This window comes from Larimichthys crocea, unplaced genomic scaffold, assembly GCF_000972845.2.
Source record: "Larimichthys crocea isolate SSNF unplaced genomic scaffold, L_crocea_2.0 scaffold234, whole genome shotgun sequence".
NCBI lineage: Eukaryota > Metazoa > Chordata > Actinopteri > Sciaenidae > Larimichthys > Larimichthys crocea.
Genome location: NW_020853101.1, coordinates 86,928 through 341,299, shown reverse-complemented (window position 1 = coordinate 341,299; position 254,372 = coordinate 86,928). Strand labels below are relative to the sequence as shown.

General features: G+C 41.5%; 3 protein-coding genes and 2 long non-coding RNA genes across 6 annotated transcripts; 3 read left to right on the top strand and 2 right to left on the bottom strand.

The window, feature by feature from the left end:
- Positions 1-490: 490 nt before the first annotated feature.
- LOC113744830 (uncharacterized) lies at positions 491-1,616 on the bottom strand. The gene is made up of 4 exons (XR_003461861.1): positions 1,511-1,616; positions 1,350-1,425; positions 955-1,214; positions 491-599 (listed from the first exon to the last, which is right to left on the bottom strand). It is a non-coding gene; the product is annotated as an uncharacterized LOC113744830 (long non-coding RNA).
- Positions 1,617-22,020: 20,404 nt separating this feature from the next.
- Positions 22,021-25,663, top strand: LOC104926822 (kelch-like protein 10). Its single transcript, XM_019258420.2, has 5 exons — positions 22,021-22,141; positions 22,703-23,186; positions 23,921-24,541; positions 24,911-25,060; positions 25,238-25,663. The coding sequence occupies exons 2-5, from the start codon at positions 22,770-22,772 to the stop codon at positions 25,592-25,594; spliced, it is 1,545 nt and encodes a 514-aa protein (XP_019113965.1). The 5' UTR covers positions 22,021-22,141; positions 22,703-22,769; the 3' UTR covers positions 25,595-25,663.
- A 16,833-nt stretch (positions 25,664-42,496) lies between these two features.
- On the top strand, positions 42,497-43,810 carry LOC113744828 (uncharacterized). Its single transcript, XR_003461859.1, has 2 exons — positions 42,497-42,706; positions 42,779-43,810. It is a non-coding gene; the product is annotated as an uncharacterized LOC113744828 (long non-coding RNA).
- An 8,800-nt stretch (positions 43,811-52,610) lies between these two features.
- plppr4b (phospholipid phosphatase related 4b) lies at positions 52,611-89,834 on the bottom strand. The gene is made up of 7 exons (XM_019258419.2): positions 89,264-89,834; positions 76,404-76,589; positions 70,814-70,943; positions 69,923-70,118; positions 59,825-59,882; positions 59,326-59,499; positions 52,611-58,309 (listed from the first exon to the last, which is right to left on the bottom strand). The coding sequence occupies exons 1-7, from the start codon at positions 89,333-89,335 to the stop codon at positions 56,606-56,608; spliced, it is 2,520 nt and encodes an 839-aa protein (XP_019113964.1). The 5' UTR covers positions 89,336-89,834; the 3' UTR covers positions 52,611-56,605.
- A 3,385-nt stretch (positions 89,835-93,219) lies between these two features.
- plppr5b (phospholipid phosphatase related 5b) lies at positions 93,220-225,527 on the top strand. 2 transcript variants are annotated; one of them, XM_019258425.2, is made up of 9 exons: positions 93,220-93,695; positions 96,645-96,937; positions 102,885-102,972; positions 123,208-123,396; positions 170,901-171,033; positions 189,217-189,467; positions 208,678-208,854; positions 213,045-213,179; positions 222,369-225,527. In XM_019258425.2, the coding sequence occupies exons 3-9, from the start codon at positions 102,913-102,915 to the stop codon at positions 222,396-222,398; spliced, it is 975 nt and encodes a 324-aa protein (XP_019113970.1). In that variant the 5' UTR covers positions 93,220-93,695; positions 96,645-96,937; positions 102,885-102,912; the 3' UTR covers positions 222,399-225,527. The 2 variants fall into 2 exon arrangements, with proteins under 2 accessions (XP_019113970.1, XP_019113971.2); XM_019258426.2 differs by lacking the exons at positions 93,220-93,695; positions 96,645-96,937 and having other exon boundaries at positions 102,906-102,972; positions 122,840-123,396.
- The last annotated feature ends 28,845 nt before the right edge of the window (positions 225,528-254,372 follow it).

Sequence of the window (254,372 nt, the reverse complement as noted above, 5' to 3'; positions counted from 1 at the left end):
CGATGAGTGTGACATATCAGTTTGCAACTAGGGTGGCACCTTCTATCGTCCCTGTGTTGTGGGGGTTAGACTTAGTTAAATAAATAAATGTGATGCTGTCAACTGCCATTTGTAGTGTGGTTTTTTACCAAAATTGAGAAGTTAAACAGATGAATTGTGAAGTGTAATTGGACTGTAGAAGTGCGGTGGAACAAACTATGCTACCTAATGCTGGTAGGCCCTCCCTCACCTGGTAACAAATGTAAAACTTGGAAAACGGGTGAAGTGTGAAATGCATAAAACCAATTGAACCAAAACAAAAACGGTGGAATTGGAAAAGCTACTCACTAACACAGGTCCTACAGGTGTTAGAAAGCCGGCAGGTAGCTGCCTCTGCGCTTGTGAGTAACTGTATGTGCATGGCGTAAGCGTCACGGCTCACTCCGTGACCCTGACATTCACAAACCTGTTTCTTTTTCCTAAACTGACTGAATAAAGCAAAGTACTTACCTCTCACCACACATGCTGGCATGCATTTCAATTGTGGCAGAGGAGAATACGCATGAACACACTGGACATGTTGCATTTTCCTCTGGGATCCCATCACATGCTTCAGAGACCTGGATTTTGAAGGAAACTGTGCGTTACTACATTCCAGAAATACAATCAAAGAAAGAATTTTCACTTTAAAAAGGGACACTTTATTGAAAGACAACCCTACGGGAAAATACTTTATGTACTTGATAAGTGAAGTGATGACCTAAGCAGTACAGTTATATTAATATATTTGTTAGTATTTAACAGATTCATAACGTTAAAAAGCACACCAGAAAAAATCAAGAAGTAATTTACACCTCATTATGAAGCTTGTCAACAACTGTATAGGGTACTGTGTTGTAAATGGCATGCCTATTAATGTGCTGAACAAAAAAGTACAGATATTTATCATTGTAGGTTTGTTGTAAAATAGTGAACCTGTAGTGTCCCTTCACATTTCTCCAGGTGGACGAGCAGAACATGCACCGGCATTCTTGACCCACATTTTTTACAGCTACTTTTTGGCATTTTTGAAAAGAAACTGTCATCTAGTGGGAGGGGAGTTGTATCAAGTTCTTCTTGCAGAGGCATAATGAATACTGTATTTTTGCCATTGTTAGAAGCAATTTTTAACTGTCTGGCAGAGTACTCCTCTGCTTCGGGTGGAAGCAAGCTTAGCTTGCGCTGTCCAGTGCCTCCTATACAAAAACACACACACACACACACACACACACACACACACACACACACACACACACACACACAGATATTACTCTTTCATAATAATTTTAATCTTATTTGAATAACGTGAGGTCTAGTTCAATAAAAGCTACCTGAGGCTTTGTAGAGGAGCCATCCCCCAGTTAAATTCCCCATTTTGGGGAACTCTTGGGTTAGAAGTGATGTGATCTAAGAGAAGATAAAACATCAGCTCAAGACAGATCTAATACAGGCCGAAATGCTAATATAGGATCAGCTGTTTATTAGTTTGTACCTGGGTATGGCCACTGTCCTCTGACATAGAAACATTCCTCCGGCCAAGCCCTGACATCAAATAGGATACTTCATCCAACGGCTGTGGTGTGCGGCTCATGGTCTTTGGAAGGAGGTAAAAAAATAAAAGAGCAGTCTTGGAGACCGAGACATTTGGCCTTACTCCAACAATGGCCTCTTCTACCCTCTTGACCTCTCTGGAACAATCCAGGAAATGACCTGAAAAAAAGACAGTCATTTTGTTAACCCTTTTTTTTGCAGCTGTAGTAAAGTCATTGATATTTCTATTCAATTCATGTGTTGAAGCACTGCAGCTCCCATTTAACTGACTGTGACAACTTTCACGAAAATATCAAGGGTGTAAATTTGAGTTTTCAAAGTTCAGCTGAGTTACTATCAGAAAAGCACAAGTCAAAAACACAAGGTCAGCAATCACCAATGCCACAAATATTTCCAATGAGTATTACAAGATAGGGACAGGTGCATGTGCACAAAGTGGATGGTGTTTATTTCCTCATTTGTTGAACAGTTTATTTTGGTTAATGTGATTTTCAAAGGTCAAACCTGGTCATTTCCTGATTAACTGTAGGCTGTTGCCCTACAGTTAAGTTACTTTGGGGTTGAGATGTTCCCACAGGTTCATCTGGCAATTGCTGGACAATAGGTTGCAAGACAGAGAGGAGGTTTTGTGCTGCATCCCGTATGCTGACCTGTTTGGAAAAGAAACGTGAAAAACGTAATGACTGACGAAATTTAAATGTTCCACATACGTAAACTTTCACTTCTTTCCCGTATGCCTTTACACCATTACAACATCACAGATTTTAAAAAGGTGGCCGCGATGCTCCTGATGGCCAGACCGCCACTGATGTGAAACGTTATCCTACTATATATGTATGGTAGGCCTACAAGCAGATACAGTTAGCTAACGTAGCTCCTCAGGATTAACTACCTATACTCTCCAAGCTGTATCGCTCGCACATTTGCTCTATTAGGATAATTTCGCTAACTGTAAATGTTACTAGACGTGTATTACAATATAGTTAACCAACTTAGCCTGTCAAGATAGCCTAACTACCTACCTCATTCTTCAAGGCTGCTTTTACGTGCACATTACCTCACTAACCGTGTACATTACAGAGTTAGTTAACTATAAGACATTTAAACCATAATGTTACTTACACGTTGTTGAACACTTTTTCCTTTCTCATGTTTCTAGCGCCGTGTCGTAGACCAAGATCTGGCCAGCCACCCCCACCACCACTGAGCCGTTTATTGATATATTATCCAATAACCACACTGCCACCTCTTGGACAAGAGTGGTAGAACAGGCATTCCTGGTCTCTGCGCGCAAATCGTTTCCTTCAAATCCATCCGAGTGAATCGTGCCAAAAATCACGTGAGAAGGATGACGCAACTGAGCGAGCAAATAGGAACCTGCGCATGCAAATCATGTTGTGCAGCTTTGCAGATCTGAAGTTACAAGTGCAAATTCGAAGATGCGCTTTCACAAGTTGTGAAATATGCTTGCAGTTTGCTTTTTGCAGATGTGTGGATCTGAAGTTACACTTACAAACTCTGAGATGCGCGTTCACAAGTTGCGAGATGCGCATTCACAAGTTGCGAATTACGGGTTTTACAAGTGCAAATCATAGTCTGCTCTTCTTCAGATATATGGCACTAATCTACTTTCATAGAGGCCACACAAGGTGCCGTCTGCTCATCAGGAGTGACACAATGCTTCCTGTCCAAAGTCACACTGATACTTCACCCACACCCACACACATTCACACACCACGTCACAGCCATCAGGAGTTTAGTATCTTGCTCACGGACACTTTGACTGGACTACAGGAGAATCGAACCTGCTCTACCTCCTGAGCCACAGCTAACCCAGATCAGTGCTGATTAAGGTTCATTTATTTTACAACAATTAAATTAAATTTGATAATTGCACAAAATCTATAATTTCAAGAACTGTAATGACACATATTTTTAAAAACTTTTCAGGCCTTGACCTTTTTCCCCCTCAAATACACAAACTTTCAAGGTTTATAAGCACTCCTGGAAACCCTGGTAATCATTGTGGTATAAGCTATCTGCAGCCTTTCCTACTTTGTACTGCAGCACAGTAATTTCTCTATAAAATGAACACTGTTGTATCTTTGCCTGACAAGGTGTGTCAAGGCTCCACCATAAACAAGCCCATCCAAGCACCACTGATCGAGTGTCTGCATGTATTAAATAACCTCACACCTCAGTCAGAGACCTGTGAAGGATCGGGCAGAATTAGAGTTGTCACGATACTAAAATGAGTAACCACGATACTATACCAGACAAAATATCGTGGTTCCGGGTATTATCGCGATACTGCGGCCTTTTTTTATTATTATTATTTTTATAAACTGCAATGTATTTGTACAAGTTAGTTTGAAACAACGACGTTTGTTTTTTAAGCAAAATTAGTGTTGCCACTGACGAAGACGCCACGGCAGACTCACTGCTCGGCCCGGTGCTTCTGCCACGGTGAGTGTGTTGTCTCGTGTCTGGGCGAGACAGAACTTTAGCTTGTTGTTTGTTTTGAAGCGAGTTTCTATCGAAGCGGAGCTGTCTTCGCGGAGTTCTTGCCGGCAGAAACACACGAACAGCCAATCAGCTAACAGACGGGCGGACCCAGCGTGCGGAAACAGCCTATCATATCCCTTGACGTCACCAGTAACAGGCAAACAGCCAATCATTCAGCAGCTGTGTCGTTCGGTTGCGGTTCCATGTTGGTTTGTTTACAAAGGAGTAGCGTGCAGTGAGAAGCCGGGAGGAGAGCAGAGGCGGCCGCTATGTAGCGGAGACTGGCACCGGTAGTATAGTAATCCACGGTAGTACCGTCGTGTAAAATTTCTAGTATAGTAGCGACGGTTATGATTTGGCACCGCGGGGTACCATGTATACCGTGGGTATCGTGCAACTCTAGGCAGAATACGTTGAACATTTTGCCTCATTTTGATTCAATAGCATATTTAAAGGAAACACAGATGGACAGGTGGGTGGAGGGACGGACACAGAAGGAGGATAGAATGAATGTATGAATGGAGGAGCAGCAGATGGGTGATCTGTTCTCCAGCAGCACAAAGCAACAGGACAGCTGAACACACAGCTGAGCAACAAGCTGCTGCCACACTAACTGCAGTTGCAGTGATAAGAACAATTAATTAACAATTAATATTCATTTAATATTCACGTGCCTTTGGTGCATGTCTGTAAGAAGAAGAATAAAGAGAAAACATTAGTACAGAAAGAAAGATGTCACCCAGTGCAGCAGTGTGGCTAATAAACGTGTTTTTAATAGTTTCTGGTCAACAGTGGAGCTCTGTGACACAGAAGAGGGAGATTTATCAGGCTTTGATACACACCATACGCAGTGCTCACTAGTACATGTATTCACAGTTGGTTATATTGTCATTAACTAACTTCTCGGCACAAGACACATAATCACTGAGGCCTGTCCTGTCCTATCCTTCAATAAAACTAAAGTTAAGGTATCTCTCCAGATATAGCCATGGTTTATTTTTTGGTACTGCTGAGTCATCAGCACTTTCACATTTCTCTGACAATTTTATTCATAAAATAGTGACACAAAGAGGAGGATGAGCTAGCCGCATCTGATGACTAAGACTGAAAAGTCACAGAGGAAGCCTACTTTAAATGATCCAGTAAGTGTTATTATCATTTTAGTTAACTTGATTTGAAAAGCATCACACAACCCTGTAATCTCAATCGCTCTCATGATGTGGCCCCTGGTTGGTAACTGACTTGGTGACAGACTTTATTTGTGAATACATCAACAGCACTGGTATCTTAAAACACCCACACACAAATACAGTGAAGTTCACACTTGACGAGCAGTTTCTTAATGCAGGCTCAGCAGTTTGTAAATGTCCATATTGTTTTGGCTGATTTATGGATTTCTATTGCATTTAATTGTGTCTGCATCAGAAATATATTCGGGAACCTTCTTTTTATACAACAGAGTTATGTAAAGGAAAAATAAAAATGTTATATATGGAAAAATAAAATATGTTATATGTTATATATATATATATATGTGTGTGTGTGTGTGTGTTTGATTGAGACAGATATGTAGGGAATTATATATGACATGCATAATGTATATACATTCCCTACATATCTTTCTCAATCAAAAACACATGTTCTGTGTTGCAGTCTTACTTTATTAATTTATTTAAACATGTAATATGTGTGAGGACACACAGACATGGAGAACACACTCAAAGATAGACAGTGCCCTCTACTGGTCTTGTCGGCCTGAGACATGTTTCTAACCTCCACTAAAGCCCTGACACACACACAGGGTCAGTGTATGGAGACACAAAGTGTACAGCAGGGATGCCCAAACTTCTTACAAAGAGGGCCAGATTTGACAATGTGAAGATGCATGAGAACCAATACTAACATTTTAAAAATTCAAAAAATTTTAAATTACCAATAAAAGTTACATAGAAATGTTCTGTAACAATTTAGTTTTCATTGTCACAATTATCTTTATTTTTTTAATAATTACATTACAATTACAATACAACCAAATCGAAACCAGTCAGGCGTGAGCAAAGAATATGTTAAACTTCTATGAGGTTGATACAAATCTTAAGATCATGTTCATTCTAAACATGACTTATTATAAGTAATGCAAAGTCTGTTAACATTTAAGTTTACAATGTATCACTGTTCTCTTTAACAAAATCATTCAGAGAATAATATTTTGTGTCACATCTACAGATATATAACACCAGCTCGCTGTCTGTAAACTTTCCAATTTCATTGGATTTCAGCAACAATAAGGTCATGTCTGATGTCACACAGAAGTCATCAGTCAACGTGCTATTGACAAACGTCATCATCTCATCTAGATAACTTCCAGACCAGGGGCCCTTTGCACAACACTAGGATAAGGAATTAAGCTGGGATATCTTGGCTATATCAACTTATCTGGGATCCGGTTGTACAAAAGCAGGATAAGAACGGTAGAATATGTTATGGTATAAGTTACCATGGAGATTTATTCTGTGGAGCTAGCTTGCTCCAGACCAGGCTGAGTTCCAGGATCAGGATCAGCAGTCACCACAAATGGAAACCAATAGTTATTCCACTGCCCACTACACATTGTTATCACATAACTAGATCCACTGTCATTATTATTATCATTCATTTCAATCATTTTGGATAAATGATGATTTTAGATGATGTTGCAATCATTAGATCATTTATAGTTTCCCATAGATTATAGGGGTATATATAAAAATTGAATATTAGGGCCACAGAGAAAAAAAGAAAGACTGAGTCATAAATTTACAAGAATAAAGTCATAATATTGTAAGCTGTAGTTTTAGAGGAGGACAGTTGTTCAAACGAGGCTGTGGAGCATTTTTACATGCTCCACGTGGAGCAGGTTTCACAAACAAGGAGATACTTCATCATTTGGCACATCAGCATCACATTGTCAGAAGTATCAGGACTTTAAAAATAATGTTTTTTTCCTTCCTCAGTGTGACCCTAATACTCTGTCGTATAAAATACACATCCCATATCAATAGAAATACATATCAAAGTGTAACATTCTGTTTATTGAATAAGGATCAATCAAAACAGGTGAACCATCAGCCCCTTTCAAAACTGAAGTCACAGTGACTCTACAAGATAGAAAGCACAGAATCAAAGCATATTATACAACACAAGAAGAAATACACATTCAAAGGTCTGTATATAATACACCCCACATGTCTGCACACGGAAATAAATGCAGGACAAATCACATCAAATGAATGGATGCAGTAGCCTCCCTGCAAGTTTGTATACACACAGTATACAGCACAATCATCATAAGGAAAAAAAAACACACAAATTCCTTTGCCACTGCAGGACATATTTAACTGAAATTCACAGCATGTGTTTGCCATGGCAGGACATATTTAACTGAAATTTAAAGCATGCATATTAACAAAAATAATTTAACTTAACTAACATCTTGGTCCCTCACTAGCCAACCACTGTCGTCATCAAGGAAGACTGCAGGATGGCTGGTGGCACTCTGAGGGCCCTGTCTATCCTCAGGCAGGCCACATTGTGGAGGACAGCACAAGCCACAGTAATGTCACATGCCCTCACAGGGCTGACCCTTCATTTGTGAAGACACTGAAAGCGTGCCATCAGGAGGCCAAAGATCATTTCAAGTCTGGCCCTGGTCCTGGCATGGGCATGGTTGTAGGCCTGCTGTCTGTGAATGGTGTCAGGAGAAAAAGCTGGCAGGCATACCCCCTGTCTCCCAGCAACACACCAGAGAATTCACCTGTCAACACAAAAGGTCATTATTACAATCTCATAAACAGAGTCACATTCTTGACACAGCCATGATGTAAAGTGGTTATTAACAGAGGTTGTGTGGCTCACCATGTCCAAATTACCTCTAGGTTTGGTGATGGTAACAGTTTATTGCCTTTTACAGGATCTGGTTCTTGTTTATGTTTATGTAAATTGTACGATATTTATTTCAATTAGATTCTTCTAGGGAATTTGGTCCTAAACATTCAAGTTTGACACCCACTTGACTGTGTTGAAAGAGAGCACTTCACACTCAGTATGGGCTGTAGGAATGATGACTGTCACCAATAACTCTTTCAATGTACATGTTGCTGCTATTTGAAGACAGATTTGAACAAATGTGGACCTGTCATATTAATGACAAATACCTACTAAGACACCAAATACAGCAAGAAGGTCATGGAATAAATAAACAATTTTTACACCCAGCACTTTTACAGAAGAACATGGCTGTCAGATAGTCATGGGAAGAAATGATAATACTTAGAAATATAAAAAACATGACGTATATGTATACAATGCCATAAGTATTGAGATGAATATATAGTTTGCACACTGCAGAGCTCCAATGTTCACAAATGAATGACAAGTTGACTTGGACTTTGAGGAGAAAATTAAGAAGCAATAACAATTTCTAAAAACTACAGAAACTAGAAATCATATCACACAAACTAAGTGTTGGTAAACAGACCTGTATCAGTTTGCCAGGTCATGTGATGCACAACAGCCAACTGTCCAGATGTTTGCCTAAACACCCAAAGCAGATTCAATGTCTGCTTTTTTTAATGTCACAAAAAACAGTGCATACTGTGGTGTTCTGCGTGACGCATATGGACTTTTGAATAGAACATGATAAAGGCACACACATACACACCTATAATGCACAAACACATAGACACATAAAGGCGCACACATAGACATACAAAATGCACAAACACAGATTACACAGCTAGGACAGTATTGAATGTTTCTCTGCCACCAGATAACATTCAGCCAGTCTGTTTTCAGATTGGCCTTGACCAAGATTAAGGAGTCGAGCACACACACACACACACACACACACACACACACACACACCATGCAGGCTCATGGAGAACACATAGACAATATTACGTTCATGTGACGCTCAGAACACAGACATATGATTATAAGAAAGTACAGGACATTTGGGTCCAGATCTGGTGATTTTACTATGTAACAGTGATGTAAGAATGACGTAAAAATGGGTATAAAAGGTTGTGAAAAGTAAAAGTAAAGGTTCGTTCGGATTCGCAAGCAGCTGTCTCCGTGTTGTTATTTCATTGCGTTCTGGAAGGTTTTCTCCACAACAATACCTAAATACAGCTGTAAGTCTAACTGATGGGGAATTCATTTGACATGTCGTGATCATTCCAAACCTAACTCTACAACATGGAGTCAAAGTAAATATGTTTTCAAGGTGTTTGTATTCAAGCTGAACAATCAGTTTGTTGTGAAAACTTTTGAGGAGAGAAATAATCAGTTCAGTAACAGAATGTGGATTCATATCTGATCAGCACTGCCTACTTTGATAGTTTGATCTGAGTTTCGAGTCCAGTGTGTTGTATTCCATCACATCTGTGCTACCTCTGTTCTTCTCTCTCCCTCCTAGGGCCGGGTCCCAGACACAGGCAGCTGCTGCAGGGTACACCTGAGGCTCATCCACTAATCACCCTCCTTTTGAAATACTCTGGCTCTCCACTCACTCGTTGCCAGATCTTTGCAGTTCTCCACGTGGTAACTTCTCAGGCTCCTTGTTCCTTACGACTACAATCTTAGTGTTTTTTGAACTCTTTGTGTTTTTTGAAGACTCTCAGTTCTTTGGTTTTCCGGTGGATCTCAAAATTGTAAACATTTTGCAGATTAAATCTTGCTATCCCACAGTGAATGAATGGGATAAGCAACAACGGCATCAAGCCATGGAGATTTTTGAAGCTGACACAGATGATGAGGATTTTCTGGGCTTTCTGGGCTAATTTACTGTGAATTTATATCACATGGGCGAACCTGTGCGGGAGGGGGTATACCGACCTAGTAACGCCTCCCCCATCTGATGTGACCAGTTGCCTTGCAACAGGGGTGCGACTGTCTTTTAAAAGTGATGTACAAAACTAACATGGTGGCGTGCTACCAGCATTCTCAAACCGGCACCGGACAGGCGCACAGTTCGGCATTGAGTCCGCACACTACGGAGAATAGGACAGGAAAAAGTACCGAGGCAGTTTTGTCCCTCATTCCCCTTCCACGTTCGTTCCCTCCACTGACCCAAGACATCCCCAGTGGAGGTCAGCAGCACCCCGTCCCCACTGAACACAGTGTTGACAGTGCACTGCTTCCCCCGCCTGAGCCGCCGGATGGTGGTCCAGAACCTCCTTGAAGCCGTTCGAAAGTCGCTCTCCATGGCCTCACAGAACTCCTCCCACGCCCAAGTTTTTGCCTCCACAACCACCGAGGCCGCACTCCGCTTGGCACGTCGATACCCATCAGCTGCTTCGGGAGTCCCACAGGCCAAAAAGGTTCTGTAGGACTCCTTCTTCAGCTTGACGGCATCCCTCACCGTCGGTGTCCACCAGCGGGTTCGGGGGCTGTCAGGCACCGACCACCTTACGGCCACAGCTCTGGTCAGCTGCCTCGACAATGGAGGAACGGAACAAGGTCCACTCGGACTCAATGACCCCCGCCTCCCCCGTGAGTGAAGCTCTCCCAGAGGTGGGAGTTGAAACTCTGTCTGACAGGAGATTCAGCCAGACGTTCCCAGCAAACCCGCACAGAATGTTTGGGCCTGCCAGGTCTGACCGCCATCCTCCCCCACCATCGGAGCCAACTCACCACCAGGTGGTGATCAGTTGACAGCTCCGCCCCTCTCTTCACCCGAGTGTCCAAAACATGTGGCCGCAAGTCCGACGATACGATACCACAAAGTCGATCATTGAACTGCGACCGAGGGCGTCCTGGTGCCAAGTGCACATATGGACACCCCTATGCTTGAACATGGTGTTTGTTATGGACAGTCCATGACGAACAAAGAAGTCCAATAACAGAACACCACTCGGGTTCAGATCAGGGGGGCCGTTCCTCCCAATCACGCCCCTCCAGGTCTCACTGTCGCTGCCCACGTGAGCATTGAAGTCCCCTGGGAGGACGAGGGAGTCCCCAGAGGGGGCGCTCTCCAGCACTCCCTCCAAAGACTCCCGAAAGGGTGGGTACTCTGAACTGCCATTCGGTGCATAGGCACAGACGACAGTCAGGACCCGTCCCCCCACCCGAAGGTGAAGGGAGGCTACCCTCTCGTCCACCGAGGGGAACCCTAACGTACAGGCGCCGAGCCGGGGGGAAACAAGCATTCCCACCCCCGCTCTGCGCCTCTCGCCGGGGGCAACTCCAGAGTGGTAGAGCGTCCAGCCCCTCTCAAGGAAACTGGTTCTGGAACCCACGCTGTGCGTCGAGGCGAGCCCGACTATATCTAGCCGGTACCTCGTGCACCAGCTCAGGCTCCTTCCCCGCCAGAGAGGTGACATTCCACGTCCCTAGAGCCAGCTTCTGCAACCGGGGGTCGGACCGCCAGGGTCCCCACCTCCAACTGCCGCCCATCTCTCTTTGCACCTGCCCCCTGAGACCCCTCCCATGGGTGGTGGGTCCCGGCCACCAGGCACTCGCCAGCTAGCCCCACCCCCAGGCCTGGCTCCAGGGGGGGGCTAACCCGCGTCCGGGCAAGGAAGACCGGACTCCATAGGTATCTATATTCATCAGGGGTGATTGAGCTGCGCTTTGTCTGGTCCCTCACCTAGGACCTGATTGCCTTGGGTGACCCTACCAGGGGCATGAAGCCCCCGACAACATAGCTCCTGGGATCATTGGAACACGCAAACCCCTCCACCGCGATAAGGTGGCAGCTCCAGGAGGGGAAAGCCAGTTGTGTGTTTTGTTTTTTTTGTACTGAACTGACTGATTTGAACTAAAGAAGTGCACATTGTTTGTTCTTCTGTTGTGCAAATATATTTTTGGAAACAAAAAGAAGTGGTATTTTGGTTTGTTCACCTTTTGTTTAAGGTTGTATGAATTTTGATTTGAATTCATTCACCTTTGTGTTTTTCTTGCAAGGTAGCTAGTTAAATTGTCAGGCTGAGCCCTGGCTGGCACCACCGAAACTAACTACGCACGAAAAAGTGGCGTACGTCCTTTTCCACGCTCATGTTCAAATGTATCAAACGTGAAATGATCATAGAAATGTGCGTTCCCCACGCCAATTTCATAGCTGTCGTACGCACTTTCTACAGCTATTGTTCCTTTGGTACACTTAGAGGTGACGCTGGGAAACTGTTAATAATGTGAAAACAAGTAGTCATCAGAGTGATGTGCACATCAGAGACACACTTATGAACAATTAACACACCCACGTGTTTGCAATTATACAGGTGGATATAAAAGCATGTGCAATGTGATGAAGGAAATGATATTAACAATGGCAGCGTTAGGGTTGTGAGAGGACCTTGCAAACGTGAGCGATTTAAGGAACGCAAGGATTTACTTGCAAACCATGATAATTGGCTCATAAGCCGATTTCAGTTACCAGGTTAAGGCCACTGTTAATGGAGTTGTGCGCAGAGTGCAACACGGCGGGGAGCCAGGGGTCTGTGTCTACACAGATGCTGAGGGTTTACCGGCAACAGGGGCATTCCAGCGGGAGCTGGCTAGGATGAATTTGTTTATGTTAGTAGGAAACATTTTCATTCCATCAATGTTCAAATCATATGTGATGCGCAAATGTAGCTAACTAACATCGTGGCAAGGTGGCCTGGTTCAACGCACGACTCATTTAATTATGACTAATAGCATGGTTGGGAACAGGCTGGAGGCTGGCACGGTGCGCAAGTAATTAAATAGTTTATTTGTTTAATTGTCCCATATGTAAACCAGCGCAATGCACATTTGGGCATGTGTACATTCAAATACCATGCGTTTGATTCTCATTATTTTCTGTTGGTGAAATTAGAGCTACAGAGCTTTCTAACAAGCCCCCGATTGTCTCCCTGTGTTCAGTAATTGTCAGTAAAAGCGGGCGTAAAGTTGGAAATGTCAATTGTGGCAAACTACTGCATTCATTAATTGTGTGGTTCATTTAAGTGGTTCATTGTATTCTATCTTCATCTGACCCCAGGGGACTATGGCTACCACCTAAGAATGTGGCTGATGACCCCTCTTACAGAGCCCAACACCGATCAAGAGAGGAGGTATAATGACCTCCATTCTCGCACTCGAGAGTCGTGGAGAGGGCAATTGGCTTGCTGAAGGGACGGTGGCACTGCCTGGACAGGTCGTGGGGGGTTCTGCTGTACCAACCTGAGAAGGTGTGCCGTATTGTGATGGCCTGTGGCTGAGCCGATGGCTCTCACTATTGCCTCCTGTGACAGGAGCAGCCAGCTGTATGACCAGTATAATTACAACATTTATGAGTTTAGCATATTTACCTTGGGGATGATCAGTGTCACCTTCATGGGCTCCACTCCAGTGAGAGCTGTGTCACCAACCAAGAGGCCACTCTCCTGTCGAAGGGGGAGAGTTCCTCCACTCAGAAACCCTCCGCTTCACCTCCACCTTCAGATCTGACCACTTATTTTCGATCTCTGTGTGTGCGCTGCTCCGACCCGACGGCATTTACAGCCTCACACACACGCTCACACTCATGTCTCTTTTTTTTCATATTTATTCCTGTTGACAGGGCTCCAAAGAGAATCTCCCTGGCGGTCTCCACTTCATTTACAAGAATCTCTAGCTCAGACTCTGTAAAATTACTCTTCTTACCTTTATTCATCGTGTTATTTGATTGGACAGAGAGGTGAATCTCAGGTCCAGGGCCTATTTAAATAGATTTGCATATTTAAATTTTCGTGGACAGGGAGGAGTTTGGTACATCTGCATGTGCCTTAAATTCCATGTTTATTGGGATGTATAAAAGAAACGTGCTTGGATCCATGCATATGCACACTTTGATACATCTGAATTTTGTGGTGCATACGACAGTTTCTGGGTTTTGGCGTGCGCCAAGTTTCAGTATGAAATCCACGCAAGTCATCACTGATGCTGGCAGTGATGAGTCAAAGTAAGAGAGAGAGCAAAGCCGGGCTCAGGGTTTTATCCTTTTTTCTGTTTAGGTGTTATTGATGGCTTTCATTTAGCCTTTCTGTATGTAAACCCCATTTCCTTTAGGCGATTTCTTACAGTTCGGTCACAGACGTTGACTCCAGTTTCCTCCCATTTGTTCCTCATTTGTTCTGCTGTACATTTTTAATTTTTTAAGACATATTGCTTTAAGTTTTCTGTCTTGACGCTTTGATGTCTTCCTTGGTCTACCAGTATGCTTGCCTTTAGCAATCTTCCCATGTTGTTTGTCCAGATTTTAGACACAGCTGACTGTGAACAACCAACATCTTTTGCAACATTGCATGATGACTTAAACTCTTTAAGGAGTTTGATAATCCTCTCCTTTGTTTCAATTGACATCTCTCGTGTTGGAGCTATGATTCATGTCGATCCACTTGATGCAACAACTCTCCAATGTGTGATCGCTCCTTTTTAACTGCAGACTAACGAGCAGATCTAATCTGATGCAGTTAGTTTTGGGAAAGAAAATTTACAGGGTGATTCCATAATTTTTTTCCCTCAGCTTGGTCTAAAAAAGTAACTGTTAGTGACTACCACAATTTCTTTTCTTGATTTCTTTTAGTGTTTCTTAAAGCCAGAAAGTTGCCATTTGAAGTAACTTCAGTTTTGTGTCATGTCTGTGATCTGCTTTTTTCCCCTACAAAATTAAATAACTGAATGAACATCCTCCAAGACTGGTGATTCCATCGATTTTCTGATAGCAGAGATGTGATGTGATTTTAACATCAGAATTTGATTTCCCCTCTTTGTTCCTGATGATGCACCTCACGTTTACTCCTGTTTGTAAAGTCAGTGTGAACAGGCACTGCCTATAATATAATAATTTTTTTTCAAATTAACCAAGCTAAGGTGTGAAAGCGTGGACACCTTCAATTAAAAATGTTGTCAATTCAATCAAACTGAACAGTGGAGTATTGAAAATATAATCAGATCAGACTGCCTTCATGTCTTTCCTGACAGACTATCTCTGTATCCACACAAAGTCTAAGTGATGACTTTCCTGATCAATGTACAGTACACACTTACTGCACACAGCTGTAAACTAAGACATCATTTACCAAACAGTCTGTTGAGCTTGCAGCTTTTACTCGCGCTCAACTCAAAGAATAAGCCGACGGAGGCAGAGATATTCTTTAGCTTTTTTTAAGCATATTTATTGGGGACTAGCGCACACTCACTTCTTGAGTTTATGGCGGGGTGAACTTCCCAGTACAGTAAAACAAACACTGGGCGTAGCTTAAACAAAACGTGCTGACACAGCATGAGCTTCTGGCCTACACACTTACGACTCCCTGTAGTAAAAAACAGGATACTGCATATATACACATAAACAGCAGTACAATCACATCTCACACTATTACCACTAAGTACACCAAATAAAAGAATGTCTCTTAACACAGTCACACCACTTTCTTTACTGTGCTTCAGTTAATAGACCTCATGAGCGCCAACAGGACCTTTGTGATTTGACCAACCTCTACTGTAACATCACATCTACAATTTCCAGACTTAGAAATGTTGTAGGCAATGTGTTTTGTTTAGGTGCAACGTTATTAAACCACATGTGGCATATGCAAACACACACATCACAGCAACAACACCACACCTGACAACACTACTAAAATGAGTTTAGTCACAGATCAGATCAGATGTTACCACGTTTGGGTTAGAGTAATCACTGCACTATCAAATGTGTAAGACTACAAAAGGTCTTTTGTGTAAGCCTGTTTTGATTGTATAATAGAGAAGCTAATAAATCTCCATTAAGTCAGTGATGACCACATTTCATTTCCTCTCTTCCTGACAATAAAAGCCTTTTTTTTCTCTCTCTCTCTTTTTTTAAAGTTTCATCAGGAACAACTTAACACATCTATAGACATTATTATAACCACACCTCACATTTGGTATACTTTGTTGTGTAGCATTGTCTCACATGAGTAGTTTTCCTGTTTTTATAACTTATAACTTGCTGCAGAAGAAATAGACAACTCTCTTTAATCATGTTTGCAACATCAGCAAAGATTTCATATGGTTTCTTACAACGTATAGGGGCGTCTTCAGGTTGGAGTGTGGAGCAAAGAAATCTGAGTATGTTATTTTATTCCAACGTTATGGGCAACAGTGTATAATTAGAGTAGCCTAATATAATTGTTGTTTTGGGTTTATAATAAAAATGTTCCTTTGCTAACAACGTTTGAGAACCATCCCACAACTAGACCAACAAATCTGTGACTGAAACTAAAATACTGTACTCATCCTTTGATAAACATCTTACTCACAAAGATCTCTATCTTCATTAGAAAACACAGCTTCAGAAATATTAAGTGCCAAAAACAGAGAAAATATTAAGAGACTGTCAAGTTTTGGGCTTTTCATGAGGTTTGTTAATAAGAAAACTGTTGAATATTGCTGGCCTCATATGTTGGAACCTATTCACAGTTCAAATTTCCCAGATTGGAAGAACATTTTTCCAGTAGTAAAAGAAGAGCTAATGACCAAATGTAAGATGCAGGAGTAAATGTTCTCCAGAAATCAGGTCATCAAATTAATGTTAAACTTTCAAAACATTCTTTTGATCTATAGTATTATTGTTTATTCAACTTTTTTACGGGAAAGTTAAAAAGACATTCAGTAATTTTCAGAACTGGTTTGGTCTCAGGTATTTTTCTAGCTCTTGCAACCAAGTTTGACCAGAGAGAACCGATAAACACTTATTTCACAATTTCTTTATCAATTTTATGAAGGGAGAAAGTATTACATTTAAATGAAATAGTTAATTATTTAATAATAGATTTGGACAGGCTTCAGTGCAATGACTGATCAGGAGAGATACAGAGCATTCTAGCCAATTCTCACACTGATGCAGACACACACACATATTCACACACCAACATCACATCCATCTGGACGACTGGGGGAGCCTGGACTCAAGCAATACTAACTGTGTTGTGGCATACTAAGTATTCAGCCAAGCCATAGTATGAATAGTAAAGAAAATATAGAAATGGAAAATGTATCATGAGGACTGGATTAATCATTAGTCAGCACATCTAAAGATATGCTTCACGCTCTGTGTCACCATGTCAATTCCATTTAGATGCAATATCAAGTGTTATCCACTAGATGTCACCATTTGTCTGTGTCACCATTGTGAGTGTTTCTGTGCTTTGGGAATCTTTTCTTCCTTAATCAGTAAAGACAGCAGGATTACTACTAAGAAACACAGCAGGAAGGAAACTTGACATTCAAGCCTAAACACACAACCATCCACCATCTAATATAAGATTGATGGCAGTACCACATGGGTACAAATGTGAGCTGCATTTCTTTTGTTAAACGGTCGACGCTCTGCAAAGGAGCAGCAGTGATCGAGGGAGCTAGAAAGTGAATGAAGAGAATGAGTGCTGTTAGTAAGAACAAAGCATGAAGCAGATAAATAAAACAATGTTTTCTGTTTTTTTTTTGTTCATGTGCTGAAGCACAAACAAATATAAACACAACTCTGCAAACCCTGTGTAAATGCAGCTGAAGTGCACATTTGTAACTTTGGGTCATCCGACAATGCACTTACTAAATGTATTAGTGTTGACACTCATGCACACAATACATATTCAGTACATTCACTAACATAGCGGCAATTGAAGGATGAATGTGCTGTGTGAGCCAGGAGGTTGTGACCGTGGAGTTCCAGTATCTTTACAGTGTGTGGTCCATCAGATCACATGTGTCTCCTGTTCAGGCTGAGAGCTGCACACAGAGCAGCCAGGCGTAAAAGGCCACATCACCACAGACCATTAATACTGTCATTTATGGTAGCACACATTTGTAATGACAGAGAAGTGTGTGTGGATACCCATTCTGCTATGGGGGAGAGTGGAGCCAGGTCCATCAGAGGTCAAAGGCAGCCTGCTCACAGCTCATTCAGACATATGGTGATTTAGTCTTTGCTTGTATATCTTTGGACTGTGACAGGAAACTGGAGGTGCAAGTAAAAGCACATTAAAGAACCATGCAGAGTGACTGTCCTCCACAGTATCTCATTTCAAACCACTCCACTGATATTGACAGCCTGACAGTTCCACTCAATTTTACAAATATGTTTAGCCTCTTTTATGCTATTTGTTTTGGTTCTCCATGATTGTTTCCAGTACCAGCACAGTGAAAATAGGCAACGTTTTAAATTGATACTATAGTGCTATTTTGAAGCAGCTACATGATATGCATTCTTCTGCATGACGTACAGAATTAGGCATCATTAATGACATTTCAGCCACACATGCAGCAGAATATTATGACCTGGACAGTATTCTGACCGCGATGAGGCGAACGCGCCGTTGCCTGCAGGTGGTGCTGTGCGTGACATATAATAATGTCCATCTTACAGTAAAATATAGCTTATCCTAAATATAAAAGCTAATATTTCTAACTGTGCTGGCTTTAAAAGGTACAAATGAAAAGTATACGGTGGCCCTGAAGTGCAAAACACAACAGCAAATTCAAAAACACAATAGCAAATCAAATAACACAACAGCAAATCGAATAACACAACAGCAAATTCAAAAACACAATAGCAAATCAAATAACACAGCAGCAAATTCAAAAACACAATAGCAAATCAAATAACACAACAGCAAATCAAATAACACAACAGCAAATTCAAAAACACAATAGCAAATCAAATAACACAGCAGCAAATTCAAAAACACAATAGCAAATCAAATAACACATTAAGCAAATTCAAAACGGAAAGGGTAGGTACCCACGGGCGACATGAATCGTCGCTGATTGGACTGGTGGTCCTCTGAACCGGAAAGACATGGCTTACATGTTTTCAAAATATGAGCGCTGTTAATGACAACGTACGTGCTGCTATTAAAGAATATTTTGATGCACGACATGGATACGTGTTACTACGGAAACGCATGATATTCACGGGATTAATTTTTTTTGTTTTTGACACTTATACTCGTAATTACGAGAAAAGATCTTGTAATTACGAGATAAGGAAAGGTGCCTCAGTGCCACTGCACTTCGGTAAAGTCAGAAAGATATTGGCACTTCGGGATCAATAACTCTTAAGCGAAACGTTGTTAAAACACAAAACACGCAATTTTTCAACTGTAGTAAGACAGACAACGAGCTGCAACCTAACGTTCACACAACAAGCCATCCTCGGAGCCACACCAACAACATTATGGTTTACTAGGACTATCATATTTTCTGGGAATTTTTTTAGGAATATTATCAATAACTCAATATGATACAGTACTGCAGTAACGCTATCTACATTCAAAATCTAGTGCCCGACTACATCAGTTTGTACGGTAAGCGTGTGGAGTGCTTCAGGATGCCCTAAAGTGCACCTCGGAAACTCAGAAATCAAATAATAATCTCTTTTATAAGATATGCAGATTTAGAGGTCATTAAATAAGAACAAAGTGTTTTTCTGACATTCTTGTTCTACATGTTCCCAGCTACGTACTTCTAGTGCCCGACTACATCAGTTTGTACGGTGCGTCTTCGTGACGCTTTACCGTACAAGGTGCAGGTCGGTGAAAGAACTTGAAATCACCCACCCCAGAGTAGCTGGGAACCTGTAGAACAAGAATCAGGTGGAGTTGTCAGAAAACATTTGATTTGTTTTTTAATGACTTTTCTAAATCTGCATATCTTAGAAAAGAGATTATTATTTGATTTCTGAGTTTCCGAGGTGCACTTTAAGGCATCATGAAGCAACACGCTTTACCGTACAAACCGATGTAGTCGGGCACTAGATTTTGAAGTGTAGATAGCGTTACTGCAGTACTGTATCATATTGAAGTTAATGATAAATTCCTAATAAAAATTCCCAGAAATTATGAATAGTCTAGTAAACACAATGTTGTTGTGTGGCTCCGAGGATGGCTTGTTGTGATGAACGTTAGGTTGTAGCTCGTTGTCTGTCTTACTACAGTTGAAAATATGCGTGTTTTGTGTTTTAACAACGTTTCGCTTAAGAGTTATGATCCCGGAAGTGCCAATATCTTTCTGACTTTACCGAAGTGCAGTGGCCAATGAGGCACCTTTCCTTATCTCGTAATTACAAGATCTTTTCTCGTAATTACGAGATAAAGTGTCAAAAACAAAAAAAATTAATCCAGTGAATATCATGCGTTTCCGTAGTAACACGTATCCATGTCGTGCATCAAAATATTCTTTAATAGCAGCACGTACGTTGTCACTAACAGCGCTATATTTTGAAAACATGTAAGCCATGTCTTTCGGTTCAGAGGACCACCAGTCCAATCAGCGACGATTCATGCGCCCGTGGGTACCTACCCTTTCCGTTTTGAATTTGCTAATGTGTTATTTGATTTGCTATTGTGTTTTTGAATTTGCTGTTGTGTTATTTGATTTGCTATTGTGTTTTTGAATTTGCGTTGTGTTATTTGATTTGCATTGTGTTTTTGAATTTGCGTTGTGTTATTGTTCGTGCTGTTGTGTTTTTTTTGTTTGCTATTGTGTTTTTGAATTTGCTGTTGTGTTATTCGATTTGCTGTTGGTTCTTTGATTTGCTATTGTGTTTTTGAATTTGTTGTTGTGTTATTCAATTTGCTGTTGTGTTATTTGATTTGCTATTGTGTTATTTGATTTGCTATTGTGTTTTTGAATTTGCTGTTGTGTTTTGCACTTCAGGGCCACCGTAAAAGTACAAATTATGTTCACAGTGTGTTGGTTTACATAGCTGGGCCAGTTCAGCAAATCAAAAAAGCTTTCAATTCTGTTTTCATTATACACGCATTATTTTCTTTACATTTCAATATAACTGCAACAGTGCAGTATTTCACTACTGACGATAACCACCAATCTGCAATATAAAACGTTCTGCTAAAAGCTGGCATTATCACTATAGCAACGGTTGATGAAGCTCATGGAAACTGTAGTGAAACAACAAACCAATGAAATTACGAAGTTCCTTGAAAAAGAAGCAGAAATATTTCTTAGCGATGGCCACAACACAACTCTACAGTCTCGTTAATGATCAGGAGGATGCATTTATTTTATTTTGACCCAAGAACCACGAAAACTCCTTATTTTCTGTCATATGTGCCAAGATTATTCTTTTGCCTTTTCAAGCTTTATTTTTGACAGAGACAGCTGAAGAGTGACAGGAATGTGGAGAGAGAGAGAGAGATGGGGAATGACATGCGGGAAAGAGCCACAGGTCAGATTGGAACCCTGGGCTTCTGCAGCAAGGACTACCCTTCACACATGGGGCGGCTGCTCTACTAAATGAGCTAAATGCCAACCCAAAATACATTAATTTTAATGTCGTCCTGGAATTTAAATTTAATGACAGTTTCACAAACTGCCACCAGACTGGGTTGCACACACAGGGAGAACATGCAAACTCCACACAGAAAGGCCCCAGCTGAGGTTCAAAGGTGCTAACCACTGCACCACCGTACCGCCCCCTGTAACATCTGATGCTATACAACAGCATATTCTACTTTGATAAAGACAATAATGTTCAGAGAGGTAACATTAGCATTATATTTATTATTGGTGATTTGCTGTGGTGGTTTTCCATGTATAAACATTTTATATACTACAAACTCACTAATAAACACTAATTAACACCTCTATGACATTTTTTTTTATTATCATCATCTTCATGAATTTATTGTATTTGACTATATCATATTGCATGGGCATACCTATTAAAGAGAAATAAATAAAAAGTAAAATGACTGAGTCACTTATTTTACTGAGTTAGAGTATAGAGGAGTGCAGCAGAGGAAACGTGCACAGTTGTCAGTTTACTTGTTGTAATGTATGATGTAGTAAGATTCCACTGTAGAAGATTCCATCGTTTTATCCATGCATTCACATTCTCTCTCACATTCTCAATTTGAGAAAATCTTCAGATTGAAAGATCAAAAATGGATGACCAACCTTCGCACGAGTTAAGGTCAGTGTATAAGGACCTTTGTCTGGAATTTTGTGATGCTGTCATCAAAGTTGAAGATGCCGAATTTCAAGTCCACAAAGTCATCCTGTGTAAATGCAGTCCATACTTCGGGTGAGTTGTTTATCTGATAAGCTGAGCTAAGCTTGATATTCTTCAAATGAGCAGAAAAACAAAATAATATCCAATAAATGATCTATATCTGAGAAACACAGCCATATCAATATGTAATGACTTCATGGATCATGTGATGGAAGATATTAAAGACCAGATGGAGAGTATATTTTAGAGGAAAATTCAAAATTCATAAGTTTACCAGCTGCAGGTCTCCTGTCTGCTTCCACACGGTCAGTATAGTTTCAGATCAGTTCAGATGGACATTTTTGGTGCCATTGAGATGTGTACAACTAAAAAAAACAACTCTCATGATATGAGACTTGGTGGTGTTTGAACTGAAAATATTATTCATGAAGAAAAACAGTGTACTATAAAGTTTAGTGTACTGTATAGTTTTTATTGTATAGGATGGATTACTGTTATAATCAGTGTGGACTGCAATAGTTATTATAATACATTTATAAAAAGAAAAAAATCAATCCTATAATTTGTCTAAAAAACAAAGGGTGTCATATATTCAACTGCTGTGCTATGCTGTGTCTCCACGCCGACCCACAGCGCTCTCTTCAGACGCTGGTCATCTCCAGACAAAAAGATCTTTGAAATACCGGGCCTGTCTCCTGACATGATGCAGCTCATCATTGAGTTTGCATACACTGGTTATATTTCTGTGACAGAGGACAACGTACAAGAGCTGCTGCTAGCAGCAGATCAGCTTAATGTGATGGACATTGTACAAATCTGCTGCGACTTCCTGGGAGAGGAGCTCTGCCCGGAGAACTGCATTGGAATCTGGCAGTTCACCAACATCTGCTACTGCTTCAAACTGCGGCGCAAGGCCTACCACTACATCCTTGATCACTTTGAGGAGGTTGTTTCCTGTGAAGAGTTCCAGCAGCTCACTGCGGATGAACTCACTGACATCCTTTGTAGAGATGACCTCAATGTGAGAAAGGAGAGTACTGTGTATGAGGCCATCCTTTACTGGGTCGGATACCAACCCGATCAACGGAAAGCTAATATTGCTCGGCCCTTCTCCAAGGTATGTTAACATTCTGTTACTACATATGATTTAGATTTACACCTTAAACATTAAGTTGAAGTCACTTTTCTATCTGTAACTTCATGAATTTGATCTGGACCAAGAAAAATAATCATTTTTGCCTTTTAGGTCTAGTCCAGTTCTTGTTCAGACTGACTTACTCCGAACAGACTAAGAGCTGTAACCTTGAGTCAGTTGACTCATTCATTCTAACAGTTTTGGTAACATTGTGCATCATCACTGTTACATGGACCTGTGTGGGGAAATCAGATTGTTGAGACTGACAGCAACTCATGCTGCACTCTTTGCACCTTATAGGTTTATCTATGGCCTCTGGTGTCACAAAGAGCTTGTGAGGGAACCAACTGAGACTGCTACTGGGCTTAATATAGCATATAGTCTCAAACATATGCTTTAGAAAGAGCGGAAAAGTGAGACTTTTTTACAGTGTGGTCACAGTTTGACTAGCAGTTTGCTTTTTGAATTTATGCTAAAAACACCTATCTGCTATCACCACAAATGGACTTGGTGCTGCACTCAGTCTGAAAATATAGATGTCGGTTTGAACAGTTTTAAGGAATCTGTTGAAGAGGAACATGAAATTTAAGTTGACAAGATAAATAGGTGAAACCAACATCCTTCACAGTTAGAATCTCTGAGGTCTAGACACTGGACTCAAGTGCTACAGTCCATTATGTTCAATTTAAAGATTCTGTCCTGTGTTCTCTGTGTAGCTCCGGCTGGCCTTGACAAGTGACGACTATATCAACAAGATTGTGATGTCCAGTGAGCTGGTGAACAGCAATGCTGATTGCATGCACATGGCTATAGAAGCCTTACATATCATCCGTCATACCAACACAAACAGGTCCTCCATGTCTGAGGACCATTATGCTGTTGCATGTCCTCGCCTGCCTAATGCAGTCCTGTTGGCTATTGGAGGCTGGAGTGGCGAACATCCAACTAACCTCATTGAGGCATACGATTTCTGTGCTGACCGCTGGATCAATGTGACAGACAGTCTTGAGCGTCCTCGTGCCCATCATGGTGCTGCCTTCCTCAATGGGTTTGTCTACTGCGTTGGTGGCTTTGCCATGGTGGAGCTTTTTAGTAACAGTATGTGCAAGTTTGACCTGAACACACACACCTGGCATGAGGCTGCGCCCATGTACTACTGCCGCTGCTATGTGAGTATTACTGTGCTGAACGGCTGCATCTATGCAATGGGAGGTCATGATGGGTATACAGAACTCAGCACTGCAGAGCGCTACAGGCCCGAGACCAACCAGTGGAGTCTCATTGCACCCATGCATGAGCAGAGGAGCGATGCCAGCTGCACAACCCTCAACAGCAAGGTGGGTGAAGCGAAAGAGCAGCTAAGAATAACTCTCAGTAGCAGAGAGTGGTTTGATTGTGACTGGAACTTTTACTTTTTGAACGAATAAGGACAGTGACCAGACTTCTTGGTTTGTCCTAGTTTGAAGCTGGGTGTTTGGGTTTGGGTTAACCACGATGAAATTTACAATTATATTATTTGACTTATTTTTAGCACTTACCATGTTCTGTCCCACTTATTATTACCTAACCCAGTATAACAACATAAACAATGTGTCTTGTCCATTACGTTTCTAACCTATGAATCTGTGACTCTGACAGACACCTAAGAAAAGCCAAGAAGCCCAGAAAAGTGCTAAATTACCTAATTGTGTTCCTGTTTTCCCCAGATTTACATTTGTGGTGGTTTCAATGGCAATGAGTGCCTGCAAACGTGTGAATATTACACCCCAGAGACCAACCAGTGGACAATGATCACCCCCATGAGCAACCGGCGCGCTAGAATTGGCGTCATTGCATATGCAGACCATGTCTTTGCTGTATGTTCATGAAACTCTGCTAACATTCAGCACACAAAGTCTATGATGTGTTAAATATCTCTGGTCATCAGTTGTTGAGCTAAATGCTAACATCAGCATGCTAACATGCTCATAATGGTAATACTAACATGGTAATGCTAATATTGTTGGCGCTTTATTTTACTTTGCCTTTCATAGGTTGGTGGTTTTGATGGTAACGCCTTTCTGAGTAGCGTTGAGGCCTACAACCCTGGGACTAACACTTGGCATGCAGTGCCCTCCATGATGACCACCCGTAGCAACTTTGGCATTGAAGTGATCAATGATCAGCTCTTTGTTGTTGGGGGCAACAATGGCTTCGGCACCCCCTGTAAGGTTGAGTGCTACGACGTAATAACTGGCATGTGGTCTGGGGCCCGTGACATGGGTATCTTTCGTGGTGGCCTGAGCTGCTGTGTGGTGTCTGGACTCCCCAACATGGATGAGTACACTTTTCCCCGTCATGCACTGCCACTTTTACATTTACTGGAAGATGAGTCGGTGGAGTCCAACTAAAACTCCTGAACAGTTTTCTGCCTTGAACTACAATCCAACCTTGCAAGATGTTCGCATAATAAAATAAACTTCTTTGAGCATTAAACTGCTGTAACTTTAAGGATTTCTATATTCAGTTTTTGTAAGAATGTGTTCTGCTTCAGGAGAAGGGTGCTGTGTTCAACCTGCAGACACAAAGTTTGTTTCAAAGTACACCATTGCAACAATGCCCCTGGAAAAAATATAATGCTCTGCACCCTCCATGCACGCAGGGCAGGATCAAAGTTTTTAGGAGGCTTCTAATTTTTTACATTTTTAATCTGCAACACTTTATTTTGTGAAATAACCACAAATGAAAGTGTTGCTGTTATCTGGGGAATATGTATGCAATTCTATCTGTCGATCTGTACTCTTGACTGATGGATGACACAACAGCTCCCAGTGCCAAAGATAGTTTCCATCATTTTAGGCAGTCCTAACCACACTGATGTAAGTTGAAGTGAAGTGTTAGTTTTTCTGCTAATATTGGTCTTAATTTATTGCTATTATTTAATGCTATAAAAATGTGTTTTCATGTAATGATTGACAGCTGAGTCCTGCTCGCGTTTAAGTCGTCTGGGTGTATGGGCAGGACCTTGATATCATGGCTCCAGGCTCAATCGCACTGCACAGACAGACAGAGATGATTCTGACAGCTATGAGCAGAATAAACTTAGATGATATTTTCAGCTTTAATTGTCATATGTGACTCACCAGCAGTTTGTTATTTACTTTACTACAACATGGCTCAGGAGGTAGAGCGGGTCGTCCACTAATCAGATGATTGGTGGTTTAATCCCCGGCTCCACCAGTCTGCATGTCAAAGTGTCCTTGAGCAAGATACGGAACCCCAAATTGCTCCTGAAGTTGTTAATACAGATGTGTGCCTTGTTAATACAGGTGTGTACCTCGTTAACGCAGGTGTGGACGTTGTTAATACAGGTGTGTGCCTTGTTAATACAGGTGTGTACCTCGCTAATGCAGGTGTGGACGTTGTTAATACAGGTGTGTGCCTTGTTAATACAGGTGTATACCTCATTAATACAGGTGTGTACCTCATCAATACAGGTGTGGATGTTGTTAATACAGGTGTGTACCTCATCAATACAGGTGTGGAGGTTGTTAATACAGGTGTGTACCTTGTTAATTCAGGTGTGTGCCTCGTTAATACAGGTGTTGATGTTGTTAATACAGGCGTGTACCTTGTTAATACAGGTGTGTGCCTTGTAAATACGGGTGTGTACCTTGTTAATACAGGTGTGTCCCTGGTAAATACAGGTGTGTGCCTTGTAAATACAGGTGTGTACCTTGTTAATACAGGTGTGTGCCTTGTAAATACAGGTGTGTCCCTTGTAAATACAGGTGTGTGCCTTGTAAATACAGGTGTGTGCCTTGTAAATACAGGTGTGTACCTTGTTAATACAGGTGTGTGCCTTGTAAATACAGGTGTGTACCTTGTTAATACAGGTGTGTGCTTTGTAAATACAGGTGTGTGCCTTGTAAATACAGGTGTGTGCCTTGTAAATACAGGTGTGTGCCTTGTAAATACAAGGTTTAGTTTGTTTAGTGAGTGCAGAGAAAATGTTGTTTTCAAAGACTAAAGATCGACTAATAGACTGTTCATGAAATAAAAACTTCCAAAACTTAATTTACAAAATTTTTGTTTTACATCGATCTTTTTTCAACACTTTGACTTTTGGACTTTACAATGCTGTGGATTTTTTGGAAAAGTTTTAATCACATCCTCCATCAAGTGTGTTGCTGACATCGTGCCATTTTTTAAAATGTCCTTTGGACTGGAGGGCAAACCAGAGCACCTGGAGAAAATCCCTGTGGGATCAGAGTCCCAAAAATTCACACCATAAGCAAACACTGAAAATGCTGAAAGATGGATGTTAAGTTGGTCTTATTGCTATTAGTCTAGAAAGTAGGATTGTAATATTTGGTGGTTGGTTGGACTTAGAGAGGCATGGGATATTGATGTGGATGGTCAAGGCAAAAGGGTGTGAATGGGTGCTCCTTCCTCTTTGTGCCTCTTGATGTTCTGTCTCTGTTGATTTGATTTCTCAGTATTACACTCATCTGATGTAACCTTGCGTTTTGTTGTCTTTGGTGTGTTCGGTCGTTTCACATTTTCAACTCGTGCTTGGAGTTGCTTGATCAGTGAATGATATCCAGGTCAAATTACATCACCCTCTATGACATCTTGGAGGGCTTCTGGATACTTTGCCACTATTCTTTTGCCTATCTCTGTAGTGTTGTGTTTGGTTGGATTATTACACACATTCACCATTTCAAAAAAACACAATTCTTACAATCTCCCGTCGCGGACTAAGCCTCGCCTTCCTTTTGAAACTCTGCAGTAACTCTTCAGGGAGCTTCTGCCATGGTATCTGGAAATTCTCTACCCAGTTTGGCACAAAAGTGGAACAGCTACTTGAGGGTAATGAGGTGGTTGAGGAAGATGCTGGTGAGGGAGAGAGGATGCCAGCTGCACAACAGAGGTTTGGTCCATAAAATTTTAGAAATGGTGAAAAATGTTGATCACTGTTTTTCTAAAGCCCAAGGTGACCTTCTCAAATGTCTTTATTTGTCCAGAGGACTAAAGAAACCAGAAAATATTCACATTTGAGAAGTTGAAATCAGAGAATTATCAGATATTTTATTATATTTATTATTATTATATGAAATTTACAGACTGTCCTCCTCCACCAAACGACCACAGTTGTCGTTATGCATGCACCCGAATTACGACTCAGTGTTACGTTTAGCCACCGCAGCAGCCTCTAGCGGCAACTGCAGCCCCCGCAATCGACGCCTCCAGTCTTAGCTTCCTAAAAGGCTGACTTCACTTTTTGTTTTATGACTGTTAATATGTCACTTTATTAAGTTTTAAAAACATTTCAGGTGAGAAAGTAACAATGTAGATCCCAAATATGTGATCAATTTGTCCAAATATAGCCTATTTCAAAATTTGCTTCCGACGTTGCTATACAACTCTCAAGCTAGCAACAGTACGAAGTGAACTCATTTCGGCTGTTTACAAAATAAAAGCTTATTATTAATTAATTAATTAATCCCACCCGTGCCCACAATGAGCTTTCAAAATTTGTCCCGCGCCGCACTGCTTTGCGTCGGGTCCCACGGGAATGCAGGGCTCTACATGGCATTTCTGGCATGTGTAGCATTTCTAGGGTAAGTTAAGTTTAATTAGTGTATTGTCAGAGATGTGATGGTGAAGAAGACACAGCTAATTCCTTTTGAACTTTGTCATAACTTACTCGTTATGTAACTAAATATTTATTTCAGTGGTAACAAGTCAAAGATTTAATCCTAGGTCCTTATGGTCTGTTTGTTTGCTTGCAGGTTGAACATCATTCCACATTTCATTATCTATTATTGCAACAATTTAAAACCAACAGTTCATTTAAGAACTAATATCTTGTTTGTGGATGTGTGATTATGTTGTCAAATCCTTTTTTTCTAATGTATCAGGACAGATGTACCATCTCTCTTTGATGGACTCTTCATTGCACAGGATGGCAAAGTTTCAGCCTTCGTTGACCAAACCCGAAGCCAGATGACAGTTCTAAGGATGTTTTTAACCATCTAATTCTTCTTTAGTTTTTGTCCCAGTTTTACTTTTAACACACTGTATCTACTTTCAGAGAACTGGCCATGATGTTTGTGGACTGGCAACATTTACGGCAGCCCGAGAAACATCCCAGAAATCCAGAGCAAAGGTGGATGAGGAGGGGCTGGAAATAGCTGTGTGAGCCAGCTAACTGATTAACTAACCAGTTAACAGTGAGTCATTACGTTTGCTTTTGTGAACTGACATGCTGAGAGAAGGACAAACAAAAGTTGTTTGTAGAAGGATGTTATTGTTGCTGCTGCGGCGGCAATATAGAGATCAGAGGATACGAGCAGGTTGTTTTTTTCCGACTTGAGCAAGTGTTATAAATTTGGGGGGGACCCTGTCTTCACATCCCATATCTGGGAGTTGCAGTTTGGCAACGTATGTATCTTATTTCATGAGATGACCTAAGTCTTCCTGGATTGATAGATGGGGAAATGAACAGTCCTTATTGCTGCTCTGTACAGAGTCCAGTCGTGTCGTTGAACAGATGTTTTACCATCCAGCTTTGTGGTTCACGTCACCAAAAACTAAGAATGATCTTTGTGACTGCTTCTCTCTGATATCTCTGAACAGTTTATTCAGAAATCTGCTGATACTTCCTGTGAAACAGATGTCAATATTGCTGAAAACTCCACATTTCTAATGCCAGGAGCATGGCTGGGAGTGAAAGCTTGTCAGGCATAACAACAGTAACTAAGGGGGCCAGGGCTTAGCGAAGGGTCAATTGTAACATCAAACTAATCATTTAAAAGAACACAAAAAACAATGGATGGGGTAGTGGTCAAGTAATGTGATCAGTGTCTTCCTGAACACATTCATGTGTTAGGGTTTATGCACGTTTATATACATTACCATTAAGAATACATACATCCGTTGCATTGTCGCAAGGGAATCCTCTACCTCCTCCTCCTCTGCCTCGATGTCCCATGGACAGAGGAACTCTGCCACAATACCATTTTTTTTTTTTTTGGCGAGGAACAGGACAGGGTGCCTCTCTAAAAGGTTCCACTTGTGGAGCTGGAACAAAGTAGACAAAATTATACGATACATTGGATTACATAAATATAGAGTACAGAAAAGTTGACGTTTATGCTTTGGTATCTAGACAGATCAGCAACTCATTAAAGGTTAGCGTGAAGTAGCTACTGCAGCAAATAAAATGTTTCTGAATTTTATCATTGGCAAAATGGAGTACACATTTGAAATACATTAAAATTTGTTGAAAGACAAGTCAAAAATAATAACAGGCTTCTATGTATCTGTACTGAAAGTGCTGCTCCTGCTCCAAAAAACAAGATGCTTGGCATGAAATGTGGACCTCAAAATTCCACTTTTAAAATAACTTTTTTAAAAAAGTTTTTGTCTCTAAACTGCCAAGTTGATTGAATTAATCTTGCATACAGTTACATACTTTCTGTGACTAAGACCTTAAGTAGTTAAGAACTTTGAATATGAATTGATGAAAAGCAATAATATAGTAACCGTGTTTATGGGCAATTAAATTTGATTCAAGTTAATGCAGATAATACTGTACTGTCTGTTCAAAGTCTTTACTATTACTAATGTTTTGTTGTGATTACATAGTTACAATTTCATTATACATTACACTGTACTAACTGTGTTACTTTGCACACAGACAATTACTACACTTTCTTGTCTAAAAGTGATCTTAAAATGATATATAAATTTTCAGTGGTTATTTTTTTAATAAGCCACTGGTTTGCTCTGTATCCTCCCAGCTCTCTCTGTGTTAAAAATGCCTTTTGCAATTCATTATTGGGATAGCTACAATCTTTTTACATTTCATTCCACTGTTACAACAGCCAATCCAGCTCCCTTGCTCTGTTTGAACTGCATGCAGACATAACAATGCAAAGATTTGTATGTGTCCCTAGATGGTAGCAGTCTTAAGTATAAAGGTCTCAAACTTTGTAACCAGTCTGCACACCAATGCATGTTTGGGACACCATGTGGGGACAGTGTGTACTGGTCAATCAGGAACAGTTGGGCTAGCCTACACAACTACGTAATAACACAAATCAGCGGCACACAGTGGTTGTTGTGCTCTTCCACACAGAGGTGTTTCCTTATAACGCAACTGTTGGTATGGAAAAGATACACTTTGTGACATCACACAAACTAGTCTCAACTCTGTGCCATGGTGTGCTATGGTGTAGTATTAGATGAAACTGACATGGAATAACAAACATTTGAAAGACAAAAAAAAAACTTACCAGCAAGTTTGTGGCATCATAGATTTTGTTGATGCTGCAATTCTTCTTTTGACGCTCCTTCCACTCCTCTGTGATTTTTTTCCTTGCACAAGGAACAAGCTTTTTGAGTTGGCATCTGGAGAGAGAAACATATATGATTGGAACACTGCAGTGTGTCATTAGTGGATAATAAATTAATTTTCTCACGTATATTTCATTGACAGGGATAATGGTTCTTTACAGTACCTTTATAAAACCAGTAAACACAGTAACCCAATGTGCTGGTTTTCAATGAGTATAGTACTACTAAGGGCCTGGTCCTCCCTATTCATTTTAGGAACTCAAGAAATTAAAACTTGTAGTAGCACTCTAGAGAAACTCAGCTCTAGTGGACATATAAAATCAAATGTAACAATTGTCATATAATCAACCAATACACGACATACATTAAGCTACCTTTACCATAAAAGGTTGCATACAGTCACAAGAAGCTGAATGGTGTCAGATGTTGCACAAACTTCTGTCAATCAAAATTAAGCTATTATGATTATGGAAAAGCGTTACTGTTGTTGTTTTGTTTTTAACATCTGTGACTAAAAGTGATGCAGAGGTTCTGGACAGCATGACAGACGATTGATATCATGCAGCGGCAGTCACATCTGTTTACTGTAATTACCGTCCTCACCAGTCATCAAGTTTCCATTATTTTTTACAGGCATGGTGCCGTTTTAAATTCATAAAAATTAGACAGATTTTATACAGTTCACTTTGTCAGTATTTATCGATAAAGTAGACCTTTCAGTTGTTGCTCCAGCTTCACAGCATCATCACCAAAATAAATAAAAATAATAAAAAGGTGTACATTTAAACATAACTACATGATACCAATATTTGTGGTGTCAGAAGAATCGACATTTTATTTACTCCTCGTCTCTTGCCACACGTAGCCTACCGTCATTTAATAAACATTCTTTGTAGAAAACTATTTTGGCTATTCCAGGGATTAACGCACACATTTATAGTTTTGTGTAGTTTCATAACGGTTACGTCCGTACTCACATTGGCCAACCTTTCCAAAGAATAACATTTAGCTAGCTAAACAAGTTAACATTAGCTCTGCGATAAAACACATTAATAAATTACGTACGACTAGTCGCACTGACAACAATTCTACAATGAATTAGCCTAATTAATATTTTTGACTACTTACCTTGGTTAGCTGAGCTCATCAAGTTTTACAATCTGTACAGGGAGTGACACCCTCTGTCCTTAGACCCTCGGTTCAAGTGAGGAAAAACTTGCCCACAAAAAACCTTTAACAGGGAAAAAAGGTGGAAGAAACCTCAGGAAGAGCCACAGAGGAGGGATCCCTCTCCCAGGACTGCATCTTCAACCAATACCGTGCCTGGCTAGGCATAACCCTGGGTGGGGGGTGGAGTCCCCCGGCAGTCTAATCCTATGGCAGCTAACTAAGGGATGACCTGAGCCAGCCCTAACTATAAGCTTTATCAAAAAGGAAAGTCTTAAGTCTATTCTTAAAGGTGTTGACCGTGTCTGCCTCCCGAACCCAGAAAGGTAGTTTGTTTCACAGAAGAGGAGCCTGATAGCTGAAAGCTCTGGCTCCCAATCTACTTTTGGAAACTATAGGAACCACAAGGAACCCAGCGTCCTGAGAGCGCAGTGTTCTAGAGGGGTAGTCAGTTATTAGAGTTATGATTTAATAGGTAGCCAATGCAAGGAAGCCAAATGGGAGAGATGTGTGTCTTGATCTTGGTTCCTGTCAGAACACGTGCACAGCATTCTGATTAACTGCAAAGTCCTAGACTCTATTGGAGCCGCCTGATAACAAGATTACAATAGTCCAGCCTTGAAGTAACAAATGCGTGGACTAGTTTTTCTGCATCCGCCTGGGAGACAATGCGTCTGATTTTAGCGATGTTACGTAAGTGGAGAATGCAGTCCTCGAAATTTGTTTATGGGACGTTAAAGGACAAATCCTGATCAAAAAAACTCCAAGATTCTTTATAGTGGAGCTGGAGGCCGGGTGATCCATCTAAAGAACTAAGTCTCTAGAAGAGAGTTTCTGAGGTGTTGGGTCCAATTACAGAACTTCAGTTTTGTCTGAATTTAACATAAAAAATTGTAGGTCATCCAACTTTTATATCCTTAGGCATGCTTGGAGTTTAGTTAACTGATGGTTGCCATCAGGCTTGATCGATAATATAATTGGGTGTCGTCAGCATAACAATGAAAATTGTAGAGTGATTCCTAATAATGTTCCCTAAAGGAAGCAATAATAAACTGATAGAAGTGGTCCAAGTACAGAAATTGTGGGACTCCATGACAAACTTTGGTATGCATGGAGGTTTCTCATTGACGTGAACAAACTGAGATCGATCTAAAAAATGACTTAAACCAGCTTAGGGCGGTTCCTTTGATGCCAATTTGATGTTCCAGTCTCTGTAAGAATTTGATGGTCAATGGTGGCAAATGCAGCACTAAGATCTAACAGGACAAGTACAGAGATGAGTCCTTTGTCTGATGCCATTAGGAGGTCTTTGTAACTTTGACTAATGCAGTCTCTGTGCTATGATGCACTCTAAATCCTGACTGAAATCCTCAAATAGACTATTGTTATGGAGAAAGTCACACAGCTGGTTAGCTACAGTTTCTCAAGTATCTTAGACAGAAGGGAAGGTTTGATATCGGTCTGTAGTTGGCTAAGGCCTCTGGGTCTAGAGTGGGCTTTTTAAGAAGAGGTTTATTACAGCTACCTTAAAGGACTGTGGTACATATCCTGATAATAAAGACAGATTAATCATATCCAATAACGAATTACTAACTACAGGTAAAACATCCTTGAGCAGCCTGTTGGGATGGAGTCTAAGAGACAGTTGACGGCTTAGCTGCAGAAAGATTAAGTATTTGATGAAGGTCGATGGAGGAAAACAGTCTAAATACATAACAGGTTTACAGCTGTTTCAAAACTTGCTGTATCAAGAATGCAGATCAATGCCTGTTGAGGGCAAGAGGTGATGGATTTTGTCTCTAATAGTTATAATCTTATCATTAAAGAAGCTCATGAAGTCATTGCTACTTAGACCTAAAGGAATAGATGGTTCTGTAGAGCTGTGATTCTGTTAGCCTGGCTACAGTGCTGAAGAGAAACCTGGGGTTGTTCTTATTCTCCTCAATTAAAGAAGAGTAATAGGCTGCTCTGGCATTACGGAGAGCCTTCCTGTATGTTTTGAGATTATCTTGCCAGACTAGATGAGATTCTTCCAGTTTAGTGGCACGCCATTTGCGTTCAGATTTACGTGCCTCTTGCTTTAATTTACGAGTCTGCTGGCTATACCATGGTGCTAGCCTTCTTTGTTTAATTATCTTCTTTTTCAGAGGTGCAATAGAGTCTAGAGTTGTCCGTAATGAGCCTGTAATACTATCAACAAGATGGTCTATTTGTGAGTGGCTAAAGGAAGTAGACAAGTCCTATAAATAATGAAGGGGGGCATAGTGGAAAATAAACAGTGGTGTCCATGTAGAATAAAAACATAACATATATACTGCAAACTTTATTAAAACCAAAGATACTTGACTTATTTCATACATATTCTTTCCATTTAGCCTATGGAATGGACGAAAATAAAAAGGAGTCATTCATGTTCATGAGCACACTCAAATCACAAGTATAGCATACAGTAGTCAAACCAGCTGCATTTTTCTGCTCTGTGGTTTGTGTGACACTGGGAGACCAAAAAGCCATTAAGTGCAAACAAAAGGTTGACCAATGAGAATGCTAATGAGGCGTTTGTATGGTTTACCTGGCCTAAAGCGTGCACTACAGTAAATACCTGCATAACAAAGGGCTTCCAAAACGCTCGTCTCTGCAGCTCTATGTCGTGCACAACAACACCAACACCAAGCCCTCTCCTCCAAATAAACTGTTAATTAAAAAAAACAAACTCTTGCTTGTATCGGCAGGTCTGACACACAGGCCTGGCAGCCCCGTGACATCTGATGGACCGTTTTTTTGTAACTTTTTTAAGGGTTAGTTTGTTGTTTACATGCAGATGAGCAAGAGAGTGCACGAGCACAATAGAGTCACAGTAATTATGTAAAGACTAGTGGTGGGCATAGATTAATTGTGCCAATGCCGGCCGATAAAGCGACGCTTGAGGGTCTGGAAGGCTGTCTCGGCCTCTGGAGTCCAGTGGAAACGTACCTGAGAGGAGGTAAGAGCACGGAGAGGGGCAGCTATTGCGCTAAAACCTTTGATGAACCGCCTGTAAAAGTTAGCAAAACCGAGGAACTGCTGAACCTTTTTGCGGCTATCAGGTGTGGGCCACTCGGTGACAGCGCTAATTTTAGCCGGGTCCATTTGCACTCTTCCAGGAGCTACAATGAAGCCCAGGAGACGGTGTCGGCGTGGAATTCACTCCTTTCTGCTTTGACGTAGAGATTGTTTTCCAACAGTCTTTTTAGTACTCTGGTTACACACGGAAGACATGAGGAAGTGGGTACCAATTCTTTATAGTACTGTCATTGAGAGGACTGTAGTCTATGCAAGGTCTTAGGGACCCATCCTTTTTGCCCACAAAGAAGAAGCCAGCACCTGCTGGTGATGAAGGACGGATCAACCCCGCCCTCAGTGAGGTCGAGATGTACTCCCGCATGGCCTCCCTCTCAGGCCCAGAAACGGAATACAGGCGGCCTTTAGGAATGGTGGAACCTGGAATCAGTTCAATAGCACAGTTATAGGGCCGATGTGGGGGGACAGCCATGGCTTTTGTCTTACTAACTACCTCTCGAAGGCTGTGGTAGCAGGAAGGCACGGAGCTCAGATCCAGGTACTCGAAGTCTGGGGCAGAATTAGCAGAGGCAAGGTTAGCCACAGTTACTTCCCTCCCCTGAATAGGGATGTCGAGGCAGTCATTAACACAGTCCTCCCCCCACCCCATAATTTCTCCCGTTCTCCAGTTTACATGGGGGTTGTGGCGATACAGCCATGGCTGTCCCAAAATCAGTGTATGGGAGGGTGACTTGAATAAATAAAAGCGTATGTGTTCTCTATGCTTCTTTATGTGCAATTTGAGGGGTTCAGAGATGTGAGTGATGGTGAACAGTTCTTTTCCGTTGAGAGCTTTGGTGTTGATTGGCTTCACTAAGAGTTCGGATTTGAGGCCCAGCTCCTCTGCTAAACCCCAGTCCATCAAACTCTCATCAGCCCGAGTCTATAAGTGCATCAAGATATGTGGCGGTGTGGTGCATTACCTTGACTGTGGTGAGGGTACGTGGAACGGAACTTGAAGTCGTGAATTGACTCACCACTGCGGACCTCTTGGCTGAGCAAGCGGCGACGAGATGACCTAACTCCCAGCAAAAAAAAAGCATCGACCCTCCTGCTGTCGTCTCCGTCACTCTTCATGCGTCAGCCGAGCCCTTCCCAGCTGCATGGGCTCCTCCTCACCATCCGTGGGGGAGTGACAACCCTGCTCTAGCGGTGAACGGCGGGGAACCGGCCAGCCTGGTGCTTGTGTGCACGTGGGTCTCTCTGTAGATAGAACGGCGCGTTGCTGTCTGAGTTGGCACCGTCGGGGCAGGAGCAGCAGCCGCAGCCGGGGATTCAGGAGCTGAGGTCATCTGGGAGAACTGGTCTCGCAGACCCTGAAGTTAAGCCGAGACCTGACTTAATTGACAGGCCATAGTCGACTGAAAGTCCTCCTGACAGGAGAGACAAGCCTCTTGGGCACTCAGATCACAGTCAGCTGATTAATCTCTGCTGAGTCCATACTGGCCAGAGTGTCCTGTCAGATCTGGACTAAAGGAGGACTCAGATGCAGATACTTTACCAACTGGGTGGAAATGTATTTGGATAACTCCAACACTGAGTGACACAAAGTACAGACTATGAAAATTATCCTAGAAAACAAAACCAAAAGCAAAGAGGAAAAGGTCAACAGAAAATCACTCCGCAAAGGGAGGAGAAAAGCTAAGACTGCTATACAACTGAACAACAACCATAAACTACAGAATTTACAAAAAAAAAAAAAAAAAAAAAAAAATCACTCACATGGACTAAAGGCACACATAATGTGGGGAAGCAAGGTAGAACAAGAACTGTGGAAAACACTGGCGCAGAGACGCAGACAATATATACACAGGGTAATGGGGAACAGGTGGAAACAATCAGGGCGGGGAAGACAATCAGGGCGGGGAAGACAATCAGACCGGTGACACATGAGGAAGGGCAAGTGACCTGAAACGAGAGGAGAGTTATCTTTTAAAATAAAACAGGAAATGATGAGACATAACAAAAACCCAGCTTGATCTCACCGCATGACAATAATCAACTATACCAATGTGAATACTGAGAGGACTGGTACATAGAGCAAAAAAGTGCACTGTTGAGAGACCATGCAGAGATGGGTCACCACCACTTCTTAAACCTGATGGAGATATGATATATTGAAACATGCTGGTCGTGAAGGTTAGGTTTAGAACCTTAATTAGTATTACTGGTAACACCTGTGTTTTCACAATGGCTGCTGTAAAAAGCAGCTCTGGTCATGTGACAATTTACAGTTAACAGATTAATTTACCTCTTATGAACTGGTTACCCTTTTTTCTTTCCATATTTGCTGGAAATACAATGATACACCATTCAGTAGAATTTTTAGAGCCTTACACTGGGTTAAAATTGAAAAGACTCATAAATGTAGACATGCAAAAGTAAAACATAACAATTACATTATTTGCCTTTTTGGTTTAATTGGAGAATCCTCCCAATCTGTCCCAAGGTCAGTGTGTTCAACAGCTTCTGGAGGCTTTAGCCCTGCCTCATTGTAAGTACTTACAATAGTTTGTTTCTCAAAATTAACTGCTGTGTTGGTTAAAAATTCTGTATTTGTTTGTGATAACTTGTGCTTATTTACACATTCACCAAATATATTAGTCAAATCAAAATCAAATCAAACTAGATCAATAGTGGTGTGGATGTCAGGGGGCAGTTTGTTCCATAGTCTGGGAGCAGCAACGGCAAAGGAACGATCGCCCCACTGTTTAAGCCTCGACCTTGGGGCCTCCAGCAGAAGCTGACCCGAAAAGCGCAGGGCTCTGCCACAATTGCAAAAAGTTAAAATCTCTGTCAGGTAAACAATAGAAGTTTAAAATCAATTCTAAAACGGACTGGGAGCCAGTGGAGTGACGACAGTACAAGGGTAACTAAAAAGCAGCGCTCTGCACAAGTTGGAGACGAGCAATAGAGGGCTGAGAGAGTCCAATGTAAAGGGCGTTGCAGTAATCAAGTCTGGAGCTAATAAAAGCATGGATTGCCCTCTAGTCTCAACATGTACCAGAATCCACACAATTGCCTTGACCTGCTCCAGGTTGTTCTTGACTGTGTGTGGTGTTAACATCCACTTTATGGCCCGTTTCGGGGCCACATACATTCTTCTCCGTTGACCCACTTTGATGGTACAACTTCCACTGCATTAGTTTTGTCAAAAATAACAATGTGATACATTGTCTATATACTTTTAGTCATTTTCACATTACTGTAATTAGTAGTAGTAATCTAAAGAACTCACAACTTGAGAGAAATATGAGAAGAGACTAAAACACTACATTTCATGACAAAGCATACTTCAACAATCTCAACATGAGCAAGAGTTTATATACACACACAACACAATGCAAAGAATGTGCACTCAATCCTGCCATTCAAATGGGTCCTACCACTTCTTCTAAGAGTTCAAAGGACTAACAAAAAAACCACCATTCTGACTCCTGTGGAATTGTTATTTTTCTGTCATGTTTATGTTTCTATGGTGATACCTGGTGCTAGAATTTGTTACTACATCTACATGTATTCCTTTGTAAGTCCTTGGAGTAAATACATCCGGAAGTGTTCAATGAATGAGATACTTATAGTTATGAAACAGCGGAACATTTCTAAAGATAATGAGTAAATAAAATGTTCGTTTTAATGTACAAATACTTGTGTGTTAGCATGACATGTCTAGCCACCCCACTGAGCATTAGACGTCTAGTCTAAGTTTAGACTGAAATTTGCCCATCTATAATCAGTCTATTTTTAGCCCAAACCTAGACGATAGAATTGAATCCATTATTATATAATTAAATATTAAGAAGTAAGGACAAAGGAAAGGAAGGAAAGAAGCAGGGATGGAGGAAGTGAACAGATTGGGTCAATTTGAACCAGAAGAATGTAGAAAACAAATAGCAAAAATAAAATACAATTATTGTTTTTTAGAATACAAACAAACATTAGAAATTTTAAAAGAACACCCTATAACTCTGAGGCAAAAGAGAAATTACACCAATGGTGTCCTGGGCCTCTTGTAGCCCTCTCCACCGCTTCGAGCTGGGGCCTGTTTGAAATGGGTGCCCATTGCAGAGCTGATCAGGTCATCTGTGGCCTCCTTAAATGATTTCCGAACTGCTTCTGCAAACAAAGCAATAAAACAAATGAAGAAAAATTGCAAGTGTGGTTGCCTATTGTTTTACAGGATGTCACAGAGATACTATAAAGGTACATGGTTTTAAAGGACTTGACTCAATGGGCATTGGGCAGCGCCAGAAGTAAAAAGCTCCTGTAAGGCTTCAACAGACTACTAACGGTCGCATGACTGACGTCACCGCCACTAATCTTTCCACTGATTTTGACCGTTTTTCGGCTCTAGCGAGCGCGTGCAAATGGATGATGACAAATAAATTAAGAAACATTGCAGGACAAAACAACATTTCAATACATACCCTTGACCACTCACCTGTAATAAGCCCTTCGTTTCTCTCACACTCTCTTCTCGCCAATGCCATCGACCGGTGTTGTGCCAAAATTTGTTTTGTTTTTTCCAGAAACTGATTTCCAGTCCTGTTGCTGCTTCCTGGTGGGGAGGGGTCATAGAGCTGACAGTATATCTGCATATCATGTTGGCTACTGTCCCCGATCGCCTTTAGTGCAGACTGCCATTTTATTTTACTCTTCATCAATAATTATTTAGGAATTATTTGCATTACTGTTCAATAAACTTTATTCTTATAATGTCATTAGGATGATTACCAAGTGGAGCTGAGTGTTTGATGTTCATTTACCACTCTATCAATCATTAAAGGAGTGGTGTGTTTTAAGCCTAAGATTGAGTTACATAGAACTGAAATGTGTGAACCCTTCATGCTATTTGAAAGGCAAGGATTGTATATTTTCTGCAACAATTATTTGTTTGGTCGGTGAAAGTGAGAATCATCATATGTGTGCTTCCAGCTAAAGGCACAGAGCTTTTGGTTTTTCATTTCAGAGACAATATACACTGAGATAGACACTGTGTTGCTATGGTAACCTAGTGGAAGAAAGATGGAAATGGTTATATAGAAGGAGAAGTATGGCTAATTAAAATACAGATGAAAAGGGAATAAAGGAAAGAGATTGTGTGTTACTAGGCTTTCGACTTACACTTCTGTCTGATTCTATGATGCTTTTTAAATAGTTTCAATATCTGTAGCTGCTCTGCTCTCAAAAGGCTATTTTATAAGAGCCATTGCATGCTATTTATATAGCTGTTTCTGCAGACTACCTGCCCCACAAACGAACATGCACATTTAGACTGCTGCCTTCCATCTCATCACCTAAAAAATGAAAACTACAGAGAAACAGATGAATAGTTCAGGAACAAAATTATCACAAAAGCACAGGGGTCACATGGTCATGTGACACTATCCATAATAGAAAACTGAAAGGAACAGGTGGAGTCAAGTCAAGTCAAGCTGTACCATGCAGTGGAAAAGTAAGGTGTAAGTGTAAGAGGAAGGATCAACCTTGCCAGGGACGATTCAGGTATCTGGGCAGGGAGAGAAGCTTAGTCCATCAATAAGTCATGAGGCATAAGGAGATACAGTGGAGTTCCTTGGTATGGTGGGAAACCTGAAAGATGAGTGAATCCAGGAAGTGCCAAAGAATTCAAGAATTAAAAGTTCTCTCTGGGGAAAGGGGAACACCAAGCTGAAAGAAGGTGGGCTTAGAAGTATAGAGTGACTGTAAAATGGGAGTAAGGAGAGAAAGTCATCCAGAAAGTGAATGATGTATGCTTGTGGTTGTTGAGAATGATCCAGCAGACACATTCTTGCACCTGAAAATGAAACAGGTGCCAAAGTAATGAGACCAGATAGTCCAGATAGAAAGGTGCTAGTAATGTCAGCAGATGTCCAGATAACAGACTTCCTCTACAGTCTGAATAGCAACTTCCTCCTCAGATGATAACCCATGAGTTCCAAAATTGCGTTTTCAGCCAACAGTCCTACCTCTACATTTCATCTCTGCGACATCACTAACTGGTTGTGTTCTAGACAAAGCTTGTGTTTCTAACAGAGGTACATGCTTCAGAAGTGTCCTAAAAGCAGCTCTCCACTCTGAAATTGTAGAGAATACGTGCTGAGTCAAGCAGCACAGAGTACTTCCATTTCCAGATTGACCCTTCCATTGATTCAAATGTTTCATATCATGATGTTGTTTCTGTTTCATAAGAATAGTCAACATGAAGCTGCAGCTGTTTGTAAGGCTGATTTAAATGTCTGCCTGAGGCAGATTTACTTCATATAGCAATCAATGTAGGAGGATACAATCAGGATTAGCACAAGGACCATATGAAGTTGGCTAAATACACATAAAGCTGATCTGAGTCCTGTTTTGTCAGTGTGAAATAAATGCAAGATATTTGTAATAACTAGAAAATTCCCGCAGAAATTTTGAGTGTGACGAGTGGGCTGTTGCTGGGGGTCTGTATTCAAAAAGCACACCTCAAAAAGTCATTTTTAACATGTTTAACATGAGCAGCTAGCGCTAACGCGCTAAGCACTAATTCTAGCATTAGTCGCAAATGTTAGCAATTAGCATGTCTTTACTTCTTTACTTAATGTGTGTGTCTGTGCGTGCTTGTGTCTTGTTGTGGTATGCTAACCACCCCGAGTTCTGCTGACCTAGTGGACTACAGAGAGATATTCAGTTTAAAGAAGACACAATTCAGTTTCACCTTTGTGTGGCAGGTCGGGTGTTGCTCTGCTCCACCCCCTCCCACTTAATCAGTATCACCGGTGCTTGATTGCGCATTGGCAGCACCTGGTTAACTACTGCGCTCCTCCGGGGCGCATTCTCTCCCTGGCATTCACCTGGAAAGGCTCTGGGTCGGCGTGCTCCAGTTTGGTTGGTGTTCGGTGTGATTTCGCCAGGTAAGCGTGTGTGCTTTAACTGCATCTTTATTGCACAGTATGGTGCGACAACCGCCGTGATTTTGTTTTCAGTTTTGGCCGTACTGGTTGGGTTGCAGCTGGAGGAAGTGGTGTCCGCGTTCTGCTGTTGTTGAGGACTGGTTTTTTTAGTGCGTAAAGCTCTCTCTATCGGTAAGCATGCTCGTTGTTAATCATGGTTAACTATAGTAGCCCTTTGCTAACAGCTGTTGCCCTCTGCTCTGTCCTGCTGTAGCTGCTGAATTTGCAGCGGTTCTGTCTCTCCTCCTGCGCTCTGTGGATCCACTGCACAGCCTATTGATGACCACCGCAGCCACCTACGCATAACATCCGCTGCCTCCAGCCTTGGTGCAGCCGCTCCGTTTTCACGCTGTCTTCCACACCGTAGTTTCTTTTTCTTAATGTCCTGAGTTTCTGTTGTGGCTCTCACGCAGCACCAGACTCAAGCCCCACTGCAACTGACTTATTAGTGTTTCTTTGTTTGTTTGGTTTATTTATTTCTTGTTTATGTAGTTGTTTTGGGTAATCAGTTAATTTGCAAGCTCTTTGGTTTCTTTATTTTGAATTACAGATGGTTATTTTGTTTAGTTCTAATTTAGTTACATTTCTGATTTTGTTTATTCTTATATAAGTAAATTTTCTTTAAGTATTTCTATATAGGTTAAAACAATTAATGTGTATTCTTTCTGTTGGTGTGCATGTGGGTGTGAATGTTGTGTGTGAGTGTTTTTAGAATAGGACATTTTAATAATTCGTATAGTTCAACCTTTGAGTGTCGCTCCACCTAATTTTGTGTGTTTTCTTCCTGGACAGGAGCTGGTGTAGTGCGTGGCAGACTCCCTGGTGGTGGTCCCATCTCACCTCCCTTAAGTTTGCTGTGGCACGTGGTGGTTTGGTTTGTAATATTGTTTTTGTGTGTTTTTAAGTTTCTTTAGTCTGTCCGCCTCACTGAGCTGTCCCTGCTCCTATTTTTGTTTATTTTCCCCCCTAACGAATGGTGGTATAGCAGACACGCAGGTTGTGAAGAATATGTTCATTTTACCTCTAGTAAACCATTGTTAAATAAAATAATTTATATTTTTGGAAGTCCGTCTCTTGTCCTCTCTATATAGGTGTAACGAGTCTGTGTGACCTCATAGTATTCCCCTTACAGGGTTGAGTGAATTTCCTGGGGTGCAATTCCCCAGGTGGCGTTGTTGGACAAATCCCCCCCCTCTTTTACCACGTCGCGCCACATTTGCAAAGGGAGAACCCAGCATATACAGACTCCACAGTCTGCCTCTACTCCGGTCTGCTGAATTCTGCCCCCCACAGCTCTTAGGCTGTTTTTATTAACACACACAAATGGGCAGTCTTACATGTAAGCATCACACAACCCCGTTCTTTACCCAGTGGTTACATAGCACATAATTACTTTGTCGTTAAGACCAAGTCACACCTAGGACGTGCCTCAGCACTTTTATACTTTGTTGTTCTCAGAAAACAGGCTAGCAGACCCACCTATTTCCTGTGACCTCCTGTTTGCTTCACACCGTGGTGCAATAACTGCTATTCTGCACAGAGCTTATCTAACACCAGGCAGCTGTTGCCGCCTCCTGTTATCGTTACAAAGCACAGTTCAAAATAACACCTTTTGTTTCAACAGTATTCTAAGCAAGCTTGAAGCATCAGTAGTCAAACTGCACATACTTTAAGATTCATATAAGCAATGAATGTATATTTCCAGTCTGTTAAGGAGAGAGTTATACAAAGTATTTTATTTTGAAGGAACTCTTGTTTTGAAAGCCTTTTGTCTTGTCTGTGTGTGTGTGTGTCTGCGAGAGAGAAGGATAAAATGGCCGACATTAAAAATGTAGCCTTGATAGTCATTGATTATATAAAAGACACTGAAAATAGCCCCTCCCTCCTCTGCCCCCTTAGGCAGGCTTGAGGGAGCAGAGTGGGGAGGGGCTATCTGTGTGTCAGTGTGTGTGTGTGAGTGTCTGATTAATTAGGCACAGGTGTGCAAATGCCTGATCTCTCATATCAATTTCAAATTAATTTTATTTGTATAGCCCAAAGTCACAAAGTACATTTGCCTCAGAGGGCTTTACAATCTGTACAGGCAGTGACACCCTCTGTCCTTAGACCCTCGGTTCGAGTGAGGAAAAACTTGCCCACAAAAACCCTTTTAACAGGGAAAAAAGGTGGAAGAAACCTCAGGAAGAGCCACAGAGGAGGGATCCCTCTCCCAGGACGGACAGACGTACAATAGATGTCACGTGTACAGGACAAATCAACACAAACATATTGTACAATGACTGATAAAATGACAATGAATTACAATGAATGATAAAAATGATTACAGTAGCAGATATGGTAGTAATAATGACAGTAATAATATATGTAGTGGGCGTCGTGCAGGATCACAGCAGCAGCCACGATCCACGAGAACCTGCTGGACGACAGAGCACAGAAACTCCGGGGAAGTTTGGTTAGTAACATGCATTAATGAGACATGTCCACAGATGGAGAGATATGGAGAGATATGGAGAGATATAGAGATATAGATATATATATATAGAGAGAGTGAGATATAGAGAAATATAGAGAGATATATATAGAGAGAGATGGATATATATATATATATAGAGAGAGAGAGAGAGAGAGAGAGAGAGAGAGAGAGAGAGAGAGAGAGAGAGAGAGAGTTTTCGGTAAGGGAGATGTGTGCATCTTCAACCAATACCGTGCCTGGCTAGGCATAACCCTCGGTGGGGTCCCCCGGCAGTGTAATCCTATGGCAGCATAACTAAGGGATGACCTGAGCCAGCCCTAACTATAGGCTTTATCAAAAAGGAAAGTCTTAAGTCTATTCTTAAAGGTGTTGACCGTGTCTGCCTCCCGAACCCAGAAAGGTAGTTTGTTCCACAGAAGAGGAGCCTGATAGCTGAAAGCTCTGGCTCCCAATCTACTTTTGGAAACTATAGGAACCACAAGGAACCCAGCGTCCTGAGAGCGCAGTGTTCTAGAGGGGTAATAAGGTATTATGAGCTCTTTTAGATAAGATGGTGCCTGACCATGAAGAGCTTTGTAAGTAAGGAGAAGAATTTTAAATTCTATTCTAGATTTAATAGGTAGCCAATGCAAGGAAGCCAAAATGGGAGAGATGTGATCTCTGATCTTGGTTCCTGTCAGAACACGTGCAGCAGCATTCTGAATTAACTGCAAAGTCCTAAGAGACTTATTAGAGCAGCCTGATAACAAAGAGTTACAATAGTCCAGCCTTGAAGTAACAAATGCGTGGACTAGTTTTTCTGCATCCGCCTGAGAGACAATGCGTCTGATTTTAGCGATGTTACGTAAGTGGAAGAATGCAGTCCTCGAAATTTGTTTTATGTGGACGTTAAAGGACAAATCCTGATCAAAAACAACTCCAAGATTCTTTACAGTGGAGCTGGAGGCCAGGGTGATCCCATCTAAAGTAACTAAGTCTCTAGAAAGAGAGTTTCTGAGGTGTTTGGGTCCAATTACAAGAACTTCAGTTTTGTCTGAATTTAACATCAAAAAATTGTAGGTCATCCAACTTTTTATATCCTTAAGGCATGCTTGGAGTTTAGTTAACTGATTGGTTGCATCAGGCTTGATCGATAAATATAATTGGGTGTCGTCAGCATAACAATGAAAATTGATAGAGTGATTCCTAATAATGTTCCCTAAAGGAAGCATATATAAACTGAATAGAAGTGGTCCAAGTACAGAACCTTGTGGGACTCCATGACAAACTTTGGTCTGCATGGAGGATTCATCATTGACGTGAACAAACTGAGATCGATCTAAAAAGTACGATTTAAACCAGCTTAGGGCGGTTCCTTTGATGCCAATTCGATGTTCCAGTCTCTGTAAAAGAATTTGATGGTCAATGGTGTCAAATGCAGCACTAAGATCTAACAGGACAAGTACAGAGATGAGTCCTTTGTCTGATGCCATTAGGAGGTCATTTGTAACTTTGACTAATGCGGTCTCTGTGCTATGATGCACTCTAAATCCTGACTGAAAATCCTCAAATAGACTATTGTTATGGAGAAAGTCACACAGCTGATTAGCTACAGCTTTCTCAAGTATCTTAGACAGAAAGGGAAGGTTTGATATCGGTCTGTAGTTGGCTAAGACCTCTGGGTCTAGAGTGGGCTTTTTAAGAAGAGGTTTAATTACAGCTACCTTAAAGGACTGTGGTACATATCCTGATAATAAAGACAGATTAATCATATCCAATAACGAATTACTAACTACAGGTAAAACATCCTTGAGCAACCTGGTTGGGATGGAGTCTAAGAGACAGGATGACGGCTTAGCTGCAGAAATGATTAAAGTTATTTGATGAAGGTCGATGGGGGAAAAACAGTCTAAATACATATCAGGTTTTACAGCTGTTTCAAAACTTGCTGTATCAGAATGCAGATCAATGCCTGTTGAGGGCAAGAGGTGATGAATTTTGTCTCTAATAGTTATAATCTTATCATTAAAGAAGCTCATGAAGTCATTGCTACTTAGACCTAAAGGAATAGATGGTTCAGTAGAGCTGTGATTCTCTGTTAGCCTGGCTACAGTGCTGAAGAGAAACCTGGGGTTGTTCTTATTCTCCTCAATTAGAGAAGAGTAATAGGCTGCTCTGGCATTACGGAGAGCCTTCCTGTATGTTTTGAGATTATCTTGCCAGACTAGATGAGATTCTTCCAGTTTAGTGGCACGCCATTTGCATTCAGATTTACATGCCTCTTGCTTTAATTTACGAGTCTGCTGGCTATACCATGGTGCTAGCCTTCTTTGTTTAATTATCTTCTTTTTCAGAGGTGCAATAGAGTCTATGTATAAATTATGTCTATGTGAAATTTGAGGCCTGTGCGTAGCTTGCTAACTATGGGGAGTAGTTGCCTCGTGTCGTAGGCACCCTGCACTAATAATAAAACTGCCAAGAAACATGCAGAAGAACAATAGTTGCCCCGCGTCGTAGGCACTCAGCACTAAATATAGTTACCTATGGTGGCATGATGGTACAGTGGTTAGCACTGTTGCCTCACAGCAAGAAGGTTCCTGGTTTGAACCTTGACTGGGGCTTTTCTGCATACAATTTGCACGATTTCCTTTGGCTTCCTCACACAGTCCAAAGACACTTAACAGGTTAAATCGTGACTCTACATTGTAAGGGATAGGATAGGCTCCAACATAAATCAACATAAATGATGCCAACATTTGTTACACGGACAGACCTAAGTACAGTGATCTTCTGTTGCATCCTTGTAATTCACCACCTTTGACTGGGTCCATTGAGCACAGACACTTTGAATATGTTGGAGAACAAATTGAGGCGTAACCTTTGGCTGCTGACAGCTGGGCTTGGGCTGTTTTGAAAAATGTTGCCTATTATCACTTGTATCCTATTACAGCAGGTCATCCTGAGTCAGTGGCTATGTGACTCATCACTGAGATGAGTCATTGCGTCTGGTCCGGCCATTTACTATGACTAGAAGGCCACTGAACAAACCACTGTAGCAAATGGCATAAATAATACACTTTGTTCTGATACCTTGCCGTGTTAGCAAAAAAGCACATGAGAGAACAGCCACTGTAAGTTTTACATTGTGTTCCACAAAGATGATCTGGACATTTGAATATGCTAGATTTGAATGAAAATGACACAGTATCACATCTGATTGGACATTTTCAGGAGCTTTCAGCTCCATTATAGCTTACTCAGTCTTCATTGAAATGGTTGAAATGGTTCTGTTCAGTGAGCAAGCTTCATATGCTAGAAATTGGTCTTGGCACATACGTTTATACAGTATATATCAGTTATGTATTTCCCCTGCACAACATTTATACACTGAGGCCTTTCACTAATACTTATCTGCTATCTCATGGATGTGTTGTGATCAGCAGCTCTCTGGTTAATGCTGCCATGTTTCTGCAGTAGCCCAGAACAGACAAAAAAATTCAATATAAAATTGTGACCAATGAAAGCTGAAATGGCCCCACACCATAATACTACCCCTTCTGTGTTTAACTGTTGGCAAGAGACACTCATTTTTATAAATGAAATTTGATTTGATTTGATTTGAAAACAAAGTCACTGTAACTTTTATTCAGAAGTCATTTAAGAAAAATATTTTCCTATTTCATTAATATTTTTGTAACTTTGGTGACTCATTAGCTAATATTAAAAAACAAACCTTTTACACAGTGTCCCACTTCAGAAAATATTAGGCTCTCCAAGAACAACCATTAAGACAGACCATCAAATACAGACACATAGGCCAACCCTTTTCAGCTACAGACAGTTTACACAACAGCAATGTATTCTTAATAAAAAAGATTATATATTGTTGAATCTTGAGTGGAAGAATTACAAGAACCAGAACTAATTTGGTGGGAAAAATAGGAATTTATGATCCCACCTTTGGTCTTACAAATAGAAAATTATTGTTTGATCTCAAGGATATGTAATGTTTAAACAGCGTTCATTAGACATGGGTTAGGAATATATCCTGTTAAAAAGAAAATTTTATCTGGTTATGTGGGTACGTGTTGTGTATGGAGTGTGATATTTTTTTAACTTTATACTTTGTTATGCTCTGTTGGACAAATATGTCTTCATGGTGTAACCTTATCTTCTCTCTGCTCTCCCTCTTCCATACAGGTGAGCTCCAGCTTGTACCCTAGTGTGATTTTTAGAGTATATTTGAATGTTTTGTATCAAACTATGCCACCTGTTGATAGTGTATATACTGTACACAGGAAGTGTATATATGCAGGTTGTTCTGTGCTGGTAGTAAGCCCAGTGAATAAACCAAGTTTCTGTTCAACATGTTGTTGTTCTCCTGGTGCATAACTACACAACTGGCAACATGGATTATGACATGCATGCCAGCAGCTGACCATGTACTGGATCATGGATTAGGCATTGGCTACTATTCTGATAAACCTCTGTAGGTGCTACGGCACCTTGTCTTTCACTACAACATCACAAGTTCCTCTGCACACTACTCTATTAGTACAATGGACAATAAACCAGAAGTACCTAAAGACAGACAGCAGCTTTCCTGTCTTCAGGCAACAGGATCAAAAATCCTCCATCTGACTCCAGTTGACCTGGACTTTGAAAGGTTCAGCCTGACAGAGACTGCTGGGTGTAGAGATTGTTCAGCAGGGTGGAGAACAGCATCCAGAGGAGCAACGATCGACATCCCCACTCTCCCTCCATAACCCCCCCTCTCTCTCTATCAGTGGTGGCAGAAGACTGTCCACCATGAGCCGGGTTCTGCTTGAGGTTTTTCCTTGCCAATATCACCAAGTGCATGCTCATGGTGAGATCTGCTCCTTGTATTGCCCTGAAGTTATGACTCTATTATGATTTGGCACTATATAAAAAAATAGTTTTTTTCTGGGTGCCACAGTTTGCACACTATCTTGATAAATCCTGTTTAAAATAAAATATACTGTTTACAGTTTTTCTCACAGTTTGAGCTGTGACACTGCAGTCAATGTTCATACCTGTATGGCAGAAAATAATGTCTCACAGTGCTTATTCAAAACCTCCCATATGGGATCAAACATCTATTTATTTAGTGTGTCTTTGTTTTTTTAACAATATAAATCATCTTTGACATTCTGATGATTGGCTAAAGTTCATTTAAACCCTTCACACTTTTTTCCCTACTAACATTTGAAGCTGATGTTTATATTTGCTTTGTCATGTCCACATGACCTTTCAGCTGAGAGAGTGAAAAATGTCAATACAATGTCATTATGGTCAATGTTTCTTTTAATTATGTACACATATGAAGTGACACTAGTCACATTTGTGACATCTGTAGCTGAAATGCATGCAGGAAGTTCTAAAGCTGTAGTAAACTATTTTTGAACATTACAGAATGGTGCTAAAAGAAATTCATGCATTGTATACCATCACCTTAGTTATTATAGTCCAACCATTAGCAAAGTAACTCCCTAATTACAACCACCAGACATGATGGTTGAATTGAATTTAAGTCCTGAAAATGAAAATGCAAGTCCAAAATTCTCTTTGCACTCTGGTTAGTGCTTTACTTACATCTAAAAATATATCAGCTTCCTCAGCCGATCATTTATTTTCACATTTTGCATGACAGTGACAGCAACAAAGACACCGGCAGGAAAGAAGCTTATTCCCTTGAAAGCGGACTGCCTATGAATTGAATGTGCTATGACTGAGGCTTACTGTCAAAAATATTGTGCATTACAGATTTAACAGTTGTGATGAGTGACCTCAAGACAGAACAAATCTGACACTGAGTAGAAAATCTAGATTTTCATAAAAAAGTCTGTCATCTACTGATAAAGCTGAACAGCGTGCTCTTTCTTTCAGCTGCTGCAGAAACAAATCTCTACAGACTTAATGTAGCTCACAGTGCAAGGCACCTTTAAATAATTTGTCAGGCTCTTCATCCTCTTCAATGAGACAACTTTAGAATTTCCAGTGTGTATTTTTGAATTATTAATTACAGTTTGAATTATTCACTGTTAACTTGACATGGCTGTATAGTTTGAGAGCAGGATGTTAATGCTTCAGTTTCATCTTTTAAATGTATCAAAACTCCTTGTGTTTCACTTGAGACACTTCATCTATTCCCTCAACAAGTAAAGAGAGTTAAAACTGTAATACAGAAACAACTGAACATTCCAAACTGGGAGTAAGAAAGCAGGAAAACACACATTTCACTTCATTCATAATAAATGTTCTCTTGAAATAGTCTCAGTCAATATTTATGAAGAGCCCCAAATGTCCCAAGTCCCTGTGCAGCAGGGAGCTGATCCCTGGTGACTTTTCTATAAATGGAAGCACACAGTTCACTGGACTCATCGCAGGGTGGAAACAGGACCGTGGGGGTTTCAGGTTGTAATGAAACATAAGCTGTGAAAGGCAGCCCAGTGACCCACATGGCACACACACACACACACACTTGCTCAGCCTGCTATAAAAGTAAATTCTAGTGTCATCATGACTTATAAAGTGAGTGTGTCTGTGTGTATTTGTTTCCACAGATGGCCTAAGCTCTGCTATTGTAGCTCTGCCTTGCCAATGACCTACTTCAAACCAAATGATGATAATTACACATGGCAATGCTAACAAGTTTTGTTACACTTCTACAGAGACAATGGAACAGAGCGCTCAGTGGGAGCCGAGGGGAACAGATTTTCTGGAAGGAGAAAAAAAAGGTGACTAAATATGTGCGAAACAAATACTGAATATTTCAGCTTTCATGAGTTCAAGAGTTCAGCCTGTAATGAAAAAAACTTCAATAATCTGTCTTTCATTGGACAGCTGAGTGTCTCAGCACGCAGAAAAATAATAAAATATTCTAAGATAACATAATCTATGATCTTGTCATTTCTAACACAAGCAGATTCTGTGTCCTTCTGCATGTATCATTTATTTATTTCATAAAAAAAATATTCAGCTGAGGCCCTGCTGGACCTGCTCACCTCCTCCATCACTCTTTTGCCAGTCCTGAAGTCGTACACGCAGGAGGCTCTCCACCCTCTGACTGTCACCATGGACAGGACGAGGGTCGCCATCTCTCACTTACAGTTACACTACAATCTGTGAGATCAGATGATGGTGAACAGCAGCAGCCTGCTGGTTGGATCAGAGCAGCAGCAGTTCTCAGTGCAATACACTTTCAATACATGTTCATTCACTTATTGTTAACCTTTTATGTTGACGTCTTCAGTGGAGAACTGAAAGTTTAGCTTTTCTTTCTTTCTGTGGTGTAATCATGAGCAATGTTACTTCAGTAAAAAGCTCCAGAGTAAAACAAAGTGTGAATATGAACGTGAATATCACAACAGCCACATTGAGGAGAGGACATGATTCAATAGCAAACATTTATTCCAATCATTTAGACAATGCACAATTTGTCATCTACCCTGATCAACGTGCTCTGAATACTCAGTGTGATTGCTATATCCAACCGTCTTCAACAATCCACACCACGCTATTTTACTGTTACACAAGAACGTAACTATTGAGCCTTTTTTTCTTTTTGAACTGAAATGATGGAAAGTTCATTTACAGTTTCTTTTTTTTCTTGCTGTATAGAATTTACACAGCTGATCACAGTATCAGAAGACATTAATAATTAATCCAGAGACAACACAAGAGGCTACACATGCAGCGAGAGCATCCATTCACAGTTCTATCCATTGGATCTACATTTCTACTCATGTGTCATATTACACTCTTTGATTTCATAGGCCTTCATCAGGACAGACTAAATCAGACAAATCATTTCAAACATTAGAAGTATGCACGTCACATCTTTTCTCTTTTTACCCAATTGATATGTTAAATATGTTAGTCTGGGAGGGTTTTGTTACCGTGTGACATCCTAAAGGGAGCATGGACAATGTTAAGGCTTCGATCTAAAGAATGTTACTTGCTTTTTTTTTGCACCCTCACGTCATGCAAGTTCAACTTTGATGATCACGTGATGTCACACAGGATGGTTTCATATATATCATGTACTGTGTAAAGAGAGCAAAAAGGCAGTTTTCTTTGTTATGTCCACTGTGAAGAGGAGGATATGAAATATTATTCTTGAATGAATGAATACTGTTTGTATCATCTTGAAGGTCTCAGAAGGTATGTTGGGTTGTAGGTTTTCTTAACACTAGCCAAAAAGCATCAGTATAGTGTCACTGATTTGCATCAATCTGCAGGTTTGATCTGCTGATATTTCTCTTAATGTCATCAAATCTCACAAAGAACCAAACCAACAATGAATGTATCCTACTAACAAGTGCACTGTGTGAATCTGGTCTTCACATCAATGAGCTTCGCTGGCTGAATTGTTCCTTCATTAACACACATTACACACACACACCATCTTTCTGCCCAAAATATTTCTCTGCTAGAAAATAGTCCCCAAATTCTTTTCAAGATGTTTGTCTTCAGTAGAAGAGGATTGTTGGTTTTGGTCTTTTCACAGGAGATGTTAAGATAGTACCACTGAATTGTTTTCACGGCCATCGCCACAGCACGGCGCTCATTTGGTTGTTCCTCCTCAAGAAACACTAATTCTTACTCAGCTTTGTTGTACTTTAACATTTATGACTGTGGTCATATCATGCTGTGCAAATATAAATTCAACAGAAAACATTTGAATGAAATATGTCACTCTTGAGGACGAGCCACTGAAACACATTATCTTTCTAAGGTTTGCATCAAACATTATACAGGACAGTGAAGAACATAACTATTGGCTAATCTAGCAAGCATGTCTGAAGTCAAAGGAATAACAAATGAAACATTCCTGTAATGAAATCACAACGTTTCTCTCATGTTTCACATTTTGACACTTTGAGAGCCGACTGAACCATAACTCAATTATTGTACAAAAAACAAATCAGTGATTTTAGTGCTGGGAGCACCGATACACTCAACACTTTTAACAGTTTAAATAAACTAAAAAAAAGAGACTGTATTTAAAATATTCAATCCATTTGGATTACTTTAAAAATAAATATGTTCTTTTTAAGAGTTTGATTCACCGGAATCAAAAGCTCAGCCATCTTCTTTACATGTTTGTTAAATTATGTACACAGTTCAGATGAACATGATGCTGCAGACTGTAGTGATGACATGAACAGTACAGATTCAAAAGATTGTCATATAACTTTCACTATGAAACACTGAATAAAACAACATACTGGTCAAATAAAAGTATATTTATGATCAAATATTTTGTGATATGCACTATATAAAAGTGACCATGCAAATGTTACTGGGCTATAGAATTACTCATGTACAATATAATGCAGGCTTGCTATACAAATACAAAAAATTACATCAGATGATTCCTGTTCTTTTCCAATGAAAAATGCGAGCTTTGGCAAATTTTCTCACAGTCACCTTGGCAAAATATAGTCATGGGACAATTAATGCCAATTCTGAAGTGCTTGTATCAAACTGAATTTATATACAGTGGGTGCTTATATAACCACTGAGATACTAATTAATGATATGCATCATCATGGAAATACTGTAAACAACGTTTTTTTAAATTCCTCAACCGACAAACAGTCACGATCCTCTATGGATTAATGCAAAAAACAAACACAATTATGATCAGCATAAACAAACCAGATTTTCTTTTAGAGATCTGGCAGCCTCTACTGGCCTCACACTCACATTTTACACACTGGGTTGGTTTTGGTAGAAAATCTGCTGGTTGCTTTATGGCACAAATGGAAATTACAGCACAAAGCTGGAAGAAGGTGCTGTTCTTCCAGTGCATACAGCAGATGATGAAGGAGGAGTGCTAAAACCAAAATCATCTGTTACATGCTTTCTCTGTTCAGCAAAGCCAAAGATGTCAAAGTTTTCATCTTATGATGATAATTATACTGAGGTATTAATGCTACAAGTACCACCTTTAAATGTGTGCTACGACAAATCAAGTTTAATTTTTGCTACGATGGTGAGCACAGTGCTTCACACAGCGTCTAAAGGAATGAGCTAAGTCTTACCTTAAGAAAAGATGATTAAAGAAACATTGCAATGTTTTGGGGAATGTTTGTTTGTTACCTGAACCAGAAACAGTCTCATCTCTCTCTCGATATACCAGAGGAAAGGGGAAACTGGAAGCCAATCCTGAAGTGAAAAAGCTTCCAGCAACTTGTGAATCATGACGATGCAACTTTTGGAACTTATGCTAAGCTAGGCTAAACACATCCCCAACCAGCTGTGGTTGCAAAGAGTAGTAGTGTTTTATTCCCACTGTAAACTGCAGCAACGCCAGCATCCTGCCACAATGTGACAAGTGCATGTTTTGGTGAACAATTTTAATTTTGTTTCTGAGAAGTAATTTTTCTTATGGTTTGTTGTGGCACCTTTAGTGATATAAGTGGGATTGTTTAATGCCCATCCAAGCTTTGGAAGTGCTGCAACTGCCAGTCACTTAACCATGTCAAAGAAAGCTACAAAGATGAAACCTGGCAAATTGCAGCGAGTTTGGGAAATGTACTATTTCTCCTATGATATAAAGAAGCATAATATTACAGTTTGTTTTACTGCTCTTTGTGCTGTAGATATGGAACTGACATGGACATCAAAATGTAAGTACAGGATATAAAGATAAGGTCAGGGTTTACAGTATGCAAGGTACAGTAAACTCATATTTCAGTGCAAGTAACAGCATATTTGACTTCATAGCTACAGAAGGAATGCTAAGCACACTTATGGTAAAAACAGTATTCTGTTGAGTATGTGGTATCTGTACAGTAAGAGACAAAATACAAAACATATCTCTGTCACATATTAATGTTGTTCACTCTTTGTAAAATAATTCATTCTTTATCTATTCAAATTGTACAGTATGTTGTATAGTAAATAGTATTTTCTGGCGTAGCACCCTTTTCAAACATACACAGCATTTACAGTGCAGGGAAGTAAACACTGGTTTCACAGCTACAGTATGATACAACTATTTTTGCTGTATTTGATGCTTTTGCTACAGTTTGAATGTTACTGTGCAAGTGGCTTTTTTCTAATGATTTATATCCAAAACAAACTGTTTAAAAAAGGTTCTCCTATTCCCAAAGCACTGGCACAGCATCAGTAGGTTACAATAGGTGTTGTTAGGAGTGACCACAAAAGTACACAGTGATTATTTCTACAACACTTAAAAGGTTGTGATTTAGTGTAAACACGTACAAAAATCTCATGCTGAATAAAACTGTTTCTTTTCAAGTTATTATGATATATACAATGGCAGGTAATACTGACCGTCGTCACAGATATGGGGTTCTCTGAAAGTCTTATGTTATTAGCTACATCTTCTCAGAAGTTTCCGTTCATTTCCAGAGTTAGTCCTTGAAAACAGGAGTGATCGACGTTCCCTTGTAGAAAATGTTCCGGGCGTTATCAGGACTGTTGGCTCTCTCCGGAATCAGGATGATATTATTGCCTTTTCTACGTAGCGTAGACTCGCGACTGGAAGCAACCGAGGGGGTTTCTGAGGTGGTGTCTCCTCCCCCCCCTCCACCACCACCTCCAGAACCACTACCATCCCCTGGAGTGACCCTTATAGTAGAGAGGCCCTGCGGGTGGAGCCGTTGCTCTGACTGACTGGTGTTCTGGGTATGAACAGTAACTATGGGTGGGGTGCTAACAGTGGTAGTGGTGGTGGTGACGATGTGATTGGCGTGCTTCCTGTCAATAGACCCTTCACGTAAAGAGTCTGAGCTTTCTGAGTCTCTGTTTAGATCATTAAGCTCAAAAGACTGCTTCAAACTCACACCTCCTCCTCCTGATCCTCCTCCTCCTGCTCCATTAGTCACTGTACCTCCCCCAACTCCAGTGCCATGATCCAGAGACCGCCATCTCCATGATCCACTTCCATCTGTGGACGGAGCTTGAATCACCGGCCTGTTGTGTTCAGGGTGGGCTTCAACTCTGACAATTGCACCAGTACTCCCTGAAATACTGCCTGTGGTACTACCAAGTGAACTTGGCCCGGTGGTGCTAGTGGGGTCTTGATCGGTTAGCCCTCTGTAGCGAGCAGAGCCCTGGCAACTCCCAGTGGTGCTGCAGCCAATGCTGCTCTCATCTAAGCTCTTGGAATGTGTCTGTAGTAGGCCCTGCTGCTTGGACATAGCAATCACTTGCATGATTCTTGGCTGGGTGTTCTGCCCGTTATCATTAGTCCTGCAGGCTGTTGTCTTCTCTGCTGCCCTTTGCCAGTTAGCCTGAGATGTGCTATTTAATGTTGACATCCCCTCAATTCCTCCTCCCACCCCCATCCTTGGGGAGGCGGTGTTGTAATTTTCATGAGCTTCCTCTGGTATGTGGACAAGCTGTGAGGACCCAGGCCTGGATTGCATGGATATTCTGGTTCCTCCAGTGATGCCACTACAGTTACTGGGCAGGGTGGTACTAGTACCTGTAGCCAATTTGGACATGTATGCATGACTGTCAAAGCCTCCATTCAGGCCCATAGCTGATGGCTCAGAGCTGGATCGTAGCTCCATGCTGCCATGGTGGTGTGGATGCTGGGAGGACTGGCCAGATGACGAGTCTACAGAGGAGGAGAAGGAGTCTGGGACCTGCAGGGAGCATTTATGGTTATTGTTCTTACTTTTCCATTGAGACAGAAGCTGCTTTGAGCGGCTGGAGTCCATAGAGGCGTGGTGCATAGTGGCAGCATGACGTCTGGCTGCTTCCTCATACGCTGCCATGGCTTGGGGGGTGTGGACCCTAGGAAGGGTGTAGCTAAAGGTCACCATGGCATCTTTGTTGTGAGGGCTGCGGGGAGAGATCACTTCCACATCTGCACTGGAGCGCTTGAGACTGTCATCAGGCCTCTGCTGTTGAAGGCCTCGGTGGAGAAGGCCCTCAGAGTGAGAGGTGGGCATACCGGGCTCCCCAGCCATGCTGGCTTTCATTTGCAGGTGGTGGAGTACAGCCTCCTGGCTTATGTGGGGTAATGAGCAAGGGGGGCGATGGAGCAGTGGAGGAGGGCTGGCACTGGCCTCCTCGCTGGGTTGAAAATTTCCGACTGCATACAACCCCTGATGAGAAGAAACAGAGAACGATTATGGAGAGTATATTTCACTTGATGCTGATTTTACTTCACATCTCCATGTGTTCTTTGTGGAACTCTTTTAATCAGACTTACAAAAAGCAGAGCATAATCATTTGTAGTGTTGGGATTCATTTTGATTCAATTTGAAGATTGATTTAATAACACATACTTGACAATTAAACCTGACTTGAACTTGTGATCTTGGTGATCCCCTCACTTTTACTATAGCAGGCTGGTATTCTTGGTTCACAGTAAAATGTCTGGACATTCTTGGGTGGATCACCATGACATTTGGTGCCTAGTAATCAGTTCATCAATCGTGTTTAGCAACCATAAGCCAATGTAGGTATGCTAACGTGCTAAGCTGCTATGTCAACCACTACTTAACCAAACATTGCAATAGTGAACATTTCAGCAATCAACATTTAACTGAAAGCACTGCCACATGCATAGCTGTGGACTTGTTTCTTCCATGCACACAGGTTTGAAGGACATGTTCCACATAACTTTAAAAGAATTCCTAGTGCTTCCTGCAGGGACACAACTGTGTTCTGTATCTTGTTAAATGACGCCAAATGTGCCCAATTCTTCATCATCTGCACTGAGCACTTCTCTAAGATTTCAGTCATTTTCTAAATCCAAGTTAGCCTAGACACTACTGGGTTAGTCCATTGAACTTTCAGGTGGACAACTCAGCTGTTTTGTTATGAATGAACCCCACACACCGACTGTCAGTGAGTTGCTGTGGGTTAGGTTTGATTAAATGTTGTAAGGGGAGGCGACAGCCTGTCTCATTTATCAAACAAAACACTGTAACCTAAGTTAGGATAGTTTTGATAAACCTTTGTTTAATTTCTTTTCTACTTGAATGAAAGTGTAAAACTATGTGTAAAGCGATGTAAAACTGCAACAGAGTTCAGCTTTGTTTATAAAGAACTGCTGCTCCACTCTCTGGACAGGGAAACCATTGGAAAGGAGGCTGTTGATCGGACTTGCCCCTACCAGGTAGACAGCGATAGCACCTCCAAGCAAGAAGCCCAGGTAGACGTCGATGGCGTGATTCTTATACTGAATGATCCGGGTCAGACCACAAATGATGGCACAAATAATGAAGGAGAAGACCAGCAGGGGCTTGAGCAGCTTGGATGAGTCTGTCAGAGTGCTGTTGAAGTACATCTGTGGACACATTACACATTTATTTTCCATTATCCTTGTTTTATTGCAGTATTTAGGTCTAGTTGAATTTGTCTTTGGTTTCTATGTGCTGCTTCTTTTTGCGTTTTTTATCCCCTATTGCAAGTTGATATTTTAGAGAAGCGTGAATTCTACATGCTGAAGCAGAAACAGCGTAGAGGAAAGAGCCGTGCAGAAAAATTCATCTTGGCTAATTCCATCATCCACCGCCCAACATGTCACTTTGTTAACTTCTACTACATAATTAGGCTCTTCATGGGAGGGTGAACAGGGTTAAGTGTTGGCGTGGGCTCTGAGAATTACTCACCGAAACATAGACAGCGGCGAAGGATGCGAGGGTAGCGTGCTGCGACGGGAAGGATTTTCTGCAAGAGATGAAAGAAGAGAAATAGACTGAGCCAGCGTTCACACATCTGTATGTGTGAGTCAACAGAGAGTGGAGAGAGGGTTTAAGAACACCCAACAAAACACAAGCATAATGAGATTCCTTAAACACAAGCCTGCACACACACTCGGTTATTAGCCCAGTTTCTCACCAAGCTCCAACCCAATGACCTACTTCTGACAACTCCTGGTACTCACTCCTCCAACCAGCCCTCATCTCTAGTCCTCACTCTGCACGTGTAAACGTGTGTGTGTGTGTGTTACAGTTTTGTGTTCTATTCCTTAAACTAGCATTTACAACATCTGTGCAGTCATAACATTTCATATGTAAACTAAAATCACTGCTTCTAAATGAACTGACCAACTTTTAGCACTGAAATAGCCAATACAAATAGAGCTGTACATTATTATGCATCTCTGAATGTATATTGTTACGAAGCTAAAAATTAAGAAATATCAGATTATGACATTTTTGAGTAAATGTCTGAACTTATATATCTCCTTTCTAGTGTTTCAACCACTCAAAGCTCTTTTACACTACGTATCTCATTCACCCATATTCATACACTGATGGCATTGGCTGCCATCTGTTCAAAGAACTAACCATTCACACACCAATTTGGGGTTCAAAGACACTTTGACATGCAGACTGGAGGGGATTGAACCACTGATCATCTGATTAGTAGATTACCCGCTCTACCTCCGAGCCACAGCCGCCCAAGACTATTTTAAAACAATTTTCAGATACCTGTGTGGACACTGAAACAGATTTTTCTAACTGTAATCGTTCCTCCTATTAGCTCCTATTAGCTCACAGTCATTCAGACCTGAATATAGTGTGTTTGACAAATGAAGTGTATATCTACCAAAGTAACAGTCAATTTAGTACAAAGATCTCTACTGACACAGCATGAAAACACACAGGAGGCATTTTGTTCAAAAACGTTTGAAGATATCTACTTGATTTGATTTGAAGTCAAACTGGTGAAGTGTCATATTTACTTCAGATGAACTTTGTAACATTTTTCTTTTGGCATTTTCAGACTGGAAATGGACTGTGGAAGCATGTCAGGGAGGGACGAGAAAAACTGTGACTTGGCAGGTAACATGTGAGTCGACACAGCGCAGCACAGACAGGGGCACCTGACGTTTCACTTAACATCTCCTCAAATGCAGCCCACGCTCTGCGTGATGCAGCAAGAACACAAACCAGCTCCGGTTCTCAGGTCTTGGTGCAAAACACGGTAGACGAGGTGACAGAACACAAAAGCTATAAACACAATGTTTTAAACAAGACTTCAAAAAAGGTGAAGGTTTGTCCTTTATGCATGATATAATATAATCTACACAATCTAGTCATTATGACCCATATTGTAAATCCGACTGTACAGCCAACAACCCAGCTCAGTATATATACACAGCAGCCTGGTCAGTCCACTTGGATTTAATGAACAAGTCAGTGTCCAAGTAACTAAAGAGACCAGCATTATACTGACTGAACTCACTTAACACATGTAACAGTGGTACCTCTAACTGTATTTAGTAAAACCAGTTTAAGACCAGTGTTGATATTATTTAGCCCAATTTGACAAACTAGTTCCAGGATTTCCATTTCTTAATACCAGTGGTGCACAACTGCTGCAGCAAAACAGCTTTCCATGCTGCCTTGGAAACAAGACTGAAGCTAAAGCTGCCACAGAGAGTGGAAGGCAGTGTTTATGCCAGGAGCAGAAGGTTATATTTAGACCCCTATAGTCTGCACTTAAATCTACATGCACTGGTCAAATCTGGCACACACGTTCATAAATTCAGATGGATAAACTAATCTCCATTAAAGTACCTGGTTTAATAAGACATTCAGGTTTAGGATGGAGTGTGGTGTAAACAGACACAACCAGTGTTGATGACTTAAGCTTGTATCAATCCAGAAATGTCAGAGACAACCCAGACTTATGCTGGGCATTGAATGTTGCATCTGTCTGTACTGCTCTGGCTTCTCAGTTGGGTTTTCTGGTGAATTCATGTGATGTAGAAACATGGGGGTATTTAAAAGGCTACATTTATATAATGCTTTTAAACAAAGAGCTTTTCATTTAGTCTTTCATTGACACACAGCCATTAGGAGCAGACTGGGGTTCAGCATCTTGCTCAAGGACACTTTGACACGTGGACAAGTTGAGCAACAAAACACAGCAACCTGATATTGTATAGCATGAGGGCTATTCTCTATGCTGACAACTGACAACATTCAGCACATTTCTCTCACTGGCTCAGCCTTGTGAACTATTCCAGTTTGGCGCTAATAACATACATTCAGAGGCTATATTTTATACTACAGTGGTCCCTCGTTTATCGAGGGGAATACGTTCTAAAAATAACCCGCAATAAACGAAATCCGCGAAGTAAGTTTTACAATTATTATACATGTTTTAAGGCCGTAAAACCCCTAACCACACACTTTTATACACCTTTTTACACGCATTTTGTACAGTACTCCCTTAATTAATCAGGACGCAGAACACATGCGGTTTTCACTTAGCCAATCAGGACGCAGAACACAATGCGCGTTCATACAGTACAGTACGCTGTAAAAAAAAAAGCATGCAAAATTACACAAAAAAAAATCCGCGAAACAGCGAGTCCACGAAATGTGAACCGCGATATAGCGAGGGACGACTGTATTTAGGACAAAAAAGTAAGATATCAGTAAATGTAAACAGTGATTGATTTGTTAGCCATAAGTGGCTGGGGTTGAACATTCCATGTTTGTAGGATGACATGGGGGGACAAGCTTCTCAGTCTCCCATTGTAACCCTGAATTATACATCCTGTGAGCTTTTATTCATATCCTTTCAGGATGCTCAAATGATTTATTTCTACCTGTGACAGAATCTCCCTGAAACGGGCTTGTGTAGGACCCAAATGCAGCACAACAGCAAGGGATACTTAGTAATGTTCCTTATTGAGAAACTCACAGCAGGCGATATGGCAGGTGAGAGAGAGGGAATAAGTCCTGAGTTCAATCGGAGAGTCTGTGGCAACGAACTGGAGCAGGGGGACAGACTGCCCGGGGAAACCTCCAAACAGCCAGGGAAACAGGCAGACAGACACCAGAAACACTGAGGCAAAACTCGTGGTCGGGGACGAAAAGCTGAGGTGATTACCGGGGCTGAGACAGACGAGCAGGTCAAAGGCAGGCAGGGTCGGCAACGGGAGATCAGTCCAGACAAAAGTGCTGGAAAGACTTGCATGACGCGAAGAACAATCTGGCAAAGAGTGTCTGGAGGTTGGTGCTTAAATACAGGGTTGATTACTGATGAGGAGCAGGTGTGGGAGGCGGGAGAAACCATGGTGACTGATGAGGAGGCGGGGCTGACAGGTGAGTGGAAAGTTACTGGGTGCAGGTAAGAGGGAAAAGCAAGCAGGGGACCGGAGTGGATTGTGACACTCCCACAGCCTCTGCAGATAGAAAAGACTCATTCTAAGGTAACAAAAACATAATGATTCTTATTTTCTGGTGGTTATACACTAATAAAGATATGAATAATATATTTCTGCCATATTCTGTAAATAGAGCCCACAAATATGACACAATGTGATTTTTTTTATAACTTTATTTTTTATTGGTATTTCACAACAAATACATGCAGATCTTTATACAAATATATTCTCTCATACTGTATATCTTCAGTATGCATGTAAAAATCTTAATGAAAAACAAACAAACAAAAAAAGAACAATAAAGGTGGGCCTATTGAGAGGGACGACTAAAATCACATATCTTAGTATTTGCAAAACTAAATGTTTACATCTTGTATCCATTTCACCCATTTTTTTTTCATATAACTCTTCTTTCAGTTTCAATTTATATGTCAACATTTCCATCCCTTGTATTTCTTTAACAATAGACAACCATTGCTCATTATTTGGTGTATCTGGTTTCATCCAGTTCTTTGGGATGGTCTTTTTACTTGCAATAAGAAGTATTTTAGCCAGATATTGGTCTTCTCTAGACACATTTCCTTCCAGGTGCCCCAAGTATAGTACCACACATGTAAATGGAACACTGTAACCCAGAGTCTCACACAGAACTAAATGCACCTGTCTCCAGAATGGTTCTATCTTCTTGCAGCTCCAAAAAATATGTGTATGATGCGGTGCCATTTCTCCACATTTTCTCCAGCATTGCTGTGAAGTTTGTTTACTCGTGATTTGAGGAGTAATGTAAAAGCGAATCTGGTTTTTCCACGTAAATTCTCTCCATTTATATGACTGTGTTGTGGTCTGATGGCATTTCCACATTCCAAGCCAAATCTCATCTGGAATCTCCTCTTACAGTTCTTTTTCCCATTTAGCTTTAACATATTCTGTAGAGTGATGTCTACTTTCCAATAAACATGAATATAGGATGGAGATTGCTTTGAGAATATGTCTATTATAAGATGTTGCAAGAACTTTAATTAGGGGATGTACCTCATCTTTTTTAATCTTCTTTACATAGTAATCTCTCATTTGCAGATACCTAAATAGGTCTGCATTTCCTAGACTAAACATATCTTTCATTTCCTGGAAACTTCTCATACTCCCTTCCTTAATAATAGTGCATATTGCAGTTATGCCCATATCTACCCATTGTCTATAGGTCATATCCATGGTTCCTGGAATAAATTCCTCATCAAAGGCAATCCATTTTAGAAGACAACCCCTCATCAAACTTCAGTTGTTTTGCAACCGAATGCCATATATCTAGGAAAAAAGATGTTATTGGGTGAATCTCTTCCCTGACTTGGGGGGGAATCTCCCTTTCACCAATGTACGATTGGACCAGGAAACTACAATCATTAATTTCTATATCCTTCCAGCGGGCCACAAAGTTGGTACTACACCAATTCAGTAGTGGACGTATTTGGGCTGCATAAAAGTAGTCCCTCAGATTTGAAAGTGCCAGTCCTCCCATGTGCTTGGGTAACTGGAGGGTGGAAAAGCGCACTCTAGGTCTCTTTCCCTCCCAGATGAATCTTGATATTAACTTATCCCATTTTATAAACTGAGTATGGGGAATTTGTAATGGGAGTGACTGGTATAAATACAATAATCTGGGTTGGATGTTCATCTTAACTGCATTTATCCTGTCAGTTGAATCCATGAATTTCTTATACCACTCCGCTGGAAAACCATCACTACCTGGTGTCTTAGATGTCTTTAGATTTCCTATAGCTTTTTTAATTTCTTCTGCAGTTATCTCTGCTGCTATTTTTTCATTTTGACTATTGCCTATAGTCAGTAGGTCCAATTTGTCCAAAAAGGATTTAATCTCTCTTTTATTAATAACCGTTTTCTGTGAATAGAGATCCACATAGTAATCTCTAAAAATATTTTCAATTTCTTTTGGGTCATATTTAAGTTGATTAGACTTCAGATCTTTTATTTTATGAACCACTCTGTCTGCTTGTTGCTTACGTAATTTTCTCGCTAACAATTTGGCTGCTTTGGGGCCTATTTCGTAGTATGATTGTTTCAGACATCGTGCTTTTAATTCCACTTCTTGCTGAAAGATTTCATTTATTTTCTGTCTAATCTCTTTCAATTTTTGTTGCGTTTCATCATCTGGATTTTGCTTATGCCTAAGTTCTGTTGTCTTCAGTTCTGTTAGTAGAGATTGGTAGTATGTCATTCTTGCTTTCTTAAGGCTACTTGAAATTGCTATTAACTTTCCTCGTATGACTGCCTTTAGGGCGTCCCAAAGTATGATTGGATCTGTTTCACCATTGTCATTGTCTTTTAAGTAATTCTGTATTTCTGTTTGGATCTGTATAGTTATAGACTCATTGTTTAATATTCCTACATTGAGTCTCCACAAAGTGTCTCTTTTTCTGCCTTGTAGGTAGACTGTTAAGTATAAGGCACTATGGTCAGATACATCTGTCACACCTATTCGACAATTCCTAATTCTATGTCGGTCTTCTCTTTGCATGAAAAAATAGTCTATTCTTGAGTAAACAGAGTGTGTTGCTGAGTAGTGGCTATATAACAGTTGAACAAACATGAACAATACAAAAACAACTGTGAAACAAACAAAAAAGTGAAATTATTAATGACGACTTCCATAAAAAGATGCCAACATCCCTTATTATACGCTGACATTTCTTTTGTTTTGGGGGAAAAAACCTTTCACTAGGAAAGGGCCCCCACCCAGCAATGAGAGTCCATCCACAGGGGAACGACGTACTCATACTAGTTGAGTTTGTTGAATACCACCTCCAAGCCAACAAAATAAAAAAGCTTAACCCTTTATCTCTACATTGTCTTTGTAGCCTAACCCAAGAAGTAGACTTATGAATAACAACCTTTGAAATGTATGTCTAATTGCCAACCAAATATCCTTACTCAGTCCTTCTCCATATGACCTCTCTCACTGGAGTTGTGTTGAAATTCCTGCAGCTTTTGCCTGGCCCGTCTGCTTGCCACCGCCGTGACCCTGCCTCCTTCAACGCGGTGCCAAGATGAGACCTCAGTAGACTGTAGCCGCTCCAGTAGGGAGACACCTGTTGATTCCCTCGTTGAGTTGTCGACTTCTATTCCTCTCCTGCGTAGCTCCGCCACCGCCTCCTGTGCATTTTCGTAGGTTTTCTTCCCACTGGACCAGTGTATATGCATTTTTGTAAACGGTGTCTGGAAGCGTATGCCTTGTTTTTTGAGAACTGCTTTCACGTTTGCATAATCCTTGCGTCGTTGCAATACCCCAGCACTGTAGTCATGGTCGAAGTATATCCGACTGTTCCCGATTTTAATAATTTTCTTCTCCCATGCTTTGGTCAAAACCAGCTCCTTCACATTGTATTGAAAAAAATTGACGATCACTGACCGTGGAGGTTTATCCGCTTTCGGTTTCGCAGCCAGAGCTCTATGGGCTTGTTGTATTTGGAGATTTGTATCAATTGACAGTTCAGTGCTAAGCCAATCTTTCACAAACGCAAGAGTCTGTCCTTTCTCTGTGTCTTCTGGAATTCCGTATATCCTCAAATTATTTCTAGGTTAATCGCGATTAATCTATCAATAAATGTATCAATAAATTAAATGCATTTTTCTGAGACTGAAGCTTATAATGAATATTTATTTATGTAAAATGATCAAATTAATGTAGAATAAACACAGAGAAAGTATATTTAAATTCATTCATTTTATTGGCTTAAGGTGCACATATGCACAGTGCAAATAGAAAAAAGCCAGAATGAGGAAATGTACTTATGAGTGCCACACTCCTGTAGTGTTCGACTGGCGAGGTCCCGTGGAGGTAATTTCAGCAGGGTGTTTTGCTTTTGAGGTGATATGTAAAGTCGTGTTACTTCTGTGGAATTAAATTCGGTTTTGCAAACTGTGCAAATTACCTTGTTTTTGTCCAACGAGCCGTCGGGCAACTTTTTAAAATGAAATGTTCCCCCTAAAAGTCTGTCCTTATCCCTCTTCCGCCATAGACTCTCCTTTAGTTAGGATAGATCATAGACATATATAACATAGACTCTCCTTTAGTTAGGATAGATCATAGACATATATACATAGACTCTCCTTTTTTAGGATAGAATCATAGACACTTACATAGACTCTCCTTTAGTTAGGATATGACTCATAGACATATATACATAGACCCTCATTGAGCAGGTTGGTCCGTTGTTGCGATACGTTAACGTGTCCGCCATATTGGATGTGGCAGATCTGCCCGTAAACTAATACAAGCAGGGCCGGTTTTAGCTGTGGGAAATGTGGGCGACCGCCCAGGGCGCAGTCTCCGTGAGGGCTTTAAGTTAATGCCTCTTATACACCCATTCACACACACACTAATATATCTGGGAAACAAAGCTCTACTTTGCCACATCCAAAATGGCGGCTACCACCGGAAGTAAACAAAACCGTGTTAATTGCGTACATTTTTTTAACGCATTAATTCTTTAAAATTAATCGACAAAATTAACGCGTTAATTTTGACAGCACTAATTATTTCGCCTAGACCTTGACTCCAAGTCCTCTAATTTGTCTCTGATTTTACTCTGTTCTCGCAATACTTCTAGGAGTACTGTATTAGCCTCCGAGCTCCAGGCTTCAACCTCCCTGGTTCGAGTCAGGGTAGCATCGATTTTCTCGTTTTGTTCTTGTATGTCGTTAGAGACGGTCGCGAATTTCTGGTCTATATCTGCTTTCAGATCCGTTGTTATTTCTTCTTTAAACGATTTAAGATCAGCTTTCAGTTCGTTCTGTAAGGCCTGGATCTGTTTGCTGATACCTTCCATACCGGTCCGAAGTGAAGCGATTGAGTCTGGGTTGCTGTCAGCTAGCATGCTAGAATTTGGCTTCTGAGTTCGACTAGAATTTCGTTTGGGTTTATCAGAATTCTTGTTGGGTTTGGCTCTTCCGCCCATTTTCCGCGTTTACATAAACTACTGCATTACTTTCAATGCCCTTTCTATCGAGTTTAAGCGGAATTTAAACCGTTAGCCTGAGGGAGCTCACTTACTACACAGCCATGCTCATCGCAGCCATTACCGGAAGTCAGATTGACCGTGTTTTTACGCTGAGGATCTAATACATAAACTCTCTAACTTGGACTGGCCCACAATGTGATATTTAAATTTTCGCATCTCTCAATTTGGGGTAATTATTTTCATAACTAAAGAAGCATCAACATATAGAAGAAAGCACCATAATGATGACTTGATCAACAGGAGGATGATTTGAACAGCTCTTCTATTACACCTTTACCTTTTGTAATGTATTTCAAACTGATACCTTTTTTCGTGACAAGCTTGTCTCAAGTTTTACTCTTTCAAACACTCGACCATCTACAGAACCTTTCACTTCGTTATTTTTCTACTTTTTCTTCTTACTATTATACAACAAACAGTAGCAGGATTAAATAACAACCAGAGCAACTTTTGCAGCCTTGTGACAGTTTCAGTGTGATGGTGAGCTCTCAGTTTTCTGTCATCACTCATACTGTTGATAAGAAAGAAGAGAATGAAGCTCTGAGGCTTTACATTTGTTATGTATGTTAGAACACAAGATTTCAGCATTGAGGCTACATTCATGATTTATACAGTCATACTAACCAAAAAACTTCTTATTGATTATCATTAGAAAGTTTCTGGGCGTTCCCGTAACCATAGTAACTCATGGTGCCAGAGGGTAGGGAGAGAGCCGTATACAGAGATACACTCCAGAGATGGCTCTCTGTCAGACGAGTTCTCACATGTTGACTAAACTTTACTAACCGAGTCTAAAAAAATGACGTCACAGCTCTGACAATCTGCCAAAAAAATAAACCCACACTTTTTTTTTCTCCTCATTGATCTCATAATGGCTTCTGTGAACTCTGAATGACGGAAATCTGTCGTTGCTTCGGAGACCTTTAATCCATGTAGTATGCTATAAAATTTTATAACCTTCAACCTAGCTGGACAAAACCATAAAAGTAGATAAAGAAAAAGACTGCAGCTGCAGTGTTGTTATTTTGTTGTCACCAGCATGACATAGAGTTCATCATCATCATCACTTTGATTCTTTCTTTTAATTCTGTTCTGTGTAGATGAAGTTTGACTGTCTGTATGTCTCATGTCTGACTCATTCATGTGCCTTCATAGAATATGAATGTTACATGTGTATGAATGGGGCTAGCTCAGCTGTGGTTGACCTGTGTCACTGAAGTAAGAACTGATGTATTTAAAGGACTCAGTTATTAGTAGGTGTGTTAAATGTAGGTGGCGAATCATGGTAGGACAGGATAATTAATAATTGTAATTGTTTTTTCATTGAAATCGTAGTTTGAATGGGCAACAGTTTTCGGACTGATCCGCTCTCTGTGTACTGATGAATGAGTGCTATGACAAAGTAAGTCAGGTCACTAGCATTAATTTATCAACATTAATTTACATGTATTTATTCAACACATTTTGATTCTCTCAAGTTAAACCAATGTGGCTCCTATCAGTGGAAGTCGTTCTCCGTACATAAACCTCAAAAACCTCCTCACCTGCCCTGGTTGATGGCTGTGGGGTCGGCCCCTGAGCAGATGTCCTCCATGACGTAGGGGTTCTGCTCACAGCTGACATTAAGTGTCGTATAGTTGGGTTTACACACGGTGAGGAAGTAGGGTGCTGGGTAGCCTGTCATTAGCTGGAGGATGTCGGTGATGAGGGCCGTGGCACAAAGACCGAATGCATGAACACCTGAGGACAGAGCAGGATGTGAGTAAACAGCATTAATATGTAAATGAGCTGATTGTACAGACAGAGGCATAAACTCTACTGGCTGTACAGGGCTCGTCTATGCAGGTAATGTAATTACTGACAAATTCGGAAGTTTAGAACAAATGCCCCTAAATTCCACTGGGCACGGCTCTGTGATGTCGCAGCCACAGGACTGTTTTGCCTGCAGACTTTGTTAACTTGGTCAGATTTGGTCATTTTTCTCTTGGTTTTACGTGCTTCTGCCACGAGTGTGTGGGTTATGTCATTAGATTGTTCCCCTTTTGTCTGTTCTTAGTCTGCACAGGGTGTTTTATTTTGAAACTTGACCGGATATTCTCCACAGAGCAGAGCGAAGACCAACTTTTAGGATGTGTCTGAAACATGCAGTGCTTCCAGTGGAATCACAAACATTGTCTAGAACCAGTGCGATCTGCCCTGCCAGCCGCAGTGCAGCTGGAATGTGTCACAGACATGCCTGGCGGAATTTAGCCTTTTGGAACAATTCGGCAACAAACGGTCTGTTTGGGTTGAGAAATCTCAGCATAACATTACTTAAGTAAAAGTTGGTTCTTGCTCACTGGAGAAGATGTTGCTAACTGAGTCATGAGAAAAAACAGGAATCAGTCAGTTACCATAATCTAAGGCCAGTAAGAAAGAAAGAAAAATCAGTGTACCAATGAAGCGGACAGCTCTGCGTATGAAGGAGTTGAAGTTGCAGCCAGCGGCGTTGATGTTAGCCTCAGCACCGACACCACTCTTCTTCCGAGACAGACAGCAGAACAGGATGGCCTCTCCGATCATTATCTGTTAACACGACACAACGACACAGCTGTCATATGGAGAAGATTGTGAAATGTTGAGATATTGTGTCCCATCAGGAAATCTTATTTTTACATTTTTAGTTTCAAGATTCAAGATCTCTTTATTGTCATTTCACAGCACTGTAAAACGAAATTTTGTAAAACAAAAACTCACAGATTAAAAACACCACAGAATAAATTAAATAAGAAGATACATAAATAAATAAATCTGATAAATCTAATTTGAGTGGTGGGGTAGAAGCTATTTTGAAACCTCACAGTCTTGGTCTGCAGACTGCAGTACCTCCTGCCAGAGGGGAGAAGGGAGAACAGACTGTGGCCGTGGTGGGAGGGGTCTTTGATGATGTCTTTAGCTTTTGACAAGCATCTTCTGTGGGCCAGCTCCTGAATGGTAGGAAGAGTTGTACCAATAGTCCATCCAGCTAACCTCACCACTCTCCTCAGAGTGTTTCTCTTTGCAGTGCTGCAGTTCTCAAACCAGAGAGAGATGTTGCTGGTCAGAACACTCTCTGTGGTGCCCCTGTAGAAAGTGGTGAGGATGGATCGACCAAGGTGGGCCACCACAGGAAGTGCAGACGCTGGTGTGCCTTTTTGACAAGGGAGGAGGTGTGCCGGTCCCCTGACAGGTTGTCAGCCACACGAACCCCCAGGAACTTTCTGTGATGAATAATCTCCACAGCAGTCCCATTGATGTGGATCGGGGCGTGCACGGGCTGATTTCTCCTGTAGTCGTTCAGACTAGTAATGGTGGGTTTTTCTGGAACTGGGATGATGGCTGAGGTTTTGTAGCATGAAGGCACAGCGGCTTGTCCCAGGGAGATGTTAAATATGTCAGTGAGGACATGTGACGGTTGGTCTGCACACTCCTTAAGCAAGCAGCCCGGTATCCTGTCTGGGCCGCTGCAGCTGTCTGTGGGTTGATTTTCCTCAGCACCCGGTAGACATCTGCTGGGTCCAGACTCACCTGATCGCTCTGCGGTGGAGTGGCTTTCCTTACTGGTGTGGTGTTTAGTGCCTTAAACCTTACAGAGTAGTTGTTGAGGTTGTTAAGGAAATCCATGCTGTCTTCACAGGACTGAGGAACAGTCTTGTAGTCTGTGACAGCCTGGATTCCCTGCCACAGCCTCCTGGTGTCTGTGGTCGTGAAAGCGTCCCTGGATTTTTGTCCATGGGCTCTCTTTGCCGATCTGTTTGCTTTGTTTAGGTCGGCTCTTGCAGACCTGATTTGAAGGCGGAGTTCCGGGCTTTAGGCAGGGCCCTGACCTCTGTCGTCATCCATGGCTTCTGGTCTGCACAGACCGTGATGTTTTTTGTGACACAGACATCATCCATACACTTGTGAATGTGTGCTGAAACAACATCAGCATACTCCTCGATGTCTGTGGTATTGTCTCTGGTGGCAGCATCTCTGAACACAGACTAGTCCGTGCATTCAAAACAGTCCTGCAGAGCTGACATGGCTCCCTCCGGCCACACTGTCACCTGTTTAGAGGAGGGCTTTGTCCTGATGAGCAGAGGTCTGTATGCTGAAATAAGCATGACAGAGACATGGTCTGATGAGCCAATCATCAGCTTTAAATGGTGTGTTGGTTCCCCTTGTAGCAAAGTCCACATGTTGGTAAAAGTGAGGCAGGACTTTCTTCATGTTTGCCTGGTTGAAGTCCCCAGCAACAATGAATACCTCATGTTTGCCTGGTTGAAGTCCCCAGCAACAATGAATACCCCTCAGGATGGGTGGTGTGCACTTAATTTATGGAGTGAGAGAGATCTTTTAAGGCTGCTTTTGTGTCTGCATCGGGAGGTATGAAGACAGCAGTGATGATTATGACAGAGAGCTCCCTTGGAAGATAGAAGGGCCGACATTTAACTGTTAGAAGCTCAATGTCCGGGGAGCAAAGAGGGCGGATTCTATTTGTGTTCATGCACCATTTGTTGCTGATATAGATGCACACTGAGAGCTTCACTTCTATCTGCTCGGAAAGTAGCTAGCCCCTCAATACTAATTGCGTTCTCTGTGACCATCATTTAGCCAGGTCTCAGTGAAAATCAGTACACCTCCCGTTTTGTTGTTAAGTCCAGCCTGATATAGTCCAGTTTATTTTCAAATGAGCTGACGTTAGCCAACAGGATTGACGGTAATGTGTCCTGCATATGTTAGCTCTTAGCTTGGCACTGGTCCCTCCTCGTTTGCCCCTCTTCTGCCTCCGCGTACACCACCTCCATTTCCTCCGCATCCTCTGATGTTGGATATTGCTGTAGTGAAGAGCCGGTGTGGTGCAGGTCTCTCCCAGGGGACGTAGCAGTCCGAGGGTCTGTAGTAAGTCTGCGGTGTTTGGATTGATAGTTCTCGTTTTACCGACTGTGTGCAGGGACAGTAGGTTTTGTCGATCATAAGACAGTCTCTCCTCTCTTCGCCGTTGAAAAATCGGATGTTGGTCATCACTTTTCTATGGAAAAATTATCCTATCTTTATTCAAGACATAAACATTTTGCTCACACTCAAATAAGTCCTCTTTTGGACATATTTGAATGCGAGCACATTAGATTTGAGAGCGCAGACTTTAGATCTGAACGCGTAGACTTATATTTGACATATTTGAGTGTGAGTGAAATGTTTGTGTCCAAGAAGAAAGAGAATGTGAAAGCATGTGATTTTTGAGTCCAAGCACACATTTTAAAAGAAAGCAGCAGAAATCTGAGTGTGAGCACAAAATGTGAGCACGAGAAGGAGAAATCATGCTCTCAAACTGAAGATCTACGCTCTTAAATAAAGATAGGATACTTCTTCCATACTTTTCCCGGTGTTTCTGCCGTGAGCTATTGCAGTTGCTGCCTTCATGGTGCCGCTGTTTCCATACTTTATCTCAAGGGGCAGCTCATCCCAGCATGCACTAGGTAACGACCAGTCTCTTGTTTATTTCTGATTATTTGTTATTGTTGTTATTGTTACTTTCATATTCATATTTATACAATTTTATATCTTGACATCGTGCCTGGACACAGATGTAAACAGTCTTATCTCGGTCTCAGAACCTGCTGGGATTGGCCGTTTGATGCGGGCGGTGTCCCACAGCTCAATCTATCTATGGCCCTCTAAACTCAATTTTAAGCCAAGAGTGCAAGCCAAGAGTTCTCCTTCCTGTGTGATACTCTCATACACACAAATACACACTCCATATGTGACACGTGGTGTCGCACTGGGATACCTGGCTGTCTGCAGAGCAACTGTCTGAGATCAGGGCAGGTGGAGGAGGCAGAGGAGAAGAAAAGGAAGCCATGTCAGTGATGGATAGAGAGAGGGATTACAAATACTTATGCCTAATATACAGTGTTGGGCACATTACTTTGAAAAAGTAATTAGTTACAGTTACTAGTTACTTACCCAAAAAAGTAACTGAGTTAGTAACTGAGTTACTACACTATAAAAGTAACTAGTTACCCAGGAAAGTAACTAATGCGTTACTTTTTTAAGTCAAAAAATGCCAAATAATTTGAGGTGAGGTGTTATCTACTAATCTCTGAAACCGTCTGCTATTGTCTGATGGCGATTTAGCCTCTGGGGACAATGGCCAATGTTTCTGGGTTCCCAGTGTGGCTAGCATAAAAAAGCAGTCTGCAGTCCAATTCACAACTTGATAATCACATCTCTATAAACAGACATTTCCATATGAATTCAATTAATATAAAAGACAAGCTAATAAAAAGCTAAATTGTAATCAGGCGATGTCCTGACTGTTGCAATGAAAAACCTGACTGATCAGTTCTACTCTGACCACAAATGGAAACTCTTCTGGTGTCCCCACACATTCTGAACTCATATATAGATATCTGTTTGCAGAGATGAATGCCATACATACTGTATATAGTAGTGCTGTCAAAATTAACGCGTTAATTTTGTCGATTAATTTTAAAGAATTAACGCGTTAAAAAAAATTAACGCAATTAACGCGGTTTTGTTTACTTCCGGTGGCGGCCGCCATTTTGGATGTGGCAAAGTAGAGCTTTGTTTCCCAGATATATTAGTGTGTGTGTGAATGGGTGTATAAGAGGCATTAACTTAAAGCCCTCACGGAGACTGCGCCCTGGGCGGTCGCCCACATTGCCCACAGCTAAAACCGGCCCTGCTTGTATTAGTTTACGGGCAGATCTGCCACATCCAATATGGCGGACACGTTAACGTATCGCAACAACGGACCAACCTGCTCAATGAGGCGTCTATGTATATGTCTATGATCTATCCTAACTAAAGGAGAGTCTATGGTGTAAAGATGGATAAGGACAGACTTTTAAGGGGAACATTTCATTTTAAAAAGTTGCCCGACGGCTCGTTGGACAAAAACAAGGTAATTTGCACAGTTTGCAAAACTGAATTTAAATTCCACAGAAGTAACACGACTTTAACATATCACCTCAAAAGCAAAACACCCTGCTGAAATTACCTCCACGGGACCTCGCCAGTGTGGCAGAGTGTGGCACTCGTCAGTATATTTCCTCATTCTGGCTTTTTTCTATTTGCACTGTGCATATGTGCACCTTAAGCCAATAAAATGAATTAATTTAAATATACTTTCTCTGTGTTTATTCTACATTAATTTGATCATTTTACATAAATAAATATTTATTATAAGCTTCAGTCTCAGAAAAATGCATTTATTGATACATTTATTGATAGATTAATCGCAAGATTTTTGCGATTAATTAGTTAATTTTTTTAAAATCGATTGACAGCCCTAGTATATACATATTATATATACTATATGCTCATTATATCCATAATTGTATGAGACAGTGTCAGACATGTCACTGATGACTCAGTCATCTTGTCACACTGAAGGCTGTTAAACCAGGATGGGGAAACAATGCAGCAAGGCACTGTGGTCTTTTTTGCTTCAACAGCTTTAACAAATTCACAGCAGACGCTCTCCCAAACACAGCCTCCATCTTTGTATTCATCACAAGTTCACCAGATATCTTCCCCAGCACCAGCCAGATAGGCACGATCTTATAATTTCACCAGAGGAACACAAACTGAATTAGAATAACTTAATATAATTAATTGAAGCCACTAATTTTCACTCAAAAAGTCACTCGAACACAGAGTGATTGTTGGGTAGCCCAATAGAGGAAAGCCTCAGGTCTTCTTCTGCTCAAGTTGCAGGGAGATGGATGCGCTCTGGGGAGTAACGTGTAATCAGCTGATATAAGCAGTATACACACAAACTAAGTTTTGGAATTCAGGAGCACTATCTGACATTATAACACACATAAGTGTGGCCATCCCACTGACTTCACCATGTAACACTAATGTCCCATGTTTGATTCCTGTTCAGGACTTTCAGTATGCTTCAGTATGACAGGACACTGTCAGGTAAACAAATGTCACAGGATGTATTTCACTGTTTTAAATCCTCTTAAAATATGGTTAGTGTCAGAGTTTTCTTACCGTTATGGCAGGTCCGGCGAAGGCTAGGCTGAGAAGCATCAGCAGGGGGATGACTTCATGGTTGGGGTCGATGTAGGGCAGGCTCAGGCTGCGGTCATGGCAGGTGAAGCCGGACTTCACTGGCTTGAACACATCTGTCCACTCCAGGAAGTAGAGACTGACCACAGAGGATACCAGGATTGGCAGCTATTGATGGCAGAAAGAAAAAAATATGAAGGAGTTCAAAGTCATAAAGCTAAGGCAGGAGGCAGTGAATACTGCAAATGTCTCCATAACTCTATGGTTCAATGACCATGCTAATTTGATCTGATAATGAGAACGAAGGCATGGAAAACAGTTTTCATGACCTGAGGGGGGTGAGGGTGGTGCTGAGGGTGATGGAAGATGGCATGTGGAATGAATTGCTTTTATGAACATGAAGTGCTCCAACTGGGCTCAGCATTAACTACTGCATGAGTACTTCTGACAAACCAAATGAGTAACAGCTAGTCGTGTTTATTACAGCCAGAACAAGGTTTTAAAATCAGAGTGACCAATCTGAATGTACTTTAATCCCAACCATGAAAAGTGAAAGTAATAAAGCTGCTATTGATCTCTCAGCTGTAATCACAGTGCTTCAGTGGTCTGTGGCAGATCCACAGATCAACTCTTGGCTAGTTAGACAAATTTCTGCTTTAGACATGCTGAATGGCTGACCTCAGCAGTTTCACCACTGACCTGTCAGTGTTACCGTACTGAGCACTATGAGTTGGTGGTTATCCAGTCCTGTCAAGAGCAGAACTGACTAGAGCCGAGAAGACAGAGTTCAGATAAACTGAGACACCCAGTGTCCTATCCTGACTATCAGTGTTATAAAAATTAGGATTATACTGGGCTGCAGATGTTTTAACTCTTAGAGGGAGTGTGTGTGTTTTGTCTTTTGCATATCTCGTGTACTTCCCTTATCTAGCATGTGTTTGCTGAAGCTGGCAGGGAAAGGTAATTAAAAAATGGACAAGAGAGACAGATTAAGGGAAGTGTCATTTTGGACAAGAAACATAATGTTCATTACTAAGGGGAAAACCAAAAAAGGAAATTGTTAGTGGGAAGATGTCCGAGACAGCCCATTTTGAGAAAGAATTGTATAAGAACCACCTGACAGAGCTCCTCGGAGAGCCTTTTCTCTGTAACCCTCTTGTGTGTTGCACTGTTAAATGCTCCTTCTTGTACAAGAATATTAAATTCAACTTAAACTTTGATACTCTGAATCCAGTCCTCCTTATTCAAAGGTTCTCCTTAAAAAATCTTAAAAAGTCTTTTCCTCAGAGTTTCCATTAGGCCATAAAAAATAACATGTCACATAGAAGGAAAACTAGAGACAAGATCCATGTGAAAGCTGTTTACTTATATGCAAGTTAGTTATAGAATATAGTTTTGTTACCTTATAGGAATTTTATATGGATCTTTATTGAGCCACCATGTTTCTACAGTAGCCCAGAATAGACAAACTGAACAGTGGCTATGAATAGGACCTTTCTTATTTTTTGTAAATTTCACAGCCACTGTAGTTTCTCTTACATACTTAAAAGGTGGGGATGAGGTTTGCTTATTATTCAGTCTGAATACTCACTAATAGATGGCACTATCCTCACACTGGACCTTCTATCTTCTCTTACAATTAATCATTGCTGCTTTTAGATTGTATATTACAACTTTGTTGTGTTTCCTTTTCTGATGATGCACAAATATCTTAAAATCACTGGCCTTAATTCCTAGACTTTATATTAGAATGTCAAGCACATAAAGGATCTAAAAAGATACAAAACTTTCATCCATCCATCCATTTTCTACTGCTCATCTGGGGTCGGGTCGTGGTGGCAGCAGGTTTAGCAGGGCACTCCAGATGTCCTTCTCCTCAGCAACCCATTCCAGCTCCGCCTGGTGGGTGCCGAGGTGTTCCCACACTAGATGGGCTATGCAGTCCCTCCAGTGGGTTCTGGGTCTGTCCTGTGAGGCCCTCCCAGTTGGATGTGCCTCCTAATGAAGGTGCCCATGGGCCAAAGAAGCAGTGACTCTACTCCAAGCTCCTTCTGGATGTCCAAACTCTAAGGCTGAGCCCGGCCACTAGACGAAGTAAGGTCATTTTCGTCCGCTAGTTTCCACGATCTTATTCTTTCAGTGACTAGCCAAAGCACATGACCCTAGGTGAGGGTTAGAATGTAGATGTAATGAAAAAATCAAGAGCTTAGCCTTCTGTACTGCACAAACCCACCCCTAAGTACAAAACTGCCTGCATCAAAACTTTATATTGGTGGTCTATATCGAATCTAATGTAATCTAATCAATATTTAGTGAGCAGCAGTGTATGTTTGGCTTTTTGAATGGTCACTGGGATGAACTGGCAGCATGGCTCATGTTTCTATACTGCAGAAACAAGACTGAAGTTTTAACCGTTCATGAAAAACCATCATCATATAATGAGCAGAGAGATGGACTGAAATGATACAACTGAGCCAAATAAACAAGACCTACGACTCAATAAAAGTCTGGTAATAACCCTGCAGATCTCTTGGGGGTAACGTGAGCAGGTGAAATCGCTCTGAGAGAGAGACTTAACAAGAAAGAAATGAAAACTCAAGTATGCACATCCTGCTGTGTCTGAAATTCCTTCCCAAATCTTTTCTAACCACCCCCCTGACTCTGTGCAGCACAGAGAAGAGATGTGCATGTGTGTGCTGATGTGTAATTGAAGGCAGTAAAGTGTCCACAAAGGCCTGCAGTGAGACGCGTCACTGGGAGCTGCTCTGTGGCCCACAGCATCATGGGTTTTATCATGCAGTTTAATACCCTGATCAGTGGTACATGGCGGCAGGCATGCTGCTCACTTGGCTCATGTTAAGTAGAACACCGTGATGGAGGAAGGTCCCACAAGGAGCCCAACACAGGGGCATCTCTTCAAGTCACTTATACACACACACACACACACCACCACCACACAGGGGGCCTCTGTTTGCATACTTCCTTCCTTCCTTTTTTCTGTTCTGTTCTATCATTCCCTTCTTAGTTTCCTCCCATCCTCTTTGACAAATAGAGAGGTTTTATCAATCAGTTGATTCAACACTAGTAGCAACCTCAGGGCACTCTGAGATGGAGATAAAAGACAAGTCAACAGTACATCCTCCATGAGCTTTTGAGAGTTCAGAATCAAAAAGGGTGTGTCTGGTTCCATCGACATGAAACATCTCAACATGAATCAGCTCAGCATGTCTCTTGTGTGCAGTTCTAGTTCAAGTTTATACACAGTACTCGAGTTGAGGGGGGGGGGGCATCTCCCCTGGGGGAAAAATGGTCTTTTCCATCATCCCTCTTCTAAAATGGTCATCCCTTCTTCCATCCCTTATGGCATTTTATCAATGCATGTGAAAATTACTTATATTTAACACTGGAAATAGAATTACCATTCAACATTTACGGGGGGCTTTATGATAATCAGTCTATTACCTATGTCAGTGGTTTTCAAAGTGTGAGGCGCGCCTCCCTTGGGGGCGCCAGAGGACTTCAGGGGAGGCGCGGCGGGGAAAAAAAATCCACAAAACGACACAGTATGTCTTATCTTTGCTGTTTCGTGTCAAAACTTCTATTTCAGCGCGAAGAAACGCTGCTAATGTCTCTGCTAATGTCTCCTGCTAATGTCTCCTGCTAATGTCTCCTGCTAATGTCTCTGCTTTAGTTTGAATCAGTCATGAAGCTCCTGGTTGTTACATAAAGACAAAGAGGCTTTGACAGTGAAGTGAGACCTCTTGCTGCGATATACTACCTTTGGGTTTACTTCATTCTGGATCGTCATTGGTGGGTCAAAGGTGAATGTGGGCGGTACTAATAGATTCTCCTGACTCTGATTGGTCGACAGGTGACAGGTGTCAATCATCCACACTCTGTGTTGTTTTAGCCTTAGCAGCACCGCTAGCTGCTACCTGCTGCTTCATATTCTTTAATACCGCTTGTTTCAAACATCGCGTCGTCTTAAAACTCGAAGTCTTCTTTCCTCCTCCTTAAATTGTGTTTTTTTAAGTGAAGATGTTTTTTAACAAAAATGTGTTTAAATGTATTTAAATATGTTTAAAAACACACAAAGATGTTAAAAACATACACAAAGTTGTGTTTAAAAAATATTTGAGCACATTCACAAATAAAGATATTTAAAATGTTTTTACAAATATGTTTAAAAAAGATGTGAATGACATGATGTCCATAGTTAAGTGGTTATTGTTTCTTTCCGATAAATAGTATTGTCTTGTGCAGGCCATGCAACTGAGAATGCAAGCTATGAATCAGATGGGATTTAGGATTTGCCATGTCTAGCAAGTCACCCTAAAATTGACTATAATGCAAGAAATTGCATCTAAGAAATACAAAATTTTCTGGGGCAGGACCCCTAGACCCCCCTGCTGGAAAATATGTCACATAAATGAAAAATTTCACCATCCCCCCTGGTTTCATTTTACAACTCGACTACTGTTTATACATTGAAGACTGTTTGAATCAACTAAAAAAATCCTTCTGCATTAATATTAGTCCTCTGGATAATTAGAATGCCACATGGTCACCAATCCTAACATCTGTGTCCTAAAGACTAAGCACTGAGCAACATCTGATCCATTTAAACTCTGTTTAACTCTGTTCTGTTTTTTTTTGTTGTTGTTGTTGTTTGTCAGTTGATTTGGAATATGGTTTATTTTCATTACAGTTTGTGTATAGTGATTTTCACTTTTAACTTTATTATTAATATCAACTATTAACTTTCACTCTGAATAATCTGCTAATTGTTTCCTTAATTTAACCTAGAGACCTACAATAATATAAATTGAATAATAATTGCTGTTTATATTTTTATCTGGTATGAACAATCCATTTATTGTTTAATGGTCTCAGCTCTATTTGTGTATGCTATAAATTAAAAATGCTACAAAGAAACAAAAATGTTGACAATAGACTCAAAAAATTGGGTGTGAAATAATGCAAGTTGTAAGAATTATAACTTTGGCACACAAACCACAAATCTCACTGATTACGATGGATTAAAGAGCATCATTTGAAGACCTGAAGACTGAATACTGAGAATAGACGAGGGACTTCTCAGCACACTAATCCTTTCCACAGAAAACAATGTACGAACACTAACAAAGGACAGGAGAGTAAAGAGAGATCTAACAAACCGCTTTAAGATTAAATGACTTTTATTGTTACATTCATAAATTCTAGTGAGTTATGTGTTGGATCTTGAGTGGATGAATAAATGCATGCTTGAAGCAATGTGCAGGCAAGAAACATCCTGCTTGCATTCCTTATTGAAACCAGCTCATGCGGCCCCCCACTGAGTTCCCATCATCCCCCTCTCAGGTCTGTTTTCTTGGCTCACTGTCAGCCTTCCTCACCTCGTCCAGCTTTAAGCTTGTGGAAAACGATAAATGTAGGTCAGTGACGTCGACACTCGCACTGCTCATGCTCTGCAGAGGAAGCTGCTCAAGGAGGAATACTGTATTCTGCGGACATCAAAGTAGATTTTTTATGTCACATCCTGTTACTTTGAAAGTGCAGCGTGATTTGCTCAGGCCAACAGCAGCTAATCATATTTGATACGCTTTAGTGTCTCCACACATTCCTTTCACAACCTTTTCATCTCATCATTTTTGCTTGTGCTGTTCAGATCAATGTAAACACAATTACCTAGCTATCTTACTTAAATATGTCTTACAGAACTTATGACACTTATTTCAAAATATCACACATGATACAGTGCAAAGAATGTTAGGGTTAGGGTTAGAGTGGGATCCAGGCCATAGCAAGGCTACCTGTGAAGTAGACATTCACTGATTGGCTGGAGAAAGTCACATGATTCTGCTCTTTCATTAAGAGACGTGGGCACCATTTTAAAAGCCCATGGAAGTGACCATATATGGTGCCTCCCCTGATAAAGGGTTATGGTTGTGATGTCACAACTTACCACTCCCCTCCCTCGTCATCATCATACTCATAAAACAGCAATCAGCCAATCAGAAGAGAGTGAAAGAGTAGATTAAATTTATTTTAAAAATGGATTTCATAACTTAATAACTGTAAAAGTGTAGAATAAGTACTGCTCGCATAGAATCAAGTGACAATTTTTGAGTGGGATATATTTAGTTTGTCCAGTTGTTGGTAGTGTTAGAGAGGATGCACTCTCTGAAGAGCTGGGTCTTTTTCGGGTTCTGCCATATGTCACTCCTCTCAAAGTTTTCCTGACAACAGTCCCTGTGCTGGCTCCCATGTGCTCCTGGCTGGGCCTCAGTGATTACAGAGATGAGAGAACAGGAAGGAGACAGTGCAGTCTGAATAATAGATGTGTAAAAATGGAAAACAGCCTCCAGTGGGTTTTGGCTTGCAGTTATGTTTGGTGGGTGCTGGGCCAACAGAACCAACAGTCATTGAACGTTCTCGGTGAAGTGATTCAAGTCTCTTCACTACGTGTTCATAGTGACCCACAGAGCTGAGGATAACAATATGATGATGAAAATGCTGTAAAAAAATATACTTAGCTTTTATTGTGCGTTTTGTCTGATGTTTGGCAAAAGGATTACTGCGGGCATGTCTCTGCCATGTTGTGGCCGCAAAGCTGATTTTGTCTGTCCTCCATGAGACTTGGCCTGCTCAGATTTTCTCATTTTCCTTGGCATGTATGCAAATATCATAAGTAATGAAATTGTTTTCCTTTTGGCTGTTTTTATAATGAAAGTTTGCACAAGGTGTTTTATTTTGAAAAAATCGACAGAGTTCTCAATGTTGTTGTGTCTGACGTCCATCCAGCTCAAGCTGTTCTGTGTAGACCGATGCTAGCTGCTCACAGCGACCATCTAAAACAGAACAGCCCAGTATTCTCGTCAGAGCAGAACAGAGAGCTGCATCTGGGATGCTTCTGAACTGAACAGCAGTGCTTGTGGTGGGGTTTGAAACGCATTGCATCCATGTCTGCTGGAATTTAGCCTTTAAACTCAAAATGAGTGGAGATAGGTGGAGAGAGAGTATGTAATTTTAAATGTACAAATGTTCTACTGAGTGTGAACCACAAGAAGCAAATGATTCATGAGGCACTGGATCATTTCTTATTTTTAAAAGTATGTGTTCAGCAGTTCAGTGTTATACTATGACATAACTGGACCATTATTATTGGTGCATCAACATGTAAACAGCACTGGTGGAACCGACTGAGGTAGAACAATTTTAACTGCTTAGTCCTGTGTTGAATTAGTCCTCGTCCTGTGTTCTGACTGTCTGTCACTGTTGAACATATGCTCTGCCTTGTGCTGCATACTGTATCTTTCTGTGTAACTAATGTTACTATTAGTATTAGTTAGTGACTGGCTTCACTAACTGAATGGCTGTTGAGCAGGCTGCCTTATAAACTAACTGGCTGACTGTATTGACAGTGATGAGTGAATCTGCTGCAGGCTCAAAGAGCAAACAGTACGAACAGCAGAGATAAAGCTCCGAGCAGAGCATCCCAGTATCCCTTACGCTCTCTCTGAAAAGCCTCGGCTCCTCTGGGAGGGTTCAGCTCAGCAGAGATGCTCCATTGCCCTACATCTGCTAACACGCACTGCCAGCCAACTCTCTGTGTCTCCATTCTCTTTGTCTCCCTCAGATTCTTTCATACACAAAGACTATCTTTCTCTCTTCCCCCCTGTTTGTCTGCCAGCCCTGGTGTAGCTTTTCCAAGTCTGATAAGATGCTAAAGGTTCTGGATCCAAGCTCAAAATAAAAAGCATTACAAAAGCAGATTTCAAGCAGGTCAGACATGTACATGACCAATCACACTATGAAGACAGTTAATATGATGACAACACTTGATGTGTTCAGTGTGTTTAGTCTAAAATCAAAAGTTTTTCACATTTTTTCTCTTTGCAAAGAAGTTACAAGTTATTGAAAATACACAAACATTGATTTAATCTTTAGATTCCCCTTGAACACTCCAAATGCACAATGTACTTTAACTAATCAGTATATACTGTATGACAACAGCAAGGTCACTGTGTAACCATCTCCAACATGTTTTCACTCTCAGCTCATCAGATACAGCAGCTTTGGTAGAGTCCCTACGCTTCAGAGTAGAATGCTGTACGTAGCATCAGTTCTGCATGTGAAAGGCTCTGCAGTCAAGCTATAAACATCAATGTGCAACATCTAGTTAGACTTTCAAAATAAAACCTGCTTAGAAATATTTCATATTTTATGAGTTTAAACTGTTGAGCAAACTACCTGGTTTGTGTTCAAATAAGTGACATAATTAGTGTGAGCTTGAAGTTGAGTTAAATAAAAAGAAGTCATGGTTGACATTTGGTTTTACATAGGACTCCTGTGTGAATGTGTTTGTTTGACCAAACTGGTTATTCTTTATATGTCTATGTACCTGTACACCTCTAGCAATACTCAATACTTTGGGTGTCAATTGTCTATAGAAACGTCATAACCAATAAATAACTCAAACAAATTATTAAAACTGTCAGTATGATGTGTTTCACTTCAGCAACATGTGATACAACCAAACCTAAGGCACACATGTTGCATTAGTTTGACAGTCATCAGTGAGTTTACAGATAATACTTAAGCCATCAATCAGATTACCACTACTGCGCATGTGCGTAGGGGTGTGTGTGTGTGTATGTGACAGAAAGGCAGACGCGGCAGTGGAAGCTGCAGCCGCAGTTTCGAGAGAAAAGCAAAGTAAAAAAAAAAAAAAAAACGATGCGTCGACTGCTAAATTAGTTGTCAACGATTTTGTTCGTCAACATAATCGTGACTAATCATGGCAGCCCTGGTCTGAAGTCTGTCTCTGGTCCATTCTGCGCCAATCACCTTCATACACCAACATGTAGTGTGACACATGTTCCTGTATCTGACAGACAGACCATGTTGTGTATGAGAAAGTAAGTTAACACACGCGTTTAGTGAGGAAGGGGTCTTGACTCTTTGTCCTTTATCTAGGCTAATGGCCACGTCCCTCCCTACAATTATACATGTGATTTAATCTTTTGTTTCTGCTCTGTTTTAGATAACAGTTGTTCAGCCTCCTCATGTTTCCATTTGTTCCACTTTGGAGGAGAAGCAGCCTGAGGCTTCACAGTGGAGCCCCACTGCACTTTGCTCAGTCCAAACTAAAGCAGAGCAGCCAGCCGGGTACAGAGACACACAGATCATATCTGCAGCTGCTACTCAACGCCGCATATGGAATTTCAATCTAACAAAACCAGTTCATAATTGATCACCAGTAATGGGATTATAGTAATTATATTACAGTGTCTTATATTAGTTCACTTTGTTCTTACGTGTTGATTCTAGCGGGCATGGGTATATGACGTGGTTTTGTTCTATCCTCTGCACAAACTTATACCTACCAATTGGGACTTTTTATAATCATATGACTTCAGTGAGAGGGTGTTTAGACCAAACCTTTAACTTATTTCTGACTAGGTAGAGGTTGAAGAGGAGGGACTGGAGAAAAGCTCATCCTTCAGTTGGAATGTGATTTCTGGCTGCTCAACAGCCGCACAAAGCTGGAAAACAAAGAGAACGTTCAAACTCAATGCAGCAAAGACCAACATATCCTCCCTGCCTGGTAATGTTGTGGAGAAAACTTCCAAAACGTAATGAAATAACAACACAGAGACAGCTGCTTGCGAATCCGAACGAACCTTTACTTTTCTTTTTCACAGCCTTTTATACCAATTTTTACGTCACTCTCGCATCACTGTTACATAGTAAAATCACCGTCCTGTACTTTCTCATAATCATATGTCCGTGTTCTGAGCGTCACGTGAACGTAATATTGTTTATGTGTTTCCCATGAGCCTGCATGGTGTGTGTGTGTGTGTGTGTGCTCGACTCCTTAATCTTGGTCAAGGCCGACCTGAAAACAGACTGGCTGAATGTTATCTGGTGGCAGAGAAACATTCAATACTGTCCTAGCTGTGTAATCTGTGTGTTTGTGTGTTTTGTATGTCTATGTGTGCGCCTTTATCATGTTCTATTTAAAAGTCCATATGTGTCACACAGAACACCACCGTAACAAAGGAGTTCTGTAAAGAATCCGTCATCTCCAAGCTATCAGCTGAGTCAACCCTGATGACATCACTATAACATCAACTGCTCGGTTCTGTTTACACAGTAAAACTCCTTGTTCCAGTAAACTTCACTCTTTTGCAGTCACACTTTGTAGTTTACATGTTTGACTTGCTTCAGTGATTCTGCAGCTACAGGTACTCATATCTATGTTCCAGAAGGAAACTGTTACTTTTCTAAAAACTCTGATGTCTCAATTTTGGCGTGTCAAAGTACAGGTGACAACCAAACATAAATGTCAGTCAAAGTTAGCTAAAGATTTCACTTTGATGGACAATATTTTAAACCTCACATGACCAAATCTGCACCATTCAACCTTCTTGGGTGTCTGGTGATGTACATGGGAATCTTTCCTGTCTCTTTCATCCATTACACATGAAGTGAGTGCAGCACTGACACAACAAGAGACCTATTTTCATCTTTGAACAAAATATCAGATGCAAACTGTCATCCAGGTCTTCTTTCTCAAACACAATGAAAGAAGGTGAACTACTTGACTTAAGAAATCACATCGGGTGTGCAACTGGCAATGGATGTGGAATGTGAATGGAGAAAAGAGAGCTAACTTATTTTGGAATAGTCATTTTTAAATCAAGGTCTGGTGTGAGATAAATGGAAATGGTAAATGGACTGTACTTATATATCTCCTTTCTAGTGCTCCGACCACTCAAAGCTCTTTACAGTACATATCTCATATCTCTCATCACCCATTCACACACATTCACACACTGATGGCAGTGAGGAGCTAACTAACGAGCTTCGGGAGCAATTTGGGGTTCAGTATCTTGCCCAAGCACACATCGACATCCACATCGAACTGCCAATCATCTGATTGGTGGACGACCCGCTCTACTCCGAGCCACAGCAGCCCCTGTTGCAGATGTTTACAGTAGCCAATAGCACTGTTAGTGTGTTTCCCTGTTGGTCTCAGAGGCTGTGCTCGAACCCAGTCTGGTCCAGCTGCTGAGCCTGGTTCTGTCACCTAACGGCAGATCCAGTTAACAGCAGTTAAATAACAGTTAGCTACTTTCGGAAAAGTTAGGCTAAATCTAACGTAAATGGACTGTAGTTATATAGCACCTTTCTAGTCTTCTGACCACTGACCACAAGCTCTTTTACACTACATATCTCATTCACCCATTCACACACATTCATACACTGATGGCATTAGCTGCCATGCTGATTAGCCGCCCTTGTCTATGTCAGACGCTGTCTGGATGGAGGACAGATGGCAAAAAAACACTTAAAGATCTATTTTGACTTGATGGGGACTTTAAGAATTCATGAGGCTGTGAATGAGTTCTGATTGCAGAGGTAAATCTCTTCGGGGAAGAGGGACACATCTTGACTGGCATGCTCTGATCTCCTCTGCACATCTACTGTGGGACATAGCAGTCACGGCTGACAGGAGATCAGGATGGGATTGAGCTTAACGGACCACCACCTCAGCTCTCTGCAAACCAGCCCCTGACACACACACTCAGGGAATGAGCTTGAGTGAAGCGCTAAATTAACTTTCAGCATTGACCTACTTAAAATGCTTCCTGTGGTTTGTAAAAATAGACAGCAGGTGATCCTTCAGTGAACTGCACTTTTATTTGATTTGATTTGAAAAGCTCCAGGCAAACATTTCTTGTTCATTATAATTTTGGGTGAGAGTGAATGAAAGATTCCAAAGAACTAAATCAAGGGAAGGGAATCCCCTGTCCGAGTCACCACTGTGAAAGAAATCCATGGGAACGATGTCGTCATCCCAAGAGCATCCATCACACAGTGTTAACTCTACAACACGATGCCAGTCTGATAGGAGAACCACAGGCCAGTGGTGAAGTAGAGCATGCATAAAGTGCACAGCAGTGGTGGGGGGTTGGGGTCAGCTGCACGACCCGTCACCACACACACAGAGGCCACATTTAAAACGACTTGACGCTGTAATGCTGCCATTCTGATTGTCTTGTTTGTTTGCATTATGCCTTACACTGCACATACTGTCTGCTAATGTGTAAATTCATCTGTCGACGCTGCAGCCATTTTCAGAGTGTAGAGTGCTGTGCTGTAAATATGATGTAATACATGTGTTTGATTGGAAAGTGAATTAAGAGAAGACAATAAGGCACAGAGTGTGTGTGTCCATGTGCACTTCATTCATTGTGTTCAGAGTCTGAGTACATGTCACATGTTGGTCCATGCACACAGTATTTTACTGCAGGACAGGTCATCTCAGGTGTTCTGGGACACAAATCAAATCAAATCAAATCAAATCAGATTTTATTTGTATAGCCCAAAGTCACAAAGTACATTTGCCTCTCCCTGTACAATCTGTACAGGGAGTGACACCCTCTGTCCTTAGTGAGGAAAACCCCTTTTAACGGGTAAAAATAAAGATGGCAATAAAAGCAGCATAATGCAAACCAGCTATGGATTTTTATAATATTTTAAATCCATAAATTTCTTCACATTGTGAATATGACTGAACATGTAACAGAGGGATGATGTGATCTATAACACAGGCTCCTATTGGACGAATATCAAGACGCTCTTATGCTCATTTCATGTGCTGAGTAGAGTGTTGCGTTTGAATCTTTCTGACCTACATATTAAAAATGATCAGTCTTATGAAGCTGATCGTCATGAGAACATGATCTTCAGTATACTGGACCACATCAGACCACATCCTCACTGTGAGGTGTAGTGATACACAGCGGCTCTGAATGAGAAGCATCACCCACCTCTACAAAATAGAAACAGGGCAGCAGGCTGACACTGTCTTTGGTCAGGGTCCCCTTCTCTCTCGCAGACATAGTCAGGCCTCCAGATATCCAAACAGATCCGAGATGTGACGACAGAAGAATGGCTGTGCTCTCCGGGCGTCCTGTCGGGATCAGGAGCGCTCCATGCCGCGGTGTGCAGCGGGATGCTCAGGACAACACAGCCGGTCTGTATCCAGCCCAGACCCCCCGATCCTCAGACCTGCACAGCCCCGGCCCCTTTATGTCTGCTCGTGAGAAGCCCCGGGCTTGGTTCCGTGCATGTCTTGCGATGAGCTGTCAGGTAGAGAACGGAGCAACACCGACGGAGGGAGGGAGGGAGTGGAGAGCGATCGGCGCGCAGGCGCACTGAGGAGGAGGGGAGTTAACAGCATATGGTTTGACTGCTGGATCTGAAAATGGATGGATCAGACTGACTCTGCAAGCCCAAGTGTCTGTTTCACACCTTTAAAAAAGAAGTTCTGCAGGTCACAGTGACCATCAGATCATCTGATTGTGGCAGTGTGGCAGAGATTCATGCAGGATCATCTGACATCAAGGTTTCCCTCCTGCATCCTCCTGGTACAAACACTAACACTCCCCCAGTCCTCTGAGTTCACGTTCCCTGCAGCCCGGCTAACAAACTGAGCTAACAGCAGCTAACAAACTGAGCTAACATGAGCTAACAGCAGCTACAGTTAACAGCAGTTTTAACAGAGAGTTGAGGCAGAGAGGCCGGAGGACATCAGAGGGAAAACCAGAAAACATCCACAAATATGATCCAGTTTCACCAAAATCAGTCAAATAGTTGGTGGTGTGTGACTTAGTGCCGTAAAGCCTTACGTACTTCTCCCAAAGTTACATAGTGTGAGAACAGACGTACGAATGACAGAGACACTGTTTACCTAATCATAGGTCAGTGTGGATCAACAGGATTTAAAAGATTTTAAATCACTTTTTGAAACGTTTTGCTGATATTTCAAACAGGATTTTTACTTGTAATAGAGTATATTTGTATTACTTTAATAAAGGATCTGAATACTTCATCCATAAGTGACCAGTTATTATAAGATGAAATTATATTAAATGACCATAGCCCAGTGGACTTGAGTGAGTGAGACATGAGTTTCAGCAGGTCAGCTGTCAACTAACTTTAATCTGGGCAAATACATTTGAAACGTCTGTAACTTTTTTTGTTGTGAGACATCCTGTTCTTTACAGCTTCCATAAATCCAACAAATTCCTCTCAGCTCATTCTTGGTCTGAAACTTTCAAACTTCAATTATGAGCTGAGGACCTGTGACGATTTGTGATGCCATTTATCTGTTTATCTTTCAATGAGCACATAACATGATTACATGTTCATGTCACACCGCGGTGAGGTCAAGCTGGGTTTTTGTTATGTCTTGTCATTTCCTTTTTTATTTTGAAAGGTTATTCTCCTCTCGTTTCAGGTCACTTGCCCTTCCTCATGTGTCACCAGTCTGATTGTCTTCCCTGCCCTGATTGTTTCCACCTGTTCCCCATTTCCCTCATGTGTGTATATATAGTCTGTGTTTCCCCTTGTCCCGTGTCTTCGTTCTTTTGTCGTTGCACCCAAGCCTTTCCATTGCCTCCAAGCCTGTTCCATGTGTCCTTGATTTATAAGTTTCTTAGCCCTAAGTTTAAGAGTAGAAAGAGTTTTTTGTAGCCTGTTTTCGTCCTACGGGATCGTTTTCTGTTTGATTGTTTCTTTCCTTTTGATAAAGTTTTTCATCCTCCGGGATTGCTTTTTGTTTCCAGCCAGTTTAGGAGATTAGGCCATAAGATATAGATAGTTCTGTTTCCTCCTCATTTTTGAGAGAGTGTTTTTGTTTGATAAACTTTATTAGATCGTTCCTTCCCTTTTTGGTGAAGCGTTTTTCTTTCTAGTTCAGTGTTTTCGATTTTCAGAGAGAGTGTAGCTGAGGATTTAGTTATAGTTACAGTGCTGGTTAGAGTAGCCATTTTTGTTGTAAATTTTGTAGACTGTGTACAGCAGCTCGGGAACTAATAAAGCTTCTTCCAAACCTGCCAATTCTGCGACTGAGTCTGCCGCTTTGTTCTGGGCCTGACAGTTCATAGTAGCAGTTAGATGCTGAAAGATGCTCACCAATAATACAGGCAATGTCAGAACTCTAATTAGCTAATTTTTTCTTCTTTTCATTATTGTAATTATTTTTTATAATTACTGTAGTACAGTTCATACTAAGTCCCAGTCCCAATGCTACATGTTGCTGTAGTAGAAGCAGTAAGAATTATGTCGTGACAAGGTAGACTGAAGATAGAAGTTGTGTGTATGTTATATGCATGTAAAGCCCTCCGAGGCAAATGTACTTTATGACTTTTATATACATTTAATAAAAAAATAAGTTAAAAAATGTACCTTATTCAGATTAGAGGACTTGTCATGATTATACAGTAATGACTCGGTTAGTGTTATGGTTTCTTGCAAGGTAAGTCCACAGTGGTCTTTTGCCCAGAAAAGAAAAGCGTGATTTGTATTGGTAGCAAAACCCTATTTTATCAGGACTGCACTTCCTTCCATCCACAACACTGCTCACAGATGCTGGCTACCAGGGCTCAGACAATCACCAAAGACCCCTCCCACCCCTACCATGAACTGTTTGCCCTCTGGTAAGAGGCTCTGCAGCATCAAAAGCAGAACAGCCAGATTCTACAACAGCTTCATCCCCCACACCATAAGACTGCTAAACTTCCAATAACCCCCTCCCACACACACAACAGTAGTCACTTTGCATTGATACTGGAAACTCTATTACACTGATAACTCTTACTCTATGCTGCTACATTGCTGTGGAAAAAGTCACTATTTTGTTCTGTTTCTTTTTTCTTTTATTCTATTTTCTATTTGATATACTTTATATCTATACTGTTATTACCTTGTCTTCTGCTTTTATGCTGAGCCTATGCAATGTAATTTCGCTCAAATGTACATTGTAAATGTACAGTTGAATGACAATAAAGTCTGTCTAAGTCTCAGTTTTTGTAAGTTAAGCAGTAAAAATTAAAATGAATACATTTAGTGAATAAATTTCTGACATTAACAATTTAACACTTTTGTGCAGTCTCCTGTACATGTGATATCTATTGCACGTCTGTCCGTCCTGGGAGAGGGATCCCTCCTCTGTGAATCTTCCTGAGGTTTCTTCCACCTTTTTTCCCTGTTAAAGGTTTTTTGTGGGCAAGTTTTTCCTCACTCGGAGGGTCTAAGGACAGAGGGTGTCACTCCCTGTACAGATTGTAAAGCCCTCAGAGGCAAATGTACTTTGTGACTTTGGGCTATACAAATAAAATTGAATTGAATTGAATTATTGCTGTATTGATTTGATGAGTCACATTGATTTGTAGTGAAGTGTTCAACATACCCTTAAACCAAATCATGACAATTTACTATTACAAATGGTCATTGATTTGGTATTGCTGTACAACCATTATGCACTGTATACATCCATGTTGTAAACACACAGCAGGTCAGTGTTTGATTCAGCAAGTGATCATTATTGTTATAATTGTTATTCAACATTGTTTGGTGTTCTGCTGTTCTTGCCATTGCTGCCATGTGTGATCATAACTTGATTATTCTCATGTTTTGATGCCTGTGTACCTCTATTTTATTTATTTTCCATATCTTCATTTAACATTTGAGAAGGTGCACTTTATGATTCCTCAACTAATCATCAATAAAGACACTCCTCCTGGGAAGCCATTGTGTTAACATTATAATCATAGATTGTGACTTTGAACATAACATGCAGAACAAGGTAAAATGGAACTTCTACTTCAAAACAAACAAAAAGTTCCACTCCGTGTGGAATGTTCTGCCAGCTCTGTATAAGTCAGACACAAATCAGACAGTCAGATCATTTCAACCTTTCAACAGGTGACACCACGGTAAAGAACTAACGAAAAGAAAATCTACAAAAGGCAGACCACTGATACATACTACATCTGTGCATCAGAGCCAAATTGCAACTGCATTTCTTTGATAAAGCGAGGAACTCAAGCTGTTACCAGAGGACCTCTGAGCCTTTACAGGTCAGCTCTTCCCAGAACAGCAGGGTAAAATGGACTTGACCAAGGCTGAGGTGAGATGATGACAGGGTTGCAAAAAATATCCAGCAATAGAGGCAAGGAAACAAAGCAAAGGCCAAAGAGGTGGAAGAAGGACAAGAAGCCTTTCTACAAAGCAGTTTCCCTCTCGTGTAAGAATTAACACCAGATGGGAGAAGAAAAAACACCCACAAGTGACTTATGTGCCTGATGTGGCACAGAATAAAGACACCACTGAGCTCCAGCGGGAGAAGGACAAGAACCAGCTTCTCCAAAAGGAACTGGAGAGGGTCACCAGGGTACACAAGGAGCTCAGCAAAAGGTATCAGACTGATGTCGTCAACATCAGACAGCAAACAGCTTACAGTGTGACCTTGAAAACGAGATCCAGCAGAAGAAACTCCTGCAGACTGATTACACCAAACAGGACATGGCATACACTCTCAGTCAGCAGAAGTTCTCAGCTGAGCTGCAGACAGAGAAGGACAAATGCAAAAAAAAAAAAAAAATCTTCACATAGTTTATTTTGTTTATTCTGGTTAAAAAACATTAAGATAGGAATCCTGTTTGTGCTTTGTCTGTCAAAGAACTTTCTAAACATTGTGTGCACTTTGCTCTATGTATCAGTCCTCTCAGTATTTGCATTGGTATAGTTGATTATTATTTTTGATAATGTAGGCCAAAGTCACACTAGAATGTCATAGAGCATTCTAGTGACAATATTGGAGACTACCAGTGACAGAATTGTACATTTGTTAATAACTGGAATGGAATATTTTTATGACTTCATAGAAGTAATATATGTATGTGTGTATATATATATATATTATATAATATATATATATATATATATATATATATAATTATCATCTATATATATATATATATATAGTGAGATTAGACAGCAAATAACATAAAACAAACAAAAAGAACCATAAAAGTATATCAAATTACAAGAATACAACATAAAAACAGGTTAAAATAGCACTATTGGGGAGAGTGGGAAGAGGTCCAGAGCTGGTTAGTCTATAAATGGTAGATACAACACCTTATCACATATTTTTCCATAAAAATCTTTAAAAGTAATGGTTGATAATTTCAAAGTGGTACTAATGACACATGATTTGGATATTTTCATGTCTAGGAAAAAGAAAACTTGTGATTAAACTGAACATGCTGATTTATAAGAAGAGCAATCACAGGGTCTGGCAGTGATGGCTGATTTTCAACTGTTGTCCATCTGATGGTCATATGTTCTAAAGCCAATGAAGATAGATCTATAGAAACACTGGTAACATTGTAAGAAAACAGACAAAACTCATGAACAGTGCAGTAAAATATAAACACCACTTTGTTACCCCTGATCCTAACAACATATTTAGCATAAAATGACTGACAGAGTGCCCTTACACCCCCCAGCTTCCTCTATTAAATCTGCACAGACAGAATTGGTGGCTTTTGACTGGAAACAGAAAACAATATATGATGTCGAACACATCGATCGACAAGTCATGGACATTTGGAATGCTAAAATACAAAAAGTATATCTGGGATCTGTGGGTACCCGAGTTGGTGGGATGCAAGCTTACTGTATAAAGTACCAGAAAATAAGTTCATACTACACCACACAAAGCAGATTTAACAACGTAAATACTCAAATTCACACCCATATCATATGCCAGATGACGTCTGAGTGATGCAATGGGGTTTCATCAGTCTACTGAGAAGAATAGAAACAATTGATACATAGTCTTAATCGGAATTCATCAGATAATCAGATTACATACAATATTCATGAATATTTCACATCAGTATAGAACTAGCAGTAGTTATCATGTTATCATGATGAGAGAAACTGTCATCAGAGAGCCTGCAGTGGATCCACTGTGAGCTTAACATCTCAGCTTTGACACACTAGCTGCTTGCCAAGGTTTTTTTCACTGCTGCTGGTAAATGGACACCACACACACAGTAAGTCAGTGCATGTGTGTGTGTGTGTGTGTGTGTGTGTGTGTGTGTGTGTGTGAATAAGACTCTGGTTACTGCTGCTGGAGTCACAGATACAGGTAATGCTACAGCCTGTTGCATATAAAATTCAGGTGTTTTGAAGTTAGATGTACGTTCTGAACACATGTTGCCAAATGTAAGTTACACTAAGATGAAGGAGTTAAAGATGAAGGATTTCTTTCCACTTTAACAGACTGTGTGTCAGTTATGAATACACAGCCAAATGTACCAAACATTGGATGGACATACTAATACAGTCTACTGGGTCATCTGACAGGTGACACCATTCTCTCATGACTTCATGTATCTTTAAATTGCCTTTAAATCAACTCTCACCCAAGAAAGAAGATTTACTTCTTTGAGGTGCTCTGCCTTGAAAACAGACCTGGAACAATGCTGTGTCTGCTTCAAGACACCTTCACCATCCTCCAAAATCAACCCCATCCCTGCAAAAAAAAAGCAAGTTGATAGAGCCTCAGCCTGACCTCTGTGATGATGAAGTCTTTGTGTACCTTGTGCTGTCCCACCTCAAAGTCATCACAGACACGAGGCCTGTGGATCCCTGGTCTCTGGTCTGTTTGCCTACAGAGCCAACAGGTCTCAAAATCACCCCAAGACAGAAAGTTATTTGCCATCCAGACATGCCACATGTGGCTTCTAATTATTTTGCCAAGTGGTAGCATGTAAATGTTAAACAGAAGTGTCACAGTGAAGTCCCACCCTGTCAGATATGACCTGAACCAATTCAAGGCCACCCCCGAGAGGCCAACCCAGTTTTCGAGCCTATTTAATAAAATATTATGATCAACTTTCGAAGGCAGCAATAAGATCAAGTAGAACCAAAACAGAGAATTTGTTGGAGTTGTTATTAATCCTAATATCATTCAGTGCTTCGACCAGTGCTGTCTCTGTGCTGTGGTGTTCTCTAAAACTCTTTAATAATAATATTTAATAAAAATGATTGATCTGATCTGAAAATATTACCTAAAAAGGTTTGTCTGTAATGACTAAAATCTGAGGAATATAAGTGAAATTTGAAAGTTTTGCTGTCTTTAAGAGCTGTGAATCATGAGTGGTTAACAATATTTCAAACTTCCTCTAAAACAGTTGTAAAAGTTTATATGAGGCAGTTATATAGTTTGTTTGTTTTCTGTTCAAACTCCATCTTCATTTGTAAGACAGTAACACTGATGCAGTTGTCTGACCTCTCTGACCGGCTGATCTCACTGTTTTTGCTCTGCCTTATTTCCGACATGACCTGAAGGCAGCATTCGCTTCAGCCCACCACAAGACAGACCTGAGCCGCGCATGCGCCTTAACAGCGGAACCCCGTGCATGCACCAGCACTCAGGATCCGGTAATTAAAATAAGGAAGATGCGGAAAAGTGTGAGGAGATAAGCTGGAAGCTACCGGACCCGGTGCTTCCCGGAGCATGTGACAGCTGCAGGCGGCGGACCTTGTTCTCGTCAGGACCGTGAAACTGGCGCGTTTTGTCGCTGTTTGTTGAACCGGCTGAGACTCCGGAGAGGCTGCACAAACTCTTGGAACTGTCCAAGGTAGGTGCCTCTCCCCCCGGTGTCCTTCAGCGGCGTAGCCGCTTGTCTCCGCCGCGGAGCAGCTCACAGAGCAGGAAGTGCAGCGGTGTGACCGTGACCGTGGAACAGGTCAGAGAGCTGTGATGAGGCAGTCTGCGTCAGAACACGAACACAGTGACTGAACACAGAGAGCATGCACATGTGTGTCTGACACAGTGATGGAGTGCAGCAGCAGGAAGCTCAGCTCTCTGCTCCTCCAGCAGCCTTCACTTCAGGAAGATGGTTTGTCCTCTGGGTCACTGTGAGGAGAGAAAGTCCACATGCTGCGCCAGAGCTGGAAGAGGACACACAGATCACCATGAACCTACCCCAGCTCACACTGTTATTATACATTCTTTAGTAATCATTTCAAGGTGCAGTGTATCTGTGTGATTGGCAGAATATGGCAGAAATCTGATATTCATAACTCTGTTTAGGACTGCTCTTATGATGTTGAGTTAGAAGTCATGCAGGCAGACCTGAGAGTGAGAGAACATAAGCGTCTTCGTTTGGTCAAGTTCATAGAATAAAGTTGCTACAAGTAGAGTCCACCATGTTGAACTGCAATGTTTCTACTGTAGTGTAATCTTCTACTGTTCTTATTGGAGCAGGATGAACAGTACAGGAGAATGTACTTTTGTACAGCAGTAACAGAAGGTGGGGGACAACAGAAAGTGCATTGAGTTTGCAGATGGCAGAGAGTTTTTGTAAGCAGTGTTTGTGGATGTCAGTGGTGTGTTGATTATTGTCCAGGGTAAGTCCGAGGTATTTGATACATTCCACCATCTCAATGGTTCATTATTGATGCATGTGGGGCTGTGAGCTGAGCTGTGAGTGCTGAAAGTATTGATGATCAGTTTCTCAACATTCAGTTTCAGATGATTGTTTTGATAACCTAGAGCAGAGTTACTGTCATTGAGTGTCAGCAGAGTATTTGATGTATGTAGTGACAGGTGAGGGGCTGGTACAGGCATTGGTGTAAAGGGTAAACAGGAAAGGGCTCAGGACACAACCTTGTGGGGCTCCCGTGTGGAGGATGTCACAGTGTCTGTCACTGAGGAAGCTGTGTACTGAGGCTGAGCAATTTTATCGATCCTGCGATATGTATGTGTGTCAGATATATATATAGATATATATATAGTGCTGTCAAAATTAACGCGTTAATTTTGTCGATTAATTTTAAAGAATTAACGCGTTAAAAAAAATTAACGCAATTAACGCGGTTTTGTTTACTTCCGGTGGCGGCCGCCATTTTGGATGTGGCAAAGTAGAGCTTTGTTTCCCAGATATATTAGTGTGTGTGTGTGAATGGGTGTATAAGAGGCATTAACTTAAAGCCCTCACGGAGACTGCGCCCTGGGCGGTCGCCCACATTGCCCATAGCTAAAACCGGCCCTGCTTGTTTTAGTTTACGGGCAGATCTGCCACATCCAATATGGCGGACACGTTAACGTATCGCAGCAACGGACCAACCTGCTCAGTGAGGCGTCTGTGTATATATGTCTATGATCTATCCTAACTAAAGGAGAGTCTATGTATATGTGTCTATGACCTATCCTAACTAAAGGAGAGTCTGTGCATATATGTCTATGATCTATCCTAACTAAAGGAGAGTCTGTGCATATATGTCTATGATCTATCCTAACTAAAGGAGAGTCTATGTATATATGTCTATGATCTATCCTAACTAAAGGAGAGTCTGTGTATATATGTCTTGATCTATCCTACTAACTAAAGGAGAGTCTGTGGTGTAAAGATGGAAGGAAGGACTTTTAGGGGGAACATTTCATTTTAAAAAGTTGCCCGACGGCTCGTTGGACAAAAACAAGGCAATTTGCACAGTTTGCAAAGCCGAATTTAAATTCCACAGAAGTAACACGACTTTAACATATCACCTCAAAGCAAACACCCAGTTCCACTACAGGGTGTGGCACTCCTCAGTATATTTCCTCATTCTGGGTTTTTTCTGTTTGCACTGTGCATATGTGCACCTTAAGCCAATAACATGAATGAATTTCATATACTTTATCTGAGTTTATTCTACATTAATTTGATCATTTTACAATAATAAATATTCATTATAAGCTTCAGTCTCAGAAAAATGCATTTAATATTGATACATTATTGATAGATTAATCGCGCATAATCGCGATTAATTACAGAAATTTTTTGCGATTAATTAGTTATTTTTTTTCATCGATTGACAGCCTAATATTATAATATTTATATATATATATATAATTATATATATATAATATATATATCTATATTATATTTATATATTATATATATCATTTTATATATATATTATATATATATATTATCCTTATATATATGTAAGGAGAAGAATTTTAAATTCTATTCTAGATTTAATAGGTAGCCAATGCAAGGAAGCCAAAATGGGAGGGATGTGATCTCTGATCCTGGTTCCTGTCAGAACACGTGCAGCAGCGTTCTGAATTAACTGCAAAGTCCTAACCTGATACAGAGAACGGAGCATCTTAGGACCTTGATGCATAAGAGAACAGTACTCCCTGGCTCTTGACAAAAATGCTTTCCTTTCCATCCAATTCAAAGCACCCAAGGGAGCTTTGAATCTTTTGGCACGAGGATTGCGTCCATTCATGGTATCAAACAGTCTGTCAGTCATCTATAAAGAAATATCTGCAACTAAATCACTGTCATTACAGGGTTTCATTAGGTATCAGATAGTTGAAATCAATACTCATCTATTCAAAATATAAAGAAAACAAAGTACTTATTTCGAGCTGTATGTTCAATGTGTAAACATGCAAGTATTTGACTTCCTTTTCTCCATAAGCCTGCTTTCTACTAAGATACACAGCAATGATCAACATTTTGCTGTTTGTACTTGTTTGAGCAGTGACTGATTCTTACTAAACATGTACTTGGTTCTATAATCACTAATCATATTACCTCAATAAATCCAGTCATTGCCTCAGTTTTTAAACTGAGAGTACTCAAGATCCCTCCTTGTACTGACATGGAGCGACTCAGTGTTTGCACAGCCATGGACACCCTCATCTTGTGGTTCTCAAAGTAGACATGTATGTCTGTAATTTTATTGGCAGCATGCAGTCCATCTTTTTTGGCACATCATTGAGATGATTGATGTACCTCCAATTTATCACAACGATCATCATTTACCTGCAACATATTACGTGCCAGCTTCAGCATGTGGCATGCGTCCATCATTACAAATACTTTCTTACAGGTCACTGGATGCGGGAAACTGAATCCTACATCCAGTGTGTTTAATATAAGTTTCAGCAAATAAGTGAGATTTGAATATGTCCAGGACCATTATGGTATGATGTTTAAAATAGAAATACTCACATCATTAGGCTGAGGTTGTGGGTGTGAGGTTGCGGTTTTTGGGGCCTTCTAAGAGGCCACAGAAGGGCTCTCTTCAGCTCTTCTGGAGCCGTAGTAGTCCTGCCCTTTTCCGGCTAATATGAAAAAGCGTAATACTTGAAAGAAATATAGTATACAGGGATAAGTATCCAAACATGTCCTGTGATTGATAATTGAATATTTACATTTATGAATGTTAATAGCCTTTTGAAACACCTACTCTTTGGAAGCTGAATGGAATAACACCATCTCTGAGTCGAACAATCTGACCTGTACTATCAAAACCGTCCTGCTTGAAATGCTCATTGCAAAGCACGGATGAATCACTTGCAGTGAATCCTTCCCTCCTCAAAGCCACTTCCCACTTCTTCTACCACACTGTTTAAATACACTGATGTTTTAATATCTGGTTGTGAATGACCGAACAGTGTGTTGTTTTTTTTTTTTTTTTTTTGTTTTGTCGCTGCCGCAAGGAATTGTGGGATGGCATTTCCTCCTTTTGGTTTCGTAAAGGATGGTCCGGTGTATCCTATGCTAAAGGAGATAAGAAAGGAAGCATTGAAGCTTCTTTCCTTAGCAGTTACCCCTAAATTCCACTGGGCACGCAGCGTTGTGTCTGCGTCGTGGTTGCCGCAGTGATACATGGCATAACATACATTTTAGTCAATGTTTTAAACCCCACCGGCTCCGCCGTGGTCCGGTTCAGAAGCGTCCCAGAAGCGGGCCTCTGCTCGCTCCGTGTTGAATACATAGTTTTATTATTTTGATTTACAATACAAATAAAAACAACTTCCAAGCATAAAACAAATTAGAGAGGCTGTGGGCCAGATTACCAGACAGTAACAACAACAAAACAAAATAAGGGGCCCAAAGCAGCATTGGTGTATATGAAGTAAAACTTCAGCATAGAAGTTTGTCCAGTGTCCACTGTACACTGTACTGTATTGTCCATTGTCACATGAGGAATCACCATCCTTAAATAATAGAATACTCTCCATAATATAATGTCTGTGTGATTACTTCTTCATCCTACCTTTTATGTCACAAAAATGTGACAGGTTTAAAAGAAAAATAGATTAAAAAAATTATAAAAATAAATAAATAATACATACACACACACACACACACACACACACACACACACACACACACACACACACCTGTGTGTGCAATCACATATACCACACATGTAGAAGCATATTTCCACACGTAGAAGCATGTTTAGAAGCACATAAAAAATGACCAAATCTGAGCAAGTGAACAAAGTCTGGAGGGATAAACGCTTCTGAAACGCTCCCTGTGGGGTATGACCAAAACAGGGTCACAGCTGCGACATGGCAGGCACGCGTCTAGTGTGGTTTGGGGGTAAGAGAACTCAAACAGCTCTTATCATGGCGGCTAAGCCTGCTGCCACCTCCACCCGGCCACGATAAGTGAAAGAACATGGATGGATGGATTACTTTAGTTTCTTTGACTTTTTCCAAACTTCTCACACTTTAAAAGTGCAGTGTGTCAGATGTAGTGGGATTTATTTACTGAATATGTCAGAAATAGAATATAATATTCATAACTATATTTCCATCAGTGTATAATCTTTCTGTCAATCATGCCAAGGGTTCTCTTCTACGGAGTCTGCCATGTTTGTACAGTAGTCCAGACCTAAACATTGGAATTTCATATTTTCCATGCATTTTGTGGCCACCATAATACATACCACTAAATCCTACCTGCTTGCCCATATGGGGTAAGAATGAGATGGGTGTTAACAATGCGTCAGTGTTGGACCAGAATAACATACATTCTCCTGAAAGAGGCTGGCTCTCCGTGATCTGCTGTGGTGCTGTGCTGGCAGACTGCTGCTCAGCTTGATAAAGGTCACAAGAGTTCAAGCTGGATGCACATGCTGGGCTGTAAATACACTGTGTGTGTGTGTGTGTGTGTGTGTGTGTGTGTGTGTGTGTCCACTCAGGGTAGATTGCAGGACTGAATTCTCCTTGATAACGACAGTTCTTTGTGATGTGTGAAATCATCTCAGATTACTTGCAGACCTAGGAAGCCTTCACAGACATCATAAATACAGTCAGTACACTGACGACTGACTAAAACAATAAATAGGAGAGAAGTTGTGAATCTTGAATTCTTAGTCAGCTCCTGTGACATTCTGTCTGTCTCATGTCTGATTACCACATTTTTATATCTACAATTCAAATTGTTCTTGTTCTCAACTGACAAAGAAAAAAAAGTCCTTCTGTGACACTGTGACATCATCGCCACACTTTGTAATGATTGATTGACTAGCGGCACCCAGTGGAAAGCAGGGATACTGCAGGTTGTAGTTCTTTTAGAGACAGGGTCACTTTAAGACATTCTGACATGTTCTGGCTTGTACACAATATAAAATATGCACAGATATATTGATATTTATAGAATGCGAGACACATTGTGATGTCATGTTGTGGATTTGAATTCAGCACTGAATCTTGTTACATGCTCCTTCTTTTCTTTCCATCCGTCTTTCTGAACTCTATTTGAACCTTTCTTTTTCCCTCTGCAGTTGATGCTGATGAGCAGAGCGGGTCAAGATGCCTTTAAAACCACTCAGTAAAACAGAGAAGAAGCTCTTCAAATCACTGGCAGGAGAGGTAAGAGATGTTTCATGCAGACAGTATGCTCTTGGTTCTCTGCTCTGCCTAACCTACTTATCTAACAGTCTAAGTACTCTTTATTCAGTACACTAGACGTTTAATGTTTTATGCATTTAGTACAATACCACTGAGCTCACATCAAAATACTCATTCTTTTACGTGAAGCCCTGACAAATGACCTTCTGTTCAGGTTGGAGGAGGAGGAGGACCATGCTAACTTGTGGCTTGTTGGAAGGTGTACCATATAGTAACTGCTTCAGTGCAATGGAGTCTTGAGTGGGTGGCCCAATACAAACACCTCTCTGCTGTGCAGATTTAGGAAATGTCATTCCATTCCGTAAATCCTTTGAGAAGTACGCTGACATTGAGAAAATGAAGCAGAAACTGGTGGATTGAGGACAGCAAACATTGAAGGTGAACTGAAAAGTTACTGTGACTCATCCTTTGTGATATTTCTTCAGAGAAGTTACCAGGCTCTCTTTTAGCACAAGTCTTCATGAAAATGGAAAAAAAGATGACTTCTTTGTCACTTTATACCTTTTGAATAAAACTCATTATTAATGCATGACACATAAGAGGTGAACTGCACAGTGTGTGAGGAGAGACAGCTGTGAAGAAGAACAGTTCGATAACAGACAAACCACATCAGATAAAGTACAGAACCAGTAAGTAAGAGCGGCGCCTGTTTCATCGGCTTCCAGGCCGAACCGGTCAGGCTGCATTATCTCCATAAAGGACATCATTGCTCTAATCTTAATTATCCACAATTGTCCATATAAGTGTGAAAATCGAAATGTCAGTGACGTGGCTGCTCACTCTGAACCAAGTGTATTTACAGCACTTAGCTCTTTTACTTCACACTTAGTGTAATGACGGAACACAGAGGAATCTTAGAACACGGTGAAAGGTTTACAAGCAGGTGGTGTTCTTTTCATCTGCTTCCGTCAATACATTCAATATTTTTTCAGTTCAGTTTTATTTCTATAGCGTTAAACCATAACAGAAGTTATCTGATGATGCTTTTTATATAGAGCAGGTCTAGACTCCAACAATTCCCACCATGAGCAAGCACTTAGCAACAGTGGCAAGGAAAGACTTCCTTTAAAAGGCAGAACTAGTGACTTTAGTGAAGAATAACACATGATGAGGCTAATGACAGACAATAATGATCAGGGAGTGACTTTTTGTTTTCCGCAATCTTTATTGATTTTATATTGATTGGTCATTATTTCATTCAATTTGAAAGCAAAGCTTTCAGATTTATCTTTGCTTCTAAATTTGATTACCAAATTGAATTAATGATCAAAAAAAAGATCAATCAAAATCAATACAAGATTGAAATTACACAGCTATGAATTTTATAGTTTCATTAGATATTGGACCTCAACCAGAACTAAGTTTTCACCAACCACTTTTAAAAGTAATCCACAGATTCAGCAAATGCAAACACTGGCCAGAGTCCACAATGACTTTAGACACTTTATTGGAAGCAGAGGTGACGTTGCAGTGCTCAGGAGCAGATTGACTGGGTGAGATCTTGAAGGGAATCCAGAATTGACTTCTGGAGCAGGAGGCAGGAAAAACAAGGCTAGACATTTAAGAAGCCGGCTGTTCTTTTACATTCTGGAGGAGTGTGGGAGGTTGAACTGGTCTTTCAAAGGAAACACAAGAAGATAGAAGGCAAGAAAAACCTTCAGAACATCTCAACATAAATACTTTCAAAAGAAGTATCAGACTCAGGACAGCAGAACCAGACATATTTCTGTATATATGTATTTAATTTTGTTTGTGACTGCATGACTCACAATACTACTTGATTCAACAAGTCACAAAGATGAGTGACAAGCTAAGCTCTAGCAACTGTTAGCCACTGTTAGCAACAGCAGGTGATAAATACATGCAGTATGTTGCTGTAGCAGCATGTGCACACATGAAAGCTGGACAGTACGACAAGATTTAAAAACAGACGTGCTAATAAACACTATATATTAATACACTTTTCACTATTGTTGATGCACAGAGCAGACAGCCTGAATTCTAATGTCATTGGTGAGGACTGTCAGGGTTGGAAATCTAGTTTAAGGATGCATTCCAGCTGGAATCTCAGAGTAAATTATGCTAGTGATCCTTGCATGAATTATTATGTTTTTACCACGTTTTTTCTTTATATATTTAGGTAAATAAATTGATTTATGTTGTGATTAAAAAGTATTGAGTGAATTAATATCTGTACGCTGATTCAGCCTGTTAATGCAGTAAACATACAGCAGCAGCTTTAATCCTTCAGTGAACATGATCATGTCTGTTCAGATGATGTAGGAAACTCTGAAGACACTTAGTGCTCCTTAAAAGGTAAAAATCTACTCCTGGGTCATAAAGGGTGATAACAGGTGTGATGTGATTTTTCTTCTGTGTTTAGACTGGACCGGTGTAGATACACACCACGTTGAATAGAGGGTGTTTATCTTTTAGGTTCTGAGTGTTTATTATATTGTGCAGTTAGTTGCTGATAGTTGCATCACATATGATGTCATCCCTGAGTAGATGGTTGGCTCGAGGTCATCCCAACATAAAAAGAAGAGTTTGCATGTTCTCCCTGTGTGTGTGTGGGCTCTCTCTGTTCTCCGGCTTCCCCCCACATGCAGGTTTACAGGTGGCTTTAGGGAAGGGAGGTCTGGACCCTTTTGGTGATAACTCAATAATGTCACTGAAAAATTCTAATGGCATAATTGATTCACCTGGTCAGTGTGTGTAGTTGTATGTTTGCTGTGGGTAACTGCAGCCTAATATAGACCCAGAGTGTGATTAAACTTAAACTTGTGTTTCAGGTGTGCTCTCTAGTATCTTCAAGTGGTAGCAGCAGTATGATCTCTCTTTGGTTATTCATATCAGATATGTGAAATGATTGATGGTGATCTCCCGCTAATTAAAAAAAGGATTTCATTTAAAGAATAATGCTGACCTCAGAGCTCTGAAGCAGAGATATGTTTGGGGAGACAGTGAGCTCAAATAGTCGTTTTCTGTCGACGAGTTAGGCCTACTTTGGTTACTTCTCCTCAGCCTGTGAAGTAGCCACATGTCAAGTCTGACAAAATAACACTGATGATGTCTTAAGGGTCTTCAAAAACAGATCGTCTCCTCCCTAAATTGTGTGGATCCACATGTGGAGCTTCATATGTTCCATTCTGTGAGTCTCCTGTGACATTCTGCTCATCATATCTACTGTCAGTATCCCAAAATCACATCAAAGAAGTAGAACCTGCAAAAGGACATAGCCAGACATCATAATATGCTACAGTACAGTTAGTGTGCTACAGTACAGTTAGTGGTCATCATCACGCAGCCCCTGTCATTTGAGTCTGGATTGTATATGAGCAGCAGTGAGGATGAGGATGAGGGGGATAACTGTGTTGTCTGTCATATATTATCACAGACAGTTCTGTCCTTCTTAAATCTCTAACAAAAGTTTATTTAGCATACAGGTATTGATGTGTCCTTCATATTTTACAGAAACCTGCACGAACAATAGGGCTGAGTCTCTTGTTGTTTAGTGTTTCACCACTGGAGGGCAGGGTTAATCTGTACTCAGTAGAAGGTACACGTTCAATGAAGGTTGCACACATACTGATATACTAATACTAAATACTACTACTAAAAACTACACTATAGGTCCATAGACTGTCTAAAACCTGGATGTAGTCTCTGTGACGTCACTCTCAGGTTTCTGAAGAGCCGTCATGAAGCTCAGTGTGGTAGTCCAGCCTCCGCCGGCTCCTGGCTAATCCAAAAACGGGCAGAGACGTGGAGCGTGGGTAGAGCTGAGGTGGGCTGAATGGAGGCTGGTGGAGAGCTGGTTTGTAATTAATGGCAACAAAAGTGTAGAAATTGTACATTTTATTTTGTGGGGTAAAAATGTTAGGGTTCTTTCTTTCTTTCTTTCTTTCTTTCTTTCTTTCTTTCTTTCTTTCTTTCTTTCTTTCTTTCTGTTTGGCATTCTGTTTATAAGTGAGACTGTACGTGCATGAGCAGATGGATGTAGGTGAGATCATTATTTTTTCATTTAGTTTATTTATGAGGACAGCACACATTAATCGGCATTTCTGTAAATGTGCCAGTTGTAGCCAGCTGGCAAATTTTTAAGTGCAGACGTTTTGAAGCCTGTACTGATGGAATTTACAGATGACGACGACAAGATGCTGCAGAGACAGAAACTGAAGTTCTTCAAAACAGAACTTATGTCACGCAGAGCAACAAACTTCAAATGATATGTCTCATATATATCCATGCAGCAACATGAAGCAACAAGACAACAAACAGCCGAGCAGAGCAGCTATAAACAGCGCTAATGAATAAAAAAATACAATAGTAATATTGATCTTAATAAATTGTTGGGAGTTTGTAAAACAGTAACGTGCTTGAGTTATAAGACACAACTATAGAAGAAAATTCCAGATTGTTCAATGGAACAAGTAGATAAGAAGTGTTTCAAAGAGCAGGCATTGTGAAGGTGGTGAGCGGCACAGTCAGTTGGTATAAAAAGCATGACTGGCTGAAGCAGCTGGACCTGAACAGAGCCAGTCGGTAGTCCTTCCTCTTCCACCTCCCGGCTAAGACGTGAACCATGGAGCTGAGGCAGGCTGAATAAAGCCTGGGTGCTCAAACAAGCCACCTGAAATGACACCCACCTGTCAATCAAAGCAGCCATGCTCTTATGCATAACTTTAATCCTTAATATAAATAAAATAATATAAAGCTATAGAGATCAAAACTGTTTTTTGTACCAGGCTGTAAACATGTTTATTTCTGCTGTGAAGTTGGACATTTGAACATGGGGACTTATGGAGACTGACTCACTTCTGGAGCCAGCCTCAAGTGGACGACAAGAGGAACCGCAGCTCTTGGCACTTCCTGTGCCTTCACTTCACTGGCTTCACTTCACAGCCACAGAGGCTGGCGCTTGGTTATCTCTGGATTCATTAGATCAGCCGCAGTGCACTCAAGCTGCTAGCCCTTGGGAGCTAATCAAAGTCATACAACGTTGCTGTATCATTGTATCATATATGTATATGAAGTAAATTTACATACAGTAGCAACACACACACACACACACACACACACACACACACACATACATACACATTGGTGAGGATTGCAGAGCACAACAGCTTAATTACAACAACAAAGCTGATGCAGTATAAAGCACTGCAGCTCCAGAAAAAGCAACATGAAAAAAAAACAAGCCAGCACACCAGCCTACTACACGTTCTGTCAGAGGCTTGACTTTAATCCTCTTTCTCTTAATGGTCCTTTATTATTACAACATTAATCCAATATTGCCCAAAACCTGGAATAGTAACAACATAGTCAACATGCTGAAGCCAAAAAAAAGAAGTTTAAAATAAAATAAAACGGAACAAAACTTTCAAGTTCAAAGTCTGAAGTCGGCTCATGGACAGTCTGTAAAGTTATCATCCTTTATTAAGTTTGAAAAGGTAACATTCGTTCATAGAGCAGCTTGTGGGTTTTTTGTTTTTCCTCACTGGAACCGAGGGTCTAAGGACAGAGGGTGTCACTCCCTGTACAGATTGTAAAGCCCTTCGAGGCAGAGGTATTGTGTCCCGACATTAATGAATGAATGAATTAATTAATTAATTAATTCATTCATTCATTCATTTATTCATTGTCATGCTGTTTTGCATTTTATTTAGAAGGATCACAGTTTTGTATGGGAGGATTAAACTTGGTTATAGTACAATGTACAGCAAAGACTGCAGGAAGTTTGTTGACTTTCTAAATCTCTGCTGCTGTGATATTTCAGCACAAATTCATCATCCGTCTGTCTGTTTATGTCTTTATGTGTTTGTCTCTTCCCATACTACACTTTAAAGAGATCCATCATTAGAGGAGAGATACAGAGTGACAGAGCATTTATCTCAATGCTTTTTCAAGTTCACGGAGTATAAATGACAAAATCATTTCTCTTTATTTCTTTACAAATCATGTATGCATCACCTGTTCTTCCCAGTACTGCCTCAGGATGTGTTAGTATTTTCTCTGTCATACCCTGAGCAGCTCCAATTTAAAATTATAAATAAAAGTAAAATAAAAGTAAAATATGTATATAACCTGGACCTGGGTGAATGGACAGTGGAACCGAGCTAACTAACCAAACTAGCTAATGGCTACAGTTACCACAGACAGACTGTTTGTGTTGTCAAAATGCAAATAAATGAATTTGATTTCTGCAAGATTTCTACACTTGTACCTTTAACCAGCACTGTGGTCATACACATAATGTAGTCGTCACATATTTATAATACCCAGTCATATTTCTCCTCACCTAAAGTAAGGTCAGGTGTGTGTCAGATGGTTTCATGGCAATTTTGACCACTGTTACTCTTTAACTTGAAGCTGTAGTAGTTTGTGTTTTGATTGGAGTTTACTGGAAATTATGAAACATTTGAAACATGAAACATTTTTCTTGAAAATGAAATATTCAGAGTTCAACAAGTTGGAGTGCATTTTTTTTTACCTGTTCAAGGCTTGCAGATGCTGTGACAGTAGTGGAATGAAACAGACCTCATGACAAATTTTACTGCAGTCCACAGCGACAATGCTCATTATCCCTTAGTGCAACAAAGGGAGACAGTATGATTACTTAAAAATATGATAATTAATAAAACACAAATGTGCAGGGCTGGGATGTCTCCAGTCACTCTGCAAGTAGAAACAGCTCTTTCTATTTGTGCAGGTACACAAGGACAGATCGGTGGGAGCAAGACAGTAACAGGTGACATATACAACATATAGTAAATACTCCACCTCCATCCTCGTGTCTCTTCCTCACATCTCTGTCCTGCATTTCTTCTGGGAGGAGACTCGAGACTCAAAGAGTTTAGACTCCCAGAACAGGTAGAGACACTTTTGCATGTACAGCGTGGTGTATTTGCAAAAAAAAAAAAAAACAGGGCCTTAAAAGGCTGGTTGTCTCTCGGATTGTTAGCAATGCGTGTGAAAATGTGTGCTAGATAATCCAGCATACATTCTATTAATTTCAGTTTGATTTATATAGCACCAAATCATAAAAACCATAGAGCAGGTCTAAACCGTACCCTTTATATTATTCCCCAAAAGTTTCCAAAAGTTGCAAGAAAAACCTTTCATGCAAAAAACCAAAACAAAAAATGTACTTTCTTGAACTTGTTCCAGTGTTTGCAGAAATAGACTTCAGCCCTCCACATTCATGTACTGGACTAAATGAAATACATTTCATTGTTTCCCAACTGATTCTGCAACATCAAGCATGGCTGTTTATGTTGTATCCTTCTCTTGCTTCAAAGGTTTCTTTGAGATCAAAGCATATCTCTCATTCTCTTTGCAACCAAGGACAGAAATCAATCTGTAGGTATCATGAAATTTCCAGAGGCACCCAGCCTGTGTTGAAGGTCCTGTCTGAGCAGATCAGCTGTCAGTTTGGATATTGATATTGATTGGCTAATCTGACAGACTTCCATGAAGCTCTGATCCCTATCATCAATCAAAGCAGTCTGAGCTGCAGCCACGATCAAAACATGGAGCTGAGCCTGGGCAGTGTGTGGTGGGAGAAGCCATTTTCAATCCTGTGTGTTCTTTCATAAGTTATTTCTATGACCCTTTATACAGAATTCACATTTAGTCACAGAGACTAGGACAGACCACAGTCATGTACATGTGAGAGGCCAGTGAGGATGGGATGGCAGGGTCAGCCAATCTGAAATGCCCTTTGGAAACAGGAATCTTGCATGTCTGTTTTCAGTGTCAACATCAAATACTCAGCATTCATTAAAACACTAACTCCTGGCCTAGGTACAGCAGCCATTACAGGCTGAGCAACAATCATGAGCATGTCTGACAAACAGACGGCAGACAGACTGACTGACTTCTCAGCCCAGGTGCAGCAAAACGTCCAAAACAAACCACTAGAACTGACTGTTCCTTGTATTCAGTGCAGAAGGCAGAGCATCTGAGATAGTGTGATGAGGTAAACAGCTTAGCAAGCCCAGGAAACATGAAGGCTTTATTGGGATGTATCATTAATTGAAACACTAACAACCCTAGAGAGAGTCCTGATCCCCTTTGTAATTATCTGCCCACCAGTCTCCAGGAAAGAGGCTCCTCCAGAGAAAGACACTTCAGTTCAGAGTACTGTGCACTGTGTATGTGTATTCATACTTACAGAATCAATATTGCACTGTATACTGAAGCTTTAAAGCTTGATGATAAAGCAGTACTTTCATCCTCTAAATATGCAGACTTGGTGTTGTGCAGCGTTAACAGTGCATCTCCACTGTAGTCCTCTTTTACTAATATAGGCAAGGCAAGGCAAGTTTATTTGTATAGCACAATTCGTACACAAGGCAATTCATAGTGCTTTACAGAGGCAAGGAAAAACATTTGACATTAAGACAAGCAATAGCAATAGAAATAAAAACTTAAAAAGAGAAGTAAATTTAATTAAAAACATCAGAATGTCATTTAAAATCATTAAAACAGTAAATTTGAAAACAATTTAAAACATTAAACGAATCACTGGATTATGATTAAAAATTCTTTAAAAGTTCTTTAAAAGAGCTCAGCCATGAGCACGTGAAAAGAGAAAAGTTTTTAACCTGGATTTAAAAGTGCTAAGAGTTGGGGCTGATTTCAGTCCTGCTGGTAGTTTGTTCCAGTTGTGAGCAGCATAACTGCTAAATGCTGCTTCACCGTGTCTGGTTTGAACTCTGTGTTCCACTATCTGACCCGAGTCAGTAGATCTCAGAGCCCTACTGGGTCTATATTCTGCTAACATTTCGTTTATGTATTGTGGGCCTAAACCATTTAGTGATTTGTAAACTAGTAGCAGAATTTTAAAATCTATTCTGTGGCTAACTGGGAGCCAGTGTAAAGACTTAAGAACTGGGGTGATGTGTTCTGATCTCTTTGTTCTGGTCAAAACTCGCGTTCTGAATGAGCTGCAGCTGTTTGATACTTTTTTGGGGGAGTCCAGTCAAAAGACCATTACAGTAGTGAAGTCTACTGGAGATGAAAGCATGGATCAGCTTCTCCTGATCTGTTTGGGACATAAAGCCCTTAACTCTGGCATCAAATAGTGTCTGGAGAAAAAAGTTTCTGATAAATTTCTGGAAACTTTCCATGTGACGTTAACCTTGGGAATTTTGGAAATATTCCAAATGGGAAACTCCATGGGAGATTTATGGGAATTAATTTGGGGTAATTTAAACAAGCTCAGATGTGTGTCTTCAACAGTCTCTGTGTGCTCTGGGCTCTGAAGTGTGGTCCAGGTAGAGAAATCACCTGTGCAGGTAGGGGGCGTGGCCTCAGTAGGCCTGCAGTAAGCAGTGTGCTATGTGCATGTGATGGAGGAATAGCAGATATTCAAGTGGACCTGCACGAAATCTGGTTGTTTTAGTCAACAGCATGCTAAAATATATTTTCACCAACTATATTTAAGTTCACTGTTAATGGAAAACTTTCAACTTTTCAATTTAAATTCCTAGTTTATTCCAGTTTATTCCCATACATTCCTGTTAATTCCCATGGAAAGTTTTCAACTTTGAAAATGTATGGAATTTTGCAACCCTAAACTGGAGTTAGAGCAGGTAAACGGTGACCATGATCCCCCAAAAGCATAAAATAAATGGACATAAAAGCAGATCTGACCTCCACCACAGGACAAAGAGCTGACACACCTTTGTATCAGTGGATGCAGTGATGTTACAGTCTTGTAACTGTAAAAGCTCAGCTGCACAGAGTGTTTCTGTCACTTGCAATCAATAAAGTAGTGATGAGTTATGAGTTCATCTTTCATTGTAGCGTAAACCAATGGCAACAAAGTTCACCTGCAGAACAGATGCTTTCATTTTTACTGAAACTTCAAAACAAAAAAAACCTAAATGTCAGTGTGATGTTTTTCTGTAGTAAATGAATGCACTACAATTGTGAAACCTGGATTAACTGTACTTTGCAGAGGATACATCAGAGCTACTGTTGTGGCATTAGTTTGTACAGGTACATCTCTGCAGGATTCTGTGGTTTCTGGTGTTGTGTACAGAACTACTGTTGCACTCTTGACTCTCTGCTGACGATCAGGAATGAACCCTCAAAGGCAGTTTCACATGAGTGTGGTCAAATGTGAGATGAATCCAGTTTAGTGGAGCATGTCATAAGCTCATTAGTCCATCTCTCACTGCTTCCCGGCTTCTCTTCATTGTCTGTTGCTCTCAGGCTCAGAGCTCATTGGGTCCTTCTGAAGTCACAAATAAATCGTTTTGTTCAGTAGGTAAGTCATTGCCCAAAACAGCTGGTCAGTGTAGTTTTGACTCTGCATTTGTTGGGGATTATTTTCACTGGTGGAATAATACTCATCTGTGGCCTTTTAATCAGGCTCAAATGCCAGACCTAACACACTTAATGCTCTGTTGAGTCTCTGTTGTGTCATGGTGAACATCAGTTAGCACTGGCATTGTGAGCATGTTAACATGATGATGTTAGCATTTAGTTCAAAGAAACACAGGCTAATTATTTTTTCTTTAATTAAGTTCATGTTGGTTTCCTGATGGTTAGGGTATTTGAATGTATTTTTTATTTTTGTAAGAGATGGGGAGAGAGTGATAGAAACACAACACAGCAGTCATGTAGACATCCCAGTCTCAATAAACTAACGACACTGACAGAGATTTAGCTCTTTGTGGCCCACATTGTGAATTCTGAATTGTCTTTGTCATGAGAAATGTACTACCATTTAAAATGCTGATGCTCTTACAATCAGCCCCTGTAGCCTCGACACAGTCCAGGGTGTGTGCTCTGCTCCTTGGTGTGACCTTGTGAATCACAGAGCTGAGATCACAGAGGCTGCCCAGCCTTCCAGTCTCCACTTCCTCTCATGCCTGCCACAATTATTTTCATTCAAGAACACGGGCCTGCAGATACTTCCCTAACATCAGCGGGTCGCGAGAAAGACACTGCATGAATTTCTTATGAAGTATGACATGCCTGATAAGCCTGGGCCGCTTGAAGCATGTTACTTTGAAGTTTTCTTCACTCTGCCTTTTAAATAAGAGCTGTTTATTCACACGTGATGATGAAATCATATCTCATGTGCTGCACTCGACTGGCCTGCAGAAATCAGAAAGCCATCTATTTTGACCAATGTTAGTGATAATCAACTCTAATTAAGCACATCACACTACTCTCCTAACTGTTGCTCAATTCTGTGTCAAAAATATTGGACTGATTCTGAGATTGATATGCATTTCTAAGTGATGTGTGCGCTTGTTAGCTAAGGTATTTTTGCATGGCTCGTTCTGTGATGTATTGACTGTATCTGGGTCGCACTGCTGCCTTTGGCATAATGGTGTAATAAAACACAAAGTAAGCATTACTCATATCTCGAGCACAACACGCCTATTTATAGATTCTCAGTCAGTCAGAGTGATGTTGTCTTGGCAGCATACCACTTCATTTTGAATGCTTTCGTGTCTTTTGAACATTTCACATATTGGCAAGGCAGATTTCAACAGTTCAAATTTGTCTCTTCTGTACGTTAGAGTTTCGTGACCAAGTGAAGGAGCCAATTAACATGTATGTACAGAGTTCTGACGCCATATTCAAATAGGCTACTATATCTGAATGGACAGAGGAGAGCAACATTGTATAGACTGTGTAATACCACTGTGGTAGATATGGTATATGAATAAAATATTATTATTACATTACTGATGAAAAACTAGTGAGTCAACAACTTTGCTAACAGACAAACATCAACAGGTCAACAACACGAGACATAGCAGCAGCTAATATTGTAAACATGTTTACAGCCTGGTACAAAAACAGTTTTGGTCTCTGTAGCTAATTTCCCCGTTTATGACAACTGTACTGAGGGTGAATTTATATACAACTCACCTGTCCACTGATGATCCACGTCTTTGATGATTTTTAGATTAGCAGGAGGAGGAAGAAGCAATACAGATGACATGACGCCAGCCAGCGATGAATATTTTCAGCATTAAAACATCACTCATGCTCTGTCCATACTTTATACGGTCATTATTGCCCAGCTCCAGTTCTTGCATGACACTGGCTCAGCCCCCTTTCAGCATTCCCCAGCCTGTAAACCTCCTCTTCTTCTCTGTGGTCCAAAATAGGTAGAGAGACAGATAGATGACTTTATTTACGCTTACTTTTACCGGGATGTCTCCGGAGACGTCCCCACACTGTCAATGAGACCTGAACGTGTGAGTGTGCGACGGTTGTGTGCTACACGGACAAACACAACAAACACAGAACAACACAGGACGGCAAGGAGACCTCACACCAGAGATGATTAATACCAACTCCAGATGATGGAAATGTAAGTGTGCTTTGTGTTTCTTTTGTCCCATTACCACGAGCTAACGCTAACAGCTAGCTAGCATTATGTTCAGCACACACAGCTGCAGAGAGGCCTCAAAGATTCACAGCAAGTTATACAAGTCTGGTCAAGGTTTGGTCCCACATGCAGCTGTGTGTTGAACGTAGCCTCATTAGCAATAAGAAAATAACTTTTCTCTCATTTACTTTTCTGTAACGGCACCCCCTCACTTTTATTGTCTGTGTCCCCCTTGGTTTGAGAGAAAGAGAGACCCCTCACTATTTTACAGCACAGTCCGAAGCTAGATCTGGTCTTAGGGGGCTGGGTCCATAAAGTAAACAAAGCTACAATACAATAAGGACAGTATCAGTTCAGCCCATGAGCTCCACCTGGATATTGTCCGGTTTTAGTGACATGTCAGGCTGCCTGTTCATGCAGGCTTCTGGACTGAAAGAATTAACAAGTAGTAACTTTCAGAATCACTTTATTGGCCAGGTGTGTGTACACACAAGGAACTTGACTCTGTATATGTTGCTCTCAATGTATGTATATGTATGGACAGTTTGTGTACACACACCTGGCAAATAAAGGTGATTCTGATACTTAGTGAATGCGTACAATGTATATTTATATTTGTGCTCTCAATCATATTTCTCATATTTCTGTTTTTTTTTTCTTCCCTAGACTCCACCTGGCACCTCCACTTCAATGAAAGCAAGCAACAGCTAAGACAGTGAAAGACAGTGACAGTGAAAGTAGAACCAACCATCAGTAAGTTTTACAACCTTTTATTAAAAATGGCAATAAGTCAAAGAATGTGCAAAGATCTATTATATAAGTGAAAATAAAGAACATAAAACAGGGCTCTTAACTTATGTAAGTGGGATAATTAATAAGTATATTAATTTTCTCCCTCCTCTATTGTTATAGGTTATGTTGGACCTCATATTGGAGAAGGTTTTTCTAGACTCTGGCCCATACGTGGATGAGGGATGGATGATCCTCCAGGATGAGGATCTTCAGCCCAGTTTGCAAGACCAGGGAAGCAAGAGGTTGTAGCTGGCTACATGTTGAAGTTCAATCAAGAGAAATCTCCAACACCAGCTTACAGAGCTCCCGTAGGCCTAGTATCTGTAGCAGCTGAAACAAAGGGTACATAATTGTTAGTCTAAACTACACAGTGACATGCTTTTATAACACAAGTACATCTTTTCTTCTAAAATTCGGTTAAAACCTGAATGCTGACCAAAACTCCTTCAGACTGCTGTTCTAGGTAGTATATTAAATAACTTTGTGTTCAAAAGTTGTGATGTTTGAAGGAATCATGACAATAAAGGCAAACTCTGTATGAACTGTTTTGTGTACTTTGTGATTGATATGTAACATGATAATAAGTAACAAACATGACAGACTAAAGCAATGTAAGATAGAAGGGACATTATTTTATTGTACTTTAATCCATACTCATTTATTTTACAATAGTAACAGACTACGTCTATGCATAAAAGAAGAAGAAAAGAATTTCCCACCTGTACGGTTGTGGAGCAAACACGCTGGCTGAGCTTGTATGTTACTGGTGTAAGGGGAACAGCTGAGTAATGTTACGTACCTTACTTGTAATTAGTTACATTTATATTTGTAGCTTTCCAATAGTCTGTACATAAACACACTACAGGGTAGTACCATTAGTCTTGCGCTAGCCAGTTAGCTAGAGTTCAAACATATAAAAAGATATAAAAACACATTACATACAGTAAACTTACCATTCAGAAATGTTCCTGTTGTCTCCTTGGTTCTCTAACACATTATGTATTGGGAAGAATCACATATGCAAATTAGATCATAAATTTGAACTCAGGAAAAGATTCATGTTATCATGTTTGTCATAGGTACAAATGGTACAAAATCAAAGCAGTATGAAGAAATAACAAGCCTTCTCTGTGATCACTCAGCATCATGTTTTTTTGGACTTGTTAAAGTCTCATTTGCATGGAGGGAAATATGGCAAGATGTTAACACTCTGACAGACACACTGATATCAACACTTGCTCCGCTGTTACTGTGAGATGACACCATTGTCACACTTTACCTGGGTACTGTGGTAATATTTCCTTGGGCTGATGTTTGAAAATGGCACATTTATTACACCCTGTGACGCAGTAATAATGAAGTTGTATTTATTCACGCCGGAGGAGACACTTTAGTGAAAAAAACGAACATCTCTTTGTCATTTAGCTTAAAACAAATCCTCCACTTTCATTTTGTTGCATTGGAGATCAAAATGTTACTTGCTTTTGTCTCACTTGAACTATACTTGTTGCCTAAGTCTAAACGCTTGTTGATTGTGCTTTCATGTTTCTTATGTGTTTTCATGCTTTATTGCTGCTGCTGAGACACCTCAATGCACCAGACAACATGGCTCATTAGTCACTCCTCAGGGAGAAGAGTAAACACTCTTCGGCTCCCTACGAGAGGAAGAAGAAAAACGACAATGTGCCTGTCACACTGCTCATATACTGTATGTACAGTATGTACATGTATATGATGCTGTTGCTGCAGTACTGTTAATTGATCTGTCTGCTGATGAAGAGTTGTGAACCTGAACTTAGCTCCCGTACTGTTTCCTTCGCTGCAGTTTCTACAGTTGCCATGGTCACTTGGCAAAGCACAGCAGCAAGTTGACAAAGTTGAACCATCATAAATTCAGACAGCAACGAATTTATGGTCGACCTCCCTCTCCTCACCGGCACGTCTGCTGCTGTTCACATTAAAAGTTTTTATGTTCTGAGATATCAGCCTCTGAGATTGAGGTCTCTAACACAACACAATGGAGGCAATAAGGGAACATTATAGGACCTCCAGAGTTGCAAAGTGTTGTCTCTGCTGCTCATATAATTCATATGATCTGGATTAGATAAGTAAAACTGGATAAACCAATTCATGAAATTGACAAAAGGTTATGGACTGATTGTTTTATCATGCAAGAATAGCTATACTAAATACATAGAGGGTGGCTGTGGCTCAGGAGGTAGAGCCATCCACTAATCGAATGATCGGTGGCTCGATCCCCGGCTCCTCCAGTCTGCATGTCGAAGTGTCCTTGGACAAGACACTGAACCTCAAGTTGCTCCTGAAGGCTGTGCCATCAGTGTGTGAATGTGTATGAATGGTTAGCTCCTCAGACTGATGAGCAGTTGGCACCTTGCATGGCAGCCAATGCCATCAGTGTGTGTGTGTGTGTGTGTGTGTGTGTGTGTGTGTAGCCTAATCAGTGGCTCAGCAGTAGAGCAGTGACAGATGGACATGTAGGTCTATAGAGGACTTAAATGTGTTCACACACTTACCACTGCTTTCATGAACTGCTCTCTGATTGGCTGGATTTGGTGCCTCCTTTCTGCATGATTGATCCTATGTGTGCATGTATATGTGTGTAACAAATAGCACATGCTGCATATGTGTAAAATGAGTGTGTCTGTGTGCAGTGTGTGGGGTTTCTGCTGTTCACCTTGTCAGTAAATTCCAAATATCAACATTCAAATCAGGACATGCTAATAATTACCATATTTATCATCTCATTTTCATTTTCATGTTTAATACGTGGCATGTGAAAACATGAATGTCACATGTTGTCAGTGTTACCACATGTCCACAGTGAGCCGTCCTGGAAGCTCTTGTGTTAAATGTGCACCAGGCTGATGTATGAAGTGTCAAAGGTGTCACAGGTTGCAAATGTCTTTCTGGCCGACGTCCCTGAAACAAGCAGCCGGATTTAAAGCTCTGCAGCGACACTGACATTGGAATTCATTTGATTATGCCCAATTTTCACACATGTGACAAGATTCTCCTCTCCCTGAAAAGTAGAAATCTTCACACTATCATATTGTAATTACTAAAAATCTATTTTTTCCCGGCTCTGTGTGTCAGACATGTCATCGTTCACATATCTTCTCGTGATAAATGTTTCCAGGCATGCTGCTTTATTGACTCTAATGACAGGGTGACACATTCATGGATTTATTACTCATGTGTGTTTACATAGTTGTCGTGAGCTTGTTTGCAAGATGACGGTGGCATTTAGCTCAGTGCAGCCTCACAGAGCTGCTAATGATGATCCCAGTAGAAACTGTTCAGTGATGCATGGAGAAATGTGCAGGTGTTTATTGTTTCATTTCTGGGTTCTTTACATTGATTAGCTTTTGCTGGATAAATGGAGGAAGCGCTCAACCACTTTTTCTTTTCACATTTAGACCCTGGCATCACTGGGTTAGTCCCAAGCAGCAAACTCCATGGCTCTAAAGTGAAGCCTATACAGAAGTTCCAAGAGCTGCAGTTCCTCTTGTCGTCCACTTGAGGCTGGCTCCAGAAGTGAGTCAGTCTCCATTGCACAAAAAACAGTTTTGGTCTCTAGCTAATTTCCCCGTTCATGACAACTGTACTCAGGATGAATTTATATACAACTCACCTGTTCACATTATATTAAGGCTTAAAGTTATGCAGGATTAACAGTGTGGACACTTTGATTGACAGGTGGGTGCTGTTAAAGATGCTTGTTTGAGCAACCAGGCGTTGTTCGACCCGCCTCAGGTTTGCTCTGCAATGATGATATCATGACATCATTGCAGATTTTGAGATTAGCCAGGAAGCGGAAGAACCAGGACTTCTAACATGGCTGTGGCCCGTATCACCACACTGAGCTGTGGGTGACATCATAGATACACTGTCTATTCTTCACTGTCATTGGTTACCAAAGTATGTTGGTTCATTTGCGATCTTTTTGTGTCACTGTCAATGTACGTTATAAACAATGTAGTTTCAATGTTTATATTGGCAAGTTTTTCCTCACTCAAACCCAGGGTCTAAGAACAGAGGGTGTCACTCCCTGTACAGATGTAAAGCCCTCTGAGGCAGATGTACTTTGTGACTTTGGGCTATACAAATTTGATTTGATTTGATTTGATTTAATTTGATTGTAAGTTTGAGAAGAAGCAGTGGAGTTACCTGTATGAGTGGTACCGTGGAGATTAAGGCCTGCTGACCACAATCTATCAGAACAGTTGCTCTTTGGCTGTTGAGGACATCATGTGTAGCTATGGACATGGTGATGTTTAATGAATATAAATTTGTACATTATTCTGGTTCCACGTGTAGGACATTGTCACTTCTTTGAAAGTAGCTTTATCTGTTTCTTTACACACATGAGGAAACATATCATGGAATCCTGGAAATATTTCATCATGAGGTATTCCAGCTTCTCCTACTCATGTCTTGGACTCAGAGGTTTCTAGATAATTACACAACACTGGACTCGTAATGTATGCATACTAATTAAGCACTTTTTGATGATCTTAGTATAAACACATTATAATGACGTCTCTGCAGCGTGAAGCCAGCAGCACGTGCTGTACGTTTGGCCTAGTTAGTATTAAAATGGGGAGTGATGACAGAGTGACACAGTAATAGCAGCCATTACTCAGAGCTGTCAGCGTGTACCCACCTGACTCCACAAACCCTCTGCATCTCCACCCCTGTCTGCTCTCTGTCTCCACCCGTCTCCTGTCTCCTCTGACAGGCCTCACTTATGGATTTCAGCGTGTCAGTGCACCAGATAAATGTGTTTCCGGTGTTGGAGAAAGAGATGGAGTGTGGAGTGTGAAATAAGATGAGGCTTCAATGATCCATGTGGGGAAATGGGGTCGCTGCAGCAATGGAAAGAAAAGAAATAAAGAGAAGAAAAATATAAATAAGTACAGAGCCAGCCATCCCACCATGTCAGGAAGTGGAAATGTATAAAGAGGTATGACAGAATTATGAAAAGGGGCAAACACCAGGAGAACACAGAGAGACAAAAGCACCTTTTGAAAGTATGGCAAGGAAGTATCATAGAAACGAGTGTATGTGACTCTGAATGAGAGAACTGTGAATACGAAGGTTTCAGTTGAAATTCTTGAGGCGTGCGGTGTGAAGATAACGTCTGTCTGCTTCAGTGACACAGCACTGTGAATCAGCAGAAGACATGAGGAAATGGTTCTTTTTTAGTATTCACACATGTAGTTTACATGTTTGTGTTTGATGTGACTTTACACAGACATAAGCCTCATCTCCATCAATGTACTTTAATGCGTTTTAAAGTATCACAGTAGAAAAGTGACTGGACATTCAATGAGTCTGTGATGCCAGGTCCCTTTGCCAAAGCACCCAACCACCAGCTGTGCCTGTTCACCGGTTGAAGCTCTTTTGATTGTGCTGTCTTCTAGGTCGTGTCTAGATGGTAACTCTAGATTTGCTTTGTACATCTGCAGTCTACGAAGAGAAACCAAGACTAAACCTGTTATAACAACGGTTGTGTGGAATACTGACAGTTAAGTGGGTTAAGCAGCTGACCTGGTGAGGTTTAAGAAGCGATCATGACTTTGGTCAAGTTAATAGGTCATTGTTAAGTTTTAGAGTTTCATCACTTAAATTGTGGGCATACGTCATACATTAATGTCCTGACTTGGTGCTGATCCTCAGTAGCAGTGGCTGCCAGACTTGAGTCTCCCTGTCTAAGCCGGCTATGAATTCCAAATCCCAAAAAAGAAAAGTCTCAGAGTAAAACAGAATCTAATGAAGCAGAACAATCATGCAGCAAGAAATTAGCATCATGACACTTGAATATTTTGCCGTGCCAGACAGATTCTTTGTCTTTTGACCATAAATGTCTCTTTTGATAGTAAAGGTTTCTGACTTTCTGTTTTTTCTTTCTCCTGTTCTCTCTCTCTTTTCAAGCCATGCAGCGGTTACAATGGTTAGAGCCCTTCCTAATGTTCCTTTACAGCTCTTGCTTCATAATAGTGTTGGAGCCTTCAGTGGTATGTGTTAATCATACCTGGTGGCTATCAGATAAAAACTCTTTAGTCCAGAATTCCCTGTGTGTTTTCCTGGACAGCAGCCTCTTGGAGCTCCGGTGACTCACAGAGGTTACACTTTGGAAGGTTCCCAGTAGATTTGGTGAAGTCACAGTGATGAAAGTCAGATAAATGTCGTCATTCAGGATTCCACCAATGGAAATGAAAGAACAAACAGCGTTGCATGCAGCTCATCTCTCTCTGATGAAATATGGGCTGAATGAAGAGCGCGAGCTTCAGCCTCTGCCAGTGGTCCAGACACATGACGTGTACATCTCTCTCCCTCCAACTCTCCTCCTCTCTTTCCATTCTTTCTCTTTCTTCTCTTTTATTCTCCGTTCTGCTTTTCTCCTGTCTGCGCTGGTTAGAAATATCACTCCATGTCTTGGTTCTGTGTCCAGTTTTCACACACACGCACACACTTAGAGATGGAGCTCCTCCTATTTGCTCACACACCCCTCTAATCTGTCTCTCTCTTTCTCTCTCTCTCTCTCTCTCTCTCTCCCTCTCTCTCTCTCTCTCACTCACTCACTCACTCACACACACACACACACACACACACACACACACACACACACACACACACACACAGCGGGGTTAGTCGAGCCTCCTCATCTCTTACATGCTTGCACATCCTCACATACCCACTGTCTCTCCCTCCCTCTCCTCCTCTCTCTCTCGCCTGCTCGCTCTCTCACTCACTACACACACACACACACACACACACACACACAACCCCGCAGCAGCAGCGAGCAGAGGAAGCCAGGGCGGTCGAGCCTCCACCACGATCAGAGAGCGGCTCATTGCCGAGCCATCATGAGCCGGTCACCGGGAGTCGGTACCGCCGGGGAGGAGGAGGAGGCTGGGTAGGAGAGAGGGTGTGTGTGTGAGAGAGAGAGAAAAGGCTTTGTTCTAATTAAATGCCTCTTGCTCTCCGTCTGCATCATGCTGTACTTCCAGCTGGTGATCATGGCCGGGACCGTCATGCTGGCCTACTACTTCGAGTACACCGACACCTTCACCGTGCACGAGCAGGGCTTTTTCTGCTACGACATCACCTACACCAAACCCTACCTGGGACCGGAGGACAACAGCGCTGTTCCGCCGGTGCTGCTGTACGCCTTGGTGGCCGGGCTGCCCACGCTGCTGGTGAGTACACACTTCATCAGCAAACTTCAGTCATCACACCTGCAGGCTGTAACAGTCTGTGGATCAATAAACAGGCAGAGCAGATCAATGCTTTGCTGCCTTCTCTTCATTATATATAACTGTAAAGTGAACATCTCAGCTCACCAGAACAATTCTCTGATCCTTACTGACAGAATAACTGATAGTGTTAGTCACTGCCCCAGAGTACACACACACACACACACACACACACACACACACACACACACAGTTTTTGTTTTTGCTTTTGATGATCTTTGCTCTCTGAATCAGCATCAGTGTGTTTAATCTGATGAATTCTAAGCTGCAGCAGATTCCTGCTGACTTTGGTCTTATCTTGATGATCCACAGTAAAAAGGGATCAAATGATATTTAAACCTGACTGTACTGACCTGATTGAAGTCATTATCAGAAGAATGATTGCTGCTCACTCACACAGATTCCTGTTGTGTTCTTTTTAAGTTGCATTAATTGGCCAATAGGGGGCAGCATAACAAGCTGCACACGCAACATTAATGTGTGATCAGCACACAAGTCAAAGCGTTCATTTAGAGTTGTGCTCGTTTGGACTTTGGTTTGGTCTCCACCATCTCCTGAGAAAAATGTTTGACTCTGCAGCCGCTAAATGCTGCACTCTGTTCACCAGAGACTCTCTAACTGTCTCTGTGCTGTGTGAGGCACTGTGGCTTTAGCAGAACTGAAATCAGCTGCTGCTGGACACCGGTTTGATGAGAGTGCAGCTTTAAGACACAGCTTCCTTGTCATGTTCGTGATGTGATGCTCGAAATGACACGATCACATTTAAGTGATCACATGTGAAACCTGTGTTTCTGTGCTGAGCCCATCTGTTTTTTATCTGCTCAGTGCGATGAGTTATTAGGCGCAGAGCTGTCAGTGTGTCCTGAGTACCTCATGTGACTATTTAAATACAGTGTCTGCATATATTCCTGTGGTTTTCACCTGATCTGTGTTTTCCATGATAATCACTAAATAACAGGATCTCATTTAACTTGGACTGTAGAGGCCTCAGCATAATTAGCCCCCAGGCCCCTGAATGAACGATGCTTGTGTTATGTTTCGCTGCTGTTTCATTAGCCCTGCCAATTACAGCAATGAACTAAAATGAACTAATGAACTCAAAATTAGCCAAACAAGAGTGCAGTGCACCTTGAATGTTAAGTGATTATGCTGCAGTCACTGGTTTGAAGTTTACACACACCTAGCCTATACGCCTGTCTGTCTGTCTGTCTGTGAACCTCTGTGTCTGTTTCAGCTGCCTCCTGCCTGTGTACAGCTCCCCTTGCACACACACACACAGAGCTGAAATCACTGTGAATAACTGAACACAGCCCAGCCATCCTGGCACGTCGCACAGCACACAGTCTCAAAGCAGCAATATTACATTTAATCAGATTCAGCAGCATACGTTTGCCTCTATCCCCTCTGCTGCCCTGAGACTTTCTCTTTGATGGCATGTCTTCATTACACCGTGTACTGCTTTTGATATAATTAAGTCTGGATGTTTTCATTCAGACTGACGGGGTATTCAAAATGTATTGTTGATGCGTGCAGCTTGGGTGGAACACGAGCATGGATGTGGAACAGACATGAGAGGTGCAAAAGTTTGTTCACATTTTCACATATTCTCAGCTCCTTTCAGTGAAAGCCACTCCGACAGGTGACACACAGTGGCTCTCTGTCATATTCACGCTGCATTATGTTTGCATACAGTTTTATCCTATCTATGTTGCATGTTTAAGCACCATGGACAGAACTACAGAAAAGAAGAAAATGCATTGAATTGCAGAGTCACAGGTAGGGTTGGTTGATATGGACCAAAAGTCATATCGCAATATTTTTTAGCTGAATGGCGATACTCAATATATATATATATATTTTTTTTTTTTTTCCATGGCTGGATAATTTCATATGGCTATTATTAATGGCCCACTGGTAAATATCACTCCCACCATTCATACTACAAATCCCACAATGCACTGCAACAGCTGACACACAGGTCAAGACCTGTGTACCATCTCTAACCCCACTGCTTCGATTGTTTACACACTAATCAGTGGTCCAGTGTTGACAACTTAGCGACTTTTCAGACCCTCTAGTGATTAGTTTTTTCCCAAAAAGCGACCAGCGACAAATCTAGCGACTTTTTCTGGAGTTATTGGAGACTCTGACGTGACGACGTCAGCGAGCAGGACAGAGGGACAGGAGGAATAAAAGAGGAGAAATAAAAGCCAACTGGCGGCACAAGGGAAGAAATGTATAGTCACTTTAACGCAAAATAAACTATATTGATATTAACGATATGGTCTCGTGGCATATCGCGTTTGAAAATATATTGATATAGATTAAAGTATTGATATATATCACCCAGCCCTAGTCAAAGTCATTCTCTGTACAGGCTGTTGGGCTAAAACACTGAGCTAAAACACTCCGTTAAAAATAATAGATGAATAATCAGTCAAGTAATCAATAATCATCAAGTTCACTGACATCTATTGCCTCATCATTGACAAACAGGCCTGAATGACTGTATATTGTGCATACAGTAAACTAAAAGTCATAATACATGCATGCTATGACCACACAGTTTCAGTAAGTGGTACCTGAAGTCCAAATGGTCTCTTCTCTGCCGTCACAGTTCAAAGATCACATATTTCATCAGTGCTCAGGTCCTATTCAGACCAGAGCCAGTGTTGTGGTGAATAGCTGCACGGCGAAGTGTGTGGCGTGAGCAGTGAGGTGCGGTTGTGTTTAAATCCACTGTCTATGTCCCTCAACCACTGCTGCAGCACAGACTGCAAGCCAGACACAGAACACAGACAGATACAGAAACTGGTGCACCAAGCCAGAACACAACAGGTGAAGTGTCATAGTTTAGTCCATGAACTCAGAGACATTTCAGGCTGACATGTGGAGCGTTCTGACCCGTCTGATCATCGGATTTGGTCACTGCAGCGTGACGTCGGGTTGCTTTCTCCACCACAGGTTGATGCCTTTTTTGTCAGTACCCCCTGCAGCCTGCACCACTGCAGCCAAAACACACACGGTTCAAATGAATGGAAAAACGTTTTAACCACAGTGCTGAATTTGGTCTGACTCTGACCCAAACCAACAATCCAACACATTAAATGATGTCTGATCACTTGATTGCTCTATCAAAGCTGGCAAAAAACATCAGGTTGATGTCTGCGATTATTTGTTATTCCAGACATGACGTGAGATTTGGGTCGCTGGAAATAATGGGTTTCAGTTTAGTGCTGCTGTTGTTGTATTGTGTCTGAAAGGGCCATAAGTCAGCAGATTAGAAGATTCCAGTCTTCTTACCCTGGTGCTAGAGGCTGCTTTCTGTTTACTTCAGAAGACAGTAGCATCTGGGCCTTAACTGCACAAAGTCTGTCACCAAGTTATCTGTGTTGAAGCTTCAGCAGTGTAGATTCCACAGCTAAGCAAGAAGTGGGTCAATCTTTCATCACCGGGTGAAGCACCTCCAACATTCAAGTGAAACTATCATAATGGATGCTGGGTTCTGTGTGTTATATCTTTATTAACTCAAGAAGATTTGTTGATCACAAATGATCAATTTTAAGGCAAAAAATATGATTCCAGCACAGTTTACTCATATGATTCTCAGAAAACATTCAAACTATTTTTTCTGAAAAACAAATTGGAAAGAGGCAATGACACCCAGGGCTCCAACATCTCCTGCACAAACAGCTGATGTGTGTGGAGGTGTGTGTGGTTGTTTTGTAGCAGGCTGGTGTCGTTGTTGTTGTACGTGGTTTAATGAAGATAAACACAGTGGGCATCTGTGTGCAATGACACTGAGCTCTGACGCTGCAAATCCAATCAAAGGCTGCAGATTTATCAACGTGTGCCGTGCTGCCTTTAGATGCTGCAGGTATTCCATGAACTGAAGGAGAAACTTTCCGTACAGTGGAAAGCAGCTGTGGCCAGCTGATACTGTGAGAATCACACAGTCTATAGATACACACAGAATGTTTTATCAATGTCAAGTGGACAGGCAGGAGGTCCAACCACACAGTGCATGATGGATACGCCACGGCTCAACTCAACTCAGTTTTATTTATATAGTGCCAAATCATAACAGAAGTTATCTCATGACTTTCCATACATATAATATTAGTGTTCTGGTCATTCCAGATTCTGTGTGGCTGCAACATGAGACCCATTTGCCACCAAAATACCATCAACTCACTTTGCCCTGCCTGATTTGATTGAACCTCGTCTATTTCATTGTAACTGTTGCTTCATGGCACAGATAAATAAGATATATATTTATATATCTGGCTTTGGATGTACAACACGTTTTTAGTAGAAGACATTCATTGTCAGTTTGGCTTTGCACATGAGACTTGTGTGCAAGACGAGAAATCTTCTCCTGCTTCTTCAAAATTTATATTCAAGCTGCTTGATGAGAAGATGAGAAGGTCAAAAAGGTTTGACCAAAATATGAAAATTGAGATACTAACTGTGTGTTTTAAACCATTTATTGAGACCACAAATGGTCAAAAGTACTGTTGAGCGGCAGTTTTGAAGCAGGCTATAGTCTTATTGTAATAATACCAGTCAGAAAATCAAATCCAGAAGAGCAAAGGCAACTTTGACAGAAATTAAGAAATTAAATCTGTTTTTATGTTTCAAATATCTGCAGGTTAGTACTCAAAGTGTATTAAAGGGAAATCAGGCTGATCCACTGTCCACCGGGGTATGAGTAAGATGTCATGTAATGAAATCATAAAGAGTGTGAAGAGAGCGCTATATCAAATCAAATCAAATCAATTTTATTTGTATAGCCCAAAGTCACAAAGTACATTTGCCTCAGAGGGCTTTACAATCTGTACAGGGAGTGACACCCTCTGTCCTTAGACCCTCGGTTCAAGTGAGGAAAAACTTGCCCAAAAAAACCCTATAGTCTCTAGCATGCACATGTCCAGCAAGGACCTGTGGGAGTTGTATTATTTGTTAATGAACAGGAAAGCCTCCTCCCGCTGCTGCTGCTGCTGCTGCTGCTGCTGATGAGTAAATGTAATGAGGAGCTGTGGTTCAAGCATCACCGGTCCTGCACTGGAAATTCAATGCTTTATTCAATAATACAGCATTTAAAGGACAGTGTGGAGGGGGGGCGTGGTGCATCAGCTGCAGGAGAGAGGTGTGAGGAGGGCTCAGGAGAGCAGCGCCAGGGGAGAGTGATCGGCACACCGGTACCCAACTGCCTAATCACTCTCGCCCTCTTTTCCACCACAGTTTTTCTCATATGATTCCCTCTTTGTATTTTTGCCGCAGCTCAACAAGGAAACACTGTTGACTAAAAGCGTGAATATTGGAAGATGCCCACTTGATTTGTCTAATTCAGACTACTGAAAATTCATATTAACTTCACTAGCTCAACATCAGGGTGCATTTTACATTTACACATACACTGGAAATAATCTACGTCTTAGATCGGCATGAAACTTCTCTGAATGGATCATCTGTACAAAGGTTGAATCCGAAGGTGCATTTCATAAAGAAATGTCCAACTTAACTTAAAATCAGCCCGTTCACTTTGAATAAATTGGATAGCACAGTGGTGCAGTGGTCAGAATTCTGGGTTTGAACCTGCCAGCCTTTTTGTGTGTCTGTGTCTGTTTGGTTGTCTCCAGTTTCTCCAGCTTCCTCCCACAGTCCAAAGACATGCAGGTTTATAGGTGACTCTAAACTGTGTGTGGGTGTGAATGGCTGTTTGTCTCTATGTGTCAGCTCTGTGACCTGTCCTGGTTGTACCTCACCTCTCACCCACCATCACCTGGCACTGGCTCCAGCTCCCCTCCACCCTGAAAAGGATCAGCGTTTATAATAACAGATGGATGGGTTAATTTTGGATGAATCCTGTATTTTTTTTTTGTTCTCAACTGCTCCGACAAGGCATTTCTATTCACTCCTGCTCTGATCATGCCTCTGACTGGCCTCTTGTCCTTTTTAAATTTACATTTAGCTGACACTTTTATCCAAAGGACTTACAAAACGGCCCCTGATCTGGTTGGAACTGGTAATGTGTTCCACCATCAGGGAACAGCAGAAGAGAAGAGCCACCAGGCACACCGCTGCTTTCTAGAAGGGGTTTCGCTGTGCATGCTGGGAGGCCTATCAGGAGGGCGTTGCAGTCATCGATGTGAATGGTGGCTGAAGCACTATTGTAGTGTTAAGACTCATGGATGGCCGTAGCACAAACACAGAAACACTACAGTATCTTGGAGAACCTTGTGTGAGACACTGAGAAAAAAGCCATGTGTCTGTGCACAGACAGAAGGACCTTGAAAAGTGTGAAGGCGCTTGTTGCTCAGTCATTCACAGTAAGACATCGCTCTGATAAGAATGTGATTTGTTGAATTAGCACTGTTGGCCACGTGGATGGCTCAGTGCCTCTCTCATGGTTAGGCAGAGAGTTGTATTAATGTGGTGTAGTCATGCAGACAGCTGCAGGCTGTAGTGTCATCCTGACCTTCTGCTAGTAATCTCTGCTGTTTAAAGATGTTTAAGCAGTTCACCTCTTTATGTCCAGTTCTTTATGTGTGTCACTTCTTTTTATTTGGCTTAACCATGATCTGTCCGACGCTTGTACCGTATGGCTGTTCATAGATAATGTAAAAAGTGTGAATTTTAACAATGTTGTTGGGTTTTTCAGGATTTTCTGGCAACTCTGGCAATTTCATTCAGTATCGTGTACAGCTGGAAAAGCAGCCAGCGAGAGCTCTGCGGGCAGAATTAGGAACAGGGACATTATTACTGTATGCCAGTGCCAGAAATATGACAAATAACAACTCTTAATTACCCTAATGATAAACATGAACGTCTTCCAGTAACCGCTAAGCTAAATGAATTGATGTTGACTGATGTCAGGATTTAACAGATCAAACAAGATGTTTGACTGAAAATGAAAAATGTAGAAAGTTAAATTATGTCTAGCAGTTATGTCTCTGTGTCTGTGTCACACTAAGCTCCAATTTTATTCAACTTCTTCCTTTTTACATGCATACTCAATCTTTGTGCTCAGTGTGAAACCAGATGGCTGATGATGAGAAGAAGAGCAGCAGCAGCAGCAAGGCTGTGGGATGGAGTGTGTTTGCTTTTCTTGTATATGTATTATAGTTGAATACAAAGTTTGGTGCAGCAATACGACATCATTGTTGGTATGTAAGCAGAAGCTGCTGCCCAGGTGAAGAATCACCAGCTGACATTGTCAGACTAAGTCATGAGGTGCACATGACTGAAGTCCTGGCTGTCTACCTCCACAGCAGCAGCTGACATACACAACTATAGTTTTCTCTCATCACTGCCTGTCAGCTCAACACTTACATATAAACTGAATTCATCCACCCAGTTATTTTCCATTATGCATGTGCAGATTTAGTTTCATTCCAACTTTACCGTCAACATAGATCTCACCATTTTCCCCAGTGTCATTATTTGTTTTTTCTTTTAATGCTCGACACATCTTTTATGTTCTCCTCAGCTCAGAGAGTATTTGCTTTGAGTATGAGTGATACATGTGTTTACATGTGCAGCTTGCAGCCAGCTGAGGTTGGGCATACAGGAAAAGACACATCATGCAGACTGGACAGAAAACTCAGTTGACTTGTTAGAAGTCACTTGTCTGTTGTCCTGGCGCAGTGATTAAATGTCTGTGGTTTGAAGCAATGCCTGTCTGTTTGCATGGAAGAGCGTCACAGAGGATCTTTTTCACCGAGAGAATAGAACCTTGATGTTTATCTGTGGTCCAGTTAACACTTCACTACAGATTGTTTGGATGACTGATGGACTCAATCAGATGTATTGACATAAAAACTGTGTCCAGGGATGTGGTTTTTGGGTTCTAGGTACACACAGTTTTCCTTTTTAAATCAGAAAGTGAGTGAACAGATGGAACAGTCAGAGCTTCATTGCCCAATTATTTCAAAGTCTGACATTGCTCACAAAATTGAATGGCCTCGTATGAGAAGAGAGAAAAGATCTGATGTCCGACAAGATGCTGTGGGAAAATCCCTCATGAAGCTGAACATCATTTATGTCATATCTGCTTTTCATTATTAAACAGCATTTAATAGGTTGACCATTCCGTGTTACCTCTTAAACTGGTCCGATATTAACAAGTTGATTTGGTCAGTTGCGACAGTCAGCAGCTTCAGCTGGCACTTAATTTCTTTAAATATTTAGTGACAATGAAATTTGTAGTGAGCCATAAATCTCTTAAGCTCAGTTCTGGAGCTGAAACAACTGTAATATAAGATACGTTATGTTGGTAAAACATGTTGTCTTAGATGCATTATCTTTCTTTCAAAACATATTTGCTAAAGCAGATTAGTTATATGTGAACAGAATTAGTGGCAGACAGAACAATGAGGACAGAGTGAGAGCTGCTCAGATGTAACCTGCTGATTAGAACAGTGAAGCTACAGCACAGCTCACCTCCAGTGCTCTTCATATCATTTCCTCTGTGTTTAGAACTGCTTCAGCAAAGGAACAGTCCCACAAATTCCTAATTACCCATCGTGCAGCATGTGAGTGATGAGGAAGACAACAGGGTGTACATATTGTTTTTCAGCTCCACTCACTACAACACACGTGCACACACACACACACACACACGCAGATTGAAGTGTGTGACAGTGCATTGGCTCCCATTGTTCTCAGTAAACTATTTTCTTTCCAAGAATAAAAGTGCCACAAAGATGGATCATGCATGTGCACAGCAGAGTTTGGCAGAAAGCATCAGCCTGCAGCACTGAGCCACTGAGAGGGAAATCCATCAGAGAACTGTGACATCGTTTAAAACACAACTCATCACAGCGCGCTCTGCATTCCCTCATGTTTCCTGATGATTCTTTTCTTTCCCTACTGTATGAATACAGTAGTATACTGGAAAAAGACAATGGGGCTCATATAAGAACAGTTCTTATGAACAGATTTGTTCTTATAAGGCATGTGTGAGTGATTTAAAGGAGCAGTGTGTAGGATTTAGTGGTAGGGATAAGGACGTAACGCTTTACGGCACTAAGTCACACACCACCAACTATTTGACTGATTTTGGTGAAACTGGATCATGTTTCATGGAGAAAATGTTTTCTGCTTTTCCCTCTGATGTCCTCCGGCTGCTCCGCCTTAACTCTCTGTGATTTACAGAGTTTATGATGGACAATGAAGTAAACTGCTGACAACTGTAGCTGCTGTTAGTTTCAGTTTGTTAGTCGGGCTGCCTGGACCGTGAGCTCAGAGCACCGGAGGAGGGGAATACTGACTGAGAGCAGAGCCTGTGTTGTGCCAGAACTGGAGTTGGGGGCAATGTTTCTGGGCTGAGCAGTGAGCAGAGCCAGTAGCCCACTGTGACTGGATGAATGTAACTGATGGAAACATAAAACTGTACAAAAACACTGACAAAAAACTCATTTTGAATCTAATAAGGCTCTGTGGTATGTCGTTATTGTTAGAGTATAAATGTGAAATAAAATCCTCTGAAACATCATGGAATATAATCTAACATGAATACATAAAAAGGAGCTGATTTGTTTCCTGTGCTGACATTCTGAGTGCTGATATTTGAAAGTTTGTTGGATGCAGCACAGACTGTGTGGGTGTACTTATCTGAACACTCCATCCTCAGGACTTAAATAAGAGGAAGTAGTTCTCACCTCAGTGTTCACTGGAAAAGTCTCAGTCTGTTTGCCTGTAAGGATAGTTCTGGTTAATTACTCATGACTAAATGAGACAAGAGAAAATGTTGCAGCACTAAAGCATCAGTAATAAACCAGTGTACTTGGTGTCAGTCCTTCAAAATAAAAGAAGCTGACATGAGACAACTAGACAGGAGCAACTTTGAGTAGAAGCATATATACTTGTTGTCCACCCACATTCAGCACCATAGACATGAATTGAATACAACTGTGAGACAGGGTTTTTTGTGACTAAGTGTTTAAGGCCACTGGTGAACATGAAGGAAATCAACTGCAGTAAAAATAGACAGCAGGGTGAGAGAAATGATGAAGCAGAGTAGATCCAACATCATTGCATTGGAATGCTCTGAAATGTAAGGCAGCCTAACAAATCTCTGTGCAGACTCGTTCTAAACTGGAGATATAATAGCTGTCAGCTAATAGATTGACGATACACTCCACAGTGCTATTAAAGAAACAGACTTAATTGAATTGGAACTGCGCTCTCCATAATGAGTCTGCTGAATTGATTTAAAAGTGTTTACAAAATGTCCTTAATAAACAGATCATTGTTAAAGCACATCATTCTCCCTGTCCTGATTATGCTGTCACTGAGGGACGTAGAACACAGAGTGCTGGAGCCATATTAAATCTTCAGAAATAAAAATATGTCAACTTGTTTTGAGTTAATTATGGTATTTTCATTTATAAAAGAAATGATTATGCATGAACTAATCCAGAACTGGTGAAATCCTAGTTTACAAGTTGTTAAAGTTTTCCAAATATATAATTCTTCATTTGTTTTGTAATTTTGAAAAGTCAACAGGAGATTTTAGTCTCCACGTGTGCTTATTAAAGCGCGTCGGTAACTCTTCAACTTAACCTCAGCCGACCAAAAGGAAAGGAAGAAAAGTTAAGCCAGTTCACACACACACACGGAAGTGTACTGCTGCCACAGCAGAGAAGACAGCTTGATCAGTATCATATTAAAACATGAAAAATTATGAATTATTGTTATAAAAAGATAACATCTCATATTATTATGACATACAAACTTGTCTCGTTAGAACAAAAAAATCTTCTTGTTCAACCATATTTGTTCAAACTTACATAATTAAGTTTGTATGTTGTGTGAACATATGTTGTGATAACTTAATTCTCACGAAGTCCTCAAATCAGTTTACATTGTGTTGAATGTCTTCGTACTGTAGTCACAAAAAAATGACAAGTGGAAAATATTGAACCTGGATTTGTATCAAATACTTCAGGGTTGTACTAAAAACTAAAATAAAAAATACTGATTAAAAAATATTTTTGATACCACATGTTGGATCTCTGTCAATTATACATTTGATAGAAGTTTTTTAGGAGACTTTATAAAAATACTGCACTTCCTGTTTGATTCAGAGAGAGAGAGAGACAGAAAGAAGAGGTGCAAGGTGTGTGTGTGTGTGTGTGTGTGTGTGTGTGTGTGTGTGTATTCAAACAAAATACAGTAAACCAGTTGCAACTGTCAGTCATTGTGTGGCCACTGCAGCTGGTCCTCAGTATGTTGATGCTCTTCCTGCCCCTACAGCCTCCACCAATCAGAGCAGCTGTTCTGAGGCGAACTTTGATCTGACCCTAATGGAAAATCCTGCATTTGGTACTCTGCGGTGTGGACACATCACAGTTTGATATCCATCCTACGTACTGAAACAAGAACATCGAGTCACTGAGTCAAAGCCTGTTCATCCTGCAAAGATACACAGGCTGCTTTAAGCTCAGACTACCAGATCTCTAAACCTAGACTCAGTCTGATCTGCCATGGCGACATCATCAGTTATATTAGGCATTCCCCTTGTGATCAGCCCGGAGGTGTAGCTTATGGTCAAGTCCACTGACCCTTCATTTTCAGCCAACTTTATTAATGTATGACCTCACATACGCAAATGAAGCCGTCTCTGATCAGCACTGTGATTAGCATTCCAGCCCACACGTTAGCTATAGGGGCTTCTAAAATATTACTGCATGCTGTGCTTCAAAAGTAATAAGAGGAAGAGTGGGAGGGAGGGGGCAGCCCAGAGAGACATGCCATTCTAACCTCTGCATTATAATCACACACTAAAGGATGATCATCCTCATTTGTCACAGTCCAGTTCACCTCTCTGAAGAATCAGGCCATAGATCTCACACCAAAGACAGTTTAAATCTGCAGGAGGAAACATTTTGGTGCATGGCGTGAAGCCTGAATGAAAGAGTCTGACAGGCTGCATGGAATAGTCGAGAAATATCCTCAGTCAGGTTCTAAAACCAAACTAATGGAGAGGAGTTCTCATGTAATAAACTTGAATTGAGTCGAAATGTTTCAATAATAATAATAATAACAATAATATCACTACTGGCTGCAACTGTGCACCTCTGATTCTTTTAGTGTGTTTACCTTGGTGCTGTAATGACACATCAGATACATGAACACCATCTCATCTCCACCTGCTGCAGCTTCTGGACTTCTTGCTCTTTGTCCACACTGGTCAGCATGGCGATCTGATTATTATGCATCTCCTGTTCTGTCCCATGAAGCTTCTCTGAGTGTGTGAGTGTGTGTGTCATATTGTCTGCAGCAGAAAAGATGGTGCAATCAAAAAAATTGTTTTATAATCTTGACCAATCACAGCCCTCATAAAATAATCCAGAGTCACTGTTATGATCCCTGATCAAATAAAAATGAAACATTGATCTGCATAAATGAATGGTGGTAACTGTAACAAGAACATCCTCCAAGCTCCACCAATCCAATCACTCATTGTTATGGGGTGGAAAAGGCTTCCATGGCCAACAGACAAAAGAACTCAACCCTGTCATTCATTTCAATGAGATCCAAGTGTTGAGCAGCCAGTGCTGAATTACTAATCAGGCAAATTGTTTTGTGTCAGTTCAAATTTAGTTTAGAGGGCCTATATATTACCTTTTCATGATACATGTTCCTGAATACATTTGTGCTAAACAAATTGCATATCACAAATTTACAGCTACCCAATGCTCTGACAAGAAGAAGCCGGAGGTCCATGGGTGTCACTAGCTAACTTTTGCCCTGGGCCTTCCTACAGCAATCATCAGGTCCTGGATGCAGCAGAGAGTCCTGAACAAAAGGCCTTTCAAATATAGACATCATCATTCAGTAAAAAAAATTCAACATGGCTCAAGTTATTATGTGAACCAGCGACACACTGTGTTAGACAAATTAATACATTCCTGGTTACCACGACCATGTGTCACTCCATGGAGCCAGAGGATGATACGAGTTACTACCCTGATACTGTCTCATGTTGATAAACCTTCATACTCATGGATTTATTACTCAAATTTGATGATCTCAAACTTCAACATTTTCTATGACAATGTTCTATCACATGTGCTGTTCACCGACTAGACCAAGGATGAAAGTAGCAGAATGATATTAGTCAGCTTGTTTCCTGCCACGTTACATATAGATTATTAAGTAAAAGCCCAAACTACAATATTACAATGTTCAAATGGAGTGACACCCTCTGTCTTTAGACCCTCGGTTCGAGTGAGGAAAAACTTGCCCACAAAAAACCTTTAACAGGGAAAAAATGTGGAAGAAACCTCAGGAAGAGCCACAGAGGAGGGATCCCTCTCCCAGGACGGACAGACGTGCAATATATGTCACATGTGCAGAACAAATCAACAGAGACATATTGTACACAAACAGGACAAACAAGACGTTCATGTATGCAGAGATAGAGCCAGATATTCTGGTGTGAGCAGTTATGAGTTTGGTGCCTTGCTCAAGAGGTGAGGTGAATTGGCCTGCTCTCCAGACACCAGTCCATACTCCGTAGTGAGTGGTCTGTGCTGGACTTGTGCTGGAACCGTCTTCTGCTTCTGTATGTGTGAAAAGGTCTATCCAGGGGCTTGGCCACTCACTGACCCCTTATAAGAGTGTGTATGTTTGAGCTGTGTTTAAATCCAGATCTTGAGTCTGTTCTGTTCTGAGGAGGAAGTCTTAACACAACAGAGTTTAGCTTCTCTCTCTCTGCCATCCTCCCTGTAAATGTGCTGCTGTTACACCCAAAATGAGCAGTCTTCTGCAATCAAGGCCTTAAAAGGTGATTTTCACTGTCACAACCATGAATCAGAGACTCTGCTTTATCAGATTTTTTTAGTTTGTTGACATGCTTGTGTGATTTGATGCTGTGTTTGATGTGAAATTAAGTAGAAAACCGAGAGAATACCATAAATAGTGAAAAGGCTAACTGAGGACAATGAAAAAACAACAACAACAACACACTGTGCTATCAGAAAAAAGGCGAAAGATAATATATTTATGTGTGATATTATATATTTGTAAATAGAGTGCCCTAAATCTGACACATTGGACCTTTAAATGATGAGAAGTTAGGTCAGTGTGCACCAATAAGAGTCTCCCTTTCTACCCAATATCAGCTCAATAATGCCCAACGTCTTTTCTCTCTCCTCATCCCTCAGCGATGCTTGCTGCTCATTTTGGGGCGCTGTTTTATTCAAAATGACTACCATGTATCAGTGTGCACTACAGAGGCTGGAGGCTTCGTTCATGCCTCAGTGGCTGGAAATGAAATACTCTGTTCCCCCTCTGTCCCCGGAGTCTCTTTGTATTAGCGTGTTCAAAATGCCTCTTCACTCGTTCAGATGTCAGGCAGTGTCTCACTTTCCTGTTAAAACGTGTTTCCACTGCAAGCCCAATTAACTTGTAAATGGAGACATATTGAGACATTGAGCTTTATTGTGAAAAGCGTGTCTGGAGGCAGGCATCGACCGGCAAAGCCTTGCCCAAATATTGGTTCAGTGTCAGTGTCTTTCCCTGTTGGCTACACTCTGACTCGCAGTGCTGATGAAGATAGATTAGTATCCTGACATAGATTGGTGTGAGATTAAATAAGTGAGAGACTCTAAGGAAGACGTATCGAGGAAGAGTGAATGAGTTCAGCCCTGACCACGGGAACAGTTGAGTAAATAAGCAGCACGGGTCACCCTGGCTCTGTCATCATGACTTAGCCAGCAGAGGATAGCTCTACAGTGAGCGAGATAGATAGAGAGAGAGAGGGCAGAGAGGTAGTTAAGGGAATAAACAAGCAGCACATTGTCACTGTGGCCCTGTCAGCTCGTGTTATAGCCCATGAGAAAGTAGGACAAATGGCCTGTGGCTGTCACAGTGCTGCTCGGGCTTTTTGGCAATCAGACAGTCTTTCAGCCACTTCTTGCCATTGTCAGTGAAATCTCAGGCAATAAGTTATGGCTTATAAAGTGCATGACCACTGCTAGTATGTAATACCAATAATGATATAAATAGCATTTTATAAGAATAGTTTAATAGTAAGTTGATAATGATAATGCAATTCCATGGATTTATGTGAGACTGCGACCACCGTGGCATTTGATTTAATAATGGCACACTGAACTGTCCTTCATTTGCCAAGAATGAACTTCTTTAAAGACTTCATTATCAGGCAGCCTGAGTCAGAGTAGAAGGAACCACTAGCAATGTATATATATGCGTGTGTGTCTTGGTGAGGTACATGCTGTTATTTATTGTTTAGCTGCGTTTTATTTTTGTGATAATACCATTAGAATGTCTATCTGTGACACAGTGAGCCAGCCCTGTCTCCTAGAAAGTATTTTTATATACAGCTATAACAGCCGGTTTTTTTTTATTTTGAGAAAAATGAAATGGCGACTCACATTTTCTATGAACATAGTCAGGAAATGTTGTTCATTAACGTACATGACAAGCCACTAAAGTATATCAGTAAATGTAATCTTACAGTGCAAATGTATTCATAAATCAGCAGAAACTACAAGCTTTGCCAAACCTTTAAGTGACATTACAGTGCAAGGTCGCCAACAAGCAGCTAATATCACTGACTAGTCCAACAGCAGTCAGCCCAGCTCGGCGTCTGTCTTTCAGCCTTTTATTTCACCAAGCTCTCACCAACCACTAAAAGTCAGTCCCACATTTACTCTTGTCCGGCGACTTCTTGCTCACTCACTCTCTGCTTTCCTCTTCTTAGCTTCTACTCCCCGTCAGCATTACCCCGCAATGCCAGGCCTAAAAACCTTCTCCTCTTCCTGTTTGTCCAAAACTCCTGTGGTACAAACACTAACACTCCCATGGTGCTCTGAGCTCACAGTCCAGGCAGCCTGGCAAACAAACTGAGCTAACAGCAGCTAACAAACTGAGCTAACATTAGCTAACAGCAGCTACAGTTGTCAGCAGTTTACTTCACTGTCCATCATAAACTCTGTAAATCACAGAGTTGATGCAGAGCAGCTGAAGGACATCAGAGGGAAAACCAGAAAACATTTTCTCAATGAAATATGATCCACTTTCACCAAAATCAGTCAAATAGTTGGTGGTGGGTGACTTAGTGACGTAAAGAGTAATGTACTTCTCACAGGTGATTGTACCCGGAACTCCAAGTTATGTAGCGCCAGAACAGACGTACAAGTTAAGTTACAAGTTACAGAATATTTCTTTAGCTGAGAGTCTGGATTTCAATTTTGGACTGTGCTGTGACAGTCTTTGACTTGTAGTATGTTGTCACAACAAGGTAATTATGACAATTTAGTAATTTATAAATGGAATTTCTAGGAGACAGGGTTGCAGTAGCACAATAATAATCACAGGGTGATTCTGTTTGCATCTGATGGCACTTGAAACTTCTGATTTCACACCACAAACAAGCAGCATGAAGTGGACTAACCAGGAAACAGGATGATTATAGATACATAATTTTAGCATTATTCAAAAATAATAATCATGAAAATGTAACAAAACAACATTCTGAGTGATCTGCATGAATGATCTGCAAGATTATTTAGTAGCCATGACAACACATATGTAGATAATCAGGGATTTCTCCTGATGCTTCTGAAAGTCAGAAGCAGTAAAAACAGAGATGCGTTGAGCTCATATCTTCCTCCGTGTGTTTTATCAGTTCCTCATTAAAAAGTGAGCGTAACCATAGCAACCACACAGTAAGTTTCTGCATAATTAAACAGAAGAAGATGTTTCCTTGGTCCTTTTCCTACCTCTTTGTTACTTTGCTTACAATCCAATCATAGTCTCGACTTAATAATCAGTTGATCATTCACAATCACAAACAATCTTCCTAATCTTCTTGATTTGTTTTTTAATGACAATGAACTGAACTGCCGGGAAACACCTATGAAGTCAGTAAACTGAATCTCTATAGCTACAGAGATAAACAGTTAATTCATTCATTCATTCATTTTCCATAAACTGCCTAGCTGACAAACAGCAGTCACCAGTTAACCTGCATGTCTTTGACTGTGGGAGGAAGGTGGAGCACCCGGAGAGAACCCACGCATGTGAACATGCAAACTCCAAATAAAATATATATTTTTGAGAAATCCTTCAGCAGCTCGTGAAAGATCAGAGGACACTCTTCTTCCTTCAAATAATTAATTTCCAACTCAGTGCTGCTTTCCAGCAGTACTCCTTCTTATGCACTGGCTGCCAGTTTCACAAAGATATTTCAGACTGCTCTGTAGTGGGCCAATCTTCATTTCGCTCTTAGATTAGTCCAATGCAAGTCAGACAGTCAAACATAAAGACTATAAAAATGTAGAAAGGTTCCTCGTGTCAGGGGATCCCTGCTCTGTGAGCCAATAGGGGAGAGCAGATTTTCTGTATGTCAAGTCACTTTTCCAGAGAATACAGCATACAAGCTGTGTGTACTGTCATTCCACCAGATACTTGTGTTCGTCCATATGGGTATGTTTTGTCCAAAGACGCTTTCTAATTGTCTGTTTTGTGTTGCCAGGTTACCAAATATATAACAGTCTAAAACTGTTTGTGATCAACAGAGAGAGCAAGAATGAAAGAAGCATGAGGAATCACTTCACTGTGGTGGAGGAGTTTGTGTGTCGCTGTGACCCTGGAGCTCTGCTGTCTGGGACAGTAGCTTCTGGAAGGGTAAATTGGTCCTGGGGAAGGACACTTGTCACCATTTCTGTTTGTGATTTTCATGGACAGGGTCTCATGGTGCACCTTGGGGGAGGTCAGTGTCCGGTTTGGGGACCTCACAGCTGCTTTTCTGCTCTTTGCAGATGATGTGGTTCTGCAGGAATCATCAGACTGTGGCCTTCAGCATGCACTGTGGTGATTTTGTAACCCTCAGTGATTTACTTAGACCACTAAAGATATTCACTGCGTTCTAATTCGTCTCAAGGAGCTAGGGAAGGTTAGTAGTAAACACAAGAATGTTTATTCTCACAACATGAAAATTCAAGTTGAACTTGTTGAGATTCAAAAACCCCAAAGGTATGAAAACAATAAACAAAAATAATAAACAAAAAATAAAATAAATTGTCCGAGGTGAGTGTTGGAACATGGTCTACTTTCCACTTTACACTTGGGTTGGTCACATTCGCTACTTCCATAGGGAGGAGAGGTTCAACATTTGCTCTTGTAGTTCCTGACTGGAACTCAACGACGACTGTTTCTCCATCTGATCCTCCTGTGTTTTGCACTCTCCGTATTCCAGCTACAGGGCCATATTTCTTGAGGGAATCAATGATATCCTGATCGGCATCACTACTGGTAACACCAGACACACACACAAACAGCTTGTCATCACTGTTTGCCATTATCTTCAGTTTAAGTCAGAGGGGACAAAAAAAGGAAAACTAATATGGGGATAATCAGATGAATCAAATTGCAATTTCTTATGTTCAAAATAACAGTTTGTATTGTACAGTCAACCTATATAACCCTAGCTCCTGGCTGGCTCGCCATAAAATAGCATGTAACCCTCAGTGATTTACTTAGACCACTAAAGATATTCACTGCGTTCTAATTCGTCTCAAGGAGCTAGGGAAGGTTAGTAGTAAACACAAGAATGTTTATTCTCACAACATGAAAATTCAAGTTGAACTTGTTGAGATTCAAAAACCCCAAAGGTATGAAAACAATAAACAAAAATAATAAACAAAAAATAAAATAAATTGTCCTCTCAGCTCTTAGCTGTTCTGATATCAAAGTTCAATTTGTCCAGTCAAAAGTTTAGTTGGAGTCCGTATTAGTCCAAGTTCAAGTTCAGTGTGTATGTGGTCTACCCGGGTAGTATGTTTGTGTATGTATGTTACTGCGCGCTGGTTCAGGATATTTCCTCCAGGTGACGACTCTCCACGACGACGATGAAGATGAAGGAATCTGCCTCCTCTCTGTTTCCGCCTCTCAGACAAAAACCCCTGGTCAACTCGATGTAGATTCAGCAACTCGGCATATAAAAAAAACAATCTGCATAGTAGAACATAAAGTTAACTAGCAGTCAATATTATCTGTACAGATTTATATCTATTTCTCTCCTCTTTTACTCAAATGTAACTAATACTGACCACAAAGAATGAGTGACTGCATTATGAGACATAAAAAAAAACCTCAGGTCACCATTAATGTGTGTGTTTTTTTTAACAGTACTATATCAATCATGTTACACAAATAAACTCTGATCTCCTTTCAATCATGTTTCTCATTTACACTTACAAAATACATATTTCAGTTTCAAAAATGAATTTAAACATATTATTTACATTAAGAAAAATCAGCGAACCTCTGTGTGTACATGTCAGGTTACGTTCAGCACATACCGCTCTTTTCCACTCACTAACATTGAACATGGCGTCGGAATGACGCAGTGAAAATTCCCGCGACACTCGTAAATTAAATGCACTTTTCCTCAACTCAACTTAGCATGTTGACTCGCTACAACATCTTAAAAACACTTACAGTCAACTCCGATTGGTTTTTATGGCTTTACAGTTCAACATTCTGCATATATAAGCAACTGAAAACTCATGGTCATTAGCTGTTAGCAACTTAGCGTTGTAGCATAGCACCATAACACAGTACAGCAACTCACCGGAGTCCTCGGTTTGAAACACAAAACAAAGTGTCTCCTCCGGTTACAGTCGTGCGGGCACTCTCTCGAAAAAACTCAAAAAATGATACAGAGTCGTAACTGTGAAAATAAAACCGTGCTTTTGCAGAAAACAGCGGCAACTTCGCTTAGCAATATCTCCCGACAGCATCCGTATCAGACAAATTCTGGCTTGTCTGCGTCCCAGCATGCAACGCACGCATGACTGCTTTTCCTCATTGAGCATACTTAAAGCGCCCTCTTGAGGTCACATGAAACAACTACAACTATATACTTTTGTCATGAATTTAACACAAACAAACTGATACACACTAATCCATAACAAATACATTTAGTAAACCCACTGTATTTTTATCGGGGTTACATCCACCCGCCCTTAATTGGCATGCGTCTCTGCATGTCAACAGACTTAAATATCAATAACTGGGCTTGTATAAGAGGAAGGTGAAGAGCTTGGTACAATGGGCAAGTCAAGGGCTTCTGTGAAAGCTTGGTCCAGACAAAGCAGTATGGAGCGCATGACCATAGTCAATGGATTCCCAAGGTGTTTATATGATAATCTGTCAGGCTCTCTTCTAGTTCTGGTTGGCCATCTGATCTCTGGTTCTTTTTCATCCTGAGCAGAACTGGTATCTGTTAGTCCAACATTCTCCCTGACATTGTCTCCTTTGCTCTCCTCTCTCGTTTCTCCTTGGTTTTCCAGTTCGGTGTTGTCAATTTTCTTTTCAGGTTCTCCAGCGAGTGGTTCATCAGGTACTGTTAGACTTTCATCCACAGGTAAGTTTATCTCATCCGGTAAGGTGTCCATAGGTAGGTCTTTTCTCTCCACAGGAAAGTTTGTCTTGTCCGGTAAGTTGTCTGAAGGTAGGTTTACATCATCGACAGGTAAGGGGTCGGCAGGCAAGTTAACATCCACATCTGCTTCCACACTTGGAACCTGCGATGTGCTTGAGTGTTCCTCTTCTTCCACTTGTTGGGGATGGAATTCTCTAGCAGTCGGGTTAAGATTTGACCCTTCTAGGTTCACATCCAAGTTTAAGGGAGGCTTGATCTTTGTTCGGGGAATGTCATGTACGACAGTGAATGATGGATAATTGACTTCACCTTGACTTCCTGATGAATAGTGCACTTCCATCTCTTCATCGCTATCACTAGGCAAACGTTCTGCCTCCTCAACTTCAGGTACTGGATTTCTCCGGGAGGTTCTGATAGGTTTCTCCTTTTGGTTACTCTGACTGACCTCATCGACTTCAGCTGACTCTGAAGGTGCAAGGAATCCACAAGGTAGGAGTAGATCTCGGTGTAATGTCCTCTCTGGGCCTTCGGAGGTGAGTGGAGCCACTACATACACTGGGGAATCATCGATGTGTTTCACCACCTTGTAGACCGTTTGACTCCACTTGTCTGCAATCTTGTGTTTTCCTCTAATCCCCACGTTTTTTACGAGGACACGGTCTCCAACTTGTAACGTGGATTCTCTGACCTTCAAGTCATACCTCTGTTTGTTGCGTAGAGCTGTTTTATCACTGTGCTCAACTGCCAATCTGTAGCTTTCCTCCAGTGTTTCTCGAAGTTTTTCCACATACTCACTGTGAGTGACTTTCCTCTGTCCTTCAGGGTTTAATCCAAAAGCCACATCAATTGGCAGGTTTGATTGCCTTCCATACATTAGTTGATATGGGGAGAATCCAGTAGTGTCGTTCTTTGTGCAGTTATAGGCGTGGACTAATGGCTGCACATGGTCACGCCACTTCACTTTATCCACTTCCTCGAGGGTTCCGAACATCGCAAGCAAGGTCCGGTTGAAACGCTCTACCGGATTGCCACGCGGATGGTAAGGCGTGGTCCTCGATTTCTTTATCCCCAGGAGTTCACAGAGATTCTTGATGACAGCAGATTCGAAGTTGCGACCTTGATCGCTATGTAAGCGTTCAGGTATGCCATAGTGTACAAGGAAGTTGTTCCATAGTGCTTTGGCTACCGTCTTTTCCTTCTGGTCAGGAGTAGGTACTGCAACCGCATACTTTGTGAAGTGGTCAGTTATCACAAGTATGTTCTTCGTGCCACGGCCGTCTGGCTCCAAGGAGAGATAGTCCATGCACACTAACTCAAGTGGCCGGCTGGTCTTGATGTTGACGAGGGGAGCTGTTCTCTCTGCCCTTGCTTTGCGTCGAAGGCACCTCTCACATGTTCTGATCGTCTCCTCGACCTCTGAACTCATCCTCGGCCAATAGAACCGTGCACGTACCAGATCCACTGTCCTCTCATATCCCAAATGACCGACATCATCATGGAGACTCATTAGCGCCATCCGTCTGTATTTCTTCGGGAGAACGAGCTGGAAGGTAGGTTGATCCTCACCATTGCACTTTCTGTACAGAACCTCATCACCCAAAATCAGCTGGTCTTGAACTCTGAGTAGCAGCTGTACTTCTCTTTCCTCTTTCTGCCGGAGACGGTACGTGAGACGTTTGCCTGCTCTGACGATGTCCATTACTCTGCTGATAGTTGGATCATTTCTCTGCTCCACAGCCCAATCCTGCTGAGACATTCTGGGAAGTGTGGTGGATCCAGGAAGAAGGTCAGCTTGAGCATATTCAGGGCAGATAGCACGTTCATCCATGGCTAGACACTCCACAATGACAGGTAAGTGACCACTTCCTTCCTCAGTTTCAGTGAATCTGTCCAGCTGATGTCTCTCACAGACGGCTTTGACAGCCTCCTTAGGAAAAGTGTCCTCATTTTCCTCCTTCAGAAACCTTGACATGAACTGCCACACTCGTTCATCTTCAACTGCTGCACTGTCATCAATCTCCGCAGGGACAGGTGGACGTCTCGATAGCCCATCTGCGTCCTGGTTCTTTTTGCCAGCCCTGTACTTGATGCTGAAATTGAAATTAGACAGGTCAGCAAGCCAACGATGACCACAGGCGTCCAGCTTTGCGGAGGTCAAGACGTAAGTCAAGGGGTTATTGTCAGTTAGCACGCTAAACTCCACTCCATAGAGATAATCAGCAAACTTATCCGTGATCGCCCACTTGAGACTGAGAAACTCAAGCTTGTGAGTGGGGTATCTGCGTTCACAGTTAGATAAGCCACGACTGGCATATGCAATAACCTTCATTTGACCATCTTGTTGCTGGTAAAGCGCGGCTCCAAGTCCATGCAAGCTGGCATCTGTATGGAGTATGTATGGCTGCTTGGAATCGGCGAATCCCAGTACAGGTGCTGTTGTTAGCCGCTCAATGAGGGTTTTGAATGCCTCCTCACATGAGGGTGTCCATTTTTCATTGAAGGGTTTCTTTAAGTCGACACTGGAGAATGACCTTTGGCCTTTCGATGTGTTGTCATGTTTCTTTTTCTTTGCAGAGACGTATCCAGCCGTCAGATCATTTAGAGGCTTTGCAATCTTGGAGTAGTCTCTGACAAACCTTCGATAATAGCCTGTGAATCCGAGGAACGACTTCAACTCGGAGATGTTGTTCGGGCGGGGCCATGAGGTGAGTGCTGTGATCTTATTAGGGTCGGTCTCGACACCATTTTCTGATACTATGTGACCAAGTATCTCACAGACTTCCTGAAGAAATGACATTTCTCTGGTGACAATTTGAGGCCGAAATCTCTTAGTCTGTTCAGCACCCTCAAAAGCCGCTCTTCATGCTCTTCCAGGGTACTGGAGAACACGATAAGATCGTCCAGGAATACCAGCACTTCTCTGTGATTGAGCGAGCCCATACACTTCTCCATAACTCGCTGAAAAGTGCTTGGAGCATTGGTCACTCCCTGTGGCATCCTATTGAACTCCCAAAAACCGATCGGTGTAACAAAGGCAGTCTTATGTTTATCCTCTTCCTCCATTTCCACTTGATAATAGCCTGACTTTAAGTCCATGACCGAAAACCACTTCGCTCCTGTCAGAGATGCAAAAGCCTCTTCGATATGCGGCAAAGCATAAGCATCTTTAATCGTCTGGCTGTTCAGTTTTCTGTAATCCACGCATAAGCGAATTTGTCCATTTTTCTTTTTCACAACGACAATTGGCGAAGCAAACGGACTTTCTGACTCCCTTATGATGTTTGCATCATAAAGCTCTTTCAGATGGAGGCGAACCGCCTCATAATCCGATGGATGGATTGGCCTTGCCCTCTGTTTGAAAGGCGTCGGGTCAGAAAGGCGGATCTTGTGCTTTACAGCTGTCGTGTGTCCATAGTCCAGATCTCCTCTGGCGAAGACTTCAGGAATTGAATTCAACTTCCTGGTGATCCTGTCTTTCCATTCTTTTGACAGAGGAGAATCAGCGAACTCAAACTGGATCAAGTTTTCAGGATCCACTTGACCAGCTGTGAAACACTGGGCCGTAATGTTGGTCTGGTTGGAGGTTTGTACTTCCCCTTTAATATCGTGGGTGGAGGTCAATGGAGAGATGGACAGCGGCATTGAGAATTCTGCTAGAGTTCGATGGGCCGGAACTACGATGTCATGTGCAGACTCATTCTTGAGGAGGATGGGAACCTTAAAGGAGGTCTGACGTGGACTTGCCATGATGTAACGGCAGGATATCAAACCATCTGGCAGACTGGTGTTGGTGGGGGGCTCCACCAGAAGAGTGAACAGTGGGGACATGTCTGGCACGGCCATTCACCGCCATTTTCTTTCCAGCCGGAATGACGACGGTGCTCCTCGACTGTAATTTCACTCTGCCCACTCTCCCATCCTGTTGTGTCTTGCTTAAGTAGATGCTCTGCAGGTGTCTGACGAGCGAAGCATACTCACAGTCTGAAGAAATTGTTGTTCCTTCGTTGAACCCTTTGTACAGGATGTCGAGAGTGTTTGTGCCGATGAGAACTGGAACCTCTACACTTGTTCTGGGATCGGGGACAACTAGAGCCAGCGTTGTGACTACCTTAGGCTCTCCTGTAAAGTGCTCTGGGAAAGCTATATCAACTTCAATGCAGCCAATGTAAGGGACGTGTTGGCCTGCAGCTCCCTCTATGTGCAAGAGGTCTTCTATGGGAATGATGGGATGAGAAGGTAAGTGGGTTTCATGAAAACTTTTGGTGATGGTCGTTACCTGTGAGCCTCCGTCCATTAGACAGTTTTGCAGAACTCCGCCAACTGTGACTCTGGCCACATGTCTTGAACCAACCAACCTTCCTGTGAGCCGGCGTGCAGTTGCCGTAGCTTGTTGACATTTGGTTTCACATCTCCATTTTGATATGGGACTCTCTGTGTCCTTGGTTCCAGTAGGTCCCGTTACTGGAACCCGTTCCAGTTTAACGGCTGTCTTGCTTTCCACTCGTCCTGCTTGTGTCTGAGTTCTGTGTATTTTTGATCCACAAGGGCTTTGTTCATGGGCTTGTCACAGTTCCTGGCAATGTGGCCATCCTCTCCACACTTATAACAGAACCAGGCCTTTGGTTGAGGTCTTGGAGTGGGTGTGTTCTGCGGCATCACATGATGAGCCTGTGCTTCAGCCACTGGTGGAGGTGAGTTATTTATTGGAACTGTACCTTTAAATTCCTGTTTTTTGTCTTTTTTGTGATTCTTGCTGCTGAGCTGCATCTGTAGCTGGGCCACTTGTTTTCTCAGGCTTTTAGTTTCAGAGATGTATGACTGCAGTAAGCTGGCATTGGAATCAGAGAGAGAGATGTCAGGTACGGAATGAATGTTCACTGAAGGCTTTGTCTTGGAGGAGCCAAAATGACGCTGCATCCTGTCATGTTTTGATGCTCTCCTGTCCTCTTCAGTATGTACCTGCAGCAAAAGCTCTGCAAAATTGGGAGGTATTTCATTCTTGAGCTCCAGCTGTAAGACCAGGCTGTGGTCCCAGCAGCCACGCTTGAACTGCTTCAGCAGGTGTCTGTCTGCATTTACCTGCTTTGCACCACCTCTCTTCACAGCAGTGCACAGGAGACTCTGCAACCGCTGCAGATAATCAGATGCCTTCTCCCCCGGATTCTGGTTGGTGTTCAGGAACCTGGCAAACACCTCCTCTCCATCCTCCACAAGTCCATATGCAGAGTCAAGCAGCTGCACATACTGTCTGGGATGTGCAGAGGTACCAAGCTGCCTCACCACATCTGAAGCCGGGGGAAGCAGGCTCTCCAGTATTTTCCTCCGCTGCATATCGACTGAAAGACTGTCATCATTAAACATCATTCTGCATGTAGTGACCATGTCTCATAATCTGCCTCACCTGGGGGTTTAGGTATTTTACCAGAGAAGGTCCTCATCCACTTGGAGTTGCTTGGCTGACTTTTGATCACATGTTCCACAACAACACGTTGGATTTCAGGGGGGTTTGTCACTTCATTACTCAAGGTGGGGCTCGTGGGATTTGTATGTACATGGTATTTCTTTGTAACAGTACTTGAAGCACTTGGATTGTGTGTTGTGGTAGGGGTGAATGGTGGGAGGGGCTTACCATGTTTCGACCTCTTCTTGCTTTTGCGCACTAAAGGTGTGGTGCTGTTGTCTGAGCGAGCACCATTATCAGAATCACTGCTGGAGTCAGTGGATGATGCGGACGGAACAGCTGCAGCCTGGTCAGCAGACGAGGTGAGTGTTGGAACATGGTCTACTTTCCGCTTTACACTTGGGTTGGTCACATTCGCTACTTCCATAGGGAGGAGAGGTTCAACATTTGCTCTTGTAGTTCCTGACTGGAACTCAACGACGACTGTTTCTCCATCTGATCCTCCTGTGTTTTGCACTCTCCGTATTCCAGCTACGGGGCCATATTTCTTGAGGGAATCAATGATATCCTGATCGGCATCACTACTGGTAACACCAGACACACACACAAACAGCTTGTCATCACTGTTTGCCATTATCTTCAGTTTAAGTCAGAGGGGACAAAAAAAGGAAAACTAATATGGGGATAATCAGATGAATCAAATTGCAATTTCTTATGTTCAAAATAACAGTTTGTATTGTACAGTCAACCTATATAACCCTAGCTCCTGGCTGGCTCGCCATAAAATAGCATGTAACCCTCAGTGATTTACTTAGACCACTAAAGATATTCACTGCGTTCTAATTCGTCTCAAGGAGCTAGGGAAGGTTAGTAGTAAACACAAGAATGTTTATTCTCACAACATGAAAATTCAAGTTAAACTTGTTGAGATTCAAAAACACCAAAGGTATGAAAACAATAAACAAAAATAATAAACAAAAAATAAAATAAATTGTCCTCTCAGCTCTTAGCTGTTCTGATATCAAAGTTCAATTTGTCCAGTCAAAAGTTTAGTTGGAGTCCGTATTAGTCCAAGTTCAAGTTCAGCGTGTATGTGGTCTACCCGGGTAGTATGTTTGTGTATGTATGTTACTGCGCGCTGGTTCAGGATATTTCCTCCAGGTGACGACTCTCCACAACGACGATGAAGATGAAGGAATCTGCCTCCTCTCTGTTTCCGCCTCTCAGACAAAAACCCCTGGTCAACTCGATGTAGAGTCAGCAACTCGGCATATAAAAAAAAACAATCGGAGTCCTCGGTTTGAAACACAAAACAAAGTATCTCCTCCGGTTACAGTCGTGCGGGCACTCTCTCGAAAAAAACTCAAAAAATGATACAGAGTCGTAACTGTGAAAATAAAACCGTGCTTTTGCAGAAAACAGCGGCAACTTCGCTTAGCAATATCTCCCGACAGCATCCGTATCAGACAAATTCTGGCTTGTCTGCATCCCAGCATGCAACGCACGCATGACTGCTTTTCCTCATTGAGCATACTTAAAGCGCCCTCTTGAGGTCACATGAAACAACTACAACTATATACTTTTGTCATGAATTTAACACAAACGAACTGATACACACTAATCCATAACAAATACATTTAGTAAACCCACTGTATTTTTATCGGGGTTACAATTTGTAATAGAAGGTGGACTGGACTGAATAAGAGTCAGCATCGCAGATGCCATAGTTTGAGATTGACAGGCAGATTGATTCAGTATTAGCAGTGATGTGGGCATTGTAATGGACCTCAGTATTTACTTGTCATTGTTTATTCCAGTCCTTAGCTGTTCTAATAAACTTTAGGAAAGACTAGGATACAGATGGCTGAAATAAGTCTCTCCATTTGGAACTGGGGTTGACCTTACAGAACAGAAATCTCCTCAGGCTCAAGAGCTTGGAGTAGAGCATGTCAGTCTACAGCATTGAAACGAGCCATCTGATCAGGATGTATCCTGGGTGCCTTCACATGGAAGTTTTCTGTAAACATTGAAGGAGACCCCGCGGTAGAATGAGAACACGCTGGAGACTATATGTGTCATCTGGTTTGGAAGTACCTCAGGATCCCCCACGAGCAGTTGGAAAATGTGCTCAGGAGAGAGACATCTGGACTACTTTGTTTAGCTTTGATGCTATCATGACCCGGATGAATTGAGCAGAAAGAACATCACCAATTAGACAAGAATGCAACTGCAATTTTATGTTCTTTCTTTCTTTCTTTCTTTCTTTCTTTCTTTCTTTCTTTCTGTGTCAGCAGTGGAGAAAACAGAGAAGAAAGAACCATTTGACTTGTCAGAAAAGTGGCATTTGATATTTTCTTCATTCTTCTGTTGCCCACAGCCATCTGAATGGATCACTTACGACAAATAAGCTGTCGCATCAAAGGAACTAAAAATTAAATCCAACAGTGCTGTTATTGTTGTAGTACATTTTTGTGTTCTTTGCTTGTTGTGGTCATCAGTTTGGTGCTCTTCTCTTAAATTCTTTGCTCTCCATGGTGTTTATGTCACCACCTTTAGTCACTTTTTCACCTTACTTTGCTCCCAAAACTCTCTTTTGGGTTCAAACCCTAATGAAGGATGGAGTTCATTAGGGTTCATTAGTGTTTTTGAACCGTAAACTGCACAAACTGTAATAAGTAATGTGTCAGAAAATTTCAATATCCCAAGAAAACATTTGTCTAAGCTCAGAGTGTATAATTAGCTTTTTAGAATATTGTGATCTGGTCAGAGCTGTGGATGTTTATGACTGTTTAATGAACTGTTTGTCAGGTTTTATGATCAGTTCTCATTTGATCTGTTTGATATTTGTTTTCATGTGGGCTAGCTAATGGACGGGCATACTGATTATTATAGTTATATATTTGGATGAATAATACATCATGTTGTTGGGGGCTTATACATCATCGTTTCTGAAAAAAATCTGCATTCACCGTCCAGACGACTCCGGGCTATCAAGCGTTTTAGGATTTTCCCACTCTGGGACCCGTTCTCAAAAAATACCGGTTTCACAGCTCGAAAAAGCTGGATCTGTGCGGACGCGAGGCCGAAACGATAAAATATTTATGCAGATTCGACCAAAACGTACTCGTGTGGACGGGCCCTTAGTTTTGTAGAATTTGTTGGGGTAGCTAGTGAGAGCAGACAGATGTCTGTCATTGTTTGGTGTGTGGTTAAGACACTTTGAAAATGTTACCTTTAGTTTTTTTCCAACAAGTGGCTTCATCTTCATTATGTTATCGACAGTATTTCCTGCCTCCCTGCTGACACTAACCTCCTCAGCATCATCCTGTACACACTATAGAGGAAAGAGAATACATTTGCAGTACGGTGTTGACTCTGGAGAAGAGCACTTTATTGTGTGTCTGTATTTAATTGAACTGGATGTCATAGACTGTTTCATAATTAAACTGAAGTAGTTTATCTTTAATCAGCAGGAAAGTTATGAATGAAAGCCTGCTGTGTTATTTGCTTCCGGCTTTGAAATGCAATCTGAATATATTAGTACACTATTCACCCTGTTTTTTAATTCATTGCTGTACAATGATACATACACATAATAACCACGGGCGTCGCACCCGTGGGGGATGGGGGGGATGCGACACCCCCACTTTTACAAAAAGACGATTTCATCCCCCCCACTTTTTTAAACCATTTTTTTTTAAACAACTTTTTTAAAACGAGATTTAAACCATTTACCCGTCCTCGCGGTCCACCAGCATACTGAAACGGAGCGCACGCCAGTTCTCCATAGGCTACATGAAAACCCATTGGTCCAGTTAGATCCATCCGGACATTTAGGGGGGCTTTATGATAATCAGTCTATTACCTATGTCAGCGGTTTTCAAAGTGTGAGGCGCGCCTCCCTCGGGGGGCGCCAGAGGACTTCAGGGGAGGTGCGGCGGGGGAAAAAATAAAAATATATCTTACAAAGATATGTGTCTCATCACTGTGCGATGAAAACTCAGCGAGCTAGCCCCCAAAGAGTAGCAAAAAAATCCACAAAATGACACAGTATGTCTTATCTTTGCTGTTTCGTGTCAAAAGTTCTATTCCAGCGGGAAGAAACGCTGCTAATGTCTCTGCTAATGTCTCCTGCTATGTCTCTGCTAATGTCTCCTGCTAATGTCTCTGCTAATGTCTCCTGCTATGTCTCTGCTAATGTCTCCTGCTATGTCTCTGCTAATGTCTCCTGCTAATGTCTCCTGCTATGTCTCTGCTTTAGTTTGAAACAATCACGAAGCTCCTGGTTGTTACATAAAGACAAAGAGGCTTTGACAGTGAAGTGAGACCTCTTGCTGCGATATACTACCTTTGGGTTTACTTCATTCTGGATCGTCATTGGTGGGTCAAAGGTGAATGTGGGCGGTACTAATAGATTCTCCTGACTCTGATTGGTCGACAGCTGACAGCTATCAATCATCCACACTCTGTAGCTGCTACCTGCTGCTTCATATTCTTTAATACCGCTTGTTTCAAACATCGCGTCGTCTTAAAACTCGAAGTCTTCTTTCCTCCTCCTTAAGTTGTTTTTTAAGTGAAGATGTTTTTTAACAAAAATGTGTTTAAATGTATTTAAATGTGTTTAAAAACACACAAAGATGTTAAAAAATACACAAAGTTGTGTTTAAAAAATATTTGAGCACATTCACAAAGATATTTAAAATGTTTTTACAAATATGTTTAAAAAAAGATGTGAATGACATGATGTCCATAGTTAAGTGGTTATTGTTTCTTTCCGATAAATAGTATTGTCTTGTTCAGGCCATGCAACTGAGAATATGAATCAGATGGGATTTAGGATTTGCCATGTCTAGCAAGTCACCCTAAAATTGACTAGAATGCAGGAAATTGCATCTAAGAAATACAAAATTTTCTGGGGGAGGACCACCAGACCCCCCAGCTGGAAAATATGTCACATAAATGAAAAATTTCACCATCCCCCCTGGTTTCTTTTTACAACTCGACTACTGTATATGGTTAATTTTCCCGATAATCAATGCAGATAATTTCGCTCATGTGCCACCCCTAGAACACCCCCACTTTTTAAAGCGCTGTGACACCCCTGATAATAACATAATATAATACATATACAAATAATTCTACAATATTTGAGATGGAGTGAAATCTGATGGTGTGAAGTGGTTTCAGACTCATTCTAGCCAGAAGTAGAAGTAGGCTCTGTTTGGTCTATTATTACACAACAAGAAGGTGTTAGCTGTAGGGCAGGGGTCGGCAATTAGCGGCCCGCGGGCCAGAACTGGCCCGCCATCAATTATATCTGGCCCGCTAAATGACGTTGATTTATTTTAATATATATATATATTTTTTTAAATATATCTTTGAAACCTCATGTTTCCTGTCAAAATACAACAATTCCACAGATTTCACAACATTTATTGAAAAGTAGCTGATAAGTAACGTGACAGCAGCCAGAACATCCTCGCAGCCTCTTTACTTGACGCACAGGTCGGAACACTAATTGGCACGTGCGTGCGCTGTAACCTGTGGAAAATAAAAGTGTCCTGTGTCCCTCTTGCAACGGACAACGTGAACAAATGTGTTTCATTAAATGAAAAAAACAAAACCAAACAAGGTCAGCAGATCTGCGCTGCTGTATACATTAGTTATGGCAGGTTGCTAGGGCAGGTTGACTGTTTCATGACAGACGCAGTGGGCGTTTAAGGCCGTAAAACCCCTAACCACACACTTTCATACACCCCCCCCCCCCAAACTTATTTGCCGACCGCTGCTGTAGGGATTTCAACATACAGAAGACAGACATGTTACTGAATCCTTCAGTTAGCTCGTAGTTTTTACAGAGTGAGTTATACCTGTGTTAGCTGAGAATAGACAGTGGTTATTACTTACTGCTAGTGATGTCACTAAACTGCAGTAAATATGAATTCTGAACCAAAAGTGAACTGCTGTGTTGCTCATGGTTTTGGCTGTTAATAGGAACTCATCACATTTGCTCTATGTTTACCTGTTGTGTTAATAAATGCAGTGTAGAGTACATTTCACACCTTTCTTCCATCAGTAAAACAGCTGATCTCACACACACACACACACACACACACACACACACACACACACACACACACACACACGCACGCACGCACGCACGCACGCACACACATCACTCATTCAGTGGTCAAGGTGAACTGTTGTGCTGTGTTGGTTTATTATGTAGAGAATGTAGTGTGTAAGAATGAACTGGCTTCAACTTTTCAGTATGGAACTTTGGTCACATGATATGAGATAGTTGTATATGGATGGAGATATACTGTCTCTGTTCAAAGACGGTCTCTGGTAAGACGTAAATGTCTTCCTTCATCTTCGTCCTTCGTCCACTGATGCCTGGTCAATGACCTTTGACCTGTTCCCAGTGGATGCTGGGGTCTCTGTTCAGAGACCTGGGGCCTCATGTACGAATACTTGTGTGGATTTCCATGTGAAACTTGGCGTACGCCAAAACCCAGAAACTGTCGTACGCACAAAAAAATTCAGATGTATCAAAGTGTGCGTACGCATGGATCCAAGCACATTTCTTTTGTACATCCCAATCAACGTGGAATTGAGCGCACGTGCAACTCCTCCCTGTCCACGCCCCTATTTACATATGCAAATCTATTTAAATAGGCCCCGGACCTGAGATTCACCTCTTTGTCCGATCAGATAACGCGATGAACAAAGAAATAAAATGAATTTCACAGAGTCTAAGCTAAAGATTCAAGTGAATGAAGTGGAGATTCTGTTTGGTACCCTGTCAACTGGGATAAATATGACCAAAAAAAGACGTGAGTGGTAGCGTGTGTGTGCGAGCAGTGCACACACAGGTGTGGACAGGTGTGGCGCCACGGCTGACATTTTACGCCCGATTTTACTGACAAGAATACTGAACACAGGGAGACAATCAGGGGCTTGTTAGAAAGCTCTGCAGCTCTAATTTCACAAGCAGAAAATAAAGAAAACCAAAAACATGATATTTGAATGCGCACATGCCCAAATATGCACTGGCACACTGGCACGGCTTCTGGGTAAGTAAAGAGTTTATTCGTTTAATTGTTTCGTATGTAATCCAGCGTTACATACGGGACAATTAAACGAATAGAAGCCACCCATCGCGCACCGTGCCAGCCTCCAGCCTGTTCCCAACCATGCTGTTAGTCATAATGAATGAGTCGTGCGTTGAACCAGGCCACCTTGCCACGATGTTAGTTAGCTGCATTCGCGCATCACATATGATTTGAACATTGATGGAATGAAAATGTTTCCTACTTAGATAAACAGCTCCCGCTGGAATGCCCCTGTTGCCAGGAACCCCAGCGTACTCAGCACAACCCCGAGCTACTCGCCGGCCCCCGTTGCTCTCTCGGGCCGGCCGCAGCTCTGCGCACAACTCCAGTAACACTGGCCTTGGTAACCGAGATCGGCTTATGAGCCAATTATCATGGTTTGCAAGTAAATCCTCGCGTTCCTTAAATCGCTCACGTTTGCAAGGTCCTCTAACAACGCTAACGCTGCCATTGCTATACCATTTTTCTTAATCACATTACGCATGCTTTTATATCCACCTGTATAATTGCAAACACGTGGGTGTGTTAATTGTTCATAAGTGTGTCTCTGATGTGCACATCACTCTAATGACTACTTGTTTTCACATTATTAACAGTTTTCCAGCTTCACCTCTAAGTGTCGCCAAAGGAACAATAGCTGTAGAAACGTGCGTACGACAGCTATGAAATTGGCGTGGGGCATGCACATTTCTACGATTGTTTCACGTTTGATACATTTGAACGTGAGGGTGGGAAAGGACGTACGCCACTTTTTTGTGCGTACGCATGCTTTGTACATGAGGCCCCTGGTCTTCTGTCTTTCCTAGTTTTAAGTCCAGTTGAGTTGAAAGCTCCAGAAAAAGCTAATCGATGGACAGCGACTTGAGATTCTTCTGAGTTATTAAACTCAACAATGTGAAAAAATGTTAAAGTAGACGTTGCAGTTGGTTGGGTTTCTGGTGGTTCTTTACAGCTGCAGAACAACATGTGCACCTAGCTTAAACACTTTGGCTAGAGGTTGAGTAGCAACATCAATCATAGACTCCCCTGTATAAACCATATGAAGTCACGCACAAAGCCAGACACACCAGCTCAGATCTTGGACCCCCATTTCTTGGGTTTGCTGGGAACATATGGAGCAGACTACCATCTCTTTGGACTGTGTTGAGATTTTTTGTCATTTCAGTGACAAAATTTTAAACTTCAGTACAATAAAAGAATTAAAGAATAAAACAACTGTATAATTTCAAGCATGTATTGCTACTTTACAAACTACTGCTTCCAAGGTCAAGAATAAACTTCCAGTGTTCTATGACTTTTCCAAAAAATGAAGTATAAATATGTTTTCAGTTCTAAATTGACGTAGAACTACTTGAATAATCACCATCAATAACTGTTGACAGCAGACAGGATGTGAATTAAATTCAGCTGCTCATATCTCAGAAAGGCTTGATCACCAACTGGACAAAGTGGACCCCATGAGCCCAGAAGACCCAGGTCCATGTGGCAGTTAGTTTAGAGGATATTTGAATGATATGGAAATTTGTTGATATTGTAGACACTACAAAAGCAACATAAGAAGTGAAGTGATAGTGGCTTTAAGGCAATATCTCCATTATTAGCTCATTTTAAGGCATCTTCTTGTAGAGATAAAATATTTTACATTATCCACTTCATTGTTTCAGTGCACATTGTGCATTTCACCAAATATGAGTGTGCTTAATCGGGTTATTGAAACTAACTAATAGAGTGGGAGAAACAGTTCAGTCAGTGCTCACAACTCATTTTTCCCAAGAGGTTTCCTAAAGGGTTAATCTAACCTTGCATGCTGGGTTAACCAGTTTAATCTGCGTGTCTCAGCAGGCAATTTTATTGCCACGTGATGGTCTGCAAGCTCTTGACTCATGCTCATGTCTTTACTTTCCTGAAAATAACATGACATCATTATTCATTTTAGTCCAGGTGTTTTGGTTTCTTCAGCAGTTGACCTGAAAAAATCAGTGTGTGTGTGGCAGCTCTGGGTCTCAGTACCCATCATTACCACACACACACTGACCTGCACATTTGCACAGTGGCTCGTGTGCTTGGATGCACTGTACTGTATTCACTGGCAGGACTTTATGCGTCTGGATGTTCAGTCAGGTGGAAACATTCAGACCAGACAAGGTCAGGAGGTTGTCGGTACAAATCCCAATGGGGGGATCTTGTAAATTAAAGATTAATCCCTCAGTGGCACTGAGTGTGAAATCAGCCAAGAGCCGGAAGCACATCTCTGGGTTTAGAAGATGTGGGGGCATGGGGCACAAGCAGCCACAATAGTGTTTATCATGTTCTATTGTAAACCTCTGGTCATTATCAACTTACTGAGAGCACAATGAGCCTCAGCCAGAGGTGCCAACCCAGCCCTGCAGACTAGTAATTGCTGCTTTATCATTGTGAACCTGTGTGGCTCTGTTAGAAAATGGTCTGCTGACACAACTGGACAGGGGTTATCAACTTCCTCCATGTGCTGCTTGGAGGTACAGCAGATTGTCCACTAATCAGAAGATCGGTGGTTCGATCCCTGGTTCAATCTCCTCCAGTCTGCATGTCGAAGTGTCCTTGGGCAAGATACTGAACCCCAAATTGCTCCTGAAGGCTGTGCCATCAGTGTGTGAATGTGTATGAATGGTCCTCAAACCAATGAGCAGTTGGCACCTTGCATGGCAGCCAGTGTAATCAGTGTATTAATGTGTGTGAATGGGTGAATGAGATATGTAGTGTAAAAGAGCTTTGGTCAGAAGTGGTCAGAAGACTAGAAAGGTGCTATACAAGTACAGTCCATCCATTTACACTATCTAGCCCTTTATTTTAAAGGCTTTGTAATCCTACCATAGCTGCCATTTGTCGAGTAAAAGCAGAACTCACCCACTCATGCACATTCTTCATACAGGTTTCCATTGGCAACTTGAAATGAGATTCTAGTTATGGCACCTAGCACGCCTTTCTTTTTTAGACACAGCCACTTAACACGTCATGTCTCACAAAGCAAACAACGGTGCTTCCATTCTTTCACTGCTCTTATATGATGAGGCCTTTGTGTATGTCTCAGCTTTCCACCAGGAAACAATCCTGATACACGAAACAATGTGACTATCTTTAGACTGATGTGCCAGCTTGTCAACCTTTTTTTCCATTGCACATCAGAGTTGGTATGATGTAATTGTAGGTAATGGTGTAGTTATATATTTAATGTAGAACTAATCAGTACTGATTCTAAATCACTCCCCTAATATGTGGCTCAGGAGGTAGAGTGGGTTATACCAGAGGATCAGTGGTTAGATTCCTAGCTCCTCCCGTCTGGATGTTGTAGTGTCCTTGGGCAAGATACTGAACCCCAAATGTGTGTGTCAGGCCGGGACTCAATGAGGACTCAGATGCAGAGTTAGGCTGAGAGTAGCTTTATTCAGGTCTTCAATAACCCTCGAAAGAGTGAGGCTATAAAAATAGGCCTAAACTAAGAGAAACAAAAAATCACTCAGAGGAGGAAATAACTCTGAACTAAGTTTATCAAAGATTAACAAAATCAAAATCACTCACAACGAGGAGAAAACAAAAGGCTATGAAAACATTAACTAAGGACGCTCCTACGAGGCTGACAAAACACTAGGCTAAACACTAGGAAACCAAAAGGGCTAGACTAAGATGATACAACAAAAAAATCACTCTTGCGAGGAAGGAAACAAAAGAACACTAGAGCTATAAAGCTATGGCTGAGGCTATGAAATTACAACAAAAAATCACTCTTGCGAGGAAGAAACAAAAGATCACTTGAGCAAAAAGCTATGGCTGTGGGCTAAGGAAATAAGGCTTTGGTGAACGCTGCATGAGACGAAACACTTCGGCACGGGACAAAGGGAGACGCAGACAATATATACACAAGGTAATGGGGAACAGGTGGAAACAATCAGGGCGGGGAAGACAATCAGACCGGTGACACACGAGGAAGGGCAAGTGACCTGAAACGAGAGGAGAGTTATCTTTTAAAATAAAACAGGAAATGACAAGACATAACAAAAACCCAGCTTGACCTCACCATGGTGTGACAGTGTGCTCCAGATGTGTGTGTGAGTGTGATTAGTTACTGTCTGATGAGCTTTTGGCAGCCTTCACTTCTACCCTCAATGTTCCAGTGGTCAGGCTTAAAATATATAAGTAGTGCTTTTATGTGCTTATGAACATACACAGATACGTACAAACGTACATACATATGGTTTCATGTCCATGTTAGTCCTATATTATTATGCATACTTACCTTTTAAGTTGTCATAAGAGTACCTGTCATTTTTAAGTCCAGTGTGTTAGATTTAGGGCATTTACAGAATATGACAGAAACCTCACCATCACCTGAAAATAAGAATCATTATGTTTTTTTTTTGTTTTTTTTAATTATTATTTTAGAATGAGAATTTTATATCTACAGATTTATCTCTTCCATGGAGTCTGCCATGTTTCTACCATAGCCCAGAATGGACAAACTAAACACTCTATTTTTCAGCCACAGTAGTTTCTTCTTCACACGTTCTGCAGCTGCTCGGTGGTGATATTCTGTTCTGTATCACTTGGGCCTCATTGCTCACCCTTTGAACCCAGTAGGAGGCCGATTTGTTTGTTTTGTTTTTCCTTGCACATGGTGGAGTTGGGTAAGCTCAGCAAAGCCTCTGGTCTGTAAGCACAGTTTGTTAAGTTGCTTATATTTGCATTGATGCTTATATTTTGTGTGGATGGCTAGGTAAGGCTTTAAATTATGTGTCATATTATTCTCTCACCATGTTTAACAGCCCTCAGCTAGCTATATTCTGTAGCCATATCACAGGCTTTCTAAGGCATATAATACATGATGGAAATATGAATAAATGACTCTTATTGTACTCACTGGTGGTAGTGCACCGTAAATCCATCATTCTTTGACTACAGTGTATTGAAGGAGTTTAGTTTGTCTGATTAAGAAAGGGAACAAAACAACAAGAATATGCAGCTCATCTGCACACTGTACCTGTTCTGCCCTCAGCGTGCACACACACACACACACACACACACACACACACACACACACACACACACACACACACACACACACACACACACATTTTAACTAAATAAATACCTATCATAACTTGTTAGCGAGTGGATGTTCTGGTTGTGTACAGTTGTCCTTGTTGAGTCTTTGATAGTCCTACTGGGACCTCGTTGTGCACGGATCTGAAACAGTGAGTTATGTTGCATCATGTGGCAGAAAATGTGTTTTTGTAGAAGGTAAGAGTCTGGGAAGATTTTGATACAGTAGGTGATGTATGTATGTGAGCAGATGAAGAACACTCATGTAAAAGTAGTTTCTGGCTGGCTTGAATTGGTTTTCAGGCTAAAACAGGTTCAGTCAGGCTTCAGTCAGGCAGACATACCATATGAACCATGTGTATATTCATGTGTGTTATGTTAGAGATGTTTTGCTTCTTAATTATATGCCTGCATTTCAGTCTCTCAGTCATTTGCATGGTCGTGAAAGTGTTCTGCCTCTGGTTTAATTCACCTTGCAAATCTTTAATTCTTTGAGTCATTATTTCTGAGTGATAAAGTACAATTGATATTATTTCCACTGTGCTGTTTGTACTAGCACAGCCCGCCAGGGAGAATCGGACTCTGATTACCATCGAGGCAAAATGAATCAGGACAGAGAACTAAATGTGGACTTGAATATCAGGTCTTTGTTATCTAAAGCTGTCTTAGTCAATGAATTAATATCTGATTATGATATTGATTTGTTCTGTCTCACTGAAACCTGGCTGCAGGAGGATGAATATTTTAGCTTAAATGAATCCACTCCTCCCAGTCATTATAATACTCATGTTTCTCGAAGTACTGGTCGAGGTGGTGGAGTTGGAGCTATATTTGACTCAAGTCTATTAATAAATCCTAAACCTAAACTAAATTATAATTCATTTGAAAGCCTTGTTCTTAGCCTCACTCACCCAACCTGGAAAACTTCGCAGCCAATTTAATTTGTTACAGTATATCGAGCTCCAGTTCCTTATTCTGAATTTTTATCTGAATTTGCAGAATTTGCATCAGGCTTGATCCTTAAAACAGATAAAGTAATTATTGTAGGTGATTTTAACATTCATGTGGACAACCACAATGATAGTCTTAGTACTGCGTTTATCTCTCTATTAGACTCAATTGGCTTTTGTCAAAGTGTAAATAAACCGACTCATTGTCTGAACCACACTCTTGATCTTGTTCTTTCATATGGCATTGAAATTGATAATATAATAGTCTTCCCACAGAATCCTCTTCTGTCTGACCATTTTTTAATAACCTTTGAGTTCATACTACCGGACTATAAGCCTTTGTGTAGAAGCTTCTACAGCAGATGTTTATCTGATAGTGCTGTAGCCAAATTTAAGGAAGTGATTCCTTCAGCATTGAATCAAATGCCATGTCTAACTGTAACAGAGGACTTGTCTACTTCCTTTAGCCACCCACAAATAGACCATCTTGTTGATAGTATTACAGGCTCATTACGGACAACTCTAGACTCTATTGCACCTCTGAAAAAGAAGATAATTAAACAAAGAAGGCTAGCACCATGGTATAGCCAGCAGACTCGTAAATTAAAGCAAGAGGCACGTAAATCTGAACGCAAATGGCGTGCCACTAAACTGGAAGAATCTCATCTAGTCTGGCAAGATAATCTCAAAACATACAGGAAGGCTCTCCGTAATGCCAGAGCAGCCTATTACTCTTCTTTAATTGAGGAGAATAAGAACAACCCCAGGTTTCTCTTCAGCACTGTAGCCAGGCTAACAGAGAATCACAGCTCTACTGAACCATCTATTCCTTTAGGTCTAAGTAGCAATGACTTCATGAGCTTCTTTAATGATAAGATTATAACTATTAGAGACAAAATCCATCACCTCTTGCCCTCAACAGACATTGATCTGCATTCTGATACAGCAAGTTTTGAAACAGCTGTAAAACCTGATATGTATTTAGACTGTTTTTCCCCCATCGACCTTCATCAAATAACTTTAATCATTTCTGCAGCTAAGCCGTCATCCTGTCTCTTAGACTCCATCCCAACCAGGTTGCTCAAGGATGTTTTACCTGTAGTTAGTAATTCGTTATTGGATATGATTAATCTGTCTTTATTATCAGGATATGTACCACAGTCCTTTAAGGTAGCTGTAATTAAACCTCTTCTTAAAAAGCCCACTCTAGACCCAGAGGTCTTAGCCAACTACAGACCGATATCAAACCTTCCCTTTCTGTCTAAGATACTTGAGAAAGCTGTAGCTAATCAGCTGTGTGACTTTCTCCATAACAATAGTCTATTTGAGGATTTTCAGTCAGGATTTAGAGTGCATCATAGCACAGAGACCGCATTAGTCAAAGTTACAAATGACCTCCTAATGGCATCAGACAAAGGACTCATCTCTGTACTTGTCCTGTTAGATCTTAGTGCTGCATTTGACACCATTGACCATCAAATTCTTTTACAGAGACTGGAACATCGAATTGGCATCAAAGGAACCGCCCTAAGCTGGTTTAAATCGTACTTTTTAGATCGATCTCAGTTTGTTCACGTCAATGATGAATCCTCCATGCAGACCAAAGTTTGTCATGGAGTCCCACAAGGTTCTGTACTTGGACCACTTCTATTCAGTTTATATATGCTTCCTTTAGGGAACATTATTAGGAATCACTCTATCAATTTTCATTGTTATGCTGACGACACCCAATTATATTTATCGATCAAGCCTGATGCAACCAATCAGTTAACTAAACTCCAAGCATGCCTTAAGGATATAAAAAGTTGGATGACCTACAATTTTTTGATGTTAAATTCAGACAAAACTGAAGTTCTTGTAATTGGACCCAAACACCTCAGAAACTCTCTTTCTAGAGACTTAGTTACTTTAGATGGGATCACCCTGGCCTCCAGCTCCACTGTAAAGAATCTTGGAGTTGTTTTTGATCAGGATTTGTCCTTTAACGTCCACATAAAACAAATTTCGAGGACTGCATTCTTCCACTTACGTAACATCGCTAAAATCAGACGCATTGTCTCTCAGGCGGATGCAGAAAAACTAGTCCACGCATTTGTTACTTCAAGGCTGGACTATTGTAACTCTTTGTTATCAGGCTGCTCTAATAAGTCTCTTAGGACTTTGCAGTTAATTCAGAATGCTGCTGCACGTGTTCTGACAGGAACCAAGATCAGAGATCACATCTCTCCCATTTTGGCTTCCTTGCATTGGCTACCTATTAAATCTAGAATAGAATTTAAAATTCTTCTCCTTACTTACAAAGCTCTTCATGGTCAGGCACCATCATATCTAAAAGAGCTCATAATACCTTACTACCCCTCTAGAACACTGCGCTCTCAGGACGCTGGGTTCCTTGTGGTTCCTATAGTTTCCAAAAGTAGATTGGGAGCCAGAGCTTTCAGCTATCAGGCTCCTCTTCTGTGGAACAAACTACCTTTCTGGGTTCGGGAGGCAGACACGGTCAACACCTTTAAGAATAGACTTAAGACTTTCCTTTTTGATAAAGCCTATAGTTAGGGCTGGCTCAGGTCATCCCTTAGTTATGCTGCCATAGGATTAGACTGCCGGGGGACTCCACCCCCCACCCAGGGTTATGCCTAGCCAGGCACGGTATTGGTTGATGATGCAGTCACATCTCCCTTACCGAAAACCCTTTCTTTCTCTCTCTCTCTCTCTCTCTCTCTCTCTCTCTCTCTCTCTCTCTCTATCTCTCTCTCTCTCCATCTCTCCATCTGTGGACATGTATCATTAATGCATGTTACTAACCAAACTTCCCCGGAGTTTCTGTGCTCTGTCGTCCAGCAGGTTTTCATGGATCGTGGCTGCTGCTGTGGTCCTGCACGACGTCCACTACATATATAATAACTGTCATTATTACTACCATATCTGTTACTGTAATCATTTTTATCATTCATTGTGATTCATTGTCATTTTGTCAGTTATTGTAATTGTACAATATGTTTGTGTTAATTTGTCCTGTACACGTGACATCCATTGCACGTCTGTCCGTCCTGGGAGAGGGATCCCTCCTCTGTGGCTCCTCCTGAGGTTTCTTCCACCTTTTTTCCCTGTTAAAGGTTTTTTGTGGGCAAGTTTTTCCTCACTCGAACCGAGGGTCTAAGGACAGAGGATGTCACTCCCTTTACAGATTGTAAAGCCCTCTGAGGCAAATGTACTTTGTGACTTTGGGCTATACAAATAAAATTGATTTGAAATTGATTTGGCAGAGAAGTGACAGAATCTCCCAACAGCAGCACCGTAAAGTCTCCATGGTTTAAATATGAAACAGAAACTTGATTTTTTAAAACTGAGAGATGGTTTATTCCCAACCAAACATACCTAAGAAGAGCTGATGAGGGATTTGAAAGGATTCGACATTGAAAAATAGATTCAGATCTGATATTAAACCCGTCCCTAGATAGAAACCGTTCTCTGTGTTTAAATGAGCTTCACAGAAATATATCTGAACTGGAGATAATAATAGTCATGTCAAGGTTATGCCACTTTCCTCTGACTTACCCGCTTGCATAGTGTATATTTTGACCGACACTTCAACTATTTTCAGTGCTTCACAATTAAAGTCCACAATTTAAAACAAGTGTTGTTTTTTTAAGAAACTATAATATATTATATTATATTGGACACATATTTGAACTTTTGCCTCTTCTATTTATTACCATGTTCCCTTAGCATGTCTGTTTGGCCGTGTTGTTTTTTTTCTCTTATGTAACTGTGCTCCAATTTACCTTAGGCACACCAAAGTGTTACATAAATAAAGATGTTATTATCAGGCTCTATTATTCCATGACTGTAGAAATAGAAACTCAGGCTGCAGTATGTCCACAGAATGAACTCGGACCTTTTTCATTAGTTTGTTTATTCAGAGCTGCTGTGCTCGTCTTCTCTAACCTTAGCCGGCAGAGAGGAAAGACAACAGAAAACATTTTCACTCTTTTTGTTCTCCATCAGTTTGTAGGTTTTCATTTAGTTTGAAAGAAGCTTGTCTGCAGTGGCCATCAGCCCGGCTCTAACTTGGTCCACATGTTTCTTCATAGTTTGACTGCGCCAGCTCTAGTAGTCATTTGGTATTGCCTCACGGGCCAAATATAATTACACTGTGGGCCATATTTTGACGCCTATGTGGTAGACTGATCCTGCATCCTGGGGTAGGTTGACATAAAATCCTGTTGTGGCAGCAACCTAAGGACCTGTCAAGCTAAAGAAGGACTAGTTGAGAAGGCCCCAGGGGTCTCTTGACCAGCATACAGTTAATGGGGCATCAGCTCCATCACCTGGACCTGTACCTGGTCTACCAACCACTCAGAGCACTTTTTGCAACACTGTCACATAAACCCATTCACACACTCACACACACACTCATCAGGAGCAATCCAAAAAATCATGCACTGTTATTACTGTAATGAAACTACACATATTCAACGTTTCCAGAAGAATTCATTCTTCCAGAAGAATTAAATCCCCCACCTACCAGATTCAGTAAATCTGGTAGGTGGGGGTCACTTCTGTACAGAGTTTAACAGGGTGGCAGCTGTAGGGAAGAAGCCTCCTGGAGAGGAGGAGGGTAAACAGTCTGTGGCCTGGGTGAGAGCTGTCTCTGGCCCTATGAACAACCGTGATGTTGGGGAGTGGTGAGCCGGTGATACACTGGGCAGTTTTCACCACCTTCTGCAGATTATTCCTCTGAAAGAAACTCTACACAGGACAGTCAGATTGGTAGAGCTCTCTTTTAAAGGGGATGAAAGTAAAAACATTGTAAGGGGGCAGTTTTTCCTGATAATAGCACCATCTTCAAGATATTTCAGAGTGAAATGTAAAATGAATAGATGATGTGAAGTGGTAGGTGTGTGTGTGTGTGTGTGTGTGTGTGTGTGTGTGTGTGTGTGTGTGTGTGTGTGTGTGTGTGTGTGTGTGTGTGTGTGTGTGTGTGTGCAAGCAGGCCAACATTCAATGCAGCAACAGATGTACATCAATCAGCATTCTGTCCATTTATTACTTACTGCGATGTGATCAGTGGATTATCTGCTCTCCACATCTGATCACATCTATCTTCACAGCCTCATCTCTTCCTCTGTTGTTCCTTTGGTTTCTCTCTTGTATTATGAATGGTTTGAACACTTATCAGTTAGATTCTACAAAGTCAAAGGAAGGTCATCACTCTTTCTCTCTGTGCTTAGCCCATTATCACACTGGGTGCAGGCTAGTTAGACCAGTGGTTCATAAACTGTGCTGCTGCACACAGTGTGTTTTGGAATCAATCTTATTTATGATGATTTATAGCTGTAATTATATGTAAAAGTGTGCTGTGGAAATACTTGTTTTTGTAGATGGTGTTACTTGTGAACCACAGAGCTATACTAAAGAGTCCTCTCCTTCACCAACCTGGATGAGACAGTGGACCTCTCACACTGCTAGCCTCGCCTGAATGATACAAAACATCTTTGCATTTCCTGTATGTGCAACAAGCACAATGTACATGCGTTGGTTAAACACCGATAACATCAGCAGGAAAATGCTGCACCATCGAGTTTAGATATACTGTATGTATCTGACCACAGACAATGTGGGTGCTGGGTCTTAAAAAGACAACTGCATTGGTTAGAAGGTAGCAGTTGTATGATAGTGCCTCATACATACACTGTTTGTATGACTCTGACCCATGTTTTACTCATCTAACATGAAGATGTGATCTGCTTGATGTAAATATTACCGGTAGTTACTCTGTTGTGGCAAATATATATGTAAGGGTTGGAGAGCTGGCGTACCATGGTTGGACTGCTGTTGACTGCTCTGGTAATACTGAGCGATTTTGATCTCAAAACCCCGGCATTGTAGAAAATGTAATAGTGGCTGTCATTATGTCTGAGGTCGCTGGTGGTTGAACTCTGATGGAGAGCAGGAGATGGTGTAATGTGGCGGGCAATCTGTGAGCTGTTGGCAGCAAAATGCAGCAGCTGTCACATGTTGACATTGCTTTGATTTTGGTACATACAAATAGATACCAGGTGATGGTTTTAAAGCTGTGACTAATAAGGGACTTAAGTATCCAATAGATGTTGTAAATACAGAATCTAAAAGGTACAATATGTAACACTGCAAAATACTGATACCTAGTGGTTAAAATTGGACACCACATACTGAAACAGGAACTCTGGGTCCTTCTGGGCCGCAAACATCTTCATCTTTCAAATCATCTCCAATATTTCTGTGTGTTACCACGTGTCTGCTCATGGAGCTTCTTAGGTCGGGCAGAATTTAATGTTCACTTCATTCAGTTCAGTAGAGCGTGTTTTCTTAACCTCTGATGACTTGGCATATTCATTTTATGATTGAATACAATAAATATGTTACATATTGTACTTGTGAGGGTTAACATGCATGAGTGCATGAATATTATATATTATATTTACATTTTACTGGTAGTGGAAAATGTGCATTAATCCACCATTTAAAATAGTCCCCAATAAATGCACTCCTTTCAGTTTATAGAAGTTACCCCCAAATTCCACCGGTGCGGCCATGCCGTGGCCACGTGTGTGTTGCAGTCTTTCTAGTCAGTGTTTTAAACCCCACCAGCTCCGCGACAGTCTGGTTCAGAAGCGTCCCAGAAGCGGGCCTCCACAAGGCTCTGCGTGAAATATGCGGCTGTTCTGTTTTTTGTTTTTTTTTATAACTCATTGTGTATTTAAAAACAAGAAGCACACCTTTAGATTTCAGACATTTTTTTTCTATTTCTTGGACAAAAAAAAAAAAGTTTTCCAGTGATCTGTCACCTTTATTTAGTCATCAGTTAGTATTATTTAAAGTTTAATTTTGATGCATAGGTTAAAATAGATTTAAAATCTCCATAACACCAAAAGTAATAATTTGTGTAGACATGTTACTAGAAAGTGTAGAAAATGACTAAAAACTAGAAGGGTACTCAGAGAGCGCAGATAAGATAAACTTTAATGATCCCACACCAGGAAATCCATTCATCACAGCAGCTCATATAGACAGAGGGGATGAGAAATAACTCATGAAAGTCATATAGTCAAAAGTCTTCTGTGATCTGCCATTCACTTTGATGATAGCGGGTTTGCGTATGCATGATGAATTTAGTTGATTTTGTCATAAACAGTGTTTGTCCAATGTCAACTGGGATCGGCCTTTACTGTAGGTCAGCGAACGTCAACTGGTGGCCCGTGTGCTACATCCAGCCCACCAGAGCTTTCCATCCGGCTCCCAGGATATTACTGAATTGAGGAATAGCCTAGAGAGAGGAGGAAAAAGTATGTTTCTAAGCTCGTAGCTCTTATTTATCATTTCTAATTTCTAATTATTTCACATGCTCATTTTATCTATTAAAATGATCCTTGGACATTTTTTCCCACACAATAGCACAATTGCAGTTGAAGCTCAGTTAATAATTCTGCTGTTCAGGATATGACTCCTTGAAGCTTGCACGCTTCATGTTGTGGTGTCGGCACTTCATTGAAGCTGCACTTTTCTTAATCAACTTTCTGCTTAAGGCTTTTTGAGAGTGCCATTTTTCATGCTTGACATATATTCTTAAGGCCTTTCTCCTGCCTTTGTTCTCCACTAATGACGACACTGCAGCTGGCAGTGATGGACAGCTTACAGCCTCACAAATATGAAGCTTTAAATATTGCTTCCGCCTAGTGGCTTGCTGCCGTACAGGTAATATGATTCTGTTAACACTGACAGAGGCTAAAAAATAACATACTTCTAGAGAAAATGAATATATCAAAGAAATTATATATTACATAAAATACAATATTCATTTTAATTTTATTTTACGAGAGCATCTGGCCCTCACAGTGTCTGCCAGGAAAAATTCTGGCCCTTAGACAATTGTAGTTGATGTAGTTGCTTTAAAGTGTTACGACTGATCTGTCTTTATTGTCAATGAAAGTAAAAAAAATATTTGTTTATTTATCCTGTAATTTGGATTAATGACAGTATAAAGAATGGACAGAGCATGAGTGACAGCCTGTCTCAAGTGGCCACTCGAGGAATTACAGTTTTTTGCACTTTGGCTTTGGCTTCATTTCCTAGCACTGGAGGTTCTTCATTGATCTATGCTACACCGCTCACCAAGTTAAGTTCAAATCCTGCAAACAAACAAACAAAACAGTCACCTTACACACACACACACACACACACACACACACACACACACACACGCACACATACTCACATACCTCTGCTCCTTCTCTCACAGTACCTTGAGCTGACTTCCTCCCTCCCATATGTTCCTGTGTGTTCCACAGCTGTGTCTGTACAGATGGAACCCACTGAGAAAACAGTCACACAAGCTCTGGGCTGTGTGACAGAAAATGACGTTGCCAAAGACGGCGACTCGACTTACAAACACATCTGAATTCTCTTTCTGTGTCTCTGCCTCTCATTTCCATCAGATCACGATAACGGAGACTGTGCTGTTCCTGGTCCAGTACACGTCCAAAGAGTTCGACCGGTCCGAGAAGACGGTGGCCACCGGGGACTGCTGTTACCTCAACCCGCTGGTGCGCAGGACCTTCCGCTTCCTCGGTAAGTCTCAGTCCGGCTACTTCAGCTTTTGATTACTGCAGACCCTTTCAATGCTGCTCTGCATTTTTATGAGCACAGTTGAGTCTCAGTGAAGCATCATTGTGAATGGCTTCGGTCAGAGATACAACCATGCATCCGCCTCTCAAGAACTGAATGGGATATGGAGCATCTTTCAGACAGCTTTCCTCCCACAAGCCACAGCGTGGAAGAAAAATCGTCTTTTAAAATGGCTGCAGGTGTGATTTGTTGTCTACCTGTGTGTGTGTGTGTGTGTGTGTGTGTGTGTGTGTGTGTGTGTGTGTGTGTGTGTGTGTGATCCCTATCCTTATAATGGACAACATTTCCGGGGTATTGACCTTTTCCGCCTCAGCAACAAGGAAGTGCTCCAACTACATTATTTTGTCTTTCATGTCTACTTCCTGTGATCACAAAGAGCTGTGTGTGTGTGTGTATGTGTGTGTGTGTGAGACAGAGATTCTTCTGCTGCAGTCTGACAAGCATAGAGCCACAGAGGAGGGATCCCTCTCCCAGGTCGGACAGACGTGCAATGTGTACAGGACAGATCAAAACAAACATATTGTACAATTACAATGAATGATGAAATGACAATGAATTACAATGACTGATAAAATGACAATGAATCACAATGAATGATAAAATGATTACAGTAGCAGTGGAACCTGTGATAGAGATAGAGAGACACAGATGCACAGCAGCAGCAAATCATCAACTAACAATAAACTGTAATGGAGATATGGTAACAATAATGACAGTAACTATAGGAACCACAAGGAACCCAGCGTCCTGAGAGCGCAGTGTTCTAGAGGGGTAGTAAGGTATTATGAGCTCTTTTAGATATGATGGTACCTGACCATGAAGAGCTTTGTAAGTAAGGAGAAGAACTTTAAATTCTGTTCTATATTTAATAGGGAGCCAATGCAAAGAAGCCAGAATGGGAGAGATGTGATCTCTGATCTTGGTTCCAGCATTCTGAATTAACTGCAAAGTCCTAAGAGACTTATTGGAGCAGCCTGATAACAAAGAGTTACAATAGTCCAGCCTAGTCCATTAGTCCATTTGTTAGAAGTAACAAATACGTGGACTAGTTTTTCTGCATCCGCTTGAGACACGATGCATCTGATTTTAGCGATTTTACGTAAGTGGAAGAATGCAGTCCTTGAAATTTGTTTTATGTGGACGTTAAAGGACAAATCCTGATCAAAAACAACTCCAAGATTCTTTACAGTGGAGCTGGAGGCCAGGGTGATCCCATCTAAAGTAACTAAGTCTCTAGAAAGAGAGTTTCTGAGGTGTTTGGGTCCAATTACAAGAACTTCAGTTTTGTCTGAATTTAACATCATAAAATTGTAGGTCATCCAACTTTTTATATCCTTGAGGCATGCTTGGAGTTTAGTTAACTGATTGGTTTCATCAGGCTTGATCGATAAATATAATTGGGTGTCGTCAGCATAACAATGAAAATTAATAGAGTAATTCCTAATATTGTTCCCTAAAGGAAGCATATATAAACTAAATAGAAGTGGTCCTAGTACAGAACCTTGTGGGACTCCATGACAAACTTTGGTATGCATGGAGGATTTATCATTGACGTGAACAAACTGAGATTGATTTAAGAAATATGACTTAAACCAGCTTAGGGCGGTTCCTTTGATGCCAATTTGATGTTTCAGTCTCTGTAAAAGAATTTGATGGTTAATGGAATTTGATGGTCAATGGTGTCAAATGCGCTACTAAATCAGATCAGTGTAGAAAAACATTAAAAAGTACTAAAAATACTAAAAACACAGAGACGTGTTCTAAGGTAGGAGTTACAGTTACTACAACACAAAGTAAGTTAACATAACTTTGCTCCAGAGCTCCTTTTGATCTGATGTCTGTGGTGTATGTGCTGATGTCAGGTCACATGATCTCATTGACATTGACTAAGAACGGAACAGCCGTATAGCTCTGAAAGCCGTGGGGCACACAGAATGGATCCATGCCCAGTGGAATTTGGGCATTAGATACTCGCTGAATATTCATGAGTATGCACATTATTGTATTGAAAATCAGATAATTAAAGAAACTTAATAGAGTCATAGATTAGTTCAGCCATACATATACTCTACTGGCCTGGACAGGGCCTAGTGGTTATGTTTATGCTTAAGAGCCTGGGTGCCGTGTCCAGTCTAAAGGTCAGGTTCTCCTGTAGGGCCCAGACTGACACCTTTTCTCGATTTGCACATCCATCCATCAAATCCTGCTGTGCCTCACCTACATGTGTCATGTTTGTGCTTTATGTATTACAGCTGTGACTGTATACCTGAATCTTGACCCTGAATAAGGTGGTGTAGAATAGATGGCTGTTGAGATATGACCTGTTTGACACCTTTTATAATGCTCACTCACAGGACTCATGGGGTCTGAATTGGCACTATTAGCATTTCTACTATACATTTGAAACACTTGTTACAAACAGCAATATGCCAATTGACACAATTTATAAATCGATAGAAGTCGTATTTTGACCAGTATTATGTGTCAAATTAATTATTTCATATTTTGCAGGTCTGCGCTAATTAAGTAGCACAAGCCAACTTCTAATGGTAGTAATAGTAGCACTAACTTAGCATCACCGGCATGTCGCAAACAAGTCTGTAAGTCCATGAACTACATATATTTTAAAATAGTATAATTTTATGAAGTAAATAATGGATACAAATTAACATTACGAATATGAATGGTTAGAATCGTGCACACATCTTTATGATAGCTATCTTACTCCATAATAATTGGCTTAAACTACTTCCGGTCCAAACTTGAATTCGTGTTCACAGTGAAGACTTCGTAGTCTTAGAAATTAGAAACTTTGCACTTTCTCAGACTCACGTATATGACAGCAGAACTTTGTGTACAACAATTTTATTGACATATGCTTAACATTACGAATATGAATAGTTAAAATCATGCACACATCTTTATGATAGCTATCTTACACCATAGATTGTTCACTTAAGAATATTTAAGGATTCTCCAATGCACAATTATTTGTTACATTTACTTATGATTTATTTATTGTTTCTTTTTTAATAAAATTTTTAGTTACTGCTTCTTTGTGTGCAGCACAATGGGCCTTCTAACACAACCATCGTCATGTGTGAGAGATTTAACTGTTCACATTCATCAGTTTTGTCTTATTTCAATGATTCTCTCTGGACTGAAGCAAAAGGACTGCTTTAATAAGATGTTTTCATCATCTAACTTCATGTCAGACCATCTCTGTCACAGTTCAGCTGTGGAATGTCAGAGCGCTGACAGCTGTAGTAATATTTCAACATTTTGACAGATCCCCTAATGTCCCTACTGACACTGCTGCATGAGCAGAGAGAGAAAATATGAAAATGTTCTTATGTGAAGCGCAGTAATGTGCTGGTTTCACATCTGAATGTCCTTAGACGTGTTTTAGTCTGACTAAAATCACTAAAATGATTCTCTTACACACATGTACAACATGAATACAGACTTGTAAATGCATTTTTACAGGTAGAACGGCAAAATATTCCCTTGGATTGCTTTCTAACGAAACACACAGAGACACACGGTCTGAGTTTGTCAAATACACACACATCGCAGCACAGCGTTGGCCTCTCTTCATCCTCTCATGCTTAAGTGAGAGCAGGAGATAAGGTTGCAGAATAGGATTATTACCTAGATCCCTGAGGAGGAATCCATTTGGTGGCCTGGGTTTACCCTCACATTTACACATCCAGCATGCCATTCATGCTTCTCGTTAATGTTAACAGGACTCTCATTCCAAGCTAAAGCTCCCTTTATCCCTAAGAGACTCATTGGTTACCATGTATCACTGGTCTACTGTTGTATCTGAGTCAGGCTTATGTCTTAGCGGTAATTGATGTCACATTTAAAGAGTGCAGTGCATGAATTTTTGTTAAGATAATCTTTTCCTTTTCCAAGCAGACTAAGGGGGATAAATCGATTCAGCTGCCGAGCTTCCTTTGTATCTTGTGCTTCTTTATTAGTGATAGAACGCCACTGTAAGAATCCATCCGTCCCTGTTTAAGGAAACATTCATTAAACAATAAGTGCTCATCTAATCTCAGTGCTATACTTGCCTGCTTTATGCTAACACAAACAGGAACAGGTTTAAATGGAGAATAATATGGTCATAGTAACAACTAACATGATAGAAGAAAAGTGAACTTTGTTATTTACGATGTTTTATCCTGGAGGTTCAGTTCCAGGTAAGATATGTTTCTGACCATGTGAATTGTTGTGAAATGGCCTTGTAAAGTTTATGTAAGGTCCACCTGGTAATGAGCTTTGGGTAAAAGTAGACTGCATGAGTTTGAAATAGCTTGCAATAAACTTGTTTGTCACAAAAAGGAGTGAAATGTGACAATTGTTCAAAGAAGAAGAGAAAGTAGTGCACACTCAAAGCCTCTCCTTGAAGGAATTCATACTACTGCACTTGGTTGGCTACAATTCTGACATCAGAAAAGTGTAGATGCGTGGTTCAGAAGCTTTTTGACACTCTGGTGAGCACTTCGCCTGGTTCATACTGAGAGTTTTACAGACAGGGTATGGAGTTCAGAGTACATGGATGGTTAGGACATGTGATTTGGATGTCTCCTGGACGCCTCACGCCAGACATGTCCATTTGAAAGGAGACGTGGAGCAGAACCAGACCATGCTTGAGGGATTATATACCGTACATAGGAATAATAGATCTCCTAGGGCTACCTTATTAAATGCCTGGTCAAACCAAAGTAGCACAGCAAAGTCCTTGGTGGTGGATGGTGCTAGAAGCTTGGTGATGTGGTAGTAGTTGGTGACCTACAGTAGCTTGTGACCTAATTTCTATCAGGCCGGACTCAAAGCAGGACTCAGACGCAGAGGTGTCAGTGAGCTGATTTATTTAGAAATAACAAAACCCTCGACAGAGTGATGCAAAGGCAGGCTATGAAAAACAGGCCTAAACTAAGGAAAATGAAAAATCACTCCAAGGGAGGAAAAACTCTGAACTGCGTTATGAAAAATTATCAAAATCAAAATCACTCACAAAGAGGAAAATCAACAGGCTGCAAAACATTAACTGAAATCTCTCAAAGGGAGGCTGAAAAAACAACTAAACTAAGGCCTATGAAACAAAAGCTATACTAAGAAATTTACAACAAAAAAATCACTCAATCGAGGAGAAAACAAAAAAACACTCGAGCAAAAACGCTGTGGCTATGACAAGGCTAGGAAAAAGGCTTAGGTGCACAATCCGAGGACGAAACACTCTGGCACAAGACAAAGGGAGACGCAGACAATATATACACAGGGTAATGGGGAACAGGTGGAAACAATCAGGGTGGGGAAGACAATCAGACTGGCGACACATGAAAAGGGCAAGTGACCTGAAACGAGAGGGCAGGTAAATTTCAAAATCAAACAGGAAATGACGAGACAGAACAAAAACCCAACTTGACCTCACCGCGGTGTGACAATTTCATACATTTTAAAGCTGGTGTTCAGTCACGGTGTATGAGCTGTTTGCCATTCCTTATTCAGGAGACATTGACTCTCAACTGCCCATCTTTTTTGGTGGAGCTGTTTATACTCAGGCTGCGGAAGGCTGACTGAAGAAGGAATAGTTTCAAAATTTGTATCGCCATCGTGATGCCCAACCTTTACCATACCACACATGCACATGCGTGCACGTTTGTGTGCAATGATGGATTATTAGCAACATACCAAGGACGTTCACTTTCAGTTTGACATCCAAATGATGTGGTTAAGATTATACAGATAAACAACTGCTTTGATTAGAACTGGCCTGACCATCAGTCTGCTTATGTTTCTCGACCTCTTGAATTATGTTGATCTGAAAAATTACTTTGTGAGTAAAATGTTGAGAACTGACATGCATCATCGACAAAACTGCTAAAATAAGTTTTAAATCTGAATTGAAGTATTTTTTAGAGGCACACAGCACCGTTCCCATGTGCCTGGGAGATGAAGGCAGTTCTCTTTGGGTGCAGAAAAGTGCCTGTGCCCTTTTAACTAAATGCTTACAGCTCACTGAAGCAAACTGCAAACTGCAAGAGGTACAGCATTTGCTTCTTTTTAATGTACCAACATCAGCTAATGGGTTTGTGGTGTGCTGTCAGTGCCTCTTTACAGCAGCATTAGCAACAGCAGTTATCCCAAATTACAAAGCACTATTTAACATACACAATCTGGAAATCCCATTACATACAGTGTTTCTGCCTGTGTGTTTTATGGTGCATTTGATACGTGGCTATTGATAACTACTTTTGGCAGGCTTGCTGGCACAGTGAGAGAGACAGAGAGAGCCCAATGAATGAATGGGGAAACTCTGCTGGACTGCTGAGCTGCCTTTTGCTGAGCACTATGCTTGCCTGCTTCCTTCTGAGCTTTGAGGCCAAAGGCTTCATGACTTGATTTGACTTATGTGGATGTGGATGATGTGGATAGAATTATGTGTAAGAGATCAGAGGGCATTAGGTTTTAGAGCTAGAGCAGGGTTGGCCAACTAGTCAGAGACTAAGAGCCACTTTTTTTTCTGTGTTACTGCAAAGAGCCACATCATACACATGGGCACACATGAACATCATCCCATTCCTTAATCATGTATGCACGCACGCACACACAGACCTCTGCTCAGCCAGATTTAATGAAAATAACCACACCAACATGATAATATCAGTTATTTTCAACAGTTAACATTGTGTGCAAGATTTCAACGGCGTCAATGAGGCATTTTTTAATGAAGTCCCCTTCGTTGTATGGCTTTTTAGCCCGTGCTATGTTCCAAGCCAGTTGATATGATGCAAGCGTTACGGTCTCCGAGTGTTTCATAAATTTTTGGAAAAACTGCATCTGCTTTTCTGCCTGACTTTTCAAAGTGACCAACTTGTGCTTGCGAAGTTCAGTCCCTTTTGGAAATTCCTGTTCGATGTTAGGATGGAGTGAGCTGAAGTGATGCTGAAGATTTAAAGCTTTGAAATGCGCTAATGCTGCGTGACATATAAGGCAGATCGGCTTGCCATTACGTTCAACAAAAAAATATAAACTCTCCCACTCTGTCAAAAACATTCTGTGTTCTTCTTCATATTTTCGTTTGGCTGTGCTTTTTTTCCCTGCCATTTTGAGAGCTAACATGACGGAAATTGTTTACAACGCAAATGATGTCGCGCCAAAGATTCTCTTGTCGCGCGTTTGACGTCACTCAAACAGGCTTACCTGGTCAGCATGCCATCTAGCCGTAGGGGGAATGAATGGCAACGCCAGCCAAGCATATTTGACACATGTGAAAGCTCCTGAAGAGCCGCATGAAACTAGTTAAAGAGCCGCATGAGGCTCGGGAGCCGCGGGTTGGCCAGGCCAGAGCTAGAGAATGGTATACAGTGACTGGCCTGGTCTGTGGGGTTCAAACTGCACCTGCTGGCAACACTGGAGCTGAGTGCCTCCCTTGCACAGCAGAGGATTGCTGAGGCTGTGATGTGACTATAACTAGATTAATTCACTGGGAAGCTGTTTGTGACAAAATTACCATAACATTATTATGTCAGGATATGCATGGGGCATCAGGAACAGAAATGAGCATTATTTATTTATTTTTTTGGCATGTATTCTTTTTTAGCAGCAGCCTTATTTTGTTCTCTACAGTATTTGTAAAAGTTGGCAGATTCTGTGTCAGGAGTGTCAATCAGTTTTCAAGTAGTCTAGATTGTCAGATGTTGTGCGCCTGTCACACAGGATTAACCAAACCAAAACCAAACATGCTCTAATTATTAAAGTCTTATGCTGTGACACCCTGCACAATTTCAGTCACTTCATTTTGTCAAGGAGCACTTGTGAGAGTTCATGCAGAGAACACTTATTTAAATGTTTTTCAGATGGTGAATGCACTTTTCAAGAGGTTAACTTTCAAACTTAAAGTAAGTTTAAAAAAAAAACAGTAAGTAACAGTAAGACAAGGTTATTGTCCAATTATTATTACAGTACCTCTCAGCACAAGTCTCTGAATGAACAAAACCACATGGCTCACGATCCACTTTTTTTTTTTTTTTTTTTTTTTTTGAGCAATGAGCATTATAATATGACATCTGCTAGCTTTATCTTGTGTAGTGAGTCATAGTTGAAGTCAACCGACATATAAGGCAACACAATTACTTGTCTGAATATCTTCCTCACCTAGTTTGATGATAGCATGTTCCAAGAGCACAGCAAGCACACATTGAAGTGAAAGATATCTTATATTATTGCTTCCAGAAGCACCATCACCATCACCAAGCCATGAAAGATGGCAAGCCATGATTGATGGGGCTCCAACTTTTAGTCTGCCAGGCATTTTGGCCAAATAACAAATATTTACAGTATAAGGACTCCTTGTCAGAGACTCACCATGGTACTCTAAGTCTTAGAAGAAATCTGTTCATCCAACAAACTAGAGAATATCATATTCCCGTAGTCCCAGATGATCTACTGAAGACACCATAGCACACATCCTCACTTGGGCATAGACACTTAAAAAGGGAGCTATGTGATAATGTTTATTGGCTTTAAGCATTTCATGCCATGATTCCCTCCAGACTGGCCTTAATGCTCAAAGACCTGCGATTAACATCTTACTGTGTGTGTAGATCCTTGACTTCCTGACAGGCAGACCCCGGGTGGTAGAGGTGGGTGAACATACATCATCCACCCTCAGCATTAACACCAATGTACCCTGGTGCGATGACAGTTGTGTCTGATGGGTCTGATCACTGAAAACAATAAAAAGGCCTATCTGAAGGAAGTAGAGGGCCTGACCCACTGGTGAGAAGATAACAATCTCCTCCCTAGCAGACTTTGCAAAGAATGGTTTGTTCAGCTGAACACACAATGGTGGTGGTGTTCTACTCTGCCTAAAAGACATTTACACCAGAAGCTCCAAGAATAAGACCAGCAGAATCATTACAGATCCCAGCTGCCCTCATCATGGCCTCATCCCTTTTCTTGAAGAAGGTACTAGATTCACCAGACCATCAGTGAGAGGCTCAGAAAGAGCTGCTGCCCTTAGGCCACTGGAATCCTAAATGAAGACACTGTCTGAGACTGTCCCAGAACAGAATATCATGCAAATCATACGTCAATACTGCGTCAGCATCTGCCTGCGGGGGTATACACACAGTGGAGATGTTGACACAGTGACCTACTGGGAAAGGCAGAATGGATTACACAAGATTGTTAAACACTTAAAGCCAGGGAAGCAGGTGAGGCAGAGGTCTTTAGTGTCTCTGGGATTACAGGAATTGAAACTCCATGACCGTCTGACTGCCTGTATGTGGAATACAGGGCTAGAATGGGTGGTAGGCTGGTGGGATGCAAGGATGCAACATTTCTATGCCATTTACTATGCAGAACCTTGTCATGTATGTTAAAGATGTGTCTCCAGCGTTATAGTCATATCCTTTCCAAGTAATTGTCCCAAGGCAAAAGGACAAGCCAAACACAATTTATTAATTTGAATGTAATCCCATGTTGTTTTTCAAATGTAGTTGAGTAGAAGCATAAAGTAGCATCAGGCTCAGTGACCCGGAATGCTCTGCTGTGTCCTGCACCTGTCATGCAGAAGTCAAGAGTGTGCCTGTGTTAACACGTGACACCATGTGCGTGCTTGGACAGTTCATATGTATTTCTTTGTGCTTTGTTAAGTATGTATTCATGCGCATCAGTATACTGTATATGCTTGCACATGCTTGTTGCGATAATGCTGTACCACACAAACTATTGTGTCATTTACGTAACCAGTGAGAGAGTATGGACGTGGAGGTTGGAGTGGTTGGATAGAGGCTGAAGTTCACCTTTTGTTGCGGAAATTAATGTTCAATAATCTTTCCCTTACTTTAGTTTGCATGAGCAGGTGTATTATATAGTGTTTTCTAGCAGAGGAAATAGAACAGAGGCAGATTTGCTGCAGAGCGGGGACAGGGACTGCTCCTGAGTCGAGGATGACAGTCACATGACCATGCATGCAGGATTAAATGAATGTTGCCTGCTGTTCTCCTAATCATCAGATGTGTGTAGAAGAGCATTCTTTAGTGCTGTTGGTCAACATCACTCCAGAGGTTGACAAGCAGGGTGAGAGAAAGTAAAAAAAATAATGATGCTGCATTGTTGTGTACGATGACATGGGGTCAAAATGTGACACCTCACGTCTCTCAGATTGGGCTCCTACCAGACTGATACTGAACAGTCTAAATTTGTCTTTAATTGATACTCCTCCAAGACTCCATGTTTAACATTGCACATCCCCTCCTGGTAAATCGTCATGTGTTCCACTGAACCTGAATGGCTGTGTTTGCAGGTATTCTTGTATAAGACCACAACACCTGTTACTCCTGTTACTTTCTTGAAGTTACTCCAAGAAAAAAATAACACTGCTATTTGTTGTGGATTTAAAATACAGTTGTGATGCAAGGCTTCTAAAAATGTGAAGGCTGATCATGGAGTCAGGTCTCACAAGCGTGCCAAAGCATGCCACTGCCATCTCAATAGTTGATTTATGTATAATTCACACAACCCCAATGGATGCCCCACAACCGTCTGTGCATCCACTGGAACAGCTTACAGCAGCTCATTTCACCAAGAGCTGTCCTCTATAATCAACACTTAACAGTACCACACACCTCCTGTCTGCCTCTCTCTTAACATTTTGTAATCTGTCACACTCCTCTGTCATTAAGCATAGCACCACCAGAGACTGCAGTGTTGCTGATGTTAAAGTGTTTGTGCCTGCTAAACACAGCTCTGCTCTGACATTCACATTTCACTCAGCATAGAAACTTCCCTCTGTCTTCCCCTGGTTGGGTTCAATCTCCCACCCAAGGCTGCTCTGCACCATGAGCACGCTTTGAATGTATTTCATTAGCATTTGCAAAACATATTCATATATTTGAAAATATTACATTCCAACTAAAATGGGTGTGCAGTTTGATGATCCCTGCACACCACAAACTGTGGATTTGAAAAACTGGTAAACCTAACCTGCATTGTTGAGTAGTGTACTAACATTATCCAAACTGTAATAAGTAGTTACAGACTGTTAACCTGTCACCACACTGACTATTATAATATTCGTGTATCGTGAGTTTCAAATCTCAGTGTGCAGTGTTAATGCAGTTGTTTCTACTTTCTTATTCTGTCATCATCATGATGATGATTAAAAATGTATTGTTATCAAAAAGGAATTTAGACTACTGCTAAAAAATAAAGATTCTAGATTATCTGGATCTGGATTGGATTAATATGTTTACATATTTTAACTTTATTTACTTGTATGTTAAAGTGTGGGGGTGAGGCCTTGGTGATTGGTGCTTGATGACACTTTGCCATTGTGTGATATAAAAACTATACATGTGAGAAATAGGGTTTCAAAGCTGGAAAATGTTCCACGGGAATTAATGGAAATTTATAGGAATTATCAGGAATAAACTGAGAATTCACTAAATTGAAGGTTGGCCCTTAACAAGGAACTTAAATATAGTTGGTGAAAATATATTTTAGCATAGTCTTGACTAAAACAACCAGATTTCATGTACACTTGAATATCTATACTATTCCTCAACCACATGCATGTTTTGATATGATACAGTTTGTTTAAATTACCCCTAATTTCCACTCCGCCTGTCAGTTATGTTTCTCCAACATGTACAGTGATGGAAGGATGGAGCAGTTTAGTTCAGTTTTTTCTTGAAAAATTAAGATAGTTAAGACAAAACAGTTTTGCAGATACTGAGGCTGAGACCCTGACATTCAGTAGCTGGTTCTAAAAGTTCTAAAACTGTAACTGGATGGTGTCTTTCACACTCCTCTCCTCAATTTTAAACTAAGCTGACCTGTAAATCCAGTAAAGTGCTGCTTTAAAACAGCAGTTGGTTGTTGATTTAAAGAAACATGAATTCTTTTTACATTCACTGATGATGGCTTGATTGTTGTTTTTCATGGTTTTTATGGTGACTCAGTCATTTTCATGGTGCTGATGGTGGATGGTGTGTTCAGTAGGTGGTGTTTGAGTCTGCGTTTCCTTATTATTGCCAGTGTAAAAGAACCCTGTGCCGATTCATTCGTGTCATCACTGGAAGGCTAATTGCTGTAATGATGCCCATTGGCAAGGCTTATCAGCAGTTTGAATTGTAAAGGGGAAAATGGCTGTTCTCACAATGGTGCAGCTGTAAGGCATGTACTTGCACACTACAAAAGAGAGCAGTGATGAAAATAAAAAAAGCCTCAGAGAGATTGCAGACTGTGTGTGATTTCATTAGCATTTGCAAAACATATTCATATATTTGAAAAGATTAGATTCCAACTAAAATGTGTGTGCAGTCTGATGATCCCTGCAGGTCACAAACTGTGAATAAAAAAATTAAAAAAGTGTTTTTATTAACCTAATGGGAAGTTCTTTTACGTACTACCTGACCCCAAGTCTGCTGTGTGGTGATTAGTATCATTTATGGAATTCTAGATAGTCCAGAAAAAGTCAGCAGTGAGTTGAGATATAAGGTTTTTTTTTGTTAACATAACAGAAATCACAATCTCTCCCTGACATTTACTAAACTGCAGTTCCTCTTGTCGTCCACTTGAGGCTGGCTCCAGAAGTGAGCCAGTCTCCATAAGTCCCCATGTTCAAATGTCCAACTTCACAGCAGAAATAAACATGTTTACAGCCTGGTACAAAAAACTGTTTTGGTGTCTATAGCTAATTTCCCCATTCATGACATCTATACTGAGGGTGATTTATATACAACTCACCTGTTCGCATTATATTAAGACTTAAAGTTATGCAGAATTAACAGAGAGGCCACTTTGATTGACAGGTAGGTGCTGATTCAGCACCAGTCAGGTTGCTTGGTTTCAAACCAGCCTAACTAGGAGAGAAAGCACCCTCAGGACATTTCCAAACCTACTGTTATCGTTTGTTCTGTACCCAATCAGTGGATGAGTTTAATGAACTGTGCATTTTATTCTTGGTTTAGTTTATTTTCACCAGGAAAAAAAATCCATTAACTTTTACTCCTGCTGGGAACAGTTGGGACATCTAGGAGGTTTATCTACAGAACTGTAGCCAACCAGCAGATTCTCTATAATTTAGTGGACAGGTTGATGGAAAATGACTTTGAATTTGATTCAATGTAGCTTTTAGGCACCATTTCAGTTTGTTTTATCTAGTCAAATAACAAACCGAGCAAGTCGCTCATCTGAGAGAAGAGGATGAAACACAAACTGACAGTAAGATGTTAAACATCATCAGCAGTTTACAGGTGTCAGTGTTCAGAAGTGTCAAAGAACTGTCAGAATCATTACTGTTAGTCATTTTTTTAATATAGTAAACCTAAATAAAGATCTGTCTATACATTGTATCTAATACTGTGCAATGTCTGGCTGACAGACAAAATGGTACCAAATCTGACACTGAGAAAACTGTCACACCGTGGTGAAGTCAAGCTGGGTTTTTGTTCTGTCTCCATGTCTTGTCATTTCCTGTTTTATTTTGAAAGGTAACTCTCCTCTTGTTTCAGGTAACTTGCCCTTGTCTGATTGTCTTCCCTGATTCCCGATTGTGTCCCCCTGTTCCCCATTACCTCCATGTGTTCATATAGTCTGCGTCTCCCTTTGTCTTGTTGCCAGTGTGTTTCATTTCGTACGTCTCCTACAGCCCTTGTTCCAAGTCCACAGTCATCGCAATTATCGTCAAGCCTGTTTTCGCCTTAGCGCTGTTCCTCTAAAAGAGTGATTTTGATTTGTATTTTTCATAGTTCAGCTTAGGTTTTTCTAGTCCTAGATTTTCAGTTCAGCCTTTTGTTTTTTACTCCTTAGGAGTGATTTTCAGTTTAGCATTTCCTTTATTAGATTAGGTTATCCTCCAGCTGGAGCGTCTTTAGTTTGAGTCATAGTCGTTGATAGTTTGAGTGTACTTCCTCTGGCGTCTTTTGTTTTTCAGTATTTCGTAGTCCTAGATAGTTTGAGTTGTTTTTCCTCCGACTGGAGTGGTTATTATTTGGATACATTTCATAGCCCTGTTATTTTACCACTTTGTAAGAGGTGAACCTTGCGGCCATTTATTAAAGCCTGCTGCCTCCATACCATCTCTGCGCCTGAGTCCTGTGTCCAAGTCTGGTTCCTGACAAAAACAAGACTTAGTGACTCAGTTACTGCAACCCATGTTTCCACTCTTTATGCTAAGCTAGGCTAACCATGTTCTGAAGCCCATTCAGTATCCTCCTACATGAATAAGAGAGCAGAGACGTTTGAGTTGATCATGGTCTGAAACATTATAGAGGAAGTATTCAATCAGTTGTGACACAGGATTTGTGGCTCTGTTGGACCACCACAGTTTGGATGTGAAAGTGCTGTGTACAGTGTTAAACTCTGTGATACCCTGCCTTGTAATCAGAAGATAGTTTGCCGAGGGTACCGACAGGAATACGTGTGTCTGTCAGAGAAACAAAGACACATAAACAGGTTAAAAATATGAACCTAACAGGATCACGTCAGCCATTCAGACTGAAAATAAATGACTAAAGCAGCTCATTTCACTGAAGTGATCACTCAGTGATCACAATTATCACTGTCTAGTTCTGACACAGAGCTTGGTCACATCTTCATATTCTTGGGTCGGCCCAGTGTTCTGAGGTCTCTACCTGTGACTTGTGTGTGCATGTGTTGGTGTGTTTTGCGAGCACATAGGGAGTCTGGGAAAATGTGATAACTTTGAGACTGTCTGGGTTGTGCATCACACTGCAGCATTGTAGAGACGCTGGCACCGGATCAAAGAAGAGGTGCATTGCTTCAACTCAGCTCACCCAACACAAACACAGACACACACACACACACACACACACACACACACACACACACAAGGACAGGAGGATTACATACACCCAACATAGAGAGCACATACACATGCATGGCTACACAGTGACTCTGCTGTGACTTAAAATACCATTGTTTGAAGCATGCTAACTGCATTAGATGCCCTAATAAGCAAATTTGGCTGTCCCTCTCTGTGCTCAGGCAGGATGAGAGAGGGGGTACTAAGTGCAGGTTGTCCATAAAACATGGAGCACCCACATTTCCCTATTCGTGTTGGAGAAAGTGGGACAGAGTCGGGCCAATGAGCCGTGTGGTAAGTTAGTCAGACGACACAAAGCCTATTTGATGCTTAAGAAATGGACCTGTCAGCATCTGGAGCCTCACAGTCCCGCTCTGCTGGGCTGATGGAGAATGAGAAAGGCAACGATTTAGACGGAAACATTTTCAACCAAAAACTTGAAAGAAGTAGAAGAAAGGCGTGCCTTGCTCAACAGTTGTAACATCTCGCCTATTTTCATCAAAGTCTTCCAGCTAAATTTCAATTATTTGCAGTAACACAAACACTTGACAGTGATTGGAAAAGCTGCTGTTGTTACCCTAGCAAATTATGCATCCTGGAAGCGTGTGTGTGTGTGTGCGTTTGTGTTGGCCTCTCGGTGTGTGTGAGAGAGAGTTGTCTGACTAAGAGCCTGTTTGGTAATTTAGTGTGACAGAGGACTCGGCTTTTGTAGGTGGGAAGCAATTATTTCTGTTAAAGCCCCTCCATCACTGAGACGTAAAGCCTGGCTGGTTTGGTTAAGAGCAGTATGAATGGACAGTGGCACCTGGGTGACTCTAACACTGTGTGTGTGTGTGTGTGTGTGTGTGTGTGCAGGGGGGATTGTGTTCATGGCACTGAGGTGTCCCTGGAGAGTGTCGGACCCGTTTTCTCTGCAGTGTCACCGGGTGTGAGAAGCAGCAGGTCTCTGCTGTGCAGTGAACAGGGTTCGTCTGGTGTTTTAGAGAATCATTCACACTAAAAAAAAAAAAAAAAGGTGTTTGAATGATTTATGTCCCGTCCTTGTTGTTTTATGGAGCACTCTGCTAGTGTCCCAACATGATGCATCTTTTTTAGGAGATTAGGGAGAGGAAAGACAGCTGAGCTACAGGCAGAATAAGATGGACACACCGACTCTGAAGTCTCTGTTATGTATAGAATGGAAACTTTGCTGCTTCTGCATATTCATAATCAGACTTATAGGAGAATGCGTCATTATGTTTAATCAACTTAACGCCTATTATGAACGCTTGATCTCCTCAACAAAGAGTCAGCTGTCAACCACACTCTGCCTCCAGAGGAGCGGACACTGTCCTGCTGAGAGTGAATGGCAGCAAAGCTGCTGGACCTGACTTGAACAATATCACCGTCACAGGAGAGTTTCTCCACCTGCTTCCAGACAGCCACCATTCTACCTGTACGCCATTTCCACTGACCTCCAGTCAGTCCTCACACACCTTGAAACACCTCCAGCAGAATGTTTGTTGTTTTCAGCTCAGCATTCAGTACTATCTTTCCAATGATATCGATTGTTGCACTCTACTACATTACAAACTCACAAACAGACCACAGACAGTTCCCATTGGTCACTATAGTGCTTAATGCTGGAGGCCCTGTAATACCCAACATGGAAAAAACTCTGCTGTGAAGTTTGTAGACAACACCGCCACTGGCCACTTTACAAACAGCGATGAGAGTTCATATCAGGAGGAAATCCATTAGAGAGTAAGAGCGGTGCTCAGACAATTCAACATCAGCAAAATGAAGGAGATGTTTGTTGATTTTAGGAAAAAGGAAGACACCCACAGCTATTTACATCAGTGGATCTGAGATGGAGACAGTGAACAGCTTTAGGTTCATGGGAATCAGCATCATTGAGAATCGTCCGTGTAAAGTCAAAATAAATATGTGTTCTGAGTCAGACCAAAGAAGAAAGTGTTATTAACCACCCAGTCAAATATGAATGTGAGGTTGTGAAGTTTATGAAATGAGGTGTAAAAATGAATTCTCAGGACTGTGGGGGCGTGTCCTCTGAATGTGCTGAAGCCACGCCCACTCGTAGGAGCAGTCAAGCAGCCATTTTGAAGCGACTGAAACGTGTCAGATGAGTTCAGAAAATGACATGACTAACTTTGAAACACTCTGAGTGAGATGAATACATCTCTATCTCTCTGCTAGGGGTGCAGGGGTATGCTCAGGGTGGCCTCAGCGTGTCATCGAGCCAACCTTCGAACCGCCCACAAAATCCTGGACTGAAAACTGGTGATTTAACCTCCACTCCACATTTCAGTAATATATCGTTCAAAGTCTTTTAGCATTTTCAGCAACTATTTTCCAACATATTTAATGGAATTTGAAAGAAATCTCAGAATTGCCTTAACATTGACTTTAAGGAAATATAAGAAAACAATATTCCCATTCGATCTTTTACTTCTACAGAGGAGCAATAGAAAGCATCCTGACTGAAAACATTACAAACTGCCATGGTGTGAGCACGGCCCTGGACAGGAGGGCTCTGCAGCAGGTGATTAGAACTGCCCACCAACCAAGCATCAGTGAGTTCAGTGAGGTGAGGTCCCTGTGCAGAGCCCAAAGAACCCTCCACACTACACCATAAATAAATGATAAATCACTATATGTACATTGTATTGTATATTTGTTTTCTTATTTGAATATTTGTAAAGACTTTTCATTCCATGGATGTGTAGCATGACCAGCCTGCAACTTAGAGTAAATTTTTTAAAACTGTGCAATAAAATGACAACCTTGATGTTTTTATATCGCTGGTCTATCAGTCACATCCCAGTCAGACACTTGAAAGCTGTCAAAATTATTTCCCCCGACAGTTACAGTTCTTTACATTGTCTTTGTCTTTTTGAGCTCCTCATCATCTGTTTTCTGCAAAAAAGAAGCAAGAAGAAGAAGAAGAATTCTATGAGTCTTTAGAAACTTGCAGGTTAAACACGGCTAACAAGACTAATTTATATAGCTATAAATGGAACCCTCGCTGTAAATCTCTTTCACCAATACTCTCTCCATTCAAAAATAGTAATAATAGTAATTAATAGTGATATTTTTCGGCAGTCCCCGCCCAATCGAACCGAGTCCCCCGGACTATCCTGGTGTGAAAGCAACATTAAACTGTGATAAAGTTCATGTTATTGGTGGTTGAGAGGGAACCCGTACAGAATAGAGTCAGTCTTAGCTTATCATCTTATCTACCTATGTGTGCTCCCTCTTACCATCTTCTTTTTCCTTCACAGGCGTCTACACCTTTGGCCTCTTCACAGTTGACATCTTTGTCAACGCAGGCCAGGTAGTGACAGGAAACCTTGCACCCTACTTCCTGACCGTCTGTAAGCCAAACTTCACGGCACTGGGCTGCCAGCAGGCCCTGCGCTACATCAGCCACCAGGAGGCATGCACAGGAAACCAGGACGATATCCTGCGTGCCCGTAAGACTTTCCCGTCCAAGGAGGCGGCGCTCAGTGTCTACGCTGCACTCTACCTGGCTGTGAGTTACTCTGCTCCTCCATTTACTGCTTTCATTGTGTAGACTATAGGGTTGCAGCTTACAGGTGTAGGCAGGACATTTACATAACTTTAGTAAGGGATAATTCTGGTTTGTTTCAACTTATTTTCATAGTTTTGCCCATCATTTCTGAATAATAAAATTGTAACATTGTACTCACCAAGTCAATAACAGAGACTGATATGACACAAACACAGTTGGGCAAACTTATCAGGTGGAGAAAACAAAGGTGGACAACAAATGTGATGAGCTGCAACTTGTCCGGGGTGTACCCCACCTCTCGCACAATGTCATCTGGGCCCTGGCAACCCTGACAAGGATAAGTGGTTATGGAAAATGAATGGGTGGATGACTTTATTGCAGCTAACTTAGCTAAGTGCACCATAAAGAGTAAAGAGTAAAAAAAAAAAAACACGTAACAGTGAGGCCACCAACTAACCAGCAGATGCTCCAAAGCTCTGAAGCTGTTGATTGGTGAGAAACAGTCCAGCATGTGACTCCACTTTTTATTTTTATATCCCTTTTTTGTACGGATTCAACAACTAAGGCTCAGTGTGTTCCTTGGTGATCTTTGGAGGGTGGCGGGTAACTCATCTTAGCATGTCTCCACATGCTAAGATGAGTTACCCGCCCTCTCGCCCAGCTCCATATTTAAATGAATCATATCAATCTTTTCATCTCACAATCAGAATGAAGGAGAATACACTTATTTCCCAAAATGTTGAATCATTCTTTAAAACTGCATTTAGAAATGTGACGGGTATTTTTCGAGTGTGGCTAAGCGGAAATTGTTTGAAAAAAGATTGGGTGAATGAGAGTGTGTCAGGTTTAAGTGCTGGATGTCACTCAGGTAATGGCATAAGAGCTGAGTAAAATGATCCCATATTTAAGGAAATATTCTATTTTCTAGTTATTGCATGGCTGCCAAGTCAGATTATACAAGTCAGACCGCGTTAGCATTTTCCAATCCCAGTTGTCTCTCCCAAATGTTTCATCTTCTCTGTATGTTTGAGAATGGGAGTGATATTTATGCAAATCATATTCAGCTCAAACTGCTCACTGCACACATTGAACGCTGCAACATTAGTTTAAAAGCAGCTGGTTCAGCTGTTGACCCATCAGTCACAGATCCAGTCAGAGCAGGAAGACATCTGTCAGTTTATATTCAGTTTAGACTTTATTATCAGTTCATATAAAAATAGTGTGTGTGACATGTGATGCATGGATGAACACACCCTGATCGTGACCTTGGAAACTCTGTAAGTAATTTGACTCTTAGTAGAAGCTGTGATCAACAAAAAGAAGATGATGGATATGTTGATATATGTAAAGATAATCCCCCAAGCCTCTGTGCATGTATTTAGGATTTGGCGAGCTGTGCACCAACGTGGGAGGAATATATTCAGGCACTGAAAAACCAGGTACCACAGCCGTCTGCAAGCAGCACAGTCCTTCCAGGCCAGGACGTAGGATCAGAAAGTGTTGTGGAAAATATGCGTTATTTTCATGGATGGAGCTACCCTATTTGCACTACTTCCTGGACTTTCTGTCATGGTCATTTCTGACTCTATTTCATATTTGTATAAAACATTTTTATTTCTACTTTTATTTTCTACTCTTTCTATATTTTCTATTTGTATAGATGTTATCACAGGTTAACTTCTTAATACAGATATATATTTCATTTATATGCCAATGTTTAATTTCTCTGCACATTTTTAATTTCCGTCAGAAGTCTAACTTCTCTGCAAATGTTCAATATTTTAGCATAGGTTTTAATTTAAATTTATCTCAGGTTAATTTTAACATATGGCTATCTCTCGACCCCTGTACTACACCTACGTTCTAGCTCTACATACTACCTTATTCTTTTACTCTAATGCGTTTCTGTTGAAGTACATGGAAGCAAATAAAGGCCATAAAGATTTAAACCTCAAAGTCACGAATCTATGATTGTTATTCTGACACTGAACATCCTTTTGTAGCATTTCCATGTCATGCGTTACTTTGCTGCAGTCCAGCATGCTTGAAAGTTTGAATCCGCAGAGGGCGGTGCAGCAGCAGACTTCTGCCCTGTGATTCACTGTGGATTTATCCTTTAAGCAAAATACAAATCAAACATCTCCACAAAGCCTCTGATTCTTGCTGATGGTCTGATTGCTTTGATTTTCTGTGTCAGAGAGCCAGTGTCTGCCCAAATGCCCATGAGTGATAGATGTGCAGCTCTGGGCCAGAGAGCAGATTGCCTCTGTTATCTAGGTCATTTAGCGAAGGCCATTATGTGTGTACAGATCAGTGTTTAGGACATGCATGCAGTTTGCACACACAGACACCTAAACACTACAGCACAAGGGCACACACAGAAGCCTGCAGCTTGGAGGAGATAATGATTACTCCTCTTCAAACTCTCATTGTCTCAGTCAATACAGCGATGCCAGGGCCAAACACAGCCTTCCAGCGAAATGAGGCTGTAATTGCCCACATTCAAATGGTAATGTAACAGTAATGTGGATACTCAGAACTGCTTATTGGCTACACTGTAAGCTTGTGTCATGTTTAGCTGCAACCAGAGGCAAGTGTGAATCATCTGGCCCAGTGTCCCTGCATGACAGTTGCTCTTTTTTAACAACCTAGGTCCTCTTTTTTCTATGTGACTCATTCCTGTCAGATGACAACATTTCACTCACTCGTGTGATTTCAGAAGTACATGCCATTACACATGTCTAAAATAAGTCCAGCTTAAAGCAATTATCCAATCCACTGATTTGAAAGTAAAAAGGAACGCAAACATGATTAACCAAATTGCCCACTGTAAATAATACTCGCCACAGTCATGATGCTGTTCAGACAAATGCTAAATAGTAAATGGACTGTACTTATATATCTCCTTTCTAGTCTTCCGACCACTCAACGCTCTTTACACTACATATCTCATTCACCCATTGACACACATTCATACACTGATGGCATTGGCTGCCATGCAAGGTGCCAACTGCTCATCAGTTTGAGGAGCTAACCATTCATACACATTCACACACTGATGGCACAGCCTTCAGGAGCAATTTGGGGTTCAGTATCTTGCTCAAGGACACTTCGACATGCAGACTGGAGGAGCCAGGGATCAAACCGCTGATCTTCTGATTAGTCGACGACCCGCTGTACCAGCCGCCCCAAACAAATACATATAACCAAAAGAGAATTAAAAATCAGAGTACTATTTTCTAAGAACCAAAAAACAGAATCAAAAAATTGAAATAGTACCCTCAATCTAGTACTTCTAACAAATATATCTGTGTGTATAAATAAGTAAAATAAAGCAAACCTAGCCAAGTCCAAATGTAGCAGCGAGTAACTCAGCAAAGTTAACACAACTATTAACATTCATGATTACATCAATAAGTTCAAGTTCACTATAGAGGCAAGCTGCTGGGCTGTCAAGTGGTTCTAACTTAAATAACGTACAGCTCTGAATTGAACACTGAGGACTGGTAGGTCAGCGCAAGTGCCACTCCAATCGTGGTCCTTCGGTTCTCCGAAACGCAGAACGATAGTGGCCACGACTCCTCATCTTGGACCAACCAGATCAGGGCGACCACACACCTGGATCACTACAAGCAAAGGCCATTCAGAAGCGGACTGGCAGCAGCCATAATATACCATGTCTATTAAATGTAAACATATGGGTTGAATAAAGTTCAGAAAGGCGCTATATAAGTACAGTCCATTTGCCATTTACCAAGTTGTATTCAGACACATTTCCACTTTCTGCATTATGGAGGAATCTATAGTAAATGAATAATGCATTCATAAACATAAGAAAAGTTTATTTGAGGATTTTCAGTCAAGATTTAGAGTGCATCATAGCACAGAGACCGCACTAGTCAAAGTTACAAATGACCTCCTAATGGCATCAGACAAAGGACTCATCTCTGTACTTGTCCTGTTAGATCTTAGTGTGTCAGGCTTTTAGTTTTGTGGGTAGACTTCCTGTTTTATTTTGGTTTCCCTCACTTCCTTTTTGTGTTTCTATCCTGGTGTCTTTACTCCCTGTGATTGCCTATTGTTTTCACCTGTGTCTCGTTTGCTCCTCCCCTCGTGTATTTAAGCCTGCCTCTCCCTGTGTGTCCTTGTTAGATTGTCTTCTTCCTTGTGAGTAGCTCTCTGGCGTTTTCATCATAGATTCCTCGTGTACCAACCCTGTTTCTTTCTTCGACCCGTTTTTGCCTAGCGTCCTGTACCTCTGCCTGTCTGCTCCGTGTTCTGGATTTTTGACCCTTACCTGTTCTCGGACTTTCTTCCTGCCTCGTGATTTTGTACTTCTGCCCCGCTGACTGCCTTTTGTGTACCGAATCCGGACTGTCAAAAAACCGCCTTACTACACCTGTCAGTCTCTGATCTGCTCTGTGGGTCCAGTTGTCTGTCTGAACCTGACATAGTGCTGCATTTGACACCTTTGACCATCAAATTCTTTTACAGAGACTGGAACATCAAATTGGCATCAAAGGAATCGCCCTAAGCTGGTTTAAGTTGTATTTCTTAGATCGATCTCAGTTTGTTCACGTCAATGATGAATCCTCCATGCATACCAAAGTTTGTCATGGAGTCCCACAAGGTTTTGTACTAGGACCACTTATATTTAGTTTATACATGCTTCCTTTAGGAAACATTATTAGGAATCACTCCATTCATTTTCATTGTTAAGCCGATGACACCCAGTTATATTTATCGATCAAGCCTGATGAAACCAATCAGTTAACTAAACTCCAAGCATGCCTTAAGGATATAAAAAGTTGGATGACCTACAATTTTCTGATGTTAAATTCAGACAAAACTCAAGGACCTAAACACCTCAGAAACTCTCTTTCTAGAGTCTTAGTTACTTTAGATGGGATCACCCTGGCCTCCAGTTCCACCGTAAAGAATCTTGGAGTTGTTTTTGATCAGGATCTGTCGTTTAACGTCCACATAAAACAAATTTCGAGGACTGCATTCTTCCACTTACGTAACTTCAGCAAAATCAGACGCATTGTCTCTCAGGCGGATGCAGAAAAACTAGTCCACGCATTTGTTACTTCTAGGCTGGACTATTGTAACTCTTTGTTATCAGGCTGCTCCAATAAGTCTCTTAGGACTTTGCAGTTAATTCAGAATGCTGCTGCACGTGTTCTGACAGGAACCAAGATCAGAGATCACATCTCTCCCATTTTGGCTTCCTTGCATTGGCTACCTGTTAAATCTAGAATAGAATTTAAAATTCTTCTCCTTACATATAAAGCTCTTCATGGTCAGGCACCATCATATCTAAAAGAGCTCATAATACCTTACTACCCATCTAGAACACTGTGCTCTCAGGATGCTGGGTTCCTTGTGGTTCCTATAGTCTCCAAAAGTAGATTGGGAGCCAGAGCTTTCAGCTATCAGGCTCCTCTTCTGTGGAACAAACTATAATTTTGGGTTCAGGAGGCAGACATGGTCTGCTATAGGATTAAACTGCTGGGGGATCCCCCACCACCCCCATTATGATTAACGCTCATAAAATATGAGCGTTGATCTTATATACTAGACTGTGATGCATTACCTGCTTCATGTCCTGCTGCCACAGGCCTCCAACCTACCAAACAGAAAGAATAAAAAGAGGATGTATCGTCCAGGTCTGGACCCAGATAGGCTTCTAATTGTCCCACAAAGTGGTTCACATAAAAGCTCTAATAAGCATCATTAATATTATTTGAAAAGATTTTTTAAAATGCCACAGCTCTGCAGATCTGTGCGAGCCCTTCTGCTCCTCTATCTCATACCATTGTATGAGAGTCTGGACGGGCTCTAACAGGCACATCATGCAGCAAGTGACACAGTGCCGCACATATGTGCATGTGTGTACTACTGTATTACAGGACTGTGTGTGTGTGTGTGTGCGTGTGTGTGTGTGTGTGTGTGTGTGTGTGTGTAATGAACAAACTTGATTCCACACAAGGTGCTGGCCTGACCTTTGGGAGCAAATTGGGGTTTTGCATCTTGTGTTACTTTGACATGTGAACAATCTGAGGTGGGGATTGAACCACCAGTCCTATGATCAGTGGCTCCACAGCACTGTCTGTGCATCTCACGGGACAAAATTTGAACTCGGCAAGATAGAGAGATTGATGTCTGAAAGCACGCAGAGCGGAGGACAAGCTCAGTCTCATCTCCCCGGGTTGAATTTTTCATGTCACACTCTCCATTTAGCTGACATGCCTCTGATATAGTGAACATGCCAACAGCTGCTAATGTCTCACATTAAATGGGTGATATAGGTTATAGCACACAGGCCCACATTAAGGCTACTTGGACTTCCGTGAAGCTCACCTGTTTTACTTTTCTTCACCTTCTTTACGAGATTAAAGATGAAAAGAGGCATTTACAGAAACCAAAATCGGACCGTTATTTGAATTTGGTTTTCTCGATTTTGATTCAGACAACAAAAAAATGGAAAAAACGGTCTGTTTATTGTTTTTTGTTTGAAATGTATAAAAGCCAAGGGGGAAAGGGATAACTAAAATAATTTCAGCTACTTAAAAATAAAAATATCCTGACAGCTCTGATGGGGCTTGGAATTCATCTATAAGTTCTGCTTTTTTCTAAACAATCCCATATGAACCTGAGACAATGTAACAGCTGATCTGTGTAGATCGGCTGCAGAACATAGAAAATTAATAACTGTCAATAAGTGTACCTCGTGCGTAAATGCTCACAGACTCTTCGTCAGTTTCGCGCCTGAGCAATGGTACAGTCCCTGATATACCTCAACATCCTGTTATAGGCGTTCACACGCTATAGGCGTTAACGTATGTCATTATTGTACTAAAGCCAATGCTTCAGACACCTTAACGTGTGCATGTGTGACTGAAATAACCTAAACTGTGTAATAGCAAATTTAATGTCTTCAATCACAGACACACAGCCTCTCCCTTCTTCACTCAGGACGCCAGCCCTTTTGTCTGTGTAGGTAGTGATGCATAGCCCCACTCGCGTGTTGACTGACCTTTTCTTTGCAAAGCCGGCAGAAGTCTCTATTTCATTCTTCACCAGCAGCAGAGGAAAACTTCCACAACAACTGTCACATCGGTCTCTCTTGGTAATACATGGACTGCTTGAATTGTGAAGCGAAGCAGGTGTTAACTCAAAATTCGTCATCATGAAGTAAATAATTATTTGTACATTGAGACGAGGCACGTGGCATGACACTTATCACCCATCACCCTTCTTTATTTAGTTTACTTGCAATACGCGTGCCTGTACGCATGCGTATTTTTCAGTCTTTATGCAGGCGTAGGTGACGCGGTTAAGGTGTTTTAGTATAGTGTGCTGGCATAAAATGCTCCTCATAGTGTGCGTGTGTATAGGTGTGTGTGTGTGTGTGTGTTTGTGTGTTTGTGTGTGTGTGTGTTTTGGACAGGACAACTAACAGGTGTTTCTGTGCATCTGAGTTTAAATAAAAGTATGTGACAGCACATGCAACACACAGGGACAAATCACCTTGACCCAGTGAAGGACAACCATACACACACACACATACACACAACACTCACACACACACACACACACACTGAACACAACACCAGCGATCCAACCTAATGTTGTCAAAGTAACACGGATCACAACTGCAGAGCAGGGACGTGATACGCCGCATATGGGGCAGAGGATGTGTTCAGAAGTCTGCTTTAATGAAGCGATTAATCAGAAATGAAGGAGAACAAAGCCTGTAGTAAGAAGTTTATCCAACCACTGCAGAGAGAGTCACGGACACACCGACAAAGGTCAACTGGCATTACATGCACACACACTGTGGCAGAGACATTTAGAGCAGAGCTCGTCTTCAGCTCACTCACTGGAAAAAATGAATGCTGAGAATGTTGATGACATCATCATGTACTGAGGCTTGGCTGACTTTCTCATCATGATGTTATGAGGAAAACTGTAAAAGCAGCAACGATAGCAGAGGTCACTGATCATTGGAGTGCTAAATCTTTATCTGGCAGTGTTTAGAAGAAGATGTTTGGCTGCAGGTGAAGCTGGTACTTTCTTGATTACCTTACCTGCATGCACTGGTTTGGTGTGGCACAGTTGAGGTCGTGACACTGCCAATTCAGCACCACACTCACAGCCTCTGCTGCCTTAGCTTTGCTCTGATACTTTCAGAATTAAAAATGAGATACAAAAAACTAGGCCACATTTTAAATTCTACTTATTCAAGTGGTGGTAGTTAACTGCAGATGCTTATTGTGTGTCACCTTTGTGCAAACAAGGCTCAAATTTAAGAGCACAGAACACAAGACTTCCAAGCTGGTAGGCAGGCAAAGGTCAGAAAAGTTTAGATCCAAAAACACAAGGGCCAAACACAGCTGAACACTCGACACAGCACAATGATGAACTGACACTGAGAGCACAGAACACACAAGTGAAGGCAGGATAACAAAACGCAGATGGAAACTAATGAGACAATGAAAAGTAAAGTTACCATGTGTGAATCATTGTGATACAGTTCTAATGAAAACCCTGGTGACTGATATTTATCCTGGGCAGGACATTTGAGAACCTCTGTACTCCAACCACTGATTCCTGAAAATAGAGCTCATTGTGTCTCCAGTGAGGAAAATCAGCAAACGGCAGTTTACAGAAGTATTCCAGTACACAAGGACAGGGAGTTAAGGCCCTGCAGGGCGTCGTGTGTCAAGGGCCCACTTAAAGAAATGTAGGTTACTACAGCACCTGAGCCTTTTTCAGCAGGATGTGCTGATTAATTAAGAGTTATGAAAATGTAAACACTACAGAATCAAATCAAAATCAAATCAATTTTATTTGTATAGCCCAAAGTCACAAAGTACATTTGCCTTTACAATCTGTACAGGGAGTGACACCCTCTGTCCTTAGACCCTCGGTTCGAGTGAGGAAAAACTTGCCCACAAAAACCCTTTAACAGGGAAAAAATGTGGAAGAAACCTCAGGAAGAGCCACAGAGGAGGGATCCCTCTCCCAGGACGGACAGACGTGCAAAGGATGTCACGTGTACAGGACAAATCAACACAAACATATTGTACAATGACTGATAAAATGACAATGAATTATAATGAATGATAAAAATGATTACAGTAATAGATATGGTAGTAATAATGACAGTAATAATATATGTAGTGGGCGTCATGCAGGATCACAGCAGCAGCCACGATCCACGAGAACCTGCTGGACGACAGAGCACAGAAACTCCGGGGAAGTTTGGTTAGTAACATGCATTAATGAGACATGTCCACAGATGGAGAGATATGGAGAGATATGGAGAGATATAGAGATATAGATATATATATATAGAGAGAGTGAGATATAGAGAAATATAGAGAGATATATAGAGAGAGAGATGGATATATATATATATATATAGAGAGAGAGAGAAAGATATAGAGAGATAGAGATAGAGAGAGAGAGAGAGAGAGAGAGAGAGAGAGAGAGAGATAGAGATAGAGATAGAGATAGAGATAGAGAGAGAGAGAGAGAGAGAGAGAGAGTTTTCGGTAAGGGAGATGTGTGCATCTTCAACCAATACCGTGCCTGGCTGGCATAACCCTCGGTGGGGTCCCCCGGCAGTGTAATCCTATGGCAGCATAACTAAGGGATGACCTGAGCCAGCCCTAACTATAGGCTTTATCAAAAAGGAAAGTCTTAAGTCTATTCTTAAAGGTGTTGACCGTGTCTGCCTCCCGAACCCAGAAAGGTAGTTTGTTCCACAGAAGAGGAGCCTGATAGCTGAAAGCTCTGGCTCCCAATCTACTTTTGGAAACTATAGGAACCACAAGGAACCCAGCGTCCTGAGAGCGCAGTGTTCTAGAGGGGTAATAAGGTATTATGAGCTCTTTTAGATAAGATGGTGCCTGACCATGAAGAGCTTTGTAAGTAAGGAGAAGAATTTTAAATTCTATTCTAGATTTAATAGGTAGCCAATGCAAGGAAGCCAAAATGGGAGAGATGTGATCTCTGATCTTGGTTCCTGTCAGAACACGTGCAGCAGCATTCTGAATTAACTGCAAAGTTCTAAGAGACTTATTGGAGCAGCCTGATAACAAAGAGTTACAATAGTCCAGCCTTGAAGTAACAAATGCGTGGACTAGTTTTTCTGCATCCGCCTGAGAGACAATGCGTCTGATTTTAGCGATGTTACGTAAGTGGAAGAATGCAGTCCTCGAAATTTGTTTTGTGTGGACGTTAAAGGACAAATCCTGATCAAAAACAACTCCAAGATTCTTTACAGTGGAGCTGGAGGCCAGGGTTATCCCATCTAAAGTAACTAAGTCTCTAGAAAGAGAGTTTCTGAGGTGTTTGGGTCCAATTACAAGAACTTCAGTTTTGTCTGAATTTAACATCAAAAAATTGTAGGTCATCCAACTTTTTATATCCTTAAGGCATGCTTGGAGTTTAGTTAATTGATTGGTTGCATCAGGCTTGATCGATAAATATAATTGGGTGTCGTCAGCATAACAATGAAAATTGATAGAATGATTCCTAATGATGTTCCCTAAAGGAAGCATATATAAACTGAATAGAAGTGGTCCAAGTACAGAACCTTGTGGGACTCCATGACAAACTTTGGTCTGCATGGAGGATTCATCATTGACGTGAACAAACTGAGATCGATCTAAAAAGTACGATTTAAACCAGCTTAGGGCGGTTCCTTTGATGCCAATTCGATGTTCCAGTCTCTGTAAAAGAATTTGATGGTCAATGGTGTCAAATGCAGCACTAAGATCTAACAGGACAAGTACAGAGATGAGTCCTTTGTCTGATGCCATTAGGAGGTCATTTGTAACTTTGACTAATGCGGTCTCTGTGCTATGATGCACTCTAAATCCTGACTGAAAATCCTCAAATAGACTATTGTTATGGAGAAAGTCACACAGCTGATTAGCTACAGCTTTCTCAAGTATCTTAGACAGAAAGGGAAGGTTTGATATCGGTCTGTAGTTGGCTAAGACCTCTGGGTCTAGAGTGGGCTTTTTAAGAAGAGGTTTAATTACAGCTACCTTAAAGGACTGTGGTACATATCCTGATAATAAAGACAGATTAATCATATCCAATAACGAATTACTAACTACAGGTAAAATTTCCTTGAGCAACCTGGTTGGGATGGAGTCTAAGAGACAGGATGACGGCTTAGCTGCAGAAATGATTAAAGTTATTTGATGAAGGTCGATGGGGGAAAAACAGTCTAAATACATATCAGGTTTTACAGCTGTTTCAAAACTTGCTGTATCAGAATGCAGATCAATGTCTGTTGAGGGCAAGAGGTGATGGATTTTGTCTCTAATAGTTATAATCTTAATCATTAAAGAAGCTCATGAAGTCATTGCTACTTAGACCTAAAGGAATAGATGGTTCAGTAGAGCTGTGATTCTCTGTTAGCCTGGCACAGTGCTGAAGAGAACCTGTGGGTTGTTTATTCTCCTCAATTAAAGAAGAGTAAAGGCTGCTCTGGCATTACGGAGAGCCTTCCTGTATGTTTTGAGATTATCTTGCCAGGTAGATGAAATTCTCCCAGTTTAGTGGCACGCCATTTGCGTTCAGATTTACGTGCCTCTTGCTTTAATACGAGTCGCTGGCTATACACAGGGGCTAGCCTTCTTTGTTTAATTATCTTCTTTTTCAGAGGTGCAATAGAGTCTAGAGTTGTCCGTAAGGCCTGAATACATCAACAAGATGGTCTATTTGTGGGTGGCTAAAGGAGTAGACAAGTCCTCTGTTACAGTTAGACATGGCATTTGATTCAATGCTGAAGGAATCACTTCCTTAAATTTGGCTACAGCACTATCAGATAAACATCTGCTGTAGAAGCTTCTACACAAAGGCTTATAGTCCGGTAGTATGAACTCAAAGGTTATTAAAAAATGGTCACCAATGTCTGACACCTTTACCTTCAAAGCAGGTGATGAAGACAAACCCTTCACTCGTCGAGGTGTCTTATCTACCGTGAACAGCATTTATGACCCCCTGGGATTCATTGCCCCAGTCACCATTCAAGGCAAAGCAATTCTGCGAGAGCTTACACAAGACAATGGTGACTGGGACTCACCCCTCCCTCAAGGAATGGAAGAGATGTGGGATGCTTGGCGGTCTTCACTGAAGGATGTAACCAGTATCCAGATCTCCAGGCCCTACACAGAAATCTCTCCCACAGAGGCATCACGCAGGGAGCTAATGGTTTTTTGTGATGCTTCCACAAAAGCAATCGCGGCAGTGGCTTATCTCAAACTGACAGATACCAATGGAATCGTCCATGTGGGCTTTGTCATGGGCAAGGCCAAGCTCACTCCTCTTCCCGAACATACAGTTCCACGACTCGAACTTTGTGCTGCTGTGTTGGCAGTGGAACTTGCCGAGCTCATCTCTTCAGAGATCGACATGGAATTGGATGATACTACCTTTTACAGTGACAGCAAGGTAGTATTGGGCTACATTAATAATGACACCAGACGGTTTTATGTTTACGTCAGTAACCGAGTACAGCGGATAAGGAACTACTCTCATCCTGAGCAGTGGAAATATGTACCCACAGATGTAAATCCTGCGGATGTTGCCACACGGTCTGTCGCTGCTGCACATCTCGCAGGCACAAGCTGGCTACCTGGACCAACGTTTTTAAAACATCCTCAGCAGGCCAATCCTTGAGAAAGCACTTTGAGTTGGTAAATCCCTCTCTGGATGCAGAAATTCGCCCTCAGGTCTCTGCAATGAAGACAACCATGGTGAGCAAACAACTGGGGGCTCAACGTTTTTCCAAGTTCTCCAGCTGGAACTCACTGGTCTATGCTATTGCTCGCTTAACTCATATTGCTCACTCGTTCAAGACGAATCTGGCAATTAAAGACAGTGGCTGTAAAGGCTGGCATCATTGCCATACAGCAATCTCAGTTCAGGAACTCTTGCAGGCCAAGAGAACCATCATCCATGCTGTTCAAGAGGAGACGTATGCTCAAGAGTACGCCTGTGTAACAAAGGGGGAAAAGTTTCCTAAGGACAGTCCTCTGAAAACATTGGATCCTTTTATCGATGTTGATGGTCTTTTGAGAGTTGGAGGTCGCATCAGGGAAGCAGAACTCCAGCCAGGAGAGAAAAACCCTCTCATCATTCCAGGGAAGCATCATATAGCAACACTTTTGGTGAGATATTACCACCACAAAACGCAACACCAGGGACGATTGTTCACCGAAGGTGCCTTACGTGCTGCAGGTCTCTGGATAGTCGGCGGAAAAAGGAGAGTGAGCAGCGTTATCTATGGGTGTGTCACATGTCGTAAACTTTGTGGCACACCTCAGACACAAAAGATGGCAGATCTTCCCGCCTTGATGTGTTTGGCCCATGGACGGTGTCTTCACGTCGGACTCGAGGCGGTCTTGCTCAAAGTAAACGGTGGGCGGTGTTATTTACTTGTTTGAGCGTACGAGCCGTTCACATTGAGGTCATCGAGTCTCTAGATACATCAAGTTTCATTAACTCTCTTAGGCGTTTCCTCGCCATTAGGGGTCCAGTGAAACACATCCGTTCTGATCGAGGAACCAACTTTATCAGTGCATGCAAGGAGCTCAGGATTCCTTCCAACATCAACAATAGTTCTGTGGAAAAGTTTCTGTTGGACCAAGGCTGCACATGGACGTTCAATCCTCCCCATGCCTCTCACATGGGTGGTTCATGGGAAAGAATGATTGGTGTAGCAAGAAAGGTCTTGGACTCTATGTTCCTGCAGCTTGGGACGTCGAAGCTGACCCACGAAGCTCTCTCCACCCTGATGGCGGAAGTGACCGCTATCATAAATGCCAGACCTCTTGTACCTGTGTCCACTGATCCAGATGATCCTCTCATACTTACACCGGCAACTCTCCTTACTCAGAAAGTCAGCCTCCCTTCTGCACCAGTTTGTGACCAGGTTAAAGACCTCCATAAAAATCAGTGGCGCCAAGTCCAACATCTGGCTCAAACTTTTTGGAATAAATGGAAGAAGCAATATCTTTCGTCACTTCAGCCACGAAGGAAGTGGCAGTTTTCCCAGCCTGACATTCAGCGTGGAAGCATCGTGCTTCTCAAGGACGACCAACTAAAGAGGAATGAATGGCCACTGGGACTTATCACTCAAGTTTTCCCTAGCAAGGACAGCAGAGTACGCAAGGTGGAGATCAAAGCCTCCAGGAAAGATGGGATTAAAATGTTATTGCGGCCTATCACCGAGATAGTCCTGCTCTTAGCTCCTGAGATTAAGCCATAGAAATACCATGGACTGGTAGTAGTGGCGGTCTAATCCCGCCAGGCGGGGAGTGTTCTGGTACTATAGGTTTGTTCGATAGTTCTAGGAGTAGGTTCATAATACTGCCACTAGTGGGCAGTGGTCTCCTTCTAGAGACTCAGGAGGTAGCGTTAGGAAGCCATGTGTTTAGATCTGCAGGAGGCAACACGGAGAACAGCGCTGCATGCTATCTGTTAACATGAGCAAATGATTGTTTACATCCTATGCTATATGGAGCATCGTCGGTATGTATTATCGTTGTATATCTTTATGTTATGTATCTTTGTATCTTTATGAGTTCATTATTTGTCACTACAAAGGTTGTGTGCGAAGTTTGAGGAGAAATGCTGATTCTCAGTTAATTTCCATGAGGTAAAATGGCTATCAAGCTAGTCGCTACTGATTTCATTTAACATGTGCTATGTGTATAGTCAGTAGTCAGAAGTTCATACTATAATAAAAGATTGATAACATGTTAAAAATAAGAAAGTTATGGTTAATTAGAGTAATAGTTTAAAAACAATAAATATACAGTACAGATGTAAACATGAGTGAGTTAAAAAGAGTTTAAAAGTGAGTGATTTAATTCATGATAAAATACGTTTACAGCGTATGTACAAGAGGTGTACAGTAGCAACTTATCTGAATATGCTATGTTTGTGTGTTCTCAGTTTCACCCTTTTTCAAGTCAATAAACCTGTGGATAAACTGATGACCGTCTTCAGAGTTTTGATGAGAAGAAGGCGTTTAACGTAATGCCAAGAATATTCAGCAATAATATTGAGGGTGGCACAGGACATTTAAGCTAACATATTCCCTCCTGCAGCCAGGTTTCAGAAACACACACATCCTTGTAGAATGCTCTCTCAAACCACTCAGCCATGTAGCTGTCCCCCGTGCGAGTAGAAAAACAGGATATTTCTGTCCCGAATAACCAAATGAGATGAAGAATAAATGAACTGCAGAGAGAGAAATTGAAGCATTTGATCTGGCCTTGGAGGACATTGCACACTCTTAAGGCCAACTCACACCGAACGCGGAACGGAAGCGGAACGGCACCGCCGCGGTCACCGTAACAAATAGAATCCAGTCTAGTCAATGAGAGCACTCACACAGGGCGCGGAACAGACGCGGATCAGAAGCGTCCCAGAAGCGGCTCTCCGCGCCACGGCGCGAGCTTTCCGCAAGGTTTCTATTTCTTCCGCGAGCCGCGGCTGAACCGCGTAAATTTGAACAGAGCACTGCGCACCAGACAGGAAATCCGACACCGAATCAACGTAATAAACTTCCGTCCCCTTTCAAAATAAAACACAATACTCAGTTCATGTAGCTTTTTACAACTTCACATCAACGTTACGTCACGACCGGTGACACCAGGTGATCAAAGATCGATCAAAGGGTCTCAACGAGAGACTAATTGTTGAAGTGGAACAACACACAATCATTTATGACACAACAGCTGCTTTTTATAATCTCCTCCACGTCGGAGAAGCAAAGTCAGCTGTTTGTTGTTGTTGTTTTCTTTATACACTGTTTATCGCGGGGTCTCGGGTATGTCCAGGATTCTCGCGTGATCTCGCGTGAATACGGCCGGCTCGCTCCGCTGCCGTTCCGCGGCTGATCCGCGTCCGGTGTGAGTTGACACCGGGCAAAGTACCGTTCCGCGTTCGGTGTGAGTCCCGTGTTATGAAAAATACAATTAGACCCTCAGAGACTGTCTGCTGCCTCAACACAACAGATTAGTGTTAAGAAGCAAACATAGACATGCTTCCCCTGCTCTATATGTGTCTCTCTCTCTCTCTCTGCTCCACCTTTCTCCATCTTCTCCAAGTTTGATATCATAACTCTAAATGAGGCCAGCTTGGATAATAAAGTATCACATGGTTCTTGTAGCTGCTAAAACACATTATCTGCTTGTGCTAAATGCACTTCCATTAGTCTTTCTTACTGAAGCAGTTTGATGAGTGAAAGTGTATGTGGTGAGAAATCAGCTGACTCAGACACAAAATACACTTATTCATAAGAAATGACTTCAGCTTCAGTTCAGGTCTGATCAAAGGTCCTCAGAGGTTAGAACGTTAGAAGATTTCATATTAATACATACTGATGCAAAAATAGCCGAAACAAGAAAAAAAAAAAAGAGCCATATAAACTGTCAAATACAAGTCCTCTTCACATTCTGAACAGGTCTCCTGTTGTTGAGGGTGTGACAGACTGGTCAGGACCACTTCAAGTTTTATTTGTTATTCTCACCATAAATATAATAAACTTATATATCTGTATGAAATATTGAGATCAGCATGTAGAAAACAACAACAACTGAGTGTGCATATGGCAGAAAGAATAAAAACAAGAATGTAAGCAGATGTCCAGACGTTGAAAAGCACATGTTTGAATAATAACATTAGCAATGGCTCAGTTCTATTTCTGTGTTCACTAAGCCATGACAGTGTCATAGCGAGCCAGCAGGAAGAATACATATATTTATATAAACATGGTATACAGTGTTTTTTTTAATTTTATTTCATGTTTAATTCTGCCAGCAAGTGTAGTCCCTGATCCAGCTGTGCAGCCTGTCAGCCCGTTTGGGAAACACTGATACAATGGGCAGGACGTTAAAACTCATAGTTAATATGCTTATTTATTCCATTTCAAAGTGTTTGATGGTCAGCAATGGCAGCAACAAAAGTGATTTGGGCTAAAAATCTAATATACACTATACTTTGAATATTTTTAGCTTCAGACAGCCACTTGATGGGAAACAGAAACAATAATAATGAGGTGATATTACAGTGCAATATAACCTCAGAGATTAGTGAGCAGGCTTTATGATAATGATGTATTATTTAATGCAGTTCATCTGAAAACCCAGATGGTCAGGAGAGGAGAGGAGAGGAGAGGAGAGGAGAGGAGGAGGATGCTGCAGGCTCTATTTCTCCTCTTGACTCTCTGCTACATTTATTTTTTCTTAGTTGTAGATGGAGTCAGGATGGAGTCAGATAAAGTCAGATGGAGTCAGGATGGAGTCAGATGGATGGTGTGTGCATGCATAGATAGATTACTGATCCTTTAAAATTTGATTTCATTATTTGCTTTTTTATTATTTGAGCTTGATTCATTGTCATTAACTTCTATATGTGTGTTTATTTGTCTTGGTGACTTGGCTGCACAGTGTATGTATACTTCAGTAGTAGTGTAGTTAGCCAATTCAATATGTGTGATAGCAGAGGTGGTTTGAATTCCCTAAACCAAACCATAAAAAGATGAATAATGTTGATGTTTATAATTAAGCCTCAAGTCCTGGGTTGGGTATGGGTATGATGTAAACAAATGAAATCTGTTGTTAGTGAACATTCTGCAGATAGACTCAGTATGAACAGTTTTAATGAAGTGTTGCCTTCTTATGCTGATCACATTTCCCCTAAAATCCATTCTCTGCTGACTAACAGCAGAATCATAATATTATTCAGTTTCAAATCAGTTTTTCTTCTGTTGTGTCTTCTCGCCTCTCTCTTGCCCATCTATCCTTATATCACCTCTCTTCTCGTCTCCTCTCCTTCCTGTGCTTGTCACCTTCTTCTCTCCTCTTCTTTCTTGTCACCTTGTTTTTTTTATTATGTCTTTCTCCCTCTGGGTGTCATCATTTCCTCTACTTTCTTTTTTTCTTTTCTGTCATTCCTCCTCTCTTCTATCTATCTGTTTCCTTATTTCTTTCACACCCTTTTCTCTTTTTTCCTCCTGTAGTTCCAGTGAAAGAAGCCAGCAATTCTCTAAATACAGGGAGGAAATAGAAAAGATGCCCTGAGGAGAGACTTAACTTATCAGCTCATATTTACACACAGTCACTGCTGTCTGGTGGCATTTCACCACATTTTAATAAAACATTAGAAGCACAGGGAGAACATTTCAGAGTATTTTTAGAAGTCAAACTGAAATAATGCACATTTCCAGCAGTTTCATGTCAGGGGAACATTTTGAATGTGGAAAAGTTTTTATCCTCATAAACATCTCTGAGACATGCACTACAAGTATCGTTTCCTGACATCACATGACAGCTTCTACTTCCTGCAGTCATTTACACACTGACGCAGCTTTAATAAGCAAAACAGCCACATTTTCACATCACCTGTCAAACCAATAAGCCCATACACCATCACTCTTCAGCACTAACTTTAACATAAAATTTAACCCTTAACCTTTAACCTGTTTATAAAGCACAGATTTTGAAATCTTGTGTGTCATTAGACTGCTTAGTTGAACCACCATGTTTCTACAGTAGAAGAACAAAACACTAAACTCTGGCTCTACATACTGCACATTTTGTTTTCCCATGTTAAGCAGGAACATGTGAGGCACTGCTAGATAGCATTGAATCCTACACACTGGACCTTTAATACAGTCCAGGCTTTACATGCAGACTTATTCAAAGTGGCATTATTTGATTTTTTTAGTTACTTGGGGACAGCAGACTGGCTGAAAACACATCTGGCATATTGTCACCTTACAAAAGTAATAATGGCAAACAGTTACGCAGAGATCCAATAGAAACAGACAACATTCATACACTGTGCTTTCGTACGTTTCATTTGATATTCACTCTATTATTTAAATAACTATGACGATGAGCTACATATACCTTTAACAATCAAAAAATCAGATGAGTTCAAGTTCTTTAATGGAGGGTAAGGCTACTTGTTTTGCTGCTATTCAACAATACAAAACCTGTTTGGAACGTCTGTTAACCTAGATCTTCTTCTACTGTAGTACTGTGGGCGGAGGAGAAAGTAAAAGACAGCACTCTGAACAATCAACTTCTAATGTTTCTTAACTGGAACAAGTGATTTTCCAAAAGTTCAGGTGATCTAATTCTTGTGTCTCTCTCTTCCCTGCCAGATGTATGTGACGTGCACGGTACAGGCAAAGGGCACTCGTCTTGCCAAGCCCGTGCTGTCTCTTGGCCTCATGTGTCTGGCATTCCTCACCGGTCTGAACCGTGTGGCTGAATACCGCAACCACTGGTCAGACGTCATCGCCGGCTTTGTCATCGGCACTGCCATCGCCACTTTCCTGGTGAGATTCACACCCACAAAGGTCACACGTAGTGCTTTATGTTTGTGTAGGACAGCTGTATGTTGTGTGATAATGACTTACATGATGGTGCTGTAGTTCACTTGAAAGTACTACAGCACACTTAGAGACACAGGTCATGTCAATTCTCAGTTGATGTACAAGAAAATGGTCCAAGAACATGGTTGTTGTAAGTTGTTAATAACGTATCAAATTACCGTCTATATTCTGGACTATAAGCCGCTACTTTTTTCCTATCCAGGAAGGAAATAGAGCTGCTGCACGTAAGCTTGGCGTTAATGAATCCATGGTGAGCACTTTATGTTCGGAAACAATCAGTTCAGGTATATAAATAAACATTTACGGTACAAAATCTTTCTGTGTATCTGGTAAATATCTAATTTCTCAACCTGGATATCGGCGGCTTATAGTCCAGTGCATCTTATGTAATTTTAGATTTTTTCTAAAAACTAAAAAGTGAGTGCGGCTTATATTCAAGTGTGCTTCATATTCTATATGCTTGAATGCTTGTCATGCTCACCATCTTAATTTAGCATGCTAGTGTTTGCTAATTAGCACTGAACACAGTACAGCTGAGGATGACGAGCATCTCAGTGCTTTTGCAGGTATTATGGTACTACAGCATTTTACTGCAGGGGCTTGGCTTTGATTCCAGCCTGTGGCTTTTCATTGCCGCCTCTCTCTCGCCCCTTGTTTTCCTATCTATCAAACAAAGACATAAATGAGAAAAAAAAAAGATCTTGTTATGAAAGTAATCAGTGAATAAAAACAGTATTTCTGGAAGCAGTGGGGTGGTGAGTGTGAAATGACTCTGTTGTTGTACTGAAGAATACTAATTAGCTCTGTAGAAATGACCTTATACTGCATATTTTAACTGCATGCTAAATATCAACTATTACAGTGCAGCTAAAAGCATCCTGCAGTGTCTCGGAGTACAGCTGCACTGTTCTATGATGGACACATGAAATGTCAGTGGTTACATGTTGCATGCACATGCTTTTTAGGTAGCCCGTGTTCTTTCATGAAATACACAGAGATAATGAGTGGCCTCCAGATATAGCATGTTTCCTAGCAGCAGCTCTCCCCTTTTTTCCCCCTTTCACATGCTCTTTCTTCCTCTTGTGTTTGACACAAAAAGGCCGGCACATTCTTTGCTTGGGGAGACAGAGGCTCTGTGATGAGGCCTCTTCACACTGAGCTCCATTAACATTGGCCTGGTTAAAAAACTATAGTGCCATTAGTGATGGACGGAGTGAGATCTGTCGTCTTTGTTTTTCAGTACCAAAAAAAACTGACCTCTTCCTCTCCTTCACTCCTTCACTTGCCTCCTTTCTCCCTGTTTCCTCTCCTTGTCTCATCTAATCTTTTTGTCTTCTAATCTCCTCTCCTAATCACAGAGAACAGTGAATTAAAGAGCAAAGACTGTTCCACTCATGGCTTTGCAGGAATGCTATTTTATATGTGCAAATGATCTCCACCAGAGACAGCTGATGCATTGGGAGCAATAAAGCTTTTAACGGACTTGCAGATGGCTTGTGGTGCATAACAATGTGGTTTTAGCGTTTGGAAATTAAACTCATAAACAGACCTTTCTAATAGTGAAAAAAAAAGTGAAAAAAAAAACGAAGACAGAAACACATTGCTGCTACCTGGATCTTTATAATTGAGTGTGCCTAAAAAAAGGTATCAAAACGTGTGTCTCAGCCGGCAATCGACTGCTGACTTTTCTAAGCATTTCGCGGTTTGCTGAAAAATCGGCAAAAACCACGGCAAAAAATTAATGGGTGTGTATTGGTAGAATGTTCGTGTGCAACAGTTGGTGACATCATCGCTAGAGTGGAGAGGGGGAGAAAAAATTGTCAAAAAATGAATTTGTAAACTGCACTCGAGGCTACAAATTTCACTCTATAGAAATAATTTATACATAGAAACGTAGAGAAATTTGTGGTGATCGCAGTGATAACACTGCTGAAGCTGTCACACTTATGGTTTTGGCGTGGGAGATGCACCAGAAAAACACCCATCCGCAGCCTCATAGACTGCCATGTTAAAAAGACAGGAACATTTCTGGAGGAAAGCAGAAGTAACGTTTCTTTGAATCACTCTAAAGGGCACATTTCTTCATTTAACTGACACCAAATACCTATGTAGACATTCAGGAAGGGCTCAAGATGCTAAAAGTGAAGCCGGTCAATGATTGGAAATACGGTTTGGCCAGAAATCCTTCCTGTTCGAGGGGTACTTTCAGCGTTTTTTCTCTCTCTCTCAGCGGTGGCAAATGTCACAGGAGCAGCTGCGGTTGATTGCTCTGCTCTGATTGGTGGGCTTCACCTGGCCCCTCTCACAGACACACACACACACACACACACACACACACACACACACACACACACACACACACACACACAGACAAGACAAAAGTCTTTCAAATTAAGAGTCCCTTCAAAATAAGAGCCCATTAAAAAGGCAATGATGACACAGCTTGTTGTATTAATACTGAATTTGCTGAGTAGTGTCAATAATAATGTATGGGGGCGACGGGGCCGGAGTCAGGCACACTCAAAATTTCTTTAGAAATTTGACTGAAACTGTTATTAGGCTTCGTTTGTCCACTTTGTTTTATTGTCTTTGTTATGGTAAAATACAATCATAATTATTAAAACCCATTAGAGCAGATGGCACCAGACAAATAGGGCAAGGTAATTGATAATATTATTATTTTGTTTTTTTTCTTTATATAGTTCTCTTAACATGCAGCTCTGCACAATTCATCTCACATCCAAAAATGCTCCCACACAGCCAAAAACAATATCCACCCTGGAAAAAATCTTTTTGAGGTCTGATCCTCCCTGACAGTCTTGTGTTGATATGTCCACACAACCAGCATTCATTCATCAAAAGGGAAGTCTGATCATGTGACTGGGGCTGATCTGAGCTTTGATGACAGTTCAAATTTTGAGTCACAAAAAAAAAAAAAAAACTAAAATAATCCACTCAAGTTTTTATCAAGTTCAAATATTGAAAAGTTGTTTATATTGAAGTAGTCATCATCATCTTCATCATGATCTTCACTGTAGTCTTTGACCTGATGAGGGCCACACTCCATCTGTCAGTCCTTGTTGTTCTGGTTCAGTTCTGGTGTCAAATGTTTCTATTTTAGTGATCAAAGTTTGTCTTTGTCATTTTGTCATTCTTCTTAATAGTTTGTTCTTAAATAAGATGTGAGTGTTTAACAGGCACTTCATTAGAAGCCTACAAAACGTACACCTATAACAACACGTGATTTTACACTTTCCTTATCCGATCTGTACTGTATATGAATGCCACACCTCATGAATTAGTAGTGATCTGACCCTTTATATTGATGAATGAAAAAAACATCCAGTAACACTTTACATTCAGTGTGTGAGCTCAGAGAAATGAGAGTTGTGACTTAACATCCTGACATTGAACGTGTTATGGATTATAAAAAAAAGCAGCACAAATCGTTTTCTGATCACGTTCAATTATGAAACCTATGTGAGGATTTACCGTTAGCGCCACTTAACAATGATGCAGCCTGTGAAACGAGACAAAACACTCTTCATCCTTTATTATAACGACATTTTAAACGCACTGCTGCTCTCTGAATGACAAACAGACATTACTTAAAGTAGCTATAACAATGCATCAAATGACAATGTGAAAATAATGTGACAACGTTTCGTAGTGATGACCTGACACTGCGTTGCAGCGCTGCACTGTGAGTTTTAGCTCATTCTTTTTGTTTTCTGGCCTCTTTGGATCACAGCAAGCAGTTAAAAGCTTTCAGAAGTCAGGTTCAAAGTTCCCAGCCTGCACTGCTCCGTAGGCTATAACGGCCTGCACAGGACTCAGCTCTCAGAGCTTCTGTATCTCTTCTCTGCTCAGCCAACTTGAAATTGGTTATTTCATTTCAAGCTACATCTTGCTCCTTATTAGAGGAGCTCATGCAACACCAACATCCATCATAGCTACAGCACCCCCAGGAAAAAGTCAATACACACATATGTGACCTACATACTTGGGTTAGTCTATTAATCCAACCAATCACTCAGGAATCTCTATCAGCCACTGAAATTCACTTACACACACATATGTGTCCTCTGCTGGAAGACCAGTGTGTATCGAACATATGTGTGTGTTTGTTGTAGGTGGTGTGCGTGGTCCATAACTTCAAAGGCAAGTTACTGCTGGGCGAGGAGTCACCAGCAGAGCAGCGGCCTAACACAGCCATGCTGAACATGGGCCGGATGGAGAGTCCTCTGGAGAAGTATATCGCTTCACAGGTCAGTGCAGCACAACACACACACCTGCACTCAGAGCACACACCTTTCCATGCCATGAATAAAGTCTAGGTATGTACAGTACTGTATGTCTGCATGAAGTAAATCATACTTAAACCAGCTTTAGACCAAAATGGTTCTTTAAACACCCATAAGGTTACTATTGTTGTTTTACCATAGGCAGCTTCCATCTTCAGTGATCTAAATGGACACTTGAGCCAATATTTTTAGACAAAGTTAATCCTGCATTCTCATGGATTCAGGCAGAACCTGACAGCTCATTTGGACGAGAGCAAGATAGTAAAATGAACCAGTAATGATAAGCTGCATTGCTTCTTTGACATCCTCCATGACATAATTTACCGCCATGACATAATTAACCGCTCCTCAAACACTACCACAGGCAGACACAGTGTGTTCAGGTTAGGGCAAAATAACCCCAAACCCCATCTAACACGTGAATGATGTCACACTGAATACAGTAAAAACAAAAAGGAAGTGGACTGATGACACAGCAGACATTTTGACATTCCAGTTAGCCAAAAATATCTAAAACATCCAAACTGTGTCCATGATGAGATAGTTAGATAGGATAAGATCATTTGTTTGGGAAGAGGTGTAATGCTGCCCTGATGCTCGTCATAACAGGTGGTCTTATTATTGTTATACAATATATTATTATACATTATTCTACACCTGAGCTATTGACTTATGAGGACCTAACAGGTCAGACAGAGGATGTGCAGCCCTGAGCTTTGGTAAGAAAAACAATGAATAAAAATAATACAGGCAATGATTATTAGACATACAAACCATATTTGGCAATCAGTCAGTAGGATATGAGCCTATTTAGCAGAAATTCCGGACATTTGATGATTTGCAGAACACCTTTAAAAGTTACATTACATGACAGGTGTCAGCAGAAAATGACACACTCAGCTGCTAAGCACTATGCATTGTGGGTGGTTTCACCTGCTGAGATGTCATGTTGAGAAGATGTCCATGGTGGTCTGACTCTGGTTTATCAGACTGTACATAAAGATCATGTGTGGATAAAATGTTTCTTTGCTCTCACTCCATCACTGACCACAGTGCACAGTTCTTCTTCTGTTCTGACACAATACCAGCATCAGTAGCAGTGTCTACATTTTAATGACACACCTACACACACACACACACACTGCTGCTGCTGCAGGAGACGGATGATGAAGGCGAAGAGAGTTGGTGCATTTACATCAAGGAGCGCCTCCAGGCCTTCCTGCACTGGCTGCTGGAATGGATCCAATGTCTCAGGAAAAAAAGGCAACAAACTATGAAGTGGTTTAAAGTCAGAGCTGTGCCAAATCTCTGGACAACATATCTGCTCTACCTTTCCTTTTATATCAGATACAACTGGCTGCTCCCGCCTCATTAAGGCCACAGAAATTTCACATTCAACAATATGCTTGCGGATTTTAGATCATATTATGATAGAGAGATTACTGCAGTTAGGAGTAATAGTAGTAACATCATCAGATGGACTGAGTGTGTATGAGTAGATGAGTTTATTGGTTGGTTTAGGTTAAGTTTTCTCCAGCTGAACACTGAAGGAATCATCTTTGACTTTGACTAAGACTGCTGACAGCACCCAGCAACAATGAGGATCGATGGAGGATATTAAAGTGGTAGACAACTCCAAATATTTAGGAACAACAATCACAGAGATGCTCCATTCAGGAACAGGTTTTTACTTCATGTATAAACTGAGACAGTGTAAAGTGGACAGACACATGGACCCTCTGCCATCGCTCCTATGTGGAGAGCAGTTTAACTGTTTGATGGCCTGATATTTTTCATTGTCATGAATAATTAAGACAAGCTCTAATATGTCCAGTCAGAGGGTGAGGAAAGGGATATTTAGTGTATCTGGGTTGCTACCTTCAGGCAGACGGTGTAGGGTGTCATCCCTCCAAACCAACCAGCTCATAGACGATAAGTGTCTGCTAGTTTGGCACAAACTGTGAAATAAAACTAAGTGAACCTCTGTGGGGGACGATGCTGTACCTTAGAACATGTAGAGCACAGTAATGGTGTGTGGTTAACAGGTCTATAATAATGGTGAGATGTTCTATTGTTCATGTCTGCTGTCATCTCATCAGTAGTATCGTACTATAGTTCAGTTACTGTGCGGAGACAAAATATGTGTTAAACTTTGACTAAACTAGCAGAAATTAAACTCTATAAAAAACGCTATATTGACAGTGACCTTGAGAGTATGAGACGTTTGTCATATTTTAGATTCAAGGTTGTGTTTGTTTTTTTGTTACATGACAGTCATCTGTCTTTCTTCCCTGTCTCTCCATCTTCTACATCACATTATGATTTTACACTATCATGTTAGCCCACCAGACTTTGTTCACTGTAATTAATTTTGCTGATAGACTGATAGGCATCAAAGCACTCAGGTTTAAAGTTTAAGGTAAACTCATTGATTATTCTATGATACCAATAAAGATACTGACAGAGTAGAGAAGCTGGTAGTTTTGGTATTGAATGTGTGTGTTTCTCTGAGGTCACATGATTGGAATATTCACTTTCTGCATATGAAGAAACAACAAGCAGTGGAACTTAATATAGTAGATGAGCCTTGTGTCAGTATATTTCTACATGTTGGTCTGATGTATTGGACAGCTCCTTGGTCAGATAAAGAGAATAACCATTCCTTTCTTTTGTTTTAATCTTTTGTGCATCATTCAGTTATGATACCATCGTAGTCACTGAGTTAATTGGTGAGATGTGGGAACATGCTGACATCGCTAAAAAGAAGTCGAAAAGAAGTGAGATGATCAGACAGATTGAGACAGACAGAGTGAAACGTGTCTGAAGGAGACGAGCAAGGTGACACTTTATGACAACATCCATCATAGTTTACAGAGCCAACCTGCTTAAACTCTGACCCGCCGTACTTTTACATTCTCCACTCAACCTTTATTTGTAAAGAGTATAACCATAAAGATAGACTTAATAAACTATGAATAAAAGACACAAAGACAGAAGGACACAATTTACATAAATTGGACATGGATTCATGGATTCATATTCACACTGGTATAAAGTATAGTAAAGATCCGTATAACAGCAAAAATATCACACAATATATTACACATGATTTAGTGAAGTCCCCAAATAAGTACTCATTTAATATAGAAAGAACATTCTAACATTCATAAAAAAAAAAAATCTTTAACAGCTTTGCTTACATCTGGACTATGATAATGGGGAATTTTACATTCTACTGTTCAGTTTATCAGAAAATGATAAATTTAAACTTTGAAAAACCTCACTGAAGCATTAGTGGCACACTGGCAGTCCTACATTCAATGCTTCTTTTTTCACCCTTTTTTCTATTGATTATATTCTTATATATGAAATAAAAGACAAAGCAAAGAAATTTAAAAAATGATAATTTTGCAGGCACATGAATTGTCACTGATGGAAAATAAATTTCTTTGACTCAGATAGTCCTGACATCAAGCGAGTAGCGAATTTGCTTTACTGCAGAGATGTCAACTAGATAATACATCATTCTTTGGCTTTTATAAAAACAGCTGGTCACAGTGTGCAGGAGCTGAGAGAGGGTCAGTGTGCCCTGATGATGGAGCCTGAAGCCTTCACCTGTGTCATGCATGTATGACATGGCAGTGATATCAGCACAGTTCATTACAGACACACACTAACATGTCTGCAGTCTGTACCAAAGGAAAAGCATTGGTTTGTTTCTGCGCATTCAGTCATCCCGTTGGACCTACGGTACTTTAGTGATGTCATCGTGTTCCCAGATTACAGAGAACAGACAGAAAAAAAGAAAAGTCAAGGTATAATTAAGTGTAATTCACATGAGCAAATGTATCTGTGTATATTGGTCCAACACTGGTCTTTTTGCCCACTGGCTACCCATCTGTTTGGCTGGCAGCCATCTTGGTCCACAATGACCAAACCAGTTTCTGTCCTCTGAAGCCAGAGAGAGGATGAGTCAGCCACATGTAACGCTGTCCAGAGTATTTGGCATATCTGTGCTTGAAGTGCTTACCCTCCTTTCTCTTTGAATCTGAGTGAAATCTCTCTTTTCAGAATATCAGATAAAACCGCAGCATGTTTGTGTTGACTCCAGCCTGCTGTGTTTTCTCTCAGCTTCCTCTTACATGATACACATTTAGCGGCGAACCATTGAACATACACAGCTCCTATCTGATGATTCAATTCACAACTTCCTGCTGAGAGAGCCTGCGCTCAGTTGTCTGACAAAGAGCAGAGAATCTCACCTCGACTACGACAGGCTTAGCGGAAAATTGCCTGCTCTAAAAATAGCCCAGCCTAAAGATGCCTGGAAGCTAAACAAGCCACAGTGAGCAAAATGCCAGGGCAGAAAGGAACCTTTGAGGAGCAAAAAAATTCAATCTAATGCGTTGTTTTTAGTTATTTCCTCTTCTTTGGTGAGGTGGAATGTTATCTTTGAACACATGCTGAACCTGGCTGGATACCCATACATTCATCACAAAGTATGATTCCCCTAAAAGATAAATTAATGAAACAATTCATTATTTGATCAGACGCTTGCACCAAATCTGTTTGTAGGAAACTGAACAGATGAGGCTTCAATTAAACACACAGGAGGGAAACACACTTTGTTGTTTTGGAGGTTGAATTATCGCTTGTCTTATCACACAACAGGACAAAAGTGCCACCTGCGGGACACATTTTCTCCAATATAAATGCTCTTTATTTGAATGAAACTCTAAAGGATGAAAATGGAGACAAGTCATTGGCTCGAATGGGATAATGTTAACAGCCATCAACCACTGTATACTGAGACATCAGTGGCTTTAAGAATAATTATAGAGGGTCAGTTATTTTTATTTCCCCCTGGACGCTGTGTGACACCTCATGGTTGTGTCACATCTATGTCATATTTCAATAGTACAGATTCAGATCAGTGTGGTATGTCATTTGTGTTCCACTCGTGTTATATGCCACTGTTGACTGTCATAGTGTATGCCATAGTGTCATGTGTTCATTGTTAGTCGTACACTACTTTGACTAGTGTATGTTGCTGCTGCTGCTTTTATTTGTTAATTCATTTTTTATACAAAATTACAAGACATTAAAGGGCTGTTAAAAGTACATATAAGAAACTACTGTAGCCATGAAAAATGGGAAAGGACCTACTTAGATCAATTCTGGGTTACTGTAGTTCAACATGGCAGACTCCAGGGAAGCGTCTGTAGATAATAAAGTCTCATTCTAAGATAACAAAAACATATTATTATAATTATATGCTAATTACAACAGTTATGAATATTCTATTTCTGCCATATTCTGTAAATCTTAAGCTGCACACATGATTTGCTCACTGTGAGGTCAGGTGCATAGTGTTTGCAGAGGCAGTATGGTCAGCAAAAATACATTGTTCAACAAAAACAAATCAGAATTTAATATAACGTGTTGGTATTCACTGTTGCTAAGCTAACCTTACCATAACTGTGGTTGTGATACAAAGCATAAGCCCCAGTGTACGGCCTAGATAACAGTATGTATTGGGTTTAGCAAGCTAAGTTTGTGAACCAGATGCCCGTTCACTAGGGATGTAAGGATACACTCAACTCACGACTCGATTTGAGTCACGATTTTTTGTTCACGATACGATTTTTTTTTACGATTTTTTTTTTTTTATCAAAATGAGCTACAGACAAATTATGACCAAATAAAATTATCTTTTTATTTGTAGGAAAAAAATCTCTCTTTACAGAAACTCTCAAACAGTTTGTGTTCTTATTAGGGCTGCCAGCAAGCAGCTGATCTGACCATTACCTTTCAGCTTGAAGTATGAGCTAACTGAAAATAAAAACAATTAAGATGATAGCTCATTAACCCTTTAATGAGAGTCCACGGCCCCGGGAAACGGCGAGGTCCGGGCGCTGTAAACGCAGAGCCGGTCGCGGCGCACCGCCTCGGACCAGCGCCGGCGAGAGGTCCCACGAGGGGATCCTCCTGCACGGTGCGGCCGTCCCTGACCCGAGTTTAATCCCCCGTGCAGACTGCGCGGAAGTTGCATGAAGTTGCGGTGATTGGTTAAAATTGCAACACCGCCCTGAATTCACGGGGATTCACTGAAGTTGCGTTGAAGTTGCAAATTGCAACATTGTGAATTCCTGGAGGGTCTGTGTTATGGGATCATTTACGGTACAGTCAGGCCTGACGCCGATTACCACTACTGCGCATGTGTGTAGAGGTGTGTGTGTGTGTGTGTGTGACACAGAAAGGCAGACGCGGCAGCGGAAGCTGCAGCCACAACGTAACCTATTTCTAATTTTAAAAAAAAGACGAAAAAGAACATATCCTACTTCTCTCGCATTCGCCAAGAATCGCGATTCCTTTTTTCTGTCAACCGATGCGAGTCGTCACGCATTTGTACCGATTTTAATCGCGGCACGATGCATCGTTACATCCCTACCGTTTACAAAGCTGATAGTTGACCCATCTGACTAATTTGAACTTGCCAGCACAGAGCGGTTTTACTGCTGATCATGTGTCAGCCTTTACACACTGGACCTTTAAATCTAGGGTAGGTAGTGTTACCCCAAAACCCCACCAGACACGTCTCTGTCATGTCGCGGATCCGATGCTGCTTGGTCCATCCGTCCACCCGGGGCGTTTCAGAAGCGTTTAGGCTGCCAGACTTTGTTCACTTGCTCAGATTTGGTCATTTTTGTGGTTTATGTTCTTCTAAACATGCTTCTACATGTGTAAATATGCTACGTAGTTCATTTGTTTCTCTTTTGTCTGTTTTTACGACTAGCAGTTTCTTTCTCGGATTCTCTGTGCTGTTTCTGTGTCTGACTTCCTGTCAGCCTGAGGTGCTCTGTGGAAATTGCGGTGTCCATCAAAAATAGAACACTTCTGAACTGATCCGCGGTGGAGCCGGTGGGGTTTAAAACATTGACTAGAACGACCATGTACCACTGTACATGCAACGCTCAGCATCCACGCCCGGTGGAATTTGGGGGTTAGAAAACTAGCCCAAGACAGCTACTGAAGTATCCAACTGAAATAATCCACACTCATTTCAGGCCCTTTAACAAAGCCACTTCCCCAAAACAAATATGTATTATTTAAGCACAGAGTGTCATTGTAAGTACGTGGCAGCCCATCACTCCATCTCTCCATATTTGCAAGTCTATACACCCTGTGTGTGTTTGTGAGAAACAAAGAGGCATCCTCTTGGTATATGACAGTGGGAGGTGGCATCTGTCAGTGGAACATGTGAAAGTGAACATAGTGACATATCATTTATGACAGTGATGTGTGTTGAGTAGGGATGTAACGATGCATCGTGACACGATTAAAAATTGGTGAGCGAAAACTGCACATCACACCAGTTAACAGCAGTTTACTGTGAGATTGTTCCTAAAGAAAAGAGATATTAGTGATGTGTTTTGTTGTTTAAGATGTAAGTTGCACTTTTTATAAGAGAACACAAACTGTTTGAGAGTTTCTGTAAAGAAAGATTTTTTTTTCTGTAAAGAAATATTTTTTTTTCTGTAAGGAAAGATTTTTTTCCTACAAATAAAAAGTATAATAAATATAATAATTTAGTTTGGTCATAATTTGTCTGTAGCTCATTTTGATTTTAAAATCGTGAAAAAATTGTATCGTGAAAAAAAATCGTGGCTCGAATCGAGTCGTGAGTTGAGTGTATCGTTACATCCCTAGTGACAGTGACATACCATTCTGAGCCAATTAAAACAACAATGTGAGTCCTCCAATCAGCCACTTTCCCACCTCCCCATCACTCCAAAAATAGACCTGCTGTGTAGATAGTGTGCTGGAAAAAGACACAGAAACACACTCATGTCTCTTGTCTTTTAAATGATGTGACCCATGTCTCACAGTGCTGTGGTCAGTTTGTGTAACAGTACAATTAACTGTTGTTAAGTGCTGTGACCCTTGCTGCCAGTTATTAAATCTATAATTGCAGGTTGGTGTGCCAAGAATTGAGTTGCTCTGCAGACAGACCCAAGTTCACACAAACCCAATGTGTTTAGTGTGGTACTGTACAAAAGCCTGCCACCATTCATTCTATTCCTAGCTGATATGATGTATGATCTCAGTGCCTACCTCCAAAATGACCCATGAATGACCAGCCGGTTGGAGAATGATCCAATTCATGGTGAATCCAGCATTGACCGTGGGGAGGAGAGAGATGTTTGGCTCAGAAGGTAGAGCGGGTTATCTTGTAACCAGAGGATCACTGATTTGATTCCCAGCTCCTCCAGTCCAGTTGAAGTGTCCTGGAGCAGGATACTGAACCCCAGACAGCTTCCAAAAGTGCTTTGAGTGGTGGATAGATCCAGAAGTCCATTTACCATGTGGACTGTGTTCAGCCATACATGCTGCACACCCAACCATCCACCACTGCTCCCTGTGAGAAGAGCACACTCTAAAAAAACTAGATCAGAAAACTAAATCGTCTACTGTCCATGAACAAACATCTCGTGCTTCTCCCTCTTACTGGTACTCTTTTAAATGCTGTGGAGGTCTCTTTCTATTGCATGTACTGTATGTTTAGACCATCAGTACAAAGATTGCAGTGCTGTTATGTTTTTTTTTTTTAAAGCTATAAAGGTAGCTTAAAGGAAAATGAATAAATCAGGCTATTGTTCTAACTTGTCACTCACCACCTCCATTGTAGAGATTTCAGGAATAAAGGACTCAAAGTGCAACAATGTATTTTGGCTCAAACTGCAAACACCTCCAACAGCTTTCCAAATGAACTTTACATTAATCATTTTAAACACTGGAGTCTGATTCAAAGTAACCACAGAAAGAAGTCACCTGACTGTGTAGGAAGTCTGGTTCAACTTGTGCTAGTCATGTCCCTAAATCTCTACAACAGGTGGTGAGTGCAGTGTTGGCATGACACCTAGAGTCATAATGGCCACATTTATGGGAAACACACAGGGTCGAAATATACGTTAATTGTTCTGCTGTGAAAACCTGCTTCAGTTCTTGGAGGCTTTTTTTGTCTCTAATAAAAAGAACCAGCAACCAGGTTAGAACCACTTTTGAGCAATTTGTCCAAATAAAAGTGTTTTTTGATAAACCATCCTTTCCATCTTCCTGATTTTGCTTCTGTGTTTTCCTTCTTCTCTGCAGAATCACATCGCCTTCGCAGAGGTCACATGACGTGGAGTCGGCCGTGTGGCAGACTCATTGGACATCCACGCTCTTCACTGTCCAATCACATTAATCGGAGCTCAGTGCTAAACCCATTCTGTGTGTCTGTGTGTGTGTGTGTGGGTCTGCGGTATGTTGTTCTATGTTGTCTGTATCAGGCTCCTGTTGTCATTTGCAGCTTCTTGTATTCAAGAAAAAAAAGTCAGTCAGTCAGTCAGTGGGACAGGTTGCTTCTGCTTTCTCCACCTATGCACTTATTCTAAATCCTTGTTCGCTTCTAAAATGAAGCTTGTTGTTAGACAAACCCCGGAGCGGACTTGTTTGCACACTGTGGGACACGAGAAGACCAAGCGAAGGGCTGGATTGCACCATCTCAAATATTTTCACATGGTTTGGTCATGTTTGTCTGTCCTGCAGGCAGTGTCCAAACAGAGAGAAGGATGAAAAACCCTCTCGCTGTGTTGCTCATGGTGTGTTGTTGCTGAGATCACATCACCTGGATATCAGAATGTGACACTGATTACTCGGCCCATATTTATCAAACGAATTAATAAAATGAAAGAAAGCTAGTTATTTAATTGCTGCCTTGAGCAAGATGTAAAACATAAGCTTCTGGTTACAAGGTGGGAAGTGGTGCACATGAATTTGTGAACTCCATTGGTACTAAAGCCTGAATTAATTTTATATGCAGTTTTTCCACACACTTTTTTTGTCTTTGGTCTGTTTTTATAGATTGTGATTATCCAAAGCAACTTAGTGCAGCAATAAGTACTGTGACAGTACTAGAGGGGGTATATTTATCATGTCCAGTTGTTGGTGGTGTTGTAGAGGAGGTCCTCTCTGAAAAGCTAGAGGTCTTCATAAGGTGTTTAAAGGTAGAGAGGGACGCCTCTGATCTGGTAGGAACTAGTACATTCCATTCCGAGAAGAGTCTGGACTGCGCTGAGCAAACAGGGCAGAGCCAGGCGTTGTTCATTGGAGGAACGCAACTCAATGTTTGTGAGGTAACATATTCCTTAAGGCTGTGCAGGCTGGCCCATCAGGAGGGTGTTATAGTAATCTAGTCCTCTGTCAGGAGTTAGATGGCAGCAGAATTTCCTCCCTGTGTATCAGAATCAGAATCAATGGTATTGGCCAGGTATGAGTAACATACAAGGAAACTTCACATTGCTTTCACTGTAATACACAGATATCAAGTTAAATAATGGAGCGATGGTGCAGAGTGCAAATAATGCTGAAATAAATCTGATTTATGTAGCAGCTTGTTTTATGTACATGAGGTAGGTGGATATGACAATATATACAGTATAATCAGCATGAGTAGATTGTGTATGAGTGATGATGTTTACATGTTTAAAGAACAAAATCTGAATGAACATTTAGAGGTACAGTGGATGTTTGAGACACAGTGTTTGTCTGTTGTTAACTGTACATCAGATGATGATTGATACAGATTGATGGCCTGTGGAAAGAAAAGTTTGGTTCTTATTTGTTTTTATTTGGAACTATCATTTTATCTCTAATTGTTTGTAGGAAGATGTGTGTTGTTACTGACTTACTTGCTGTTTCTGTTACTTTTTTTCTCCAGGCCACATGTGAAAACACATGCACAGGATTTGTTCTCATCAGATGTTCTTTGTTTTGCTGCCTTTGGACAACAGTTAGTTGACAGGAGTGCAGCTCATCTCACGTTCTTCAGGTTTCTGAGATGTATGTTGCCCTTCCAACATTTTGAAAGAGCAATTATCGCCCAAAACTATAAACTGAGGACTTATTTGGGATGTAATTCTTGGATCTTTGATAAATATGGGCTCAAGTCATAGTAGCAAATTGGGAAAGCTGCAGCTGTCTTTATGTATCCATGTACCATTAAGTTCTTATGACATTTCTAGGAGGGTTCAGGGTGTGTGTAGAAGAGTGTATGTGTATACAGTATATATACATTCAGCCGCAACCAATGAAAACACGATACACTCTTTATTCTAACAAAACCGTCAAGGGTTTCTTAGCCGCACCAGACAATCACCCCCTCCTTTTTTATCCATCTTCCTAGATTAGTTCAGATAGTTATTTGGTAACAGTAAGAGTCCAACACTGAGAAAGCACAGTCTCTGCAGCCCATGGTCAGAAGAATGCAACTTTTTTTTTTCATGTAAAAGCTAAAATATACAAAGGCCAGTCTGACTCACAGGCCAAAACTGAGATTTGTATTGTCTGCAGTCAGATATAATGAGTTTTCTTCATGTTCTCCCATCTGATGTTTTTTGCTTTGTCAAATCAGGTTACATATTTCCTCCTTTTTTCTTAGATAAAGTATTTATTAATGATCTGTGTCTTCAGTACCAAAGAGACATGGAGACACACTGGGCTGCCTTCACACTGGGCGAGAGCAGTCTCTGTAGTTCATCTCACAATCAGGACAGGAACATCTTTGATCATCAGCTAGCAGTTTTATTGTACTTTTTTTGGTTTCTAAAATTTCTGTCATGCAACTCAGTGTGACTCATTGGTTGGCTTTGTAGTTCAGTTTATACATCGATAATGGTCCCTCATAATGAAGATAATGCAGCTTCTTTTAACATATAAATGTTTTGTATAAATAAAAAGTCAGTCATATTCCTATTATACTACTTGTCTATTAGAAGGCCTGAATCTATTAATCCAGAGAGACTTTTTCAACTTCACACACACTGTTCGGCTTGAAATGGAACGTTCCAGCATTTTCGGAAATCTTGTTAAGTTTGTTCCTTCCCCAGATTGAAGTTTTATCTCTGTGTGTGCAGTCCTGAAATTGGTTTAGGATGTATTAAGCCTATCTTATTACAAAGACTGGATGCAGTGGGACTGAAGCTCAGTGTGGCGGCTCTGGCCATCACCATCTTTGGCAGTCCTCTGACTCCTGACTAATCCAAAAATGGGTAGAGAGGTGGACCGTGGGTGTAGCTGAGACAGGCTAAATGAAGCCTGGTTGCTCAAAGAAGCCGCCTGTGACGTCACCCACCTGTCAATCAAAGTGTCCACACTCTCAATTCTGCATAATTTAAAGCCTTAATATCATCTGAACAGGTGAGTTGTATATAAATCCACCCTCGGTACAGTTGTCATGAACGGGGAAATTAGCTACAGAGACCAAAACTGTTTTTTGTACCAGGCTGGAAACAAATCATATCAAATCAAATCAATTTTATTTGTATAGCCCAAAGTCACAAAGTACATTTGCCTCAGAGGGCTTTACAATCTGTACAGGGAGTGACACCCTCTGTCCTTAGACCCTCGGTTCGAGTGAGGAAACATGTTTATTTCTGCTGTGAAGTTGAACATTTGAACATGGGGACTGACTCACGTGACCACTTGAGGAAGTGCAGTTTGGCACTTTCATGTTGGCTTCACAGGTTGTAACTGGGCTATCTCTATACTGTGCACACAGACATAATATCTATATCATCATGTTACTCTGGGTAACAGCAAACCAACACATTTCCCCAAATGCAGGCGCTCTTTACAATAATATAAAAGACAGAAAAGCAACAAACATTCACATTGGAATGCTGAATGTTTGGCCTATAAATGACTTAAACCTGCATTATTCATATTTCTGGGTAGTAGCCACCTCTTTTAGTGCCAGCCTGAGAGCAGAGACACAATTAGAGACGAGCTGTCAAACATAGTGGACCATTTCGCAGCTAAATAGCCAGTCCTGCTCTGTAACTGCTGAGTGTGATTCAGGTTAACCATAAAATGGTTAGCCATAATTAACAGTTTAGCAGTAATAGGTTGTGGCTGTGTCCCATTTAGGTTGATGTTTTTTCTGACCCTTGTTGTCAAAAATAGATTAATGCAGCTTTAACTTGTTTCATCAATTGATTCATTATTATTGTGATCAACTGATAGTTTGAAGCAGGAGCCAATATCAGTGTTAGCGATGAATTGGACGTATGTTGTATATTTGCATTGTATCGAAGTGTCGCCTTTTGTTTGAAGCAAATCATTCTCCTTTGTAGCAATAACATGTCAGGCTTTTTGTTCCCAACAGGATAGAGGATGTGAACGCATTAAAGGTCTAATTCTGTTGCCCCTTCAAATCTCTATTTTTGTAATAATCACTGAAGCACTTCTGAATAAGGACTCCAGGTAGGAACATGCAAAAAGCAGCACTTTAAATCAATCTGCAAATCCTCTCATTGCTAATGAAATGGCCACCCATGTTGCTGCGGCTTGAAAACAGACATCACACAGAATATTCACGACTGAAAAAATCAAATCTGCTAAAATGTGCATTGCAAGTGCTACACTATCCTTGTATATGTAAAGGAAAAGAGAACTGATATATATATAAAAAAATATATATATATATATATATATACTGTATATCCTTTTGGTCATATTCTACATTACTGCTGTCTATTTTCTTATGACTGTGCACTGTGTGAGTGTTCACAATAAATGTTTCTTTTATTCCTCAGAACTTTCTTCATGTCATTTGACTAAAATGAGGTATATTTCATGTTATTGTTCAGAATTAGTTACATTTTTATACTCTGTTTTGTGAATAGTGACATTCATGTTCTTCGTGTTAATGTTTAAGTTCCTTATGGTTGTGTATTACACACCTTCCCTCAACATGAGTTATAAATCTTTCTAAACTTGCGATTTTTATCTTTTCCCCCACAAAGTCATGTGATTTATTTGCTTCTGGTGGACTATTTTTTATGGATGTTGTTGATCTTCTTCTATCCCAGTTCTTTTTATATCATGCATAGTTTTTCCCTTCTTTTCCACTTCAGTTCAAATTGTGACCTTTTACACTGTAGAAAATAAGAAATTTACAACCTTTGAATAAAAAAACATTAAAAGGGTTTGTCTCCAGAAAGTGTCTCATTATTATGTTTTGTTCTTTTTTAAAAACAGTGTACTTCATTGTTATTATTGTGCACTTCCTTATTAACAAGAAATGAATTAGAAACCTGCAGACTGGACATGAGAAGTTAAAGCAGTGAAACTTGTGACGTCACTTCTTGACTGATGTCACTCTTCTGTCAATTATGAGATTGTAGGGTAAGTCTACATGATAATTGTATATAATTGACAGTTGTGATTGGCTGAACCAGATTGGATAGAATTCAGTTTGAATTGAAGGGTGTCCGGACACATCTGCGAAAACAAACAAAAAATGAGCTGCATCTGGTACAATCCCTCGTTCGATCCTCTCCAGTTTGCATGTCGAAGTGTCCTTGGTCAAGATACTGAACCCCAAATCGGTGTGTAAATGGTATGGAATCCATATGGATGGTTAGCTTCTCAAACTGATGAGCAGTTGGCACCTTGCATGGCAGCCAGTGCCATCAGTGTATGAATTTGTGTGAATAGGTGAATGAGATATGTAGTGTAAAAGAGCTTTGAGTGGTCAGAAGACTAGAAAGGTGTTATATGAGTACAGCATTTACAATTTAGAGCAGGGTCACTCAAACAACCCCCATAGAGGCGCACGTTTTCAGGATGAATAATAGAGTTACATGGACAAATAGTCCTCCAAATTAAAACAAAATGCAACATCTGTCCATGCTATCTCTTCATGCACTCAGTTGTACACATGAAAAGTGAGAGAAATTGTTGTGTAGGGATGAAAAATAATGCAATGTGCCACACAGCCTATCCCACTTGGACTACTGTACAAGTTGTTCTAAGCTGATTTACAGAATTCTTAAAGAACTGTTTTTCACAACTGTATCCACCAGTGACCACTGCTCACCTTAAGGTTGTGCATGGTCCAACTTGAAACTTGTGTTTCTAATCATGAGGTCCACAAAGAGCAAAAGTGCAGCCAAAAAAAAGAAAAGAAAAATACCTTTGACTGTGTATTGGGCTTTAAATGTCCCATAGGTTCCCATGAGGAAGCAACGACATGAAGATGAAGACATATCAATAAGTGACCTTTTGAGTGAGAGGAAGTGAAATGAAGCTGGGCTTGTGGCTAACAGGATTATCTCCAGATGACAGCCACTCTCTAGGTAGAGCAATCACATCATTCCTATTGTACACATATTTGTTCTACTAAACAGCCTCCCACAGGTGTAGTGATGACTTGTAAATGTGTATGGACACAAGAGATAGAAAATTCCTCTCCAGAGCTAAAGCCAGCTCTGCGTCCAACTCTGCAGATAACAGTGTAAACGATGTAATTTCTACTGTGAGACTTGTTTTCAGAATGCCCTAATCTATGTACAGCTATTAATAATAATAAAGTGCCTGAATACTAACCAAGTGTTAATTCTTTTCGGTCAGGAGAACAGAATCACAGATTTAGGAATAGAATGTAAAGATTGTCGGTTTATTGAATGCAGGAAGATGTTTATCTGACCTCCTCCCTCTGTGGACTTCACCTGACTTTCTCCATTGCTCGTTCTTCTTTGAAGGACAGTCTCTAGTGTAAGTTGGAAATACTGATATCACCTGTAGGACACTTTTCTACCAAACAGTGAGGTCGGTCCGATTTGTCCAATGAAAGGACGAACCATCAGACAGCTCATCTCTTGTGTCTGGGTGCTTTGGTAACATTAGTATGTGTCAGTGTGAGTGCAGCACGGGTTGAGCCAGCTTTGAAGTCTTGAAGTCCCTGTAGTGTGACTGTCAAACAGGTCCCTGTCAAACTCAGATGGTTTGCTGTTTCTGATCAAACAAATAATCCGTGATGGTGTTCAACACTTGGCTTTATAGCAGTACAAAGAAGCGATTTCACAGTTTCTCGTAACAACATGCTTGAGATTGTCTTCATGTACGTTTTATGCCTTTCATGTATCTTTGACATCAAAAGGTACTGAAGCCTTTTTAGTCACAAAGTCCTCTTCATCTTTCCAGTACTGTACTTGACTGTTTCCCTTTCCTAGGGAGAGCACACAGTCTGACTCAGTATTCTCTTCAAAATGTCAAAGGAAATGTGAAGACGCTGACATTAAATATAAAACATAAAGCAGTTGATGACAGAGGGACTACACGCTGCACATGAACTTTGAGGCTGGCTTCCCACATGCTGGTCAACACAGTTGTGGCCACAAAAATCATCAGAGCTTCAGCTTGTAACACTGTTAATCAAATGAAAGCAAAGCTGCACTGGTAATGGAAGAAAAACCAAATAAAAATGAAAAATGAAATGAAGGGGTACGTATAGTAATTCTATTTTAGTGGCAAAACGGAACAACTTAGTAACATAATACATAAACTGTCAGAAAAGAATGTCAATCACTACTTGAAGGACTATTGTGTGGGGAAATATGGGGAATTTATTGGCAGAATCCTTTATATTTACAGATGGATGGGAGCCACCATGTTGCATACTGTCCTACATACTTGAAATGGAAGCATTGTTCAGCTGGTTGCAATCAGCAGCCTCACTGCTAGATGCCACTAAATCCTACATACTGGACCATAAACATCTCTGCTTGTACCCCCTAAAGACGACCTCCAAAGAGTGTGACGGTAGGGAATATTGGTGAAACTGACATCAGCTGATCAAAAACACTAGGAACAAGTCAATTACCAGGAGCCAACCATTGATAAAGTCCACAATATGCAGCTGAAAGTGGACCGTGTGATAAGAATTTTTTTGTCAAACATTTTTTTTGCACATTGCTTTGAATATTTTGTTCAAGGTTGTTCACACGAGCAGGTACATTTTGTCAGAACAGGTTCAAAACTGGTAAATGTGTGTGAAAGGGAATCCATTGTGGTCAAGTGGTGACAGTGCACTGACTGAGGAACTAGAAGAGAACTAGGCTTTGATCTCTGGAGGGCTGTAGAGCCACTTCATGATCCTCATCCTCATCTGCATGCACTCTTTAGGGACTTCTCAGTGTGAGCTGGCAGAGACAGTGGACCTCAGCTCAGTAAAGCCTCTGAAACAGAGGAATGGAAGGAGCCGGTTTAGGGATGTGCCTCGCCTCAGCTTCGGGGGTGGACACATTAAATCCCTCCCAGTGGGGGTTGATGGAAGATGAAACTGAAATTCAGCGAGGCCACTGTAGTAGCTGCAGCATGGCCATGCCATAATCCTTAATTCCAAACATCCACATCTTAGATTTAAGATCCTGTCTCAGCCAGAGGCGTGTGTGAAATTCATTATCATCATGTGTGTGAGGAGATCAGAGGGGGAGAGAGCCTGGGAGAAAGGGAAAGAATACATTCATACTGTGTATGGAGACCGAAATGAATGACTTTAATCTGGTCCTGCTACTTATCTATGGGTGTGAGTGCTGGATAGCTGCAGATCAAATAGCTTTTTTGCATATCCAACAGCATATAAAATGAAGTGGATCATTTACCCAGAGAAAATTCTGTCATTATGAAGTTAATGACTAAGAGAGTACACTGTGACGTTCTTAACTACGCTATATGGAAATACTGCTTCTATGTGCTGTTAGTTAGAAGATCTGTTAGTGTATCTGTGCACACTGGGCCACATTTTAGGCAGCACTGTTTATGAGTGTATCATAATCATAATTGTGTAATCTGTGCTAGTTGTTTTTCATAATGTACATGAATGAAAAGCAGTAAATGACTCATTTCTGAAGGGGGATAATGAGCTCTGATATCCCCATTCATGTTGACTCTGCACAGACACACCAAACAAAGACCAAAAATAGGAAAGACAAATCTTAAAAAAAGGTCATCACCATGGCAACTAACTGAAACCTTAGATCCCTAAAGATGCAATAATACAATAATCATTCAAACTTGAACAAAACTCTCCCCAAAGCTAGTCTGGAGAAGACAGAAAACATTTCTACTATCTATCTATCTATCTATCTATCTATCTATCTATCTATCTATCTATCTATCTATCTATCTATCTATCTATCTATCTATCTATCTATCTATCTATATTCGATCTTGTTTCAGTAATCTGTGCTGAATGAAATGTGAAAGTGAATAAAGCTCCCTGTCCTCCTTCCTTCAAGTTTTCTTTTAATCTGTAACTGACTGACCAATGGGAACATTGGTTTATAGTATAGAATGTATGTTATATTCCACCCAGTATCCTTTTTCCACAGGACAGGCTTGACAGAGATAAAAGTAGAAGTAAAGAAAGATGAAATGTCGTCTTTTAGGGAGTTTTTATAAAGCACAGCTACAAGTTCCATATTAGTTCTCCTTGTCCGAGTATGAAATGGATTCAGACTATACAATGGGGGAGCAGTGAGTCTCACCATATTTCTCAGTAAGATAAGCTTGGTTTCTCGGAGCCAGAGCTCTCCATCAGAGCCGGGTCTATAAACATCAGTACAGGGTCTAACTTCACCCAGACCCTGATGGATGACTGTACTCAACCTCTGTCTGACACTGTGGGTGTTAGACTCACAGCCTGAGGTGTGGTACTGTAAGAAGGAAACGTGTACACCACCAACAGTTAGAATGGTACTCAACTCAATAATTCTAATCATGTATATATTTATACATTGTTTTGTATGTGTATTTTTATCATTATATTTTTTAATATATTACTGATTAGTAGTGGACTTTTTTTTTCATATGAGATATTTGTATGGGATTCTCCCTCTCATGGCACTTTTCATGCAGAGCAGGTCTAGACGATACTCTTTATAATATTATTAACAGAGACCAGCAGTTCCACCATGAGCAAGCACTTGGCGACGGTAAGGAAAAACTTCAAGCCAAGGAATGTGGCGCCTCCTAAGGGCCAGCATCTTCTTGGCTGCTGTGAGACCGGCCCAAAGAATATGTCTATGCTGCAGGGACAAATTTAAAGAAGAGTCATCATTAAGCAGAAGTAAGGCTGGAGAGACTGGGATCCTGATCTTAAGAACGTCACTTAAAGTGAGAGATATTTCCATACTGTGTCCCAGCAAATCTCTCTATCATCTACTTTATTTAAATCTCTATTCCAAATAGAAGGTTTATAGGGTCCAGAAATTAATTTGTAAAGTTTAGAAACCATCCCCGTGTAGGTCCACCTGAGGCAAGTAACTTACGTAGAGGGTGTGTGGAGAGCTGTTCCCCAGGGAGAGCTAAAAAACGTGAAGTTCTGCATTGGTGACGACCCAATACCAACGGTGTCGGAGCAACCTGTCAAAAGCCTGGGCAGATGGTACAACTCAAGCCTTAAGGACAAAGACCAAGTGCAACAGCTAAGGCAAGATATCATCAACGGTCTGGACAACATCAACAAGATCCCATTGCCAGGGAAGCTCAAACTCTGGTGTCTGCAATTTGGTCTTCTCCCTCGGGTGATGTGGCCACTCACTGTCTACGAGGTTCCACTAACAACTGTGGAGAAGATGGAGCGAGCCATCACTGGATATGTGAAACAGTGGCTTGGTGTCCCACGCTGTCTGACCAACATCAGCCTCTATGGCAAAGGGGTCCTCGAGCTGCCCATCACAAGCCTCACTGAAGAATACAAGTGCTCTAAAGTGAGACTCCAGATGACTCTGACAGACTCCAAAGACCGGACCATCAGTGAAGCTGCACCACCCCTGTCAACTGGACGGAAATGGACACCATCCGGTGCAGTACAGCATGCCACGGCAGCCCTGAGGCACAGCGATATTGTGGGACACATCCAGATGGGAAGAGGAGGCTTCGGCCTCACAACAAGCAAACCAACTTGGTGTAAGGCCTCAACGTCGGAGAAAAGGAAAATGGTGGTGGAGGAGGTGCGTCGCCAGGAGGAGGCTGAAAGAACTGCAAAGGCTGTCTCGCTTGCCAAGCAGGGACAGTGGATGAGGTGGGAAGGCCTGGAGAAGAGAAAGCTCGGCTGGAGGGATCTCTGGGAAATGGAGGCTAGCAATATCAGCTTCATCATCAGAGCTACCAATGACGTGCTCCCATCTCCTAAAAACCTCCACCTGTGGTATGGCGAAGATCCAACCTGTGCCCTCTGCCCAACATCAGCAACTCTCAAACACATCCTGACCGGTTGTAAGACCAGCCTCACACAAGGCCGCTACACCTGGAGGCACAACCAGGTCATCAAGAGTTTGGCAGCAGTGCTTGAAGGCAAGAGAAATACCATCAACTCCTTGTCCATGAGAGCCACCACTTCCATCACAGCACCACCGACATTCGTCTGAGAGGGACAGGAAAAGCCCAACCATCCTCCTCTCAAGCCAGAGGTTGGACAGCTAACCATGGCCCGGGATTGGAAGATGCTGGTCGACATAGGTCAGCAATTAATCTTCCCAGCAGAGATTGCAGCCACAACCCTAAGGCCAGACTTGGTGCTCTGGTCCCCTTCACTGAAGTCTGTTTTCATAGCAGAGCTCACAGTCCCGTGGGAAAATGCAGTTGAAGAGGCCTATGAGCGCAAGAAGCTGCACTACACAGAACTGGCGGTGGACGCACAACAGCGAGGCTGGAAAGCCAAGGTCTATCCCGTCGAAGTTGGATGCAGAGGGTTTGTGGCTTCGTCCACCATCAAGCTGCTGAAAGACCTGGGTATCCATGGACAGGTTCTGCGGCAGACAGTCAGATCACTCTCTGAAGCGGAACACTACTGACGATGTGTCCCAAAATTGACATCTTTCCCATCCCGACCATGACGTACAGCTCCCATGCCACTCTCAACATCAAGGCTAACCTCATGTGAGTACCATCCATTGGCACAACGGACAGTATACCATCATGTCCAGTGTTTCATGATTCTGATTAGTAGTGGACTTTTTTTTTCATATGAGATATTTGTATGGGATTCTCCTTCTCATGGCACTTTTCATGCGGAGCAGGTCTAGACGATACTCTTTATAATATTATTAACAGAGACCAGCAATTCCACCATGAGCAAGCACTTGGCGACGGTAAGGAAAAACTTCAAGCCAAGGAATGTGGCGCCTCCTAAGGGCCAGAATCTTCTTGGCTGCTGTGAGACCGGCCCAAAGAATATGTCTATGCTGCAGGGACAAATTTAAAGAAGAGTCATAATTAAGCAGAAATAAGGCTGGAGAGACTGGGATCCTGATCTTAAGAACGTCACTTAAAGTGAGAGATATTTCCTTCCAGAATATAACTACATCGGAGCACTCCCAATAAACATGCGAGAATGACCCCTGGGCATTAAGTGGGCAAAGATTCAGAGATGTGGTGATCTTCATAGAATAATGCCTTCTGGGAGTGAGGTACATCCTATGAACATACTTACAGTATATTAACCGATGGTTGGGGTTTTTGGATGTACCACTGAGATTTTTCCATACTGTGTCCCAGCAAATCTCTCTATCATTTACTTTATTTAAATCTCTATTCCAAATAGAAGGTCCAAAATTTGTAAAGTTTAGAAACCATCCCCGTGTAGGTCCACCTGAGGCAAGTAACTTACGTAGAGGGTGTGTGGAGAGCTGTTCCCCATGGAACACCGTATGCCTGCATAGCTGCCCAGATAGCAAAATATGACTGGACCAGACATGGGCCAGATGTGCTAAAAAGTTTGGTCTGAATTGGTAAAACACATCCACACCTGTCTTTTTGCACAATGGGCCTGACCTGGTATGAAATCATGTGCCAGATCTGCAACAGCTTTGGGTCAGAACTGGTCCAGAGCATGCAAAAACCAAATTCATATACGGCCCAAATAAGGCACACATGTGTTACCCAAGAATTACATTCTGACCAACTCTGGACCAAATGTGGCATCTAAAAAAACAATTTAGAGTTAACATATGAATGACTATGACCAAATCTCCACATAAACATGCCTCATATTACTGCATCACATTTAAATTTTGATTTGTTTATTGTGACCATAGTAAAATAATGGTCCAAGTCATATGTTCGTATGTTAAAACAGAAGCTGAACCAAATATAGAGGTATTAATCATTTCACAAACAAGGTTATGACAACTGCTAACTATTGACATACAAGTAATACTGTAAACTTATCAACTCAAAATTACTTAATACATTGTAAATAATTACCTTCAACTTGTACTTAACAAAGCTAGAGTGGAAATTGGAAAAAAAAATTTACCACATCTTTAAGACGCTGACATCGTGTTTGGCCCAGTGTTGGCTTGGCTGCTCTGCTAATCTTCAAATCAAATCAAATCAATTTTTATTTGTATAGCCCAAAGTCACAAAGTACATTTGCCTCGGAGGGCTTTACAATCTGTGCAGGGAGTGACACCCTCTGTCCAAAACAGTAAACACAACAGCAAATCAGAAAACACAACAGCAAATCAGAAAACACAACAAAACAGAAAACACAACGACAAATCAGATAACACAACAACGCTGTTACAGACACGCGTAAACTCAGATCTGACTACTGTCAAGTAAGTTGAGACCCCTGATCCGCTGACACAGCGAAGGAGTTAATCTAATAGTCATGGGGGCTTTCTGGTATGACCAGTAATGCCATAAACCTTTGGACATGTTGGGACTATCCACTTCTGGGCTGGACAATTGGGGACTTTCTGTCTGAATGTGAATAATACATAAAGAGAAAAATTAGCTGAACTGAAATATGATCAATGATGATTCTGTGTTAAATGATGTAAAAATGAAATGTTAAAATGAGTGTAACCATAAGGGAGAAGAGTGATTATAACTGTGTTTTGATTTTGACTGCTAGAAATTGTGAAATCATTGCAACAGCTAGTAGCTAAGTGAGTAACCAAAACAAAATCACGCTGAGGGGCTGGGGCAGGAAATATTGAGCAACTGGACCAGAGGGATAGGATAAGTGAAGCAAACAGGAAACATCTGGAGGAATGAACCAAAAGAATGAACTACCACCTAATATGGTTGGACTTCGGCAAGTGACTCATTGCAGCCTGATAGGGGGAAAATCCAACAAGCAGGGAGTATAAGAGCCACTGCACAACGGAGATCGGGGTTATCCTTGTAAGTTGGTACCCAAGTTCGAGACATGCTGGACGACAGACCAAAACGGGAGCATTGAATCTACGGACTTAAACTCTAAACCACCGAGAAGGAACAGACGAACAGCCTAATATCGCAAAGAGAAGGATCTGGGAAGCCGGCGAGAGGGAGCCGAGCGAAGGAGGATAACCACCCCCAAACCGGCTGTGGGTCTCGACTGAACCAACCAGAATTCTTTTTGTGTTCATCCTGCCAAAGAGAGACTGTGGATATCGGGGACTTTCTGGGCTTTGGACAAAGCCAGGGACTCTTGATGAAATCCAGCAGTACGGCAGTCGTGAAAGGATTGGATCGACTGATCACCACTTCACCCTTTCCCTCCCTCTCTCCAAATTGGACCAACCTCAGTAACTCAGCAACAGGTTATCAGGTTACCACATTTATTAATATAAGGATAGTGATTTTAGAAGATAGGGTTAATCAAATCTGAATGAATCTAAACTGTATGCTTGCCCTAGCTAAACTTTGCAATAAACATATCCACTGCAGTTAAAGATTAAGTTGTGGACCTCACATTTATGACATCTCCTACAGGGTGTAACCATGAGGTATAGTGTGTTCAACATCTAATAAGGTTCTAACAGGTTACTCTAGCCCACAGAAATTAACAGACCCTTGGGGCTCACTGTCCGAGCCACTAAAAAATATCCTAGGAACCACACCAAGTGCACAGATCAATGAGAGGAGAGCTGCCGTGAACGCAAGCGGCTAGTGTAGTATTTGGCCCACAGGGGCTATTCGGTCAGGTGCTATACTAGAGTAAGCAGGATAGACGTGCGGATGAAGGCAGTCAGAAGCTAGGCGAATCTCCTCGCCACCAGCTTAAACAGTCCTCTAAACTGTCCTGATAGGGTAAGACCCACGGGCTTGAGGATCGGACCTGTGAGACGGAGAGCTGGGCCGAAACCACCTGTACAGGGGTAACTCGGGATCTAACACTACGTATATTCCCGTAAGGAGAGACGTCCCGTGTCCTGTTACCGGTGTATTTTCCTTTAGATTCTGCTCAGGAAACAAGAGCAGTCTAAAGGCCCACTCACACCAGGGGCGTAAATGCTGCGGAACGGCTGCACTGTGGTCACCGGAACTGATCGCTGCCAGTCTAATCAATGAGACCACTCACACCGGGCGCACTGCGGAACATCTCAGCAGCGTCCCAGAAGCGACTCTCCGCGCTGCAGTGCTATCATTCCGTTGCACTTCTTTTTTTGACGAGAGCCGCTGCTAAACCGCGTGAATCTAAACAGTGCAGATTGCACCAGACAGGAAATCCGACACACAATCAACGTAATACACTTCCGCCCCCTTTCAAAATAAAACACAATACGCAGTTCATGTAACCTATCACAACCTCACATCAACATTATGTCATGAATGGTGGCACCAGGTGAGCAGTCAATCGATCAAAGGGTCTCAACATGAACGATGAGAGACTAATTGTTGAAGTGGAACAACACACAATAATTTATGACACAACAGATCTTTTTTATAATCTCCTCCACGTCAGAGAAGCAAAGTCAGCTGTTTGTTGTTGTTGTTTTCTTTATACACAGTTTATCTCACGTATGTCCAGGATTCTCGTGTGATCTCGCGATCTCGCTACATTGCCGTTACGCACCCAGACAGTGATTTCATAAAGCAGTGCCTCGTTAAAGTCACGGAAATAATGTGCCCGGAAAAAGTGCAGGATTTCAACAACGTGAGCTTATCCAGAAATACAGTGTCGCGGACAATCAAGGACTCGTCAGCTAACTTCAGCTGACAGACAAAGCTTGTGCTTTTGATTTTTATTCGATAGCATGCGATAAGAGCACAGATGCCAGAGACACCACACAGCTGTTAATTTTTTTGCAGGGAGTAGATGATATTTTTTGCTGCTTGATATGATGAGCCTAAAAGGCACAATGACGGGTATAGATATTGCTGAAGCTGTGTCAGAGGCAGTTGAAAAGATGGGGCTTAAATGGGACAAGCTCTGTAGAGTAGCAACGGATGAAGCTCCGGCCATGACAGGCGAGTGCAAAGGAATGGCATCGATGGTGTGCGCCAAGGTAAAAGAGAGTGGAGGTGAGGCTGTTAGGATGAACTGTATAATCCACCAAGGAGCACCGTGTGCCAAGACTGTCTGGCTGGGCGATGTGATGAACACTGTTGTAAAAACTGTCAACATAATTCGAGCTAGAGGACTGTACTAAAGAGAATTTCAAGCTTTCTCATCTGATGTGGATGCTGAATACGGGGATGTACTCTACCACTCTAAAGTGCGCTGGCTCAGCCGCGGCTCTGTGCTGCAGCAGTTTTATTCACTGAGATCAGAAATCGACCAGTTTTTGAAAGAGAAGGGCTGACCTCTTCATAAACTGAGTGACCCTCTGTGGCTGGCAGACCTGGCATTTTTAGTTGATGTTACTCATCATCTGAATACACTGAATAAAAACCTACAAGGCAAAGAACAGCTGATGCAACTCCTGTATGCGCACATGAAAGCCTTCTGTGTAAAGCTCCGCCTGTTTGAGACACAACTACGAAGCTTTAATGCTGCACACTTCCCTGCGCTGTCTGAAATCAATTCTACTTTTCCTTAACCTAACCCTCATCAGGGGTGATGATTAGCTTATTTACCCCTTAACCTAACCCACTGGATGCACAATAACATGATAATTCTCAGGGAACTATGATACCTGTGATGGGAACTATGATGACCTATGATACGGTCATCGCTGTGGAGCTGGAAAACATCCCACCATTCACCCAGTCATCTTTTGATAAAGCTCCTCTACCTCCCGCTCCTCTACCTCCCACTCTCTCACACTGGCTACTCCTCCCCTTCCTCGTTCCTCTCCCACCTCAACTTTCCACTCTCTCCCGCTCCCTACACCTTACTCCATCCCTCTTCCGAACCTCAACCTTTTTTCCTCTCCCACTCACCCCTCCGACCCCCTTTCCACCACTCCCTCGCTTCCTAGTACCCCTGCCATCCCCACTTACCCTAATCCTAACCCCACTACCTCCCCCCATTCTTCCTTCCCTAACTTTAACCCCACTCCCCCACCTCCTTCTCTTCCTAGAACCCATCCCATTCCCACTTATCCTGACCCTAACCTTACTTCCCCTTCTCCAGCTCACATTACCTCTCCTCACCCAGCTCCCCACACTACTTCTCCCCTCTTTCCTTCCTTCATCTCCTCCCCTACTCCTTCCTCCTCCTCTCTTCCTCCTTTGACCATTTCCAACCCTGAACAGGCCCACTCGGGCTCCTGTACGTTGGGGGAGGGGACCAGGGCGGGGGGCCCCGGTACGGAGACCCAGCTTCCGATCCAGTTACCTAAACGCAACCCACGAAGGCAAGTAAGGGTGGAGCTCCACCCAATCCCAACTGAAAAACTAGAACGCCTTCGTTCTAACAGGACTGGGCTCCGTACTGGCCTTTTGGGTGACTCGCCCCCCCCTCCTCCTCCCTTCATCCATCACGCACCTCTAAAACAGGGATTGCCCAAAAGCAGACTATCAGCAATGTGGCATTACCCTGCAGTAACACCATTTCATCTCTCTCACCCACAGCCTCCACCACATTATAACACCAGCAGAGGGAGCCAGAGCTAGCCGCAGGACGCTGTAAAAAAACATCTATGCCTGAAGTGGAACATGAAACGATGATGATGACGGTGAAAATGAAAAGCAAAAAGCTGAACTCACCCCGAACATCTAAGTCATCCACTCCAAACTCAAACAGGGCGCTTGCAGCGGCACCTGGCTCCCCAGGTCGGCAGGAACCACATAGACATCCACGCACACACAGAATATTACTTGACTGGTTGCTGGAGGTTAGGAAGCAGACCCTGATTATCGGGGACTCAAATCTCTCATGAATCCCTCCTTTTACAGACCCATAGATTCAAGTTGACAGTTACCCTGGAGCCACCCTTCACCACATGACAGCCATTTTGAAAAAACTCTCTCCATGGACCACAACTCCAACACGTAATTCTTTCAGTAGGCCTTAACAACTGCCTCTCGGAACACGAATTCCTCACCATACAGAAACAACTACAACAGATGGTGAAAACAGGACAAACTACATTCCCAAATGCAACCATATACATACCCTTAATAAACTTTTCCAACAGACTGATGCAACCATATACATACCCTTAATAAACTTTTCCAACAGACTGGACACACGGAAGCAGACACTAATCACGAAACTTAACGAAACAATAACCTCTAAATACACTTTTCTTTCAGAACTCAACCCACTTCTCTTTCAAACAGGCACAGATTTCATACACTGGACAGAGGACACGGCCAAGATGTTGTTCGGGTACTGGAAACAACAGTTAAACTGGTAATGGGGAATCAATGTCAGAATACAACTCCCCACAGCTCCAATATTACAAACCTATGTACCGTTTTCTCCCCCACACCGGCACAGCTGGAGGTACTGGAAAAAGGTCTCACTTTCATTCCCACACCCAAACCTCCCTCCTGGCCGGAACTCAGGGGGGACCTCCACGTCCTCCATAGGAGGCTGAAACTATTGGATTTCTTCCAGGGCAGCCAGAGGCGGGAAGCTGTTCCGTTCACTGGGCCGTCCCACTGGGAACCACACCCAGACACACTCTTACCTGAAATTATTCAACTTATCAATAAAAATAACCACGCACTCACACATTGGCGACCCCTTCCACACACAAGACAGGACATTAGTCAGGAACAACAGCACATAATCAGCGAGTTAGGTAATAGCAAACACATGGTAATCAAACCAGCAGACAAAGGGGGCCAAATAGTTTTACAAGATAGGAACAATTACATATTAGAAGCAAATAGACAGTTAAACAACACCACATATTACAAACCACTAACACATTCACTACAGATAGAGACACGGACATTAGTTAGGCATATTACAGATTCCCTATACCAGAACAAATTCATCAATGCCAAACAAAAGAAATATCTGGACGGCCCAGATGAGCCCAGGCCCCGCCTCTTCTATCTGCTGCCCAAAATCCATAAGCCTCCTACGACGTGGACGGTCCCTTACGTGGTCCCGGTCGGCAGGCCGATTGTCAGTGACTGCGGATCAGAAACATACAATATTACAGAATACATAGACTCCTTTCTCAATCCACTCTCCAAACTTCACCCCAGCTACATCAAGGATACATATGCATTTGTCAATAAAATTAAAAACCTACAGGTACCCAGCCATACACTTCTCTTTACAATAGACATTGACTCATTGTACACCAACACTGAGTCCCCATTAGGCCTAGCTGCCATTCAACACATCTTCAGTAAATATCCTGACCCAGCCAGACCAGACAACCATATTCTTCAGTTACTCAATATCACACTAACTAGAAATGACTTTCAATTTAACAATAAACACTACCTCCAGCTGTGCGGGTGTGCAATGGGCCGGAAATACTCCCCGACATATGCTGACATCTATCTGGCCCACTGGGAGGAAACGGTCACCCAAATCTTACCCATTAAACCCCTCCTTTATTTCCGGTACCTGGACAACATCTTTGGCCTCTGGAACAACACACAAGAAAACTTTCTGGAATTCTTCAATATTCTCAACACTCACCACCCGAAAATTAAACTCAAATACAATTTACAAACCTTCACAGTTGAGTTCCTCGATACCAGGGTCTTCTTTGCTGAATCTGGCGGCCAGTCAAAAACACTGGCAACAAAAGTTTATTTCAAAGACACAGACAGACATGCACTCCTCCATAAAACAAGCTACCATCCGAAGCATACGTACAGGGGCCTGATAAAGTCCCAGCTGATACGCTTCCACAGGATCTGCACCTTCCCGGGTGATGTGGAGGAGGCCACCTGTACTTTGTTTGGTGCGTTAAGGTCAAGGGGCTACTCGGGGCGCTTCCTCCGGGGCGTCAGGGTGGAGGTCAACAGCAGCATCAATAAATACAAATCTGATAAGGCCAACCCCGCTCGACCATCAGATCCGACCCTCGTCCCTATGGTAATGACTTATGCTGAGAGCAGCAATACTCTTTTAACCTCGCTAAAGAGGAACTTCCAGGGGGCGAGGGCGGACTGTGACGCGCTAAGGGGCTGCCGTCTGATCTCCGCTTATAGGCGTAACAAAAATCTCAGGGACATTTTGGTTCACTCCAACTTGAACCGAGAACAGCGCCCTGCGGAAGCGCTCCGAGTGGCAGACAGGTTTTAATCCGTGGCAGGCCTTCAAACCGACAACTGTCAATGCAGTGTATGCAATTAGATGCAAGGCCTGCCACAAATTCTATGTGGGGGAGACCAAAAATATGATATACCTGAGAATAAAACAGCACATATACATCATAAAGAAGGGTGATGGAGCAACTGTCCTATACGAGCATTTTAAACTCCATGGCCGTGAAAACCTCCAAAGTATGGGCCTGGAGAGCAATAGAGACTGGACCACTGCTCAACGCAGGGCGGCGGAGAGGAAGTGGATCCATCGACTGCAAACTATAGAACCAAACGGCCTGAATGAAAAATATTAGTGTGGATCCACTTCTCTTATTTAAATCTATTTTTAACATTTACTAGAAATGTATGTTCTGTTCATCCTCCAGGATTTTCTCCCACGTACAGACTGTGAGTGGAATCCCTCTGCTCTGAAACACCCCCCCCCCGCCCCTTTTGTACATATGTCTCTTATGGTCTACGTGAATTTTTACTCTATTTATGATTATTATTATCATTTTAATTTAATTAATTACCGGCATCTGTATATAATTGTGCTTGTGTGCATTTCTTTTATAAACCCCCCCTCCTTGTTATCTGGTTATATAATTTTATTTATGAATTATTTTATCTACTTATTTATTTAGCATGTAATGTGTAGGTGTCTTATCACCTTTTTAATGCATGTCTTACAATGATTTTCTTTACTTTTAATACATCTTTACTTCCCTTATTCCTTATTCCCAGACCTAGGAGAGGAAGTCCCTCCTTTATCCCTTTCCCGGAAGTTTGTGGGCAGAGGATTCTTATCACTAAGAACCCCCTTTAATTCCCCCCCCCCCCCCTTTTTTTTCCCCTCTTTGGAAAAGCCTAAACAATCCACCTTGCACCTTTTTATGACCATGATGAAATTATTCCTGTTTTTATCATGTGTGTCCTCTTTCTTTATTCATTTATTTATTTAATAAACTCCTTTATCTATTTAATTCCTTTATTGGTACTTACACTGATCATATATACAATATATGCATATTTTTATCGGGAGAGAATTTATTGAGCATATGCTCCTTATTCGTTGATGATACAACCAATAACTAACCTGGTTGATTTTAATTTTTATTCCTTCCTATTTACCTACTAAAATACATTTATTGAAGCACTTTTGCATGCATTTAGCACTTATATATATTGATTTTATGTACCGTGATGTGATGCTTATATTATCCATATCCCGATCCTATTATAGCACGTAAAATATGATTCTCCCACCAATAAATTAATAGATAAAATAATAATAATAATAAAATATAATAATAAAAATAAAATGCTTTTATAATTCCATAGTTTTAATTAATCCCCTTATCCCCTTTAAGGTGGACAAGGAATGGGTCCGGAACTATACATACATATAAGGAAACCCCTGGGGACAGTAGACGAACCCCCTTTTTTTAACAAAAATACAACTCCCGCGACCTTGCCTGAAAATGGTCCTAGTTTCTCTGTTTATTCAACCCCCCACATCTTTATATTAAGTTACTTATTAATCCCCCCCCCCCCCCCCTAGTTTTATCTTACTTATTTATTTATTTATTTATTTATTATTTATTTTTTTGGCTTCTATTTTAGTAACCGGTCTTGGTTCCATTAAAGGATTCAAATAAGATTGTATATCTATCCCTTCCCCTGTGCCCGTGCCCCCGCATACTCATCGTGGCACTGCGTTTTTATCTAAACCTAACCCTAAAACTAACTCTAAACCTAGCTCGGCGGGGGAGCTACCAGGAGAATCCGTTCCAATTGACTTGCACTCACCTCGGCCAGACCTTTCCGTAGACACCTGGATTGTGTCTCTCCGACCAAGGGGGAGCCAAACCCTAACCCTACCCCTATTAGGAGACGCCAGGGGAGAAAACAACTTCGGCTCATCCGACAGAGCTGTCGCCCCGATCGCAACGGTCCCAATCTCGTCACTCTACGACGTTGCGAAAGTCCCAATTCCCGCCGTAGGCACTTCATTGAATCGCACCGTTTTCTCTGCCCTTGAACCTCCAAAATTCTCAAAGTCACACACCAAAATCCAACTCGCCGCGCTCTTTTTTTTTTTTTTTTACACCAAACTCGTCCCAGATCGGACAACAAAAGTGCAGATGACCGTTTTCACCGACACCAGGTGGCGCATGGACGCAATAGGCACTTTTGAAGATTCCATATTTCAGACACTTACCCTTCGTGTTCACTCCCATGGCCCTTGAGGGTCCAGAAGCGTCAGATCGACCAGTGGGTGCTCTCCATCCCCATGTTGTCAGCCATGCCCGTTCCAATGACGCCACCCCTGAGCCTCTACAGCATGGGAAGTTGGACTAACCTCAAAAGGTCCCGATAAACATAAAATAATTTGGTAGCCACTTCCAAACCAGCGTGCTTTCAGTGCCTTTTTGCTTGGCAGGAAGAGATGGTTCAATCGACACCAAAACCGACCTTGTGCAAACCTTTGGTTCGGGAAAATTGGTCAAAGTCCCCATATGTCCACTTGCCTCCATATAAAATCTGCCTATGCTTCCAACTTCCAAATTCTTGCACTTCCAACTGGGAATTGTCCATAATATGGAATGTGGAATCGTCCAGAATCTGGAACTGCCCCAAGTCTAAACCCAATGGTAAGCGAGAATGTGGAAGGTTCTAATTCTGCACTTCCAAGTTGGAATGTCCTAATATGGATGTGGAATTGTCCAGATCTGGAAGCTGCCCCAAGTCTAAATACCCCATTAGCGAGAATGTGGATGGCTTCCAAATTCGCACTTCCATATTGGAACTGTCATATGGAATGGGGGAATTGTCCAGAATCTGGAAGATAAGCCTCCCCACTGGCGAGAATGTGGAAGCTGAAACTGTCCATCTGTGGAATTGTTCAGATTATGGAAATTGTCCATGATTCTGGAAGCTTGCCCCAGCTCTAAACCCAAGCAAAGTTATTGAATAGAAGATTTAAGTCATACAAGTCATCAATTTATTTTAATTACTTATGAGGACACACATTACAGCACCAGATGCCCTGAGATGGGAAAATTGCGCAGGCCTGAGTCTGGCTCTGGCTCTGATCTTTGGATTGTTCAGACAGACAATTTGCTCATCTCCCATTGGGGAACCAACACATGGTTGGGCGCTGGGTGGGGTTGGGAGTAGAGGAAGCAGGAGGAGGTCGAATCAGCTATGCCTAACTGGCGGTGGGAGTGGGTTGAGAAATCCAGGAGGAGATGTGGGACCCAGAGGTCAGTAGGCGGGGACGGTGGCGGGGCCACTGATCGCCCTAGCTTTGTTGGTCTGAGAGATATGTGCTGCTGGGTTCCAGAGATGTCTTGGTCTGTGCATGATGGGCTGCCGGTTTTAAAGCTCAACAAGACTTTGTGAGTCGATGAGCGGCTGTATTGAGAGGTAATGTTTGAAACTGTGTACGGAGAAGATAGGTGATGGCATGACAAACCACATCACAAACTACCCATACAATTGATTTGCCAGGCTCATCTGCTTACCATTTCACGTCACGTCAAAAGCAGACGCCACTGCCTAGAAAAAAATGTAACTGGTTAAAACATGGAGCAAGCGCATGTTTCCAGATTCTTATTATTTCCACTAGCATTAGCATGCTTAAATGACATAGCCACAGATATGGGCAAACTCAAAGACATGCGAATAAATGCACACTTGTTTGGGTCACCAGAAGGAAAGGGGCACTTCAGATTGTTGCCGACCCGACACCCATGACTACCTGCTTTGTTTACTGCCACCGCTTTGGACCTGCTTGGAGCTGCCAGACTTGCTCTTCCCCATTGGTTCTGCTATCCTGTTGCTGTACTTCCTGTTGACACAGGAGTGAAAAAAGTTGACCTCCTCAGTAAACAGGTGAGAATGTGAAGGCTTCCAAATTCTGCCTATGCTTCCAAATCCTGTACTTCCAAATTACTGCCTATGCTTCCAACTTCCAAATCTGCACTTCCAAGTTAGAACTGTCCATAATATGGAATGTGGAATCTTCCAGAATTGGAAGCTGCCCTACGTCTAACCCCATGATAAGCGGGATATGTGGAAGGCTCTAAGTTGAACTGTCCACAATATGGAATGTGGAATTGTCCAGAATCTGGAAGCTGCCCCAAGTCTAATACCACCGTTAAGCGAGAATGTGGAAGGGTTCCAAATTCTGCACTTCCAAGTTGAAATATAAAACAAGGAGAAGTCCATACCTTTAGCAAAAACTTTATTTGCTGACACAAGTCAAAACACAGGGCCTCTCAACTTTGTCCTCATCACTTTCTAAAACAAAAAAATGTGGGCACGCATAAGCAGCACTACAGTTACATGATGCTCACGAAAAAAAACTAGTTCTATCAAACCTACCCTGTGCCTCGTGCCCACATTTTCCTCTATGGCCACTCAGGAACACATCAGGAACTCATAGTAAACGTAAACAGTGAAAAAGCTTCCAACGGAACAGAATCCTAACCCTAATTCGCATTTATCTCAGCCCCTCCTTATCAGATTTCTTTGTGGGCCTTCTTGGGCTGGTTTCCTTCTTACTATCTGGGACCTCGCAATTTTGGGCTTTCATCGGTGGGGGTCGGGGAAGTGGGGTGTTGCTGTGAGTGAACACAGCCAGGTGTACTCAGGCGGAGGGTCATTTGCTCCTACTCCGCATTGTTGCTTGGATTTGGTTTTTGGCCCCACTGCAGTTGGTGGGGGACATTGTATGGGGATGAAAAACTGCATCACAGCTTACATATCAGTTTTAAACATCCTTGTGGTACTTACTATCTTATTCAAAATCAGCCAGGGGGAAATGTGCACCTGAAATACAAGAATGTAAAAGGTGAGGAATGTGGAAGCAGAACACATGGTTCCAAAATCCTATTTAATGCGCTAGCATTTTTGTGTCTGAGCATTTTTCCACCGACAAAAAAAAAAAAAAGATTTTACACACAATAAACATGCCCTGATTTTGGTCCCCTGAGGGATAACCGCCACTTGAGGTTTTTCGGGTCACCCCCATAAACTTACCTTCTCTCAAATATAATTTCAACAGCACCAGCGTAGAGCTGCCGTTTGTGTAGCTGCCGAGCTCGTCTTTACCACTATAATGGCCGACCTCCTTTGACACAGGAAGTAACGAGTTGACCTCTGCCAATTCTGCACTTACAAGTTGGAACTGTCCAACTAGGAATGTGAATTGTCCAGAATCTGGGCTGCCCCAAGTCTAAATACCACTGTTAAGCGAGATGTGGAAGGGTTTCCAAATTCTGCACTTCCAAGTTGGAACTGTCCACAATAGGATGTGGAATCTTCAGAATCTGGAAGCTGCCCCAAGTCTAACCCGATGGCAAGCGAGAAATGTGGGAAGGCTTTCCAAATTCTGCACTTCCAAGTTGGAACTGTCCAGAATCCGGGGAAGCTGCCCAAGCCCAAAACCCCCAGCGGTACACTGTCCCAAACGGACAGTGACGAAACACACACAAACAAAACACAAAGACAAAACACGCATGCATCATGCAAACTGACATGCACTCTCCTTACCTGGCTTCCCATACTTGATCAGCAGTGCCAGCTTGGCCCTGTTCTGTACGGTGTGTGCGCATTGGCAGGTGGGCTTCGGTCTCGAATAAGTGTTATAGCATATTGCACACAGCTTTGGAAAGCTTGGCTGCAGGTGTGGAAGCAAACCATGTTCTTCCACATTCTCAAAGTTACACTAGCATTAGCGGTAATTAGCTAACAAAATAGCATCTTTCGAAAGCTAAAAAACGGCTCAATTTCACACAAAAAACCAACAACACACAATCTGCCTCAATCAGCACATAAACACGCCACAGCAGACAAAACAGCCTTTCCACAAATTAACAAACACTTACCTGTTTTGAGCACAAGAGGAACTGTGCAGCCACCCAGCCTTCCCCTCTCAACTCTACTGTACTTCCTGTGACACTCAGGAAGCTGTCACGTGGTGGGTGTGCCCGGAATTTCCACATTCTCACCAGTTACATTGAATTTGATTTCTACACTAAACTGATGAGGTTCCACATTTAACCTATGAGCGATTCCACATTTTCGACTATTTGGAAAGTGTCCAGAATCTGGAAGCGGCCCCCAAGTCTAAAATACCACCTAGCTCAGCGGGGGAGCCACCAGGAGACTCCGTTCTGGGGGAGCCTGACCCTAACCCTAATCCATATGCACCTGTCCGGCTCCTCTCCTCTCAGTGCGCCTCTCCGCTGGGCATCAAAAAAAGCTTCTCTGTAGTCTGAGCTCAACAGTAGAGCCTGGTCAAGCATATGTTAACTAGTTCAAATATGGTGGCCTTCCATAATCCTATCAGTTACATCATTTTCCCAACTACGCCCCGTAGGTCCCAGATGGCCCCCAAACTATGCTCCGTAGCGTCCCAGCGGGCCCGGGCTTCAGATATATCATAGACACCCACTGACAGCTCTCAGACGCTGCCCCCAGCGCCTCTCCGGCCCTTCCCTCGCCCGAGATATGGCCCCAGAGGATGTGAGGGTTCTGACACTTTGTCGCCCCCTAGCTCAGCGGGGGAGCCACCAGAGACTCTGTTCTGATGGCGTTGCGCTCGCCTCGGCCAGACCTTTCCGTAGACGCCCGGATCCTGGCTCCCGGACCCAAGGGGGAGCCTAACCCTAATCCTAATCCCATATTCACCTGTCCACCTCCCTCCTCTCACGGCCTCGGCCTCTGACTAGGTTTGCCAACCGGGGCCTGTGGACAAAATGTGTGGTGATGCAGTCCGTCCTTACATGTGCGCAGAGGGACCCGAGACCTTCTTGGGACTGGCCCCCCGGCCCTCTTGCTCCAGCCCTGCACGAGCTCTGCCCCCGCTCGCCCAATCCCAAACAAAATCAGTGGTAACTAGTGAGAAATGGCGTGTTCCACAGGGTTAGGGGTTGGGGGAAATAAGGTAATCATCGCCCCTGATGATTGGGTTAGGGTAGGGGTTAGTTAGGGGGAAATAAGGTAATCATCGCCCCTGATGAAGGGTTAGGGTTGGGGCTGGTTAGGGGTTAGGTAGGATTGGGTTTTGGTTAGGTTAAGGGTAAATAAGGGAATCATCGCCCCTCATGATAGGGTTAGGTTTAGGGGCTAGGGTTAGGTAGGGTAGGGTAGGGTTAAGGTTAGGGTTTGGGTTGTCAAGGGGTAAATAAGCTAATCATCGCCCCGATGAGGGTTAGGTTAAGGGGTAAAAAGGTATCATCGCCCCTGATGAGGGTTAGGTTAACGGGTGAATACGGTCATCATCGCCCTGCTGATAGGGTTAGGGTTTAAGGTAGGGTTAGGGTTAGGTTTAGGTTAATGGGAAAATAAGGTAATCATCGCCCTGATGAGGTTAGGTTAAGGGGTAAGTAAGGGTATCATCGCCCCTCATGATAGGATTAGGGTTAGGATAAGGGTTAGGTTAGGGGTAAATAAGATAATCATTGCCCCTGATCAGGGTTAGGGTCAACAGGTAAATAGGTCAATCATCGCCCCTCATGTAGGTTAGGGTAGGGTAGGGTTGGGTTTGGGTTAGGTTATGGATAAATAAGCTAATCTCGCCCCTGATGAGGGTTAGGTTAAGGGGTAAATAAGGTAATCATCTCCCCTCATGATGGTAGAGTAGAGTAGGGTTAGGGTTAGGGTTAGGTGGTTAGGGTTAGGTTAGGTTCGGTGCGGGTTGGGGTTGGGTTAGGTTAAGTGGAAATAAGTATCATCGCCCCTGATGAGGGTTAGGTTAACGGTGAATAAGGTCTCATCGCCCCTGATATAAGGTTAGGGTTAAGTAGGGTTAGGTTAGGGTTAGGGGTTAGGGTTGGTAATGGGGAATAGAATAAGTGGTAATCATCGTCCTGATGGAGGTGGTTACGGGGTAAATAATTTAATCAAACACCCCTGATGACAGGATTAGGGTAGGCTAGGGTAGGTTTAGGGTTAGGGTTAGATTAAGGGTAAATAAGGTAATCAACGCCCCTGATGACAGGGTTAGGGTTAGAGTTAGGGGTTAGGCTTAGGTTAAGGGGTAAATAAGGTAACTACTCCCTGATGAGAAGTTAGGTTTAAGGTGTACTAAGGTAATAAGGTCTCTGGATGCATTCCCATCATTTTATGCTTTGTGGCCAACTTACACCCTGTCCTGCAGCAGCAGGCCAATAGGACCAACACAAGTGGATACATACCACACACCACACACAACTTCATGGCATTTTAGTGTTTGTCATGTCCCTGATTAAACCATAAAAAGTTTTTGATGACTCTTTCATGCACTTGGGGCATGAACTAATTTTATATCCAATGAAATGCTTCTCCTTCTGACGCTGCCGGACAGAAGTGTTTCCTGTTTGATACGGTCATATGAGTGATTGTCTGAAGGGAATCACGTACACTACTGAGGTGATTTATAGAACCACTTAACTGTCATGAGCTGGGTCAGATCAGACCTAAACCCATCAGTAGTCCAAACTATTCACTGGAAGTATGACGCTGACACTAGATCATAGCACTACGTACCCGAAGAATCGTGGTGGTGTAGTGCACACTCTCTATTGGCTACTGCAAACGGCAATCATTTTGTATATCGTAAGAGTCCCTCACTATCTGGACCAATTTTTACAGGAAACACATAAAAATGAGGATAAAACCACTCGGCTTCCTGTTTCACAGGAACTGTTAAAGTTAGTAGCAGTCCATGCTCATTTCCTGGTTTACCATATTATCACAGGTACGTTAAACAATTGGAAAGGAACAAGGATGTGTCATAGTCTCACCGTTCTACACATTACTTTTATACAATAATTTGCATTTGACGTTTAGGAGTACTCAGCCATGAAGGAGAAGAGGGCTGTATTGTATGAACATAGGCCTTCATTTCTCTCATTTCTTCTCCTCCTCCATCCAGCAGACATCAGCACACTGGTTCTTCCCATTCAACAAAACCGAGGAGCTTTCTCTCCATTCCTGCACGGTGTGGCATGAATGCAAAGGCTGCCAGGCTTGAATGGAGGTTGATTACTTACTGGCTGTGTCAGTAATCTACCTCTGAGACCTTCCGGGCTCCCACAAGGTTTTTTTCCCGCGACGTAAAAGAGGAAGGAATGAGGCGAGAGACAGGAAAGAGGTAGAGATTGGTGGGTAGGTAAGAGGATCGGGTTTAGAGTTTGATCCCTATTACCATAGCGAAGATCCCCTGCTCTGTCAATTACAGTGAAAAGCAGCGCCTGCAGGGGTTAGGCCCAATGTAATAGTCAATCAAACCTGCAGGAATGCTTTTTATGAGGCAAATGATCTGCTTGCTCTTGTCATTGGGACGGTGAGTATTAATATGGTGAGATACAGAGAATCAAGGTTCTTACAAAAAGCCCCCTCCCCCCCCCCCCCCCGTTCACAAGCACACAGATGAGTGTTGACCAATACACGGACAGTGGCTTTGATTAAGACACTTACACAGCTGGCTGACGCTTTTTTTTTTTTTTTTTTTTTTTACACTTTCATGTGTTCAATTGTTCACTTTCTGTGAGTGAACAGCAGTCTGGAAACATGACTCATGTGCCATGGGCATTTTCCGAAAAATAAATCTTTGTAAGCGTGGGTTGTACATCACTGGCTATTCGTTTGACTCATTGCCTTTTTTTTGTCACATAGAATCATAAAAGAACAAGTCCAGTTTGCCATAGCTGTCCCGTATCATGCTGAGGAGGGCTGGAGGGCTCTTCTTTTTCTGTCTGATCATCCGATTCTCAGCAAGGCCCTTTGCTCCCAAAGCTCCTGGGCTGATGAGTCACGACGGTGATACTGACTATATATCGATCTCAATGAAAGCTGCACTGCAATCTCCCATGCACTTACACGCACTCTCGGGTCTTGTTAAAATTGCAAGGCCTTTAAGACCTGTGGATTGTGAGAGAAGAAGACAACACTCCACAGGAGGTGGGGGGAGGATGATTTTTCTGACTCCCCCACTGGGCCCGGCCAAGGACAGAGGGTTTCCACAAAACAAGTCACACTCAAACAGGACACAAACTCACCAGGAACAGGTCAAGCAGGCCGGATGAAATGCCAACAAACAGTTAACATGTGAAGCGGGTGATGCTCGTGCGCAGCATCAGAGCGGCTGCGTCATTAACTCGCAATATGTCATCCTGACTGTGAGTCTGGATCTCAGCCGCCTTGGGCTCATTTGCTGGGGACGCAGCCATCACATGATGTCAGAAATAGGAAGAGCAGTGATGAGAATGCTGAAATGTGGTGGATTTCTTGTTTAAAGAGAAAACATTCTTGTGCTCAGAGAAGACAAGATGGTGGTGGAACAGAAAGTATACAATATTCCTTTCTTTCTTTTGCAGCAGCCTGGGGCAGATGGATTGTTTCAGAGTCTCGAGTTCTTCTGCCAATAAAAACTGTTACTGCTACTACATATTCAATATTGTTTTTTGTTATGGTTTTACTCATAAAAAAATGTACTGAAAACAACATTTTACAGACAGAAATAGGAACATAAATGGTTCAAGAAATGTGGGATGTCCACTTTTCTGATGTGAAAGTTGTGGACAGCTGGTGATCAGTTACAACTACAGTAGTACGAACACTGAGCTGCTTCCCACAAATGTAAATAAATCCCTTGCAAATGCCTCACTGTCACTGTCACTTCAATTCTATTGAATTTATTAAATAAATATTTTTTTCCTTCTAATAAAAAACAAAACAAATACAAACAGGGTTTTCGAAGTTAACAGTGGAACACTCTGTATATTATCAATTGTAAAGCTGGCCACGTGTCCAGATGAAACCTAGCAGAGGGCTTTTTAATCTCACTCATGGCCGCTCTCTCTGCATTGTTTTCTTTCTCTGCTGGCAATACTATTTGGCCCCACGCAGGTGTGTGGTATTTGATTACACAGAATTATGATTTGAGATATGCTAAATAAAGCACAAATTAACCACCAAAATGAAGCTCCTGATGGAAGGAAACCATATTGTTCACACTCCATAGGTCTTTCACATATTGGGCGAGATAGAGAAAAAGTAGTGACATGCATGGTTAAATGCATTCATATAATGTGAGTGTGTCACATTGGACCCACACAATCTTTGTATGATTGTACACTGTGACCACATACACATTCATTTTTACAAACCCGCCTGCAGGGCTCTGGAGGCCCCTTAGTCATTCCCTGCTTGGATTGACTCCATCACATTGCCACGCAAGTAAGCAGCAGACTTTGGCTTGAGTTCATCCCTATAACGGTTCATTCTCCTGCTAGGCCAATTCTGAGCCCATGACGACGATCCTCTCTCCACCAGGGGGACCACTCCATTATCGTATGTTCTGCACAAAGGTTCCCAGAAAGATGGGCAAGGCATCGGACGTTGCAGCCGTGGTTCAGTTTATAGAAGAACCAGAAATTCATGTGCAACAGATCCATCTTATCATGCTTCTTGTACGCTTAGTGAGAGTGTCCTCACAGAAACAGTAAGACTGTTTCAACTAATGAACCTTGAAAAAGCAGAGTTGCACATACAGGGTTCGCACTCATTCTGATCTTACTTTTTGTTGTTTCAGTACACAATTTTTCAACCAGGAAATATTACATCCATTTTCTATTATTTCGTATAATGTGTGAATTGATGATATGATTACAATGTATGATATGATTAATTACTTATGATCAAAAAACTAGCCAAACATCAACACGGTCACCAGCAGCAGACCAGCCACAGCTAATATTCACGACTAGTCAACAGCAGTCAGCGCTCCTTGCGTCTGCCTTCAGCCTTTTATTCACCAAGCTCTCCACCAACCAACTAAAAGTCAGTCACACATTATTCTGTCAGCGCTTCTTGCTCGCTTCCACTGTC

What these genes read in the sequence shown, in the direction of transcription:
- LOC104926822 (XM_019258420.2), top strand. Translation starts at nt 22,770, where the DNA reads ATGATGCAGCTCATCATTGAGTTTGCATACACTGGTTATATTTCTGTG. An exon ending in TTGCTCGGCCCTTCTCCAAG is followed by an intron (nt 23,187 to 23,920) that starts GTATGTTAACAT and finishes TTCTCTGTGTAG; the next exon opens with CTCCGGCTGGCCTTGACAAG. An exon ending in GCACAACCCTCAACAGCAAG is followed by an intron (nt 24,542 to 24,910) that starts GTGGGTGAAGCG and finishes TGTTTTCCCCAG; the next exon opens with ATTTACATTTGTGGTGGTTT.
- plppr4b (XM_019258419.2), bottom strand. Translation starts at nt 89,335, where the DNA reads ATGTCTGCGAGAGAGAAGGGGACCCTGACCAAAGACAGTGTCAGCCTG. An exon ending in CCTGTTTCTATTTTGTAGAG is followed by an intron (nt 76,590 to 89,263) that starts GTGGGTGATGCT and finishes TGCCATCAATAG; the next exon opens with CTGCCAATCCTGGTATCCTC. An exon ending in TCGCCGCTGTCTATGTTTCG is followed by an intron (nt 59,500 to 59,824) that starts GTGAGTAATTCT and finishes ATGTGTCCACAG; the next exon opens with ATGTACTTCAACAGCACTCT.
- plppr5b (XM_019258425.2), top strand. Translation starts at nt 102,913, where the DNA reads ATGCCTTTAAAACCACTCAGTAAAACAGAGAAGAAGCTCTTCAAATCA. An exon ending in ACGCTGCACTCTACCTGGCT is followed by an intron (nt 189,468 to 208,677) that starts GTGAGTTACTCT and finishes CTTCCCTGCCAG; the next exon opens with ATGTATGTGACGTGCACGGT. An exon ending in CTGCCATCGCCACTTTCCTG is followed by an intron (nt 208,855 to 213,044) that starts GTGAGATTCACA and finishes TGTTTGTTGTAG; the next exon opens with GTGGTGTGCGTGGTCCATAA.